General features: G+C 35.4%; 15 protein-coding genes and 2 long non-coding RNA genes across 28 annotated transcripts; 10 read left to right on the forward strand and 7 right to left on the reverse strand.

The window, feature by feature from the left end:
- Nucleotides 1–25,153: 25,153 nt before the first annotated feature.
- LOC111505855 (3-hydroxyisobutyrate dehydrogenase, mitochondrial) lies at nt 25,154–31,882 on the forward strand. The gene is made up of 5 exons (XM_023160742.2): nt 25,154–25,315; nt 29,644–29,895; nt 30,008–30,292; nt 30,985–31,150; nt 31,385–31,882. The coding sequence occupies exons 1-5, from the start codon at nt 25,270–25,272 to the stop codon at nt 31,572–31,574; spliced, it is 939 nt and encodes a 312-aa protein (XP_023016510.1). The 5' UTR covers nt 25,154–25,269; the 3' UTR covers nt 31,575–31,882.
- A 1,737-nt stretch (nt 31,883–33,619) lies between these two features.
- On the forward strand, nt 33,620–45,123 carry LOC111505856 (LIM and SH3 domain protein F42H10.3). Its single transcript, XM_023160743.2, has 5 exons — nt 33,620–33,846; nt 34,112–34,206; nt 35,106–35,365; nt 36,461–36,712; nt 38,811–45,123. The coding sequence occupies exons 1-5, from the start codon at nt 33,778–33,780 to the stop codon at nt 39,038–39,040; spliced, it is 906 nt and encodes a 301-aa protein (XP_023016511.1). The 5' UTR covers nt 33,620–33,777; the 3' UTR covers nt 39,041–45,123.
- A 2,022-nt stretch (nt 45,124–47,145) lies between these two features.
- Nucleotides 47,146–65,993, forward strand: LOC111505858 (proton-coupled zinc antiporter SLC30A2). 3 transcript variants are annotated; one of them, XM_023160746.2, is made up of 6 exons: nt 47,146–47,626; nt 50,689–50,814; nt 50,878–51,062; nt 51,377–51,508; nt 63,609–64,006; nt 65,742–65,992. In XM_023160746.2, the coding sequence occupies exons 1-6, from the start codon at nt 47,390–47,392 to the stop codon at nt 65,891–65,893; spliced, it is 1,230 nt and encodes a 409-aa protein (XP_023016514.2). In that variant the 5' UTR covers nt 47,146–47,389; the 3' UTR covers nt 65,894–65,992. The 3 variants fall into 3 exon arrangements, with proteins under 3 accessions (XP_023016514.2, XP_023016515.2, XP_074032518.1); XM_023160747.2 differs by lacking the exon at nt 47,146–47,626 and adding an exon at nt 48,649–48,779 and having other exon boundaries at nt 65,742–65,993; XM_074176417.1 differs by lacking the exon at nt 47,146–47,626 and adding an exon at nt 49,855–49,999 and having other exon boundaries at nt 65,742–65,993.
- LOC141482720 (uncharacterized) lies at nt 51,515–56,077 on the forward strand. Its single transcript, XR_012465681.1, has 2 exons — nt 51,515–55,574; nt 55,616–56,077. It is a non-coding gene; the product is annotated as an uncharacterized lncRNA (long non-coding RNA).
- On the reverse strand, nt 53,789–63,361 carry LOC111505857 (NF-kappa-B-repressing factor). Its single transcript, XM_023160745.2, has 5 exons — nt 62,705–63,361; nt 61,875–62,052; nt 60,643–61,125; nt 59,868–60,124; nt 53,789–56,232 (listed from the first exon to the last, which is right to left on the reverse strand). Exons 1-5 carry the CDS (start codon nt 63,056–63,058, stop codon nt 56,104–56,106), a joined length of 1,401 nt encoding a protein of 466 aa, XP_023016513.2. The 5' UTR covers nt 63,059–63,361; the 3' UTR covers nt 53,789–56,103.
- A 7,435-nt stretch (nt 65,994–73,428) lies between the features above and the next one.
- exu (maternal protein exuperantia) lies at nt 73,429–83,586 on the reverse strand. Of its 2 annotated transcripts, none has more exons than XM_023160750.2 (5): nt 83,433–83,586; nt 79,214–79,710; nt 77,637–77,952; nt 75,032–75,220; nt 73,429–74,759 (listed from the first exon to the last, which is right to left on the reverse strand). In XM_023160750.2, the coding sequence occupies exons 2-5, from the start codon at nt 79,696–79,698 to the stop codon at nt 74,436–74,438; spliced, it is 1,314 nt and encodes a 437-aa protein (XP_023016518.1). In that variant the 5' UTR covers nt 79,699–79,710; nt 83,433–83,586; the 3' UTR covers nt 73,429–74,435. The 2 variants fall into 2 exon arrangements, with proteins under 2 accessions (XP_023016518.1, XP_023016516.1); XM_023160748.2 differs by lacking the exon at nt 83,433–83,586 and adding an exon at nt 83,177–83,338.
- A 1,202-nt stretch (nt 83,587–84,788) lies between these two features.
- Nucleotides 84,789–104,134, forward strand: LOC111505860 (peroxisomal multifunctional enzyme type 2). Of its 2 annotated transcripts, XM_074176425.1 has the most exons (12): nt 84,789–85,225; nt 86,833–86,985; nt 88,420–88,539; nt 88,601–88,797; nt 90,951–91,281; nt 91,463–91,750; nt 92,709–92,903; nt 94,554–94,708; nt 94,820–94,937; nt 101,863–102,057; nt 102,143–102,410; nt 103,927–104,134. In XM_074176425.1, exons 1-11 carry the CDS (start codon nt 85,033–85,035, stop codon nt 102,352–102,354), a joined length of 2,157 nt encoding a protein of 718 aa, XP_074032526.1. In that variant the 5' UTR covers nt 84,789–85,032; the 3' UTR covers nt 102,355–102,410; nt 103,927–104,134. The 2 variants fall into 2 exon arrangements, with proteins under 2 accessions (XP_074032526.1, XP_074032527.1); XM_074176426.1 differs by lacking the exons at nt 84,789–85,225; nt 86,833–86,985; nt 88,420–88,539; ... (4 more) ...; nt 94,554–94,708; nt 94,820–94,937 and adding an exon at nt 99,761–99,903.
- A 380-nt stretch (nt 104,135–104,514) lies between these two features.
- Nucleotides 104,515–108,327, reverse strand: LOC111513961 (RAD51 recombinase homolog spn-A). The gene is made up of 5 exons (XM_023170185.2): nt 108,122–108,327; nt 107,496–107,843; nt 107,116–107,324; nt 106,924–107,053; nt 104,515–105,650 (listed from the first exon to the last, which is right to left on the reverse strand). Exons 1-5 carry the CDS (start codon nt 108,209–108,211, stop codon nt 105,405–105,407), a joined length of 1,023 nt encoding a protein of 340 aa, XP_023025953.1. The 5' UTR covers nt 108,212–108,327; the 3' UTR covers nt 104,515–105,404.
- On the forward strand, nt 107,981–108,195 carry LOC141482722 (uncharacterized). Its single transcript, XR_012465684.1, has 2 exons — nt 107,981–108,048; nt 108,099–108,195. It is a non-coding gene; the product is annotated as an uncharacterized lncRNA (long non-coding RNA).
- Nucleotides 108,328–108,817: 490 nt separating the features above from the next.
- sel (canopy family protein seele) lies at nt 108,818–111,168 on the reverse strand. 2 transcript variants are annotated; one of them, XM_023170167.2, is made up of 3 exons: nt 111,046–111,168; nt 110,325–110,647; nt 108,818–109,042 (listed from the first exon to the last, which is right to left on the reverse strand). In XM_023170167.2, exons 1-3 carry the CDS (start codon nt 111,050–111,052, stop codon nt 108,905–108,907), a joined length of 468 nt encoding a protein of 155 aa, XP_023025935.1. In that variant the 5' UTR covers nt 111,053–111,168; the 3' UTR covers nt 108,818–108,904. The 2 variants fall into 2 exon arrangements, with proteins under 2 accessions (XP_023025935.1, XP_023025934.1); XM_023170166.2 differs by lacking the exon at nt 111,046–111,168 and adding an exon at nt 110,705–110,991.
- Nucleotides 111,169–111,288: 120 nt separating this feature from the next.
- Nucleotides 111,289–140,915, forward strand: Sin3A (SIN3 transcription regulator family member A). 6 transcript variants are annotated; one of them, XM_074176419.1, is made up of 12 exons: nt 111,314–111,619; nt 119,337–120,313; nt 124,382–124,776; nt 126,091–126,280; nt 126,758–127,161; nt 127,338–127,818; nt 128,478–128,715; nt 131,009–131,199; nt 131,305–131,766; nt 131,923–132,174; nt 132,528–132,815; nt 134,421–140,915. In XM_074176419.1, the coding sequence occupies exons 2-12, from the start codon at nt 119,357–119,359 to the stop codon at nt 134,673–134,675; spliced, it is 4,113 nt and encodes a 1,370-aa protein (XP_074032520.1). In that variant the 5' UTR covers nt 111,314–111,619; nt 119,337–119,356; the 3' UTR covers nt 134,676–140,915. The 6 variants fall into 6 exon arrangements, with proteins under 6 accessions (XP_074032524.1, XP_074032520.1, XP_023025930.1 ...); XM_023170162.2 differs by having other exon boundaries at nt 111,412–111,619; nt 124,463–124,776; XM_074176421.1 differs by lacking the exon at nt 111,314–111,619 and adding an exon at nt 112,389–112,594.
- A 543-nt stretch (nt 140,916–141,458) lies between these two features.
- On the reverse strand, nt 141,459–145,127 carry LOC111513947 (methionine aminopeptidase 1D, mitochondrial). Its single transcript, XM_023170170.2, has 5 exons — nt 144,701–145,127; nt 144,235–144,454; nt 143,594–143,785; nt 143,270–143,531; nt 141,459–141,738 (listed from the first exon to the last, which is right to left on the reverse strand). The coding sequence occupies exons 1-5, from the start codon at nt 144,757–144,759 to the stop codon at nt 141,542–141,544; spliced, it is 930 nt and encodes a 309-aa protein (XP_023025938.1). The 5' UTR covers nt 144,760–145,127; the 3' UTR covers nt 141,459–141,541.
- Nucleotides 145,128–145,410: 283 nt separating this feature from the next.
- On the forward strand, nt 145,411–163,848 carry wit (kinase protein wishful thinking). Its single transcript, XM_074176424.1, is given in 11 exon segments — nt 145,411–146,086; nt 154,149–154,526; nt 156,364–156,593; nt 156,751–156,979; nt 158,856–159,034; nt 159,094–159,234; nt 159,291–159,543; nt 160,124–160,308; nt 160,311–160,628; nt 161,216–161,387; nt 161,390–163,848. Coding segments are annotated over 11 exon segments (2,409 nt in total). The 5' UTR covers nt 145,411–145,848; the 3' UTR covers nt 161,476–163,848.
- Nucleotides 163,849–164,122: 274 nt separating this feature from the next.
- Nucleotides 164,123–168,174, reverse strand: LOC111513958 (uncharacterized). The gene is given in 8 exon segments (XM_023170182.2): nt 164,123–164,269; nt 164,601–164,880; nt 164,949–164,995; nt 164,997–165,069; nt 167,207–167,369; nt 167,372–167,636; nt 167,691–167,820; nt 167,873–168,174. Coding segments are annotated over 8 exon segments (1,035 nt in total). The 5' UTR covers nt 167,929–168,174; the 3' UTR covers nt 164,123–164,248.
- An 853-nt stretch (nt 168,175–169,027) lies between these two features.
- On the forward strand, nt 169,028–228,109 carry vlc (disks large-associated protein 2). 2 transcript variants are annotated; one of them, XM_074176428.1, is made up of 8 exons: nt 169,028–169,209; nt 178,878–178,952; nt 187,502–187,721; nt 197,115–197,349; nt 207,799–208,239; nt 212,909–213,394; nt 220,505–220,713; nt 225,986–228,109. In XM_074176428.1, the coding sequence occupies exons 2-8, from the start codon at nt 178,903–178,905 to the stop codon at nt 226,343–226,345; spliced, it is 2,001 nt and encodes a 666-aa protein (XP_074032529.1). In that variant the 5' UTR covers nt 169,028–169,209; nt 178,878–178,902; the 3' UTR covers nt 226,346–228,109. The 2 variants fall into 2 exon arrangements, with proteins under 2 accessions (XP_074032529.1, XP_074032528.1); XM_074176427.1 differs by having other exon boundaries at nt 169,029–169,209; nt 207,799–208,242.
- Nucleotides 228,110–228,212: 103 nt separating this feature from the next.
- Nucleotides 228,213–233,485, reverse strand: LOC111513952 (Replication protein A2). Its single transcript, XM_023170176.2, has 6 exons — nt 233,226–233,485; nt 233,098–233,171; nt 232,942–233,040; nt 231,741–232,049; nt 231,302–231,507; nt 228,213–228,415 (listed from the first exon to the last, which is right to left on the reverse strand). The coding sequence occupies exons 1-6, from the start codon at nt 233,242–233,244 to the stop codon at nt 228,334–228,336; spliced, it is 789 nt and encodes a 262-aa protein (XP_023025944.1). The 5' UTR covers nt 233,245–233,485; the 3' UTR covers nt 228,213–228,333.
- A 735-nt stretch (nt 233,486–234,220) lies between these two features.
- Stlk (Ste20-like kinase) lies at nt 234,221–236,638 on the forward strand. The gene is made up of 6 exons (XM_023170168.2): nt 234,221–234,627; nt 234,694–234,841; nt 235,050–235,134; nt 235,229–235,410; nt 235,492–235,671; nt 236,125–236,638. The coding sequence occupies exons 1-6, from the start codon at nt 234,442–234,444 to the stop codon at nt 236,412–236,414; spliced, it is 1,071 nt and encodes a 356-aa protein (XP_023025936.1). The 5' UTR covers nt 234,221–234,441; the 3' UTR covers nt 236,415–236,638.
- The last annotated feature ends 2,695 nt before the right edge of the window (nt 236,639–239,333 follow it).

A 239,333-nucleotide genomic window follows, 5' to 3' on the forward strand; every position in this document is an offset into this window, starting at 1 on the left:
AAAGAAGTTGCAACCAACACTGCTAAAATCTGGCTACCTGTCCTTAGTTGTACGCCATTGTAGGTCATTTAATCCAATCTAAAGAAACGAAGCCACTGCCCGCCAATACCTACCGCAGTAGTAGACAATACACGCCAGGCCTAAAAACCTGCAGACCACGGCTGAAAAACCCGGAAAATAGCTCCCACACCGGGAAGTGAACACTCTTTGATTAAAATCAAAGTATAGTCGAAGTAACCTGTATTGTGAATATAAAGCTATCGACATCTTTAAGGCCAAAAAACCAATACAGAGAAATAATGCCACTGCCAACTAGTCCACTGAAGAATTGGCGATTCGTATTGGATAATTTTTACTAACCGAGTTTTATGATTGGCTGAAGAGTCATAAAATTAAATTTGAAGTCATGTTACGGTGACGAATAGAATGTGGGGATGAGTATCGCCGTTGTGCCGTTGAAATTCGATATTGGTGCAGTTATATTTACTTAAAATTTTGTTATCAGTTCAAAATGTGGCGTCTTTGGACAAGTACTAAGAACGAGTGTGATAACAACGCAGACTTTTTCCTGTGTAGTGATTCCAATAGCGATGGTGAACAATGCGAAAAAGAGATACCAGAGAATAAGATTCGGATCCATTTGAATATTGAAGCACAGTGAGTATGTTTCAATGTATATAAGAATCTACATCTCAAGTTTCGAGGGAAACAAACTATTACAAGCAACATCAGATTTGACCGAAATTCCTTTCTCAACTGTATGTAAAATAGTCAAAAACAAACCTTATGAACGCAAGACGCGATGTGATACGGGATTACCAAAATCTTTAGATGTTCATCTAATAAAATTATTGAAAAAACAATATTCGACTGTTACAAAAGCAATGAGATTCCTACAACTGAAATCATAAGAAAGAAATTGAATACTTCCGGCCATAACGTGAGCTGCTTGGATAAAGAAACTAAGTAGGATTTAGATTTAAATAAACGTCAAGCACTTACGGAAAGCAGAAGAATAGTGGAAACGCGTAACAAATGCTCAGAACAAATAACTAAAAATAGACAAGAACAACGGCAAATTTTCTAGTTGGACGAAACTTGGTATGACACTCACGACACAGTTACGAAAGGGTGGACTGATGGTTCAAGAATGTGTACGCCTAACATGCCTGCAAACAAAGGATCGTGACTAATCATTGTGCATTGCGGAGGAAGTGAAGGATGGGTTCCGAATTCTTTGAAATTATGTGGAAAAAACTTAAGGACTCCAATGTTGACCATCATAAGAACATGGAAGCTAATATTTTTGAGGATTGGTTTGAAAACACATTGATCCAAAATTTGGATGCGAATAGTGTAATAGTTCTTGACAACGCTTCCTATCATTCGCGACAGCTCATCAAAGTATCGAATAAAAATTCGAGAAAAGATGAAATACAAAGTTTTTAATGAATAACAATTTGTATTTTGAAGATAACTATACCAAAAACCAACTACTTGAGGTTTTACAGACACAAACATTGGAAAAAGTGTATGCCCTTGAGAATACTGAGACTACCCCCATATTTTTGTGTTTTCAATCCCATCAAGTTGATTTGGGAAAATTTTTTTTTCCAAAATTTGATAAGGATAAGAAGGTAAGACTGGCAGAAAAGGATTAAAAATGTAATTTTAGTTGAAAAAAACTATACGGATATTGGACACTTCCATATCCATAAATCCATTATTGATTTAAATGACGACAGTGATAGTGAAACGGAGAATATGAAAGAGGAATTATCAGAAGCTTTCGAAAAAAGTTAGTGAAGTGTTTTTGAAGCGATCGATTATATATATATATATATATATATATATATATATATATATATATATATATATATATACAGGGTCCTGCAATAGTGGCGCGGTGTTCCATATCTCTATATAGGAAGCAGATAGGAATCTAATTTTCTATAATATTACCTTATTGCTCGAGCTCGACAAAATAAAAATATTGGCGGTCACACAGGGTGTTCGATTTTTTCTCTGCGGATCCCAACTGTGTCTTTTTAAATGGCAACCTATATTTTTTATCGCTTTTTCGGTTTCTTCATAGAAAATAAAATAAACTTTATGTATATCTGCACTTCGAAAATATTGACGGTTTTCGAGATATCTAGCATGACAGGTTTTTTTTTCCAATATTCGTCACTCAGAATATTTGAAATTATAAAGTGGTGCCAAGTCCAGTTGAAATTTTTTTTTTGATCGAATATTCTACATTGGTAACTCTCTCAAACGATATATCTGAAATCGATCTGTGATATACAGGGTATGAAAAACCGCTTGCCAAATATTGTAAATGAAAATTTGCAAAATCTTCCTTAGATTAAATAGAACACCCTGTATATTATTGATCCATAAGAAGCGCCAACGAAACCTCTACAAATTTCATTAAGTATTCCCTATGGCTAAGTTCAATAGTTTTTCTTAAATGAGCATTTCTTTCGAAAAATGGTCATTTTTTCAAAGCGAAATCCATTTGACGACTGATAAAAATATATATCAATTTTGTACATTAGAAGGTGTCCAAACAAATATTTTTTAACGAAATAAATGTATGTACCTATCACTTTTTGCTAAATGGAAAATTATTTTTTCATTGGATGCAGAATTTCACTCATAAATCGTGCAATATCAAACCAAACAAGTTAAAAGAAAGAAACATTATGAATAACTATTTTTTTCATGTTATTATATTCATTCAGAGCTTGAGTTCTAGATATTCAAATTTGTCAACTGGCAAATTACAAAACTACAAAAGGGAGAGTTTAATTAAGGTTGATAATGAAACTTTTATAAAATATGTTCAACATGTCTTCCATTTTCTTGAATGCAGAGCTGAAGTCTATGTTTGAAAGACTGTTCTACCCTGCGCAAGACAGCTGGTGTAATGCTGCGAAAAGCATTCGTTATTCTAAGTCGCATATTTTCGGGAGAAGTTGGTGGCTCAACGTAAACCATATTTTTTATGTATCCCCATAAGAAAAAATCTAGTTTCGTCAAATCTGGTGATCTAGCGGGCCACCGTACAGGCCCATTCCGTCCTATCCATTTATTGGGAAATACTTCATTTAGATGATCTCTCACTTCTGCCGAATAGTGAGCAGGTGCACCATCATGTTGTAACCACATTCTATTGCGGAGGTCAAGAGGAATATCATCTAACAAACCTGGTAAATCATTTCGTAAGAAATTGAGATACATTGCACCATTCATATGTCCCTCAAAAAAGTATGGACCAATTACATATTCTCCAATGATGCCTCCCCAGACATTTATCGACCACCTATGTTGATAATCCACCTGTCTCAATAAGTGAGGATTTTCTGTCGCATAATAATGGTAATTATGTCGATTTACAAATCCATTTTTATGGAATGTCGATTCATCCGACCATAAAATATTATTGAAAAAATATTCGTTTCGACGAATTTTGTTCATGGCCCAATTGCAAAATCTCACTCTTTTCTCGAAATCAGCATACAGTAGTTCTTGATGTAACTGAACGTGGTATGGATGCAAGCGATGTTTCTTCAATACTCGTTGCACTGATCTCTCACTTATATCCACTATTTCCCCAATTTGTCGTTGACTCCTACTAGGATCTTCTTCAACAGCAAGAAGAACTTGCAATTCATTATCTTCATTAGTAGCTGGCTTGATGCGCTCATGTTTGGAATAATTAATAGATCCAGTTTCAACGAATCGTCCCAAGACCTTTCGGAAATATCTTTCATCTGGATGCCTTCTATCTGGATACCGTTGAGAATAAATTCTACTTGCCAATAAACAATTCCTGTCTGATTCACCTAATATGAAAATCATATCAATCAAATCACTTTTTGATAACAACATTCTGATGAAATTATACCGACAGTTCAACTTCACGATTGACTAAAAATTTCAATATTCATTTGCAGCCAAATATTTTGTTCTGTCATTTGCCAGACTACTTGATTTCCAATAAATATTTCATTCGCTGAAAGGTTGTTTTAGACCGAAAGAATATGGCACAAATTCCGAGATTTTTGAAATTATTGTAACTATTCAAGAACGTCCATTTTGTGGTGTAATTCGCAACTTGTTTATCTAGCAACAGGTAATTTTAGGAATGGGCGATATTTTAAGGAAAGGGTATTTTTTGTATATTCTTATCAGTCGTCAAATGGATTTCGCTTTGAAAAAATGACCATTTTTCGAAAGAAATGCTCATTTAAGAAAAACTATTGAACTTAGCCATAGGGAATACTTAATGAAATTTGTAGAGGTTTCGTTGGCGCTTCTTATGGATCAATAATATACAGGGTGTTCCATTTAATATAAGGAAGATTTTGCAAATTTTCATTTACAATATTTGGCAAGCGGTTTTTCATACCCTGTATATCACAGGTCGATTTCAGATATATCGTTTGAGAGAGTTACCAATGTAGAATATTCGACCAAAAAAAAATTTCAACTGGACTTGGCACCACTTTATAATTTCAAATATTCTGAGTGACGAATATTGGAAAAAAAAACCTGTCATGCTAGATATCTCGAAAACCATCAATATTTTCGAAGTGCAGATATACATAGAGTTTATTTTATTTTCTATGAAGAAACCGAAAAAGCGATAAAAAATATAGGTTGCCTTTTAAAAAGACACAGTTGGGATCCGCCCAGAAAAAATCGAACACCCTGTGTGACCGCCAATATTTTTATTTTGTCGAGCTCGAGCAATAAGGTAATATTATAGAAAATTAGATTCCTATCTGCTTCCTATATAGAGATATGGAACACCGCGCCACTGTTGCAGGACCCTGTATATATATATATATATATATATATATATATATATATATATATATATATATATATATATATATATATATATATATATATATATATATATATATATATATATATATATATATATATATATATATATATATATATGAGTAAGTAGTATTCAGAAGTATTTTCAATCATTACTCTGTTATTCGAGTCCCTACTTTCCTCCTAATATTATGTAATATTAATATACGTTAATATTAATTGGTAAGCTCCCTAACTAACTGTTGGAAGGTAGGTTGCACTATATCGTTCACTTGAACTATAATTGGATGCATTGTTCTTTCATGTATTTCTTCAAAAGTCGAAACAAAAGTGTTACAAATGCCTTCTTCGTTAACTTTTCTGTATCAAGCAATGTAGACTTGTGTTAGTGTTCACATATTTTCTGTTGTCATTACCTTAAGTAAATAAATTCGTTGCTCTCGCTCTTTGAACTCTCTAACCAATTTTCTCTTACCGATTGTCACTGTCGCTAATATCAAATTGAATTTTAACTATGCCACAATCAATTGTCACCGTTGAATCTTCCGCAATACACTGAAGTGAAGAACAATCGTCTTAGTTGGGTTACCCAGTTCGTAATATGCTAATCGTGAGTCTACCAGCATAATTACCACTTATTTTCACCTGCATCTAGTTTTTTGTGTGCTCTCCAAATTATCGTCAATAGGATAAATAACCCAAAGACACAGTTGTAGTTTTGTAGCAGTGGTAGCGTTATTCTGATCTTTGTCGATAAGGCTTCTGATTAGACCTCCCACAAGAATTGTTTAACTGATACTATAATTGAACTGCTTCAGTAAACATTTCTTCAGTAGGCAGACATTCCATAACTGTTTGAATGATAATTCAGTGCTCAACAAAAATGTTGATTACCGTGTAAACATTTCTGAACAAAAAATTTCAGAAGCAATTGCTAGTATAAACATACTGTCCTGGTCCAGACGACATAACAGGTCTATTTGTAAGGAAATGTGAAGATAACTAGGCTGAAGCCGACAACAAACAACAGGTTTGTCATTGCCCCGTCTGCCTGTGAACGAGGTAACTAACTACATATCCGAAATTTGGCCAATTCCTCGTACAAGTAAAGAAAACAGGCAGGTGTGGCGATGACAAACCTGTTGTTGAGGGTTTTTGCACGTCAGCTACCCCTGACGATGCCTTAGATTCAACCGTGCAGGGCTTTTTTGCCTCTGGTTTTGTTAACCTGCTCATGGGGGGTTTGTTCCTCCACTTGAGACAGATTCTGCGTACGCCGCTCAAGAATTTGGCACAAGGCCGTTTCATAAGGTACCCCGCTCTTGAGGAGACGAGTCAGTCGTTTGCTGGCTGCATCACCAAACCTTTTTTAAAGGTTCAGTTATTGGATAAGGAGTTAGAGAGTTGAGAAGCTCTCGCTCCTGATCCAAATTTACAAAGAGGTCAGTTGGAGTCGTGATCTCGACATCCATCTCCTCTGTAGACTCAGCGTCAGAAAAAATTTTTAAGTTTACCATTAGGGGGTAGTACAAGTTCATACCATCACAAAACATATTCTTCGAAAGATACTTGTTGCGGAGTTTTCACTGTTTCTCTGGGTTTTTAACCTTGCACATTCTAAAAAATGAAAAGGTTGAATAAACAGAGAATTTAATCATTGATTATTGGTATTAATTGGACTCTTCAATGGTGTATATAACGTAGTAACTTTTCGGCGTTAACTTTTCAGTTTCTTCATTTCACTCACTTATATATTTTCTCATAGGTACATTATTTTATTACATTATTTATATGGGCTGTTATTATAGATCATAAATGTTCACTTTTATGCTTCGTGTAACTAAATGATTGGAAAACCCATGAGCAACCTTAGCACAATAGAAAGCTTATAAAGACCAATCGTTTGGTTATGAAAAAGTTCAACACACATACGCAGACCCAGGTAACTTTTTTTTGTTCATTACTTTTTGTTCGTTTAATTAAAACAATGAATAATTATTTTTAATATATTATTAATGAGTGGTGACATGTGACGATTAGGGAAGATGTGACGATTTGAGGTAAATATTCAATAACCATTCCATAAGTATTTATTAGTCGGTAAAATATAATGTTCCCTAACTTTTTCAATATTGGTTGTAGACTAATCTAGGATCTAGTAAAACTAATAAATGGCTTTAGCCTCCTTTAACCTTCTAGGAACTTACAATATTAACAACAACATTTTTTTTCAGTCCGCAAAAATTCAGAAAAATGACTGAACCTAATTTTTTCTATCCAGCACGCCACTGATTCATTTCAGAGCATGCACCAGAACCTTATAATTGGTCGTCATAACAAATTATCGATGTTTGTATTGTTGAGCTTTCCGTACCTATGCTCTCTATCGATCTTAAATAGTGACTTCGATTTTTACTCAAGGTTTTTTTATAGAAACGAATGAAGCTCCTCATATTCCCTACCCTTGAGTGCAAACGTGTTCAGATTGACTCATTTTCAAGTTATTTTATTCATAACGGGTAGATAAGCCTTCGAAGTTATCGCGAAGTTATCGTACACACATAGAATTAGCATATACACTGCTGAATTTGCTGAAAATTCGCTAAAAGTGGGTTATATTTGTTGTACGTTCGAGAAAAAAAACCACGGCTAAATAAAAAACAATAAAAATATTCGAAACAGGTCCATTTTTTATTTTAAGTCACTCAATCAATCGAATACAGAGTGTTAATTAAGTATGTACCATAAATTTAACAGACGATTCTTTAGGTAATTTTAAGACGAAATGTTCATATAAACATGGGTCTGCAAATCCTTCGTTCTCAAGACACAGGGTGTTAAAATAAAAAAAAATGTTCGTTGTAATTTGACAATGGTATTTATAACATTAAGGAGCTAATTTAGCCCGAACGTGATTCAATTTATTGAGTCCAGTGGCGTCTTGAGCGGGATTTGAACGAATATTTTTGACTTAAAAATGTACGCCACTGACTTTTGTGCAATTTTTATTATTTCTTCGGATCAAGCAATTAGAAATACAACTTTTTTGTCTCTGTTTTTTTTTTCATATCTTGCTTAGTTTTTAAGAAAAAAAAGTCAACCTAATTGTATATCCCTGGACTCAATAAATTGAATCACGTTCGGGCTAAATTAGCTCCTTAATTTTATAAATACCGTTGCCAAATTACAACAAAATTAGGTAAAGGATATTCAAGATATTTACGAATCACTTTTTTTTATTTCAACACCCTGTATCTTGAGAACGAAGGATTTACGGACCCATGTTTATATGAACATTTCGTCTTAAAATTACCTAAAGAATCGTCTGTTGAATTTATGGTACATACTTAATTAACACCCTGTATACTGTATCGTCTGAACGTATCTTATAGACCAATTTTAATAATCCTCATTAATGGTAATGAGTCTACGAAAATCTTCAAAAAGCAGGCAAATAAACTCAACAACTATAGTAAAAATAAAAATTGAGAGAAATGAAGAAAAATACTGAAGAAATAACAAAATGGTTGACGATTGATGAAGGCCATCTTGTTGAAGCCACATCTGTCAAATTAGTTGTCTGTTTTTCCAAATCACCATGACCTAATATAGCATTTTCATCGAAAAATCATCTTTAGCGCTGAGGCCCATCACAAAGCACGTATATATTCTCTGAGGCCCATTTCTGGATGAATGGGTACGTGAACAAACAAAATTGTCGAATTTGGGAAGACACCAATCCCTATGAGATCCAAGAGTGTCCAAAGCATCCCGAAAAAGTCACTGTTTGGTGTGGATTTGGGGCTGGTGGCGTCATATCGGTCTATATTTCTTTGAGAACGACGTTGGCCAGTTTGTACTTAAAATAACGTTCTTTGTGATGAGTTTTTATTGATTTATCAATCAGTTATCTTCATTCCTTCGGAGGTTTTCTACTCAAACGAATCTTTCCTAAAAAATATTAAATTTTCAATCATTTTTGATCATTTTGATATGTAGGTACTACTGGAATCTTTGGCAAAGAATTAATCAAAATGAAACGCTTTCTCCACACCAAAATTAAAACAGTGTCCTCCGACACAATCTTTGAATTCTCCGGGTCAATCAGTGTTCATCAATCTCCTGATGATGCAAACTTGCATAATTGTGATAAGGAAAAGGTGTTTTCTTTGGATTTAGTTATTCAATTGAAGCCCTATTTATATTCAAAGAACTCAAACTTCTATCAACTCGTTAGCACTGTTGAAAAAGCCGATATCACATGATAATTACGCAGGCTTTTCATTAGGTGTTATCAGTCTCCCCGACACATAAAAATTCCTAGGACGATGAGCATGGGGTAATAAATTCAAATGTTTGCTCGCGATAGTCATATTTGTCAGATAAGGCCCCTAATTTATTTAATAATGAAACAATGGCACAATAAACTAATTAGATAACGCTATAAACTGCCAACGCAACCAGTCTATTTCGAGATACTCAAATACGTTTTTTTAACATCTCTAGGATTTGGAATGAGTTGGTTGTGTGTTTATCGTTGTGTCACTCTTTATTTGATTATATAATCCAATCTAACTGTTACAACACACTGTATACTCGCATAACCCAGAATCATAGAAACAACTTCAAAGAAAGGAAGGGGGAATTTACATAAAAAAGTGTGGCTACCAGCACTTAACTGAGATTATTCGATGAGGAGTTTGGTTTTATATTTCATTGTTGACAAGCATGCTTCCCGTCATAACTGTCAATGTCATTAGTCACACTGACCTAGATATTTGATCAATTTAATTTATTAGATCTCCTCAGCAAAAGTTGAAATCCGGTCGTGACTTCAGCCAAGTCGAAAAAAGTCAAGTTTCAACTGGACCGCAAAAATTTTGAGAAACATAATGTATTAAAAAAAATGACACTAATTCAGTGGTGCCAACAATGTGTGAAAATGTATTAACCGTATTGTACCTGACGATGTTTGACAATGTATGTTTATCAACGACACAACAAAAATGATATCCAGTTAGTTAATACAGACATGATGACGTCAGAATCGATGATTGATATTTCACAAAAATATGTAACTTAATGAGCATCTTATAATTTGCAACATCCAGTCTTCTGTGTAAACAAAATTCTTAAGCACACATTTAAGTTTGAGACTGATTTGGAATGCGCAATTTGAGACCATGTTAAATCCCAACATATAAAATCAACTCTGGATTCAGAAGGTTTTTTGGACAATCTAGACATTTATTTTTTGTTTTTTTATATATGCCAAGTATAGTATATTCATTGATCTATTATATTTGACCGAGTGTATGTAAAAAAAAGGTTTGCCACTGTATAAATGAATAGATATTTTGAATGAAATGAATAAAAACCTTTTGTCTAATTACCACTACCTAGTTAATTTTATTTATTCGACCGGTTTTGGTCGAGAAACTGTCGATTCTTGATTGAAAGCAGCAAGTACCCTTTTATGTTATTTTCGACTAAAAAACTTCAAGACATTAGCTAGGGTAACAATCATCCTTGAGTTTCTAAATGGGGGTCAAAAAAATGTATCAATTTATTGAAACGACAATATCTGGGCTAAGAAACAACTACAAGTTATGATCGATCGAAATTGAGTCAATTCTGTAACACATGACGATGGAAGCAGCAAATACGCCAGGTAAAGTATTTCTCGATAAACATTATCAATGTTTGTTCGAGTGATTAGAAATTTTATTCGCTTAACCTCATTTCAGCCAGTGGTGTAGGTGCCATCATTCGAGTGAGGCATCAATAATAAAATAAATGGAAATTGAATACAGTTATCTCCAAAAGTTGATAGTTGGGAAGTATCCCTCGAGAATGCATGAATATATCACTGAAATAGTGTTCAGAATAGGTAATAATTCAAACGTCTTTCATGTATATTTGACCATTTAATTATTCAAACAAGAGTCTTGGAAGAGAAAACATTCTAACAGCCAATGATCTATTACGAATTTTTGTTTGTTGTCAATATCTACAATGAATATTCAAGTAAGAGTTTCTCTTATGTTCGAAAGGTTTATGAAGGAATTGCAATCTCAATATTAACAAACATGAATAATAAGAAATTCATGTGGCTGAGAAAAATCTAAATCTATTGTCGGTTCCAAAGAATTATTTGGCCACCAGTGGTTGCCCCCGGCTTCGCAAGCATAGAATTTGATTTGTCACTGCTATCGCGGACTTTTATTTAGAACTATTCAAGATAAACAATCTTACGGTACATTATCTGCATGTAACTCCAACGGTGTAGGCAACGTACGCCAAGACAGCTCTCAGAGAGCAAGAATTTTTTTGACTTACTTAATACTTATCGTTATGATATAACCGAAATCACACGAAACCTTTGTAAATTGTAGCCTATATGTTATTCTGATGTATAAACTGTATTTATGTGAAGTTTCATTTAATTCCGTTCAGTAGTTCAGGCGTGAAAAAGCCACAAAAAACACGTTCATCCATCCTCACAAAGTTTTACATTTATAATATCAGTAAAGATATAGATTTCCATCTATATTTTATACCTTCTTTCGATGGTTTACACACTTTATCCAATTTTTTATATAATAGGTTGTGGAAAATTAAAAATCTAAAAAAGGTTTTCCTACATATCTCATGATTCTTTTTCAATCAAAATTGTTGTTCGTATTAGATAACGATTCCACTAACAATTCTCCATACCTTTGGTTCTGGTGTACTTCAAAATTTCTTATCAAAACGATTTTTGGTGTTAGAGATTGTGTGATACTAGATAAAATTTCCCGTTCGATGTAAACAATCGCTACTCTGATAAATTTGAGACAATCATTTGAATTTTTCAAGTGTTATTGTCGAATTGTAGGACAGGAAAAATCATGTAAGAGTATTGAAAACTTACAAACACACTGTATATTGACAAAGAAACATGTGAAAACTGTGGCATTCATTTTGGCAAATATAATCTACACGAATATCAAAAACTATACAAAAAAATACAAGAAAACTAGTTAATTAATAGTAGTATGGAAAAATCGAAAACCATGAGTTTCGGAGATACTCTAAAAGTACCGAAATTCCTCAATTTTCCTTTATTTTTTCTGATGTAATTTGAGAAAAAAAATTATCTAATTAATTAGTGGTAAATAATAATAAAACAAATTATCAAACAACAACAAAAATTAATTAGCGCTCCGGGGCGACTTCATTGATTCCAGTGGCGCATTTGCTTTTTCAACTGCAAAAAAAACCCGGAAAAACCTGCATCACCACATCATCTGAAGATCTTGATCTAACAATGTCCTCTCTCTTATAAAACAAAATGTAGGGTGTCTCCAGAGGCTCCAATAAATTCAAGATATCGTCAGAAAATTTAGTGAACATTTGAGAAAATATTGAAAAACAAAAATACTTTTTCATTGCCACTTTCCAAGTTGTGAAAGATGGCACGTACATATTTTCGATCATACGTTTCGTCTCCGAGAATCCATCCCCAATTTCACTTTTGTATATGGACAAGAAAATGAATCACCCGGTCATAAGTTGGCATTTTTGGCGAAAATTAGACACATAATCGGTATTTTCTTCCTCAAAGAAGCTTTAAATTAGGCAACTTTTCCTAATTTATTCCATTTTTTTAATCTCTTACAGATTCGGATTTTTCATCATCAATTTTCTTTTTTTCATTCTCACGATGAAGAGTTTTTTTTTGCATACATGGATGTTTGAAAGAACGAGGCAATCTGAAATAATTACTTTCACGAACGGAAGTGGAAGTGTTCAATGTACTCTTCAAATTCATGAAAAAAAATCACTTGCTGTGCATGCTGAACTATGCCGATCTCCGCAAGTCTTTCAATGATCAAGTTATGGGAATCATACGATGAAAATTACGAAAAAACAACAATTATTGAAAAATCCTACTCTTCTGTTGTGGATATTGTCATATACTACAGGAAAGCATCAATTTGTGGATGTTAACGGTTACCAGTCAGAACCATTTGTGGTGTACCACAGGGAAGTCACTTGGGACCATTATTCTTTATAATGCATATAAACAATATCGTTGAAGGATTTGAACATTATAAAAAAAGAAATGAAAATTTCTATAAAAGTGGTAAAAAACATATAAATTTTCATTTCTTTTTTCATTATGATCTCCTACCACGAAGTAACGGCTACATCCATCAATTTATTGATTTGAACATTCAAAATTTTCACTGTATGCGGACGACCTCAAGATTTATCGAACCATAAAAGAAATCCAGGACTGTGAGAGATTGCAAGAGATCTTGATGCATTTGTAGGAATCTGTGGCAATAGTAGCCGTTACCTAAATCGCGATAAATGCCACAAGATGAGTTTTACCAGAAATAGATATCCCATTGATTTTCAATACTAAATAGGAAATCATACAATTAAAATAATGCGAATGAAGTATGCGATTTAGGAGTAATAATGGATTCCAAAGTGACTTTTGAATCTCGTATTAAGAAAATCGTTAATATGTGTAATTGATGATTGGGATTTATTAGTATTAGAAATACAAAACGTTTCAGAAAAGCAAAAATCTGCTAAATTTATATTACTCTTGAGTATATAGTCATTTGAACTTTGCATTTGTCGTTTGGAGTCTGCAATATACGATTTACCAGAGAAGTGGAAATTAATGTATCAAACAATTAGCCCGTAAAACAGAGATTTCTATAATCAAAGAAAATCCCGTCCAGTTTCAAAAAATTGTCCCTGTTATCTCTCACAGTGAGATATGATATGTCAGATATGATAATGTACAAAATATTCAATAATCGTGTCGATTGTCCAAAGTTGATAACAAAAATGTCATTGAATAAACCTTGCAGAGTCTTGCGAAACCATGTTCTCTTTGCAACCCCATTTAGAAAAACCAATTCAGGTAAAAACTCTCCTTTATGCAGATCCTTTTTTGTCAGATCCTGATATCGAAAATGTAAGGTTAGCTTTCCTAAGATTTAAAAACTATGTGAAATATATTTTCATTTATAATTAGTTAACGGTTCTTCGTATACCGTTTACTTGATTTTTCTCATATTCGTTACTAGTGTAATATACTTAACGTTTATATGTTGTTCACTCACTATCTTTCATATGTAAAATGAGGATATTTTTTGAAATTATTCTGTTTGTATCCCTAATCGTGCAATAAATAAACTAGATAAAAATCCCCAAACTCTTGAATCAAACGTATTTTTCGAATTGATCATCCTTTGATTTTATTTCCGAATTTACAACTTTTAATCAACGATAGCACTGGAGTAGGGTATCTCGATATTCAGGAGGAAAAATCATTTCTTGACATTTAAAAAAAGCGATACAGTAAGTTAGAGTTAAGAAAATTCCCAACGATGTAGCTTACAATTGCGAACCAATGCGCATACGAAAGAAGAATACTAGATTTGCCACTGAACCGGCATCTACGCAATAAAATCTAAAGCCGGCTGACACCTACCCTGCCCACCCTTTTCCTAACACCCACATCTTCCGCATGGAAAACCGAACAACGAAATGTACCTCCCCTACCTCTCCATATAACCCAAATACCAGACAAAAAAGGCACTCACCTCCACGACGCCATCTCCATGGGCACTAGGTCTCGCCACCTCCTGGTGAACACTGTGGACGAGACTTTTTCACCTGTCGCCCGGGGCGTAGTACCTGACACGTCGTCCTGCCAGCATAAGTACTATGTCGTGACGTCACCCTCTGTTATCATCGCACCTGTATAGTGGGGCAGATACTAATGTTACACTTTTAAGTTGTGAGCACACCAAATTGTTTATTTCCATTGAAAACGGTAATCGCTTAATCTTCTGGAGGCATTGTTGGAAATCTCCATAATAGGTATTTTTATTTTGGTAGGAATTAATGGTCTGAGGAGGATGAAGTTGGCTTAAAGAAAATTGGTTGGACCAAAATTCACCAAGCGTTCTTAAACTCTTGCTTAAAGTTGATATTGTTTGTTATACAGAGTGGTCCATTTGAAATTGAAGCACCCTCATAGCACATACAGTGTGGACTTGAATAGTGCATCCCCTCTCGACTTTTGAAAGGGGCCAGATAAAAAAGTCGGACAATATGAGTATGAAAATTTCAGTACTTCAGTAACACCCTAAATCGGTACGACCAAGCAGCCTTACATCTTTACTATTGAAAGAACTTGAAAGGATACTGGGCAAAAAATTGAACTTTAGAAGTCATATTTATTTGTAGTCTAAAATATCAAAATGAAAGAAACAGAATAAAATCATAACAAAATAAATTAAAATAAATTCTTGTTCACACTCATTTTAAAGCATTTACTTTACTAATAGGGTACAGACACGTTGTTTATAAATACTAAAAAATAACTGAGGATACACTACAAAACACACTTTTGTCTATTTTCCACTATATTTCTTTATTGTTGACCGGTTTCGGCTATTATACCATTTTCAAAACCGAAACCGGTCAACAATAAAGAAATATAGTGGAAAATAGACAAAAGTGTGTTTTGTAGTGTATCCTCAGTGAACATGAATTTCCACAAAATAAACAAGTCGTCAATCGAAGAACTAAAAAATAACCCGAAATTAAAAATCACATCTTTTTTACGAACAAATAACAGAAATATTGCCTAATGTCTACATAATGTCTAGATATTTTAAAAAATATGCAATATGCAGATACTTCTGATAAAAAATACCTAGGTAACTTCGTTATAAAATCAAAAATGATAGCTAGGTACGATAGAAAAATACAAAATAGCTATTATAGCAGCGATATTTTCCGCTAATATCGCTAGCCCAGAAAATCTTTCTTGAAGCATTGTCGATCTTAAATAATTTTCAATGATTTTTAACTTTGAAAAAGATCGCTCGCCAGACGCTACAGATACAGACAATGTCAGAAGAATTCTTAGTGAAATGCTTACGTTTGGAAAGGTGGAGATTGAATTGTTTCCAAATATATATTGTAAAATACTTAAGAGGTCAGAATCATCAGGTAATGAAAACAAATTTAACGTACTCAAGTAAAAAGCAATTTGTTCGAGCCCATTCACTTAAACCCTTTCAAAAATAAAGGCAGAAAAAGTATTAAATTAATTTGATCTTATAGCCCTTGAAAAAAACCTACAAAATGGTTTTTTGAAAAGATCGATAGCATAAAAACTAAGCGAGTCATTAATAAAAAACTCGTACAGGGTCTTTGACTTTTTGACTATATTTATGTGCTTCCTAGAGCCTTTATTATGTCAGATAGAAAAAAAATGTTTTATGCTTATATTTGTTTGCTATTTGGACTATTGAAAATAAATTATATTTCTTCTAATTGTTTCCATGGCTTTCTCTGCAATTTATTTAAGCTAATATAACTTGAAAAATTAAAAACAGCTCACCCAAATGCCCAAATGATATCAACATATATATTTTTCAAATCAGAGAAAAAAGGGCTTTTATTTTAGCGCATAATATACAGGGTGTTTCATTAATGTGGATGCTGCCTATATTTTTTCATTTTCGATGCGATTTTGTTTTTATCTTATAACTCCAAAAGATAATATAGGAAAAAAACCTACAACTTCTGCTCAAAACATTTTTTTCTATTTGACATAATGAAGGCTCTAGGAAGCACGTAAATGTAGTCAAAGACCCTGTACATGACATTTCAATTAATAAAAAGATTTAGGTAAACAAAAAATAATTATAACCAGTATCCTATAAAGGGTTAATGTTGATAGTATGAATTAAAGTAGGGACCATTTACCAATTTATAAAAAATCAAACCGTTGAAATTGGAGTCAGCAGGTATTCAGCATTTGATTTTTTAGATAAAAAGTAGTAAACAAAATATTATACAACACAACACTTGACAAAATAAAAATAACTTTTATTTCTGACCGGGATATTATAAGCTTATATCGTCATAGTTACGCTATCAATAAAGAGGGTCATAACTCCCTTGGGACAATATAGATTTTATAATTCCCTCTACCTTTCACAAGTAAAAATAAATAGAAATGAAAACTGAACCATATTTTATTTATTCACGTCATTACAAATAATAAATGTACAATTTTGAAATGTTCCCTGAAAATTACTTCCGCCACTGGAAACAATTTCTTCTTTTGTATGGCTGGAGCTTCTGTTCACTACAGTCGAGGTACCTGCCTCTTCTGATGACAAAGTAGACAACATACCTTACCAGTTCTTGAAAATATGCCAGAAATACAGTTTCAGTGACATCTTTTGGCATAACATTTTTCCGTGTCAGCCAGTCCAGATATATCTTGTATTCTTTTTGGTATACGGCTTCACTTTTCGATGGAATTAATGATTCTCTTGCTTGTTCAGCTTTTTTCAAAATATCCTCCATTATATTTGGGGTAGAAAACACGTTTTCACCGCAAACACAGCTCGATAACAAAGTTCTGTTTATGAACAAGTAACATAGCAACAACCTAGCAACAAGAAAACTCTACTATAATCAACGGTACCTGATTCAAATATACCGGGAAGGTAATGAATTGGTACATTTTTCCGTTTCAAAAATGAACAAAATCTTATTGAAATCGGTCAGAAATAAAATTATCTATGTACCACGGGAATTAACGAGCCTTAATAACCTCAGGCAATTGCTGTCCCTCGGGCCAGAGGCCCTCGGGACGCAAACTTTGCCATCGGTAATTAAGGCCTTCCTAATTCCCTTGATACATAAATAACTATAAATGTAATAATTAATAGAATTTCTTATTTTTATGCACTTGTTGCACGGTCCAGTAAACTAACCGGTTTAAAAACGCCTCTGGCGATGCATCATCTCTTTTATAGCACTCCGGGCATTGTTCATGTCTAAACAGGAAAAATCACCGCCTGACATGTTCTCGCAACATAGGAATCGGCAGTAACTGGATGATATACTAATAAAATTTCGTGTGTATTTATACCTAATCCTATTTAATTTCTCAACTTTGATTTTAAAATTAATTTTTGTTTTTTTTGACACTTTGCACATATGGTAGCGGGGGCCCTGAGGAAAAGTATAGAATCGACCATAACAGGATGAATCTATGCTATGCTGGTGAACAGAACTGCAACTACGACTCTTCAAGGCGAGGCAATTAGGTTCACGGTAACCAGAGGCTGCCCTCAAGGTGGGGTACTATCTCCCATTCTGTGGTCGCTCCTGATGGATAATCTGATTGATGCCCTCAACAGAAGAAAAGTAGATCTGCAAGCTTATGCAACTTGTAATATCCTCCAAAGCACGATGGACGTTGTTCACAGTTGGGGCCTGAAGGAGCAGATATCTGTCAACACCAGCAACACTGTGATAATCCCCTTCATCAGGAGGAGAAAATTGGATGATCTAACGCCACTTTCCCTCAATGGTGAGGTCATTCCATTTGGAACGGAGGTGAAATATCTTGGCATTGTCCTTGATAAAAAACTCACCTGGAACGCCCACTTGGAAAAAGTTTTACACAAAGCCAGACTGTCCCTATGGACATGTCAAAGGATTTGTGGTAAAACTTAGGGTTTAGGTGCCAAACAAATCCATTGGATTTATGTGATGATTGTCAGACCAATGATCACTTATGGTGCAATTGCTTGGTGGCCGAAGACTTTACAGAGCGAAGCCCTCTGACTTACAGAGACAGGCTTATCTGGCCATCAGTAGTGTGATCAGCACCACACCGTCAGCGGCCATGGAGATCCTTTTAGACATACCTCCTCTCCACATTTTTCTGGAGAGAGAACCTAGATGGACTGCATATAGACTTGTGCACATTGCCAATTGCACAAATCAATTTAATGCAGAGTGCAACAGACTGTTGGTTGACATTGGAAGTCACAGCATTCTGGAAATGACCTCTGACAGACCGGGACAGAGATACCAACCTGCCTAGGAACCTATGGAACTATATTTCAAGCAGAAATTTATGCTATTGATAAATTGGTAGCAAATTGTTAAAAACGGCTCTCCTCGATAGGAAGACTTAACAGATTGTCTCTGGTCGGGATTCCTAGCCATACTGGCCTGGAAGGCAATGAGTCTGCTGACTCCCTTGCAAAGGAGGGTGCTGAAAGCAGCTTCATCGGTCCAGAACCTGTCATTGGCATCGCTTTAGGCTTTGCCAAACAAAGATTGAATACCTGGATGGCAAGAAGATTTATGGACTTCTGGCAAAATCTTCCAGGACTGGCTCACTCCAAGGCGTTTATTCACCCTTCGAAGCTTGATACCAAACAGTTGTTGGACTACAGTAGGGATAAACTACGATGTCTAACATGTGTAACAGGCCTTCTTACAGGTCACTGTCATTTGAATCATATATGCAGAGACCTAACCTAACCTAACTTTTTGATAAATGAGCCAATGAAGTGGCATCGCTCGCTGAAGAGATTTCACTTTCATTTTTTTTTAAATACAAAGGGGTTCTTGTGACCCTTTTCTCGAAAGGTATTACAATTCTCTATACAATGACCTTTGCTGTCTTGAATTTGAACGGTTGCGGAGTTGTTGGTATACGAATTAGACCTCTTTGATTGACGACTTGTTTATTTTGTGGAAATTCATTTTCACTGAGGATACACTATAAAAACACACTTTCGTCTATTTTCCACGATAGTTTTTATATTTGTTGACTAGTTTTGGTCATTACACCACCACTAGACTAGATTACATTTAAATCTGAGTAATTTATACCTACATTGCCTACCTATCATAATTTGATACCTACATTGTCTATACCTGGGAAAACTTCAATCAATAGCAGTATATCGATGAACATAACAAAAAAGTTTGATAAAATGTAGGTTTTGGCAACTGGGTTATATAGTACAGTCATTTAAGGTTTTATTTGCGGAAAAATTCCTACTGAACTGATTTTTGGTATACACCTTCATTATAGCGTTTTAATGAAGATGTGAAAAATTGACATTGATATCGTGCCGGCTAAAAAAGTTATAAAGGTCAAAAGGTCACGGAAATCAGTTTTTCAGCAATATCTCGCGATCTATGGATCGAAGGTCAATAGAGGTCATTAGAAAAATTATTTCTTATACGATTATCTACAAAAATTGTTCACTGCATTTTTCTGTAAAGTCAACCGTTTTCAGACTAGAGCGCTGAGAAAGCGACTAAATTATGATAATGCACTCGTTTCCGCACCACCTTTGAGGTAGAATGCAAGGCGCGTTTTTTTTACATGGTTTCCCCCGTAGGCATAATCCATGAACTGTAATGAAAGTTTTTTTTTATTTGATGCTCAATAATTTTTTTATTTGTACATTGAAAAATAGGGGAAAAATTTGTATATAATTTTCTTTTAAATTCATTCGTCGTCGATATCCTCAATTTCAACTTCATCAAAAGTTGCTGACAAAACATCGAGTGGACTGCAGCTGTATTGCTGTATTTAAATCAACATCTTCATCATTTTCTTCACTAGTGGACTCTGCGTTTAAGCATGACTGACCACGACAATATCCACAAGCTTTAGAACATCTCAATCCAATTTTTCTACATCCATATTTGCCGCCACAACCATTTGTACAATTACAGACGATTGTGTTTAATAGATCATCGGGTGCTGGTGGCAATAAAGTTGTTATTGGTTGTAATATATTATTTTTCAACTCCCAACCCCACTGTTCTGGATCAATTTCTTTTCCTAGCCAGGTTTGTATTCGATGATAATTGATAATAATTGAAATTTCACAGCTGTGCTTTGTCTTGTTAGTTTAGCAAAGCTGCAGTATCTGTAATTGTCAATTGTCATCTCGAACGCAATTTTCTTGTTGGAATATTTCTGCAGAATTGTGTTAATCGGGTCTTTTTTCAGACATCTTCATGAATTTAATTTTTCCTTTCCCAAAAAGTGTTGAAGTTGTGTCACATCCGGTCATAGCATGTAGAAACATAATATTTTTCTTGCAGTGTGAATACTTGTTCAGGCTCTCAGTCGAGTATATTTTTGTTTCAACATTGTTTTTCCCTGGTTTCTTGAAAAAAAAATGGATGTAGGTTGATCAAGTATTTGTGTGCATGCTATGAGAAGTACCAATAGATCTATGTCTTCGCCAACGATAATTGTAGTATTATTTATTGATTTTTCAATTGCTGTTTCAACTATTAAGACGTCAGCATCATCACGTGATTGTCTTGTAGAAATACCAACTTTTTCGAAATTCTCAATGTGCATTTCAATTAATTTTCTTTTGTTAAATCGACTAGATGAAAATTTTTCTTGACTGATAGGAACTTCCATCAATTCATTGAAGTGAACTTCACAAGATGTAGAAACGGCTGCGGTTCGTCTCAGTTGTTCCATCGCTTTGATATTTTTACTGGTATCGGAGTAACCATCAAAAATGACAACAGTATTTTGACCAAAATTAGTTTTAAGAAAACTTAAATACAGTGATAAAAAGCAATACAGTTGACGTCTTACATGTACACGGTATACAATACCCTGTGTGAGTGCATTCTACTCGCATTCTCAGCGCTCTTGTCCGAAAACGGCTGACTTTAGAGAAAAATGCAAGTGACATTTTTGTAGATAATCGTATGAGGAATGATTTTTATAGGGACCTTTATTGACCTCCGAGCCATAGATCGCGAAATATTCGCGAAAAACAGATTTTCGTGATCTTTTGACCCTTATAACTTTTTTAGCCGGCACGATATCAATGTCGATTTTTCACATCTTCATTAAAACGCAGATTGTGGTTTAAAAAACCTGAAATGACTGGATTAATAGGTTCAGAAGAGGACTATTGTTTAGATCAAGTTGTTCGTTGAGGATTATAGAATTGGGATTTTTTTGACTTGTTTATTTTCAGAGATTCCAACAAATTTATCATTTTCCCTTTTTGGCATGTGTGGAAGAGTTTTAAACTATCTTTATCTATTTTATGTTTCCAATTTCGAAGATGTTATACATTAATGATTTTTTTATCCTAAATGACATGTTCATGGTACCTTATAGCAAAATTTCTACCAGTTTGGCCTGTATATATGGCGGGGCATTTACCGCCTCCTTGTCGATATATACCAGATATCTTCCCTTTGTCTAATTTAAGTTTGGCATTGAATAATCTGTTTCTTAAATTTCCGTTGGATGTATAGGATGTTTGTAGATTGAATTTTGAAAGATGATTTTTAATATTCTCGGAGATTCTACCTGCATAATTGATACTGACATATACAGTGCATTTTTTAATGTTCCCTCCCTTTTATTTTTTGACCGGATCAACTAAAAAAATTGAAAAATGGGATAATGAAATTAATGCATGAAAACTTTATTTTGAAGTGAAATTGGCAGATGAAACTTTCAAGATGTCGACTGGGCGTCACTTTTCAAAACCATATCATTGAACTGAAACCACGGGCTCAATTACTCATTTTAATTGATTTTGAATGAGAGGCAATGAAAAAACTGAAAAGTCATCCGCAATTTTCTACCCATTGACTTTTGATCATCATTTTTCCACACCAAATAATTCTCAAAAGCAAGCATCGTTCGTGTATTTAACTCTTTACAGAATAAACCAGTTTAGTGATTTATTGTATTTATTTTGCGCGATAACAATGTGATGTTGAAATTAATATTAATATTTACATTCAGCCATAGAGATAAGACCCCATCTTGTCTCGATGATGATGTTACCGAACTGTGTGAAGTTTTCCAGGATGATACACGTAAATTGAAACGTTGAAGGTTATTTCAAAATCGGTTTGGCGTCAACAAAATTCACAGTCGCTATTTTCGGATTGGATTTATAGGTTGAATTATTAGTATGATTCTATCAAATTGTATGACAAGGAGATGAAACCTACAACAAAATTGTTTGACTTTTCTCCATTTTCATCTCTGGATGTTTTTCTTAACTCTTATCCTCCTGTATCTAGGAGAAAATTGATTATGTTTAGTCTACCATGAAAGACAAATCCTTTTAATTTTTATACCAGAAAAGTTGTTTCAGCTGGACATTGAAACCGACATCAATACACTTTGTTTTTCTTATTTTTTTTCTTTGCAGCATATTTTGTGAACGAATCATCACCTCGGCTTCTCAAATGAACCAAACTCGGTAAGATTTTGATCCAATAACTTGAACATAGTTCGATGTGGTTGTCGTTTTTCGGGATACAAGTTCAAATACATTTCCGATGTCCTAACACTGTTTCTATCGTGATTGTAATAAATTTGTATCATATCTCTTTTTTTTCATTCGTGAAAGCCATTTTTCGCCAAAAATTCAATGACTTGTACAATAACAAAATGTCATTGAGTGTAACAAATTGAAAGTCAAATTTAGAAACATCAAAGTCAAAGCCTATTATGATAAGATGTTTTTTAATATCTCCAATTTTTGGAAAAAGAATGATAACTTATGATACATCATTGAAAAGGTAAAATCTGGTTATATTCAAAACAGAAAGAATACAATGTAGCGTCCATAAGGAAAAATAAAGTTGATTATGGTGGCCGGAAGACAAAACGTTGGATAGCAAATCTAAAAACACCAATATGTAGCAAGTCAAGCCCACAGTTGATCAAAAATGCTTGTTACTGCTCGAAAACCATGCATCGCATATATCGATACCTACAAGGTCTAGATTTTTGTAAAGGAAATGGAATAGTACTGCTATAGTTCCCACCCCATTGCACACACAAACTTCAGCCTTTTCATAGGGGAACCTAAGCGGGAATTTCGAGATTTACTAAAGCGCGGCAGATTAATATACAGGGAGACACCTTGTACCCGGTTAAGTATCCATATATAAGGCCTCCCGTGAAGGATAAAGGATCAGATTAGTAAAAAAAATTTGATCATCAAATTCTCGGGCGCGTCAGATTAAGGCTAAAAACTGTATATTCCAGTAATCTGACAATTTTAGAGTGACGTAAAGAAAGGGGAGGGCAGCAAATTTGTAAAAAAATAACGTCAATTCGACATTCTCGAGCGTAGCTAATTTTTTTTTATTTTGAAGAAAATAATTCAAGGATAACGAAAATTATATAATCTGACGATTTCCGTAAGCCGAAATAACAAAAATTCGTCGATAAAATTTAATGCGTGCAGCTGTGTAATGCCTATATTTCACTCTCCGAGTTTCTATTCCTCTTTAACTTTTTCTCTATCTATAACTCTCTCACTCCGTCCCCACTCTGAATTCTGTTGCCATGACGCCATCACAGCTGATCACAGAGACTCGTTCATGATGAAGATGATGATGATTAATCAATCAATTGATTATGAAAAATTGAATTTTAAAAGTAAGTTTTTTCGAGCATTTTTTAAAAATTATTTTCTTATAAATACAAGCATTCTACTTAAAAAATATACACTTATTTATTTGCATGCTATTTCTTGAGATTTTCAATTAATTAAGTCCAATGATTTAAAAAAAAAGTTTTAAAAATATTTTTTTTGTCGGATTAGGCGAATCCCTCTAGATAATCGTCAGATTATGAAACAGCACGTCTAGAACATAAAGATTAACGATATATATCTTAATCTGATGCGCTTGAGTATTTCAAAATGGCAAATTTTTTTTGCACATTATAATAATGGCCGCGAGTTTGCGTCAGATCGAAATCGTTAGATTATTGAATGAGAGCTTTTTTTTGTTGCACTCAACACTCGTCACCTCACTTGGTCGACCACTGCGATACTCGTCTTGACAGCTCGTACGGCCTCGTTTAAAATCTGCTACCCAATATTTTACTGTTGTAAACGAAGGAGCAGACTCACCCAGAGTAGAATCCAGTTCAGCTTATATATTTGTTGGGCTGGGGCCTTTCAAATGAACGATGAGTAATTTATTTCCATTTTCACAAATTCGCCGAAAATGTTCGCTATTGATGGCTGCCAAACAAATTCTAAACATCGCAGCGTCTCCAAACTTGAAACATATGCTTTTTAGTTGGGGAACATTCTAATACAGTGATATTTTTCAAACAACTACCGCTATCTCTAGCTCAGGCCGGGTACTTGTGGGATCACCCTCGTATATGAATCGCTCTGTTGAAATTAGCAGGATTTTTCACGAGAAAATTGCTACCCGAATTCATTGATGTGTGTCTGAAAGTGAAAGTGATATATTGAAGCCTCCAAAAAAACACCCGTCTGAAAAAATCGATCTACTCAACAACGCGTAGAAAAAATACCGTGTTCTTCACCTACATCATAGGCAACCACCATTTCAGCTATTATTGCCTGGAAGGTCAACGGCAAATTATACTAAAAAAGATTAGCTTTGGGGGAAGCGGTAACATTACACACCAAATCATCATTTTATCGTCGCCTACTCAGTATTGCGCGTGTGTTGTGTAAATATCTTGCCAATCCGATATCTAATATTTGATTAATAATGTCCTTCGCTGCTCCTGTCAGGCTATTCGTAAGGAATGTGCAAAGTAAGTATGAACATTAATATCAACACCGAGAATAATTTTACGTTTTGGATTATTTTCTAAAAATATATGTCGTGAAAATTTAGCGATCCACTAGAAAAATCAATCACTCTCACTTGAACCATTTATTTTTTCTAATAATAGCTCTTTAGTAGAATGTCTTTGCAAAGAAAAGTTTTAGCCACAATCATTATTATGCATTCCATACGGACTTAATTATGCAGAAATTACCCATTCAACCTCTCTAAATATGCCGTCCAGTTTTGAACGGCTCGTTTTCTAGATCAGGTATCAAGAAACACGGGACACTTTAGTAGATAGATGTTAAACATGTGGTAGAAGTAAATATAAATTTAAAATTCAGGATCGGCTCCAGCTGTTGAGTACTTTCAAATCACGAGTTATTTTTAAACTTTACTTTTATTGAATTCAAATAGATATGACTGTCACTGATTTGAAGTGTAATGAAAATGTTTTGATTCAATTAAAAAAATTAACGCAAAATAAACCATTGAAATCACCCCTTTCGTCGTCACAGAAATAATTCATCCAGCGATGGTCATATTTTGGACAGTTCATTATTCAAAACTTTTAAATACTGGCACTTTCAAAGTACAGGGTGGGCCATCCAAAACGTGCCGCAAGGCATAGAAATTCCAGAAAAAACTTTTCGCACAAATCCGAACTTGTCAAGTTTGTAAAGCAAACAAGTTCTGTCCCATTTTTTTCAAATAGGTGTGGTGAACGAGTAACATGTCATTTTGAAGGGATTTCGATCCCTATACATTGCTGATTCGCTTCTGAAAATTGATCCACGCGTCTAGGAGATATGGACTTTCTGTATGTTGAAAATACGTTTGCCAAAGAAAAGCAAAAGTTGAATCAATTCTTAAGTAAAACCTCTTATCAATGAAGTAAATGCTGTAAAAGTTTTCGGCAACCTCCATACAATAAAACAGGTTATTTTCAAACCGTTATCAGACATTCGTGTGTGCAGGTTTTCTAATGAATCAGGTTGAGGGATTAACTATCCGTTTTTCATGAGACTCAAGTCGGGTAACCGAGGAGGCCACTCGATTGCACCTATTCGTTCTAGGTAGCGCGCTTGAAACCTGCCTTTCGAATAATCACGCACATTTTGTAAATGATGTAATTAAGCACCATCTTGTTGAAACATCATTTTCTTTTCAATGTATGCAGGATAATACTCTGAAATTTTAGTACAGGCTAGAGTTAGAAATTTTAGCGGAGGCTAGAGTAAATCAAGTACATATCTTGAATTATCAGGAAGATACTTTCCATAAATACTAGCACACAAGTTCAACTTTTGAGGTACTGTGAGAATAGCATTGAGAATTTAAATATACATTATGAATTTAAATATACGTTGAATAGAAAAATACCATTTTTCATCGCTTGTTAACTCTTAATTTCGCATGTGTCATTAAAAGTCGTCTCCAAATTCTTCATTTTCAAATTGAAGTTGGATTGTTTCCACCCTCTTTGGAATTAAATATTCCATTAGTGATGAAATCAAAAGATTGCAAAATAATTTTCAATTAACAATTTTCAACAATTCACAAGACAGACTAGTTATCTGAACCTGGCAAACTAAAAATCCTATGCTGGACGATATGACTTGACCTCCATCCCCATTTAATATAACTTGGGGTGGTAACACCCTCGCTTGGTTTTTACAGTGGTTTTTACATAAAAAATTGCCACTTTACAAACTTGACGTGTTTTTTATGTCAGCGAAAAGTTTTCTTCCTCTGGTAGTTCTATTTTTTTATATGTAAGACTCTGTTGACTCTTTAATGTATAATCAAAAGAATTTATTGCTACTACACTATTACTACAGTTTTTGATAGTTCACTAACTGTCTGACTGTACTAATTTGTACAGGGTCCGAAGGACTTTTTAGACGCCAGAATCGTTTTTATTTACTCACTTACTTACTTACTAAGAGCAGATGCCCCATAAATAACTTTCGACCATTAGTCAGAAGAATTTTTCTCTGGGATTACAGAAACACTTGTCCAATTAAAATCCCCGAAAACTGTTGGATAAGCAACATCAGTTTACTCGAAATACAAAAAAAAAATCAATAAAAACTAATTTCCTTTGTGTATTTATTGCTTCTTACAGAGTCACCTCAGATTATCGTTCCTAGAAGTTCGATAAAAATATTTTTGTCGTTTGAGAATTCAAAATACGGTGTAGGTACCTTATCATTTCTTCATCAATGTTTTTGATACATTATTATTAATATATGCTCAAATCGAACATTTCAATAAAGTTCCAAGTAAATTTAGTTAAATTTGTCCCAAGGTATGTATACGAATCCAACAGAATTTCTTTTTGGGGGATACAGTTATTTTTAAGAACTCCCAAACATCAGGTGATTCAATTACATAACGCTTGGTTTCGTTGAATATAAATAATTTTTGATAAAAGAAGATCAAAACAAAATTGTACATCTACATTATCTCAACTTTTGAAGTGCATCACTATATAAAAATATTGATAAGTTTTGCGGAATAATATAAATAGATAACGTCATGAAGCTACCATAACGATTTGATAATAATGATTTATTAATCTTTCAAGTTTCGAAGATACATTGCATGGGAAGGGAAGTATTAATACAGCCCGTGCAATCTAATACTTCAGATGAGGGGTTTGAAGCTAAAGTATACTGATAAAACAAACGTTTGTTTCATGTCATTTTGTGTTGATGTTGTGTCGGAAATTTGGTTGTTGCAAAGTTTGAATTTTTTTTTTAAATGTGCATCTAATATGTCTGATAGTTTTTTGAATAGTAATATTATCAACACGAAGAAACTACTTACAATTGTTTTTTTAGGAAAAAAAGAATACAAATCCCATCGAAGCTCAGAAGTTGCATTTTGTGAAACCTAAATTTTTTAGTAGTTAGGTTAGGTTAGGTCCAAAGTGAGTGTGTCTATTCGACCCTCCACCGCAACTCGCAAGGGTTTATTGTGGCTCACACCTATTCACACTCGGACAAATAAACCCAGCTTCTTATCGAAACCGATTAGTTTGTATGGCGAGTGGTCTTTCAGGTCAGATGGTAAGAGTACGGCTCTGCCGAACTCTAAAGACCTGAATTGGTCCTCAGCGGGGCAGGCACAAAGTATATGCTCTGTTAATGAGGTAGTCGAAAAGTCAAGCTGCAAGATTTCACCCTGATACCCACGACAACCTTCCCATATGAGGGTTTTTTGTACGTCAGCTACACTTGACGATGTCTTAGATTTAGCCGTGCAGGCCTTTTTCGCCTCTGGTTTTGGTGAATCATCACTTGAGTGCAAATGTTTGCTGACCTGCTCATGGGGAGTTTGTTCCCCACCTGAGACAGATTCTGCGTACGCCGATCAAGAATTTGGTGCAAGGCGGTTTTATAAGGTACCCCGCTCTTGAGGAGACGACTCAGTCGTTTCCTCAGTCGTTTCCACCAAACCTTTTTTTCTAAGGTTCAGTTGTTAGATCAGGAGTTGGGGAGTTGAGAACCTCCTGAACTAACTTTACAAGGAGGTCAGTTGGAGTCGTGAACTCGACATCCATCTCCTCTGTAGTACTTACCATAACCGCCAGAGGGCGATGGCAGTACGATGTCAGTAATGGACCTATTCTTTTGTCCATGATGTCAATATTTAGTGTTAGGAATCACACGTTAAAAGATAAGACCTCGTTAGTCCTTAGCTCGCATAAGTTTCTCAACTTCTGAGAGTTGTCCTTCGTATGGGGGCGACAGCTGATCAACGGAAAAATAGATTTTAAAAAGAGAATGTGAGTATCAACAGAATTGTGTAGCTAGCAGTCGCTGACAACCAGTCATATCGAAGTCGGGATGTACGCCAAAATTAAATTAAAAAGCCGACTGGTTTGTCAGTGACTGCTACCCAGTTCTGTTGGTAATCACATTAAATACTACACTAAGGGCGTCGCCCTTTGGTGGTCAGAGTAAGTACTAAAAATTGTACGGTACATGAATAAGACAAGTTCTGAGCATCTATGGGCTTTGTATTCTTTGGTAGCAACCAACCTTTCAGGTTGGTTTATTCACTAACATACTTATTGTATTTATTGGGTTGTCAGAGAAATAATTATTGGCTCTCTGATATTCAGTATGTTCATAATTGATTTGAGAACAATTTTGAAGGAACTGGGCAAGAAATAACTGAGAATTATACAACTAACTTACTTAGTTCTGTATGATTAGATATTCCAACATATAAAACAACTTTTTCATGCAAATTTGTATTACCATCGTTATTTTGTTATTTTCGAAAATGTCTTCTTTTCAGCGAGGAACTCCAGCAATGTAGCCTTCATCGGTCTGGGACAGATGGGTAAGAGGATGGCAGCAAACTTGATCAGCAAAGGGCAAAGTTTGAAAGTTTACGACACAGTTCCTGCCGCAGCCGCTAGCGTAAAGGGAGCTCAGCAATGCGGCAGTGCTGAGGAAGCAGCAAAAGACGCAAACATCGTTATAACTATGCTTCCCAACGGAGACATCGTCAAGGAGACGCTGTTGGGAGAAAAAGGAATTCTGAAAGGTATTTCTAATGTTTCCAGGGTTTTTTAATACGGTTTGGTAGTTGAAAAAATCAATGAATATTTTCATCAGATCAGACTGAGATGTTTGACAGAACGACTTCTTTTCCGCAGGAATCCCAAAGAAATCCATCCTGGTGGACTGTTCAACAATTGAACCTCAGATGGCCAAGGAGCTATCTACAATATCTCAAAAAAACAGCATTAGATTCATAGACGCTCCAGTATCAGGTGGGGTAACTGGAGCTCAGGCTGGAACTCTGACTTTTATGACGGGCGGACAAGAAACTGACGTTAAAGAAGTTGAACCGTTCCTGTTGAAGATGGGCGCCAAAATCTTCCATTGTGGAAATATCGGAGCCGGACAAACAGCGAAACTGTGCAACAATTTGATTTTAGGTAACATTTTTAAGTAACATTCCTCAAATCTGTGGAAAATGGCGAAATATACTAGCTACTTTCCTAAAAATACAGAATGCTCATTCAGTGTTCAAACATTCATGTATTTCACTTTCTTACTCGCCCTGTAAAAGTTCAATACTTTTTATAACCGTTTTCTGGATATTGATTACAGAAGGTTATGTGATGAGTTTGAACTTAATAGCTTCATAAATATATGATGCATACAAAATTTAAGAAAATATTCAAATTTTAACACCATCTTACATCATGATAAAAATCATGAAATTTAGGGACACTCTGTATATTTCACCATTTTCTATAGATTTGAAGAAAAGTGCTTAATAAATATGTTTAATAAACAACTTCCTTAACTGAAATGTTGAATATTCCTGCTGAAACCAAACTTATACCTACTTCATTATGTATTTTGTAATTTTCCATAGTTTTGCCGAATATCAAATTATTAATCCATTTTTAGTGGCTTATTTCAGAATCATCATAACAACTCTCTTCAATATTTATATGACATTTAGGTTTATTCTGTATGAAGGGTTTGGCAAATGGAACTAAGCAACAATTTGATGTTAGTTAAAGAAATTGTTTTTAAAAATATATTGATGATGCGCCGGTCGACAAATTTATAACGACGAGGCATATAAAAAAGTAATATAGTCATATCATCTTTCCAGCCATTACAATGATTGGTACCTGCGAAGCCATGAATCTAGGAGTCAATTCAGGTCTGGACCCCAAGTTACTGACGGCGATAGTGAATGTTTCGACCGGTAGATCCTGGTCTTCAGATACCTACAACCCTGTGCCCGGAGTCATGCCAAATGTGCCATCTTCTAACAAGTAAGCTTTTTTCCCCAAAAAATTCGATGTGTTTTTGGATTTTTGCGAAAAGTTCTAACAGTTGAGCCTGCAGAAAGTTTCCAACGATAATAATAATAAGTCTATTGCCATTATTGTTTTGAAGCAGAATTTTGTAATGAGACACCACAAGAACTGTTCTTCCACTGGACTACTTTGTGTACCAACAAATGAGCTTGAGATAATTGTTTTCCACTAATCTTTGTTTTCTTTTAGTTACGAAGGTGGATTCAGTGTTCCGTTGATAGCGAAAGATTTGGGACTTGCCGAACGTGCAGCGCTGAATTCTGGATCTCCACTTCCTTTGGGCGCCTTGGCCCACCAACTCTACAGAGCGTTGTTATTGAATGGCTACGAAGAAAAAGACTTTTCGGTGGTTTACAAATTTCTGAAAGGAAAAAAATAAATCATTTATCAAATAATCGGCAGCGTCTACCACAAAAAAGCGAAAACCAGTTTGCGAAATGATTGAAAACGTTTTTTGGATCGACTGAATGGTAATATGGTGATAAATGAGGTGCTAAACAGAGGTTATCAGAGGTCTTCTTTTTGTATTGTAAAATGCATCTTTTTTGTATCTGTTAAATGTATTATATGTTTGATATTTTTAGATATTCGTCGAATGATTGACACAAGTATTTTTTCACATAAAATAAAACTGTTAGATGAAATACACATATATCATGTGCTACCTAGGTAGTAATCTGTCGAATATGCATTGTGTATATTATTTCACCCACTCTCACATACACACACACAGGTATTCATCCGTTTGTGAGTTGCCCTTTGATTCAACTGAAATTAAAAATGTTGTAGTAACTTGTTTCTGTGAGAAATACATATTATTTTTTCACTTCACCGAAGGCAAGCTGGTTGGGGCCTGTCCTCGAAGCTCCGACACATTCGGGAAGGTGCTCCAGCATTATTAACCAATGAAAGTCCTCACACCGTAAGGTAAGTGATCATTAGGTTCGAGACGCATGTGCTCTAAGCAAGCGCCGTGAACCAAGAATGACAGCCTTTTGCATTTGTCCGGCCTAGATTTATGCCTTCGTGCAGCAACCCGAGATGATCTTGAGATAGTTGAGTATAAAAAACAGCATTCCATTAAGGACTCCAATAATCAGAACAACCCTCTTGACGGAGTGATCGGGATAGAGTCTGCGGAGTTCGAAGAGAAAAATCCTTATTTTTCACCAGTATTTCTTCCTCTCTTCCTGGTAAGACTTCTATTTTTTACAACGGATTTAATGTCGCCCAGAGCGTAGGGTAACACCGGGTCTCGTCAATACCGTAGATGGTGATAAAGCATTTTTAGATCTGAGTTATATCGATAGATAAAGGCTGAGACTACGTATGCTGGACATGCTATAGCAAGTGCATTAGGCTCATCCCGGGCGCCTCGCGGCAGGCCCTGCATCTTATGTCGGAAACCTCTATACCCATCACGCTATTGCGATAGAGTAGAGTGTTATTGATACCATACTGACAGGCCATGAGTAACCCCTAAAAAAAGCGAAAGTTAGGTTCTTTAATAAACCAGTGTTGTTGAAGAGGATCCCAAGCACACGTTAAAAGGTGAGACCTCGTTAGTCCTTAGCTAAAACAAGTTCCGACTTCTGAGGGTTGTCGTTCATAGGGGTTCGATAGCTGGTTAACGGAAAAACATATTTCAAACAACAAATTCGAGTACATGGTGGAACTACAACAGTGGACCGGACGATTTGGGATGCAAACTCCAATGTAAATGCATAATTTTTCGAGTCTTTACGTCGAGTTGATATTACAACTCCTCCCGAGTCCATTTCACTACTCCAAAGGAGTTAAATCGGAACGTCAAGCATATTTGTAGCAGCAACTCTGTTCTTCCCCGACAGTTCCGATGATCAGATCTGTAGGAGGATACTATATCAATGAACCGGTTCTCCTTACAACCAGTGACTCCTCTCTTTTACCCTTTCTGCTCATATATCCGTTCGAATAGTCGGTCAACTGCGGAGAGTTTTTGTGTGTATAAGATGCTCATCAATAGGTACCTTCATAATGTATAGTGTTTTAGATTGATAGGAAGATGAACGGGACACCAAACGGTTCTGGGTTCTATATTCAATGGATCTCAGGTTCTTCAGAACCACGGGGTATTATAATTGTGTTCAATTCTTTCAAGATGTATTTTGTCTTCATGTTGTATTATATTACAGTAAAAGTTGTGGAACCATTATATCTTATTATTTGTATATAGCATCAGATGATTAGGTTAGATCTATTATATTTAATTTAATTTTTTTCCTTTGACATAAACTCTGTTCAGTTTTCTCTGTTAAGGAGACTCGATTATCAGTTCTCATTGAGAATGAGTTTTAAAGCTGCAAACTGCTTGGGTGTTTCACACAACTTTGGTAAACGCATTCCTACCACTATGATGACAGCTGTCAGCTTTCCTCAATTAATTCCTGCGATTCCATGACTTTTGTGGTGGTCAATCCGTCTAGTGGGTTGGGTTGATGAATTTTACCAATTAGTGAGGAACAGGTGAACGGTTTTATGGAAAAGAAAATATTTACAATAGATACAGTAATTAATGCAAATTGATATCCTAACCAAATAAGATGAGCAAACAGTGTGCAAGGTGCGAAAAAACAGTGTATCCCACCGAAGAGCTGAAGTGCCTGGACAAGGTAAGATTTGTTTATCATGAAATTGCAGGTCTGTTAATTCTCCGTCAAAGATTGCCTAGATTTACAAATTAATTGTCCGTTCTCATATAACTACCGGATTACTATAAAATCAATTCCAGAAAAATTGTGTTCAATCAAGGTTGTTTCAGGAGAAACATCTGAATTGAATGAGTCATGAAAATTAAAACCACTTACCACTTCCTTGACGGTTTCTTAGCAATTGAATTCATCAAGGAATTTTCTGATGAATAGTTCTGTTTTTTAGGTTTGGCACAAACTATGCTTCAAATGCAAGGACTGCGGAATGGCACTGAATATGCGATCTTACAAAGGGTTCAACAAGGAGCCCTATTGCGAAGCGTAAGTATCAAAGTTACTCTTGTTCCGGTTCATATTCAAGAAACTAGTAATTTGATCAGAACTCTGTTAATGTCGAACATATGGCCCAATAAGTTGACGACCCAGGAATATTGAGAATTAAGGATTTCTGTACACCCTGTGCAGAATCTTGTGCCCAAGATATGAACCTTCAAAAGTTGAAAATATCTTCTATTCATATCAATTTATTATTTCAAGAAAAATGGGAACACATGTCATTTCATATTTATTTATTTTTGTTTGCTGATCATGAATCAGAAGTCAAAGCATTGCCCTCTGGTCTACTTCTGGAAATACGGCCATCCAAAAGATGAAAAGTTGTTCATTTCAGAAACTCACTTCTCATGATAAAAACTCTTTGAACAGCACCTTCTCTTCACTGTAGCATACTATGAACCTTTCTATGTAATCTATGTTGATTTCTCAAAGGCTTTTGATAGGGTAGATCATGGAATTTTGTTGGAAAAGCTGAGCTGTTTTGGTTCATCCAGAGATATCCAGTTCTGCAAATCGTATGTTCGATTTTTATAATGGCCATCATTCCAATCAATCCATATGTTCCAACTTCTGGAGTCCTTCAAGGCTCCAATCTAGGGCTTTTACTTTTTTCATTGTTTCTGAATGATTAAGTCGACGATTTAGATTGTAGTACTTTGCTATACGCATATGATTCAAAACTTCATCTACCAGTATTGGAAAGAGAACTCAAAAGTGAAATTTATCTGTAGTTATCTTTCTTAGTTCTTTCCCCCTTTAAAAAAAAAAATAACCGAAGGCTTTTGAAATTCATTAGGAAAGTATCCTCACACAAGAGACCGGTTCATTAAATATCAATATGACGTCGATGATTTTTTGTTAATACATTTTCTTGCAACCTTCAGACACATTCCGAAAGCGAAAGCTACCACTATGGCAGAGACTCCTGAATTGAAACGCATTGCCGAAAACACCAAATTGCAGTCTAATGTTAAATACCACGCTGATTTCGAGAAGAGCAAAGGCAAATTTACGCAAGTAGCGGATGATCCGGAGACTCTTAGAATCAAACAGAACACTAAAATCATCAGCAACGTGGCATACCATGGAGATCTATTGAGGAAAGCGGAGATGGAACAGAGGAGGCACAACGAAAATTCCAATGGTGAGTACATATTTTTTTTTCAATGAAGTGATAGAGCAGTGTACACATGGCAAGTCAAACAAACAATATAAGCTACTTATGTTAGGTTATTAGTGACACTAATACACTGACTTTTCGCTGGTACGAGTGGCTAGCTTCCTTAGAGGTTTATAAATTCTGGATCACTACAATAAACAAACATACATACATACAGGTGAAGCTCATAAAAGCGTGTTAAAAAACAGTGGCTTACAAGGATTATTCCGCTTTGCTCCACAGAGATACTGTACCGCACGTTATTGTAATATGAAAACAGATTGAAACAGCTGTTTACTGCATACACCCCAAAATTCTATGCCATACCTTAGGTGAGTGTGAGGGCATAATAAACATATTTTTCTGTGTGAAATCCTAATTTTTTTGATACTATTCTGAGTGCAAAACGCCTGGAGGAAAGTTTCTTATTTATAATGTTTGTATGCTCCTCAAATTTCAGACACTCATCGATATTATATCCCAAGAATTTTGTAGATATCTTATTTTCCACTAGTGTACTTTCCATATGATTTCTGGTAGATTGTACTTAAAGGTGATTATACTAGTTTTTTAGTGTTGAATGACAGCAGATTTGCATCGCACCATTGTTCAATTTTGTTGAGGTCATTACAGATGCTTTCATATAAATTCTATTGACTTATATTATGTCACAAAAGTGTGGTATCATCTGCAAAAATGGTTAAACTACCAGAAATACGTACAGTAGCCAGGTCATTTACAAAGAGTAACAAAAGTAGTGTCACTCTTAGCAAAATAACTCAAAAACTATCATGTAATTTCAACAACTTCCTTTTGAGTGTTAGTACGTACTGAAAAAGTTGTGAATGCAACAAGAGTAGCGCCCTCTATATGTTAGGTCCAAGATTTTTCAGCCCATGTAGTAAACTGGAAAAAAAAACCTTCTTCAATTATTAACTCCCTTCATTGTACCGAAACTCATTTCTGAATTAGTGGCTCTCACAAATTGTCCACTTTCTCTTGAAATATTTATTGTTTACATATCTCATTTACAATTGTTCCAATCTTCATCTAGACATTTTAATCTGCTGACTTTTTCAGGCCTAAAAGACCCCGATGTAAAGAATGCGAATCCTCCACCACAAAGCTCATACCAGCCCCCAGTTTCTCAGGCTCAATCTTTGCCAGCTCACTCTGCTCCCGCAGCGAATCCAACTATCGGTAAGATCGGCGACTATGACCCGCAAGCGACTGGCGGTCAGTTCCAAAGTCCCTACTCTTCCAGGAATTCTCAGACTTTGATATATTCTTCAGACGTGGGATCTGTGAACAGCCAGCCACAACGTCATATTGGTGAGTGTTTGAAAATTACAGTTAAATAAGGTATTTTAATATTTGTTGGCAAACACAAATTCAATTCAGCATGTAGTCTCACAAGGATCAGTTTGTGGGCCGGTGTTAATTAGGTTAATCGTAATATTTTATTCATCATCTAAGAAATCCCAACAGATGTAAGGTAATTGCGTTTTGCCTTTATAAAAAGTAAACACTTTTTTCCAGTGCATTTAACATGAATGTAAATATGAATTCCTGTAACATTATTTCATTCTGTATATAAAGTTTGACTCAATAATGTTACACAAATGAAAGACTTGGATTCCATTTCACCAGGTATTGGATATTTATTTATTTATATACACCGCCCAATCCAGATATAAGTAGTACAATGCTATGTAGTACTTGATGTAATACAGTGGATTAAAAATAAATTATAAGACTAATACAATTTCAAAGTAAGATAAGAAGTAGGTTATGTAAGGAAAATTAAAATGTATAACAATATGAACTAATATAATTCTTACAGGCGAGTAACACTAGACACAATACAATACAAGTATTAGATGGCTAGGTAAAGAATATGGTTTTTAAAGCAGGAAACTGATATATTGAGAGATTTGAAGGTTATTTAAAGAGTTAGCCAATCGAAGAGTTCTGGGAATGAAGCTGTTATATGAATAATTGAATCTGTGAAAAGAAAATTGAAACGTTTACACATGGCTAGTTGAACACTCAGTCCGTTGATAATTTTGAATAGAAGTATTAAATCTCTATGTTTTCTATGAGTCTCAAGAGAATGTATGTTCAAAATGCATTCCAATGCTAAATAGTCATAGTATACACGCATCTTGAAGGCAATATATCACAGGAAATTGTGCTGTACGGTCTCGAGTTTCCCTTTTTTGTGTAACGTAATGAGGGAACCAAACTGTGGAACAATACTCGAGATGAGATCTAACCAGGGAAAAATAAAGAGATTTAATAGCAGTGATGTTGGTGAAATCACAAGTAGTTCTCTTTATAAAGCCAAGCATCTTCATAAATTTTTTAATGTGTGATTTATAGCTAAGTGTGGAGTCTAGGATCACACCTACATCTTTGGTTTCAATAACAGAATGTAAGGTCCGATTATTTATACTATATTCGAAAGTGATTGGGTGATGTGTTCGATGAAAGCGAAGAATTTGGCATTTGGATGCTTTCAAACACATATCATTTTGCGAGCACCAGTTAGATAGGTAATCTATATCGTTTCATAGACACAATGTTTCATCTTCACTTTTGATTATTTTAAACATTTTAAATCGTCAGCAAATAGCAAAGCTTCGCTTTCATGGAAAAAGCTGATTAGATCGTTGATAAAAAGGTTGAACAACAGTGGTTCCAAATGTGAACCTTGTGGAACACCCGATGTAATCGCGATTGTATGAGAATACAATCCATATAAACTGAGTTTATGGATCAATAGCTTATGATCAACTTTGTCAAACCCTTTGGAGAAAACAGTGTACATAGAGTAAACTTGCAAACCCCTAGGCAGAGCATCAGACAAAAAATCGATGTAGGTAATCAGACCCAGTTCAGCTGACTTTTTGGATGTAAATCCGAATTATTGGGTCCCTATAATTGGGGAACGGTCATAAATAAGTAAGGTAATAAAAAAAGATGTTCTAAAAAACTTCAGGGATTGCACTAAGAATAGAGATGGGGCGATAATTACTCACGTCAGCCTGATTTATACATTGGGGAGACATATGAGGTTTTCCAATAGTCCGGGAATTTTCCAGATGATGGGGAATTATAAAATATATGGAAAAGTGGTCTAGCTAAAATGAAGACGAATGATTTAAGAAAACTTGGAGGAATTCCATCAGGATTTAAATGTGATAATTGGACACATTAACCATGGATGTAATATTGGTATCATGAGGATGATTGAAATTTTTTTTCTCTTTGAAAAATTTGAACACTCCCAATAACAAGGTTTTCCAATACTAAATAACTTTTTGAGCCACACCTTTTGATGTAATTTATGTACTTATTTATAAATGAACTGGCCCAGATTGAGATCCTTGTGGCACTATCACGGTATCACCACCAATGACTTATACAGGTTCAGTTCACGACATGGACCCCGTAAACCACAACTACGGCTCCCTAGGGCGCGTCTACATGGCCATGTACGACTACGGCGCCCAAGACGAGGACGAGGTCAGTTTCAAGGAGGGCGACTTGATCATCAACGTGCAGAGCATCGACGGAGGTTGGATGACGGGTGAGGTTCAACGTACCGGACAGGTGGGCATGTTGCCCGCCAACTACGTACAGTTGGCCAACATTTAAGGCCGGGTTTGGACGGAGGCACGAGCTGGTTCGTAGCGCAGTGAAAGTATAGTGATCTAAAAGGTAAAGAAGTGGAAAAAGGTCGGAAGAAAGCGGCATCTACTGTATGATTATTGTATCGAAAAACAACTGTGGTGACTGCTAATGTGCTAAGGAACAGTGAAAAATTTCGATATTTCATTTTAATATTTTCCAGAACCCTGATAGAATTGAAATTTCGAGAATGCATCCAACTATTATGTAAGCAAACTTTTCTCACTCCCCTCGTATAATTTGAATCATTTTCGTAAAATTTTGAATCATTTTCATAGTCTTACATTGTTTTTAGAAGCGTGTTTTTTACATTGAAATGATTTTCATCAATAACAATGGCAATATTCTTTATTTTACAAGAACTTGGTGAAACTATGCCCATACAAAATTTGAAAAAATACAATTTTCGGGGCTATTCAAATCTCTGCATAGTAGTCATCAAGAGATGAACACAAAACAAGCATTTTTTTTTCCGTCACCAGAAATGCAACACTCTTTTCGACGCGTGTCTTACCAACTAGGAGATGAAGCCGTTGTTTTCATCTCCTGAAGACGGCAACTAGCGTTGAAACGAGCGTTGGAAAGACTGTTGTATTTCTGGTGATTGGAAAAAGTGCTTCTTTTGGGTTTATTCTATGCCAGATAATTACAGTTTTACCTTTTATTGAGAGACAAACAGTTAGTTGAATAGGGAAATCAATCATCTACGATGTCTATCAGAAATATTAAAACTAAGTAGAATTTTGACACACAAACGAAGTCTTTTGCGACAAAAGTGTTTTGGCTTTCCACTTCTTCATATTTATACTCCAGAAAAAAAAAAAAGAAAAACAAAACGGTTTCGTCCCAAACAACTAATCTATTGTGAAAAATATTCCCCCGCTCAATTCGAAAACAAAGTCCTCTCAGCTGTAAGTTTATTCAAATGGCAAGCCAAATATACGATATGATATAACGTAGAAACTGATAACCTAATAGTTTTAAAGTTTTCACATTTCAATGAAAAGTGTCAACTGAAAGGGAAAACAAACAGCAAAAAAAGTTCAGCTCTAGTTATTGTGACAAAGTTTGAATAGATATTTAATATACCTGCAAATAAAGTGGATTCAGCCAAAAATAGAATTCCGAAATCAGAACCAAAAGGCCCAGAGTCGAATTTTTTTTATCATTCAGTAGAACTTGAAAACGGTCAGCTTTACCACAATTCAGTCGTCTCACTATCTCTTACCAAATAAATTAAAATAGTTGAAAAATAGTAACTACAAGTAAGAGATGAAAAATATTTCTACCACTTGTGACATTTAGTTTTTTTGAATATACACCAGATATATGAGAGAGGGATATTTGACTACATATAAAAATTCAGATAGAAAATTTTGCAAATAATTTTGTAACAACAGTAAAAGAACTGTGTCAAACCTATTTTCCAAATCTTATAGCCGTGGTCTGCAGGTTTTTATATCTGACGTTTCTTCTACTACTGCGGTAGATATTATCAAAGGCAATGAGGATAGAGTTGTTCTCTGCAGTGATAATGTCTACCACAGTATCACGTTCTTTAAACAGCAAAATAACTTTGAAATCTAATGGAGAAATAGCATTGAACCCTAGACATAGATTGAAAATAACAAAGGTGTCATAATTGAGCCGGGGGGCTTACCACTCCAATTTTGTTGTGAGTGTTGCTAAACAGTATCATCGAAAGTTTGCGATAGATCGAGTTATTTTTATTCGAAATTAGGAATTCTCAGAAGAAGCAAGTAATATATGACATTTTTGTGTTATATTTCCGTATGAACAGAAGGATTCAAGGCAATAAAATTATAAAGAAGCTTTGTATTTCACAGAAGTTTGTTGAATAGGAATTTAAGACATTTTCAAACCTTTCAAAATTGTTGAATTCATATTGTTTTAAGCCAGCTATTAAGCCTAGAAACGGGGAATATTTTTCAAGTGCATCTGCCGTTGATTGAAAATAAAAGTTTGCATCAATATTTCTTGAATTTTGAGGAGAAAATTGATCACTTGAAGACACTGAACTCGTTTTACCCTGTTGAATCGTGATTATGATCGATTTATGTCCGATTCCCATTAGCAGTCCGCGAAATTTCGCTCAAAATGTCAACGTGTCTTCACTGAAAATTTTCAAATACAAGCCAATAAAACGATCATACATGCAGAAGAAACAATCATGTAATGCTGCTTTCTTTTGACGTTTTTTATTGAAAAAACTCCACTACAAGCACAATAAAACACAAGTTGATATAAGGAAAATAGGAAAATCGAACAACATGAAATGTATAATCCAATAGTTCTTGATTTATTGAACAAAAGTCTTTTTTTTTTGAGTTCTCAAGGTTTTTTATCCAACTTTTTTTTGGGGTTTTCATCTTCCACAATGTATGTTAACGTTTCAAATGCAGATTTTACCATTTTAGCCTGCAACACGTTAAGATAAATGATGGAAAATGAGAAAAAACACAAAAAACGTTGATTTTTTGACACTTCTTTTATAATGTATCAAAAAATTCTCCTTCGAACCAGCCTGTCTCTCTTCGAATAGGACTCTTCTAGGAAAACTATACATACGCATGTCCATTTTGTATAAAAGTACTGTCTTAATTCTAGGAGGTTAGTCTTATTTTTGAACAGCAATGGAACTTTTTCAGAGCGATCTGCAACAATCATCTCTTGTTCTGTTGCGTTAAACTTGCTTGCTTCAATTTTCATCAAACCATCTAACAGGAACAAAAAAAATATGTGAATATATTTCCTTATATAAATTAATACTGAATGAGTTCCATTTTCTGCTATAGGTGCTAGCGTTCTACAGGATGTTTTTAGGATTTTCAGAATATTCTATGATTCTGTGCCAATATTCGTCGATATACAGGGTGTATACTAATTCAAAAGAAGATAATGTTCGTTTTTTGAAGCAAGGGAACATGAAATTACAAACATTTTCCTAGAATTCAAAAAGTTTTATTTTAGAAACCTCAATATTTTTGGATTCCAATCAAACCACGATTTGTAAACATCCTATTCATTACCTGCATTTTTTATAACCTCATTTGAATTTTCCATTTTTGATACAACAACTTGTGGGACGAATATTCGCACAGAACTGAAATTTTGTTCTTTCCTGTGAACAAAAAAATACTCTTTCATTAGACTATATTTCATTTGTTAGAAAAACCATTCGTTATACAGGGTTCTTGGAAACGAGTGAATCAAACAACTTGCCAGGGGAAAATTTCTACTTTCTCTTGTTTGTTGAACCCCGTGTAAAGTGAGTTTCATTTCTACTAACCACTTGTCTATAAAATATGAATAAATATGCTTTTTGAAATCGTAAACTTAGGACCAATGAAACATTTAGATCTCTTCCAAAGTATTCCGTAGTAGCCATTTTACTTGCCATCTTAGATTTTTCTATGTATTTTAGTGTGGCAAACGAATAACGTGAATTTAAAATGTAGTGGTACAGGGCGAGAGCAGTTTTGATGTTACCTAGAGTGACTTATTTCTTGAAATTTTAAATAACCAAAAATTTCGTGGATTATCGACAAAAACGATTCTAAAAATTATCTCAGTGAATTACAGAATTATACTAGCGGTAGTTTTATTTCGGTAAATTCAGAGGACTTTCAATTAAATGGCTTTTTGATACTAAGATCAAACTGAAATTTTTGTAATTCGATGAAAAACATACCTATTTCATCAAGAAAAATCTGAGGAATATTTGCCACCATGTTCAAGCTCAGGAACCTCAGGAATTCTTTTTGATTTTATCAAAACAGACTTCATCAAGATCCTCTAAATTCTTATTTTATGGAATATTTGAAGAAGTCAACATTAATTTCTTCGTATAATCAATTATGTTTTATTTTACTTTATATGTATTTGTGGGCTTTTCAATTTAAATACACTGATTAGTATTTGAGAAATTTTGAATTTATTATATCAATTCTGTTCAATTTTCCATAATTTTTATTTCAGAAATTCTTGCGACATGAGAATTTCAATGAGAAATTTTATACAATTGCAGAAAAATCTCGGATTGTCCTCTAAATGTTACAAAACTTTTTCTATGGACTTGATATGGGTTTTTACGAAATTTCTGAATACCTTGAATTATATAAAAAAAATTCAAAGTATTCAAAAATACAGTAGTAGTGGAATTCAAATTCATGTCACGAAAAAGAAAATTATAAAATATATTTAATTCAACCACATTCCACATATTTCACGTGGCTGAAACTTCTCACAGAAATTCTGTGAAGAACTGAATTTTACCAAAATTACTACAAATCATTCTAATTGGTTATATAGTCGAGACATTTCCTAAGTGATCTTTAAAAATATTCAGAGGTTATAAAATATGTAGGTTCTTCATGAAACACGTCTCAGTATTTGTGAATTATCATGAAAAATTCACCAAAAATTAATTAGTTCATTACAGTAAAATGTCTCGAATATTTTTTTTTTCCGGATTTTTTGTTGAAAGCAAAATGCCCAACGTTCGTTTCAATACATCTTTACACTAACATTGAGATAACTGAATTGGTGAAAACTACATACATGATGAATAGTACCTCGTTTTAATTTTTTTGTTATTTTCGTTTGATATGAATTTGGCAACACCGTAAAGTTTATCCATATTGCATAATTTAATTTTCTTCTTTTTCTTCTTCTTCTTCTTCTTCTTCTTCTTCCTCCTCCTCCTCCTGTGGTTTGTTGTCCTGACTGAGTGTGCAACTTTGCCAAATAGTTTTTGAAGTCGATTTGATGATTAATACCATAATTAAGAAGCATTTCATATTATGAAATTAAAACATTTCAAATTTTGTTGAAGAGATATTCAATTCGAGAAAGGGGGCAAGTTCAACGGTAGTAACGTCACATTTATTATTGAACCTTCGATTTTTCTTCAAAATGGTAATTTTTAGGTATCACTTCCTGGTAAATTACCCATTTTTTTTATAGAACTAACAAATAATGTCGACTTTTTTTTTGGGAAAATGTAAAGGTCTGTTGTTACAGATTTAATGTAATAATAATAATGAATATGCGGAGTTCTCCGATATGATTTCGCCCTCTATCCCTTACGTAAATACTTTGAGAGATTTTGTAGAAATCCTGTTTTTGAAACACAAATTGAATAGGTTTTCACAATTAATTATTCTCGCCCTGTACAAATGCCGAATTCATTCCGACTTGCATTTATTGAAATTATCATTCCCAAGGATTCAAAATGGCGGAATAATCCAGAACAACTGTTTGTGCCTTGAAGCGATGCAACAATATTTACAATGTTGACTTTTGATATCTATTTACAATATTTGTATTTATCGTAGTATAAATGTCGTCAGCGGGCGATTTATGTTCAGCTCGTGATTTCTTTATATCACTATCATTATTTAAAAGACATATTGAATTTTAAAGAAATGATTGATAAGCCTTGAAAGTTTTTTTTTTTTTTTGAAGTGGTGTTTTGGAAAATATTTCATCTGGTTTGTAAAGTTTTATTTCCAAAAAATTACTCTCAAAACATAAGTAGTTTTCTATTTTTATAGTGAACTTAGGTATATTCCAACGTTAACCAGATTTGAAACTTTAAAAATCTCACGGTACCAAAATTGTTTCTTTTTGTTCATTTACGAATACAGGGTTAATCGAAAAAAATATTATAGAGGAAGACGTGAATTATTTCCACCGAAATGTTGGGAGCATTGTAATAATCTCACTTTTGAATAGAATGCGTTTTTCGAGTTACCTTGTATACCTGGCCGGTCCGTCAAATAACTGATTAACTTGGTGCTTTTTTTAACTCGTAAATCAGGACGTTAATATTTTTTTTTAAGTATCATGTGCTTTGAGTAAATCATTTTTATGTAATCGGTAATTACATCACTTGTATTGCTCTTTTGTAGAATATCCTTTGATTTCAACTTGTATTATTATCTAAAGTTATAGGAAATACCCTTTTATGCTTTAATTTTGTGAATTATAGTTACTATAAAGTGTTAAATAAAAGTAATACAGAAAAACTCGGTGTACTTTTTTTATTGCTTGAATATTTATTCTTTGCAATAGTAAATATTTATATTTAGCTTATGCAATATGGCAGGCTGTGTATTTTGAACTCGTGGTTTGAAATTTGCAAGGTCATAGGTTATCCGCGAGGAATAAAGTCCAGATTTCACATCACTCGTGAAAATCAGTGCAAACAAGGTTATGAAAGCCTATTTTCTATCATACCATAAACAATGGTCCGTCATTTTTGTTATTTTATCATTGAAAATACTCTGAGACGTTTCATGTTTGTAGTTGTACGAGGTCTGTTGTTCCACAAAGTTGACAAATTCCATATTTTTGATTTCTCTTCTAGATAGGCTAAGAAGACGGTTTTGCTGAAATTTCCTTCGACGTTTTTAAGGTTGAAAATTCACCTTATTTTTTTAACACGCCTCATGCATTAACATATTCTCTCACAGAAATCAAAACAGTGTGATGACTATTCATAATGAAAAATACACTAGGAAAATGAATATTGCGAATAAAATTCAAAAATCCGTCTCTATATTTTTCTACAAGATGAGAAAGCGAAACAAATGTCCTGGCTAATACTCTGACAGTTAATGGGTTACCTCCAGCAGATATTTGTGCAAGATTCGTCTAGGAGAAAATCTTTGAAGATGTTCATCATAATCCAATATTCGCCGGGATATTATCCAGGATAATAGTAGTTTCCCACCATGGAAAATATTTCAATGTTTTTTTAGTGAAGATACAGTTTTGTGTTTATTTCCAAGTAAAAAATGGGATGTATCTTGAACAAGTTATTAACTTGTGATTACAAACTTGATTTCACAATCCCATTATAAATTAGAATTTTTATCTAGCAACTCTACTACTTACACATTTCTGAATGTACAAAAATTTGCTAGAGTAAGTGGTTTGTGATGGTATCATCAGCTAACATAAACAGTTATCACTTATTAAAATTTGGACTATTCTGATAGGAAGTAAAAATTAGTTCCCTGGTAAAATTCTACTGGAACGAAGGCCAATATAGAATGTTAGCACCATCTGTTGCCTCAATTTGAAGGCTTCGCGACAAAGATTTGAACAGGGAAAAAAAACTCGTAAAATGGTTAAGTCCATTCCGTGTGAAGAAGTCTTTCTTAACGTGAAAATAGTACAAGCGTACTGATGTAAAGGGTGAATAATAGGTATCCATATTCGATCACTATCATATGCTGAGAAAAATACATTAACCTTCGGGAGGACGAAGGAGTGGGCGACATCTACATTTTATAATTTGAACATCGAATTCAGGGAGAAAAATGTGTCCATAAGAAACTAGTCTAGAATATCAATCGTTAAATTTATGGCGATGTAAATTTTCATAGAAGTGGCAAAGAAATTGAAGATTAAACTCAAGAAATTATTGGCAAATGCATGTGTTTTGTAGTTGCCGTTTCAAATAAGATTGTTTTACCCGTATATACACAAATAATTTTCATTTGTGTGTAAGTGAATAACCTATTTCTTAGTTTTCTCTTAGTTTCATGTTAACGTAAGCGCTACCTTGCTGATTCCAATTAACTGAGTACCTGAGTAAGAAAAGGAGCTATGCCAAACAAGTTGTTTATTTTTTGTTTTAATGGATCTGGATCGTGCTGATATCTGTGGACCATGATACGAACTGCTTGGAAGTGTCATGTTCCCAATTACATTTTCATATGAACGATAATTTATTCCAGTGTATGTTTGACTTGTTTAAATGAAACCTTCATTTCCTAAAAATTTGATTTTGTTGCATGGCCCTTTCTTCAACTGAGGCACTCAACTTTTATATAGAAATTTTATTTTCTGATATTTTGTTCCTGAAAAGTCAACAAATGTTTTAGCAGATATTCATTCCAAAACTGGAAGTATCACTCAGTGAATATATACTCTGACTTATTTTGTGAATGACGGTAAAAATGGTTCAGCGCTTTTATAACTTATATCTGTTAGCCGCGTCCAGTGTTCCATGCTCTCCTTATATCTTCTCACAAGCTATTTCTTTGGTTCCATGTCAGGTGAACGACTCGTCAAAAATGTCACTAAAACGAAAACATTGAAAACCAAAACAGTGTTTTCAGAGCAATCAAATAATTATCGGATATGAGCTGGTTACTATCGTTAGATGCGGAAATGGTAACGCGGTGTGTCAAAAGATAAAGTTTAATGCCACTTAGGAGGTTATAGTTTAGGAAAACACTAGCAAAATAAATTATTTGTTCAAGAACAATCCCGTTAGATACTATGACTGCATGCGAGCATTTAGAAGACGATGAAAATTTCCTCTTGGATGACGATAATACTGCACAGAGAAATTGCATCAAGTGTCTTATTGTTTCTCCGGATACTCCTAAAGAAAATTCCTACAGGGGTGAAGCACTAAACGGGTTGATGTTTCATAATGGAAATAGGGGATCGATGTCGTCTACTATAGTTGATGACCACAGCGACAATTTGGAAGACTCTCCCCTGTTGATAAATGTAAGTGATCCTTTTTTCAAAACATGTTTTCACACCTTGATATGTAGCTCAAAACTATATTGGAAAACACTATTTTAGAAAAAAAATAAGGGTTTCTTGTTAGTTGTGACTGATCCATATGTTTTTTATATATTTTTGTTCAATTCCAACTGCAGGACAATTGATGTTCCCTGCGTACCATCTGACTTGTGTAATTATATAAAACACTAGTCCTTTCACAATTTTCTTCCTGTACTCCTGTTTGAGTAAGTATCGAAATTGAAAAGGCAATATTTTTGGAGAGATTAGTTTGTGGCAAAACTCCGATATGACGAAAGTTTTTTTTTTCAATCCACTTCTGATAATACACATGTTTTTATATTCTTTAAGCTAAAACATCAACAACAATCAGTGAAGATAAGGAAGTGTTTGTATTTATTGTAACCGTCATAAATATATTTACTCCGCAAAAATATAATAAGCCGCCTAATTAGCATCAATAAAAACTTCCGCTCTGATAGCATATACACTTGGTAAACTATATTATTTGTACTTTGAATGTGTAAATGAATACTTGAATTTTTTTCAATAACGTTTTATCTTTGTCAATTTTATAGGTCAAACTCGAAACAGCTTTTTTTTAAGTGTTTCTCACATAATAATCTACTGTCTCTGAATGCCTCTGAATAAATAATTGATCTGTTTTTCAAAGAACGAGTGGTCCAAGCATCGTCTCTTGTGGTACACCGGTTTTTTTTTTTTTAAGTAAGCTTCCAACTTGAGTACCATTTTTTGTAAAATCACTGACACACCATTCGTTTCTACCTCTGATATTATGCTGAGAACTAATTGCTTGGAACACAATCCAAAATAATTTGTAAAATATTCGTCTGGTATCATTCTTTGAGAACCCACACATCATCCACAAGTTTACATTCATCCAAGGAAATGAATCACATAAAGATTCCAAATTTCATAATAAAGATATAACAATGATACCTAATCATTAATAGATAATATCGGCGCTGATGAGTTACAAAAAACAACTTGATTAAATCTGGAGATGTTTTCAATTCTTTGATTTAGATAATATTTTTTTATTGCTCGAGAAGTTTAACCTGAATTCCACTTATTGTTTAACGTTGTTTCTGTCACCATGTCGTCCAGAAATATGGTATGTTAAAATTTTCTTGCATACAACCGGCATAATTGAACCAAAATGATCCGCTTCATTATGATATTTTTCTTCAGGCGTCACTTGTTCGGGAGATGAACATTTTCAAAATAATACATAATGGACACATTATAATTGTGAACAATTACAAGAAAATCATTTTGAACATATAAAATATACTCTAGTAAAGACGGATGAAAAAAAACACTGGTCATAGAAAAAATATTTAAAAATCCACAAACACTCAAATATGTTTGCAAATCTGCCAAATTGAGATTTGAATCTAATGTAGTACCAAACGTTTCTTCTGCTACTGCGGCAGACATCATCAATGGTATGTGCGGTGACTGGAGGGCGAAGGTCTAAGCAAGTCTCAGTTTTTTTTTAAGAAATTCACTTCAAGAAATACTTTTTTCAAATAATGAAGTTATCGGTCAATACATTTAAAAAAGTGTCACTGATCACTGTGTGTACATAGAAATATTTAAGAAAAATGATTCTTGGGGGTCTTTTTTAACGTCTTATCACACATTAAAATGATTTTTGAAATTTTTTTCTGTGAGTTGGTGCATATTAATCTCGAAAACAGCTCAACTGATTTGAGTGCGGTTTTGACTAATGTATTGTGGCGAGCTTAACTCAACATTTAGTGTTTGTTTTATTTCAATTTATTCATAATTAAAAAAGTTATCTCAATTTAAATAATCACGTTAAATATTTTTTGGAAAAAATACTATGATTTGGACAAAACTTTGTTTGTATTTGGAAAATGGTTTTCCTGTAAATGAGGGCATTTTGCTGTTAGAAAATCCGGAGGAATCAAAACTGAACTTCATGCAAACAAGTGAACATTGGGTAATTTGATTTGGTACTACTTTTTTGTTATCTACCAATGTAAAATAAACAAATACTTGCTTCATAACAGGATTAGAACCTGCTTCATTTTTCATTTCTTTTTATTCAAATCATGTAAAAAATTTCGAAACATTAACAACAAACTTGTAACTGCACTGCTTTGGAGTGTGTTTGCTTTACCAATTATTATTATTTTGAAGTATTTCTCGGATTCTGGGCTGTGTTTAATATATTTAGTGAGTACACAAAAATTACGTGTTCTAATAGTGGATAAGAATCCATAATATCCTCTTCATGAGTTTCTATCAGTTAGTTGTGATTTTTTTTAACGAAAAATAATTCTGTGTGTGTATTCAGTAATGCAGGTAAATATAACTTTGAAAGGAATATCAGCCAATTTTTTTTGTGGTTATGTCAATTTTCAAGTGCAAAGTTTGTAATAATCTTACATCAGAAAATGGTTCATGGCATTTTTTTCATTTTTCGTCAACAACGTCTATCAAACAGTAAGAAAATCTCTTACTGTCTATCAGTCATAGTGTCATAGATAATGTTTAAAAGTGCCAAAATGTTAAATATTATCAAGAGTGACTAAACACAATACATTTACAAATAACACAAACAACCGCATATGCTTTTGATGGATTGTGGGGCCCAAGACTTGAATTGACTCTTGCTCTATAGATTTACTATTGATCTTTAGTCAATTGATTAGAGTCACACTGTTTTTCAACTTCCTCAATATCATTGATGGTGTCATCAGCAAATAGGGTAAATCGACAGGAATATAGGTCCAGAGATTGGACCCTGAGGCTCGCCACAATCATTTGAATCTTTACTTGAGATAGTCGAAGTTTCAACAATTTGACTGTGTATTGAGAAGTACAAATGGTGCAATTTTGGAATCATCTCTCTCAACTCGTAATTCTGGAATTTATGCAAAAGAATTTTATGATCGAACACTTCAGAGATGTCACAAAGCATTTGTTCGCTATTCATTACGGAGTATACCTCTCAATATAATTGGAATAATTGATTGTGGAAATATTTTCAGGATATTTATAGAGAATCGGTAGTCGAGACGACGGAATTCCATTGCCACGATTCTTTGTCCGCTACTGAAGATACAAGCGCGTGGAAGAAACTTTGCATGGCTGCTGCGTTTTGTTTTTTGTTTATGGTGAGGAGTTTATTCCAGATCGAATGATGAAAGGACACTCGATTTTCGTGTTTTTTTTTGCAGGTAGCAGAAGTGGTTGGAGGCTACCTGGCTGGAAGTCTGGCCATAATGACAGACGCTGCGCATTTGTTTTCGGATTTTATAGGGTTTTTGATTTCTTTACTAGCGATTTGGGTGGCGAGGAAACCACCGTCGAGAAATATGACGTTCGGCTATTATAGGGCCGAAGTTGTAGGTGCTCTTCTAAGGTAAGTTGAAAAGATATAATTTATTATAATGATATTTTATTCATTCAAAGTGAGTGTGAATAATATTTACGTCATACTACATGACAATTGTTATTTACAAGCCTCACCTGACAAATTTAATCTGGGGCATTATTTTGAGTACGATATTTTCATATATGAAATAATTTTAATATAAGAATTGTTAGAAGCTATGTAGTTTGATTTCAAATTAAATAGTTAGTATTAATCTCAATATTGACTTTGTTGGAAATAAATATGGTTTGAAACCTCTTTTAGAGAGTTGGACTACCAAAGATGAAACTTTTTACTTTCAGTGTCTTATCAATCTGGTTGTTAGCTGCTATATTCTCTACGCTAGCCATCAATAGGATCTACTATCAAGATTATGAAATAGATGCCAATACAATGATCATCATTGCCTCACTTGGATTAACAGTTAATATCATGTGAGTACTAATGTTTCAGATATTATGTGCATGGTGATTAGAATAACTTATGAGGAGTGACTGAAACTGACACTCTCATCAAAAATATGAACCTGTAGAGAATCTGGTTATATTTGTCATAGTTTAGATTCACAGCTTTCGTAAACTCAACTTTTAAAAAACCGAGTCTGAAAACTCGGGTGGATAATATCTTGCTTTTCATGGAGGATCTACAACGAAAAAACAAATTTAATGAACTTCCCTCACAGCATTTCAACAAATTCTCTGAAATAACTTCTATTTCACGTTTTATTATGACTTAAAAATCCAGACCTTCCTCGTATACATATCCATTGAGTTCCTGGGATACCTTCAAAGAAGAATCTTCATAGAAAATTCGATGTTTGAGTCAAAGGTATTTTCTTTTGTAACGTATAATGTGAATACACTAATTTAGGCTCCAGAAAAAATGATGTCAGTCTGAAAATATATTGAAACCAGCTGCATCCAATTTTTGAAGGTCACCAACAGTTTTATTGTTTTTCAATATATTTGCCATTCAGATCGGTACTTTTTTTACATGCATTCATGGATTCTGAAAGGATACATCAAGAGGATCGCTTTATACGCAATCCCCTTGAACAACAATTAGTATATGAAGAAAGGTGATGACATCACTTTTTACCAAGACGCCATCTATAGGATTGACAGAGAACTCAATTCTCGAATATCAAAGATAAACGAGGCTCACCAAGGTGGTCAGTTGTAAAATCCAGCTTCGATGAGATTCGTCCCCTGGCTTTTACTGCAAATAGTTGCCTCACAGTGAAAGCTGCAATATACCATGGTCATAAATAGAACAGCAACTTATTCTTTTCAAGACTGTGGTCACTCCTGATGCATGGAACGGACTTGGTTGAAAAAGACCATAACTGGCTGAATATATACTGTGCTTGTGAAACAAAACAGCAACTTTGATTCTGTAAAATAAAGCCATTAGGTTCAAGGTCACCTAAGGCTGTCTCAGAATGAGGTACTATCTCCTCTTTTGTGGTCACTCCTGATGGACACTCCGCTTGATGTCCTTGACAAAAGATAAGATGCAAGCTTATGGCAAAGACCCTTCAGCAAGGGTAGCTTGTAATATCCTGCAAAGGATGCTGGAGGATGTATGTAGTTGGTACGATAGGTAGCAGATATCTGTGAACCCCAGCAAAACTGTGAGACTTCCCTTCACCAGGAAGAGGAATCTGGATGGTTTAACTTCCTTTTCCTTCAATGGTTGGGTTATTTCATTTGCAGCACACATGTCTAGGTATTATTCTTGATAACAAACTCACCTAGAATGCTCACTTGGAAAATAGTTTACACAAAGACAGACTTTCCTGATGAACACGTTGAAGGACTTATGGAAAATCTTGAAGCTCAGGAACAAATCCATCGGATATATGTGATGTTTGTCACAATTGCCTGGCGTCCAAAAGATGTACAGCAAACTGCTCAGGTGAAGCCTCTGGTATACAGAAACTAGACTTGTGTATAGCTATTTCGGGTGCCATCAGCACCATATCATCAGCAGCCACAGAATTCCTTCTAGACAAGTCTCCCCTCCATATATTATTGGAACGATAGGCTACATGGACAGAATACGGAATGGGGAATGTTCCTCAATTTGGGTTATTACAGCAAATGCAAGTTTGAACAAAATAAAGTTGAGTTTAATTCATGAGTTTTTCAAATTCACTTCGAAAAGTATTCAAATTGATGTTTCAAATGTTGGGTTTTAATTTTTAAAGGGATTTGTTTCTAATTCACATATTGGCAACAGCGCCTATATCAAGTTGAAATAGTTTATACGTACCTAGATATTCTACTTTAAAAAACGAAAATTATCTTTATTAATCAACAATGAAGGCAAAATATAAATTATAGTTCAATACCACCTCCACAAGCCACATAAACAACAGTTGTTTTGTTATTTATTTATATAGAGGAAGATATGTTAGGTGCTCAAAATGTCATATGTCACAGAATGTCTCGGAACTCGGAACATAAGTAAACAGAACAGCATGCCTCTGAAATATGTCATTTTTGTTAGTCTCATACAGGTAACAGATTCATTGTCTTTTATTAGCTATAACCGATGTTGCCAAATGATGAAATAGAAATAAATCCCTTTAAATGTTGAATGCATTATCATCATTGTATTTTTTTTTGGTTTACAGACTTTGTAAATAAAATAATTTTCTCATGATATAGCATATTCTACTTGTGAGATATGCAGATATTAAAACAAATTCAAATGATTTTCTAATTTATTGATGATTTTCTATCATGTTACACACAGTTACCAAGCATACAACATACAAACTAGTTCAAACCTATCGACAATAAAATGATACAAAAAAACTCTCAATGATATCAATACGCACGAGCTTCTCCTAAAACTAGCCTGGCAGCAAGTAGGTAAGTATTTACAATTCGGCAAAGATCAACTTTGGATAAGGATGTCAACTCATTAGATGAGGAGAGAAAGTCGGGAAACACATGAAACAAATCGATGTGGGAAAAAAAAAAAGGTTTTTCACTGTGTTGACGAAGGTTTTTTTCCTTATCTCCGTGTTGCATTGCATTTGTCCGTTTGATAATTCAAACATGTATAAGCAGTTGAGATAATCGTACAATACTCTAAACACATGAAAGTGTATTTATGTAAGAATTACAAAAATTCCCATACGAAATTTAATTCACTGATCATCAGCAACAACAGAAATCATCTGGATTTTGCAAGAACAACATGTTTCTCGTCCACAGGGCATCTTGAAGAAAGTCGGCATAAACAAGTTTAATCATTTGTATACATGTGTACAATATAGTACTACTATTAAAGTTCAAAATGATAATTATTATTCCCAAGAGAGTGCCAATAAATTTACGAATTCCCCAAAGCTCAATCCTTGGGACAGTTCTCTTTATCTGCTACATAATCAAATTTAATGAGGCCCTTATAACTTTAATGTCGGTGATATAGTATCTGAAAAAAATAAATGCTCACCTGGTAAGTTCAAGTAATCCAACTGTTGAATAATTTGAATAGCTGGTTCTCAAATAGCCTTACCTATCTATATCCAAAGAAAGCAAAGTTTAAACATTTTCATAATAATCAAATTAAATTTAAAAGAGTTAGAGCATTCATGATCTGAAAAAGCAATTTCTGATATTGAATTATTAAATTACAGCTTTTGGGGTCTAGTTCTTCATATCATCTTGAAAGTGGTAATTGTTGAATGTAGAAATAACATCAATATATTATCGACAGTATCTCCCATAAACAGATTTAAAAATAAAGTAAGCAATTTAATGATTTTCAACATTCTGTTGAGAAAACAGAAAAATTTCACTAACTGCTGCTTTTTCCGACTTCATTGTTAACTTTTTTCTCTACAGGACAACATTGAGAAATTATTTGTGCAACGTTTAGTTTTGGAGAAACCATCCACTGTATTTTTTTCAATGGTCCTTATGAAAGTACACTTGATAAATTCTAAATTTGTACAGGTAAAATTCGCCTAAATATCGGACAATTCCAGATTTTGTTTTTCCAGTTTCATGATCAATTCCCTCAACAGATATTTCCGAATATTGCAATTGGAAGAGAAAGTTTCAAAACTCAACCTTTTGTAGATGTAAAAATTCGGGATAATTGATCAAAGGTCAAATAGATTTGAAATGTTCCCCTTTATTGGATTTAGTTTTCAATGAGGAAATTGGTAATTAGGACAGGTATTAAAAGTAAGTAAAATTATCAAAATTGAATTCATAGACACATAACGTTGCACCGAAAACCTCTGAACACTGTTTTGTGGAGAAGATGAATTCATTTCGTCATATTTTTTCAAATATAGTTGGAAAGGAATACAAATAACATTTTCGATATATCAGAATTTTTCGGTTTTCCTCAAAGGTGTGTTAATAATCAAAAAATACCGCGATCTTTTCTAACTCAACCATCTTCAAATATTTTATGGTTTCTTGGATCTTCATTACGTACAGTGTGAAATTACTTTTTATTCTTTCTTTGATAAATGTTCAATCACAAGCTCTTCAAGTTTTTTGGGAAATGAGAAGGTTTTCACATATATGAGAATATGCTGGATTGTTTTTCAGAGTATTTATCCAATCAGCTCATGTTACAGCTCCTGCTTCGAAAGGGCTAACTAGTTACCTCTAGTAATATATACACATGTATAATGAACAAAACTGATTTGATGTGCGACTTCCGCCCTAAAATAGTATCAACTCGTGCCTTCTACCGGTCCACTGTGATTTTCAATAATAAATATATACAAAATGATCGTAAAACTAATATTTACTCGCAGGAACTTACAGAAAAGTTTTTTTCCATCCTGAACGTTCACTTTTACAATGATTATGAGGATAGAACCATTGTTAAACTGAAATTCTGTCTATGATTCAACAAAGTTCATTTGCATAGACACACATTCCACACTTTTTTCCAAATCCCTTTGGGTGGGGGGGAATGGGTGCTACCGCAAAACTGAAACACTGAATCAATTGTTCCGGATCAATCCGATCCTATTAAAATACTCTTATATCTACGTCTCGACGCCGTCAGCTTTGCATAACTCCTTCCACATGTCTTGGTATTCTTCAGGGATCGTCAGGGAGTATGACTCGTTTTCCCCTCCAACCATCAGCAGGTCCTTTACCAGCATCCACTTGTTCTGGAATAGATTTTTCGTTTATTAAAAATGACAGTATTTCCCGGATTTCAGAGAACATTCATTTGAAAGAATGCAGTGTGACAATAAGCAAAGACAAAAAAAAATAAGGCAGAGTGAGGTACCGCAAGGGTCTCAATTGGGACCACTATTCTGGTTTGCACCATCATCGGTGACCCATCATAAAATATTTGATAAAATCGGCTGATACTTGATGAAAATCCATATCGTATTTAAAAAACACTTTATTGTGAGATTTTCTCTGGACAGTTTTACAAAAACGCAATGCCACACAATGGCTTCTTCAGGCGTGCCTCTAAAGACACACCTGTGTCTATAAGCATTTGAAGTACAATAATAAATTCCCCCACTGGTATAACGCTGAACTTAGGCAGACAATAAAGGAAAAGGAAAAATACTTTAAAAAATCCATACGTGCAACTCCAAAACATGATGAATACAGAAATAAATTTTGTGAACTTGGAGTAAAATTGAAAAAATTAATGGAACAATGTAAGCTCTCTCACATACAAACTATTGAAAACAAAATCAGTAAAAAACAAAACAAAGAATTTTGGAATTACATAAACAATAAAAAAATGATTACAAAATATCTAATAATTTCAGATATAAAGATGAAGTAATTTCTGATGACCAAGACATTACTAATACTTTTGCTGAATATTTTCAATCAGTTTATAGTAATGATTCTCCAGGTGGTACCAATCTCTCTCTAGAGAACAACAACCTGCGAGAATTATGTATATCATCAATTTCCAAACAAGATATCTGTAAAGCAGTTAGATCCCTGAAACCCAAAACATCAACTGGAGTTGACGGTATTCCATCTTACTTTTACAAAGGTTATATGGAAAACCTAATGAGACCTCTGAATATAATCTCCAATAGCGTTGTTGAAAGTAGTGTGTTTCAAAAACAACTCAAAATGGGACGTATAATTCCTATCCATAAATCTCATAACAAACTATAGGCCCTTAACAATACTCCCTTCATTATCAAAAATCTTAGAGGGAGTCTTATATAACAGACTATATGCCCATGTTGAAGACACTATCTGCAGAGAACAGCACGGTTTTGTAAATAAAAAATCAACTAACAAATCTCATGTGTTCAACAGTAACTTAGCACTCTCGATAAATACTGGAATACAAGTTGATGTAATCTACAAAGACCTAACAAAACCATTCGACAAAATGAACCATGGTGTTCTCATCACCAAATTAAGGAAATTCTCAATGAATCAATCAATGATAACATTAGTGAATATCTATCAGATTGAGATAAATTTGTTGCTTTCAATAGAAAAAGGTCGACACTATTCAGACCAGCCTCTGGCGTTCCTCAGGGATCAATTCTAGGTCCACTTTTATTTATAATGTTCATTAACAATATAGGTGATTATATAAGACATCCCAAATTCCTGCTCTATGCAGATGATCTCAAACTATACCAAACCATCAACAATGAAAGAGACAGTGAAAACCTTCAGAAAGACTTAGATTCTATCACTATCTTTTGTGAGACGAACAACTTGATGCTGAATGAGGGTAAATGCAAAGTTATGTCTTTTTCACGAAAAAATGTTATTACTCCAACGGAATACTCAATAAATGGCACCAAACTGAAAAAACTTGCTCAAATCAAAGATCTAGGAGTCATATTTAATAGTAACTTCAACTTCAGAAATCACATAGAATATATTGTACGCGATGCAAACAGAAAGCTTGGTTGTGTGTTGAGAAACACCAGGGATTTCAAATGGGAACTAGGAATTGTTCTATTCAATGCCTTTGTCAGATCAAAGCTCGAATATGCTTCAACAATTTGGAATCCGCAAACAGGATTTCATTCAGAGATGATAAAAAAAAATACAAAAGAAATTTCTTAGGTACACCTACTTCAAAAAAAAAGAGTCTCCCTCTATGATCTCCTATAGGACTCAACTAGAACATTTTGACATGCCAACCCTGTCGGATTGTCAAAGCTTGAATGATGTACTATTTATTTTCAACATATTTAATCAGATAATAAATGTACCGAAACTCCTCAGTGTGATCAATCTTCATATTCCTAGTGCTAGTCTAAGAAATTGCAATAGGGTTTTCTATGTAGACACCCGATCAGAGTCTCCACTCAATCGCTGCCTCACGCAAGTGAATGATCTAGTCGTAAGTTATCAAAGTCTTGATTTTTTTGCTGTGATGAATTAGAAATAAGACAGTAGTTTTTAAAAAAATGTGCCATATATATACCTGTTTTTATTAATGTTTCTCTTGTACGTAATTTTAGGTCTTTATTTACTCTGTGTATTTTAAAATCATATATTGGTCACAGAAACTGATGTCAATAGTACATTGGCAAAATATGACTCAAGTGGGCGCAGTCTTTTAACACAGAACGATTTTACGTTTCTGCACTGACTCACCTTAGTTGGCCCGTATGTATTATAACAGTTGGTATTGAACATATCTGAAAAAGTGTTTTTGTTACAAATTGTAACTATAGAACATTTGTTTTGCATCTATAATGGGGTTGGTAACCTGAAGTTGTGAGAATATGACTTAAATTCATGTTGGGAATTTTGATTCAAGTACTTGCCAAGTTGGATGTTGAAATCTCTTATTTTATAACCATAAAACCACATATTTTACCCAATTGTGGTAATTTGTTGAATGGAGAATTCCAACCTGTTAGATTATGGAGCCGTATACAGTATAATTTTAATTTGACACTAAAATCATCACAAAGAAACATCATAGTTGTCACAACTATTAGACTGACCTTCTTTCTAAATGTGAGGTAGATAAAGAAAAAGACTGTGAGAGATTCAATAATTTAAGTCACAATTTTATCTCATCTTTCCTAATATCTTTTTCTTTCTCAAATATAGTCTGCACGGAATCGGGTAGTAAAGTACTGAGACGTCCAGTCCAATAGTTATAATGTCTATGAGACACATACTAATTTAATTTGTAGAACCTGAATTTCAATTCTGATCATTATGACACACTACTGAGGAAGCTTCACCACTACAGATTCAGGTAGGTATAACAGAGGTGAAAAAAAGCATTTATCTACGATTGTGATACGCGAGTAACATTCAAATTATATTGCTGAAATTTTTCTGTGATAAAACAATCACTGAAGTTGCCAGGCCTAGGTATTGCCATTTAAAAGTGAATATCTCTGTGATTCAGCTAGCGGGGTCGTAAATTTTGGGTGTACCACAAGGTGAATATCTTAGCCTTTTGTTGTTTTTTGAAACATGTATATAATTCCCAAGAATTTTCGGATTACTTTCAGTGCTACCAGTAGCAAAATCATTTTGATCTATAATTTGATTGTTGTTCATTTTATAAAAACAAATCTATGCTTTATTACTTTAACAATAATTTACCAAGTGTCAGATTGGAACACAGTTTTGATCAACATATATCATCAAAATCCTTGGTGTAGACAATCATTATTCAACAAGAAGTTACATTTTGTTGGTGCATCATTTATCAAAATAATAAAAGCCACCGACATATCTGCAAAATTCCATTTTTGAGATGGGGCATTGTGATTCGTTGCAAAACTCTAATCAGCTCTACTTGCTAATGGATAAACAAAAATACCTTCTTTTTGCTGACTGTTATCCGCCTCGTGTTGAACCCGCCTTCGCTTTTCGACCTGAGGTGGTACTTGGCTGCTATTGCATGGATTTGAGCTCGCTCTTCTTTAGTAAATCCGGAGTCAAAGCCTAGAGTAGTTGTTTTATTAGATCGAGCATAGTCGTAGAGGATCTTTTGCACTTCCTGCATGACATTCTGCGAACCGAGACCCTCTCTGGTGATGTTCTCGACTATTTTGTCTGCCACGGTCTTCTGCTCACCTAGAAAACGTCAGCGGGATTCAATTATACAGTGTGATCTACTCGTAGAAGTTTCTGAAATGGGAATTTATTAGGCAAACACAAATAAAGTAACTCATTCATTCACTTTGATTTCTTTGAATATGGTTACACCAACTCAACTATGGGGGAGATCCATTTGCTGAATTATGTGATCTTATCAAGGCCTTTGATTAAGTGAATCATGAAATACTTTTGCAAAAACTTGATCGCTATGGCTTTAGAAGTCTGTGTCTTAACTGGTTCGAATCCTATATTAGTGGTAAAAAACGGTTTGTTGAAACATATGAAAAACTATCACAGAATGGGGATATGGTGTCCCTCAGAGTTCAGTTTGGCACCAGAATGGTTTTTTTATTGTTTCAACCAAGGTGGGTCGAGAATTTTTTACAGAGACATTCGATAAGTGAATGCTTCTGAAGTGAGTCATCTAATTACTTGAGCCTTGATTGTTAAGCCGCTATCAGGTGATATAGTTAAGAAAGAGTACATCTACCTACCTTGTTCCTGCGTACCCAATCCCTTTCCTCCCCACCCCATCTTCAGCATCATTTGATGGGCCTTACTGCCTTCCAGACCCATAGCAGGTGCCAGTTCCTCTTCTTTCTGCTTCGCCAAAGCCTCCATGGACACTTCCTCGAAATGGCACTTGGACGTGATGAAGAAGCACTTGTCTTTCAGAACCTCTAGCCCCATTTCGTACAGGGCTTCTTTTGCGTCTTTCTTCGACGAGTACATCCCCTCCACTACGGAGAACCCGTTCAGGAGCAGTTTGGAATAACCCGTACTCTCGTCCCTGTCTATCGCAAGGACACAGTTCTTTACCTGATGCGCGGCGTTGTGGAGGAGGACGGGCGGTATCTCATTGTTGTTCTGCAGCAGCACGAGTTCTCCGATTCCGTGTGGTTGGGACTTCACGGCGTCCATCAATTTTTCCACTCTCACCTCCAGAGGTGATAGCAACTCCTGTTCTAGATCAGGTTCTGCGTGAATCAGAATGAAAAATGCTTTATTGTCAATAAAATCCATTATTATTATTATGTAGAATAATTTTTAATGACAAAACAAACTCAAACATCAATGAACATGCGAAGGAATTCAGAGCTGGATACATTATCAATTGGTATATTTTGTAAATGCACATCTGGGATTTGGCATCGATAAGACACAACTTTGTTTTGTGTGAAATATCATCCCATCCTGAAGAGTTTTTATTTTTTCATTTTCAAAATTATTCCATTTATTTCATTTTCGGAGGTGGGTTAGTAATTGAGAGAATTTGTAATGGCTGTATGCTTTAAATAATGGATTGAGTTTACTTCAGAGATTTTCTTTCTGCTAATTTTTTGGCTACAGAACATTGAAAATAGTCCAGTCCACCATCGATGTGAAAAGAATTGCTTTTTTTCTCTCAACTCATTAAAATTTTTCCACGACAAAAATCCGTTTTTTTTCATCTTTTGATGATCCGTTGTCATAATAACTATTCTTAACATTCTTAATACCAATCTCAAGGAAGCAAAGCAAGATTTGAGTAACATTTCATGATATAATTTAGGTACTTTTGAGCCTTTCGTCAGTTTTTTTCATCTTTAATGTTCAGTAACGAAAAAGCTTCATCAAAAACAGTAAGTAGATGTTTAAGAAAACCACTTGATGTATCATCAACTGACATGACATGTCTCCAATTCATCTTCACAGGTAATTTTGAAAATTCAACTACACAACCTACCTCGTTTTTTACGTGTATGTTCCTCGGGATGTTCCCATCTGCTAGGGCGCTGCTGTCTCTCTCTTGTAGATCTGTCATAGGGAGTGCTTCGGTCCAACTGTCTTCTAAAGTTACCCCGGTGGTTGTCTTCAAAGTCATACTTTTGATGAAAAGGTTCGTTATCACTTTGGCTGCTGTGCTGTAATAATAATGATAATAATATTAATTTCTTTTGTTGAAAGTATACAATTACTGGATCAATAGGATTGTCATGCTTCATATAATAATTGCCTTTAGTGCAAATAACAAATTGGTTTATATTCTCAAGCATAGTAAATTAGCTACCATCAACCTTGTCATGCTTCAAATATTTTATGCTGGATTCAAGCACCATTCTTCAAGTTGTATGTCGTACAAAGTCTAATTCACATAGATATTATAGGTTTACATGAGATGACACATACGCTCATGCAAAAAAATTTCCACTGAAAACTTTTGATCGAATTTCTCACGATTTGTTAAGCTTGATTTATAGATTGAGCAACATGAATACAATCCGTTCTATAAAAAGTGTAAGATCAACATGCTTTTATTTATAAATGCCACTCCATCTCCTGCGGTATTTTCCTTATGAACAACCAATCAGAGCTTGGAATTCCATTTTTCAAAAACTGACAGTTACTAATTCCAATTTTATCACTGCTTTTTAATCTCACACCTACTATATTTTAACAATCTATTTATTATTATCAACACAAGTTGAAAGTTTTCTTGTTTTGGATAACCTTTTGCTTCGCATTGATGTAGGTCTAACATTACGTTAATCTATAACTCCAGCTTTAGAGAATTACCTGCCAGTAGTAGCCTTCGTCGTCGTTCCTTTCTGGAGGGATGAAGTTCAAACGGGGGCGATTCTGGTTCGAGAAACTTTCATCGATATTATTTGCGTGTCGGTTGCCCCCAAATTCATCTCGGTTCAACATATTCTGATCGATGAACACCGACATCAGGGAGGGAATGTTGGAACTGGTCTGAGCGTTGTTGGAATTGAACGTATCGGAAATCCAGGGGCTTACGTTAGATCGTCCGCGGCCGTTCGCTAGACCATCGTTAAAGTTTGATTTCCACGGATTCCTGCTGTCCTTATTGTTCATTCCTCGATTCGAATTGTTGCCTCGGAAGCTCCGATTCCGGTTCCGTTGCATTTTTTCGCACACCGATCGCCAGAGATTCAATAATATTGAAGAAAATATACAGAGTTGAGAAAAGGAAGTTATCCTGCTACCTTGACGTTTTTGTTTTGACTTTTGACTTTGACATATCTGTCGGGTATCGGTATTGTAGACATTTTTCGTTCATGTTGGATCGACTAACAATGTTGCCAATGTAAGTACCGTGGATGAGCCCCGTTTGATGTCAGATATCAGCAGCTTTATGTTCGAAATTTCTTTCGTAGTTTTAGTACGACGTAACTGTTAAACGTTTGAATAAACTTGTTACAATTAGATATTCATTTGAAAGTTCGCAATAAATCTGACAGCGAGTGTAATCTACATTATTTTATAAATAATTCCTCATCTAGTTACTAGGGCCTAGGAATTTTTTTTCTTCGTGGCCTAGGCACAGCATAGGTAACAATTTTTACGTATGCTGTAGCCTAGGGCTCCGAAATGAGTAAAAGAAGAAGTTAACGGCCTTTCTTCTTGAAGAAACCAGCCAACTTCAAGTCGCTAACTAATTTTACCCTTTTTTCAGAATGGGAGGAATCCTGCACGGCGTCTGCCACGCCCACGGCCACGCCCCACACGCCCACGTTGCTTCCAATAATATAAACGTCCGCGCGGCCGCCATCCACGTACTTGGCGACTTGCTGCAGAGTGTCGGTGTTCTCGCCGCCGCACTTATCGTCAAGTTTTGCCCGGATGCGCAGATAGCCGATCCAATATGCACGCTCATCTTTTCCGCGCTCGTTGTCTGCACGACAATCAGAGTCGCCAAGGACTCTCTGTGGTTCCTTATAGAGGGCAGTCCGATCAACACGTGGAAGTTAAGGGCGGAGTTACTGAAGATCGCGGCCGTGAAGCATATCCACAGCCTGCATATTTGGTCGTTATCGCCAGGAAAGAACGTTGCGGCCGTGCATTTGGCTGTAGGTAAGTAGAAAACGTGTGTTGAGTGCAGCAGAAGTCGACGGTTTTGAGCTGACAATTAGCGAAAAATTGAAATTAAAAAAAATTAACAGCATCAATGTATAGAGTACAAACTTCTCTATCGATCAGTACATACCAAGACAAATTAGAATTAATATTTATCGAGATGTGGAGCTACAAAAACACATGACAATAAAACGTACAAAACTTTTGAAGGTAGTATAAAATTTCACTTAAACTATCATCCTCAATGGCGAACTTCGAAGTTTCGGAATAAGACATTTGTCTTATAGGAATTTTGTTTAATTTTAGAATAATTTCTCATTTTGATTATAGTAAAAATGTGTTTTTACATATCTGAAAAATATAAACACGTCACTCTTAGGCTATGGGCAAGAAAATAGCGACGGCCGAGACATGGCGAGGCGACGGCGGACATGCATACAGCGGCGTTCCCACGAGGCGTTAATCACGACAGTGAACCACGCTTTCGTGAAATACACTTCTGTGTGAACGCATAGTCGTTAAGCTTGCTTTCGTGAGGAACGGCGCACGACTCAAGCGTGGATAGATCAAACCTGTTTGATTTTCAGTCGTGATATACCGTTCGTGAAGCCAAGATGTCGTCACAGCAACGTGGCATTATTAAGTTTAACGACAGTGAAACTACGCGTTTTTTGGAGTTATATTCGATGGAAAAGGTGTTATATGATCCAAGTTTGGAGGAATACCGTGATAGAGATTTACGAGCTGCCGCAGTTAAGAGAATAAGTCATGAATTAAATATTCCTGGATTTGGACCAAAAGAAGTTGTAGCAAAATTCAAAAATTTAAGAAGCTCTTTCTGTCAGGAGTTAAAAAAAATATCAGACAGTGCAAGGTCTGGAAAAGGTACAGATGACATATACAAGCCAAAAGTATTTTGGTTTGATCTGATGAACAGTTTCATTCGTCCGTTTGTTCAACAGCGACCCACACAATCGAATCTGGTAATTACCTTTTTTTTATAAAAATATATATCGTTTATTTATGAAAAATAATTTTAAATAGTTTAAAAACGACATACGAGTATTAATTTAAATTTAAATTAGTACGAATAATGCGTTGTTTTTACTAACTGTTCTTCTGAAAAATTGCTTTTTAGTTCCATACTAACCAAGTTTGACGCTCCTAACATATTTCTTCGCTGTATCCATTCTCTAACCCAAAAACGTCTTTTTTTTCGTTTTCTTATAATTGTGTCCTGTAAGCACTCCATCTTTTTTGCTAAGATAGTAGCAAAAAACGAACTTAGAACAGCACAACTTTCAACAACTAGATCATTCATGATCGATGTTTCGATGGTGACTAGTCGAAACGCGAGGCGTGAACGGCACGAACCCCCCAACCGTGTGAACGTTTTATAAATTCACACTTTCGTGAGTGTCACGAACGAAAGTTGACTAGCGTGGTTAACTGTCGTGATTAACGCCTCGTGGGAACGCCGCTTACAACATCGACACAAAACGAGCAGTGGCGTTTCGTGCGAGATACTTCTCCTCATCGCCCCGCACTTCCCATCGCTCGGCCGTCACTATTTTCGTGCCCGCAGCCCCACTCTTGAGTAAACAGTACCGCGTGCAATCTATGAATTTTGTTGGCAACTAGTTTATACACTCAACAGGGTTTTTTTTTCATATTCAATAGTTTTTCCTTAGAAGTTCAATAAATTATGATTTATTTATCTCTTGTTTTTCAGATGAATACTGTGATAGAGACCTTCTATTAGAAAAGGCCACTTCGGCCGTCCAAAGGCAAATCAACGTGATGAGCTGTACCATACAAATAGAAGCGTACAATCAGGCGCTGATCAGCTCCTGTCGACAGTGTCAAAGCGTACAGATTCGATGATCCATTCCTGCATCTCATTAGATATTAAATGCACAGTGATGTTCCTTGGGTGGCGTCACTGCCCGGTCGTTTTGTTTTTTTTTGTTTTTTGTTGAAATATATTTTTCTAGAAAAAAATTTGTTTCATTTATATATTCAAAATTAATCGAAATTGAAAAATAAAGTACCAGTATAGTCGAAGTAACCGATATAGTAATCTTAAAGGTCTCGGCGAAGTCAAAGGCCGAAAAAACCAATACAAAGGAATTATGCCGCAACGAATTAGTCCACGTGGACTGAAGAATTGGCGGTTCGTATTGGATAATTTTTACTAATCGAATTTTATGATTGGCTGAAGAGTCATAAAATTAAATTTGAAGTCATGTTACGGTGACCAACAGAATGTAGCGATGAGTACCGCCGTTGTGTCGTCCATGTTCAGTTCAGGAACTGATCGCGATTTGAGTGTTGAAATTCTATATTGGTGAAGTTATAATTACTTAAAATTTTTGTTATTTGTTTAAAATGTGGCGTCCTTGGACAAGTACTAATAGTAATAACGAGTGTGATAACAACGCAGACTTTTTCCTGTGTAGTGATTCCAATAGCACTGGTGAACAATGCGAAAAAGAGATACTAGTGAGTAAGATTCGGATGCATTTGAATATTGAAACACAAAGAGTATGTTTCAATGTATATAAGAATCTACATATCAAGTTTGGTTACGAGGGAAAAAAACTATTACAAGCAACATCAGATTTGACCGAAATTCCTTTCTCAACTGTACGTAAAATAGTCAAAAACAAACCTTATGAACGCAAGACGCGATTTGATGTGGGATTACCAAAACCTTTAGATGTTCATCTAATAAAATCATTAAAAAAACAATATACGACTGTTACAAAAGTAATGAGATTCCTACAATTGAAATCATAAGGAAGAAATTGAATACTTCCGGCCATAACGTGAGCTGCTGTGACAAAACTCTTCAGAATTGGATAAAGAAACTAGGATTCAGATTTAAAATAATAAACAAACGTCAAGCAGTTATGGAAAGCAGGAGAATAGTGGAATTGCGTAACAAATACTTAGAACAAATAATATAGACAATAACAACGGCAAATTTTCTATTTGGACGAAACTTGGTATGACACTCACGACACAGTTACGAAAGGGTGGACTGATGGTTCGAGAATGTGTACGCCTAACATGCCTGCAAACAAAGGATCGCGACTAATCATTGTGCATTGCGGAGGAAGTAAACGATGGGTTCCGAATTCTTTGAAATTTTGTGAAAAAAAACTTGAGGACTGCAATGTTGACTATTATAAGAACATTGAAACTAATATTTTTGAGGACTGGTTTGAAAACACATTGATCCCAAATTTGGATGCGAATAGTGTAATAGTTTTTGACAACGCTTCCTATCATTTGCGACAGCTCATCAAAGTACCGAATAAAAATTCGAGGAAAGATGAAATACAAAGTTTTTTAATGGATAACAATTTGTATTTTGAAGATAACTATACCAAAAAGCAACTATTTGAAGTTTTACAGACAAAAACATTTGAAAAAGTGTATGCCCTTGAGAGTATTGCTGAAAAGTATGAACACACCATATTGAGACTTCCCCCCCTGGCAAAAAAGGATTAAAAAAGTAATTTTAGTTGAAAAAGACTATATGGAGATTGGACACTTCTATATCAATGGTGGAAATAAATTTATTATTGATTTAAATGACGACAGTGATAGTGAAACGGAGAATATAATATGGAAGAGGAATTATCAGAAGCTTTCGAAGAAAGTTAATGAAGTGTTTTTGAAGCGATCGATTGTATCTGCCTCCGTGATGATTTTAATAGTTTTCTTGTAAACACAAGATCTAATAACTGAAACCACAAATGTGCGGCTGGCTCCTGCTGGTGGCTCCGTGCATTTGTATTTCTTTCTTTTGGGAAAAAAGTGTTGTCCATCCTTACACTTGGCTGCACCATACTGATGATGGGCCAATAACCCGAAACACGTGTCTATGTTTTGCCACTTTCTTGAGTGCTATGTCCGATTAAAAACTCTATATATATATATATATATATATATAGTTATTGTGATTCTTATATAGTCAGGGATGATTATTGAATAACAAAGTTAGTTAGCTCCCTAACTATTTTATTAAAGGGGAAGTGCTAGAAGGTAGAGGGCACTATATCTTTTACTTGGACTATACCTTCGGTTAAAACAATCGTTTTGCCAGAAAAACAAAATATTAGGTTGCTAAATAGAAGACTAATGTACCGGGTCTAATAATTTTCTTGTTAATACCATATAAAACCTCCCACATTCGTTCGGTACCTATAAAAACAATTGACCATCCATGACTGCTACTTGTAGCAGTCTCGGAATTGAAATGAGCTTCAAATAACTCACTCTAGCCTTTGGTGAAACTATGAAGAAGTAGAAAACCAAAACTCTTTTTTTCCAAAAATTGAACTCTTAAAAATATACGCCTTTCAATTTCAAGAAACTCTTGTTTTGCCAGCGATGGATCTCCTGGAACTCTTGAAATATTCAGACTTGCTATTTTTCACCGTATTTTCATTTCTGATCCGCTTACAGGACCATATTATTGATTTTTTCAACATAATTTTCAAAAAAAACTACCAGATACTTCTTTAATGACGTCTCTATTTCAACTTCTGACAGTCAACAACTATTACTTTTTTTACCAGGCTAGACTGATATAACATTTAAATGATAACAAAATATACAGTGTGATATAAATAAACCAAGCAAACATATAAATGTATGATATAAATTAACCAAACAAAAATTAAATTTTATTCTCTAAAATATTTTTTTCTGAGTCTTTACTGTTTTCTCATTTTTAGGTTTCACATCCAAGACTTTAATATTTATATATTTCAATCCAACAGATAATAGAGTCGATTTTCATGAATATTCAGGTTCAAAGTCAACAGACATTGTGTAAGTCAGACCCAGAAAACATATATATGTTTATCGACATTTATAAGTAAATACATTATAAACACTTGAAAAATAACAAGACGCAACATTAGAGGATCGAAAAATTGTAAATAGCAAAAGAGTTATATAAAGTTGAAGAAATTGTAGTATCCTTGGAATAAATCAAAATAAAATATTCTTGAATACTCTTCGTGAGTAAAACAATAGCAAAATCCATACTCCCGACAGCTCCGGACTGAATGATTCCGTACAGCCCATCTCGTCTTGTGTTTGTAAATCTTTTGCTGGAAAAATCCTCACTTGTTTAACTTTGTGGTAAATGTTCAAGAAGTACCGAAAACTCATGTGAATTTATGGAACTTCATCTAGCTTTTCCTAATATGACTAATAACCAGTCCGTGCAAAGCTTATTGTTAAATCATCTGAAAATGGAATTTTTAACAGGTGATGATCGACTGTATTGTCAAACATGCGCCAGACTAACTGACTGTTATAAGGAAACAAGTATAGCTGAGGCACCAGTCAATCTAATAATAACACTGATGATTTTCAAACAAGACTCAACCTCTAACAGAAGCAAGAAACTCTTTGGAAGGTTCGAAATAGATGAATATTTCAACCTAGCATACCACTATTATAATATTCATGCAGTCATTGTTCACTATGGTTCTGGCGTTGATTTTGGTCATTATTACGCCTTGGTCAAAGACGAAACGGACTGGTTTAAGTTTGACGATAGTCGTGTCACGTAGTGTTCTGGTGATGCATTGAATTTATTGGAGCCTCTGGAGACACCCTACATTTTGTTTTATATGAGAGAGGACATTGTTAGATCAAGATCTTCAGATGATGTGGTGCTGCAGGTTTTTCCGGGTTTTCCTGCAGCTGAAAAAGCAAATGCGCCACTGGAATCAATGAAGTCGTCCCGGAGCGCCAATTAATTTTTATTGTTGTTTTTATTTTATTTTTATCGTTGTTTTAAAAAAGTCAAACTTTTATTCTTGATTCTCCAAATAAAATTTAATAGCAGCAATTTCCACATGATTGAATTCTATTGCCAGAGGTTGAACCCCTGAATTCAAAACTGTGTTATTCAACTTATAATCGAACACTACTGCCTTTAGTTTCCTTCCAGCAAAAGTATCTTTCTCTCCGCATAATTTGAATTCCATACACCACAAAGAATATTCTGGAGAATATTCTGGAGAATGCTCTAGAAAATGTTTTTTTATTTCAGGCAATGTTCCTTTCATTGTGCAAGATTCCAAAGGGCATAGCCTAGGTGGCTGTTTTTCGCAGGCAAACTCGTGCTTATCAATTTCATCAATAGGAACGGATTGGTTGCAATTCCAAAGACAAAACAAACGAATCAATACAAATGTATCACATTTAATAAATTTGATGAGTTTGGTTAGGTTCTTGCAACAAACATTGCACTTGAGGTATAATTTCCCATTTATTTCGAATATATTGATATACAAAATATATTCCTCATTAAAAGACTTTGATAAGTAGAATGTTCTTGATTCCCCGCATTCAAAACACCGAAGGAACAATTTCTTGTTGGTACCAACATATGTAAAATGATCAGATGTTGAACCAACTGTTAAAATATTCATGCTACGCAAGGAACTATTCAAATAAATTTTCCTTTGCTTCATCAAATTAAATTCTGAAAATTTCAATTGAATCAAAGAAGCATTTCCCCTTCCTCTTTTTGAAGCACTGACTGAACTTGATGTCTGTTGTGCAATCATTGAAACTTCAGAAGCTTGTGTAATAGGAATCTCGGAAAGTAAGATTACATTTATCTTGATACGTACATGTACCGTGAGAATATTATTTTTGTCGGACTCCGGTATATCTATTTTCAGGCAGTTACTTTCTGCCTCATTATAAGGAAAACATCGTTTTGTTTCAGTAACTATCCTACCTCTTCCGTTGTGGAGAATGAACTGTTGAGTAATTTTTTCTGATTTGTTGCGCACTCCCAAATATTTTACATCTAAAGTTAATGTAGTTCCAATTCCGTTCAAAGAGCAGTTGATAAAGAACTGTTTGCGTTTAAATTCAAACAAGAACCAATTTCCAGTTGTAAGCAATTCTTTGGGAACAAGGCTGAAATCCGGCGTTTCAAGTAAAGCTTCGCTGTGGTTTTCTCGGAAATGCTTGATCATGAGGAAGGTAGGGACTTCTTCACCCTGACAGATCGGGCAAATGTAGTACTTACTCTGACAAGTTTTTTCGTGATTCACCACTTGAAATGGGGTGAGACGTTCATCACATCCATCATAGCGATTTATACAAGGAAACTGAAACTGATCAGCAATTAACTCATAAAGGGAAACCACGCCTTCATCTTGACCATCCTTTGCACACCTTCCACATTTAATTTTGTTTCCTGTAAATATTTTCACGGGTTTCACCGATAAAAACTTGTAACAACCGTCGCAAGAGAGATTTTTCAAAATGTCATCTGGAATTTTAAGAACCATTGTGGTTTGCAAGAGTATGTACGACGAAACATTTAAATGTTTTGATCACAAATATTGAAATCTAATCTATAAGATTTATTTACTATTCTCCACAGATAAACAAATTTGAAATTGCAAAACAAATAACTTATGATGCCACGAAATGTAACGTGTGCATAAAGAATTTTGGGAATCCCAAGAGGTTACTGTAACGTGTAGGGGGAGTGGAACAGATTCATACAAGGATCACCGTCATACACTAAATACGGTTATAATCGTTCATAGGTTGCTTTTTATTTTATATACACACATCGGAAAAGTCTAGGGATATTTTTAAAAATGGCAATAATTTTTTTTTTAGATCGCTTTAGGGAAAAAAAAGTTGACGGGTGATTATTAAACGAATGTAACTTACAACAAAATTTATTAAATGGTCAAAAATACTGAGTGCGCATATAAGCAAAACTAAAAAAAAATATGGCTCTTCTTTGGCACCCCGAAAAAAAATCATAATACAAAAAAAATTGTAATCAGTACAAAGTATGGCCTCCACGCTGGTTTATTACGGCCCTACATCTATCGTGCATCGACAAAATGAGATTGTCAATGTCTTGTTGAGGTACATTTGCCCATTCAGCGATTAAAAGCTCTCTCAATTGAAACGTTGTGTGAATGTTCCCCATATGCGGAGTGATTCTTCGTTGAAGCATGTCTCACACATGCTCGATGGGATTCAGGTCCGGTGATTGTGCTGGCCATGGCAATACATCAACCCCTTCGTTGGTGAGCCAGTCAGTCACTAGACGCGCGACATGTGGACGAGCATTATCGTGCATTAGGTGGAAGTTTTCACCAACAGCACCAGCAAACGAACGGACGATAGGTAGAAGAATGGTGTCGAGGTACTGTCGAGCTGTGAGGGAGCGATTTGGAAAAACGAGATCGGTTCTGCCGCCGATCATGATTCCGCCCCAGAGCATTACTGTACCACCTCTGTATGTGTGGATTTCCTGGACGTGTCTCAAACGTTCATTATTTCCAGGTCGTCTCCACAGTCTTACTCGACGAGAATCTGGATGAAATCAAAATCTGGATTCGTCTGTAAACAAAACTGTGGCCCAATCATTTGCATCCCAGTTTTGATGTTCTTGACACCACTCTAATCTTCTACCGCGATTGCCTCTCGACAAAGGTGGACATCTAAGTGACCTTCTGTTGTGGAGATCTGCTTCATGCAGTCGATTTCTGATAGTATCATGACCAATGGTTACCTGGTGCGTCTGCTGCAACCCGTTTTCCAACTCAGGTGTAGCTCATCCTCGCCCTGGATGTTGTTCGGCTAGACTGCCAGTTTCACGGCAACGCCGCCACAATCGACTGATAACACTTTGGAAGACCCCCAAACGAAGAGCTACATCATTTTGTCGCATGCCACCTTGAAGAAGCCCCACAGCTCTATTCATCTCAGCCAATGGTAAGTGATGGCGTTCCATATTAAAGCACAATATTTCCAGTTTAATTGCTGAGCAAGAACTGCATAGAATGTACAAACTCGACACTTTCAGATTATTCATTTTAGCCGAAAACCTACAGTTTGTAAAAAACTTGATAAAAGATTAGTTATCGTTTTTGCAGGCTTTGTTCAACCCATAGAAATCTACAGAGTGGTCGAGTGTACCAATTTAATCGAAATTAAACGACCTCATGCATTTATTTTTATGATATTTAGTATGTTATAAAAATATCCCTAGACTTTTCCGATGTGTGTATTTCAATATTTGTACGAATTTAGTAACTGTGTTTCAATTGAAGTATAATTTTGTACAAGTTTATTCTACAACGTCCCGTTTATACCGAATAAATAAATAAACAGTCCCCTTGAATAAAAATTTATGTTTACTTACATTAGATCCATGTAAATTTTTCCCAGAGAGTCAACGTTAGAACCTCGGTTGTTATAACACTGGATATTGAATATTCATGTTACGTAGTACATTTTTCAATAGAATAGATTGCACAGCCAATTTATCTTAGGACAGTCTGAAGAGCAACTGAATTTTTATATCACTCGAAAGTAGTCAAAAAAATTATTACCAAGAGTAATATATTAAACTTTATTAAACTCAATTATTAATAACAGGTGTGTAACAAACAATCCAAACCGAATGTTACAAAATACATAAACCTATAATCATCACAAAATTAAACATCATATTATGTAACATAAGAAAAATAAACCTATCACGATTCAACATAACCGATATATATATATATATATATCTATATATCATTATAAATATATAAAAAAAAAGAAATCCGAAATGGCACGTACGTCAACAAATAATAAACCATGTCAAAACCGTCGACAGTACGTGATAAAAATATTAGAAGAAAAACAGAAAGCTAACTATTAATGATAAGTATCCCGCGATCGACAGAGGGCGCTGCAAACGAAGTGAGCCGCGGCAAAAGACATCAGCGGAGGCCATTCCATATCAAATCAACGTACCTATTAAACTTCAACATCTCAAATTCTCTCAAAGTTGAATTTTCAAAAGCTTCTTCAAATAATTGTTAATTCATTTTGATACAATTTCATTACTCTTTTTCTGTACTGACGTGTAAATTTGTTGAACTCTTTCCATACCGATTAGAGGTTAAAGAATGTTGTTAGCAACAAAACAACTTCATTTCTAAAATAGATTAGAAGACAAACTAAAACTGAAGAATATCTATACAAATTAAAGAATTCATACTACCGGTAATGCTATGTCATGCTCTAGACAATTCTATTTCAAAAAGTTATTTTTTATCGTAATTTAATCTTCATTATTTATTTTATACCATTTCACTCAATGACTGGTAAGTATTTTCAATCGAATCAGTAAACAAAAAGACCAATTTAAATGTTTACAAATGATTTTTAAATTAAAAATCAAATATAATTATCATTGATTAAAAAAAAGAGTCTTTAAACCCCGACTAATTGTACCAAAGTGACCAATAAATATAATTTGGCATGGAATGACGCCTCAGCCCGCAACCTACCCGTTTTGCTGCCTCCCTCCCTCTTCGTCCTCTCTTTCTCGCTGTCCACCTCAAGGCACTTACTCAACAGCGACGGGGGCAACTACCGCCGGTTGTTGGTCTTGTTCGCTTCTCGGGGTCGTCGCGTCGCTGCTCGCCGTCGGGGCGTCCGTCGTCGGATTGTCCGTCGAAGCGTTTGGACTCTGGCTGTCCGAAGCGTTCGGGCTCTGGCTGTCCGAAGCGGAGCTCTTGCTGCGGTTGAACTTGCCGGCGCTTCTTCGGCGGTACTGGTAGTTCCTCTGTTGCTGCTGCTGCTTCGGCTGGATCGCCTTCTTTTCGGGGTCAAAGAAGCAGTCGAGGATCTCGAGGAGCTCTTCAAGATCCTTCTCCTTGGCGTTAGCGACCTAAACAAGAGAAAGTATCCATGAGGATGAAATGGTTTTCGCATTATTGATTTTACTGAAGATCCGTTTTGCTACATTATAGTTACCTCAGTTGAATTGGTTCATTAAATCATTTTACAATCAATCAATCATACAGTATAATATAATGAAGTGTTATATGAAATCCAAATATTTCACTTCAGAAAATATTTAAAAATTACTTTTCATGATTTAAAAAAAACTCGTAGCAACCAATCTGAAATATTTCACTTCGAGAGAAAACAAGGCGTTACCTCGGTTTTGATGACTTGTTCGAGCCCCTCCTTGGCACCAGAATCATATGCCAGTTTCAGCTTGTCATAGTTGATGTTGTTCTCTGCCAGTAGCCTTCTCAGGTGACTGGCGTGCTGCCTCTCTGACCGGCTGGCTCTCAATAAGGCACCGAATACTGGCCGGAATGTATTTTGTCTCGCTAACAATACCTGTACGGTACAAAAATATGCAATTAAGTAGTCTATACATTTCAAAAAATTAATTGTTTTTCCAAAATACCGGACTTTTTCAATTAATCAATACTTAACCGGGTAAATGATTGGACATCTTGCAGTATGAGAAGGATCTCAAACTATAGTCCGTTGTTAACATTCAAATCTCTGAATGATATTTGGAGTTTATTATTAGTAAATTATATTGTTATTTCAAATCTGATCTTTTCAACAATCCTATCTAAAATCGTAAACCTCCTAAGAGTCCTTATAGAGTAAACAGAGGCATTGCAGCATATTTACCTAACTTATTACAAACACTTTTCAGACATTACGCAATTTTTCATATATCAACTTACGGTGAGTTTGGAAAATCTCAAGTCCCACACTATATAAAGTAAGAATACTATTAGATCTAACAGTGTTACATAAACACATCTCATGAAGAGTTCTTATAAACAGGATGTAAATGTTTCAATTTTTAAATTGTGCTTTATGATTGAATTATTACATCCTTCAAGTTGTTTTTGGTTTTGATTCCTTTACATTTATCATATCATTTCTCAATGATTTAAAAGGGTACAATGTATCTCAAAGAAATTAGAAAACATTGCAGATAAAGCAGAATAAAAATTAAAATATTGTTTACCTCGGATAATGGAAAATTTTCAAAATAAACACCATAATTAATAGAAAGTGCACTCGATAAGATTGCCAACTTTTAATTTTAGTCGTTTCTAAACAGTTTAATTGTGACATTTGAATCACACTATTTATAAATCTGGTATATACAATACTACCATTATTTTTCTCAATTTGGAATCAACCACTCCTAAACATATTGCAACTCTCACAATAGCTCATCCACCTTATCTCCAATAAAAATTTCTGTACTTGATAAGGATATCAGTTTCCCATCAATAATTCAACAAGCTGATATCTGGATAACATGTTAAATAAAAACCAAATGAGGGCAAAATATTAAAATATGGGAGGTACAGCTGGGAGAATTCCAACAAAATGATCAATAATTCGTTTATACTCTCAGATTCGAAAAAGGTGAATGATTTAGCGAGTTTCAGTCTCTATATATAAAATTAATCAGATCTTAGGAAGAATTAAACAATAATAATGGAGCAATAATGAAGTGCATAAGTTACAGTAACTGCTTGCATTTCAAAATACTATTTTGAAATTAATTGTTTTCTTCCTTTCTCGAGGGTTTGTATGTTGTACTTCTCAAGTAGCACTACTTTGGAAATATCAAGGTCATAGTTACCCGTTTCTTTGAAGTGAAGATATCACAGGAATTTGTTTTGAACTCTTTCAATGTTATACTTGTGACAGTTATATTGAGGATACCAGATGATGAAAGCAATTCCAGAATGCTTCTAATTGAAGTGATATACAAATGTTTGATGCAGGTAATATTGTTGAATTGCCTAGAGTTGCGAACTACAAACCCATACATCTGTGAGGCCTTATTTGTTACATTCAGTACATGAGATCTAAATGATAACTCATAATCAAAAGTAACATCAAGGTCTGTTATTTCTCAAGTTCTGTTGAGTTTTATAGTGTTTATCTCGTAGCTGTATGTTATACCGACTTTTTTTCGGGAGAAGGTCATAGTATTACACTTTTGAATGTTGAATAACAATTTGTTCTTTTTTGACCATACAACAATGTTATTCATATCATTTTTTAGATGTACACAATCTTCAACTGTTGATATTCTTTGAGAAATTTTCAAGTCATCTGCAACCAACATGTAGCAAGATGATGTGATATCTTTTACAAGACTGTTGATAAATAAAATAAATAACAAAGGACCCAAGTTGGAACCCTGGGGAACGATGCAATAAATGGACTGGACTTATGCCCTTTCACTATCACACTTTGTTTTCGATTAGATATGAACTGAAAAATTTTATCAGGCTGGGATGAAAACCAAAATCATATTCTAGGGTTCTTAGAAGAATTGGATGTGAGACTTTATCAAAAGCTTTAGCAAAGCTTGAGCACGACTATCCAAGTTTTCAGCTATAAATTGGGTAACATTTCTAAGATTACTAACAGTTTTAAAAAAAGTCTGTTCTTCCGTTAACCAGCTGTCGCACCCCTACGAACGACAACCCTCAGAAGTCGAAACTTGTGCGAGCTAAGGATTAACGAGGTCTTACCTTTTAACGTGTGATTCCTAACACGGGTTGGACGATAGCAAGTGAAAATCTATCGTTCAGACTATGGTTTGAACCACCGACCAACACGGCAGTCAATTCGAGTGAGTGAACAAAGCACTCACGTCGAACCGCCTGGCTACCGACGAATAATAAAATCGAATTTCGTCAAAAAAAGTTTTTTCAGTGTTAGCCTACGAACTTCTGATATCCCCATCTATCAAAAGACTCACCTTAAATACTGCAATTTCATCTTCTTCGGCAGAGATCGGGTTAGTGTATGGGCAGACAAAGTCGATGACGTGCTCCTCCTTGCCGGTGCACGTTACACTCGGCTTTCCCTCCAGCTCCTCCCTCTCGCTCTGGGCGAGGTGGGTGGTTATGTCGAAGGAAGCCTTCGCCCTGTCGACAGCGCTGTTGAAGTGCTCGTCTTCGCGGTTCAGTAACACTTTCGACATGACGCGCAGGTAAAAGGATTTGGTGGTGTTTGCGCACTTGGCCTGAGCAATGTTGAATCCGTTGGCGAACCCTTTCACTACTTTCGAAAACCTGTTGGAAGGAGGTTCATTCGTTTATGATGGGAGAATAGCGAACAAGAAGTATTTATGAGAGGCCCCACAACTACATTACTTTCAATTCGATTAAAAATATACTTTATTGTCTGAAGATGAAAAAATATTTATTGACAAAGCATTTACATACGATAATTTACATGATATTGGGTGAAAAGCATATATAGATAGCAATAAAAATCAATATAATTAATCTAGATTCATATTCATTTATTAATGGCTTTTTTTATATAATTGTGAAGTATAAGCACAGTAGATTAATACAATCGGCAGGCTCTCTTACCAGGTGATCCGCCCGAGTTGCCGGGGACCTTCAACCGCTCTTATGATGAGATTCTCATCCAACGCGTTCAGTGCTGTAGTATCGAAGGATTCGACGTTACCACGGATTAGTTACAATAAACGGTCGGATATTGATATTGTGTTTATTTGCTGTTGTTATTATTGGTTTTAGTTTTTGTAGTTGGTTATAAGTAATTTACCACAAAATTTACTACAGGATGTTGTCTATTTATTGTTTTAGCAATTTTTTTTCGTGTGTCCTTAAAAAAAAAACTTCAATTAGATGAACAACTTTTTTAAATAACATTTCACGAGATTTTCAAAATAAGAGTACTATACTCTTGCCTCAAATATTTGAAGACTTCTCGTATATTACGTGTGTGTATTTTGTTGGGGCATGTTTAGTTTTAGGGGATGCACAAACTTTTATCAGGAATAACATTTTCTCGAAAAACCCTTAATAAAGAAGTTTCCCATATGGTGCATACTTTGAGGATCACACTGTAATGTATTTTTTCTTTTATTTCACGTTTTTATATTGAATTAAAGTTTAATTTTTTTTCTTTTTGGGCTCTGTCCCTCTGTTAGTTAAGTGGAATAGAGCTAGACTTCGCCAACAGTCTATGAATGAACCATTCATGTAATGTCTAGAATAACAATAAAAGGAGTTTATTATTATTATTATTTATACCCAAGAGACTACAACGGTCTATAAAGGGAATTATTTATACAAGAAATATTCATATTTAAAGGGAGCTATTTTAGATTTGGTCTAGTTAATAACAAAAAAATTATTTTAATTTATATTAATAAAACAAACAGTTCTTTAATGTCATTTAAAAATTTTCTGTGTTGAACAATTGTTCTAAGTCATTTGGTAATTCATTATATGCGATTGATTATTCCTTTGTAAAAATAGATTTCCTGGAAAAATAATTACAAACTACTCTACTCACCTGTCAACAAGCTGATACCTCCTGAGAGACTCCAGGAGCATACCGGGCGACGCTTTTCTCAGCTCATAGTAGATGAGGATAACCCCATCGACGTCATCTCCCTTGACCGTCTCCAGCCACTGCAAGAAGTCATTCAACGCCGAGATTTCGCTCTTAGTCTTGACAAACTGCTGGGTGTTCAGATCCCGCAGGCGCCTGTAGCGGATAGTATTAACGACCCGGATACCGTGCCTGCGGCTATAGATGGGATTGAGATCCGCGAAGGGCATGATGTACTGCGAAAAGGTGGAGTCTGGAGTGTAGGCTGCGATTTGAACGATCTCGTCTATGAGTCGGCGACCTGTGGTGTCGATGCCCCATCCCACCAAGCGGTATCTGCCGGTGGGGATGCCTTTCGCTGGGTTTTCCGGGGGTATGAAGATCTCGGTCCCTTCGACTAGCGCAGGGTTCTCGTCACCGGAATTTAAATTGTCGTTTTGTACCATTTTAGCCTATATCTATGAACGAAAACTTCAATTAGCAACCAGGCTGTCGAATGGATATCTTAGTCACAGAAGACTGGTCAGAATAAAAATCAATTTGATATAATGAAACACTATTATCTTTATGGAATAGTATTTTGAGGTATATGCACTATCTTATATGAATCAGCATGTCTTATACATAAGAACTAAGACACCTATACTACTTAGCCCCACGTACAAGACAGGCTTGTCAATTCAAGATAGATATTTGTGCTTCCAATCATAAAGATTTTGTACACGTCAAGAATATGGTTACATAATAAAATACATTTAAAATAAATCAAACAAGTCAAAAGTATAGAACTCTATAAACAAATTATGGTCAAATCATCAAAATAAAGATAGTCAAATTCTGTTCACTAACAACCCAGATCATCATTAAAATGTCATTGATGGGGTAATAACTTTCCTGTATGATTATATGTTTAATTTTGGTTTTGAAATTATTATAGGATAACCTCTTCAGACGTAAAGGGAGCTTATTACAAAACTTAGGTGCGTAATGAGTTACAGAATAATGGCTCTTTATTAAACATACAAATTCAGGAGCTGCATTTCTTGTGTTATAATGTTGATGTCACTATGCATTTCAAATATGTGTTGCCTAGCACGAATCCATATAGAGCATCGAAAAATATATAAAAAGGGTAGTGTCATAATTTTGTTTATTTTCAAAGAAGACCTCCACATCTGCTCAAAAAATTAGGCCATTTATTATTCTAATGGCCTTACTTTGAAGGCCAAATAGTTTGTATCAGTGTGATGAATGTCCCCAAACAAGGATTTCATATATTTAATGGGAGTGTAGAGGTTAAAATGGGCACTCCTACAGGTTTCATGATTTCTATCTCAACAACTGGTCAAATCAAGAAGTCGGCTCTAAGCATTTGTTACCTTTTTATTTTTTATTACTCGTTTTGAGAAACATATGGCATGTGTATGTTCTCACGTTTATATTTAAAGAATTACATTACACAATTTTTACTGTTTTTGGATTTATAACTTTTCACAATCCGAAAAATAAACAATGGGAAAGCAATAGATAACTTGCTAAAATGAAATAATAGTCCAGTCGAATTAGGATTTGACAAGGCAAACATTTTTACCGGAAACTTTTCTTGGAATTCTTTGGATGAGTTACTGACAGTCTAAATTCAAGTTGCCGGGATACCAGACTCGTTGTGTCATCAGTCATTTTTAATCTAAAGATTGACTTTTGTTTATTGAATATCTTATTTATTTTCTTAAATTTAAGATGGCAGATGACGCAATGGGTCTGGTATCCCTGTAACTTAAATTAAGACTGCCGGTGACCCCCCAAATTCCAAAAAAAATTGGCAGTAAAAATGATTGCATTGCTGTCCCCTTTTTCAAACTAATTTGACTGGGCTAAAGACAAACTGAAAAGTTTACCCTAAAAGTTACTGCTTAATATAAGTTACTGAAGAGAAGGTTCAAAATGTAAAAGGTTATAAACCCAAAAAACAACAATAAGAAACACTCTTCCACAAAATGTCTTTTAAAATATATTGATGGATGTAGCCGTTACTATGTGGTAGAACATCATGAAAAATGAGAAATGAAAATTTCTATGTTTTTTACCACTTTTATTTGTAACTAAAGTTACTGCAGTTTTGTCTTACAAGGACATTTTCAAACTTATACGTTATACTTTTGAAGTACCTATATCATTATGCACTAAACTTCAGCTCAAAAATATTTGTTGACAAGATGTACTCATAACAATAAACATATATATCCTTATCTTTCTAGAAAGGTTCAAACTTCATTATTTTCACTATCAGGGCTCTGAAAGAATGTTTTCTTGTTAACATTAACCACAAAACTATTACAACTACTTTTTGCACTCACCTGGTAGACCTTTTTATTTCTTCTTTGCATTCATTAAAAAAGACTGAGAAGATTGTAATTGATTGGCTTATTTCTGCCGGTCTTTTTACATTTCTACCTTACATCTAGCTGATAGTTATATATTATTGTTACAGTACATATGTGCGAATTCATTACTAATTTTGTAAAAAAAATAGGCAATGCCATAAATAAATAAATAAAATCTTTCTTGATTTATTTATTACTGAATGAACAATTCTTATGGAAGGCCCCAAAGCACTTCCCTGAGACACTCCAAAACCAATCTCGGGATTGATGTTTATATAAATCAACTTTTCAGGCAAAAAAACTAATAACTCATTCAACTGGTGCTCTGTCAGTTATTTCAGAAAGTATATAAACGTTACTATATCAGTTTTTTTCATAAAAAACAAATAGAATTAAAACTCAACATATATATGATGACAATGAACCAGAATATACTATACTTGTCTAGAAAATTTTGGCTATGATATTTCATCTCCCAAAATATATATATATATATATATATATATATATATATATATATATATATATATATATATATATATATATATATATATAATGCAAGTTGCAAATATTCAAAGATTTTTGTTTTTAGATTTGTTCTAAATTCTTTAGATTTCTAATTATCTATTATAAAATGAAATTTGAATCTTGACTTCACATTTTCTCAATATTTAACCAATGTAATATTATAATGTGTGAAATTGTGATAAAATGTCTTATATTTTGGCTTGAATTTTATTGTTTCATAATTTCTTTAAAAAACCTTGGTCAAAATGGATATTTTTTTTGCAAGTGAATGAAGATGCAGTTTTATCATCTAAAGTTTATACAAATCTTCCATTTGTAATTAAATTTATAAACACATTTAATTAATATTGTGATATTGCAAAAGACTTCATTGAGGCTTATGTTGCACCCCCCCCCCTCCACCCCTGAATATTTAAATTAAATATTAAAGTCGAAAATATACCAAATGAAAATATAATCTAAAAGATAAGGATTTTTTTCTGAAAATGAGCTAATCTGGTTGAAGGACACAAGTAAACCCCAGTTTTCAAGTAATAAGCTGGAGGCATCTAGTTTTTAGCTAAATTGAAGACATCTGTCAAGAAATTAACGTGATATCTGAAAATGGTGTGATGTCAAAAAAAATCTTATTTGTAATATCAGTATACTCAATCTATTTTAATAATTCATAGGTATATCATGAACTTTTTCATTGTAACCGAATGTTTCCGAATCTTTCCTGAGTCAATTATTGAAAAAAATTATATTTTTCAAATTTCTTGATGATGAAATTTCGATGTGTTCAGGATTGGCAAAACATTGGTTTCTCTTAGATTACATTGAAATATTACCGAAAAAGATATGTGTGAATAAAATTGTCAGATCACTGAATAACTTAGCAATTGAGGATCGCAATGTCAAAATGTCCAAACATCAAACACGTGGCGAAGATTTTTCTATTTTCAATTCTCATCAAGCCCCACCCTATACGCGAAATCAAACATCATAAAGTGAAAAATTCTGAGGTTCTTACCACAATGTTGAAACTCTTTCAGCTACAAGTAAAAAAATGACTAGAAAATTGCAACTAAATCGACGTCCACTATGGCTCGTTTCTATACCAAATCAAAGTCAATAAATTGGCTATTCTTTCTTATGGTAGTGGAAAAAAAATCATTTCGCACGTGTGGATATCGTAGGTAGGGGACCAGCGCGAGCATACGGAACAACGTCATTAATATTCGCGGTAATTTCGAAATGTTTTCACGAAATTAATGTAAAAAACTTACCATTCTTTTGTACCCATGAAGTGAGAACTTTTTTGAATGTTTGAAATATTTCGGATGACAGCAGCTGTAACAAAAAACGAAACTGTCGCATTCAGACTTCTAGATGTACTGATGATAACATACGAGGCGGCTCCGAAAGTTGTCTTTCACGATTGTTGATAAAAATTTTCTTTTTTTGAGTCAAGTTACTTTGTGCTGATGAAAATGAAATCTTGAGAGAGAATTTTATTAATTTTGAGCAGTGAGAATCGTTAAAGCACCTAGATGTTTGAGTAAATGAAATCAAAGAAGCAATTTTCCATATGAAACGCCTTTTAGGAAATAAATGGGTATTTGTGCAATGAAATTTCAATAAAAATCATCAACATTTTTTTCTATAAATTTATATTGATTCAAAAAACTGATTATCCATACTTGACGACTGAAACGACAGCTGACAGCTTTATGACACATGACAACTGAATATTATCTGGTTTTACGTTTTACTTATCTAGTGATGATGCCAATTGGGTTAGTGCAACGCACATCGAGATATGGTATTTTTGTTCTCTCAAGTATTTTCCAGTTTCCAGAGGAGAGGTTTTCAGTAAATAATTTTTTAGGCAAAGACAAACACTGTAGCTTTGGCCAAATCTTATACCTCTCACAAATATCATATGATTGACCCTTAACACTGCTCGCCTTCGAATCGATTTAGTATATATTATACTACAGTTGATTCAAAAAGTGCTTTTACGCTGCATTCAGTGCAACACTATTCGCTTTATTGGTCTGACGCAGCCATTTCCGAGGACTGATCATGACATTGAGGGCAACCACTTAGTAAAAAAATTGGATATCGAAAAAATGTTCAAATGATAATATATTATAAAGAAAAAAAATTAGGATGAAATTATGAAGATGAACGATGGAAAAAGATGCAAAAAAATTAAGATAAAATATTTCAAATCAAACTAGTTTGGACGTTCCGATTGTTAATATCCACAATCTTTTTCAGTTTGTAAGTGTCTTTTTTTTAATTTTTACATATTATTGAACTAAACTTATGATTTAATTCATTTAATTATTTTCTAATGCTCCAGCGCCCTCTGACGGCGTCGCCGATAGTGGCCCTCAATGACAGAGCATCGGTACAATGTCGGTAGGTATCAAAGTAGTTCAACAATAGGTGGCAGCATTAACGGGACTCAAGCACAGAAAATTCTGTGCCTCAAGTAAGAAAAATTGTATGTGGATAAATCAACGCCATTAACTCATTAGTGACTAGATCACTGTCGTGGCAAAAATGAGAGAAAACTTGGCAACATTGGATGAATTTGCCTTCTACAATGAACCCAAAATACAAAATGAAAAGAAAAATTAATAAAAATAAAAAGGTCGGCTATTTGATCGAAAGGTCAAGTGTTGATTACCTATTGCTATCTTTTTTCCGGCCTTTATTTTGATCGTTTTGAAACTCCAATGACAAGTAGCACGAGCTCAAAGTTCAACGATCAACCTCACAACCTAATGATATTCCAGAATAAACTGTGATAAACCAGTTTCTCGATCGTTGCAAGACTCGCAAGTTCGAGTTCGTTTTTCATTTATCGACAATAAAATGGCAGATCTAAGATTCGACGGAAGAGTTGCTGTGGTAACTGGCGCTGGGGCAGGTCTTGGTAGGGCCTATGCCCTACTTTTTGCTTCTAGAGGAGCCAAGGTGGTAGTCAACGACCTTGGAGGCGGGCGCCATGGGGACGGGAGCTCATCCAAGGCCGCCGATGCAGTTGTCGAGGAGATCAAGAGAAATGGTATGAGAAGGAATAATAACTATTCTCAATTTTGATATCGAAACTATGTGTACTCACCTATAAAAAGTTCCAAAAATTTGGTAGCTCTCTCTAATGAAAGACATCCAGCGTTACTATAGTTATGTTATCTGCAAATACTACTAAAATCTTTATTTTGTTGCATTAACATAAAAGTGAACAGAATCAGGCTCAATACAGAGCCTTGTGGCATACCAATCTTTATGGTTATCGAATTAGATGACGGAGCAAATTATTTCATTTTCTGGATACTCAACACTCTTACAGTATCGGCAATAGAAGAATATAGCAGATTTTTTATGTCTAGTATGCTATGCAAAAAATTAAGAGAGAGAAATATGTTTATTGTCTTAAGAAAGAGTTCTTGTTGACAAACGAGTATGAACTATGTCAAAGTAGTATAAAAGTAATTCCTAAAAGCCCATTTATATAAAACAGGGTGTCAAACACATTTTTACGAAACAAAATAAATGCTATACAATTTAAAATTCGAAAAATTTCCTTAAAAAAAATATGCTATATCATAGTGACATACAGTAGTAAACTATAATTCATGAAAAGCGTTGTCATTGTAAAATTCATCTAAACTATAATAGGCTTCATCAATCAGAATGTCGCTTAATTTTTTCCTGAAAATATTCAAAGAATAACTCTTCAGGTATATGGGAATTTTGTTGTACATCTTTATTCCATTGTATATCAAAGAGTCCTTCACCCCTGCCCCTGTTGTGGGCAGGGGAAGTCTGATCAAGTTAGCTATCCTCAAGTTGTTATGCGATAAGGACTATCTCTAACTCTTCGGAATATCACTCTGCTAGAAAAACATACTTTGCACTTTTCGAATCCCACTTGCGGTACGGAGTTTGTTTCTGGGGGAGCAGCTGTCAAAACTCAATGAGTCAAGTTTTCACAATTCAGAAAAGAGCAGTAGATTCATTACCAGAGCTAGAGTACAAGATTCCTGTAAGCTCTTTTTCTAACTCATCACATGTTAACAGTCTATTGCCTCTTTATTTTAGAAACAATCTGCCTAATGCGCAATAATCACAAAGATAACATTTCGAACTCAACTCAAAGTTATGCCAAAGTTATGAAGTGTAAAAACTTCTGCTAGATAAAGCTTATTATAGTATTGAGAAATTTCTTTCGGATGATTTCGCAACTTATAATTGCAACTTATAACATTTTTTATCACAGACTTTTACCATAGACTTTTTAAAGTGCGCTTGAGCCATATTAATATCTTGTTTTAATTCTTCACCCTTATTTTAATGTTTCAGATTGTTTTAGTTCTTAAGCCTGCTTTGTCAACAAAACCTAAACTTTTATGACAATAAAGCATTTCTGACTCTGTCTTTGAAAGATAGAAAATGAAAATGCTTCAACGATATATCATCATATATTTCCTGTCTGGTGTAGACATTATATAGTTTGTGAATGACATATTTACGTACTAAACCGTCATTGAACAGATTCAAGCGATTGAGTGTGTGTAGTATATATAGGTGACCAGATGAGACAGACATATTACAGACGGGGTCTAACAAATGAGTTGAAGAGAGTAATAAAACATTTTTTCTCTTTTGCAGGAGGTATTGCTGTCGCTGATTACAATTCTGTCGTGGAAGGAGACAAACTAATAAAGACCGCTTTAGACAATTTTGGTCGAATTGACATACTTGTCAACAATGCTGGAATTCTGAGAGATCGAAGCCTTGCTAAAATATCAGATCAAGATTGGGGTGAGAGAACAAAAGTCAAGTTATTTTTTAGATAAGAGTAGCGAACAAACAAGTACGAGACGGTCCAAATTACTGATAAATAAGTAATGCTTCAATTTTAAAGTGCTCATTTTTATTTCCATGAGATAATTGTGGCTATTTTTGCGTTTCACTGATTAACCTGTCAATATCCAAATTTTGATAGCAATGATTGATTATTATTTATTCATGTTCTTTGGACAATAAAGTATGATCCATCTCAGGAGGTTCTTTCTTCGGGGCTTCATGGAAACATTTCTTTTTTTAAATAGCATTTTCCAAACTAGTTATCATCACTTTCAGACCAACTTTCTGTGAACAATTTATGAAAAAATTCAAAAATAGGAGTAGTTTCAATATCATATTGTGAATAAGAGAAAGTGATTGAATAACAGATGAAATTGTTAATGCTAAAATTAAGGATGAAATTTAAAAACTTCTGAAAAACAATATCCATAGTTTCTTTTGAGATAATGTTTTCATATGTGCTGAGAATTGCATATTTTGGCATGGCTCATTGCCACATAAACTATGGAATACTGATATGGGGTGCTTCCTCACATGCAAGTGAAGTCTTCATTATCCAAAAAAAGAGATTCAGAAAATCTTGATTCCAGAACCCATGCTAAACCAATATTTATAAAATGGGTCATACTTACAATATCTTCCATTTATATTCCAGAAGCAATATTGTTTATATATAAAAATAAAAATAATAGTGGCTCTAGGATTCACAATCATAATACAAAACACAAAAACATCATCGGGCTACCGAAGATGCATTATCAAAGCACAGCCAAACAAACGGAGTTTGTTCCCATAAAAATATATAACACTTTGCCTAGTGACTGGAAAGACCTTCATATAAAATAATTAAAGTTCAAAGTAAACAATTTACTTGTCACCCTAACTTTCTATAAGATTGATGAGGTATTCAATTGTCAGTGGTCCTAATATATGTGGGTATGTGTGTATATATGTGGGTATGTGTGTATATATGTGGGTATGTGTGTATATATGTGGGTATGTGTATATATGTGGGTATGTGTGTATATATGTGGGTATGTGTGTATATATGTGGGTATGTGTGTATATATGTGGGTATGTGTGTATATATGTGGGTATGTGTGTATATATGTGGGTATGTGTGTGTATATATGTGGGTATGTGTGTATATATATGTGTGTATGCGTGTATATATATATGTGTGTATGCGTGTATATATGTGTATTTATATTGTTAATATCCATATGTGAGTCATAACTATTGTATTGTGAGATTTTTCCTTATGCACTGTATGTATATGTTTTTATATTTTCAGTATGATGTACCTAAGCAAATTTTAATATCACAGATATTTTTGAATGTAAAAGAAATTGTAATTTGAGGTCAATAAAATTTCTTTCTTTCTTGAAGATCTGGTGCATAATGTTCATCTGAAAGGTAGCTTCAAAACCACACAGGCTGCTTTCCCCATTTTCAAAAAGCAAGGCTACGGAAGAATCATCATGACAGCCTCGAACTCTGGTCTCTATGGTGAGAATTATCAAATATAAGCTAGAAGAATTTTCTGAACAACTTCAATTGAAACTTGTAGGAAACTTTGGTCAGGCGAATTATTCTGCGGCCAAAATGGGTTTGGTTGGTCTGGCAAATACGGTTTCCATCGAAGGAGCCAAAAGCAACATTTTCTGCAATGTTATCGTACCGACTGCAGCTAGCAGGTTGACGGAAGATATCCTGCCTCCGGAGCTCTTTGAACAGCTGAAACCTGAGTTGATTGCGCCAGTCGTGGTGAGTGTCCTAACTTTAGTATATTAATAATAATGGAGCAGGATCGAACCTATTCTGCTGGCCATGTCTGCTGATGCGGACTCAATTTTTGGTACATTTCCTCGATTTTCTCATAATAGAACTCTGCTGTGATAGTTTGGCCTGGTTTCTAGGACGATTCTAGATTGCACTTTGAATTTTTTCGCGGTGCCACTCTACAAAATGAAGTGGCACTGCGATATATAGCCCAATCCCAAGTTTCCAGTATTTTTCAATTTATTGAACATTTCAGTTTCCTGAGGAAACTCATAATGGACAATGTTAATATACATGCTAGTTTATTAAAGTTTGCTATTAGTTTTATCATTACTATTTCTCATTTCTTGTATTGCAATGATTCATGTTTGTGTAAGTGCAAAGGTTTTCTTAACATTTTTAAAATGTTCTCATACAATAGTCATAACTTTCAGACCTTCGAATACGAGGATAGTTTTTTCTAATTTCTTTTAGTATTTATAGATATTTTTTCAATATATAAAAACAAATTATGTTATACTGCTTTTTTAATATTTCAAACTTTTCTGGTATTATTTCTTTCATGTGTAATATATCTCTTCAGTATGTATTGTGTGTTTAGATAAAAAATGTCTATATTTCTGCAGATAAATCTTCTACTCTGTATTTTAACTATTTTAATGTGATTTGTACTTAATATGTATAATATATGTGTGTATATGAGTATATATAGTTGTATGATTACTGAAGAAAATTTATAGCTTTGTCAATAAAACCTGTGGTTCTTTGGGCATACTAGTATTATTATCGGTGGAACAACAGATTGTTGAATATTAAATACTTTGTCAAAATGGTTTTTTTATTATTTTGATTGTATACTTTGCCATACGATCTATCTTGAATTTGAATAAGTACAAAAAACACAAGACCCTCATGACTTCATACAGACTTGATTTCCAGCATTGAAGATTTTGTTTTTTGTTCATTTAATATCAATTTACTTAGTATACATCAAGACCTTGCTTTTTTTAACATTACATTTAAGCTCTGCCAAGGGTATTCCATATACATTATAGTTTTGTTGAATGATACTCTAGTATAATAATAATAATAATATTTATTGATTTCTTTAGGACATCCTAATATACATACATTATTTTAAAAATATATAAATAAATGACATAAATAACAAAAATGATGATATGATAGAAGAAAAAATAAATAAAAACCATTTTTCAATGATTCCATAATGTTTTCAACATGAGGATATACATAATAAATATATTACCAAACAGAAAAAAGAAAATCAAGTATGATATTTTATATAGTTCATGAGTTTTTTTTTTTGAATTGGAAAACATTTATTGAATCTTTCAACGAAAGTGGGAGTTTGTTATACTCATTAAAACCTTTATGAAATAAAGACTTCATCGTACTAGTCAAATTAGTTCGAGGAAAGTGGAATTTTTGGGAGCTATTAGCTCTTGTTAAGTGGTTATGGATTTGAGATTTATACACAGAATTCTTCAAAATAAATTGGAAGCAAGTTATGTGTTAGTTTGAAAATGAATATCATTGCTAACTCGTACAGTCTCTGGGAAACAGACAGCCACTGCAATGTACTTAACATGTTTGATATACTAGAATACTTATTCACTTGTAAAATAATCCTCATTCCACGATTCTGTAACTTTTGTGAAGCCGATACCTTATTTTGGTCAAATGAGTATAACAGACTAGCACAATAATCAAAATGGGGTTGGATTATACAGTTATATAATGTAATTTTTGAGTACATCGAAAGCTGAGATGAAATTATTGAAAAAAAATTTTTAGTAATTTTTCTATATATATAATCAAAATGAGCATGAACAGATATGTGGTAAATCATTAGTATACATGAAAAACAGTAGGGGGTTCAAGATGGAACCTTGTGGCACTCCTCTGATTAACTTGATACCGATTGAAAGATAAAAGTCTTACTATTTTTTTACTGAAAAATTATAGAATATACGGCGACAGAAAGATGAAAAATCCACACCCTCTGGATGTTTCAGCTAGAAAGTTATCAATTTCGCTGTTATCTTCACCACACAGACAAGCCCTAAATAATGAACACTGCTTTAACATCCCTCCAACTACTATAACTCAATTTTTAGGCGTACCTCTGCCATGAGAGCTGTCAAGAAAACGGTTCCATCATCGAATCGGCAGCCGGCTGGGCGGGCAAGTGCTCCATCTTCAGGGCGAACGGTAGCCTGCTGAGGAACGCCATTGAAGAAGGCGTTACCGTGGAAGCCGTCCGCGACAGGTGGCAGAAAGTCACCAACGTCGCAGATTCCACGAGGCTGGACTCCATCCAGGACGCGACGGGCGCCCTGATGGCATCCTTGGAAGGACTGAACGGCGGTAACAGAGAAAACGAAGGAGACGAGCAGCCAGACGTGTACGAATTCACCAGCAAGGACATTATTCTGTATGCTCTTGGAGGTGAGATTGTAGTTTAGTACCTTGGGAGAACGTGGGGATTTACCTGAAAAAGATTGAAAGAACATACTACATAACTCTCGTTGTTTCTTTCAGTGGGTTGTAGTTCATACGTTGGGAGAACGTGGATGTTTAGGTGAACAAGATTCAGAGAACATATTACCTAACTCGTTCTTTCTTTCAGTGGGGACTTCTCTGGGCAACGAAAACGAACTGAAATTCCTCTACGAGAACCACGAAACTTTCGAGTCTTTGCCAACTTTCTACATCATGCCGGCGATGCAGGCGCTTTTTTCTTCTACTGCCATCTCGAAATCGGTTCCGGGCAAGGAAATCGGCCTGGAAAGCATCCTTCACGGAGAGCATTTCATCGAGATACTCGAAGATTTGCCGCAAGAGGGAAAACTGGTGTCGAAGACCAAAGTCACCGAGGTTTTGGACAAGGGATCGGGAGCTGCTATTGTTTGTGACGGTAAGTCATCTGTTTGGCGATCTTTACATTTTTAATTTCTAAATTCAGTGTTATGACGGCGAAATGGGGCCAACAAACATTCAAACTAAAAAGGGGTCGACATATTGAAAAAGTGAGAAGTGTAAAAGTTGTTTGACAAAAAGGACGGTTTTAAAATTTGTCAATTGATTCTTTGACAAATATTCTATTTTTGTCTAATTCTTCAACTAAATTTATTTAGATTTACATATTTGTTCCTGCCTGTAGTGAATGTTTTCTTTTGTTTTTTATTATATTTTCAATTTATTTTTTGTCTATTCCACGGTGCTAAAACGGAATCTCCGTCTATTCTTCATACCAAATTTTGAGGCAACCATTTTGTTTCTCCAATATATAGTATGAAAATCAATTATTATTATTGTTATTGTTAAATGTGTCATTTGACATAATTTAAAAGTGTAACCTGACAAGTTTCAGAACTATCAATTTATGAATTTAGAAGTGTCATTTCACAAACTACACTTAAACGATTTGATCTCCACTAACTTTATTGAAAATAATCATAACATGTTTCGCTAAAACATTAGCTTTTTCAAATGATTAATCATTAATCATTTGAAAAAGCTAATGTTTTAGCGAAACATGTTATGATTATTTTCAATAAAGTTAGTGGAGATCAAATCGTTTAAGTGTAGTTTGTGAAATTACTATGGATCTTCATCAAGTAACGGCCGAATCAATCAGAAAATTAGAAGTGTCAATTGAAAAATTTCAAAACTCTGCATTTGGTAAAATTGGTTTTGAAACTGTCAACTAACAACTGTTAATTGATCGTTATTGTCGAGTGACAAATTTCAAGTGTCGGTGATTTTTAAAAGTGCATTAACAAATTTATAGTGCCAATTGAAAAATGTGTGACAATGTTTCCATTGGCATTAATATATAAAAACTCACCATAGTTTTTTATTTTCTTTTGAAGTTGAGACATTCAACGAGAACGGCCAGCTGTTGTTCCGCAACCAGTGTGTTACATTCGCTGTCGGTGCTGGCAACTTTGGTGGCCCCAGGACAGGCATCAAAGCCGTCTCATGTCAGCCGAAACCCAAAAGGAAACCAGACCTTTCCCTCTCTCACAAGACTAATATTGATCAGGCTGCTTTGTACAGGCTATCAGGTGAGCATTTTTACTATGTTGCTGGTTGTTTTGTTAAGTATAAGTCAAACTCGACAGATTAGGCTCATTGCTGCTGTTTTGAGTCTGATGAGAAATTGTACCTACTAAACTTGATGACAATGTTTCTTTTCGATTGTTTTTAGAATATTGACAGTTATGTTTATGAATACTTTGTTATTACTACTACTATTGTTATTACTATGTATTAGTATTAAACTGAAATTATATATTTTCTTGATATTATATGGATGTAGTTAGGCTAATCAGCTTGTTTGGATGAATAAAAAAATAAATAAAACGTGATGGAATTGGCGAAGAATTAGGAGTTGAGAAAAAAGGAAATGAAAACAGTTGAGTGGTGGAATATTTAGAGCGGAAATGATATAGTCGGGAGTATGATTGTTAAAAAATGGTAGACAAAGACAGATCATAAAATGGGAGAGAGTGATGTTGAGAGAGAGAAGGGTGGAAGAAGAAGAGGAATAAAAGGGGAAAAGGGAACCAGTGAGATCAAGAGTGGTGAGATTGTGAACAAAGAAATATTGTTGAAGAGGACTTGATGGAAATGATAAAAAAGGGAACAGAAAAACGATTAAAATTTGAGAATTCAGGTTAAGGAGCGAGATTTTGGGAATAATAGTAATTAAAAGGCAGTTGACAGATTTAAAAAAATTATCTAAGTAAAAAAGTTGTGTGAGAAAAAAAAAGGAAATAATGAGATAAAATAGTGAAATGTGTTGAAAGGGTGTAAGAAAACATGAGAAAATGGAAGAAAATTGGTTGGTTTACTAATAAGTGAAGAATGTAAAAATAATTTGAAAACAAGAAACACAAGACAAATTTGAAAGAAAAGAACAAAATAATTCTAGAGATAAACGAATAAATAGGTAGAAAGTTCAAAAATACAAAGAACAAGAGATGATTCGAAAGTTTTAAATGACATACTGAAAATTTGCAAGTTTTCTATCTCTCTAATAATTTAGGAGAGTAAGGATAAAAAAGAGGTCAATTGTTGAATAATTGAATTTGGGGGAATATTACCTGAAAAAAAATTAGGGAAAGTGTTTGAAAGACAAAAAAATTTTTAGGACCTAGTTGAAAATAGAATATAGTTAAGAGGGTAAATGCTTCAGTTATTCAAGATATGATTTATTTATCTACGGGTAACCTCAATTTGTATTCACGAATTCAATACATTTTAGGAAGTAAACACTAATACTAATCTAACTTTAATTATACTAATAACCTAAAAATAGAAATATTTGAATATTTGAGCACTTATTCCTGTGATTTACAGTTGAATATTTTTCAATCTATTTCTAAGAAAACATTCAGGAATATAAAATAAGTCAAGATCAACCTTATTGCCATTAGAAACTATTCTAGAAAGTGGAGAATTTTTACGATAAAATGAAAGAAATATCAGAGAAGATGTAGAACGAACAAGTTGACAGATATTGACTGTTTGACATTCGACAAATCAGTGACATTGATGAAAGAGAGGAAAATGGATGGATGCTGAGAGAAATGAAATGAATATGAGTTTAAAGCAGAAACAAATCAATTGGTTAACAATACACAGATGAAGAAAGGGTTACAATGTATTAGAAATAGTAATAAAACTGTTTCATTTCTTTTTTTGATGACCAGGAGACAACAATCCATTGCACATCGACCCTAACATGGCACGTTTAGGCGGATTCGAAACACCAATCCTGCACGGGTTATGCACCCTGGGAATTTCAGTGAGGCTTGTGCTTTCGGCTTTCGCTTCCCACGACACCAAACTCTTCAGATCCGTCAAGGTAAATATTTGAAAATAGGAAAGGTTTTCATTTTCACATTCTATACTATCTCACCCTGAGAATGAATGAACAATTCGCCGAAACAAGGATAGATTTGAATGTTTTTCACAGGCTAGGTTTGTTAAACCCGTCATTCCAGGTCAGACTTTGAGAGTGGATATGTGGAGAGAGGGCAACAGGATTCTCTTTGAAACTTCCGTGGCTGAAACCAACACAGTAGTTATTGGAGGTAAGTGGTTTCATTATTGTATAGGTCAGCTCGTTTAGTATCCCCAGTCTGAATTTCTGCAGGGTAATTTTAGGGATTCCATTAAGAACACTCGATCTTTGTTTCATTCGCAACTCCATTTTCATAAAGTTTCTAATAAATCTATTTAGGATTTGCTCTATGTCCAACTAGGTTATGTCTTGGAGAATTACACAGATCTCTTGAAATATGCAATAGATTTATTCAAAATAACCCAAACATATTTAATAAACAATGTAATTTTGGAGAAATTATCACATGAATATGTCATAGTTGGTGTGCCACATGGTTCAGTTATTTAAACACTGTTGTTTTTTCTGTACATCATCGACCCTTCACAGCATTTGGCAGATGTATATACACACATCGGAAAAGTCTAGGGATATTTTTATAACATACTAAATATCATAAAAATAAATGCATGAGGTCGTTTAATTTCGATTAAATTGGTACACTCGACCACCCTGTAGATTTCTATGGGTTGAACAAAGCCTGCAAAAACTGTAACTAATCTTTTATCAAGTTTTTTACAAACTGTAGGTTTTTGGCTAAAATGAATAATCTGAAAGTGTCGAGTTTGTACATTCTATGCAGTTCTTGGTCAGCAATTAAACTGTTAATATTGTGCTTTAACATGGAACGCCATCACTTACCATTGGCTGAGATGAATAGAGCTGTAGGGCTTCTTCAAGGTGGCATGCGACAAAATGATGTAGCTCTTCGTTTGGGGGTCTCCCAAAGTGTTATCAGGTCGATTGTGGCGGCGTTTCCGTGAAACTGGCAGTCCAGCCGAACAACATCCAGGGCGAGGACACGCTACAACTGCAGTTCAAGACCGATTTTTGGTCTTAACCGCAAGAAGACAACCGACAATCACAGCACCTGAGTTGGTTAACGTATTGCAGCAGACGCACCAGGTAACCATTGGTCGTGATACTGTCAGAAATCGAATGCATGAAGCAAATCTCCACAACAGAAGGCCACTTAGATGTCCACCTTTGTCGAGAGGCAATCGCGGTAAAAGATTAGAGTGGTGTCAAGAACATCAAAACTGGGATGCAAATGATTGGGCCACAGTTTTGTTTACAGACGAATCCAGATTTGGATTTCATTCAGATTCTCGTCGAGTAAGACTGTGGAGACGACCTGGAAATAATGAACGTTTGAGACACGTCCAGGAAGTCCACACATACAGAGATGGTACAGTAATGCTATGGGGCGGAATCATGATCGGCGGCAGAACCGATCTCGTTTTTCCAAATCGCTCCCTCACAGCTCGACAGTACCTCGACACCATTCTTCTACCTATCGTCCGTTCGTTTGCTGGTGCTGTTGGTGAAAACTTCCACCTAATGCACGATAATGCTCGTCCACATGTCGCGCGTCTAGTGACTGACTGGCTTACCAACGAAGGAGTTGATGTATTGCCATGGCCAGCACAATCACCGGACCTGAATCCCATCGAGCATGTGTGGGACATGCTTCAACGAAGAATTACTCCGCATATGGGGAACATTCACACAATGTTTCAATTGAGAGAGCTTTTAATCGCTGAATGGGCAAATGTACCTCAACAAGACATTGACAATCTCATTTTGTCGATGCACGATAGATGTTGGGCCGTAATAAACCAGCGTGGAGGCCATACTTTGTACTGATTCCAATTTTTTTTGTATTATGATTTTTTTTCGGGGTGCCAAAGAAGAGCCATATTTTTTTTAGTTTTGCTTATATGCGCACTCAGTATTTTTGACCATTTAATAAATTTTGTTGTAAGTTACATTCGTTTAATAATCACTCGTCAACTTTTTTTTCCCTAAAGCGATCTAAAAAAAAATTATTGCCATTTTTAAAAATATCCCCAGACTTTTCCATATATATATATATATATATATATATATATATATATATATATATATATATATATATATATATATATATATATATATATATATATATATATATATATATATATGTATAAAATACAGAACAAGGATCAAGCCACCCCAACAGACAAAACAACACAACGATGGACAGCATTTACGTACGTAGGACACCAAACCAAAAAACTAACAAACATCTTCAAACCACTGAACATCAACATCACATACAAGCCGAACACGAAGATAACACAAAAAATAAACAACTATGAAAAAGAAGAAGACAAAGACCAAAACGGGATATACAGTATACAATGCTCGGACTGCAACAAATTCTATATCGGCCAAACCAAGAAAAAACTGATCCAAAGGTACAATGAGCACAAAAAGGCATACATAAATCCAACAGTATATAAATCAAACCTTGCAACACACGCCATACAAAGCAAACATAATTTCCCCCCACCAGAGAACATAAAACTCATAAAACAAGTCAACAAGGGAAACCCCATGGACATTTGGGAAAACTTGAACATCCATAAATCACTCATCGAGGAACAAGTACAAATCAAAACACAACAAGACCTCACATTCAATATATTAAACAAAACCATACACATTCCTAGAGAAGATCTAACACAAAGGAGAGTACCTGATGCAGAACAAATACAGGCAAATTTACCTAAAGTACCTGAAATACCTGAGTTAAGACGCTCTGACCGTATAAAGAGGCAGACAACAGGATGACCAGTTTAGTTTGAAGGGTGCCTAGAAGATGGCAGTACTACCAACTGTCGAAAGCGCTCGCAGATAATTAATAGAGGATATAAAGCTTCAAATCCTTTTTGTAGAAAACTTGACATGGAGGTTTTGGGTACTAATCTTGAAAATCCGAAGAAACGCTCACTTCAACTCCGGAGCAGAGGGATGATCAACCCTTGGAATTTTAATAGAGAATAGGGGGCGAGTCACACATTGTTAAGATCTTGGATTTCTCTAAACAATGGTGTACATATTTTTTTTAGTTTGCACGTATTCAAAAGAGTTCTTTCTGATGATTAACTTTTTCAATATCGTTATTAGCAACAAATTGTTGTACGCCACTGCTCAGTTGGAATTTATTTGGAACTATTTCGTTTGTTTCTTACGCTACGTTTTTGTTAATTTTTTAGTTCTCTGACAATTGAGAAATGGTTAAAAATGCTATTTCTATTTCTCATTTTTATGTTAAAAGTGATATATTATTACCGTAAAGTGTTGCTAAAGAAACAATGGTTTACACAACTGCAGAGAGGGTTGAGTTGATTTAACTGTACTATGGAAATAGACATTGTGCTGCGAGAGCCGCTGAACTGTTCAATCAACAACATGGGAAGAATGTGTCGCGACAGTATGTTTTCGATTTAATTGCAAAATTTCTCGCAACTGGATCTGTAGCAAATAAAAAACGGCAAATCGAACCACCCGTAACAAATGAGGCGACACAAGTGGCAATTCTGGGCCATGTTGAGCTTGACCACATACTTTGAGCACAAGAAAGTTAGCATTTGTTTTCGGGGTGTCACGAACTAGCATTTGGCGTATTTTAAAAACCCACAAAATGCATCCTTGCAAGATTAAATTAACGCAAGAACTGAATGAAGATGATTTTGATCGACGTTTGCAATTTTCCGAGTTGGTTAGTGAACAAGCGGTGGAAAATCCACATTTTGTTTTCAACATTTGCTTCAGTGATGAATGTTCTTTTTTTCTAAATGGCACAGTTAATTGCCATAATTGTCGCTATTGGGCTGATTCAAATCCTTACATTATTCATGAATTGCTTACTCGACGTCCACAAAAATTAAATGTACCTATGGGCTGGAATTTTTGGTGACCATATTGTTGGCCCATTGTTTTTAGAAGGCAATTTAACCAGACGAATGTATCTGGAGCTTCTGAAAGATACTATTAATCCCCTTCTGATATTATTGAAAATGACCACAATTATCGGGAGGATCTGTTTATATTTCAACAAGATGGGGCTCCTCCGCACTATGCTCTGCCTGTTCAGAAGTATTTAGATCAGACTTTTCCGAATCAATGAATTGGGAGGCGGGGCACTATCGAATGGCCACCACGATCACCAGACTTTTCGCCGTTAGATTTCTTTCTGTGGGGTCATTTGGAAAGCAGAATTTACTGTACTCCTCCTGCATCACTCAAAGATTTACGGCAACGAATCACAAATGAATGTCGCCAAATCACTACAGAAATGCTCCACAATGTTTGAAAACGTTTCCAATAGAATCTCTATTATTGCGTGGAAGCTCTGATGGAGGTGCCCATTTTGAGCACATGCTAACATGAGAATAAAGAAATTAACTTCAACTCTAAATTTATTATGGTTCGTCCAAATTTAAAAAAATGTATATCGTTGTTTAGAGAATTCCAAGATATTTCAAACGATGTGCGACTTGCCCCCAGTTCCCTATTAAAATTCCAAGGGTTGTACACCCCTCTGCTCCGATGTTGAAGTGACGACGCTGTAAATGGGGTAAAAAACTGTCCCCCTCCCAATAAAAATCGACCTGTCTGAGCGTTCTTTAGAATTTGCAAGATTAGTACCCAAAACCTCCATGTCAAGTTTTCGATGGTCCACCCTGTATGTACATAAATAACTTTAGTTATGATTCATTTTTTCCTTTCTGAAGACGAAGACAGATTTTGTCCTCCGAAACGTCTGTTCTTACCTTTTTTTTTGAAAAATAAAATCACAAAATTCGACAAGTGTATGGTGACTAGCGCATTTTTGTTTGTGAGATGTTGTTTCTAGACAAGGTCTAATAAATATCAAATCCAATGCTTTTTAGTACACCTGGCAACGCCGATGAAGTGAGAGGGTTAGAAAAGTCAAGGCCTCGTTCGATTTCGTCGGTTTTCTTCGTCACCGTTGGCATTGTCGGGTCATTTAAAATTGATTAGATAAATATTTATTACATACTTACTTTTAATGTAGGATCATTTGGAGTTTTCGCTATCCAGTTGTGCATACACGTCCGATATTCGTGGCTTAAAAATTTAAAAAGGTAGAGTTTTTTACTCATTTTGTTTATTGTGTCACGTTTTCATTGAATTTCTTTATGTCAAATTCATAAGTTAATGTTTAAATATAAAAAGGAAAGTGACTTTTACACAAGTGATACGTTTCCTACAGTGAAAGTATGTATTTGATTGTCAAAATTTCTGTTGTCTAACCTATAACTTATACATTTTGATTATGGCTGAGCCGCAGCTGACGTGAAATTAAATTTTTTTTGTTGGACTTTGGAAACCTTATGGTTTTATTCACGTTTTCATCATGAGTGTGGATTTTATAAAGGTCAATTTCGAAATAATTGCGTAGTTATCTGAAAAGTACTTGAACATTGTTGGTACTTTATTTAATCTTTGTTGATCATATTTTATAGAATCCAGCATTTTGAAATGCCAGATAGTTTTGATTTTTTTCTCTGTGGGTTCTTGAGGATATGATAAGATTATTCCAACAGCGAATGAACTTTAACTTCAGCTTCAACACTAGATAGTTTTGATTTTTTTTCTCTGTGGGTTCTTGAGAATATGATAAGATTAATCCAACAGCAAATGAACTTTAACTTCAGCTTCAACACCATTTTTTCAAATATATTCTGGAAGATAGTTGTGTTCTTGATACTATGAAAACCTTATTGTTCATCTCAGTTTATGTTTATTCAAAAAAGGTACTGATCATGTTTTCACCAGCTTCTCTATGATTTTGGGGTACCTAAATTTTTAAGGTTATTTCATTTTGTGAGGAAGACTATTACAAAAATTATTTTATTGATTTCTACCAAGTTTTCGTCAGGTTTTATCATTTCAGAATGACCTTGTAGACAATACATATGATAAAGAAATTGAACTTTATCTAGGAGCACTTATAGATAAGGATGTTACTTTGCTGAAAAATACTACTTGATTTCACTTTCGTTTCATTTGTAGTTTCGTTGTTGTTATGCACAGGTATGCAAAATTTGATTGTTTGAAGTTTTATAGTTTTGTTGCAGAATACATTAGAGAATTCAGTAGCGAATTTCTTGCTTAGGTTTTATTTTTTACCAATTTTTGATATTGGTGGCATGATGTCCAGTAAATTGAAAACAGATTAGTTGATTAATATCTGTTAACAGCACCGAAAATATGCAAACAAATAAGTATAGTTAAAATTTATGCCCTAAAACTATTTAGGCAATCATAGGCAGCTAGGACCAATAGAATTCCTAGAAGTAATAAGTGGATTATTGCTGCTTCTACTTTTCTTTCTTTCAAATATGCATGTTGAGTGAAACATTTACTTGATTCTGCTGTGTAGGTAGTTGGGAGAAATGAATATTTTGAAATTTCATTTTTTTTATTTCAGGTTTTTGTAAAACGACCTTTGGTTTTGGAAATATCGAATTTATTCCATACTTTGCGGACACATTGTATAATCAAAAAAATCTGTGAGATAGTGTATCAGCAGACATCCAAAAACTATTATATTTTGGGATGGTTCAATCTACTCTGCAATATGACGTGATCTTTTGGGGATCATCTTGTCACTTTAAAAGGGCATTTGCATCAAAAAAGGATGCTCATCCAACAACAACATGTAAACCTTTATTCAAGAATCTTCAAATACTAATCCTTCCATATTCTAATGAAGAATGAGGACACCCATATGTATAATAGGAGGAATAAAGAAAGACTTTGACAACCCTAGGCAAGGTTATCAGTCTGTATAAATTCACCAAAGCATATTCGTATCGAATGTTACAATAAAATAAGATATATAATAGACGTGAATCTGAATGACATTCTATTCAAAAATAAATTGAGAAGCTTCCTTCTTGAAAAGTATTTTATAATGTTGAAAAATTTTATATTTCCTAATAACTTACTATTGTGGAACTGACTATTGTATGTATAATTTTCTTTAGTTTGTTTTGCGAATTCTATTATTATTACTAACTCATGACTTCCTATTTCAGGTGCCTACGTCGACTTGAAATCTGTTAAATTAACAAAGCCTATCAAAATGCCTGCCGCTTCCGAAAACCTCACCAGCGATGCTGTCTTTGAATTCATCATCGACCAAGTCAAAGCCGACCCCAAAAGAGCAAAATCCATTGGCGGAGTGTTCCTGTACAACATCACCAAAAATGGCAAACAGGCCAAACAGTGGAGTAAGTCTTTTTTTCAAAAAAAGTATTCCAAAATACTTCTGGTTTTATTTTTCGGAAGATTTGTACTAACCAATTTTTTTTGTAGCAATGGATTTGAAAAACGCCAAAGTTTATGAGGGAAAGCCTGAGGGAAAACCCAACACCACGTTGACCATCTCTGATGAAGACTTCATGCTAATGTCGGAAGGCAAACTCAATCCGCAGACCGCCTTCATGAAGGGAAAACTCAAAATAACTGGAAACATCATGATGGCTCAAAAACTGGCGCCTTTACTTAAAGCCAACGCCAAACTATAAGGATATTCGACTATAGTCGATTTTATTTTTTCAACCAGAAGTGATAGCATTTAAAGGTAATCTTTTGAGTTTCTACTAACCAATTAAATCAACCTGTGATAAAAGTCCATTATATCTCGAAGTGGAGTCCACTAGATTTGTGAAGCATAAAAACTGAAGGTCGTCTGCACAATTTATAATCACCCTCGGATGTTAGAACGGTAAAACCATCAATCAGTACATGTTTCGAACCTATATAGGTTCATCATCAGCTACATATTCAAAATTTAACAATAAAAGAAGAACAACATAACAATAGTTAATACAATGAAGTATAAACTATTAACTATTGTTATGTTGTTCTTTTATTGTAGAATTTTAAATAATAAGCTGATGATGAACCCATATAGGTTCGAAACATGTACCTATTGATGGTTTTACCATTCTAACATTTGAGGGTGATAATAAATTATGGAGACGACTTTGAGTTTTTATGCTTCGCAAAACCAATATAATCATCTGGCTTCCTAAAATAGGTAAAGAAGTTACTGGGTTTAAGAAAATTTTCAAGTTTGTCTTAGATTTGTCAAATCAAGTTCAACAAGTAAGTGGTTTAAAAGGTTGGGTGTGCCTTTTTCTTCTACTAAATAAATGGTCTGCGAAATGACTACAGGCAGATTTGCAAAAAAAAACAAACACTTTTATTGTCAAACAGGCACTAGACCCAATTACATGACAGGGATGAAAGTGTTGAATATAGAAAATATATACATATCATAATAGTAATAATATATTCATGGAATAGAAGAGAAAGAACTGAAATTATAACTTTTTGTTTCCATTAGTCAATAAAATACGAAAATTCAAAAATATTCAAAAATAATTTATTTATAATAATTATAGACTGTTCAACATCTGCTTGGAAACAAATGATCTTTTCATTTACATAAGACTTACAATTTTTATTGGTTCACCTGTTTTTGTAAGAATCTAGTTACCATAAAAAGTATCGATAATAAAATAAAGGATTGAACATCTTACAACAGAATAAAATAAAATCAACAGTTTTTGTTAACAATTTCAATAGTTTGATCTTTGAGTTCAGAGTACATTTCTAAAAAAAAGGCAGCTAATAGAAATAGTTTTGGTAATGCAATAAATAAATGGTTGTTTTGGTTTTCATCTAAATTTGAATCAGTATTGTAAAATAACCACGTGAAATTGATTATAAAATAAATGAATCAACATTTCTTAATATTTAGCACAGAAAAAACTGGTCCCCAACGTTGTCTTATGATAAAAGTTGAATTTGGTTATACGTTTTAGCTGCTCTAGTAAATTTAACTGGCAAAAAAGTGTTCGTAGCATTGAAGTAATGGTTTTATTTGCTTTATGGCTTTGGATTTTCGAATTATTTTGTTTTGCTTTTGTATAAGAGGAATATAATTTAAATTATGCTGCTGGTTTTGAAAATAAGTCAACCTCGCCTTCACATGAACCAGTCATTGTTATAATTTTTGGAGTAATCAACCTTGTTAAACAACATTATTTCTTCCGTAAAAATTAAAATATATGATAAATTTACTGTTACAGGTTCGAAGTGATGATACCAAGCAGTTTGATCCAACGTTTTTTTTTATATATATTTAATAATACAGTTTCAAGTTTGTTACTATCTACGTTAATTGTACATTTTCATCACTTGGGTGTTTTGAATCGCAAGGTTTTTTTTTAATTTAAGGTTGTTGTTATAAATATTGCTGTTTTTATAAGATTTCAATAAAATTTATATATTGAACAATGTTTTTTTTTATTTAAGTTATGTTGTTAGCTTGCATGCTACATGACGATGGTTTCAACACAGATTTTGCTCTACAAAACACTAGGCATTAACTGCCATTCCGGCTGACTTCTCTGGAATTCAAATACTCTTCAATTCAATTTACTCCACTTGTTTGTATATAGGGCGAGAAAAAAAGTCATTTGAATATTTCGGGTCATTGCAAATTTTGAGGTCGCAATAATAATTTATAAAAGCGACACATAAATATATTTCAAGTCAAAAAATGTATTGAATTAGAAATTCAATATCTAGAGGTATTCAGACAGCAAGAAAATCTAGCTTAGTGAAAGGCTGTCAGTAGGTGATTAGAAGTAATCTCATTTACAGAAATCAAAAACTCTTTGGACACATTATTTTTATTCAGATTTTATAACAAAAAATAATTTATCATAAAACTTCACTGTTATAATAACATTTGATCCTATTTTCACAATTTCTTTTCTAAGGCACTCTTGAAAATCAAATTATCCCAATTCGACTTTCAAAATTTACAAATATCAACACAAGGGTTTGTCAAAACTATACATTTCTTTTGAAGAAAGCAACTTCAGGAATAGAGAACATCACCGAAAGTTGTTTTCAAAATCACTTAAAATTTAATTTTCAAATAAATTTACACCATATTCTTAGAACCTGACAACAAAAAAGTCATTTCTAGATGACTACTGATTTTGAATTGGATTCAAAGTTAACGTGATGCTTCGATAAGAGGGTATTTCCAAAACATTCTTGGGACCAATCTCTGGTTTCCCTTGTAGGGTAAAATTCCTTTTCAACTATATAGAAAACATGTTTTTCAGCCGTTACTATTCACCTAAAGAAGCTTTGCCTAGAACTATTTGCAAAGCATTTTATATATACAAAAAGTTCTTTGATATTTCTCTTCACTGAAAACTAATATTTGTGTATTAAACAAACATAATTGATTATTAATGTCATGACTCTAAATTCAAATCTTCAATATACCATAAAACCTATTTTTTAAAATCAATCATAAAACATAGTGTTAGTATTTAAAGTTCTCTGCCATAAAACACTATAATTCTGACAAGTTCTCTTGTCACATGTCAGAACACTTACCTAACCCAAAAAACTGTCAACACAAAACCCATATATAACCTCAAAAATATGGAAGAAAATGGAAAATACCTCAAAACTGCAGCAGCACATCCTTCACTTATTTCTACAACAAAAATAATACAAACAGAGTTTGTGTTCCTTGCGGAACTTATTCCTTGGCATCTCCTATGCCATCTGGATTGATGGCGAACATCGCTTCGGATTCTGGCAAGCAAGGCGAGTCGTAAATTTTGCACATTCGAGTTTCCCCTCTGCCTTTCCTGAGGTATAATCTGGTTGTGGAAGCATGCGCCATGATGTTTCCGCCGATAGGTTTCTTGGGGTCAGCGTTGAACATGGCGGCTCCGTCGACTTGGGCTACAACTTGATTTGTGATCACGACAGCTACTCCAAACTGGATGACAGAAAAATTTATGAATAATGAAATAACCTGAAGAGCAGACAGAAATTCTCTGAAGTTCATAAAAATACTAGGTGTTCTTCGTAATAATAAACAGCTTTATTTGGAGTAGATTACAAACTTTTATTGCAAAAGGTCGGTAACATAAAATGAAATGGCGTCAAACAAGGAGTTTTTTTAAATGAATGTTCCAGTGAAATGTGCGTTCAAATCGTAGGGCTTCAAATCTATGAGTTTTTTTAGTTATCTTTTGAAAACTCCAATTTTTTAGTCTGTTTTATTCTGTTAGGAAGATGATTAAAAAGCTTGATCGACATATAGTGGGCGCTTTTTTAAGTTGCTGTTAGTCTATGAAGGGGAATCATATATTCATTTGTTCTTATGTACTTATGTAAAGCGAAATGGCAGGATTCATGTAAACCCCTTTTTCGAGAATATAGAATCCTCACTGTTATTTCAATATTTATATTGGAAACTGTCGTCAATTATACATAAAAATAGGGAGAACTATGAATCTACAGCTACAGCCACAGACCACACAAGTCTGTAAAATAAACTGAGTCTACCAATTCCAAAAACATGTTTGGTTCAAAACTCGTGGATATAATGGAATCAGGATATACAATAAACTTCCCAATGGAATCGAAGAGATTCCTTTCATCATATTCAGAAAGAAATGTACAAAACTATTAAGTGATAAAGCCTATTATGACCTACAAGAATATTTTGACGATGCCCTGTTATTTAGAATGTGTGGAAATTGCGACTGTGCTGTGTGTGAAAAAAATATTTTTATTCGTTGTCCTAGTTCTTGTCATGTAACCTTTGGATATTTATGTATATACAGTTTATATTTTATTTTAATCATTTATATTTTATACACCTATACTTCATGTTTGATGTTTGGTGTGATGATTTTATTAGTTTGAAAATTTCAAGATCATCTACGAACATTGCAGAGTTTGAATTTGAAAACATTCTGTAATGTCATTAACAAAGATGTTGAACAGAAGAGGTGCAGTACAGTACAAAGTTTATAATATCTTGCATTATGGACCATATTCCTTCAGCACTTTGGCAGTAAATATTTATATGTTCACTTAGTTTTCTCATCTTTTGTTAATTTTGTTTTTGACAATACGGAGCGGGGGTTCCAAACTGATAATATCCTGCTCACCATTCTTTTTTCATAGTTCGAGTTCTTGATATAGGTAACACACATACACAGTATTTCAATAGAAATACATATATAATTATATAATCTTACCTCATCTGCTAATCGCAGCAACATCCTTAAAAATCGGGCCAAATGCATTTGTCTTGCTGATAATTCCCCTCTACCAGAATAGTCTGTTCTATAAAGTGCCATGGCACTGTCTACTATCAATAAAGCATACCTAAAACAATAACATTTCAAGTTAAGCGTCTCTGATACTGAAATTTCTGGGATAGTTCTCACCTAGATTCAGCCATCATGGCAGAAGCTTGAATAAGTAAAGTAGTCTGGTGGTCTGTGTTGTAAGCTCTGGCATAGGCCACGTTATCAAGAACATCCTGTCCGTTCATTTGGTAACGTTCCGCTACAGCTAACAGCCTTTCGGGTCGAAATGTTCCCTCTGTATCTACGTATAAACATTTGCCCTCGCCTCCACCACTTTCAATGGGCAGCTGCAAAAGGGTAAGTCGTCCTTAACAATTTCATGCTCTGTACACAAAATGTGTCTCTGAGTTAACTAGATTTCAAGCTGTGTTTCAAGGTGAGTACTTTTATTGTAGAACAATTCTTTAAACTGAGAATAATTTCTCGTTTACTAATTAAAAATATCTGAAATTGTGTACCTGACAAGTAACAGCTAGTGTATGGCACAACTGAGTTTTTCCAGTTCGAAATTCTCCGAATATTTCAGTAATAGATCCGGTTTCTATCCCGCCTCCCAGCAGTTTATCTAACTCTTTTGACCCAGTGGTCAGCTGAATGATTTCCGACCTCTTTTGGTGAAATTCAGTGGCAGTAGTGAAACCCATAGGAACCAACTTGGCAGCTTCCGCTAAAACTTTATCAGCTTTCGCCTCTGATATGCCTTTTATGGACATCAGGTACTTTTTGGGGGCGAATGCCACAGACTCTACAGTGTGATAACCTGCTTCCTCCAACTTTTTTATGTCTCCTGAAGTGATTCCATTGCCCTACAAAAATGTTTTTGCTTAAACTATTAGTTATTACTGAATTTGAGAGGATTTTTCGACCGAATCATACTGGATTTTTTTTTAATTCACATGAACTAAGATTTAGCAAAATTTAATAATAGTTTGTGACTATATATTCATTACTTGAATATTACTGCGAGGCGAGGCAGTTTCGTAAATTTTCAAGAGGAAAACTAACATTAAAGTGAGTTTTTTTGAATACGTTATAAAAGATTTTCATTATCATATTTTTAGACTAAAAGTAAAAGAGAACTTACCTCCAATTTTGCTAAAGGCTGTGGTCCACATTCTTCTACCTCCTCGTCTTGAGTGTTTGTTGAAGCGACTGAGGCAGCGCTAACACTCATGATGGACGTGAGAAATTAGTATATATTTACACAAAAATGAAATAAAACGTTTATAATATACAAAAAATCATCAATTAACCGCTAACATGTAATTCAAAACAAGCAAAATAAAAAACAAATGTTTTCCTCTTCTTCTTCTTCTTTTCCTGGCATTATTTTATTGGCTAGAATTTTCAAGGCTAACTAACCCAATGTTTCAATTATTGAAATGTACAACTACAACGACGAAAGAATGCTTATACGTCATTCATTTGTGCTTTCGATATAAGCCCACAAACTGACATGACATTCTTAATTTGAGATAAAATCAACCCATCGTGAAATATGAAGATCATATAGTTAATAAGTACTATTTGTGCAGTATGAAAAAATTGAAACTTTAGACAATTTTCAATATGCAAATGATATAAACCGTCTGAAAACGAAAAAAATTATCAACGTATCAAATTTGTCCAGCCATATCTCTTCGACTGAGAGCTCTCCCCGATTAAACTCGAACGTTGACTACTAATATATTTAAATAAACATGAAAAAATTCCTATTCTCAAAAATAGTTAAGCAAACAAGCAGGCCCTCAGATTCTGGCAAAAATATAAAAAATAAATGTAACGATAGAAAAAATATTTTTTATTCTTAACAAATAACTTTTTTATAAAAATGCCTACAGTGGAAAAAATATCAAACTCAACAAAATCATAGTTCCTGTTTAACTTTCTTTTTGGAAGGACACAATTTGGTTTGCAGCACACAAAATTCTTTTTGGACATCTTCATGTTCTTCTTGATACAGTTTTATCAGATCCTCTTCATACTCTCCCATAAATTCTTCACACTACAAACAATAGAAAAAATATAAACTATTATTTCTAGGTAAAAAATATATTGCCATATTTGAAAACTGTATTTGATTGATTATAAATAATTCATCATCTGCCCAGTTGAAACAAAAATTATATTGAAGTCAAATTTTTTTATATGTACTAACTAAAAATTACAATTCCAATGACCTTTTATAATTGTATTTTTGCTGTGAATTAGTCTTGTAAATGAATATTCATTACTACACCTAAGGTTCCAAACAGTGCATTATAAGTAGTCTTGTGCCAAATAAACGATTATCATTATTATGATTATGAATAATGTTAAAATTCAATTATTATATAGATATGCATATTTTGAACAACTCTGAATAATGGAATATACAAAAAACTTATTTGAAAATGAATCTCATATCTGAAGTTTATTTATATAAATCATAAACATTGATTTTATTCTTTTGGAATGATTTAAATTCTCTAGCTTTTTCAGGGGATTGCTCAAAGTAAATAATTTAACTGAAATTGAGCCAATCAAAAGATTGACACAAAAATTTGTTTAAAATTGGAGTCAATTTATATTGTTTTCACATCAAAATGAATTTTGTTGAAATTATTATCCACATTTGGTGGTGAGTTATTTATTGTATGTTAAAAAAAGGTTTTTGCTGAAAATGAAATCTTGTTTGAAATTTATTCATCATCTCCAAGTCATTTTCTATGTAAATATAAGGTTTTCTCATCACACACCTAATTTTTGACCTAATTGAGATTACTCAAAATATTTAATTTTGATTAGAATTGACAGTTTAAAATATTTTGAAATGTCATCAATTTTTGCTGCCTCTAAATCTATACTTTTCAGGTAATCAATTATCTGCACCAGTCGATAAAAAATGTTTCAGAAACTGGTAGTGAAGGGATCAGTTTGGAAAAATCTGGCATTTTCAAAAATCTGTTTAAAAATCTGTGTTTCCGTTAATCAGCTGTAATAACAACTTCAAAGTATTTCGAAAAAACGAAGAATAAGGGAAATTTCAGTATCAACAGTTTTGTAACATGTGATTGTGATATCTCACTGTTACTTGAAAATATCAACAGTTTTGAATGTCTTCATACTGATATTATGAAAGCCAAACGTTCATAACATCAAAATGATCTATTATTTCTTCAAATCGCATAAAACTCAACGCTAACTGTAGTATTTAAAACTACTCGTTTCAAGCATACGGAAGCATTTTTTGCTAGATTTTTTGTGAGTGGTAAAGCCTATAAATTTCTGAGATAATGTCAACGTACATAATACTTGAGACTCTTATTCAAATCATCGTCCTGTAGGATATCAACATCTCCAAAGTTGGGGCTCATAGTACCCTCGTCAGAGATCATTTTCAAGAGCGTAAGTGTGCCATTTGACTTCCAAGTGGCTCGAACATAGTTATCCATCTTTTCGCAAACATTTTCGATTATCTCAGAGAGAGCCAGCTCAGACTTTGCCTCAGAAATAGCTTTGTGATTGTAATTTCCGTCAATGTCCAATCTGTAGCCCCCTACATCCACTTTTTTGTTAGGATCCAACTTATTGATTGCCTTGGCTACTTCTTGCACGCTCGTTTCGCACACTGAAATGATAAAAATTCGAAAATAAGAGGTCTTACAATATTCGAAAATTTCCTAACCTAAACATCTTAGTTCTTTAGCATCAATTTTTACATCAGTCTTTATCGACTGACTCTTAGCACTATTGTATAGACACAGGAACACTATCAAAAAATGATTATACTCTAATTCCATTTTAAAATTCTATAAAATTCCTCGAAATTTTCAAACTGACGTATTCTTAAATTCTCATAATTTCTGTTGACACGTATACGAATGCTGATTGGGTATCTACCAACGGGTTTATCAGTTATGAATAGCCAATAAAAATAAAAACTGGTAAAATACTACATTGCTATAAAGTATTTGAGATATAGAGATAAGAACGAAACTAAAAAATTAATGTGTAACAATCTCTAACCGATCATCACATGGTCAAACGCAGCACTTTATAGGTTTTTAAACGACAATTCAATTATCGGCGGGATTTTTCATATTTAGTACATCGCCTCACTAGCGCACCCATCAAGGCACTTGGACACACTTTGAACTATTCACGATTCTAAATCTCGAATAGTCCACTATGAATAAGGGGAGTAAGGATCAAGTGTCAAAGTTACAATTTGAATTTTTGCAAAAATCCAACAATTTTATAAAACAATTTGATTATTTCCTAGAGAAAAATGATTTCCTTTTTGAGGTTATATCAACTCCAGCATTTTTCTGACCGTTCAGGTAATAATACTTTCTACCTGCCGGGTCAGGCCATTCTGGTGGACTCGTCCAAACAAGCTTTGAAGATTGTAAAGCAGCCAGTCGCCAATCGGTCATCGTACTAGGAGGTTGAACAGAATGTGTTATAATTTTCTTTTCATGAATTCAAGTGTAGAGTTATATTTTTCCTGTGAAAAGTCTGTATCGTCGTTGAAACGTAAAACTGTGCAATCGGAAAAGTTGAGAGCAGAAAATTTCCAGGACAAGGGGGCTTTTTCGAGGTGAGTGACATATTTTTCCAATCCTTTATTTCCGAGTTTTCTACAATGCATTTCAACATATGTGCGATCTAAATGAGTAGGTTTTTCTCCGAGAAAATGTAACTTTTCCGTCCCATCTGCAATGATTCCCGATTCTCAAGCATATTCTAAATTTAGTCCAAATATTTTTCAAAGTGGGAGGTGAGGTGTCCGAAATACTCTTTTGTCAAAATTTCGATTTATAACGTTCCTAATAAGATTGTTAATACCAAATTTAGGTGTTTGTTGTCGGCGATGTTGAGAACACTTGACCTGGCAACGGCGGAAAGCGTGTTATAAAAGATTAGTAAGCAACATGATTTTTTTCTGTGCCAAATGGGTGTTCAACGTAAACAATCTCGTGATAGTTATGTTTCGTTTTCGGATTATTACCGGTTCATTAATTGATCTTTTGTAACGCTCGGCGAGCAGTCGAGTTTTGGAATTAATTATGAAATATTTCTGTAACATTTTGTATTTGTTTACTGACAAAGTTTTCAAGCGATTTTCACCTCTAAGAGCCGTCTGTTTAGGAGCAAGCGCTGGCAATACCGCTTTGTATGCGTCCGGTTCCCTGCCCTTCCACTCTCTTATCGATTCTCTCCGCGCCCAATCGGGAGCTCTCTCCTTGCTCGCGGGAGCGGACTCATCGCGCGACGTTGCCATTTCGTTGTGAACGTTCTGGCAAGGTGTCACATTATAAAGGCTAATTCCTGTATCGGTTTATCGGCAACGACGCGGCTAAATTAGAGGGCACGCGGCGTTGCCAGGCCGCGAGTACACATTCTCGAGGCATATCGTAAATAATTTTAATGCTGTAGATTCACGATTACGTTGTGCGACGTACTCAAAGACGATCATGTATTTGTGGTGCATTTTAAATCGTTTTATGTGTTCGAGCAGATGTCTCAGGAAAAAACGACATAGATTTCACTTGACTGGCACTTAGGCGAAAATGTAAGTCTTCCCCGGACAACTCACGCCCTTGGCTAGTGACACCTCATTACTGGTGAAACCTGGTATGGCGTGAATCGGAGCCGAAAATAACTGGAAAGGAGAATCAACGAAAAAATGTACCGAGCATTTCATAATATTTCGATCAAGGATTACTACGTGCTTTTTGATTCTCCTAGTCAAGGTCAGTCGTGAAAGTTGCTGTTGCTAATCGGGTACATAGAATAGAGTCGACTTTCTTCGCCTTTTCTCCGCTGTTGGCCTTTTTTCAGGTGCATCGTCCCACGACGTTTCGATGCTGCCGAAACTGCAGATTGCAGCTACGTGGATTGCGCAACCGGGTTGATATTAGGGTTTACCGCCAATGGAATTCGGGGCTTGGGTTGCGCGCGCTCCTATTTCGTCTTTTGTTATTTTCATTACGTAATAAATGGCAGGTACACCTATCTAGGAGATAATTGAAACAACGCGGTTGCAGCCTTTTCTCCGTGTTTATATAATTACGTCCTTCTTCGCGGATGGCTCGTCTGTCTTTGTTTAAAAATATAATGAGCCCATTTCAAGGTTTGCCTCACGAGCTTCGGTGTTGCGTTCTTGTTTGTGGACGAAATTCGTGAGATAAGTGAGCAGTGTTGCCAGATGAAAGTTTCTGAATTCTCTAGACAGTTTTATCAAAACTCTTAAATTCATTTGAATTCAAAAATGTTCAACTACACTTACTTTTTAGAAGTAGGTCAGATGGCACTAATGCGATTGCGTTATGAAATGATATTCAAGTCTGTTAATATCACTTGGAGAATGTAGGTGCACTTTCAAATCCGGCGTTTTTGGTCAATTTTTCATGACATAATTCTGTAAAAACCAGCTTATATTTTCAAAAAAATTGAATGCTTTTTAAAAGGTGAGGTGCGAAAGTCAAAGGGATTACAAAAAATACAGAAATAATTTGATATATTCCGGTAAATAGTCAAAAAAAAATAGATAACTTTAGCAGATACTTTCAGCCAACCAGGCAGGCAGAATGGGAAAAGTCTGAATAATTCTTCAGGAAATGAAACAAATCAAGAAACGTAGACAATTATGTTTGTATTCCATTACGTTAAAAATTATTTCAATCATTCTTTCGTTGTGAAGTAATCAAACATCAAGTAGCGAAAATATTTGCTTTCAGAAGAGTGTCATAATTCTCAACAAATGACTACACAACCTTTATTATGATATATATTAAAAGAAAAAGATATTTTGACTTTCCAGTTCTCCATCTTTATACAAAAAAAAATATGTGTCTGAAAGTTAAAGTTACATTTTTGTAAAACGTTTATTTTGTGATTAATTGCTTAAGATGGAGTAGTAGAAAGCCAAAACCAAAAGAGTTTACTATTTTTATATCATTTTCTTTACGAACTCTTCCGAATGTATTACATAATTTTTTTTTGTTTCAACGAATTCACAAATACGTTAACATATTTTGAGACATTGTTAACCACGTTCAAATAAATGTCACTTTGATCAATGAATACATAATAATGAACAGTGCGAAGGAGAGTTTGCAGATTTTCCCGTTTGTACGAAAAGGTGGACCGGCCAGAAAAATCTAAGTGTCACCGCTGATTGTAACGTATGCTGATGTTACCCACATTTCTTTTTTCAAATATTTTAAGTATCTCTTTCCAAAGAATTCTTAATGTAAACAAGTTTTATATTCTGCTACTCTGCTTCTTTTATAATCATACTTTAATTTTTTTGGGCAAGACAACTAATATAGATTCAATCTAGAACAAAAAAATCTATCACCACTCAGTTGGTCTTTTTTTTTTTTGTTAAACTTTTTGCGAATTTCATGTTGGAGTCTGGTTTTTGTTAATTTTCTTTCTTTCTTTTTTTGATTACTTTTTTATACCTTCAAGAGAATGCCGTGATTTCTAAGGTGCATTGAATGTCTTCATATCAAAAGATTTTTTTTGCACCTGGCAACACCGGAAGAAGAGAATAGAGTGATCGTATGTTGCTGGAAAACGCTACCGGTTTTGTTTATGCCAGAAATAAATAAGTGGGCGTGTCTTCACCAATCAGCTGAACTCCACCAGTTCAACATGGCAGTTGTCGCGTAATTTAAACGTTTTGTGTCAAGTCGAACTCTTTAGTTACAATTCCTAGTGTTTTGTTCACTTTATGTTCTTGTGAGATGTTTATATCGAGGATGTGGATTATTTGCGGCATTCCCGAAATAATGGTAACGTATTCTTTGTTGTATTTCGCTCAGTTTTGATTTTATCATCGGGAATTGTCAAAAGTTTTATGTCACTGTCTATTTTGACGTCTAAATACACCTATTATTTGATATATTGAGTGACTGAAATAGATTATTTATCGGTGTTCATTGCATAACGTTAGCTGAAAGTAACTGACATGTTTATATTCTAAGTTCAAAGCCGGTTACCTCGTTTGGAATGCAGATTCCTTTGTAGAACCTTTTGTAGTGCTGTACCAAAAGCTGGAGGCGTTTCATCTGCAGTAACGTAGAATTCGAGAAAATGTCGAGAGTAATATCACTTTTCCGTTACGGTTTCCGTTTTTCACATCATTCTTCGACACCTGTCAGTCAGACAAACAAAAACAATTTCCTATAATGCACGTCTGGAGCTTGGCCAATCAAAAAGGGAAATAACACAAGAATCTGTTTTTTAAAAAGTGTTATCTCTCTTGTTTATCCTATTTTATCGTTATTTACATTTGCCGGCTTTTTTTTTTTGATTACGCCGTACAAATGTAGGTATCGACTGATGTAAGCAACATACTCGTAAATACATTGCAGAGGATGGATGCTGGGTTCGCGATTGGTCGAGCACGAAATTATAATAGTAGGGCAAGTTTTACCAGGGGGAAACAAAAAATCGTTCTCTATATTGTCGTAATGAGTAGTATGTGAAGTGAATATCGTCCCGTAACAATAAATTCAAGTAACTCTTGTTGAGCTAGCAGAACTACTTTGGTTCACTTTTTAACATTCATTTTAGATCTTACTTTTAGGCTAATTTTGTACTCTATTTCAACATTTTTTGCACTTCATTCGGCATGTTACGAGGGTAGTACAAGAATTACCCGGCCCAACGAATAAAACACAAAAATTTTGGAAAAAATTCATTTTTCAACATAATCTTGCAGCTTTATTATACTCTTCCCAGCGACATTCAATAAGTTCGATACTGTCTGGCTCCTCAAAATAGCCATAAACTGCCGACATCACTTCTTTCACCGTTGGAAAATCTTTGAACATGCACGTGGGTTTGAGGACAAATAGAAGATCAACATGATTTCCATAAACACATTCTTTTTGGAGACGAATCCACGTTCACAACAAATGGCGTTGTCTCTTCCCAAAACTGTAGGTGGTTGTCGGACGAAAATCCAAATTTTGTCAGTGACAATAAAAACCAATATTATTAAAAAACAAATGTATGGTGCGATATTGTTAACAAAAAATTAATAGGGCCGTTTTTTTTTTCACTACAACCTGTGGTACATATTTACAGTTCTTGGAAAACGAACTAACGGATTTTTTGGACAATATGAGCTTTCAAGCACGACATGAATTATGGTTTGTACATGATGGATGTCCTGTTCATTTTACTACAATTGTTTCAGAACGGTTGAATGGAAAGTTTGGTGGTGAATGGTTGGGACGAAATACTGGCCCACGGTGGCCTCCTCGTTTACCAGATCTCACTACATTAGACTTTTTTTTATGGGGATATTTAAAGCAAAAGTTTAACAAGGATCGACCATTTATTAATGCTCAGGAGCTTAAAAATGCGATACGATTTCATTGCAGAAATATTCCCCAACAAGTGTGTTGCGATCTACTGTTTGTGAATTTTATGATCGGGCAATTAGATGCATTGAACGTGTAGGTGGACACACACAGATGCGTCGATAATTTTTTCTTCGCACATTTGATAATGGTTAAGTTATAATAAAAATAAGCCGATAAAAAGTGTCAGAGTCATCGGCACTGCTTTCAAATACAATTAAAGACATTGTAGTTCATTACCAAGCGTTGATTTTTTATATTGGGAACAAAAAATTATCCGAGGGGGCTGAATCTGGCAAATAGGTGCATGAGGTAGCATTTCAAACTTTAATTCGTTATTTTGCTACCCAATAAATATTGCAACTCTGCTACCCAATATTTTACTGTTGTTGATAAAGGAACATATTTACTTGACATTTCATTTCACAAAAGATTATTTTGAGAGTAGTGGCTGGTGGTCCAGCCACTCTTGTGGAGTTTGGTCCATGAAATATCATTTGACACTATCTTCTGTGAAATGATAACCTTTACAATGTAAATACTCGACAAAGATTTCTATATCCAGCCTAAATGCTTCCTGTCATAACGTCGCATGAGCTTGTAACTAATAGTAATGACCTTTGATAAAATTCACTCATAAGTATGCTGATAACTATCGATTTCAATTTTGAAATAGGTAACCATCTATCCACCTGAAAACTACACGAAACATTGATGCTTACTTAACCTCAGAAATAATTCACTACATAAAACCAACGCAATCGCAACCTTTCCTCATCACGTATGCCGAAAAAGGGGTGTGTATTAGGTCGCTTGAATTTATTTTGTCGCGCGATAATTTTAATTGAAATTGTCTAGTGAGAAGGGCAGTTATGATGTGCATGAAATTCTCAAGGAACTAAATGCTTGCTAATTGTGGTCCCTACGGGATATTCATCGTCATTTCTTTAATAAGATGTGAAATCGAAGAGTGGGGGTTACAAGAAAACGTTAGACTAACAAGTCTTTACCCAATAGGGATGAGTTGAAAAACCTGTTTGTTCAAACAATTTTGTCCCTTGCTTGACTTTGATATTTCAGACCATTTGATATATTTGAGGTATAGTCTGTACGAAGTCAATATGAACAGCTAAATAAAAGACTAATGTCATTACTCTTTACTACTAAAAAAGAAATCTGTGTAGGTTTATGAAAAATAAAACCGCACTATTTTATTATATTATACCACGCCGCTCATGCCATACAAAGAAACTGCCGACGTTCTGTAACTAGTATTCATTGGTTTGAAAATGATAAGATGTTTTTTTTCAAAATAATATGGAAATGGAACGACTCGTAGATACTGTTACAACTGTCCAAAATGAGGAAGCAGGTTTAAATAAAAATAGAGAAGCATCCAAACACTTGTACAAGAAAGATTGCTCGAAATATAAACGTTAGTAACTAGGTTGCTTATAGTTGTTGTAACGCGCCTTAAGGTGTTGTGAAAAATATCAGTATCTTTGAAACCATAAAATGGAGCACCCGTATAAAATGTGGGATGCCGTCAATTTTGTGCATTCGCTTGTGTATATCCGTAACCCGCCTACTGCGTACTACGAATTCAGTTAGCAGCTAGCCGCGTTTGGAGCAAAATGGACTGTCCCCCGTTCTGAAAGTTCTGTAAGCGACGGAAGAGGAGGAACGCCTAGATGCTGACCTTCGACACTGCAAACTTCGCAGCAGAATCGCTTTATGTGCCTCCGCCGCCGATTGATGTGATCGGATTTGTTTGGTCCGTAGAAGAAAAGGCGCCAAAATATAACGAGAGATGAAAAAATTATGGGTACATCAATTCAATAGATACATTAGTGAATGTGTAACTTTGTCTGTCATTTGTTGTAAAAAATACTATACGGTCATTTGATTTGACTGACACTTTGCAAAGACATGCAAATACCATGCGTCATTAATAAAATACGTGACAAAACACATGGGAAGAATGAAAAGGGAAGAGAAAACAATTGAAATTTGCATTTAATAATAGACAGCTCTAGGTGATTGTTATACTTTGTAAATCGAAGAGAGATAGCTTTTACATTCTCAATGATTCAAGTACTAAATAGCTGCTCCTTGCACATTATTATGTTTAAAAAATACTCATATTTATATCTCATTGGTGACACAGTAAAGGTTATTCTTTGGTTTACACAGTTTTTACGATCAATCATATTTATATTTATACAGTTTATATGTGTGGTGCCATTGCACTGTGACATAGAACACCAATAAAATTTGTGTTCCGTGACCGTGAGCCATAAATCTGTTCGATTCTTTTTTTTTGACAAGTAGTAATAGATTACAGGTTTTTTCGATTGTATTATTTATTACTTGATCGAAATTAATTGACTTCATTACAAAAGTGTTAACAGAATGTAACACTGATGGTATAGTTCAAGTAAAAGATATAGCGCCCCCTACCTTCCAGCAGTTCCCCTTTGATAACACACACAACGGCGGTACTCATAGCTACATTCTTTTGGTCACCGTAACATGACTTCAAATTTAATTTTATGACTCTTCAGCCAACCATAAAACTCTGTTAGTAAAAATTATCCAATACGAACCGTCAATTCTTCAGTCCATGTGGACTAATTTGTTGCGGCATACTTCCTTTGTATTGGTTTTTTTGGCCTTTGACTTCGCCGACACCTTTAATATTACTATATCGGTTACTTCGACTATATACAGTACAATCTTACATAAGATTGCCTTGGAATTAGAAATATATTCGCTATGGATATTTGGCGTGTAGTTGTCGATGAGTTGTTATGATTCTGGAATGATTATTATTTGAAAAACCGATTTCTTTTTTTTTTTCTACCGATATCCTATCGATGTCTGAATTGTTTACCGAACCCATTAAAAAAATAACGTTTTTCTTTTTTGTTACAGCCGCTTCGATGTGATTTGAAATGAAACGTCTGCGAGTGGATGAGACCGGTAAAGAATCGAGCATCAACGAACCGTCAGTCCTGTCCGGCGTTTCCACCCTCTACCGGCAGCAGCAACAGTCCCTGCCCAACGTGGCTCCGGCGTTGTCCTACTCGACCGCCCCGCCCGGCACCGTAAAAGTCGTCAGCGAAGGCATGCAGTCGGGCCTGTATGCCCCGCCGCCGCCCGTCAGCTACGCGGCCATTGCGACGACCGCCCCCTCCCCGCAAGCGCTCAAGCCCCAGGCGATGCCTCCCCCTGGTGGCGGCGCTACCGTCCTTCAAGGCGGAGGCACAGCCGCCCTTCAAGAATCTCCGCCAGGTAGCCAGCGTCTGAAAGTCGAGGACGCGCTATCCTATCTCGACCTCGTCAAGTACAAGTTCGGCTCGAAGCCGCAGGTCTACAACGACTTCCTGGACATCATGAAAGAGTTCAAGAGCCAGAGCATCGACACGCCGGGCGTTATCCAACGCGTCTCGAACCTTTTCAAGGGCTTCCCCGAGCTCATCGTCGGCTTTAACACGTTTCTGCCGCCCGGCTACAAGATCGAGGTGCAGCGCAACGATCAGGGCTATGCCTTCCAAGTGTCGGTTAGCATGCCGAGTCCGACGACGGGGGCGATGCCGCAGGAGCACCGTTCCGCGATGATTCTCAAGGGCTCGGGCACGATCAGCGTGTCGGCGCCCTCGCCTGCGGCTCCTCCAGCCGCGCCGCCGCCGCCCGTCGCGCCGCAAGTGCCGCCTCCGCAACCGCCGCCCCCGCCGCCCGTAGTTCACCACTCGCCTTCGACGTACGGAGGCAACGCGCCATCGTACGCCGCGCTCTCGCTGAGCGCGGCACAGGCAGCGGTTACGCACGCGCTTGGCGGGCACACCGAGACGCCGCAGAACCAGCCCGTCGAATTCAATCACGCCATCAACTACGTCAACAAGATTAAGGTGAGTACGCAGGGAAACGACGTGCCGCTTCCAACACTTGCTTAAAATCTATTATTTTTGTATGTTTCAAAATGTTCGATGAGTTTGAGACCACATTTTGAAGTAGACATTTTTCGCGGTTTAGGTGCTTAGCTTGCTATCTAAATACTACTTGAATTATTTCACAATTTCAAACTTCTTATCGTCGATCCTAACATAAATCTCATTAGCATATTTGTCTTAGTTTCGGAAATGTTTAGTTTCAGTTTGTTCATAACTAAATACTGAGATATTTTAACAGCCAAGAAATTCGTCTTTCAATAGCTATTTATAGATTTTTATCACATGTCTGCACAAATATTAAGAGCAGATAGTTGTTGGTTCACAGATGGATCAAAAACACCTTCCGGTTCTGGTGCAGGTGTTTTCAGTCACATCCTGGACAGAGATATCGACCTGCCTAGGAACCTATGCGACTGTATTTTAAGCGGAAATTTACGCTATTGTAGATTGTATAAATCCAACCTCACTCACAAGTCAATAAAAATATTCTCGGACAGTCAAGCGGCGTTGGAAGCTCTTGGCTCCTACCGAGCAACGTCTAAATTGGTAGCAAATTGCCAAAACGACTCTCCTCGATAGGAAGGCTTAACAGATTGTCTCTGGTCTGGATTCCTGGCCATATTGGCCTGGAAGGCAATTAGGACGTTGACTCCTTTGCAAAAGATGATGTTTCAAATGTTGGGTTTTAATTTTTAAAGAGATTTGTTTCTAATTCACATATTGGCAACACATATTAAGTTGAAATAACTTATACGTACCTAGATATTCTACTTTAAAAAAGGAAAATTATTTTATAAATCAACAATTGAGGCAAAATATAAATTATAGTTCAATACCACCTCCACAAGCCACATAAACAACAGTTGTTTTGTTATTTATTTATATAGAGGAAGATAGGTTAGGTGCACAAAATGTCATATGTCACAGAATGTCTCGGAACTCGGAACATAAGTAAACAGAACAGCACGCCTCTGAAATATGTCATCTTTGTTTGTCTCACACCTGTAACAGTTTCATTGTCCTTTATTAGCTATAACCGATGTTGCCAAATGGTGAAATAGAAACGAATGCCTTTAAATGTTGAATGCATTATTTCATTCCTCTTTTTCAAGTATTAAAATAATTTTTAAAGAAAAAGGTTGAAATGATAGGTTTAAAATGCGTTGTTTTAGAGCTCTTTTATGAAAACTACTTGATTTTCGTCAGGAGGAACATTCCCCATTGTATACTTTTCTCCACAAATGTTGATTTTCCATTCAGTTTCATGTGCAGGAGTTTTTGGGTCTGAATAAACGAAAAATATATTAGTTCTAGTAAAGTGTTCTAATAGTTGTTGGTATACTATCATCTTAGCACTAGACAAATTGTTTATCAGTCTAAATTCAGACCATTCAAGTGTATTTACGACTTTTTCTATTGGTGTCATTGTGATTGTTTTCAAAGATTTTTTAAATATCCCAGTTTCTAGTGACGTATTTATGAGATAGCACAAGTTCAATTACTGTATAGCTTCAGGTTCCATTCGACTACGCCATACCAGCTCAAATTTAGTTCTCTTTAATCATGACTCTAGCTGGAAAAGTCTACGTTTTTTAAAAATATGTTGTATGCAGTTTCAATTTAAGAACTCTTTCACGATATGTTTCTAAGGTATCAAGGTTTATCGACTACGAACTACTGAAAATGTTACAGGGAGAATCTATATTAATAGTCAATTCTGAGTTAGGAATACTATCCATTATTTATGAAAACTATGTAGAAAATATTATTTCCTTATCATCTTTTACGAAAACAGCACATCCATGATCTTTAAAGTCCTCTAGAAAAGCCATTGTTGAATGTTGTGAGACATTTTTCAAAGTTTTTCACATCAATTTACAAATCTATTTATGTATGCAAGTATAAAAACCAGTTCCAAGGAATACTGCTCGCATATCTTTCTAGAAATTGAACAAGCATCTCCGAACATCAGTTTCAAATCATCGGAGACATGGAAGAGAGAAAAATGAGTAATTGACAATTAGTGACTCAATTCTCGAAACAAATGGAACAAACAAAACATGAAAAATATGATGAAACTTTCTCGAAAGAATGAAAGATTTTCTATATTTACATAAAATTTATCCTAGATTTTGAAACTTGCCGTACCTATGTAGTAAACTTTTGGCGTCAACAATTTCAATATTTTTGGAACACTTGATTTGTTATGCCCATGGCAAAGCTGACACGGCGAATGAACGAGCCGCTACTGAGCGTGGCGATCCGACAACGTATTGTTACGTCACGTCGGCACGTGTTTGATTATCGAACAGTTTCAGATAGTACACAAAAATAATAGAATGCAAATAAAGGTTCATAGAATGCATCAGAATAATCTGAGATTAGTTTAGAACGCGGAGTAGTTCGAAGTTAGGAAAAGCGGTAAATAACGCCAACTGTATCTACTTTTTTCTGTCCTAAATATAATTCAAGACATGAAACACTGCATGAGTAAAATCAGATAACGAGAAACAAACAACGTCCCGCGAAGAAAACTGGCAACAAGATGTTGTTATTCGCCGTTGGACAGTTTTATTTTCAAACTCTTTGAACCTTGCACATTTGTATGTCAAAATCTATTTAAATTCAAGAAGTACAGCGCTGTGGAAAATCCGATTTCTAAGTAATATGACAACATGCGCGTCGTTTTGACTCATTTAAATGCAGGACACATTTATAGGAATCTATGTTTTGCGGCAACACGTTCTTCATTGGGTTTATTAATTTCGTCATTGAGTCATATTGAAGGTTTATCTGAATGCGGGGATCTGTAAACATAGTAGAGATTATCCTAGTTGTGTCTTGTTAGTAATGTTTATGTTCTGGCGAAAGTTACAAGATGTGTATTTTGTTGATGTGGTTTATGGTGATTTGAAGATTCTGGATTTTCCAGATTTCTTAGTCACCAACAAAAGAAGCATTCAAATGTAGGTTTTGTTGGATTATGGGTGACTGGTATTTTTTTTAATATGAACTGGTGTAGTGTTTAATGAAGTATTTGTCAATTTATTAGCACTTTTCACTCTTGTCAAACAGAGCCGGCTTTGGTAGAAAGTACAGTATACTTTTCAATCTAATTTTATATTTTGATGATACCTGCTTTATATAAAAAACAGCCAAACATCTGGGTGTATAAAAAACAATCATTTATTGAATATTCAATGCAACTTTGTATTTATTTCACAGTCGGTTGTAACCTAGCCATCTATCTGTTTAAAATCTGTTTTTCCGTTAATCAGCTGTCGCCCCCATACGAACGACAACTCTCAGAAGTTGAGAAACTTGTGCGAGCTATCTATATATGCATTTATTAAACTGAAATTTGGAAAACAGTCCTTGGAAATTCATTAAGAACTCAACATAGATGTGGGGCAAAATTGAAAAAAAAACAACATCAAAATAACATCATTTAATTTACTAGGAATATCATGCTCTACTATAAATTGGTGTTAAATGCAAGTCCTAGTCAACAAATCATGTGGATGTTGTCATAGACGCTTTTTATGTTACGCTTTTTATGTTCCATTTGAAATTCAAAAGTTGGTCAAATTTTCTGCGAAACTGGAAATGCTACAAAAATATTTGTTATTCAATCAATCCAAGTTGTGATGCCATTTGAACTACCAAAATTTCACATTAGAACCAGTAGATATAAAAAAATTATAGGGGCTAGTCAGAATCGGTTCACATCCAGTATATTCATAATTTTTATTAATCCAGTTATTGTTTGATTCATCCTTTGATGTCAATCTCCAGTTTGGAAGTTTTTGAACAGTCCTTGTGTAATTCATTTTTGCTGAAGCTGATTGATGAAATTTATTTTATATACTTTGATATGTCTTAAATTGACTATATTTTAATTTACAATGTTTTGAACTTCTTAGGAGTAACTCCTTACAGTTTACAGTAACCAAAGTTGCATTATATTGGTTTTTGTATTAGTGACTTTATTCGAAATTTGAGTTTAATGTCAATTTTTGCTTCTAGATGAACGGAACCGGTCCTAATAGCTGTAGTCTTGAAAAAAGATCTTTTTTATTGACACACGCTCTCTTTGGTTCTTTACAGAACCGTTTCCAAGGCCAACCGGAGAAGTACAAAAAGTTCCTCGAGATTTTGCACACCTACCAGAAAGAGCAGCGTACCCTTAAGGAAAATTCTTCAATCGGCTCGAGCGGCATGAAGCACCTCACCGAACAAGAGGTGTACAGTCAGGTAGCAAAGCTCTTCGAAAACCAGAGCGACCTGCTCGCAGAATTCGGGCAGTTTTTGCCCGACGCCACGAGTCACATCAATCAAGCGCCGATTTCGGAGCACGTCAACTCGGTGAAGAAGACGCCCGTCAAGCCTTATCATCGCGGAGACCCTATAGAAAGGCATAGGTAAGTTTTCATTCAAATTTTTTCTTTCCTTTTCTTCAATTATTTTCTCTATGTACAATGAATAAAACTTTATTGGATTGACTTGTGTGTGTGTGTGTGTCTGTTGGATTAACTTATGTGTGAGTCTGTTGTATTGACTTATGTGTGTGTGTGTTGTATCGACTTGTGTGTATACTGGATTGACTTGTGTGTGTGCTGGATCAATTTGTGTGTGTATGCCGGATCAATTCGTGTGTATGCTGGATTAACTTGTGTATGTGTTGGAGTAACTTTTGTATGTGTTGGAGTAACTTTTGTATGTGCCTACCTGGAATGACTTGTGTTTGTGTGTGTTCGCTGGATTGGCTTGGTATGTGCGTATTCGCTGGATTGGCTTGTGTGTGTGTGTATTCGCTGGACTGGCTTGTGTATGTGTGTGTTCGCTGGACTGGCTTGTGTATATGTGTGTGTTCGCTGAATTGACTTGTGTGTGTCTGTTGGATTGACTTGTGTGTGTCTGTTGGATTGACTTGTGTGTGTCTGTTGGATTGACTTGTGTGTCTGTGTCTGTTGGATTGACTTGTGTGTATGTCAGTTGGATTGACTTGTGTGTGTGTCAGTTGGATTGACTTGTGTGTCAGTTGGATTGGCTTGTGTGTCAGTTGGATTGACTTGTGTGTCACTGGGATTGACTTGTGTGACAGTTGGATTGACTTGTGTGTCTGTTGGATTAACTTATGTCTGTCTGTTGGATTGACGTGTGTGTGTGTTATATTAACTTGTGTGCGCGCACGCCGTATTAACTTGTGTGTGTTTTTGTAATAACTTATATGTGTGTTGTATTAACTTGTGTGTGTTGCATTAACTTGTGGGTGTACGTGTAATATTAACCTTTGTGTTGCATTAACTTGTGTGTGTGCTGGATTAACTTGTGTGTCTGCTGGATTAACATGTGTGTGATGTTTTAACTTGTTTGTGTGTGTTGTATCAACTTGTATGTGTGTGTTGTATCAACTTGTATGTGTGTGTTGTATTAACTTGTATGTGTGTGTTGTATTAACTTGTGTGTGTGTTGTAATAACTTGTGTATGTGTGTTGTATTAACTTGTGTATATTTGTGTGTTGTATTAACTTGTGTGTCTGCTGGATTAACTTGTGAATGTGTGTGTGTCTGTTGCATTATATTACAGTATACTTATGTAGTATACCAGGAGTATTCCAGTTGTTTTGCAATCTATATTTTTTCTAAAGTAGGAATAACAAAATGGTTGAATATTACATTGAGAGTTCGTTTTTGTTTTTTTTATATTTACTATTGGTGAATTTCCTTCGCAGCGTTTCTTCTCACAAGCCCAGCCATGTTACCAGCGGTGGTGTCAAAAGATCGCCGACTTACTCCAACTACCAGCATAGCAAGGACGCCCCGCCCCCCAAGAAGCACAAAATGTCCTCGACTTGTCGAGACGTTACCCTTAGTGAAGCTGGCAAATATGGAACACTTAATGATTATGCATTCTTTGATAAGGTAAGCAGATCGGAGGTGCTGTTTTTAGATATTTTAACAAAAGTATAGTTATGAAAGTTTGAATTGTAAATCACTAAAAAATTGCTTGGTCTATTTAGAAAGTTAATGCTTGAGAAAATTTGGAATTAAATTTATGGATGTAGCCGTTACTAAGTAGTAAGAGGTCATCATGAAAAATGAAACTTTCTATGTTTTTTCACCACTTGTATATGTAACGTTATTTACATATAACGTTCAATTTCTCATTTTTTATGATGAAAAACTTTAATCATTTGTTGAAAATGAGGAGTTAGGTTAAGTACCACTTCTCGTTGTGAAAGCAAATATTAAATGGCCATTGAATGAAGAAGTTTTTAATTAATCTCTCCGAGATTCTGATTAGGAATAGGAGGGGTAAATCTACAATTTTGAATGTTAATTTGTTATATTCTCTTTCAACATCAACTGAATAACTGGAATTTTCGTGTTTGTGTGCAGGTCCGCAAAGCCCTCCGGAGCCAGGACGCCTACAACAACTTCTTGCGCTGCCTGACGCTTTTCAACCAGGAGATCGTCTCGAAATCAGAGCTGATCCAGATTAGTACTCCATTCATCGGCAAGTTTCCTGAGCTACTGCGCTGGTTCCGCGAGTTCCTCGGTCAGAACAACGAGACGACGACAGAGGCGGTGCCGTTTAACGTAGCACGCAATGAGCGCCCTCAGGGCGACCACGCTCTAGAGATCGACCTCGCGACCGCCAAACGGCTCGGAGCTAGCTACTGCATCATCCCGAAAGCTCAGGAAGGGATGAAGTGCTCGGGCAGGACGCAGCTCTGCAAGGAGGTGCTCAACGACCAGTGGGTGTCATTCCCGACGTGGTCAGAGGATAGCACATTCGTTAGGTGAGTATTTTTCCGCTCTACTCGTACTACAGATGATGTGGTGTTGCTAAATCATTCACTATTATATAGATGAAATGTTTGTGTTGATAAATAGTAGTGGATGTAGGACATATCCCCATGGACCGTTTCAAAAGTGTATTTCTATTAGTTCACTCATTACCATCTCTATTCCGCAGTTCACGCAAGACCCAGTACGAGGAGTACATGTATCGGTGCGAGGACGAACGCTTCGAACTGGACGTCGTGATCGAAGTGAACGCGTCGACGATCCGCGTGCTCGAAGGCGTCAACAAGAAGCTGAGTCGCATGAGCCAAGACGACGCTTCGAAGTACAAGCTCGACGACTGCCTCGGCGGCTCATCGCCGACGCTGCACCAGCGCGCCATCCGCAGGATATACGGCGACAAGGCGCAGGACATCATCGACGGCCTCAAGAGGAATCCGGCCGTCGCGGTGCCGGTCGTTCTGCGACGCCTCAAGACCAAAGAGGAAGAGTGGCGCGAGGCGCAGAAGGGTTTCAACAAGATCTGGAGGGAGCAGAACGAGAAGTACTACCTGAAGAGCTTGGATCACCAGGGTATCAACTTCAAGCAGACCGACGTGAAGGCGTTGCGGTCAAAGAGTCTGTTCAATGAGATTGAGACCATTTTCGATGAGGTGAGTGAGATTGTGAGTTGCTAGAAGTTGATTCTTTTCTAAAGTAACAGGTTTGTTGCCATCATTCTTTTGTGTGAAGGAGACTACTAAATCCTTGGTTGATATCGTTTTATTGTTGAATTTTTAAAGTTCAAGGTCGCTAACATACATTTGAAACAGTAAGGGGCCAAAGACCGATCCTTGAGGCATTTGGGTTAAACAGCCAGATTGTTTTTCAGTAGTAAGCATACTAATTGACACTGAAAGTTTTCATGTCAGTAATTATAGAAATAATATATGTTTATTTTAAATACATAATTTAAATCAACACTAGATATTTTCCATATCTTAATCATTCATTAATTTAATTAATATTTCAATTCAGTAAATTTATTTTCTCACTGTTATTCTTTATTAATAAATTAGGTTTGCTTTAAGCAAGTAAGTTAGATGTAATTATTTGTTGTATTCATATAATTTATTGTGAAATCCCTTAAACTTGATTGGGTGTTACCCGTTAATGAATAAATAAATAAATAATCATAGATAGAAAATCATAAGAGGCACAGTTAGCAATCTTTGATAATCCTGAGTATTACTAAGAAAATAGCTCTAGATTAGGCACTCGATTCATTTCAGACGATATTTTCCTGAGGTGTAATTTCATGGTTTTTTTTTAGAGGCACGAACAGAACGATGAGGGAACGGAACCCGTCATCGGACCGCACTTGGTGCTGTTCTATAGGGACCGGACAATCCTCGACGACGCAGCTAACCTCCTCATCCACCACGTTAAGCGTCAAACGGGCATACAGAAGGGTGAGAAGAGACGCATCAAGAATTTGCTGAGGCAGTTCCTACCGGATCTATTCTTCCATCCGAGGCAGCAGCTGAGTGATGATGAACGAGAGGAAGATGGTGAGCAACTTATTTTTAGTCTTATTTCACTGTTTTTAATGTAGACGGGGTGGTGTGTGAGTTGCAGGTAGTTTAAGAGTTTCTTCTGTAGAAATATAGTTAATGAAGTAGTGCCTTCAAGTAGTTTGTTGATTTTTAGTATAGAAATGAGGTTTTTGGAGTTCCCAAACAGATTTTAGTGTGAAGAATTTTTTAGTGTAAGAAAGTAGTTGTAATTTTTCAGTCTAGTCTGCAGAAAGGTAGTTTGAAAAATGAAATGAAATGCTTTATTTAAATAGGATACATCCTAATATATACAACAATGATAGTAACATTGATATACATTTAAATACAATAATACAAAAAAAGATCTACTTATATTTGTTAATAAGTAGTCTTACCTACGATAATTGAAAATACAAAAAAAAATAAAAGATAAAAATATCACATAATACCTTAATGGACTCTTAAGTTGTGTAATAAATTTCTTTTGAACAGAATAATACTGTTAGAAGACTTTACATTTTCAGGTAGACTGTTATACTTAATGAATCCTTTGAACATTAATGTTTTAGTGTTGAATGTTTTTGTTTGATTATTTACATACAAATTATTTTTTATTCTAGTATTATACTGGTGGATTTGATTATTAAAAATTACAAATTTGTCAAAATATGAGGGTAGAAGGTTATGTAACATTTTGTAAATATAAATCATCGTTAAATATGTAAGCCTACTTTCTATAGATAACCATTATAGAGTATTTAACATGAAAGATGTCGGGATACTCCGGTCACATATAAAAATAATCCTCATTGCGCGATTCTGTAGTTTTTGTAGTGTTCTCATTTTATTCAAATCACTTGTGTATAGAAGAGTGGGACAATATTTAAAATGTGGTTGTATACATCTAGGTGTACCCCAAGGATCCATTCTGGGACCGCTATTTTTCATTAATTTTATAAATGACATTAAAGATACCTGCACTACGTCAAATCAGATGATTGTCTATGCAGACGACACAAATATACTTATGTCAAATAAAAATACTGAGTAACTAGTAAAAAAGAGTAATGTGGCCTCTAAGGAAATAAGTAACTACTGCTTAAATAACGGTCTCACGATGAATGTCGCCAAAACTTACCACATGCGTTTTCTGCCAAAAAATGTTGCACCCAATTCTGAGCTATACCTGGTAGTCTCTGCCAGTTCCATTCAGAGTAAAAAAACTATAAAATTTCTGAGTCTCACTTTGGATCAGAAACTAACATGGGAAGCACACATACAAACATTGTGTTCAAAAATGAGTACTTCCTGTTATATAATAAGAAACTTAAGAGAAACTGTTTCACATGACGTTTTAAGAACACTTTATTTTGGGTTAGTTCAGTCAGCCCTACAGTATGGACTGATCTTCTGGGGTTCTTCCTGTCATTTTAAGGAGGCATTCCGTGCACAAAAGAAGGTATTGAGGACTATATTTAAAGCCCATTCAAGTTCAACGTAGTCTACGTAGGTCTGTCTCTCTTGAATGAATTATTTATTGGTAGGAAGATCCTAATACACAAACATAATATACATAATATTTCATGTTATATAGACACACATAGTAAGGATATAATACATATATATATATATATATATATATATATATATATATATATATATATATAGGTACACATAAATACATAATATATACCGAATCACTTACTATCTATTCTATTGTGACCTTTTATATAATCAGTCAAATCTTTTTTGAATTGAAACAGGTTTTTATTATTCTTCACATTTTGGGAAAGTTTGTTATATTCAGTGAGGCCTTTATATAATAAAATTTTCATGGAGTTTGATAAACTACATCGTGGCAGGTGAAAGTTGTCTTTAGATTTATACAATTATGTCTCTCATTATGTGAACATATATTGCGTATATTTTTTTTCTCTAAATAGTCCGGCTCTAAAACCAGTTTGGCATAATAAAAGCCATTGATTCACAAACTCTTAGCTTTTTACTTCAGTTAATGCTTTTATTCTCAAAGTGAATTGATTGTTTGCAGGTTTTTATTGTAAACAGTTCGGGGCTTTTAGTTAGCTAATGAATATAGTTTCAGAAGCAGTGTTTAAAGGTAGTTTTATAATTTTTTAAGGTTGTGCAACTATTTTGACTATTTTCATCATTGATAGATAGCTTGTGAGATCTTTAGAGTGCAAGTTTTTTAGAAGGGAATATTTTTTTTTGAGTCATGTAGAACATTAAACGCGACGAAAATTCCAAGTAAAAGTTTCATCAAATGAAATGTATCTGATCTTTTCAGACGAGAAGGACGAGAGCGAAGAGAGTCCCAACAGTTCGCCAAAATCCGATAAGGACAACAAAGGGAAAGACAGTTCAAATCATGGAAAGTCACCAGGTAGATGTGAAGTAAGCCTGGACGAAATAAAACAAGAAATCGAAATCAAGGACGAGGAACACAAGGTGCCGCTACATGCACAAACATCAGATCCAGTGAGTCGCTGATCTTGAACTTTACCGATGATCCTCTTTCATTCTCGTTCTTAGTAACAGTATTGTTTGTCATACGTAAGATTTTCTAACTTTCTCGTATTCCAGGAGGAGGTGTACACGCTGTTCATGGCCAACAACAACTGGTACATATTCCTGAGGCTGCACGCCATCCTTTGCGATCGTCTCGCAAAGATCTACGAGCGGGCTGTCGGGATGGCTGCCGAAGAGGCGAAGTTTCGGTCGTGCCGCAAAGAGAGCACCGCCGTCGCGCTCAGACTGAAGCCGAAGCCGCAGATCGAGATCGAAGACTACTACCCCGCCTTCCTCGACATGGTCAAGAACCTCCTGGACGGCAACATGGAGGGGAACACGTACGAGGACACGCTGCGAGAGATGTTTGGGATACATGCGTACGTAGCTTTCACGCTGGACAAGGTGGTATCTTACGCGGTGCGCCAACTTCAGCACTGCGTCACTGAGAGGACGGCCATAGCTTGTTCGGAGCTGTTTGCTAAGGAGCAGAAGCGAGGAGCTGCCGGGGGGCCTTGCATCACTGCTCAGAAGAGGGTGAGTAGTATTGTTTTTTTGGAATTTTCGTAACCGTTGTCCAGTATTAGAGAAAATAGTAATGAAATTTCATTGCTGTGTTCTTTTGTCGGTCGGTATTGAAACGTTTATGTTCTCAACCAAATGAATCATTTCTGACATGAATTATTCTTTCAGGCCCACATGGAGATGGCGTACCAGCGAGCCGGCGAAAAGGCGGTCCAGGAGGAGAACTGCTTTAAGATCTACATCTACAAGCGCGATTGCCGAATGACGATCGAGCTGCTGGACACTGAGCCTGAGGACGGCAAGAAGGTAGACGATGCTAAGAAGTGGAGTGTGTACAAGGAGTGCTATACGGACATTACGAGTTCGGATCGTAAGCCGAGATCCCCTGTTTATCTCAACAGGAATTTGAGATTGTATAAGGTAGGTGAGTCCGGGTGGCAGATGAAAGTTGCGACAAGGAATGTTTTCAATGATTGGGAATTTTGTTTGGGCAGATCGACTAGGAATAAAGTCATTTAACTTCAGTGAGTACGTTACGGTGCATTTCGAAAGATGGCAGACGTTCTTGGGAAGGGCTGAAAACAACGTTTTTTACTTTTTGTTTCTTAAATAAATCCGTCTTTGAAATTCGAAATTCCGAACTCCAAATTTCGTTTTTGTAACTTTAAATTTCAACTCGCAAATAAGTGCACCTTCCGTGATTCTGTAGACATTTTTAGTGCTTGAAAGAACTTTTGGATGGCTGTTCATCAATTTGAATTTTCATTTTTCAGAGGCGCGCAGAAAACAACTACAACAGAAACAAAAGGGTGGTAAGGAACCACCAACTAGGAAACATGGACGACGGGGGAGGAAACGAAAACTTCCAGACTCTACAGGACGCGATCGAGCGTAAACTGAACGAAAGGGGGCCCCCCGAGAGGAATGTGACGGATCACCCGGGTTACGAGGTGAATGACGAGACGCAGTGCAAATTTAACATGCAGGACTCGAAAATAATGTTCGCAGTGACGAAAGACAGTTATCTATACAATATCAGTGCCTTCCACAGAGCTAGAAAGGTGAGTTGGGGTTATTTTTGATGTTTCAGGGGGGAGAAAGAGGGAAAATACTTTGTCTTATAGCAGAGGTTCTCAAACTAACACCCTCCACTTCTCCAACACCCAGTCAAGTATTTCCGTTGTTGAAGGATACTGCTCACAAATTAGGGAAATTGCGAAACTCACGTTTATCGATATTATTCTTGCATAAGAGCAACTTGGCTACCAAACCAGCAATGACATTTTTTGTTTTAATCAAATTCAAGTCGTCACCTTGAAGTGGGAGATTGACATTATTAAATGATTTATACAGGTCTGTCAAGTACGCTATATCATTCTTTGAAGTGATGAGGTTGTCGTGCAATTCTTTGTCTTTGTTTTCCAAGAACTCTATTACAGAGTTAAATAGATTGTAAAATCGAGTCAGACAGTTACCTCTTGATAACCAACGCACTTTTGTGTGAAATAGCAATCGGTTGAAATCTTCATCATCAGCAACACAAAGCTGATTGAATAATCTGTCATTTGAAGAGCTGTTTCGGATTTTATTGACTGCTTTGATGATATGTTGCAGTGATTGAGAGAGGCACTCACTCAAATTTTTCGCAACCAAATGTTGCCTATGAATGACGCAATGTATAGCGAGCACATCTGTAGCAGCTGATATAATTTTCTTCAGTGGATTGTCATCACAAAATTTTTCCAGTGTATCATATATGGTTTCCCTTTTGTATCCATCTCTAAATTTCTGGCAAAGCTTCATTGGTTGGTAAAGTGGACCCATCTAACTGTATTGAGAATTTAGAAGTCTTCAGATGATTGCACAATGACTCTTCAATGTTTTCAGCCATCTCATCAATTCATCTTTTCACGGAACTATTGCTCAAAGGAATTTTTCGGATAATATCTGCCGCTGGTTTATGGAGCACAGTAGTTATTACTTCTTTCATTGCCAGTAAAATTAAATCCTCTCCAATAGTGTGAGGTTTACCTGTTTGAGCAATTGGCAAGAAGGTATTGTAGGAAGCTCGGAGTCCGTCGTCGTCTTGCTTAGAATCCACCGAAAAAAGTTTTGACACAGTTGGCTGAGCTGAGTGTTTATTTTTCAGTTCCAGTTCTTCCAGACAAAATTTTGTCTTTTTTATCTGAATGCATTTTATTCAAATAATCTTGTAGCCTTGAGGGTTTCATCGCTTGACAAAGACAGCACTCACAGTATTCACCACCGCACGTGCAGCACTTAACCTAGCTAGTTGCTAACTAAATTCACTCGTTTTGGTGATATAGTCGAATGACATTACTGGCTGGATGGCGTTCGCGCTTTTATATGAGGCAGCAGGCGGGCCTAGTACTTTCGAGAATGGAGACTAGAAACTTCTCGCTACGCATTGAAGTTTACCGTCATCTATTGTACAGTTTGACAACTATCTTCTCTGTGCCCTTTACTGCCCCCCTAAAGGCCTCCATCCAGGGCCCACAAGGGAGCGTTATCGCCCATTTTGAGAAAGACTATCCTATAGTCAAAGCATTTATAATGGTTGATTCAAATCATTCATTAATAGTTATTTTAGTTGAGAACGAAATGAAAGTTGACACATCGTTAATAATCTGTTTTTTTTTTTTCAGTCCCATCCGCAAGTGACGAAACAGAAAGCCACTCGGTTCCGGCAGTGGCTGAAACGTTGGGCGTGCGATCACGTTAGTGACACTCAATCGAAACAGTGCACGGACTGGTTGATGGGTAGGTGCGACGGCGTCGTGCCGAACAGGACGCGCGTCCTGACGGACAATGACCTCTCGAGGACTCCGTACGTTCCGTACAACAGGTATCGCGTCGAAAGGCTGCTGGACGACAGCGCTGACGAAGATTCGCCCTCGTGAAAGGAACGACGCCGTGAGTGCGGATCGGTGGTGGTAGCAGCCTTGAGAAGGCGTCGTCGGAGGAAAGCTTCGCCAAAACGACGCGGATGTCTCCGTCTTGAAATCATCGCGGGTCGACGCGAAGCGCGTCGGGAGGAGTTATCGACAGACAGGGGCGGTCCGGATGTGGGTGCGGTGTGGCGCAGTAGGTAGGATCGAAATAGCTGGGGAAACCAAATTAGGTTTGAGGTTGGGCGGAGTAGTAGGCATAAGAGGCATATATTTTGATGAAGTCGCTACTTTCACTAATCCTGATACACCACAATTTCACAACTTTTTCATGTTTTATCACAGTATTGATGATTTTTTTTTCGTTTCCAACTGGCATCCGTAGAATAGCCACAATTTCTTCTCATGGAAAAAAGGCCATAAAGAGCATTGATAATTATTAAAATTCTGATGAATTTTGACAAAAATCGTTGATTTTGAAATTTTTTGAGTTCCCACTTATGCTATCGCAAAATATTCCATCTGTAGAGATGAAACGAAAAGTACCAACTGGTGGAGGAATCAAAGTAAGTGGAACGACCAACGAGAATTATCATTTTGGTATCGTATTTATAACAAAAAACGGCTAAAATTATATAGGAAATTTCTTCAGGGCCTTCGATTTATTGAGACATGGACTTTTTCTTTGAATAAAATTACAATATACTGAGGATACACTATAAAAACACACTTCTGTCTATTTTCCATGATAGTTCTATATTTGTTGACTAGTTTTGGTCATTACCCCATTTCAAAACTGGTTTTGAAAATGGTGTTATGACCGAAACTGGTCAACAAATATAGAACTATCGTGGAAAATAGACAAAAGTGTGTTTTTCTAGTGTATCCTCAGTAAACATTAATTTCCACAAAATGAACAAGTCATCAAAGAAGTACAATATTATAGTTACAGTAAAAATTAGTACAAAAAGGATAAATTTAACATAAATTGGTAGAAGAGAAGTAAAACGTGTATAAAATTTTTTGTTTCAATTTTGTCCGAGAGACTTTTTAAAAGCATGTCACTACCTGAGAAGTAGGCCACACCTCAGTGTGGCTTACTTTCCGTTCTTGAAAATGGCTTCAAATTCAAAACTGAAACGTCAAAATACTAAAATGTTGAAGTGTTATCCCGGGTGTACATCCATTCCTTTTTGTCAATATCACTACGTTTCCGCAAGATCGCACTTGCCATATTCATGTGATCTACTCGTTAGTTGAACGTGAAACTGTTTAACAAAATAAAGAGATTGCATTTTTTTGTCTTCGACTGCAATACCTGCTTCAACTGACCGAGGTTTTCAGTGTCACTATTTTTTGGGTTTGAAGGCTGAGTAATCTCGAACGAGTCATCGGAGATAACTTAGGATGTATAAACCTCTGAAGAAGCTAGCCACGCGCCAGAGTAACGTCACAGCCTTCAAACCTAAAAAATAGTGAAATCGTTTCTCAACTCAGCCAGTCCAGCTAATCTTTCCCTTCTTTATTCACTTGAAGACAAGAATTATGAAGAAGCCATAATTTTTTTATGTGATCCTGAATTGTGACTCAATTAATTTCAGAATTGAAATGAGGCAATGCCACTGAGAATTAAATGTGAATTCAGTTCACAAAAATTAGTTATAAATCAACCTTATCAAATACGTATTTCATTCTTTTTTTTGAGTTAGCTACAGTCTGTATTTGTTATCAGTTTCTTATGTTAGTTGTTCATAACATTGAAATCACCAAATGAGAAGTTATACAATAGAAACTAATTTCTTAATAGCAAATAAAACTCGCAAATGGATAATATGACGACAGACACTAATAACATATTCACAAGCCAACTCAAAAAAAATGTGCTCCAAACAAATTTATATCTGATACGGTTGATTTGTCAAAAAAAAATCAACTATGCTCAATCAAAATACAATTTTCGAAAATTAACAATTGAAATATTGAAAAGATAAACAACAAAAGTAATAACAGAAAGAGTATATTTAATTGTACTTGATCATTTCCCAAAATTATATTCAACTTCTATAATCAAATTTATAGTATTACTTCTGTGGCCTCTCACTCTTTTCTAACATTCTCTTTCGACTTGCCTATATAAAGTATTCAATATAAATGTTTTTTAATAAAATATTTTTCTTTTCACCAAAATACCATTTCAAAATCAGTTGGTACAAATGAACTACTGGGTTTGTGTGAAGCTTCAAGTAATTTCAAAATTGATTATGTAACACAATCAACGGGTTGAATGTTGGATTATTGGAAATTATCCATAAATTCAAAGTCGGGTGAGCTTAGTTGATCATTATTGAAAATTTCAGATAACTGGTTGATTATCCAGTTACATTTTAGGTTTACTGCTCAGGAGGTTTCTCTAGAAAATGGCTGTGATAACACTGAATTTCATTTGAAGATTATATGAATGTTACGTAGGTCGAATGGGGGAAATTATTTCGAATTGGAAAATAGATCATAAAAGGTTTCTCGTGAATCGACTGATTCACAATTTTCGACACAAGATAGTGAAATAAATGGCCTAGTAGAATCTAAAAGTTCCTCTTGGATGGTTATATTCAACAGATATTGAACAGAAGAAACATTGATTTGTTGATTCAATAATTCATTAGGATTTGAATCTGAAATTGTATTTCCATTCCCTTAGTTGTCGAGAAAGAATGTATAGTTTCTGAAATAAATTTATTATTCTCTACATTATATTTTCAACGTACTGGCATATACAGGTATGTCTGAACTTATGAAAATGCGAACATTGGAAATGTGGTAATTTTGTCAATTTTATTTGAATATGATATACCACTCATTTCAAAATTATAAGAATCATTTACGTGGAATTCACAATTGCTAACAATGATTTAAAAGTATCCGTAAAACCAAAAAATTCATAGAAAGTGCATATTTGGATATTCGAAAATACCATTTAATTTTCAATTTGCATCAATCTAAATAAGGATCTGAAAAATTGAAAAACGTTATATTTATCCTTTATCTTTAATTTGGTCAGAATAGATATTGACATCTTTTTTAGAAAATGCAATTTCTGAAACTGTTCACTGTTTCTCAGCGTATTTATATGGAATTTCAATTTGAAAGCAAAATTATCATGAATCACAAAAAAAATTATCATTTTTCAAAAGGTTGAAACGTTTCCTTTGAGGATTTTGAAAGATAGACATTTTAAAAGTGCTGACGGCTGAAATCCCGTAGTTTAATGTTTGTACACTGGGAAAACATGTCTCAATGCAAAGCTTATATTTTTAATCTTTATCGATAACCTTGTATAATGCCTTATGCCTACTATTCTTTTCCCACAAAGAATATGGGTTGAGAAGTTACAGATAGAATTAACAAAAACATTTTTTTGTTTTGTTTGAGTACTTAATTACTTTATTTCTTATTAGACAGAATAGTGTAGAAGCTGAAAGTTGATAAACTTACCTAATGCTCCACTCCTTGGTTGAGCTGCCCCTCGTCGTTGTCGAGCTCCCGCCGTCTTTACGTTTGATCTAAGGTTGTCCTGCGCATATTTTTTCGGTTGTTTTTGTTATGTCATTTTATATGAGTTGTTGATGCACGAATGACTTTACGCAGTTCCTTGTGAAGTGAATTCGGGGGTTAGACTTTACTTTTCGTGTTGTGTGAATTTATTTTGGATGTTCCTCTTGGATCTCTCTTGGCGTTTTGTTTTTCGTTATTATTTATTAAAAGTTTCAAGAGGTATGGATTTAAGAGCGACGCGGAGCAGGTGGACGAATGCGATTATTTTGTTAACCGGTTAAATATTTGAAACGGTCGATTGCAAAAAGAAAAAATGTTTGAGACCTCTCATTATTTGGTTTCTGGAGAACTAAAACCAATCTCAAAAACGAACCATATCACTTTTATGAACAAAATATCGTTAACCAGTTAGTTTCATGTTCCAGTAATTTCCTCCATTTGTCAATTAACATGAATATTTCGATTGTTTATTTGGTTGTGATTTACATTTATACTTCAAATTTCTAGATTATCTACATCACCTCCATATTTTTCAAGCATCAAGCAATTGAATAAGCATTTGAATTAACCAGTTAATTGTAAGTTACATTGAAACTATTACAAATAAAAAATTATTTTGGTCAGTTTTTTTTCTTGCTCCATTTTGTAAAGTTCAAATAAACTTTGACATTTCCCCGATATTAATATTTTTAAGCACTAGACAGACAAAATATTTCCAGATGTTAAAATCTTGCATCAAAAAATATTTCATTTCGGTTCATTGTTGTTTATCTTCAACTGGTTAATCATATCAATTATAGATACATTGTTATGATGGTCGGTTCAAATGAACTACTATAAAGTATTTAAAAAAATGTATTTATGATTAAATCATAACCAATTGAATGTGTGAATTACATTAAACCTCTTAAAATGGAACAATTTCAACTGGTTATTTTAGTTAGTTTATAAAATCTAAATTTTTAAGATGACCGGTTAAATATTATCAGACATATTTATTTAGCTAATTATATAGCCGGTTAATGGTCGAGTGAATTTCAAAGTTGACCGGTTAATTATTTAATATCTGAGTAATTATAACATAAAATTATATGATTAAAAATGAATCTTGGATTGGTTTTCTTTTGATTTAGGGATGGGCCATATAATTTTTTTCATTTGGTTGGTATTGATGTCTGAGTGAAGCACTTGTTTTATTGAATTCACGTACGAATAAATTGTAAAATTGTTCTACGATTCGTTACCTCTTGAAACTTTTATGTAAGAGAAATTCTATGTTGTTGATTCAATATTGTTTTTATGCTTTAAAGAATTAATTTATTAACCCAATTTGTAAAAAAAGCCCTCGAAGTGATACTTTTTTATATCTATTGATAGTTTAAGAACCAAACTTGTACTTGTTTTGTACAGATATTTTAATTGTTAGAATAAGTTTCTCCCCGTAGTGGAAAAATGAATGCCCTATTTATATTTTTTGAGCGTGTTGCACTCTGAAAATGAGAAGCAAAAGTTTTATCTCTAAGAAAAAATCCGACTAAGCTATATTTATTTTATTTTGTCTCCAACTTCTCATTTTTGGATCATCGCGTTTTTATATTGGATCGACCAGGATTGTTTATATAAAACTGTTGACTGTTTATATTTAGTCTCTCGACATTATTCACGTTTTTTTTATTATATTTTATAGTACAAAAGACTTCATTAAAATTTTCTTGTGAGACACACAAAAAACGAGCACTATTTTCGATCAGGCTATCCTTTTTCTTTTCACCATCAGCTTTATATATTATATGTTATTTTTTTATTTTCTGTTATTTAAACGTGTTGACATAATCTTTGAAGCAAATTATTTATTCGAATTGAATAAGGCTGAGAGCCGTAGTGACAATTTTCGAACAACGAAGTATTTTCTTTGGAAGCTTGTATATTCGTACGTATATACATATTTAGTTTGGAGGTGCACAAAATTCGGAAATGATGAGACAGCTGTCGCATAATGCATTTGAACTGATTCATTGTTGAACTTCTATGAGAAATCCTGTTGAACGTTACTATTTGATGTCAAATTATAGGGATGTGTTTGACTGGGGAGTGGGGGATGTCAATTGGACTCGTGAATTTTCTTTGTTCGGTAGGAATACAAATTTCTTTTTCTAGTAGTTTAAATGTACCCATTTTCTATACGTTTTAAAGCCTTTTTTAAAAGCTCTTTTTAGATTGAAGTGAATGCGTCTTTTAATTTCATTTCATGGGTGAAAAAACTTATCATTTTTTTTTTATTTGACTTGCTTTCGTTGAACGAATCTTGGAAAATGTTATATGAATATATATACTAAGTACAAACTCTATTTTTATATGATAGAAAGTTGAAAATGCTTTGTAAAGATATGTCAGCATTTTAAGCCATCCATGTAAATATTAGATTGTAGAAAATGGGAAAATAACCAATGAGAAATTAGTTTTCTACGTAGTATAAAACATTCCATTTTATACGAAAAGTTGTCCTCGAAGCGAACGTATCGCGACATTGTAAAAAGTATGTAAAATATAGAAGATTTGGTTATTTTCGCATGGATTACTCGCTTTGGATTGTTGTAAAATTAGTTTTAAGGAGTCCAAAGGGAGAGCAATATGTACACAGTAAAATTTTAAAAAATGTACACTGTACATAAAGTTTATATATAAAAAAATCTCAATGAAGGTGTGTTTTTATTTCAACCCCTCATTTACCGAAACTTTTTTTATTTAACACGCTTTTATTAGCTTCACATGTATAGTATGTTTGTATTTGACAGAATTATTGATAGTATTGCTTGATCTATTCGCGGGCAGATGGCGCTATACATAACCTCCTTGATATAGCAACATTATTGCTTGATCTATCCGTGGGTAGATGGGGCTGTACGTAACCTCCTTGATATAATTCGAACTCACTTTATATGTATTTATTCATTTGAAAAAAGTATTTTTTTTTATTAACACGTGCGCCTGCTGCCTTATAGGACAGTGCGCTAAAATTGATAAATAGTAATGAAAAAAATGGTTGTATTCGTTTGAAATTGTATTTAGTAACTGGGACCCATTAAATTAATCGTGTTTAAAATTTGAATTATTGTAAAGGTACTAAAATCGATAATTGCACTGAATAATTGTTTTTTTTACTAACCTAGGTGTAATACTAGAAGTTGGGATGATTTTGTAAATATCTTCCAATGACTTTGAAAATCTAATAAAACTAGCTACTTTTCCTATAATTTCTTATTAAAATAAGTTAAATTTTGAGAAAATAACACACGTACGCTTCATACAAAAACACATCTACATAATCAAGTGGTCGTTGTCAAAATTTCAGCACCCAACTCCGTAATCAGGACGGTGTGTTCAAATTGAGCCGTTCGAGAATCGTCTACCGTCACGGCTGTCCAGTCATCAGGCAGAATCTCTATCATCTCACTGCCTTGCGTCAAGATCGGCTCTATAGTGAAGGTCATTCCAGGCGCCATTATGCCGGGGTAGTTGTTTCCTGTGGAAAAGAATGTTCGAAGGAATCTTGTTTTAAATTATTTCTTTGGATGAATTTTAAAGACAACCTGAAGGGTGCTCTGTTTCAAGCTATCAATCTTCACTTCTTGATCTCAAGGAACATTGTTAAGACGGGCTGCAGTGCACCGAATCAGAAAACTAAAAGGGATGCAGAAGAGCGCCCAAAAAAAAGTTCATAAGTATCAAGAATAAACACGTTATCAGCTAAAGACGATTGTGTATACTAACAAAACATCGAGAAGAAGCTTGGTTTGAAAGTTATTCTTTTATATGTCTGCATACTTTAAACCTAATCTTTCATATTTTGATTGCGTAGTTTGATACTTTGGAGAAATTTAAATAGATTTTTGTCATCTGCAATAGCTCAATTTCATAACTTAAACTCAATTCTGAAATTGAATGTTTACATAAAAATAAATGGTCCTAGAATTGAACCATGTGGAACACTACATGTTATATTTCTTGGTGAGCCTCTTTTATCTTCTGTGAAACATTCTAGAACTATTCAGGCTTTGTATGGCAATTGTGATAGTTATCATGACCACATGCCAGCATAATTTCCGTCTGGATGTTTTGTATAAAATAAATAACACCTATTTATTGCTTTTAGAAGACGAAACAACATGTAAGTTGTATACTTATTTTGAATTGTCATTTCTTCCTCAATGAGGATAGTTTCTAACAAAATATTCCTATGAAAAAAACCTTCACACGGCGCAGTCAGTAGGATTCGTGTTTTTTTGTTTGACATTATATAATAAACATATGTGTAAAATATTTTCCAATTTCAGTAATAAAGGTAATAGTTTTGTACACCTAAGTTATTGAACACTTGTATTGTAAAACTGCAGTATTAGAAATCAAATTCCCTCTGGAAATGTAGGTCCAAATAATACTGACTGGGCCTCGGCAAGGATGTTCTGATGGGTGGGAGAAGTTTTCCATACTCTAAACTAACTTTGAAAGAAGTGTAATTCTATTACGAATTTTCATCAAGCTTTGGCCAAACCCTTCAGAAAAAATAGAAGGGATTTAAAAAAGATTGTAGAAATAGACCTTAGAGTTATTAAAAAATGGTGTATTATTTTATTTATGGAAAATTTCGAAAAAACAATACATATTCCTTCTGTTCATTATAAAAATTCATGACCAAATTAGGACCTACCACAATGCTTTTCAAATCTATGAAAGTATTAAATACTTAGAAGTACAGATTAGGTTATTTTAATTGGAAAAACTCACTGACCATATAAAAAAAAAGATGTTTTTTATTCAAAAATGTTTTTGTTGGATCTCAAAATGTTATATTTTTCCTCATCTCAATCATAATTCTGTTAACAACTTTCATTTTAAACATGAAACACTATTATTATTGTCAAATTAGAAAATGAATCGAATTTGCACTACAACGAACACTTAATCAAAAACCACAGTGCTCTCATCAGCACGTGGAAGATAGAACTGTCAAATACTTCGTACACAAACTGAAATTAAAAAAAGATGCAACTTACTTGTGTGGTATATATCAGGCGGTCCATGAAAATAATGCCCAATTCCATGACCTATGAAAGCAGGCACAACCTGATACCCCAAACTATAAGCCCTCTCTTCAATAAGAGCCCCGATATCCCTGAAAAACTTCCCTGGCTTGCACATCTGAATCGCTTCATTCAAACATGTCTCTGTTGCCTTCACGAGGTCTCTGCCATCATTATCAACTTGACCCACGAGAAACGTTTTGGAGCAGTCGCCATGGAACCCATTGTAATATACCTAAGAGTCAATGAGAATAATTTTCATCTATTCAACTGGAGGGTTATTTTTGTTGTACCTACTGTAACGTCCACGTTGATAATATCTCCATCTTGCAGAGGCCTATCGTCGGGTATGCCATGACACGCCACATTGTTGACGGACGTGCAAACGGACTTTGGGAAGTGCTTGTAGTTTAGAGGAGATGGATATGCGTTGTTCTCTATGCAGGTTTTGAACACTAGTACGTCAATGTCATCTGTGGTTTTTCCCACCTGGAACAAATACAGATGTGAGACAAAACTGATTCTTCATTTTTGCATTTTTAAAAATGAAAATATTCCCAGAGTTTATTCTGTGGGTTCTACTGATTAGGTGTGAATTTCTGAAAACTGGAAGAAAGCTTATTTTGTTACTGTAGTTTTATCCTCTTACTTTTAATTACAATTCAATATTGTGTTTGTAGGAGTAAAAAGTAAATAAAAGTTGGGTTATGGCTGAAAGGTCTGTTAATGTCTAGAAAGATACCCAAGGTTTTATTACTTGAGTCTAAGCTATCATACATAATAAAAAAATCAGCAATTGCACTTTTACCTTTTCCAAAGTTATATGTTTGTATAACCTTCGTTTATGTATATTTATTTCTGTTGGAGGATGAAGTTTCATCAATATTATCATCATTATAAAACCTTATGAATTTACTATGCACTTACTTTCACTTTACCTCAATAAATTTCTCCACTTTGTCTAAAACATAGGCGGCTAGTCTACAAGAATCTCGCATCCTAGAAATCTGTTCGTGGTTCTTGATTTCCGGATGCTCAGGCACAGTTTCTGAAGGAATACCCGTTTCATGATAACTAGGCTTTTTAATATACTCCGGAACTGATACCATGGGAGATATATTACCAATATCGACGATTTTGTACTTTCCAAAGTTCATTCTGGAACAGAAATAATTTGATTGTAGTGTTTTCAGAGATATACTGACTCAACAAGGAATTAAATTATTCTTAGACCATTACAAAAAATTATAGGTATCTATTGTTGGAATTTGGATATATATTTATGTGATTTGAATGATGTTTACAAGTGATAATATTACATACTGAAAACTCCATGAAAATCTCTAGCCAAAATATTATCTGGATGTATGAAAAGAGCTGAGAAATAAATGAGAAAGTACTTACTTTTTCTTCCAGAACAAGTTTCTGTGTGGCAACTTAGAACACATTCTAGAAACGTTCATTTTTAAATACTTTGATTACTTTGAATTAAACTGGCTCAAAATAAACATTTCACAAGTAATAATCAAATTTATACGTTTGCTGCAATTTTTAATATACAGAGTGACGTCATATTGTCATTTACAGTTGTCAAAAAATATAAACAATTAACCTCACAAAATTTAAAATTTGACGTTTGTGTACGAATAAATATCATTTAAGGCATAAAAGATAAGTTATAATATTTCCCACGGCTTTTTTTCTTATTTTATTTTTGTTCACTTCATGAAGTTAATAATCTATCTTCTTCAGGTTTAATTGGATTTGAGTTAGAGTGTGCATTAAATGTTTTTTGCATTTCTGTAAAAAAATAAATAGATGCAACAACGAATAATTGAATATTTGTAACTACGGTTGACAGAACGGTTCCTTGTCAATACCATTGTTCAATACCAATATCGTCATTTTCCTTATGGCTGATGTTCGATTTATAATACCTAGACGTCGCCCACTCCGTGAATCACCGAATAGAACTCTGTATCCTCTGTGTACACTGTGCAGCCATCTAAATTTGAATAGAAAAAGCAAACAGTCAGCACTACAGGTGTCTTTACTTATTACCCAGAATTACATCGCAAGATGTCAGCATATGGCACTGTCACTAGTGTCAGTTTTTTTCATAGTCACGTGACGCCAGTGAGGAGGGTCTGTCGAGACAGATTTGCGATAAAAATACTTTAATTACAAAATAACGTTATATATATGAGTCTCTAGAGTCGTCTCATCTTTGTTCGGCGATTTATATCGAACATGGTCCAAATATCATCCGATTCAGATAAGAGTAACACCATTGCGTACTTTTTCTCGACAGGATGATTATTTTTCTGTGGAGTCCTATATTGTGATTTGAATTCATAATTATTAGTGAGCAAATATTAATTGAGATTCGATATTTCAATTCTAGTGTGTGACCGCTGGAATGGGCCTTGCTGACAGTCAATTTGATGTCACCCAGGTGTGATGTTTAATCAATACAAACAAATAACCTCCTAGTTTATAACCTAAGCAACTATTATGAAAATGGAACTTCTCTGATAAACAAAGCTGCAAAGATGTTGTCACCTTGGAGCATTCTAGTTTTTCCCATTCTTTGTGCTGGAGTGTTCTCAGAGGATTCTGAAGAACCTGTATTTTGTGTGCATTCAGTGGGATCCTCTGCACACATTATTATAACTGACGATGTGGATTCTGATGCTGGGCCTTATCAGATATGTAAGGATAGGAACAAGTACTGTTATACTGTGTGGCTCGAGGACCCCAATAATGGAACAACTGAAATTATGGGACAAGGTAAGCTTTTGCTTCAGATTCAAAGAAAAAAAGACAATACATTTTATTAATTGTTCTATGCATTACCGGTATGTAACAACAGTCAGTCAAGCGATTGTAGTATTTTACTTTCAAGCCATAGTAAACGCTAAGTTTTACGTTCCAAGTATAACCCCTTTGCTGCTTCAGATATTTGTTGGAAAACATAGTTTTCTAAGTGCTTTTGATCTATCATAAATTTAATTTTTGGAAACATAAAAAGAACCAGGAGAAAGGCTTTCAACAACTAAAACTACTAATAAATTTTACAAAACTGCACTAGGTAATATCAAAAATAGAAAGATATGAGAAAGGTAAATGAAAAACTCAATATATAATAATGATGACTCTCAGTAATTGAGAACATCAGAATCAGATTGAAAAGAAATTTCTAGTATTTAGATACATTTATATATTATGAACATAAAAACTAGAAATATTTTAAAAATGCTAAATAACCAGTTTATGTCATCAAGCTTAAAGAAAAACACAGGAACACATTTAAAATGTCTTATTTTAAAATCTTAAACATGTTCCTTAACATTAATCAACAGTACATAAATATATAATATCTGAATCAATTCTGTGACAGATGTTTGAAGTACAAACTGAAAATGAAAAAGTGTTTTTTGTATAATTCAATGTTCATATAAAAGTAGATGTTTCGAAAGTGGAAAGTATTTTTTCTATCATGTGATTCGCTATTTATATGAAAGTAGCTATTTTGAGAGAGTTTTTCTTCCAGTTTGTGTCTGAAAGTTACTTCTTTACATAATCTACACATCTTTATTAAAGACTTTAAGCTTGAAATCAAATGCTTTCATTCTTTTTTTTTTGGAAGATTATCACGTTTTATATATGTTCACTATAAATGAATAAAATTAAGACATAAAGTCTCATTATCATTTTTAAACATTCGTGGTAGAAATGAATCAACTATTTCTTCACATTTCTCTTTCATTCAACCAAGTGGCCTTTCAAATTAATTCAAATTGTTATTTTTTCTCTTATGCAGAATTTTTGTCCTTTTATTTTATTAGTTTTGGTAAGCTGTCATAATGATTTTTTAATTTCTAATTTAATTATTACATAACATTACAAGTAGAGTAGAGTAGATTTCTTTATTTGTCCATTTTACATACTATAGTATATTTTTGGCAAATCATGAACAAAGAAATCCTTTTTTCAATTTAATCCTCCTAAAAAAATATAGAAGTAAAGAGTGTAGGTCAATTAAAAGTATAATCATAAAATCAATACACTAAGGTTTTAATGATATTTTGTAAGGTATTTTTCGTATTTGTTTGCTGTGCCCCATATGATTTATTTATGATTCTATTGCCCGTCACGAAAAAAATAATTGGGTCGAAGAAGTTATCTCAACTTGGAGCGAAATTCATCAATATTAATCCCGAATTAATAAAAAATTGCAAGTCATTAATACCTATTCATAAATAGGTTTTTCAATTAAAACAAAAGAGATTTTATATTGTGTTTTCGTAAGATCCATTCTTGTATATTGTTGAGTTATATAGGACCCATACTATAATGTGAATATCGATTTGATTGAGAATGTTAAAAAATAAATCTTAAAGAATTGTGATTTTCACTTTGGTATTCAGCGAAATGAATATGAGCACAGTCAACTCTTAACCAAGATAAATATAAAATTGGAAGATAGGAGAATTTCTATGAAGTTGAGTTTCCTCTTCAAATTAATGAATAGTGAGATAAACTGCCCAGAACTCCAGAACTACTTCAATTAATAACTTTTCATATTAAACAAAAAGATACGAGAAATCCTCAAATTTTTCATATACATTTTTTCCATACCAATTATGCTTTGAACAGTCCGATGCCTCATATTCTGAAGCTGGGAAATCAATATCATAATAACTAAGATCTGTTTAATGTCTCACTTCAGGTCTTTAAAAACCAATTGAAAAGGCTATAGCGATTTCGAAGCTTTTCTTTACCTTACCATTTTCTTTGTAAGTACCAGAATTGTTTTATCTTTTAGTAATATAGTCACTAGACATACGGATTTATTAATATTTTGTATTTCACACGCTAAATGTTTTGTAAAATTGTAAATTGTAATGTAGACATTAGCATTCGAAAATACTTTGTAGTTTCTCACACTTTGTTAAATATGTTTTTGTAAATTGGCTTTGCCGTTGAATAAATTAAAAAAGTAAAAAGAAATGAAAAACCGGAAAATACACAATTGATTCCTAAAAATGAAAAACCATTCAAATTGGAGAGATAATATTTTAGGAGAGATTTGTTTTTTGTTGAAAAAAGCTTATTGGGTTTCCATTTCTCTGTCACTAAACATAAAATGTGGAAAACCTTCATTTAAAGTTTCTCACAATTTTTGTTTTATTATGGAGAAGTAGAAAGCCGAATAGGTTTCCAAAAAACTACTGTACTGAAAAAATTTATTAATTTTACCAAGCGCTTTGTTCCCTCCATCAAAACGACCTTGTATTTTCCCATGAATAAATGTATTATTATAATAAAAGTACAAACTAATCAGTTTGTGACTATGAATATTATCAGGGTCTCCTTTTTTGAAAATAGGTGTAATTATAGAAAATCCTACCCAAAAACAAATCTGTCTTCAAATACCTTTGCCTTCGAATACCATTTTCTATATTTATTATTCCAAAAGGAAGAAACAACTAATTGGTTGAATTATACATTCATACTTTGGTAGTGTCTCCAGTTGTTTTGCAGTCTGTCTCAAACTTGTCTAGTTACTTTTTGTCGCATGATTTAAAATGTCTTTGCCAAGAAAATACCTGTTCAGATATAGGTACTTTAATATTCATGACTTTCGCACTCTTCAAATGCATGGATTTTCTGAGAACTTGACAATTATTGAAAAATATGTTGAATATGGATGCAAAGTAGTTTATGATGCGGACACAATTCTCAGTAGGAGTTATGAAATCATGACTTGGTTTTTTCATCGCTAACAAGTAGTTTCATTCCAGATGGCCCCACAAAAAACTCTATTCAATATCTCAAGGAGCACTCACTCATAAATATAGCACTTTGCATGAGATGAAAAACCGAATTATTTCACTTGACTCTTGAGTAGTCTTGACTGATTAATAGTGGAATAGAATGGTTTAATCTCAAGAGCTTCTAAGTGAGTTACAGTTGAGAATTCACCAAGTTTTTACAGCCTTCTCTAGAGACGAATTATTGTTTTTTGACTGTCAATTATGATGTTTTTGTAGAGGCACCAAAATTTTGTTATTGATGGAAAATGACCCCATATAAATAGTACATCAAAAATCTGTTGAGTTGTAACTAATTTTTTCATGAAATGCACCTTATTCTCACTTTTCTTATGTTATATAAGATTGCTGTATCGAACAGGGTGGTTAAGCATAAATGAAACATATAACATGAGTCAACCTTTTTAAGAGAAAGAAAACTTTCAAACAGATGAACATCAGAAAGTTCTCATACATTCTGAATATTTTCAATGGCACTCATCAACAATTCTTTGAACCAAATTTTCTAAAGATGCTGGTTGTGTTCTATAGATTCGATTTATAGAAGAAAAAAATCAAGTGGTGACAAATCTGGTGATTGTAGAGGCCGTACTATAATTTTACTTTTCCCAATCGAGTGCTATATACCTTATAACTCTGACTTACAAATAATAATAATATGGTTTATTGCCCAAAGAACATCAGATCTTATTGTCAAAGCTGCAAATTTTCTTCAGTCACCATACAACTATATATACATATACAGGGTGTCCCTGGACTTCCTCTTTTCCTCTCGGGAATGTATAGATGGGGTCAAAATATCACCAGTACTTCATATAACTTTTTTTCCTAAAATCCTTCGTTACCAAGTAACGGGCCCTCGAAGTTACAAAATGAAAAATGTTTTTCTTTGATAACTTTTCAAGTGAATATTCAAAATCATCCAAATTTTGGTAATTGACTAAACAAATGAATTCCTTCGATGAGCTTTCATGCAGGAGTCAGTTGTTTTGCTACAAAGTCAGGAACGGACTACCCCCGATGGTCCACACCCCAAAACTTTGAAATGACAGATATTTTTCAATATTTTTCAACAAATTAAGGTTACTTGGACAATTTTATGAATAAAAGTACTCGTGTGGAAAGTCGATCGGAGCAACGAGTCTTGATAAAAATTTAGTTTCACTCGACGACATCAAACCCGCTCGTCCACCATTATTTGAAATGAATAATTATCAAAGCAGAAATAATAATGATAACGTTAATTCAACAACATTTATCCTGAGATGTCTACCATTATTCGAAAATATTAGTTTTTAAGGAAAATAGAAATGATAGGTAAAATGTTCATAACGAATTTTCATAATGCAAACACGTTTAACTAACGAAACTCAAGAGCCTCAAGAGCAAACAGAAATGAAAAATCCGCTACAGAAACTGCTCGATATGACCACCTTCTCTCTCTATACATTTTCTTAGTCTGCGAAGACACCCTCTCTGTACTTGAAATAGCATTCCAGGGTCGTTTCGTATGGCTTCACAATGTAATGTTATTCTATTCAACAATGCATCTCTTGTGTGAATAGGTGTAGCGTAAACAAGGCTTTTTAGATGCCCCCACAGAAAGAAATCCAATGGATTTAAATCCGGAGACCGCGATGGCCATGAATATGGCCCACCTCTACCAATCCATCTATTGTGGAAAATATGGTTCAGATGGTCACGCACAATCAAACTAAAATGAGGAGGAGTGCCATCATGCATAAACCACATATCTCTTCGGGTTTGCAATGGAACATGTTCCAAAAGTCTATTCAAATCGTTCTGAATGAACTCCAAATAACGTTCTCCATTCAATCGGTCCTGTAGAACGAATGGTCCTATAAGATGGTTTCCTATGATACCAGCCCAAACATTCACGTTGAATTTCCGTTGGTGTTTGGTTTGCAATATCCCATGGGGATTTTCTTCGGCCCATATATGGAGATTATGAGAGTTGATAACTCCATCTCTACTGAAACCTGCTTCATCGGTGAATAAAACTCGATTAATAAAAGTCATATCCTCTCTTTGCCTATACATGAACCAATTGGCATATTCCAGTCGTGCTGGAAAATCTTGAGGTGTCATGGCATGTACCTTCTGGATGTGAAATGGGTGGAGCAGTTGTTCCCTAATTATTCTATGAATAGTGGATTTGGATGTATGGAACTGTTCTGATAGATTTCTGATGCTCATTGAAGGATCATCAGCGACGGCTTCCAAAATATTTTCCTCCAATACAACGGTACGTACAGTCCTAGGAGCGCCCTCACCACCTCGTTTTGGCAAAACTGTACCTACAATAATATCGAAATAAAAGAACGTGCTCAAATTAATTATCAATTATTACATACCTGTCTCCCTCAAGCTGCGATCGACACGCTCGAATGTTTCTCTTGACGGTACCGTTCGATTGGGAAAATGCTCGGAATACAGACGACGAGCTTCTGCAGCATTACAAAATGCTCGTCCATAAAATACATGCATATCTGCATATTCATTGAATGTAAACTGTTCGGCCATATCAAAAAAATTCAAAATATCCTATAGAATATTGACAATACAATGATAGTCATATGAGAACGCACCACTCAACAAAACAAAATCGCATTCCAGTTTCTCATTTTTTATCAAAACTTTCTAAAAGGTTTTTTTGTCAACATCTGTGAAAGAAATATTATTCCCTGGATATTTTTCGCCTGATCATGTGCAGCCGTTTTTGTAGTTCATTCGTTTGCTTTTTATTAGTATAGTAAATATTTTTTCCGATGTGCGTTTTTTCAGCTAAATTTAGATTCGTGTTAAAGAATTTCTCCCATAAAATTATAATTATCAGTGAAACTCCTCAACAGTTTAGCTGTGAAGAAGAATTTGAAACATTCGAATGTTGAGTTTCATGAGATTCAGATAACTGATCAACACGAAACGTGATTATTCCACACGTATTATGTACATACAAAATATGGAATGAATTCGATATTTCATAGTAGAGTAGCTTGTTAGTTTAAAAACACCACGAATCTACAGAACTTGATATTTCTTTTGAAAAAATATCTGCTATCACAATTGTGACTTAAACTTCCATATAGGTACTGTACTTTTTGTTTACGACTTCATTTTAGCATACTTTGTATTATTCCTGTTATAAATGTTGTTGAATTAACGTTATCATTATTATTTCTGCTTTGATAATTATTCATTTCAAATAATGGTGGACGAGCGGGTTTGATGTCATCGAGTAGAACTACATTTTTATCAAGACTCGTTGCTCCCATCGACTTTCCACACGAGTACTTTTATTCATAAAATTGTCCAAGTAACCTTATTTTGTTGAAAAATATTGAAAAATATCTGTCATTTCAAAGTTTTGGGGTGTGGACCATTGGGGTAGTCCGTTCCTGACTTTGTAGCAAAACAACTGACTCCTTCATGAAAGCTCATCGACGGAATTCATTTGTTTAGTCAATTACCAAAATTTGGATGATTTTGAATATTCACTTGAAAAGTTATCAAAGAAAAACATTTTTCATTTTGTAACTTCGAGGGCCCGTAACTTGGTTACGAAGACTTTTAGGAAAAAAAGTCATATGAAGTACTGGTGATATTTTGACCCCATCTATACATTCCCGAGAGGAAAAGAGGAAGTCCAGGGACACCCTGTATACACACATATACATACATATAAAGTATAAGTAAAGATATATCTGTACAAATATAGACATACATTAAACAAATTTTCTCCAAACACAAATAATACATACGGATACTGAAGAGAGATATTAGACATTAAAGAAACAATACCAGAAATTTTAAAATATCAAAATGCAGTATACCATACTTTGTCAGTATAATAAAAATACAGATGATAAAAAAAATTAGTGAAAACTGTCCTCATAGAACTCTCCTAAAATGTAATAGGGTCTACCACATAATAAATCTTTTACTGATTTCCATAACTTACAGATATCCTCTAAAATTTTTATGTGGCCAGGTAATTGATTGAACATTTCAAGATCATTATAATATACGAAGTCTTTGACTAGAGTAAATGCTGGTATGGGTACTATTAAATAATTAGAAACGAAGGGCCCAATTATTGGAGTAGCCGCTAAATATCAGTTTATGTTTGTTAATCAAACAGACTGTATATAAAATAGAAATTCCAAAGATTATAAAAATTTTATGTAGTTCAAACAAGGGTTTACAGGAGTCTCGATTTTTGGCATTGCACATGAATCTTATAGCTTTTTTCTGTACAATAAAAATAGTCTGCAATCGAGTTTTGCATCATACTTCCTAGAAGGGAATGCCATACGTTAAATGAGAATCAATGAGTGGGAAATAAGTTGATTTAGCGACAGACAAAGTTTCTCATAACTTATTTTCACTGCAAAACACCCTGAGCTTTTTATTGAGGGTTACAATGTGATAGCGAATTTAAGTTTGTTGTCACAAATTTAGAACTAGGTGCGTTTTCAATTATCTTGTCTGCGTCCTTTGCATAAAGCAGCATAATTGTGTTAAGTTTGTTTTGTAAACATTAAATGACAGAAGATTGGAGTCGCACTAGTTTTTTATATCTCAGCTTATAATCTCATGGAAATTATGTCAAGTGTCATCACACTATAATATTGTGGTATCATCAGCGAATAGAGTAAATTTTCTTTCTATATCGATAGATGTATAACAAGAAAAGTATCGGTCCCAGTATTGAGCCTTGCGGTACTCCATTTTTTATTTCGCCTTCTGATGAGGATGATTTTCCTATCAGTCGTTTTCTTACACCTTTCTATATGATAAATCACTTACATTTTGCACCATAACAAGTTTCATACAGGGTGTGCCTGAACTGCTCTAAAAATGTAACACTTTTTTCAAATATACACCCTGAATAGAGTAAAAAAGTGTCTCCTAAGTAGTTATTGAAATCAGTTCAGTTTACTCATGTGAAAAATTAGGGTCGCAAACTTCTAATGGGTTATTTTTGTTCACAGGATGTTGGGAAATATCCAGCCAACCGAACGACTGCGACAGAGCGGCCTGCATAGCAGACAAGAAGCCCCCAAAGGCGATGAACAGCACCAAGTTCTGCTGCTGCAACCAGAGCAAGTGCAACGCCAACTTTACGGACGCGTATGTACCAGTGGATGACCCGCCCCCGTCCGATGAGCCTCCCCCCATCACGCCGCTCAACCCCATCGTTTACATGGTGACCGTGGTGGTCTTTCTCATCTTTGTGGCCGTCATGGCGATGGTCTCTTACTACTTCTGGAGGCTGAGGCCAAGGAAAAGCGACGTCGAGTGTTGTCAACAGCCTCTGCCGCCTCCAGCCGATTACAGTTTGGAGAAGCTGAAGATGCTGAATATCATAGGTAAGATTCCTTTGAACCGGGACAGAGATATAAATCAGTCATTCAATTATTTTCGTTATTGTCATTGTATCACCCACGGCGATACCTTGTACATTAGAAGATTTATGTAGGTGAATAGTAAGTGAATAATAAAAATACAATGCGAATTCAGGAACATAAACACAAAAATAACTAAAAAGAAAATATATTTGCTCAGAATGTAACATAAACGCGAAAAGTTTGTATCTTATAACAGCTATGATTCTTTTTATTACAATCCTTTATGTGGAGTACCTCAGGGGTCGAATCTCGGACCACTTCTGTTCTTATTATTTATTAATGACCTCAGTAGTTATGTCGATTGTAATAAGTAATTTTTTGCAGATGATTTGAAAAGAAATTTACCTTTCGAAGCTATTGAAGACTGTAATACATTGCAACGACAGTTAGAAAATATACAGACTTGGTGTAAAGCTAACAAACTATATCTCAATGCATCCAAATGTAAAGTAGTGTCTTATAGTAGGAAAATGTCAGTCATCGAGTACAATTATCGAGTAGATACCATTTCACTGTCACGAAATAACTCAATCAAAGATCTTGGTGTATATTTTGATCAAAATTTTTCTTTTTTCAACCACATTAGATCGAAAGTAAGTGAAGCATTGAGAGTTTATGGCTTCATAGTTCGCAATTGTAGATCTTTTTCAAACATATCTGCTCTATTTACTCTTTATGTAGCCTATGTAAGGTCAAAATTAGAATATGGCTCTGTTCTATGGTCTCCATTCTACAGTTGCTATAATACATTAATTGAAAACGTTCAACGTCGTTTCCTAAAGTTTATTTACTTCAAATCTTATGGTATTTATCCTGATAGAGGTATTCCATATGAATCTCTTACCATAACTTTCAATATTGAAAGTCTTGAAATACAAAGAAAACTTGCTGAAATAATTTTTCTGTATAAATTACTGCTCAACAATGTGGATGCTATGGAGGTGTTATCTTTTATAAACTTCTGTGTGCCTCATTTCAGAACTAGAAGTACAGTAACTTTTTACAGCTGACTGGCCAGAACCAATTTGTATCTCAAGTCACCTATCTTCAGCATTTGCAATAATTTCAAATTTGTGTGATATCAATTTTGATTCCCTAGAATATACTGTTGACACTGCATCTCAGTATTTCATGGAGTTCTGGTATAGTTTTTTTATTTTATTATATTATAATTTTGTTATTAATTTTCTCAAATTGTAATTTTATAATTATAAGGATCTGAATTACTTTTTTTAACTTACTTAGTTAACCTGTAAATTATTTTTAACTGTTGGGTAATAAAGGCCTGTATCATTATACACATTTCAAAAATACTATTCAAAATTATCGAGTTCAGAGACATTCTGTGACATATGACATTTTGTGCACCTAATCTATCTTCCTCTATATAAATAAATAACAAAACAACTGTTGTTGTTTATGTGGCTTGTGGAGGTGGTATTGAACTATAATTTATATTTTGCCTTCATTGTTGATTAATAAAGATAATTTTCCTTTTTCAAAGTAGAATATCTAGGTACGTATAAATTATTTCAACTTGATATAGGCGCTATTGCCAATATGTGAATTAGAAACAAATCCCCTTAAAAATTAAAACCCAACATTTGAAACATCAATTTGAATACTTTTCGAAGTGAATTTGAAAAACTCATGAATTAAACTCAACTTTATTTTGTTCAAACTTGCATTTGCTGTAATAACCCAAATTGAGGAACATTCCCCATTATCAGAATTCAATAAATATGTCTAAAAACAACATTTGCGTTCTCTCTCCATATTCCTCGGTTTCATTTTTCAGGTCACGGAAGGTACGGTAGTGTGTGGCACGGACTGATCGAAGATCAAGACATCGCCGTGAAAGTGTTCCCGGCCCATCATAGGAACAACTTCCTCAACGAACACGAAATGTACAAAATGGCTGGAGAAAATGCCGGCCTATTGAAGTTCCATGGAGGAGGGGAGTACTCCATAATGCCCGGATCCGTTGATTACGTCTTGTTACTGGCCCTCGAACAAGAAAGTCTTCAGGTTGTATTTTCGTTAGATTCATTTTCAAGTTTTCTGAAATAGTGGCATCGCAACTTGTTTGAGATAAACTTTACTAAAGTCTTAGAAATAACTTCTTTCATATTTCATAGTATTTATATAAATATTGTGTTTTTATGACAGTTGATATTGTTATTAGGAGTATCTTAAAATGCACACTGTTGACCTGGCGTCACTGAGCAAAATGAGCCTAGGCATTGCCAGAGGCTTGGCCCATTTGCACTCGGACATAGGAAAACCTTCCATTGTGCACAGGGACATCAATACCAGAAACATTTTGGTTAGGGCCGATCTCTCGTGTTGCATCTGCGATCTAGGTTTGGCAGTGGCACCAAGAATTTCCGAGAACAAAGCCATCAGCGAAGCTGGTAAGTAAATCAAATACAACATTTAAAATCCTTTGCCAATGAACTTTGTCATCTGCAAAATGCTCAAGCATTTCGCGGCAAACAACCTTTACACAATTAACCTGATCCAGGTACAGGTATCATCACACCAGAATATCTGAGCCAATTAAAAAGAGCTTTAAACAATTTATCTGATCCAGGTATGGGTATTAGTACATCGAATTAACTAAGACAACATAAACATCCTTTACGCAATTTACCTGATCCAGGTACAGGTATCATCACACCAGAATATCTGAGCCAATTAAAAAGAGCTTTAAACAATTTATCTGATCCAGGTATGGGTATTAGTACATCGAATTAACTAAGACAACATAAACATCCTTTACGCAATTTACCTGATCCAGGTATAGGTATTATCACACTTGACTATATGAGTCAATATAAACACATCAAATCACCTGAGACACTATAACCATCCTTTGGGCAATTTACCTGATCCAGGTACAGTTATCATCACACCAGAGGATCTGAGCAAATATAAACGCGTTTTATGCAATTCACCTGATCCAGGTTCGGGTCTTAGTACATCAAATTATCTGAGACAACATAAACACCAGTTGCGCAATTTACCTGATTCAGGTACAGGTAGCATCACACCAGACTATCTGAGTCAATATAAACGCGATTTACGCAATTTACCCGATCCAGGTATTAGCACATCAAATTACCTGAGACAACATAAATCCCCTTTACGAAATTTACCTGATCCATCAGATACAGGCATCAGCACACTAGACAATCTGACCAAATATAATCGCGCTTCAAGCAATTTACCTGATCTAGGTATGGGTATTAGCACATCAAATTATCTGAGACAACATAAATCCCCTTTACGAAATTTACCTGATCCAGGTATAGGTATTATCACACCAGAATATATGAGTCAATATAAACGCGCTTTACGCAATTTACCTAATCCAGGTACAGGTATCATCACACCAGAATATCTGAGCCAATAAAAACGAGCTTTGAACAATTTATCTGATCCAGGTATGGGTATTAGCACATTGAATTACCTGAGACAACATAAACACCCTTTACACAATTTACCTGATCCATCAGGTACACGTATCATCACACCAAACTATCTGAGCAAATATAAACGCAATTTACCTAATACGGGTATTAGCACATCAAATTATCTGAGACAACATAGACACCCTTCACGCAATTTACCTGATACAGGTATTATCACTCCAGACTATATGAGTCAATATAAACGTGTTTTACGCAATTTACATGATCCATCAGATACAAGTATCATCACACCAGATTATCCGAGCAAATATAAACGCGCTTCACGCAATTTACCTGATCCAGGTACGGGTATTACCACATTAAGTTACTTGAGACAAGATATAAACCCTTTACACAATTTACCTGATCTAAGGATATTTATTATCACACCAGACTATCTGGGTCAAACGCGCTTTACGTAATTTACCTGATCCGGGTAAAGGTCTTAGCACACCAAATTACCTGAGACAACATAAATATGCTTTACGCAGCTGTAATATCCAGTCATCGGAGATAAACTTGGGATTTATAAACTCTGGAGAAGCTAGCCACTCGTGCAAGCGAATTTGGCTGCCTTCAAAACCGAAAAATAGTGACGCTTATTCATTTGTTATGTCATATGATTAGTTGGTGTTAACCTAAAATTCTTACTGTTTGGAACTCTCTGACCTAACTTGTATTCTCCATTACGTTCATTATAATTGAGTTAAAACATCTTTGTGAAAAAAAAAATTTTAATTAATTGATGGATGTAGCCGTTAATGCGTTTCTATGTTACTTTTCATCATGAGGTTTCTTACTTCACGTTTTTCTTCAGGTACCCTACGATATATGGCACCCGAAGTCCTAGAAGGTGCAGTGAATCTTCGTGATTGTGAAAGCGCTCTCAAGCAGATAGATGTCTATGCTCTGGGTCTTGTCTTATGGGAACTCGGTAGCAGATGTTCCGACATGCAAAATGCCGAACCAAGCCAGTATGCTCCACCGTTTTCCAAGGTAATCATACGAAGAGTTTGTAACGTTCAATTTCAGTCATTTCTATCTTTATCATTCAGGAGGCCGGTGAAAATCCATCCCTAGAGCAAATGCAATCCCTCGTGAGCAGAAAGAAAGTGAGACCTCTGTGGCCTGTGTCCTGGAAAGACACTACGGCCGCTAGGATGCTGTGCGAAACCGCTGAAGACTGTTGGGATCAGGTATATCTCTAACCAAAAGAAAATACCTTCAATGCCTTAAAATTCTTCATTTTTAGGATGCTGAAGCTCGTCTGACTGCCCTCTGTGTCGCGGAACGCCTGACAGAACTCCCTACACTAAAAGGGCGTGTCTTGCACCCTCACCACCCGCCTGCAAGTCCCACCCCTCTGATCAACAACAACCATCTGCACGATCACCAATTCGACGCCTCCGTCAACACCATAGAGACGCTTCTATCCCCGTCAGAGGAGAACTGCAAAAACTCGAATCAGCTGGCGGTGTGCGTTACCCCGTTACAGCCTTACCAAGGTGAGTTTCAATTTCTACATAGGTTTTGTTTGAAATTCACAAAAAAAACGGGAGGGAAAGTAGAAACTAGTCCTGAGTCTGGGTTTCATGTTTCTTCAACAAGCCCATTCTACTTCTCAGTTTTTTCGTGGACTTGAAGTGTTAGGTATTGCTGCAGCACCGACATGAAGATTAAGTGTACTTAGATGGAATTTCGCAATGGTTTTTGTATATTAGTGCAAATGAAATATTCTGTTATTCATCCCAAGAAATACCTTTATTACAAAAATATATAAAAATAATTGTTGACAAGGAATGTTCATTTCCTCAATTTTTTTTTCGAAATTCCTGAGCAAATTTAGTAATTCACCTTCTATATTTGATTCAATTAAAAGGAGTGAGAACCCTTAAATCCATCATTAACTTGATCTGAGGCTGGACTATAGTTTCAACTAAACGGCCCGTTTTCTTCTTCTCTTTTTCATTTGGGCTCAAAATCCAGTTCTCAGCCCAGCCTCGACAATTGTTGCATGATTTCGTCAATGATTTGCCGTCTTTTGCAACTGACGAACCCATCACTGACTTTCTATTTCCCCCGAAGGTAGAAATCCTTGCCTAGAACGCAACCTCATGTCCGGCTCTAGCGACAGCCTTCTCATCGACAAATCCTCGAAGCACTGCAGCGGCTTGGAATCTCAGAACTTCATTCCGAACGAGTTCCTCAACTTCCAGATCAACCACCGAGCTGCGCCGATCCCGTACGTCCAGAACGCTGTGCACGGGGGCACCCGAAGCAGCAAAACACCTGCTACAGAACGGTGAACAAAACGAAATTCAAGTGGAACGGACTTAAAAACTTCCTAAGCGGCAAGAGGCACTCGAGCTCAACGGGCGGTTGCAAAGACACGCAGGTCAAGTTGAATACGAAGGTGCAGAACGGCGTTACGACTTCGTTGTTGCGCGAACACCAGGGGGAAACGACGCGGCCTTCTTCGCTGCCTCTAAAGGCAGCCGAGGCGCAGGTGCAGAACAATTGCGGTGTTTCGCAAATTGCAAGGCGTGATAACAGTTTGTCGCGGCAGAGGTCACTGGAGCAGTTTAACGAGGTAAGAAGTTTATTTGAATGCGTTTTGGCATTGGTGGAGCTGGTTATAGGACCAATCAATAGACCCAATTCTTCTTATTTTTCTTCTACTTGGGCTTAGCAACTGATAGTTCATCCAGAATCAAAGAAATTGATTTTCAAAACACAGGTGGAATAGGAAACATGCATGTACTTTTTCATTCTTTCAAATAATAGCGCCACTCCTGGTTATCTTGTGAACATTCAGAAAAACTCGACCAAAATTATTAATTGATTATCAATAATGATACAATCAACTCTAGTAATGATGAATTATTAGTAATAACAGTAAATTACTTCAAATTGCTACCTCTTGATTAACAGTAATAATTCAAACAATTCTTAGAAACCATTGGTTACTTTAATTTTGCCAAATGAAGCTTTTTCTCTGTGAAAAATTGTTCAGCAATGTATTGAAAATCAAAATTTTCCCCATTACAAACAAATAACTCTTGTTTTTTTTTATTTTTGGCTTGTCTTGCAGTGTATTTTCGATGGTTCTGTCAAAGAAAGAAAAATGGAATTGTAATTGTTAGAAAATCTGTTGACTTAACAAATTTCTCTCAACAGGTGTTCTCATCGACTAGCGACCTATCGAGACTGAAGGACCCCTCTCAGAGGGTAAAAACGCCTGGCGACGTACCGCCCTCTGTGAGGCGGACAAGAGGCAAGGCAGCGGCCGATTCGGCCACGAGATTCTCACTTTACGATGACAGGATGATGTGCCGTGGTCAGTGGGGCAGTGCCCCGATCTGGAACCTTCTACGGCGCCCCTTCAGCCATTGCGACTCAACGAATCGCAGGACAGGGAGAGCGTGAGTAGTTTTTAGGCGTTAGTTAGTAAGGAATGGCGATGATGTAAATGGCAGGAAGGAAATCGACGAGTAGGGATAGAATTTTCAATTTTATTTAAATTTTTATATTTTGTTTTATGATAACACCACACAAACTGCATTTTCTTAGGCATAAATTGTGAAGCTGGGGTTTTACTCAATGGAAAAACCCATTCTTCTTCTACATTTTTAGCTTTGGGACTCGATATGAGTCATGAGCCCAGATTCAACACAGTTCTTGTATTGGGGAGGATCTCCAGAAATCTCAAAGTGCCAAGACTGGCCCTAGAGCTTTTGGCGCCATTCGAGAATTTTCTGAATGTTTCATGTTTTTATAACAGAAATCCAAGAAAATTACATAAACGTAATGAAGTACCCCGTGACCAGCACTGTATAATAATGTATCAGAAAATGTGTCCACATAATTATACACATAATTATACACTAATTATCCACTTTAAAAGAGATGATTTTACTCTGACTTTATAATAATATAATCTATGTATCGCAAATTATCTAAGGCTGAGAAATGAAGTTATTTTATTTTTCAAAATTCATTATAATGTTGGTACCCTCTAGATTGTGGAAACTGAACCATGTTCTATCAACTATGTATTGGACTATTCTTCATAAGGAAATTTTAGGCTGTGGTCAAATATGGACCTGTTGATGATGCATCCATAGCAGTGCTGGAGAGAGCACGGAGTTCAAACCATAGTTTGATTTTGTGCAGGTTCTGTTCTGCCCTAAATCATGGGTATCTTCTTAGCAAACAGCTACTCAATCGGGACACTCTAAGGAATCAAATAGAACTGACAAAACTGAAGCGAGGGGGTGGGAGGAACCACACCACACAGGAGTAAACAACCGCCACGTATCCACAAATTCCAGCAAGTCTAAGGCTGGGAAATCATCTGGTTCACAGGAGACGAAGACTAGTAATTTTTCGTTAAGAAACCTGAGTAGGAAGTGCACTTTGCAAGGATCCAAGAAACAAGCTGGAAAGTGTTTTCGCGTTGCCATCTGAACCAAATCATCTTTTAACGTTGGTGATGGCAGATGAAGGTGTCAAATAACCCTTCATCTCTCTCCTAAGGTCGTAGAGAAATACATTTGGCTGTGACAATTTGTTCAAATAACATCCTTGAAGTATGAGCGATAAAAAATATTTCTTTGGTTTCCTTGAATTTCGCAGCGCCGTCTTGCGGCAATGATCTCGATTAAATCTGCTCTCTTATTTTCTTTGTTTTGGGTTCAGGTGACAGGTAGTTCACCCAGTTCCATAAAGCGAATTTTAAGGGAAAAAGAAAACTAATTTTTTCTTTTGAATCTTGGGTCATTCTTAAACGAACATAAATTGTTTTTATAGAATACAAGTAGAACGTCAGCTTCCTTTTGTTGTGTGTTCAATCTCTAAGTGACCTCATAAAAAAAAATCCTTCTTGTCTGTTGAGATTTCCATTGTGAGACAAATATTTATGAATAGATTTAGTAGATAGTGAATGTACAGTTATTTACAATGTTTTTCAATTGTATTGGCAAGTGCAATTTATTCCACGAGTAACTTAACTTGTTACAAGGTACTAATTCTAGTACAAATCTGGACAGTTTTTCATTTTCTTTGTTTTTTTTTAACAAAATGAAGTTTGTGCTCCACTCTTAGGTTAGTTCAAAAAAACTTGTTTTGAATTCACCTAGAAAATAAATTTTTGAAATGAAAACCAGTTTATTATAACATGAACTCATTTTTGTTTAATTTTTTGTTTCTTAGGCGTTTTACATTTTGTAATATTTTTTGGCACCCAGTGACATGCGCCTTAAACGAATGTAACCTCATTTAGCTAAAAATAAAAGTATTTATTATTGAATAGACTTTAACAGCATGCTCAAAGAAGCATGAATAAAATCTAACTAACCAAAGAATATCTCCAAAATCATTAGTGTATGATGATTTTTGGAGTTCAGTGTCTATTTTTGACTTTCGAAATGTTTTTCTACATCTACAAACGTTTTTTTAATGAAGAACTAATTTTTAACCAAGTTTTTTTCAAGATTTTAAATCGACAAGTTGAAAAAATGTCATATTTATTTTAATAAGTTTAGCGTAGCACCAAGAAATACTCTTTGAAAGGTTTTATTTGATTTTTCTTTCAAAAAACAAAACAAAATCATATATCATTTTTGGAAAAAGTACTTTTAAGTTTTGGCTGTGTCAATTTTGAAATCTTTCATTCCCAGAAATTGTGTTCCAATTAGGTGTCTTTTTTGTACATATATGCAAAGAAATATCTTGCAATTGAATATTTAATATTAAATACACTTACTATGTAATTCAAAAAAGTTAGTGTTGATAATAAAAATTAAAAGCACCTGTTTTGATTCATTTCATTTTTTCTAAAAATCAAAATTTTAGTGAGTATGCCCAAGGATCCGTCCTTGGCCTCTTTTAGTTCAGCATGTACACAAATAACCTTCTTTCAAACAAAATCAACCAGAAAACGAAATAACAAACTATGACTCCTCGAGAAAAATTACTGTTTGCTGTTGAATGCCTCATATTTTCTTATGTCATCCATGCTGACGGTCAGCTTGATATTTTGTAAAGAATTCAAAATGTCCGACGGTTGTACAGTCCTCACTCTAACCGAACCCGGAGGTAAGTCACCCAGTTCGCGACACACAATGTTTTCCAAGTTGAAATTGTCCGTGTCTGTGACTGGTTCGTAAGAATTGTCTGCATACATCTTCCAGATTATCGAGTCTTGGAGTTCTAGGATGGGATATTCAAGGCCTGTGAACAGAGTAATAATAATGAATTCTTTTTCACAAGAAATATACAACACTATAAAATAACTAAGATGAATCAGAGCTGAAACAAAAAAAGCATCAATTATTTATCAACATTGTATACATAACCACTTTACTAAAAATTTGATGCAAAATCTTTGATCTAACATGAAAAAATAAAATCGCCAATCAACTTTACGTAGCCTGCTAAATTTTAACATTAACCTTTTTTTTAACCGACCTCGTATATAGAACTATCGAAGAGCATAAAATGAAACGCTATATTGCTCTATGAAAATTGAAAATTTCTATCAAAATTCAGAAGAAATATCTACCTGCTGTACCAAGTCAGAAATGTCGGAACCTGAAAACCCCTCAGTCTTTTCCACGATGTGCTCCCATTGGACTGAACTCATCTCGAGGGCAATGTCCTTCGTGAACAACTTGAAGAGATCGTATCTTTCGGATTTATCTGGAAGCGGAATGTAAATCCGTTTCTGAAAACGTCTCAAAAAAGCCGTATCCAAGTCCCAGGGACAGTTCGTCGCGCAGATGAGGAACATGTTGGAGTTTTCTTCGATCCTGCTCATTTGGCACATCAGCTCCGTTTTGATCCTGAAGGGAAGGCAAAATGTTGGTTATTTTGAATCGATTTGAGGAGTCTTTTGAAAGGTTTTTATTACCTTCTAGAATGCTCTTGCTCAGAATCAATTCTTTTTCTGCAAAAACCCGTCTACCTCATCGATGAACAATATCGAAAAGGCGTTGTTGTTTCTGATGTATTCGAATAGGAACTGTAGATTTCTGAAAATTTCATTTATTTCCTACGTTATTCAAAATAATATAATAATTTATTGACACACAAGTTCACACGAGTTGTAAAAAAATGGTCCAAGTAATGTGTTGCAAATGCATTAGACAAACCTTGAGTGTGAACAGATTAACTACAGCTAGACATTAAAACAATAATAGACATACCAGTATACACAAATATATAAGTACATCCATAAGCAACACAATCACAAAAGGAATAATACTTTTTTGAATCAGATTCAAATCGATGTATCAGAGTAAAACGTCTTGAAAAAATAAATAATTTTCAGAAGTAATAAATATTTTTTACATCAACATATCGATGGATCACCATTATATCTTTATTACTAAACAGACATATTTTGGGTCACAGATATTTATCCAATTTGAATCATCTCATATACTCATATAATCTTGTTTCTTCTTCAGTTACCATGAGAGTTCAGTAAGTTTCCTTGTAGATGTATCTTCCTTCCAGTAATTGTTGAAAATATTTTGTTCATTTCTCCAACCATTTCTTTAATATCATTTCCTTCCTCGACTTTAAGTTACTTCTTGAAGGGGTTTCCAATGTACTCCTTGCTTACTGGTCAAAAATGTTTTACTTCTTTTATTGGTTATTTCAAAAGTTTTGTACATTTTTGTAGCTCCATATCTCAATAAATATTTATTCTACTATGTCGTGGTTTATACTGATTTATATAGAATTTTGTTTTGAACAGAATAGTTACCGAACGTCGGCCGTTTCTTTGTATGGAATGGGCGGCGTGGTATAAATTACGAGATGTAACCATTATTTTTTTGTGGGAGGTTTATATGGTATTAACTAGTAAATTTATCAGACCCGGTACATTAGTCTTTTATTTACAGCTAGTCAAATCGTGGATGAGACTTGAAAATTCTCTCTCTCTCTCTCTTTGTCGCACTCACCCTCTTTTAACGAACACACGTCTACTGAGCGAGACCACAAAATAATTTAGAAAGCTCTTCCTACATTTGACAAGCTGTAGCAGTTCAGATTGACTTCGTATATCAGTTTATTCATTATTCATTTAAGTTCATTGTATTAGTTCTTGTAGGACCAAACTGCAGAAACGATAGTTACCAATATAAAAAGGTATAAAATCAAGAACTTTTAATTCTCATTTTTCATATAATGATGAGGTGAATAAAGGAACAAATTGACAATTTATAAAGTTGATCCAAATTCGATAATTTCTTTAGTTCATATACATTTTTTAGTTGGTCCTAAGTGTGGACATTCATAATTGAAGATTCATGATTGAAGAATCACGGTATTTGCAGATCCATATATGGAAATTAAATGTGGATTATTTGTATTGAAAACAATTTACACAACGATAAAAATAAAAACAACAATAAAAATTGATTGGCGCTCCAGGGCGACTTAATTGATTCCAGTGGCGCATTTGCTTTTTCAGCTGCAGGAAAAACCTGCAGCACCACATCATCTGAAGATCTTGATCTGCCAATGTCCTCTCTCTCATAAAACAAAACCTAGGGTGTCTCCAGAGGCTTCAATAGATTCATTACATCGCCAGAACACTTCGTGACATAACTATCGTCAAACTTAAACCATTCCGTTTCATCTTTGACCAAGGCGTAATAATGACCAAATTCAACGCCAGAACCACAGTGAACAATGACTGCATGAAGATTAAAATAGTAGTCTGCTAGATTGAAATGTTCATCTATTTTGAACCTTCGAAAGAGTTTCTTGCTTCCGTCAGAGGTTGAGTCTTGTTTGAAGATCATCAGTGTTATTATTAGATTACTTGCTATATCAGCTATACTTGTTTCCTTATAACAGTCAATTAGTTTGGCAATACAGTCGATCATCATCTGTTAAATATTTCAATCGAGAATATATGAAACTAAAATATATTTCCAATCGATACCGATAATTGGTTAAAATTTTCCTCATACTTCTTCAACATGTATGTTCTAAGTCTTAACTCGTTGGAACCATGCTTCTAACACAAACCCTATTGAGAAAACGAGAGGAAGAAAACTTTGCAACAAACGAGTTAACAGTGTGGAAGAGATTGGAGAATATGAATAGTAATAATAAATAAAATAAAAAGTATAAGAATGAGTTCAATCGTACTTCTCTGACTGTCCAACAAAATGTGAAAGAATGTTAGAGACGCTAACAGAGTGCAGCAAGGCTCCAGCTTCGTGTGCTAGAGCATGAACCAGGCGAGTTTTTCCGGTGCCAGGCGGTCCGAATAAAAGAACGCTATTAGAGGCCTTACGGTTGAGGAACAACTGGGTTGAGTTCTGGGCAACACTACGAGAGACTTCAGAGTCTTCTTTATCTCCCACAAACCTGCGATTTCGGCCAAGCCGTTTATTCTAGGAGTTTCGATGGTTCCCTTGACGAAACTCAGCATATTGTCGCTGTCGGGTTTCTTTTTTCCACCAGCCACAACAAGGTCGTAAGGTTTTCTTGCGTTCAAAGGCTTCATGTTCTGACTTCTCCTTTCTACATATTTCGAAAGTTCCAAAATTTGATTCCTTAGCTGGTATAAGTCGACCTGTAAAAAAGATTAACTGCGACACTGTAGTTAGTCAAGATTATCGAATCTCACGAAAAATGTACAGTTAGCATCTTCGCCCAGGATAATATTTTCGATTTTATCGGAACAGTTCTTGAGTTCTTGCTTTATTCGCGTAAAATCTAAGCATTTTTGGTGGAAAAGGGATTCCAAGTGTTCATAACTAAAAAAGGAAATTGAGAATGAGCATGTTGGATCTGAAGAAATTTATATACCTCTCTACAGCAGAGTTGTAGGATGCTAATTGTTTATCGGATTCATCGTCCGACATTTTTTCATATGTATATTTGTGCTGGAATTAAAATCGCAGAATAAAATTCAAATTAAACATCGACGATCACCACAAGAGTGACGAATACTAAAAAAATAAAATTTTGGCGAAACCAATTCCTTACGAATTTTCTAGTTTCAAATTTCAACCTATGAGAGCGGACCTAGTCGTTGCCAGATTTTCATTTCGGTAATTTTGAATCATAGGAAGTGCAGAGAAACGACACTTAATGCGGATTTTTTTATCTCAAATTCAATGACCCTAAACATTTTTGGGAACATATTAGTACGGTATTTTTCATCACTGTTAATGTTTTCTACGTGTGGTATGACGTAAAATTAGTAATGATGAATATAGGAAGACAAATTTGCTTTTCGAGTGGAATATTGCCGCAGAGACGCTGCAAAACTCAAGGAAAACAAAAAATTCGAATTGTCAGTTTTTACTGAAATTCCTATGAAATATGAAGATTTGAACAAAATTTTTCTCAAAATAACATTTGGAAGATGATACTAGATCTTATGTCGAAAATGAGCAGTTTTCACGGTACTTCATGCGTACATTTCAAAACTTTATTGTGTATCAGTCACTGAAAATGTGTTCGGTCGACAATTATGGAATTTGTAAATATGAAAGGACAATAACTTATTTCAATATAACTTTCCAGACAATACTTCACTCACAACTTGAAGAAGGTAAATGTTGAATGCCCCAAAATGTATATCAACTCCAACTGATGTGAAATAAACTCTGAAATAAGAAAGGAGTGTAGCCAGAGATTGTTAACGTTCAAATTTGTTTCTTCTGTTCATTAAAATTGAATAAACGGAAGAAAAAAACTGTCGCATAGTTTTTCAATAGTAGAAAATAAATTAAAGTCATCAGTGTCAGTGATAAAAAAATCAAAAAGTGAAAAATGTGGTTTTCAACACTACACAAAAACACTGAATTTAAATGGTAAAATTAAGGATTAGCGAGTTTTAAGTGTCGCTTCAATAATGTAATACCATTTACGCTATTGAATTACATATATTGCCTCAAATTACGAGTATCCGGCAACGCCGAAAATATAGCGCGAACTCTACGTTACCGACTCACGATTTGTTTTTCTGTCAACTTTCATAAAAATTTAATATGTCTACGTTCGTGGCTCAGTTGTGTAGGCAGTGCGTGTGAAATTTCTCCTTAAAACAATTTCGACAGCAACTATCATCTCGGACGTATTATGTTTCAAAGAAATTAGTGGACAAATTCCCGTAGCATTTGAATCATCAAGAATCGGTAAGTGGACAGTTTCTAATCACCTGCACAGATCTACTTGTCATGACACCCTTTTATGTTTTTGAATTTTGCTTTTATGTGCTTTGAAAAGAGAACGAGTATTTTTGTTACGATCTTGCTAAGTGTCGTGGTTTTTTAGTTGAACCACCGTTCTAGGTTCGTGGTTAATTTGCATGCCAAATCTATTATCTAGGACGGGAAATGAGTGAGCCAAATGCAAGGTGTTTTGATGAATATCGTTCCAGTTAAGGCCCTGATGATTGATAATTGCACTGGCGGTATCAGTGCAGAAATTATTCTTTTCCGTTTTGAGTTGTCGGCTTCCAAGCAACTTGACTCACTGTTCAAACTGTTTCTTGACTGGAATAATTAGCGAAATTGCCAACTAGAATGAACCTTATTGTCTCTTTATAGTCTTCACAAAAAGTTTTACTAATATGCTGTATAGGTTGATTCTGAAAACTTGACTCTCAACTGATACTAGTTCAGATTTCAAGTACATGACTGAAATATCCATCTTTAAAATTAATTTTTTGAGACAACGTGAGTCTTCAGATGGATACATTCATTGAGATAATTATATATGTTTTCAATTTGAAAGGGGGATATTTTTAGGAGATTAATTCTTAAAAAAAAGAGTTTTGAGTTTTCTATCTATATTAGTCTGGTTGATAGAGAGTAATAAACTGCTCTGAAGTGAGCATTACATTGGCGTACCTAACTGTTTATATTAGGGTCCCTGGAAAAACATTGAAAACTAATAGAAAAAAAAATTGACGAAAATTTGAAATACCCACTAATGATATCATGATTGAAACACAGTTTTATGTCACTTCAAGTGTGAATTGATTTGTTTACTTGGTTATGTGATACTTTTGCCATATTCCTGAATTGAAAAGAGAATATCTTTGGCAGATTTGAAGGGAGTAATAATTAAACTTTAGAGAAAAAAAACAAAGAGTTAAAAGATCCAATTAATAGAAAAAGATAAATGTCTGTGTTGGAGATGAGACTGTTTACAAAAAATGATTCAATCAAAATCAATCCAAAAGGTACTTTATTGTCGAAGATGAAATCTTATTGACAAAGTGTTACAATTCTTATAGTCGTCTAAAGAATAATAGGCTTTTGAAATCAGAAGCTTTTTTACAGACTTTCTAAATTTTATGCCTTTGATCTCAATTGGCAAGTGGTTAAAAACTTTTTTTTTTTCATTATACATGAAAGACCTCTACCTCTACCTAGTGTGGAGCACTTGAGGGTGATGATGCTAGTTTTTGAGATATTAAATGACAGGAGATTAGCATCACACCAGTCTTTTATTTTCATAATATCCATGCTGATGAAATCATGCAGTTCCCTTTCATTCTTGCCATGCCGAAATAATGTAGTGTCATCTGCGAATTGGGTTATCTCTGCAGCTATATTAATGCGAGCTAGGTCGTTAATATTTTACAAGAAGAGAATTGGGCCTAGCACCGATCTTTGTGGAACACCACAAGTAACTCTCTGGGGAGTTCGATGTTGGTTTGCGAAATTTTGTGTCGGACATTTTAGTTCGGGTTATATCAAAAATTGTCATTATAAACTTGCTAATTCTATCATCCAGCAAAGCCCAATAGTCCTAGACCTCGTCCTAGACTATTTGCAGTTCAACAATGGTACTTCTCATGAATGATCATTGTGAAAGGTTTACTGCAAACCGTGCAGCATTCCTGTTAAACCTACCACGCAAAAAAAATCCTCCATTAATACTCGGAGGTATTTATTTGAATCGTACTATCGACGTTATCGCTTCGGTTTATCAAATAGGTCGCACGATTATATTTCGAATAGCGAACGAAGACATTCCAGTCCTTTTACTTCTGGTATGGTAAAGGCGTGATGGAAGTCAGCTGAAAAGTCCTCCTCTCTCTGCTAAAGCCGTACCGTTCGCGAAACCGTATGTACCGGAGCAAGTACCGCGACAGGTACTACGTGACGGCCCGTCCGCGTGCTACAAAAAAACAAGTGCAGGAGGTCCTTTTAAGGCGAGTATGGTGTCGGAATGGTGCGACATGTCACGGTACGATTTTTTTTTCTCGTCCAGGTGGAGGCGGAAAGCTGATAATGCACGTCCTGGAATGATCATATTGACTCTATTTCTATAAATTTATGCAAGCATTGTTTCGTTATTTGGAATATCAAAAATTCTGTCCCCATTAATATTTTATTAAGCTACTACTATGCCTATGTCCACTCAAGACTAAATTATTGCTAGTTTGCTGAATGATCTATTGATTGCTCAAAAAAAGATACTAAGAACTATGTGTTTTGAAAATATGTTGATTCTTGTAAGCAGTTATTCACTGAATTACAAATTTTAACTGTGATATCCATGTATATTTTAAATTGTGTCGCTTATATTAAGAATCATTGCCATGAGTTTGAGCAATGGGATAATATCCGCATGGCTGGTGGTTATACTCTTAGGCAAAATTATAATCTGATAGTTCCTGTACCTGATAACACCTGTATCAAACGGACCCCATATTATGTCTATAAAAATATTTATTCAACTTTTAACATTCATTAAGAAAATTTCAAATCCCATGAATTTCAAAAATAGCGTTAAACGTATTTTGAATATTTTCAAACTGATCTGGCTACTTGACATCAGTATGGTTTGCTTGTTTACAATGTTTACTATTCTACTGTTTTTACCATGTTTTTTAAATTGTTTTATATAATTATCTCCTACATCTATATATACAGAGCGGTCCATATGTATGGAATAAGTTCATTTTTAGCGTTATTATGTACTATGTGAAAAAAACTGAAACAGGTCGATTTTTATTCTTAAATTGACAATTTACAGTATGAAAATATTATCCGCCTCCAGCACCCCTTCTGAATTATAAGCACCCCCTCGAACATTTCAAATAGCAAAGGGGTCGTGTGGCACCTTGTTTTAGTCCTCTGTTGAGCAATATAAAGTTTTTTAAGTTTGGTGCAATCATAACTGAGAAAATTAATTTTTACAATTAAATTAAATGTTCAAAATGACCACCATTATTCAGTTCTTGACAATAACCTGATCTATTAAACAGATCATCCCTGTAACACGCTCCTTACTAACCTTGAATCCTGGAAAAAACCTTTGAAGATACTAAAATATTAGACAAAAAGCCAAATAAATAATTGATTTGAATCTAGTAGGCTGCTGTCATTTAGGTATTTAAAGTTACTAAAAGACGTCAATATAATATTTGTGGGCGTATTAAATTTAATTATGGCTCATTTGTCCGAGACTCAAAGAATAGACATTTTAATTATGATTGGTTGTGGTAATAAAACAAGAACTCAAAAGGAGGTTTGTGAAATTTTTAATAATAAATACCCTGGTCAACACGTGTCGCAGTCTACAGTTAGCAAAATTGAAAAAAAGTTTTGTGAAACTGGACATGTAAAAAATATTGGAAAACCAGGTAGAAATGTTCAATTTACTGTTGAAAAAAAGTTAGATGTACTTCTAGAGACTGAGGAAAATCCGCATAAGACAACTCGAGAACTTGCCGCCGACAATGATGTAAGTAAATCATCTATTTTGGGAGTTTTGCATAAAGAAAAATACCACCCTTACAAAGTTCAGTTGGTTCAGGAGTTGAATGAAGATGATCCTGAAAGAAGGCAAGAATTCTGTGAATTGATGATGGACAGAATGAACGCAGATTTGCAGTTCATAAACAAAATAGTGTTTTCTGATGAAGCGACGTTTCATTTAAACGGAACAGTTAACAGACAGAACTGTAGATATTGGAGCAGAGAAAATCCTCACTGGATGTGTGCGACTCACACTCAATATTCTAAAAAAGTTAACGTTTGGGCTGGTATCATTAACAATAAAATTATTGGCCTTTATTTTTTGAGGGCACTGTTAATGGTGAGGTTTATCTAGATTTTTTGATTAACTTTCTAGTGCCTACATTACAAATACATTTTCCTGATGTTAATCATCCAAATGAAATGGATCGAACTATTTACTACCAACAAGACGGAGCTCCACCGCATTTTGCACGTACAGTTAGAAATTATTTAAATGAGGTTTTTTCCCAATAGGTGGATTGGAAGATGTGGAACGATCGAATGGCCGGTTAGATCCCCCGATTTGACTCCTCTCGATTACTTCTTATGGGGTTATTTAAAATCTAAAGTATATTTTAATAGACCAAACAATATTGCTGATTTAAAAGTTAGGATAACGGAAGAAATTAACAAAATAACACCAGAGGTCATACAAAATGTTGTACGAGAATTCCGAAATCGCCTCGGTTATTGTCAAGAAGTTAATGGTGGTCATTTTGAACATTTAATTTAATTGTAAAGTACATTGAAAAATACATTCTAAATATTATGTGGCATTATTATCTTCATTTTACGTAAAGTTTTGTGATACCTAGGGACATTATCAAAATTTTACATCCTAAAAATCAATTTTCTCAGTTATGATTGTACCAAACTACAGCAATAACTGATTTTCTCTTACAATAAATACACACATCGGAAAAGTCTAGGGATATTTTTAAAAATGGCAATAATTATTTTTTAGATCGCTTTAGGGTGACGGGTGATTATTAAACGAATGTAACTTACAACATAATTTATTAAATGGTCAAAAATACTGAGTGCGCATATAAGCAAAACTAAAAAAAAAATATGGCTCTTCTTTGGCACCCCAAAAAAAATCATAATACAAAAAAAATTGGAATCAGTACAAAGTATGGCCTCCACGCTGGTTTATTACGGCCCTACATCTATCGTGCATCGACAAAATGAGATTGTCAATGTCTTGTTGAGGTACATTTGCCCATTCAGCGATTGAAAGCTCTCTCAATTGAAACATTGTGTGAATGTTCCCCATATGCGGAGTAATTCTTCGTTGAAGCATGTCCCACACATGCTCGATGGGATTCAGGTCCGGTGATTGTGCTGGCCATGGCAATACATCAACTCCTTCGTTGGTGAGCCAGTCAGTCACTAGACGCGCGACATGTGGACGAGCATTATCGTGCATTAGGTGGAAGTTTTCACCAACAGCACCAGCAAACGGACGGACGATAGGTAGAAGAATGGTGTCGAGGTACTGTCGAGCTGTGAGGGAGCGATTTGGAAAAACGAGATCGGTTCTGCCGCCGATCATGATTCCGCCCGATAGCATTACTGTACCACCTCTGTATGTGTGGACTTCCTGGACGTGTCTCAAACGTTCATTATTTCCAGGTCGTCTCCACAGTCTTACTCGACGAGAATCTGGATGAAATCCAAATCTGGATTCGTCTGTGAACAAAACTGTGGCCCAATCATTTGCATCCCAGTTTTGATATTCTTGACACCACTCTAATCTTCTACCGCGATTGCCTCTCGACAAAGGTGGACATCTAAGTGGCCTTCTGTTGTGGAGATCTGCTTCATGCAGTCGATTTCTGACAGTATCACCACCAATGGTTACCTGGTGCGTCTGCTGCAACACGTTAACCAACTCAGGTGCTGTGATTGTCGGTTGTCTTCTTGCGGTTAAGACCAAAAATCGGTCTTGAACTGCAGTTGTAGCGCGTCCTCGCCCTGGATGTTGTTCGGCTGGACTGCCAGTTTCACGGAAACGCCGCCACAATCGACTGATAACACTTTGGGAGACCCCAAACGAAGAACTACATCATTTTGTCGCATGCCACCTTGAAGAAGCCCTACAGCTCTATTCATCTCAGCCAATGGTAAGTGATGGCGTTCCATGTTAAAGCAAATATTTCCAGTTTAATTGCTGAGCAAGAACTGCATAGAATGTACAAACTCGACATTTTCAGATTATTCATTTTAGCCGAAAACCTACAGTTTGTAAAAAACTTGATAAAAGATTAGTTACCGTTTTTGCAGGCTTTGTTCAACCCATAGAAATCTACAGGGTGGTCGAGTGTACCAATTTAATCGAAATTAAACGACCTCATGCATTTATTTTTATGATATTTAGTATGTTATAAAAATATCCCTAGACTTTTCCGATGTGTGTAGATGGATGTAGCCGTCACTGCGTGGTAGGAAATCATAATGAAGAAAAGAGAAATGAAAATTTTCTATGTTTTTACCACTTTTATTTTTCCTATAAGGACATTTTCAAACTTACATATTAATGCATAAGTTTGAAAATGTCCTTATAGGACATAACTTTGAAATGTCCTTATAGGACGAAACTGCAGTAACGTTAGTTAAAATGAAAGTGGTGAAAAAAGTTTTCAACTCTCTTCTCTTCATGATTTTTTCTTACTTTTCCTTCATACTTCGCGGCCCCCTGGACACATTCCGCGACCCCCCGGGTTCGCGACCCGCTGTTTGAGAACCCCCGATCTGCACGATCGGTTTCATTGAGTAATTTTTAACGAGGAGCTACTGCGCTCGGTTGTTTCGGGAAATCAACTTGAATAAACAGCTAGGATAAATAAGTATCGACGTTTCCGTAGAAATTAAAAACTCGATTGCATCTCAGATTGATGCCAGAGGTACGTTGAACTTGATGCAAACATAACGCGATTCGCCGCGCTGCTGTTTGGCTATCGGATAGGTCAGGGTTATTAACGAAGCCGGGATCGATGAAACGGAGAGAGCATCGAAAAACCACAACGAAGTGCGAAATTATTCCGTGTATTTTATGTAAAAACACTTCGGAATTGAGAAAATAAATACCAACAAATTCCACTGCATTAGCCAGCGGCGTAACCGGCGTGGGGTAGGGGAACAGCTGCCCTCCACCCTGGAAGCAAAATTATAATAAATGGTTATTACATTTTGTTGCTGGAATTCATTACAATTCTTGAAACAACTGTTTTAATAGTCGAAAAAATTGTTAAACTATTGGAAAATTATGGCAATTCTTACGTAATTACATAGGTAATTACGTAAAAATTGTTATAGTAGGTGGCGCTACCTGGTTTCGATGGTTAAAACTGATTACATTTTCTCATTATGCCTAATACATCACTTCAAAAAAAAACAGAAAAATTTACATAATAATTATTATGTTCTTTTTATATAGAAAGAGAACTACAAAGCAAAGAAATAATTATCTATGTTATGCTTATGAAGTTTCAGAATCCACAGACTCGTCCGAAGAGAAATCCCCAATCACACTTAAATCTACCATCCCGTCCAATCTCCACATTTTCTCTTCTTCCTTGATCACATGGGCTACAGCATTAGCCCAATCTTCTTTTCGTATCCGTTCCATTGCGAGTTCTAATAAACGTTGGACATCAGAAATTTTATGTCACGTGTTCACGAGCTACGTAACCCTCAATTTGAGCCCAGATTAATTCTATCGGGTTTAACTCGCAATGGTAAGGTGGAAGTCTCAAAATGGTGCTGCCTGCAGCACGAGCTATTGTATCCACCACATGCTGGAGATATCTGTCACGATGCTGTTTAATGACACTCATAAGCTCGGCCTTAACCATGTCCTCGGAAAATGGAATTCCTTTTTGTCCTAATCAACTCTGCATGTATGCTTTTCTGGTGATCATAGTTGGCAGCTGTTTTACTAATCGGCTGGGATAAGAAGCGTTATCCATTACTATTACCGAATTTGGCTCGACTCGTGAAAGAAGGGATTCAAACCATCCTGCAAAGCGTTGGGCGTCCATGTCTTCGTGATAATCCCCGTTTTTTTAAATTAAAAAATGTGTGCACTATCGACTAAAAAGCCACTCTCGCTACCTTTATGGGCGGCAATTAGTCGTTGCCCTTTATCCGTTGGTCCCCGTAACTCTGTTGATAAACCGTCCACAAAAGCTTGACGATAACTAGTTACGGTAGTATCTTGCCATGCAGATCTGAGATACTGTGTGACCAGCTTTCACCCACGTTTCGTCCAGATAATAAATCTTTTTGTGAGCAGAACGCATTTCTCTAATAGAGCGAAGATATCTCCGTCGCCATGAGACTATATCTTCTCTTTCTATTAAGGCAGATTTACGGGATCGTTTGGCATATATAAATTTTAAATCTTCTTTTATTATTTTCCTTAACTTCTCTTTGCTCATTTTTGGAATGAGATCATTATCCATTACCTTTGTCCTAATGGATTCGAGGGTTGGCGGTTTATTCTCAAAAAAAAAAAAGAATGAATGGTATAGCGTACAAAATTTTTCTGGTACTCATCCACTTCAATTTTTTTTCTACCACGACAATGTACTTTTGGAGCTTGCACAATCCCAGTCACCTTTTTTTCACGTACAATGCGTTCAATTGTTGACACGGATATTCCCGTTTAAAATGACCACTGGGCTACAGCTTCCACTGTACGGAGTGTATTTTTTAAATTTCCGTACGCTCTACAGACAATCTGTTTTTCTTCTAACGACATAAACTTCCGATTTATTTGTACATTACTTGGACCTGCTGCGGCATCCATCTTAATACTATAAAAATAATAAAATTCAATCATATTATTCAGCTATTTGTCAGTTGTTTACTTACCTCAAAAACTATTTTAAAGTTGATGTATTTTGAAAAACACTTTATTGTGAGATTTTCACTAGAATAGATTAACAAATCCATAACACGTGTTTCGCTGCAAAGTAGCTTTTTTATGCATGTTCACTAACAAACTGAATTCTACATACATTGTGATTTATATATACTTTTTGAAATATTACTATCTACCTAGAAACTAATGATATTCTAGGAACTAATTAATGACAGTTATACCTAAGTTTATCGAACATTTATACCTGAGTTTAATGACTAGGTCAACTAATTATCTCACAATAAAGGGTGAATGTAATGAAAATCTATGATAATGTATTTTGAAAAACAAGTATGAGCCAACTCTATCTTATATTTTAAAGTTAATAAATATAACAGTCTATTCAATAAATATAATAAAATATATTTAATAAATACAAAACAAAGTTACCTTCACAAGAAACAGAACACACTACGCCTATGCAGATAAGGACGCTTGATAATGAAGAAACCGAATGACTAGTTATGGCAATTTAAGGACGCAAATATAATAGACCTGCGAAGTGGTGATCAGTTTACCGATGTTTCAAAGTATGTAACGAACTGGTTCACCTATTCGCTCGTACATCCTATCGATATGCAGAAGCTATCTTGTTACGGGGGCAAATTTTATGGAATCATATTACTTTTCAATTATTTACAATGGCGATGCATAGACAATAAAAATGACTCCGGTAAGAATTTAGTTTTAACATTTAACATTGTTGTCGTTAGCTCTCAGTTCAATTTGTATATGAGTTACCTTCAATTGAAAATTGTTATACTATAGTAGATAAATATAGGAAGCGCTTAACAGAAGACCCTATACAAATACAGGGTAGCTCGTTCCAATTGGAAGGCGCTGTATAACTGCTCGTTATTGTCAAAAGTATTCTTCGCTATTTATTTTTCAGCGTCGGGACTTTTTCTTCGGCGTTCAAGATGGCCCCTCTCGCTCGCCACGCTCTTGGAATAGTTGGGGTAGCTAAAAATAGATCCCGTAGGGAATTCCGATCGGTCGTCTAGAGATGCTCTAAATAAGATTTTCGGTACTGCGTTTGCAGTGCATCCGTGGATATCGTTTATAAACGTGTGCATCGAATCTCTTGTATTATCGTGTCCTATTTTTTTCGTTCTAGAAAAATTACCGAAGAAGGCCGTGTCATGGGGAAGAAACGTCGCTTGAATCGGTTCATATCCAAGTGGCTGAAGAGGTTTGGATTTTGTTTTTGGCCGAGATTTCGTCGACTAATACAGCATGGTTTTATTTTTCTGTGTTTGTGTGGCTTTTTTAAATAATTGATTGTGATCAGCCGTTTGAATTTGTCGCTATTTTTTAACAGTAATGCTTTTTTTATTGTATCCAAAGTGCTGCGGGTTCAATCGATTGAAATGTGTGAGAATCCAATGATTCTGAAAATTTTGCGTGACTTACGGTGCCCCATCTTATACTCGGGTCATTTGCCTAGCAATATTTCGAAAATCATAGATTTTGATCGATTGAATTTGGGGTACTAGGGATGTATTTTCGTACACTTTTCTAAGAGGAAAAGATAATCTAACTTGGAATTCAAATTTTAGGCTCTATGAAATATTTTCAAATAATGAATTTACGGAAATTATAATTTATCAGAAATAATTGTGTTGGCAGCGCTTGTCTTGAAAATGTGATGAAAATGATCATCAGAATTTTAAACGGTTTCCATTTCGTCCGCTAGATTCATCTAAGAGGTTACGCTGACTCATTACCTTAGTCAAGTTTTATTTTTTGATTTCGGCAGTTGTCCCACAACTATTTTTGTACACGGTGACGAATAAATAAGTGGTTTTTAATTTTGATAACAATCGTAACTTGAATTTAAAATGGAAACAAATGGATAACAATGATAAACGTGGCTCCCCAAGGCGGTCGGTTATTTGCCAAGCCAAGCTTCCAAAACTGATCGCCGACGAAATTCGTTTTCCGTCTTCCACTACAGCTTTCACTGCAAGACAAACTAGTTGTTGACTAGAGTCGAACAACAGTGATGAAATTATCCGACTTGTGTTACGTTGGTAAATGTGCAGTGATTCAAAATATTTCAAATTAATTGAATAAGTATTCAATGATATACAGGGTGTTTCAAATTCGATCCTCACCATTGGGATCTCGGAAACAATGAGAGATACGAAGATGGTTAAGTTGGGGCAAAGTTGCACATTTACCTGACTAACAATATGCCGTTGAGAAAGTTCGGAAATTCCGAGTATATCCGGAGATATCCGGAAAAACAGAAATTTCGGAAAATGGTTATTATTTTTTTCTGGCTTTATTTTTGGAGGATTCGAAAATAAATTGCACTTCCACATTGGTACTTTTTCCCTGCTACATAATGGTTTTTTCAGATATGCTATCCGACGTTTCGTCGCCGGCCACCATCATCAACTTTATTTTTTCTTATGGGCGCTACATTGGATTCTTTCTGTTTTGAATATAACCAGATTTTACCTTTTCAATGATGTATCATAAGTTATTATTCTTTTTCGAAAAATTGGAGGTATTGAAAAAAATTAATTCTTGATGTTCCAAATTTGACTTTTAATTTGTTACACCCAAAAAATTAATTCTTATCATAATAGGCTTTGAATTTGATGTTTCTTAATTTGACTTTCAATTTGTTACACTTAGTGACATTTTGTTATTGTACAAGTCATTGCATTTTTGATGAAAAATGGCTTTCGCGAATGACGAAACAAGAGATATGATACTGTTCGGTCTCAAAATCTTGCTATCGAAATTATTATGTTTTTAAAGGGAATCTTAATTTTTTAGTATTTAGCCCAGAGTTGCCAGCTCTAAAATTTGTGCAACAAAACAGATTATTTTATGGCATTATTTTTATTTTATGTATTGTTAACTAATCTTGTTTAAGTTATTCAATTTTTCATTATTCCTAATCGGGGTTTTCCAGTTAGTTATCTAATGTACGGGTCTTTTTTAATCCACTTACTCCAAATTCAATATTCTCGAATATCTTTATTTCCATGTAAATATTGTAAATTACAAATAGCTACCTTTAAATTCCTTAATTGTTTCTTGTATCCCTTATCTTGAGAATTGCCCGCTATTATAACCTTTCCTACCTACAAAACCTACGCCTATCCCTACAACGACGAATCTAACCCCTTCTCTAACTACCGATGTGAAACATTGCCATTTTGTAAAAGCATTCATTACGTTTCAAACCTTGTAAGAGTACAGTTAGAATTAAATCTTGTCTTGTCTACAGTACATCTAGCTAGTTATTTCATAAGACTTAAGTCTGGAGACCTTGCTAGCCACATCACCGGCCCATTATTTCCTATCCATTCATCACCAAACATTTTAGTCAGGTAATTAGATAATCGTCTGGTAGTTTGCGGTGGAGCACCATCATGTTGAAACCAGATGTTGTTATAGTTAGCCAAAGGTAGATTATCTAAATAGACCTAACACTTTCTATCGTATTTGTAATAAATCTGTATCATATCTCTATTTTCTTCATTCGTTGAAGCTATTTTTCGCCAAAAATTCAATGACTTGTACAATAACAAAATGTCATTGAGTGTAACAAATTGAAAGTCATATTTAGAAACATCAAAGGCAAAGCCTATTATGATAAGAATTATTTTTTTCAATATCTTGAATTTTTTGTAAAAATAATGATAACTTATCATTGAAAAGGTAAAATCTGGTTCTATTCAAAACAGGAAGAATCCAATGTAGCGCCTTTGAATGATGGTGGTCATGATGATGGTGACCGGAAAACGAAACGTCGAATATCAAATCTGAAAACACCATTATGTAGCAGGGAAAAAGTGCCATTGTGGAAGTGCAATTTATTTTCGAATCCTCCAAAAATAAAGCCTGAAAAAAATAACCATTTTCCGAAATTTCTGTTTTTCCGGATATCTCCGGATATACTTGGAATTTCAGAACTCTCTCAACGGCATATTGTTAGTCAGGTAAATGCGCAACTTTGTTCCAATTTAACCATCTTCGTGTCTCTCATAGTTTCCGAGATCCCAATGGTGAGGATCGAATTTGAAACACCCTGTATTACAGTGTGACGTGAACTCATCAAAACGGACAAAACTTTTGAGACCACTTGATATTATCATGGATAGTGTCATTAATTTTCATCATATAACGAGCCAATGTATTCATATTTTGGATTTTGAATTACGTACCTATGTAGGTAAAAATATTACAAACATAAAATGTCATAATGATAATAGTTTTTTAACAAACACAAGGAATAGAGATGATGATTTCCTTAGAATTTCATGTGATATATTTTGAAATAAGTACTACCCTATGCAGGGTGTTTCTAAAATTCACGACTGCAATCGATTCGTCATTGACATGTTCAAAAATATCCGGAGTATTCCTTATGTCATTGCAATTGTCAATTATTCTTTTCCACAACTCATTCACATCTAGTAAAGGAGTTTTATAAACAAAAGCCATCAGAAAACTTGAGCATTCATATCAGGACTGCGAGCTGGCCAATTTTGAGGTCCTGCACGTCCAATACAGGTGGTGGCGAGGTGTTGACGTGCAAGAATACTAAAATGAGCTGGGGCCCCGTCGTGCATAAACCACATGTTGCCTCTTACAAATACCGGCACTTCTTCTAACAAAATGGGTAAATGATCTCGCAAAAAGTTCGTGTAGGATTCACCTGTTAATCTTGCTGGTAGAAAGTTCATAGTATAGCATTTCGTGAAAAATTTACATCGTCCGTAAATATTTGGTGAGAAATTATTATTGTGTGCCATCGTATGAATCAACCACCTGTAAAATATAAATTTTGGGTGAAAGTCCCGAGGCAGTGGAGCTTGGACCCACTGTATGTGATATGGGTATAGAAAGTTTCTTTTTAGAACTGTCCATACGATTTTTGGGTTGATTTCTAGCTGCAGTGCAATCTTTTTGGTACTATTTGAAGGATCTTGTTCTATCGCATTAAGTATAGCTTCTTCCAACTCGGGCATTGTTACAGCTTCTGGTCTTCCACCACCTGCATTTTTATTGAAACTACCAGTGGACTAAGTAACCAGTACAATAATGAATTTCAGTCGCGCCCTGTATAAATGTACTTGCCTTTGATACTCTTACCGAAATGTCAATTCGGTATATCTCTCTGAAAATACTAAAGGTTCGTTCCAACCAGCGGCAGAAACAGTTTCTGACAGTCAGGATTCTGCGCAGTAATGTGATTATGGTCCAACGTGAGTTTCCAACAATTAGTAAACTATCAGTTTTCTGTTCCATCCAAAATTCAAACCTGTTCGAAATCTATCATAATGGTTTGAGGATTATCTTCTAACCATCAATCTGACGCATGCGTATTCCGTATTACTGTTTTTGTTTTATGATCATGCAACTTGCAAACAACATAACCTGCAAAAATTGTTGGAAAATGAATTATATATTTGCTGGCGCAGAAAAAATTAGGAAGTCTTTAAGTGAATCTGAAATATGAATATCTTCAATTACACAATTTAATTATTGCGGTGACCTTCCAGTTCCATGTTGATAAGTAAATAGAATAGATAAATTGATGGATGTAGCTGTTACTACGTGGTAGGAAATCATGATGAAAAGAGAAATGAAAATTTCTATGTTTTTTTACCACTTTTTTTGTAACTAACGTTACTGCAGTTTCGTTCTATATGGACATTCTCAAACTTATACAATAAACTCCATTGTATAAGTTTGAGAATGTCCATGTAGGAAGAAACTACAGTAACGTTAGTTACAAATAAAAGTGGTAAAAAACATAGAAAATTTCATTTCTCTTTCCGAATAGAATAGAGATATAAAATACTGCAACCTTCTTTTACTCTCCAGAAATACACTTGATTAGATTTATTTTTAAAGGTAGTGTTGAAATTTCATGCCACACTTCAGTTGAACTATCAGCTGTTCTAATGAGAAATTTAAAATTAATCAGAAACCAATATTCAACAGACATGCGCGTTGACAATGATTTACAAACTGTTGGAAATCTGTTGGTGACTCAAGGTTGGAACGAACCTGATGTGTAACTTAAAACCCTGATTGTTATTACAACTGATGGTACATGGTCGTGTAAACGTAGTCAGTGCAAATAAAAATGGAATGACTCAATCCAGCCTCCGAGCCAGAACACGTGAAAAATTTTCAATTGAAATTCCTTTCAAGAGCCAATTTCCCAATTGAAGCACACACACATATGGCGAACCAATAAAACCGACAAATTAGATAATTTCCTTCAATTTACTAACTTGACGAAAGACGCGAGTTAATCTCTTTGAAAAACAATCTTCTCAAATTCCATTCGACCGCACGAGACCTTATTTCCTTCGTTTACGATTCGTTTATTGTTTACAGCTCTGCGTCAACGAATCCCTGCGTCAAAGAATCCCCCTCCGTTTACATTATTTCACGTACGATGAAATCGAAACCATGCATGACCATGTCTCGAATAGTAATGACAAAATAATGAATAAGTACGACCCTTGAAAGAGATACGTATCGTCGAAGAGGATCTGTTTATAAAAAAAAAGCTATTTTTGTTAGTTTGAAAAAGGGAATTTACTTGACCTCCCCTGTAAGTCACAAACGACCGTGTAATCAAAAATTTCAAAAAAAACGTCAACTTTTATTTCTAGCGGGGCTAATTCTGAGGGCTAATTCTGATATGAAAATCGTATCCGAAACTTCACCCCCCTGCGATTAGCAATTACCCCCTCCTATTTTTTTCAATGGCACGAGGGGTCGAGTGATACATCACTTGAAAGGTATTTTGTCCCACTATTGCCTCTGTATTTTTTTTCGAAATTTGTTCATTCGTTATTGACAAATTAAATGTTAAACGTTTAATTGTCATAAGATTGAGCTTGTGGACAAAGTTTCACTTAATCTATAATGCAATTATATGTAAAAACAAAAGTGCATTTATTTTCACTCATACATAAAATCAGTTTGTATATATATATATATATATATATATATATATATATATATATATATATATATATATATATATATATATATATATATATATTTGTTTGTGCTTTAAATTTAACTTGAAATGATGCGGCCAACTGCGACCCACTGACGCTCAGTGTTTGTCAAATTCAACTTTTTTTTTTTGAAAAAAATTGAAAAAGTGCATTTCTAGATCGAATTTAACAAAAAGTTACTTGAAAAAGTTGTGTCTACGGCAATTTTATAGCCATAGGATAAAGTTAACGTTTTGCTTATTTTTGAAAGATATCCCTTTATTTTAAAAAACAAGTTCGGTTGTCATCAATTCATATATACATAACAAACTCATCATGGAGTTCAACTTTTCTGATAAATTTTTTACTTAAACGGACATTTTTAGAGGTAAATTGAAAATGTGCTATAAAAATTTTAACATGACTGGTGCAAAGTTTCAATCACTTGGCTATATATGAAGAATGGTTCAAGAAAATGATTACCAAGAATGCCGGACCAGACATTCAATTTTTGTGGAGTTTGTGAATGTGTTTCCATCACCAAATGAAGATTCACATCGCTTTAGCAACGGCAATTATGTCTATTCACTTCAACATTCCGTCTGTAAAACATGTATTGTATGATAGGTTTGGGTTATTGGTCAATTTCTCGCTGAACACCTCACAAAACTGAAGTCGACGATCAGGATCATCTTGGTTTAATTCCTGAACTAGCCTTAATCTGGAAGGATGGAATTTGTAGGCTTTCAAAATCTGAAAAACACTAGTAGCTGAAAAACCAGACGCTCTAGCTACTTGTCTGATAGATTGTCAATTATTCATTTGTACATGTCCTAAAACTGCAACTTCAACTCCGTCATTTCCGACAGGACGGAATCTGAAGTTCGGAACTTATCCATTACCTGTGTAACGTATTGATGGCTCACGTTGTGGTCTGGATGATTTGTATTATACATTCTTGCAGCAGCTTTAGCACATTCATTATTTCGATAATAGGTTGCAATAATTTCTATTCTTTCTTCAGTAGAATAAACCATGTTGGAACACAGTGAACAAGGATGACTGAATAATAATTCGTGAAGAAGTGACAGTGGCAACTTTTTGTACTATCGATTTGCCATAATCAACTATGCTAATTCGACTGTCGATTATAGATAATGTTCAGTTTGAATAATTGACTATAGCGGAATAATTAACAGTTTAAACTGTGTACTATTTTTTAATCGACAGCTACAACAGTTTGTAATAATCAATAGCTGAGCGATATAGTATTCTTTTTTAAATCAGCCATAATCAATTCTGTTTATTTCACAGTTCAAACTGTTGATTATTTCGACATTATCGACAGTTGAAGTGATATGGTATTTTTTTTATAATCGACAATTGATTTGCCTTAATCAGTTGATTATTCAAAGTTTGAACGACTGATTATTCATTCAAAATCATATAGATATAGATATACAGTTTTTAATAATCGATAGTTTGAAGTGTAATTTGCCATAATCGGTTGATAGTTTAATCTAGAGTTCAAACTGTGGATTATCTATAATCGCCGGTTCAAACTGTCTATAATTTGTAAACGAAAGTTCAAATTGTTGACAGATTCAACTGTCGACTATAGATAATCTGTACTTCAAACAATCACCATAATTGATTATCTATAGTCGACAGTTAAAATTGATGATTACGACTAATAGACAGTATCTTTCTTAAAATTGATTCAACAGATTTTTTTCAATATACAGCAAAATTGTCGATTAGCCGAATAAAGATGATCACAGTTCAAACTGTAGACTCACCATAATCGACAATCTAAACCGTAGATTATTATTTATAAATGATAGTTGAAACCGAATATTATTCGTTTTCCACAGTTTAAATTGTTTTTTGTTCGACTGTTATCCACAGTTTAAACTGTAGGTTGATTATAGATAAGTACAGTTCAAACTATAGACTCACCATAATCGACAATCTAAACCGTAGATTATATTTATAAATAATGGTCGAAACCAACGATTTATTTCTCTAACGATCGACTGTTTGTTTTATTTTTCAATAATTTACAGCTCAAAGTAACGATTAGTCGATTTCAGATACAAATTTCAACTGTATAGTATCTAGAATTATCGATTATTCGTATTCCATAGTTTGAATTATGTTTTGTTCAACTGTAATCCACAGTTTAAACTGACACTCTTAAAATAGACAGTTCTACAGATGTTTTTTTAATATACAGCTAAAAGGGTCTTAGACCTATTATAGATAATAACAGTTCAAACTATAGACTCACCATAGTCGACACTCTAAACCGTAGATTATTATCTATAAATGATAGTTGAAACCGACAACTTATTATTCTAATGATCGACTGTTCAATTTATCTCTCAATAATTTACAGCTCAAAGTAACGATTAGTCGATTATATATACAAATTTAAACTGTGTAGTGTCTAGAATTATCGATTATTCGTTTTTCACAGTTTAAATTGTTTTTTGTTCAACTGTTATCCACAATTCAAACTGCCGATCATGAAGAAACTTTCCGTGGCGTTTCAGTGCCGTCTTAAACGTGGAAGTTGACTCCGCTCTGCTATTTCCGATTAGTTTGATTGCTAGATTGATCTCCACCGCACGCCCTGTTCTAACCTATATGTCGCACGAAAAACTTTGTGTTTTGTGTGTTGCACGTAACCATGTGTTTCGAAAAAATAAACTTATTCTTCTTCTTATCTTCTCCTTCTTGCCGGACGCAGCGATTTGCCGGAAGAGCGATCCACGGTGCTCCTGCTCGGCGTCACCCGCATACCGACGACGCCGGCGGCGGCGCGACGCCCCTGCTTGCTACCTACGGTGCCCGCCGTAGTCGGGGGACGACTGCACCGCCGCAACTCGTCCGGCGCCGGCAGCAGGAAGGGCGGGCTCGTCCGCAGGAATTCTTCGAGGAAGACGGCCGACTGCCGACATCTCCAACAGGTATTTACACGAATGGGGGAGCGTTGACGATTTTTGTAAGGGGTGGCAAAAATTTTGCTAGTTCGGACTCCCACTGTCTAGTATAATGATATAATATGATTTGAAATCTCTGAAAGAACAAATGAAATTGAAAATTGAAATGAATAGCTAAGAATAAAAATTATATCAAGCAATAAACCGTGAAAAAATTTGAAATTGAACAATTAAAAATGAAATGGAAATTAAAAAGATTTCAAACCAACTACTTCACGACGTTTCGATTGTTAATATCCACAATGGTCTTCAGGTGATGACTGGACTATTCCCCCGAGAGATGATTATTTATAGGTCATTCTAACGCTTTCACAGTAATATAGCTATAGGAGTTCTTAGCCATTCCTTATGAAAAAACACGTGCAAATTTATGTAGGTCCATTCTGGACCTTTTTGGGCTTCCGATCGGTACCTTGTGGAACACCCAACTCGAGGTAGCTGTGACGTAGTCGTCCTGTACTGGTATAGCAAATAATGTGGAACAATAACAAATTGAGAAATAAACAATATTCTAATTAGAACACCTAATACGTGCCAGGACAGCTCTTTTCGATGTATGCCGATCTTATGTTATTAAAACATTATGTAACATTGAGATAGGGAAGGATTACGACGAGGATCATGTAATTGAAACAAGGTAGATCAATTTGAGTTATTCTGAATAGAGGAAGTTTTTCTACGAAGTCGTTTCATTCCGTTCCTTATAAATGAACCTGAAGTGAGTTTATTACATGGCGATCATGCCAGGATGATTCCAGGATTACCACGTATGTTATTAACGGGTAGATACTGAGAAATAGAGACGAGTTGCATTTGACATCTTCCAACATGGGATCCACAGAGAGTAAAGAAGAAGTAATCATAAGCCAAGCCGGGAACAGTGGTGGAGTTTCAGCTAGCAATGGGTTCTCCGTTTCCGAAGTACTAGGCATAGTAGCTTTCGCCTGTTTCATTTTGGCACTCGGCGCATTTCTAATAAAGAGGTGCCAGAAATCATTAGAAAAGAAGATAAGAAGAGAGATAACGAGGAGTCAGGAGTTGGTATAGGCGTAAGGAGTGAGAAGAAAACGAATTTCATGGGTGGTTCACGCATTCCAAAGTGAAAACCAACAACAAGTAGAGTGGAAATTGGATGACACATGGAAAGACATTTTAAGGTCGTATTTATTTAGTATAAGTTTGTGTATCAATATATCGATTTATTTTCGTCTTTAGCGTAGCAAATGAGCATCATAGACTTATTTAGATACTCGTTTGAAGAACTCAAAGTTTTTAATAGGAATTTAAATAAAGATAGCAAAGAGAGGCGAGTCGATCTAAAAGCTATAAATCGCAAGTTTGAAGAATTAAATAGGATTGAATCAGAGTTAAATGAAGTGAAAAATAAATTCAATGCGGGCCCTAAAGATGCAGATATAATTCAAAAAGTTAAGTTATATGTTGAATCTTCAAACAAATTATTAGTCGATATTCGAAATACCTTAGAGACTAGATTAGCTAATATTACAGAAATTACTAGAAGTTTTACAATAATGGGTGAAAAATTTGATCTCAGAATAGCGTCAAGCTTATTGCCTATAACCGACAATTCGGAGGAATCTGTAAAACAGTTAATAGATGCCATTGAATTATACGATAGTCTTTTAGACGATAATGGAAAAATAACACTAACAAACTATGTCCTTAAAACTAGATTGTCACAAAGTGCAAAGATGAGATTAGAGTCGTCATATCCGTCTAATACTGATTTAATTAAAGACATCAAAACACACTTGTTGACAAAGCATTCTGCCGCAAGTTTATCAGTTGAATTACATAACGCAAAACAAAAACATAAATCAGTGAATGAATTTGGTAAATCAATCGAGGAATTACTGGTCGATTTGACAATAGCGCAAGCCGATGGAAATGTCGAGGCAATGAAAATTCTTAAAGTTGCGAACGAAAAACTGGCAATTCATGCTTTCGCGAACGGACTGCGAAGTCACGATCTGGGAACTGTCATAAAAGCTAGGAACTATAGCGCTTTGAAAGATGCTATAACGGGAGCTGTAGATGAGGAATGTACGGGAGGTGCAACCTCTTCTTCGCAGGTGTTTCACATGCGAGGGAACTCAAAACTTAATAATTTCAACCGTACGAGTCGAGGATTTCAGCAGAATTATAGGGGAAGACCAAATTTCAGTACCGGACAATTCAATAACTCACAATCGAATAAGATCAGAGGAAGTAGTTTGCATAGTAAAAATAATTTTAGGGGTCGAAACCAGGGACATTTTCGCGGAAATTTTAGAGGGCGTTGGAATAATCACAACAACCAAACTTTCAGTCCATCTCGAAGAGGGTTTTTTATGGAAAACGCTCAGGATGCTAAATTAAACAACCCTTCCCCGCAAGCTAATCAGTTTTTTCGGTCGAGTCAGTGAGAATGTAGGTGATTATAAGGTTTTAAGTATGAATGGTCTTAATTATGTATGTATGAAAAACGGAAAAAGTGAGTTGAAATTTTTATTGGATACGGGTGCTTCGGTAAGCGTAATTTTTACATCATGTATAAATAAAAATCAGTTTGTCGATACGACAAATAGAATCAAAATAAACGGCATAGCGGGTTTTGTCTTCACGCAAGGCTCGGCTAATATTACATTAGAACTATCTGACGTTAAGATAGGTCACGAATTTCATGTGGTGAATGACTTTGGTAGTGATATGAATGGTGTTATTGGGTCAGATTTCTTTGTCAAGCACTCTGCAATATTAAACTACGAATTATGCACATTCTCTATATATATAAACAATCGGAAACTGTCGATTCCACTGCAATCCAAGTATGAAAATTATATAACGATTCCACCAAGGTGCGAAATTATTAAATATTTGCAAGTACATAACTCAGATGATTGTATTATCATACCAGAAGAAATTTCAGAAGGTGTTTATACTGCGGGAATTATCGCAAAGCCTCACAACCACATTATACCTGTTAAAATTCTGAATATTACGGATAAAGAGGTACACTTGAAAAATTTTAGGCCCAAAACTGAAAATATTTCAGAATTTGATGTTCATACTTTTGGAAACACACACTTTTCAGTTGAGCGTATAGATAAGTTACTCAACTCCATAAATACCAAAGGTCTTAATAAGCAGGAAAAAATAGCTATTGATAAAATCTGTGCAAAATATGCGGACGTATTTCGCTTTGAAAATGACCCACTGACGGTGACAAATGTCTGTAAACAGACCATACATTTAAAAAAGGATGCCATTCCGGTATACGTAAAACCATACCGGTTACCGCATTCGCAGAAAGCGGAAATAAATAAACAAATTGACAACATGCTGTCAGAAGGAATTATAGAGGAAACAAGGTCCGAATGGTCGGCACCATTGTTAATAGTACCGAAAAAAGAGGATAGTAAGGGTAATAAACAATGGAGGATAGTTATCGATTACCGTCTGTTGAATAAACGCATTGAGGATGACAAATTTCCATTACCTTGCATAGATGAAATTTTAGACTCACTCTCCGGAGCGATGTACTTCTCACATCTTGACTTATCTCAGGGCTATTATCAGGTTGAATTGGATGCAACATCTAGAGCTTACACAAGTTTCACAACCGATAAAGGTCAGTATCAAATGACGAGATTACCGATGGGGTTGAAACTGAGTCCAAGTGCTTTCTCTCGAGCGATGACCATAGCAATGTCAGGGTTAAATTATGAGAGATGTTTCATTTATTTGGACGATTTGATAGTTTTCGGGAATAATTTGGAAGTTCATAATCGGAATTTGGTAAAAACTTTGCAGCGATTGAGACAGGTCAATTTAAAACTAAATCCTTACAAATGCGAATTCTTGAAAAAACAGATATTGTATCTGGGTCACGTGATTTCATCTGAAGGAATATCTCCAGATTTTGAAAAAATACGTGTTATACAGCAATTTCCGGTTCCAAAAGACTCGAATGAAACTAAACGGTTTGTAGCATTTGCGAACTATTATAGGAAGTTCATTCAGAATTTCGCGGATATCGCAGCACCGCTTAACAGATTGTCAAAAAAGGGTGTAGTATTCGCTTGGAGCGAAGAATGTCAAAAAGCATTCGAAACGCTAAAGCAGGCGCTGGTACAACCACCAATTCTCGCATATCCTGATTTTTCGGAATCAAACGTTTTTAAATTACGTACCGATGCCTCAAATTTGGCTATCGGAGCAGTTCTGTCAAATTCAGATGATAAGCCGGTGGCGTTCGCCAGCAGATCGCTGAATAAAGCTGAAGTCAACTATTGTGTGATAGAGAAAGAATTACTTGCTATTTGTTGGAGTGTGAAAAAATTTCGTCCTTATCTTTACGGGAAAAAGTTCATTATCCTTACAGACCATAAACCATTATTATATCTTTTCGGTATGACGAATCCTTCAAGTAGACTAACGAAATTTAGGTTAACACTAGAAGAATATGATTTTACAATAAGTTATGTTAAAGGAAAAGATAATGTAACGGCTGATGCATTAAGTCGTATAAAAATTGACTCCGACGAACTGAAAGAAATGTCAGTTAATTCCTGTCAAGTCATGAATGTCGTGACAAGGGCACAAACGAAGAAATTGGGCAACAATTCACGGGAAAAGTCCAATATCTCTTTCGATAACAGGCCTGATCATCCTGGTGTCGTAGAATTATTGAAACCACCTAAAGAATTTGTTCAGTTGTATCCTTTGTCGAAAGTTGAGTTTCAAAGAAAAAAACGTTCTGAGTGTAAAATAAAAGGGAATATATTATATGATGAAAAGGCAAATACTATTTATATGAATCAGGATGAATCTCGATCAGCGACTGCATTCGGTGCATCGTTGAGAGACCTGAAGGAAATTTGCCAAGAATATGGAATTTCAGAATTAGTTATAGTAAAAGAAGATAGATGCGCATCGTTATTAAAAAACATTTTGGAAATTCCCAATGAAATTCGAAAGGCAGGTATAAAAATAAATATAATAAAAGCTCAGCAACACATAACTAGGAAGGAAACCCAGCAATTAATTTTGAACGATTACCACATGTTACCAACGGGAGGGCATGCTGGAATTAATCGCATGTATAACAATATTAGAAAACTTTACTTTTGGTCTGGTCTCCGAAAGGATATCGAAAATTTTGTAAAACGTTGTGATGACTGTCAGAGATATAAGTACTCAAGACCGCATCGGCAACCAATGAAAATAACCACAACGGCTACCTCAGCGTTTCAGAAAGTTTTTCTTGACTTGGTGGGCCCTTTAGACCAAGACAGGGAAAATAACCGATACATTTTGACGTTGCAATGTGAGTTAACAAAATTCGTAGAAGGGTATCCATTAGAAAATAAAGAGGCAGTAACAGTCGCGAAATCATTCGTAGAAAATTTTATTTTACGATTTGGTATTCCAGAACAAGTTGTGACAGACAGAGGCACTGAATTTCTAGCGTCGACCTTCAAAGAGTCGTGCAAACTGCTAAAAATCGAACAGCTGAATTCAACGGCGTATCATCACGAAACCATTGGAGCATTGGAAAACACACATAAAAATCTAGGTGATTATTTACGCATACATGCATCAGAGCATCCAGACACCTGGAGCTCATGGATACCATATTGGTGTTTTGCATATAATAATACAGTGCATACGGAAACTCGGTATAGTCCATACGAATTGGTTTTCGGCAAAATGAGTCGAGTACCATCGAGCATTGCTACACAAGTCGACCCTGTATATAATTTCGATGATTACCCAATTCAGTTAAAATTTAGATTGCAAACAGCTTGGAATGACGCGAGAAATAATTTAATGGTATCAAAATCGTTACGAAAACAAAAACTAGATATTAAAATTAATCCTGTTAATGTTAGGATAGGTGATAAGATATTAGTAAGGAACACATCTTCAAATAAGTATGATCCTATCTTCAAAGGTCCTTATATTATAGTAGAAGATAAAGATCCAAATGTTGTAGTTAGAATAGATAATAAGCTGGTAGAAATACACAAAAATAGGACAAAATTGTTTATTGAATGAAAAAAAAAAAAATATTGTTTAAAATTTTTTTTTTTCGTCATCGGGGGGAGATGTACTGGTATAGCAAATAATGTGGAACAATAACAAATTGAGAAATAAACAATATTCTAATTAGAACACCTAATACGTGCCAGGACAGCTCTTTTCGATGTATGCCGATCTTATGTTATTAAAACATTATGTAACATTGAGATAGGGAAGGATTACGACGAGGATCATGTAATTGAAACAAGGTAGATCAATTTGAGTTATTCTGAATAGAGGAAGTTTTTCTACGAAGTCGTTTCATTCCGTTCCTTATAAATGAACCTGAAGTGAGTTTATTACAGTCCCCACTCCTCCACTATTCGTCATTACCCAGTCTACCAATCAGAAGCTACCTCGAGTTAAGTGTTCCACAAGGATCAAAAAGGTCCAGAATGGACATACGCAAATTTGCACGTGGTTTTCCATAAGGAATGGCTTAGAACTCCTAGAGCTATATTACTTTTCACCTATCCCCTTTTCCCTCTATCCACTTCACCGGGTTAGTTGGAGTTGACCGTTTTCCGCTTGATTGAAGATTTTTATATGCTGCGTATTTCTACGCTAGCTTGGCTGAATGCGTCGTTGGACAACATGTATGCCGCGTCTTTGAACTTCCTCTTAAACCGGTATTCCGCCCTGTGGATTATCTCACTTGGGACCACTTGATGTTATGTTTATGAGTCCAAACATAATCTGCTCTTCCCGATTGGCATGTTTCTCCTCGCTGTGTTTCCAGCGCTCACAGGGTATCTGGTGAATGCAATTCTTGAAATCGCAGTCCGCGTTTGGTGGCCTGGTATTCGTGAGGCTGCTACGGATGGTGTTTCCGGATTTGAAGAAAGTTCTGATGTATTTGGACCAAAGTCTTTCTATTATTTTCAACAATCCTCTGACGTGGGGAAGGGCAAGCACTAGTTGTGGCGACTTCTATTCCTTGTGAGGCTCTTGCTGTCTTCTTGACAAACACTGTTCCACCACCATTCCATTGACAATATTTTTTGATGATGCCTAGTTCCTGCTCGATACCTTCTTTCGTATTACAGAGCTCGAAAGCACAATCAAGCACTAGAGGCTTGATGATTCCTTTTTTGGTATATTGATGGTGGTTGGATTCGTGATTCAGATACTGTCCCCTTTGATATACAGATGTTTCCCACTTAGTGTTGGTCCTCTTCATCAACATGTCTAAGAATGGCAATTCGTTGTGGATTCTCTTCTCCATTGTGAAGGTGATGAAGGGTTTCACGCTGTTGATGTGCTTCAGAAAGTGTATATCTGTATCTGTAGAGTAGGGAGGGTGAGTGTAGACTCAGAGCACTTAGGCCACATGTAACCCATTGTACATCCTCCCGAGAAGTTGTCCTTCTAGGTCATCGTCCATCCTGTCCTTTCCAGGAAGGTGGACAGATCTCTGGAAGACATCTCCTTCATATTGGCAGGTGTAGGCCAAGACTCGCCGAACACACACTCTCTTTGGTAATCTTGAGGTGTCTCACGGTGGCCTCTGCGAAGGTTTTGCAAGGTGCAGTGACATTATTGTCGTTGCGCGGCTTCTTCAACCTTCTTGGGGTTTCCTCCGTGGAGGTGCATAAGTGAGAGAGCTTCCCCGCAGGTGCAGCCGGTTCCTTGTCTTTATTCAAGGCGGAGCTCTTGGCGCTCGCCGCAGGAAGTGCCTTTGCTGTTGGAGGTGGAGTGGGGGAGGAGGAGGGTGCACTTACAGTTGCTGCCACTTCTGCCTTTTTCGCTCTCTTTCTCCTTTTGGCCTCGGCGCCGCAAATGCGCTTACGCCTTGGCCTTTGTATTACATCACGAGGTGATCTGCTATGTCCAGCTTTATTCCAAGCATTAGATTGGGGTGGACATTTCTATTCATCCCCAGTCACCGCCTTAGATTGAGCCACGCATTATCAGAGGTAGGCTGATTACAATGAGGTTTAGCCCAGTTCGTCAAGGGGATTGTTCGTGACCGCATATCACCTTGCGGCCATTCAGCTGTCGGCACGATTCCTTACACCTTAGCTTGGGTAGGCTGGTCCACGATGGATTTTTTTGCAAAGGCTTTTGGGAAGTTTTAGTTACCCTCACCCTACTTATTTCTGCCACTGACCAGGAGTCCGGCGACCCCGTCCGTAAGGCCACATGGCTTCCCGGACAGGGCCTCCAGTCCCCTGGCCATTCCCCTATCCGCCATCTGAGGACGCGCCTGATAGTTAACACAACCTACTTGCAGAACGGGTCTAGTTCTGCATTCCAATGGTTTCATACTATGAAGGTGTCATCAACGGGCTTCTTGTGGACTTCTTCAATGGCCAGAGTTTCAAACCACATATATTTTGGCTATAACTGGTGAAAGTGGCGATGCCATTGGAAGTTCCTCATCTTGCGAAAAGAATTCGTCCTTCTGTTGGACTAGCAGTTCCGTACACAGCATCCTAGTAAGTCTATGGTTACTTCTACTTCAACCACTTTCAAACAAACGGTGACAAAAATATTTTTTAAATATAATATGTGATCAATTGGTTTGTTAATTTTTTTCGTTGGATTGGTAATTTGAGAGAGAACGAAGCCTTGCGTAAAACAGATCTCGGATGCTTCAAAAGTTCGGGATTTTATGGGATAAAAGTGGTATCAGTCATGTGGAAATGGTCCTTGGCGGTAGCCCTGGTCCTTCTCAAAGAGAGAGACTTCGTTGGGTTCGTTCTTCGCTTTGATATTGTCAAGAAAATGTAAGAAAACGTTTATCAAGCCAAGCCTTGACTTCAACAGTTTCTTTTTCGCCAAAAAGCAATGCTTCATTAACACTCTGAATTCTTTTTTATCCATTTGATTCAAACTAACAAAAGTTGCTTCACTCAAAATGTTCTATCCCACAAACTAATAGTTCGACAGCTGTGAAATGTGTACACGTATATTTTGAAGGTTAGGGATAACAAAATCATAGGGATTCAATACTAGTAGCGCCATCTGTCTGTTAGCCTACAAACTTTTCAGTCCATCCAGTATATCTAGTGAACAATCCAAAATTCCTAAATCGATGTTATTTATCATTGATTATCAGTGATAGTGATTTTAGGGTATTTACCAATATTGGAAAACATACTGCTTTTTGTTTTCCAGATACGTCTCTAAAAAACATCAGTTTGGAAAACCCTATATGTTAGTGTTTAGGATATTTCTGTAAACCTCCACGTAAACCCTCGAAAATCGTCAACAACGTGCGACCCTCCATTCGAATCTCTGAAGTTTCGAAACTTCTGAAACGTATATCTAAAGGTACAACCCGCGGACGACGCCAGCACCCCCGAAACTCCCACTCCGACGCCGTCACCATCTAGCGGAAGATGTACTGAACGTTCGTCGCCGACGATCCTGGCAGCGACGCCACCCGTTAAATGCGTCGCCATCGTTAGCGACGTCTGGAAGCCGCTTGTAGCCGACGCCATGGAGCGTTCCGTCGACTCGATCGGTACGTGCTCGCTGGACGTCGACGCTTCGGCTGATCTATCAGGTTAGAAGGGTTACATTGGTGTTTTTTTTTTGGTTCGAGTGTTTTTTTTTTGTTTGGTTTATGCTTCGATTTTTATTTTGCTCCTTTTGCATGATGATTTTTCCAGTTAGTTATTAATGTTACTGTGTAAATGGTAAATTTGGCGCAGTGCGTTAGATTACCAAATTATGCTTCTTGATGGAGCGTTGCTAGTTTCATATTTGGGTGTTTTTATACGTAATTAGATTCACGAATTGTTTCAAATTTCAAATAACTGATAGAAGTGTTTATAAGATTGAAGAGATACTCCTACTTATAAAAGGAAAAAAGATTATTGTTGCCATGGATTTATCATGCTGTCATTTATAATGCATGAGGTACTATTTAAAGTCGATAAGTATGTGGAAATGAATAACTTGCAATAACAATACAAAATACAAATCCATAAACAGATATGTCGATGAGCCCTAAACGTGTATAGATACATTCAACTCCACTTCCGAATCCAATCATCATCTTAGCTTTTCCTTGAACATTCATTGAATCTCCTGAGTTTGTTTACAGAATAGGCATTCTTAAAAATGTCCTGAAACTATTTTTCCTAGTGTGTTGTTAGTCAGAAATGGAACCTAAAACTTGAAAACACTTCTCACACACCAGTGGCAAAAGTATTTTCAATTGATTGCTTCCTAATAGACGGAAAATTTGGCGCAGTGCGTTAGATTACCAAATTCTGTTTCTTGGCAGAGCGTTGAAAAAACTTCTCACGCACCAGTGGCAAAAGCGTTTTTAATAGATTCCTCTTTGTTCTCACTATTCAGTTCCATTGTTCAAAATATTTCTGTTGAAATCGTTTGCATTTCGCTAAAGGTGATTGTACTAATGGAATCACGCAAGATATGGGAAGCGCTTCCACTAAGTGTGCCATTCAAACTGACGCCTCCGTCAATTACACGAGTTGATAGTACTTGCATTGTGTTACCAGATTTTTCACTGTTACGTTATTCAACGAGCAATTAATTTGGCTTTGAGAGTTTTATTTAATTGACCATGAAAATTTCGAGCACAGTGCGACTGTATAAAACCTTTCATGGTTAAAATATTGTGATTACCAAGGTACTTGTCAGATTTTTGTTACATTTTCAAAGATTCATTGTATCACACGTTAAAAGGTAAGACCTCGTTAGTCCTCAGCTCGCACAAGTTTCTCAACTTCTGTGAGTTGTCGTTCGTATGGGGGCTAGAGCTGATTACCGGAAAAACAGATTTTAAACAAATGAACAACATGAAACCGAGTTCGTATATGAGAGTGTTATATGCCAGGTCAATCATTGGAGCTTGATTATCAATAAAAAATACTGATTAAAATCATCCCTTTTGATAAAGGAACATTAAATAAATAAAATATACCAATATTTTAATGCGGAAAGACCTGCAGGTATTGGGTCGGCCTCCACATCATCCAGACTCGAATAATATTTAGTTGGATTGGGTTTGAAAGAACGAATGTGAAATTTCAAGTACAACCAGGTCAGTAATATTGTGATGACTTTTTTGAATGAATCTTCAGCCGATAAATAGTAATTTCGATCTGAGCGAGCGAAACGATTTGCTGAAGAAGATATTTCAACAACCAACAATAGTTATAGTGGAAAAGTTTATTTCGCTTGGACGGAGGGTGATAAAACTTACCTAGAGAAGAGCAATTAATCAGGAATAGAGAATCGAATGGAGGTAGTGGAATTCAAACCATAATGTATTGAAATAAATTACCATCAATACCAGTTATTTCAAAATGAAATGGAAACAAGAATGATTGACCTGTAGACACCGTTTTGTTGAAAAATGATGTGAATATCGAGTATCGAATATCGAGAAATTAAGAGATAGTTCCTCCAATAATGCCAAACTGATTTGTGATTCTGGAGATTCACATTCTTTAAAGTTACCAGATATGGTTAAGTTCGATTAAGTAAGTTTCTCAAAATATTTGATATTGATGCCAGCGTAGTATATTTGATGGTCAAGGATATTTTCACGATAGATGTTAATCAAGATATTTAAAATGCCCGTCAAAGAAGCACCTAAGATTGCAGTTCTTCTAAATTCTTGGAAACTTATGTTATGATAACTAAGATTTGTGTTCTTGATGTTGTTTGACTTCAAATTGACTTAACGACAATTGAGATGGATGTTTCTCAAATAATGACAGCATATTTAGTAAATTGAAAATCCTAGACATGCCTGAGATTGAAGGTTATTAGCAGTTATCTCTGATCTTAGTGCTCTGATATAACGGGTGATTTTTGAAGAGGTATAGGATTTGATTTTCAAAACAACACAAAAAATTTGAAAAAAATGATGAAACCTTTATTGGAATTGATAGAACGATCAATATAATTTAATGTTTGAAGATGATTTCATGCAAATGTTGTCCGCGGCTTCGCTTTAGATGGCCCATGCGCAAGGTCCAATCTTGGCACACTCTCTCTAATATATAGACCGGTATTTCACGTATAAATGCTTCAATATTACCTTCCAGAGCGTCAGTCGTTGCTGGTTTATCCCTGTAGACATGAGCCTTAACATGATCCCACAAGAAATAATCCAAAGGCGTTAAATCACACGATCTAGACGGCCAATGGACGGGCCCCAAACGTGAGATAAATTGTTCACCGGAGGCGGCTCTTAATTGGGACATTGTTTCGCGTGCCGTGTGGCACCGTCTTGTTGAAACCACATGTCAGGCATGTCCTATTCTTCCATTTTGGACAACAAAAAGTATTGAATCATTACACGTCATTCACAGTAACGTTTCAGCCATTGTCGTCTTTGAAGAAGTACGGCCCGACGATGCCACCGACCCATAATCCACACCAAACAGTGACTTTTTCGGGATGCTTCGGTAGCTCTTTCAATGCTTGTGGCTGGTCTTCACTCCAGATGCGGCAATTTCGCTTGTTAACGTATCCATTCAGCCAGAAATGGGCCGTCGTCGCTGAACACAATTTTTCGTTAAAAATGTGGATCTTCCTCCAACTTTGCCAGCGCCCATTCACCAAATGTTAGACGTTGTGGGAGGTCGTGTGGTTTCAGTTCTTGCACCAGCTGTATCTTATAGAGTTTTACACCCAAATCCTTTCGCAAAATTTTCCACGTAGGGGAGGTCCAATTGCTGCGAACGGCGGCGAATCGACATTTCACGGTCATCACGAACACTGGCGGATACAGCCGCAATAGTTTACTTCGGTCATCACTCTACGTATGCGTGTTGGTGGTTTAATATCCAATAATGTAAACTGGGTTCGAAATTTAGTCACAAGCTTTCGAATAGCTCCCTCAGTAGGCCGACGAAACTGCCCATAAATTGGAAGAAGTGCACGATGCACTTTCTTCACCGAGAATGAATTTTGATAATAAAATTCAATTATTTGCAAGCGTTGTTCATTCGTAAAATTCATGGTTAAATTATAGACCAAACTGACACTGACATAAGACACGATTCAAGCGGGATCTGTTAAAAACAGTGTTGCCAACAAGATACCAGCACTCATTACTATCCAGCATATCCTCATGCAGCACACGATCAAAGGCCTCAGAAATATCAAGCGCAACAGCTCTTGACTCTCCATGTTTCTCGAATGCGTTATTCCAAATATGGGTGACATACGGTAAAAGGCCGCCTGTTGATCTTTGTTTCCAAAAGTAATTGATCGCTCAAGATGTTAAAGCCGTCCAGATATTTGAGGATATGGTGGCTTACGACTTCCTCGATGATTTTCGATATCAAGGATAGTAAAGCGACTGGTCTACAGTCATTTGGAATATTTTTCTTGCCCTTTTTGGGCTACGGAAAAAATGGCATCATTATCAGTTTTCTAAAGTATTCTCAAGTTTCTTCCCACATACAAGTTTATTTTCTTTTTGAACTTCTCAGTTGGAATATCTGGCAGCATCTAAAAACGGATTTGGACACCGTAATTAAATTTTATTGAAGCAATTGTAGAAAAAGTGAATAATGAAGTTGCTTGAATCAACGTAAATATTAACCTAATTTTGGAGGTCGTTGAAAATACAACTTTTTCAACTCACTATAATTCCGTCTCAATACATTTGACCTCTCCTGAAGAAACCAGCGCGCTTCTATTGTTTTCTGTGTAGAACAGAACTATCCCATGCTCAATTCCTATAATTGGTTTCACGCCCCATGACTTTCTTCGAGTCCAAACCGTGAAATATTTCCTTGGCTTCGATTAGATAAAAAAGCGTCCGTTTCGCTACGTGCCCGAAGTGTTTTTTTTGCTGTTGTCGATATACCCGTGAATTGATTGCGAGGAAACATCTAATTTAGCTGTCTGGGCGTTTATCTCGTTTGATTTATGTCGATTTGCGAATCGCGCCGACTGATGCGAAATTTTGATACATTGTAGTATCTGGAAAATAGCGCATAGTCTCTCAAAAACAGGCTAGAAAATTGTATTTTCCTCAGAAAGTCTGGATGGACAGATGAGTAATACGAATCACGTATTTTCTTGTCATTTCTTCAATGAAAATTCGAAAGCTCTTAATGCCTCAACTCTTCAATCCCTCAGCAAAAACAACTACCTTCAGCCTTCAGCACGAGCTATTGTATCCACCACATGCTGGCGTTATCTGTCACGATGCTGTTTAATGACACTCATAAGCTCGGCCTTAACCATGTCCTCGGAAAATGGAATTCCTTTTTGTCCTAACCAACTCTGCATGTCTGCTTTTCTGGTGGTCATAGTTGGCAGCTGTTCTACTAATCGACTGTGATAAGAAGCGTTATCCATTACTATTACCGAATTTGGCTCGACTCGTGAAAGAAGGGATTCAAACCATCTTTCAAAGCGTTGGGCGTCCATGTCTTTGTGATAATCCCCCGTTTTTTTAACAAAAAAATTAGTGCACTATTGTCTAAAAAGCCACTCTCGCTACCTATATGGGCGATAATTAGTCGTTGCCCTTTACCCGTTGGTCCGCGTAACCCTGTTGATAAACCGTCCACAAATGCCTGACGATAACTAATTACAGTAGTATCTTGCCATATCTTAGAAACTGTGTGACCAGCATTCACCCACGTTTCGTCCAGATAATAAATCTTTTTGTGAGCAGAACGCATTTCTCTAATAGAGCGAAGATATCTCCGTCGCCATGAGACTATATCTTCTCTTTCTATTAAGACAAATTTACGGGATCCTTTGGCATATATAAATTTTAAATCTTCTTTTATTATTTTCCTTAACTTCTCTTTGCTCATTTTTGGAATGAGATCATTATCCATTACCTTTGTCCTAATGGATTCGAGGGTTGGAACTTTATTCTAAAAAAAGAAAGAATGAATGGTATAGCGTACAAAATTTTTCTGGCACTCGTCCAATTCAATTTTTTTTCTACCTCGACATTGTACTTTTGGAGCTTGCACAATCCCAGTCACATTTTTTTCACGTACAATGCGTTCAATTGTCGACACGGATATTCCCGTTAAAAATGCACACTGGGCTACAGCTTCCAATGTACGAAGTGAATTTTTTAAATTTTCGTACACTCTACAGACAATCTGTTTTTCTTCTAACGACATAAACTTCCGCTTTCTTTGTACATTACTTGGACCTGCTACGGCATCCGTCTTAATACTATAAAAATAATAAATTCAATCATATTATTCAGCTATTTGTCAGTTTTTTACTTACCTCAAAAACCATTTTAAATTTGATGTATTTTGAAAAACACTATATTGTGAGATTTTCACTAGAACAGATTAAAAAATCCGCAACACGTGTTTCGCTGCACAGTAGATTTTTCAAGCGTGTTCACTAACAAACTGAATTCTACATACATTGTGATTTATACATACTTTTTGAAATATTACTTTTTACCTAGAAACTAATAATATTCTAGGAACTAATCAATGACAGTTATACCTGAGTTTAACGAACATTTATACCTGAGTTTAATGACTAGGTCAACTAATTATCTTACAATAAAGTGTGTGATGAAAATCTGTGGTATTTTAAATTATATTTTAAAGTTAATAAATATAACAGTCTATTTAATAAATATAATAAAATATATTTAATAAATACAAAACAAAGTCACCTTCACAAGAAACAGAACACACTACGCCTATGCAGATAAGGACGCTTGATAATGAAGAAACCGAATGACTATTTATGACATTTTAAGGACGCAAATATAATAGACCTGCGAAGTGTTGATCAGGTTACCGATGTTTCAAAGTATTTAACGAACTGGTTCACCTATTCGCTCGTACACCCTACCGATATGCAGAAGCTATCTTGTTGCGGGGGGCAAATTTTATGGAATCATCTTACTTTTCAATTATTTACAATGGCGATGCATAGACAATAAAAATGACTCCGGTAAGAATTTAGTTCTACCATTTAACATTGTTGCTTGGTTTTTGCCAATAAGTCGTTGATATACAATAAAAAAGATATGGAGACGGTATGGATCCCTGAGGAACACCAACGTTGATGGTAAAAGTATTCGGGAGATGGCCGTCGTCTGCAGGTTTTATGGGGACGTGTTTGCTGGCAATACTTTGCAGGTTTTTATGTCTGACGTTTCACCTAGTAATGCGGTAGTCATCAAAAGCGATAAGGACCGGACGAAGTGCTGCGAAATATGGATACCAGTGAATAAGATTCGGATGCATTTGAATATTGAAACACAGAGATTGTGTGTTTCAATGTATATAAGAATCTACATCTCCAGTTTGGTTTCAAGGGAAACAAACTATTACAAGCAACATTAGATTTGACCGAAATTCCTTTCTCAACTGTACGTAAAATAGTTAAAAACAAACCTTGCGAACGCAAGACGCGATGTGGTTCGGAATTACCAAAACATTTAGATGTTCATCTAACACAATCATTGAAAAAAACAATATAGGACTGTTACAAAAGCAATGAGATTCCTACAACTGAAATCATAAGGAAGAAATTGAATATTTTCGGCCATAACGTGAGCTGCTGTGACAAATCTATTCAGAATTGGACAAGGAAACTAGGAATTAGATTCAAAATAATAAACAAACGTCAACCAGTTATGGAAAGCAGAAGAATTGTAGAATTGCGTAATAAATACTTAAAACAAATAACTAAATATAGACAACAACAACAACGGCACATTTTCTATTTGGACGAAACTTGCTATGACACTCACGACACAGTTACGAAAGGGTGGACTGATGGTTCGATAAAAGGTACGCCTAACATGCCTGCAAACAAAGGATCGCGACTAATCATTGTGAATTGCACATTGCAAATAAAGGATGGGTTCCGAATTCTTTGAAATTATGTGCCCTTGAGAGTATTGCTGAAAAGTATGGACACACCATACTGAGACTTCGCCCCTATTTCTGTGTTTTCAATCCCATCGAGTTGATTTGGGGTAATCATCAGGCGTAAAAATAATTTTCCAAAATTTTATAAGAAGGTAGTGAAAGAAGAAGTATCTAATATTACCGAAGAAGGCTAGCAAAAAATTATTAAAAAAGTCATTTTAGTTGAAAAAGATGGAGATTGGACACTTCCACAAGCGAAATATTTATTATATATATATATATATATATATATATATATATATATATATATATATATATATATATATATATATATATATATATTATATATGGTCTCGAAAACACTGGATATCTCTGTGGACCTTCAACCGGTGATATTTTTGAATTTTCGTCGTTTTATTTAACAGAGTAAATATTTTCCCAACCTGTATAATTCATTATTACATTTTCTCATAGAGTTTTAATTAATTATTTCTTCCGTTTTTTTAAAGTGTCTTATGAATATTTTTCAAATCCCAGATTGTATTTGGTTTCTCTCTGTTAAATATATAAAAATTCGAATTTTTGAACCGATAAATCTGTCTGGCACAGGCTTATCTTCGACATTTGTTGAGATAATATAGTTGTATTGGGCGATAGGAAAAACCATTAAAATTGATTAGGTACGCACATCACCATCATTTAATTCCGATATCTTAAAAATTGTTGTTTGACATTTCAATTTCTTCTGGCAAATTAATTTTTCCACCGAATTAGATAACGAAGAGAGAGTTTCGATAGAAATGGTAATGTTATCAATTAAAATTCTTGATTGGATATCACCTTTGATTACGTCGACGTTACATGGCGATACATTCTCCTTTGTCGTCTTGCTGACGTCAGCGATATTCATACATTTCCGATAATTGGAAAAACATCATTGAGATGCTGCCGGTGAAGTCTTTCGAATCGATTTCCGTCGCTCCCAAACAGCTTAGTTAGATTTATCGTATGATTATTTATTTACTTTGTAAATGTCATTTTGTTCTATGCTGCGAAGAATCGATATTTACCGTGCACATACCGATAGGTCGCTAATTTCATGCATGGGCGTATCGAGATGAGATTTCTAGAGGTTCTAATGAATGGATAAATGTGAATTAGGTATATTCCAAGCTATTTTTCGTTACTACCTTTCGGAAAACAGTGGCATACAGTAAGTAAAATGGTAGCTGTAATTTTACTAAAGAACGGTTTGACACTTTGAATCACGAGTTAAGTCAAGAATAAACTTGAATACAGTTGAGTCTTCAGAAGTATTCACATGCCTACCATTTAAATACACATTTAAATGCACAATAGAACACATGCATCCTTTCTTTTGGAAAACAATGAAATATAATAGCAAAATTGCAGCACTAGTATTACTGGAGATCATAACAAAGCGTTTGACACTTTAAGTCACGATTCAAGTCAAGAATAACCTTGAATACAGTTGAGTCTTCGGAGGAATACACATGCCTATCATTTAAATACACAATAAAACACGTGCATCCTTCCTTTTGGAAAACAATGAAATTTAGTAGCAAAATTGCAGCACTAGTATTACTGGAGATCATAACAAAGCGTTTGACACTTTGAGTCACGATTCAAATCAAGAATAACCTTGAATACAGTTCGGTCTTCTAAGAATACACATGTGCTATCATTTAAATTCACAATAAAACAAATATATCCGCCCTTTTGGAAAACAATGAAATATGTAGTAAAATTGCAACACTAGTATTACTAGAGATCATAAGAAAGCATTTGACACTTTGAGTCACGATTCAAGTCAAGAATAATCTTGAATACAGTTGGGTCTTCGTAGAATACACATGTGCTATCATTTAAATTCATAATAAAACACGTATATCCGCCCTTTTGGAAAACAATGAAATTTAGTAGCAAAATTGCAGCACTAGTATTACTGGAGATCATAACAAAGCGTTTGACACTTTGAGTCACGATTCAAGTCAAGAATAACCTTGAATACAGTTGGGTCTTCGTAAGAATACACATGTGCTATCATTTTAATTCACAATAAAACACATATATCCGCCCTTTTGGAAAACAATGAAATATGTAGTGAAATTGCAACACTAGTATTACTAGAGATCATAAGAAAGCATTTGACACTTTGAGTCACGATTCAAGTCAAGAATAATCTTGAATACAGTTGGGTCTTCGTAGAATACACATGTGCTATCATTTAAATTCATAATAAAACACGTATATCCGCCCTTTTGGAAAACAATGAAATTTAGTAGCAAAATTGCAGAACTAGTATTACTGGAGATCATAACAAAGCGTTTGGCACTTTGAGTCACGATTCAAGTCAAGAATAACCGTGAATACAGTTGGGTCTTCTAAGAATACACATGTGATATCATTTAAATTCATAATAAAACAAATATATCCGCCCTTATGGAAAACAATGAAATATGTAGTAAAATTGCAACACTAGTATTACTAGAGATCATAAGAAAGCGTTTGACACTTTGAGTCACGATTTAAGTCAAGAATATCCTTGAATACAGTTGGGTCTTCGTAAGAATACACATGTGCTATCATTTAAATTCACAATAAAACACGTATATCCGTCCTTTTGGAAAACAATGAAATATAGTAGTAAAATTGCAACACTAATATTACTAGAGATCATAACAAAGCGTTTGACACTTTGAGTCACGATTTAAGTCAAGAATATCCTTGAATACAGTTGGGTATTCGCAAGAATACACATGTGCTATCATTTAAATTCACAATAAAACACGTATATCCGTCCTTTTGGAAAACAATGAAATATAGTAGTAAAATTGCAACACTAATATTACTAGAGATCATAACAAAGCGTTTGACACTTTGAGTCACGATTTAAGTCAAGAATATCCTTGAATACAGTTGGGTCTTCGTAAGAATACACATGTGCTATCAGACATATTCGACTTTTAATAATAAATTACGGGAAAACTACGGTACTTGGAGATCTGAAACAAAGTGCATTGTTTTTCAATTTGAAATTTCTATCAAGTGAACTATAAACCGAAAATCATGAAACAAGCCCATTAGTGACAATAAATATTCACGCTTTTTCTTTCCAGATTGGTCTGACATATCTTCGTCAGGAACCCTGCGGAGCGCCAGCATTGTGACTCCGTCTTCCCCCGAGCCCCGCCTACCGTCCTACCTGAGTTTGGCGTGCTCCATAAGCGGCTATTCTACCACGACGCACTACGATCCCGTCCGATTCGCGGCGAAATCGCGCGATGCTTCTCCGCACCGGCTCGACACAGCCGATTTGACAACGAGCAGACCGAGCATCAGCGCCATCTACTCCGTGCAAAACAACCTCCTGTCGCCGCCGAACCTGGTGCCGCTGCCTATTCAAAGCGAGGAGCCGGCCATGGAGGCGCAGCAACGGCTGCACGGCGAGTTCTACTCCTCGATGAAGACGTCCACGTATTTGAGCAAGGAGACGTTCACTTCGGGGCTGTTCTCCAGGGATGCCACCGACAACGGGTGTATGGTGGCGCAGACCAACAGTGGTATTATTTTTTCTCGTTTTTTATTTACACGCTTTATATAAGCTTCACCCGTATGTATGTATGTTTATTTGTTTATAACTCTCAAGCTCGGGATCTGAATTTGACAGAATTATCGGCATTATTGCTTGATCTTTTCGCGGGCAGATGGCGCTCTACGTAACTCCTTGATATATAGACATTTTTGCTTGATTTGTTCGCGGGCAGATGGCGCTGTACGTAAACTTCTTAATATAATTCGAACTCACTTTATATGTATTTCTTCATTTGAAACAATAATTTTTCTTATTTCTAACCTTCCTTTGCGCGCCTGCTGCCTTGGGCTTGGTAGCTGATTTTCCCTCTCCGGAATCGGAAAATATCAATGGTCATTTTTATTAACAATATACAGTTGATTGATGCCAAAGTATAGATAAAACAGATATAGTTTAAAAAGACTAAAAGCACACGCTTTTATAGCATACGTAACTAAAAAAATGAAAAATAAATATAGTTTAAAAAGCTAACAAACACGCTTTTGAAGAACTTCGAACTAAAAAGTTGAAAATATGGGTTTTTTAACACATTTACTGCGAATGACGCCAATGGGGAATGTTCCTCAATTTGGGTTATTGCAGCAAATGCAAGTTTGAACAAAATAAAGTTGGGTTTAATTCATGAGTTTTTCAAATTCACTTCGAAAAGTATTCAAATTGATGTTTCAAATGTTGGGTTTTAATTTTTAAAGGAATTTGTTTCTAATTCACATATTGGCAACAGCGCCTATATCAAGTTGAAATAATTTATACCTACCTAAAGTCTATCCAAATCCAAGATAGAGTAAAACAAAACAAAACCGAAGCGTGATGTTCACGTGATCGCCCAGTGTCAGATGGAAAGGGCAGCGTTCATTGGTGAATTCGCTTTCTTGGTACGAGTTCGGTACCAGCACAGGGTTGTAATCAGTCGTTTGCGTGTTTGTGTGGCGTGCGTTATAGTATATTGTTTAAAATTGTTTTCCAAGATGTACAGTACAGACATACACTGCTGATGACACTGTGAGCTATCCTCTGAGTCAAGCCAGGAAACGATCCAAAAAAAGACATTTGAGTGTTGAGATGAAAGAAGTGATTTTAAATGTGTTCAAAAAAGAGATGGAAGAAATTGAGACATTGACTGTCGGCGAAGTCGTATCGAAAGTTTCCGATAAAATTGGAGTGTGTTGCGCTTCGATTTACAATTTTTTACGGGAATATAAACAAAACCATACATTTTCCAAACCGAATACAAATCAGAATCGTCAAACCATTATAAAATCAATAGATGATGCTGATAAACATGCAATCAGGAGGAAAGTGCATGAGTACTTTTTCAGAAATGAAATACCCACGATAGACAAAGTACTCACAGAAATAAATGAAGATGTTTTATTGCCAAGTTTTAAGCGGTCAACATTCCATAAAGTATTGAAACATTTGAACTTTGTATGGAAAAAACGAGGGCGCAATAGTTTATTATTGGATAGAGAGGAAATTGTGTTATGGAGGAGAGAGTATTTGACCAAAATTAAATATTATAGGGAACAACAGAGAACAATTTATTATATGGATGAAACCTGGGTTAATGCTGGTCGTACTACCCCTAAAGTATGGGTCGATGAAACTGTGGCCTCATCTAGGAGGGCCTTTCTTGAATGACTATCCACCGGACTATATTAGGACCTGCCTCAATCTCAATATATAAAAAGTTACCCTCGTATTTGTTTTATTTACTTACATACCTCTTCATAATATCAGGTAAAGGAAAACGGCTTATTATTTGTCACATCGGCAATGAGAATGGGTTTGTTGCTGAAGGGCTGTGGTGTTTCGAGTCGAAGAAAACTGGAGATTATCACGAAGAAATGAACGGTGAATCTTTTGAACAGTGGTTTTCCAAAGTTCTACCCCATCTGGAGGATAATGTTGTGCTTGTAATGGACAATGCACCTTATCATTCGCAACGGTTAGAGAAAATTCCGACAACGTCTTCAAAGAAGGTTGAAATCCAAAATTGGCTGCGATCAAAGAATATTAGCTTTGAATACTCAATGCTAAGAGTGCAGCTACTAAAAATTGTCAAGGAGCGGAAGCTTGAATATCAAAAATATATAGTCGATGAGATGGCAGCAGGCCAAAACAAAATTGTCCTTCGCCTGCCTCCATACCACTGCGAGCTCAATCCCATCGAGTTAATATGGGCGGATGTGAAGAATTTTCTAGCCCAGCATAACACCACGTTCAAATTTGCAGATCTCACAGTACTTTTTGATGAGGCTTTGAAAAGAGTCACAGTGGAGAAATGGGAGAAGTGTGTTCGGCATGTGATATCGGAAGTCGAGACAAAGATGGGGAAGCTTGATAACATAATAGAGGCACAAATCGAGCCACTGATAATTCAGATTGGTGAGGATGACACTACTGATGAAGAAACAAATTCATTCAGTTGAATAATTTTGATCAATATTCCTTTTGATTTTACATAAAAAAGTTATCAAAGTTATCAATAAAGAAATAATTACGTCTCTTTGCATATAATGCTTGAGTGCGCTGTGAAAAATCCAATGAAAATCTTTTTATATTACACATATTATCTGCAGTTTCCTCGTTAAACTGCAAAACTTGTGCATTTCACTCGTTATTATAAAAAAGTTTTCCTGAGTATGATATAGCATTTGCGATCAACAAGATGTTGGTTCTGAATACGACCCTGGCCAATTCTTGGGATTTTGAATATCACGTGCGTAGGGCATGTCAATGTTTACATCCACTCTATCTTGGATTTGAATTTGCTTTAGATATTCTACTTTAAAAATGGAAAAGTATCTTTATAAATCAACAATTAAGGCAAAATATAAATTATAGTTCAATACCACCTCCACAAGCCACATAAACAACAGTTGTTTTGTTATTTATTTATATAGAGGAAGATAGGTTAGGTGCACAAGATGTCATATGTCATAGAATGTCTCGGAACATAAGTAAACAGAACAGCACGCCTCTGAAATATGTCATCTTTGTTTGTCTCACACCTGTAGCAGATTCATTGTCCTTTATTAGCTATAACCGATGTTGCCAAATGGTGAAATAGAAACGAATCCCTTTAAATGTTGAATGCATTATTTCATTTCTCTTTTTTAAGTAGTTAAATAATTTTTTTAAAAGAAAGATTGAAATGATAAGTTTAAAATGCGTTGTTTTAGAGATTTTATGAAAACTACTTGATTTTCGTCAGGAGGAACATCTTTGTTTGTCTCACACCTGTAGCAGATTCATTGTCCATTATTAGCTATAACCGATGTTGCCAAATGGTGAAATAGAAACGAATCCCTTTAAATGTTGAATGCATTATTTCTTTCCTCTTTTTTAAGTAGTTAAATAATTTTTTTAAAAGAAAGATTGAAATGATAAGTTTAAAATGCGTTGTTTTAGAGCTTTTATGAAAACTACTTGATTTTCGTCAGGAGGAACATTCCCCATTGGCGGCATCTGATCATTCTACTTTGTTCGAGTGACGCCTTATTGCGTGCATGTCTTTCAATAAATGGGTTAGTATTCAGTTCGCACGAAACAGAGGTGGTTGTATTTCAGTCCGCACATTTAAATTGTATTGTTCAAGAAGATTTCAGGGTTGTTCGTAATTTCGAGGATTTTAAAACTTTCTATGGCTTATTTAAATATGAGTGAAGTAGACAATAATCTGGCAGGTCCTTCAGGTGTTAAAAGACGTAAAGTGGCAATAAGAGATCCAAACAAACTAACAGTTGATGGAATGTTACAGTTAGTGGACTGTTCAGATGACGAAGATGAAACTTTTGCGCTAAGTTCTGATGATGACCTTGAGTCAGAAAGTGAAGGAGAAAGTTATGGTTATTTATTACGACACAGTTGGCTGAGCTGACTGTTTCTTTTCCATTTCTTGAAAATAAGTCACACTTTTGTCTTTTTTATCTGAATGCATTGTATTCAAATGATATTGTAGCCTTGAGGGTTTCATGGATTCATTCGAAAATATTTTTTGTCTTCAAAAATGCCGAAGTGAAGAATCGAGTATTAAAAACTTGCTAATGACACCACTCACAGTATTCACCACCGCACCCGCACATACATCAGCGGCACAGGCAGTGGGCGAGCCTAGTACTTTCGAGAATAGAGACTAGAAACTTCTCGCTTCGCATTGAAGCTTACCGCCATCTATTGTACAGTTTGACAACTATCGGACAGGAAATACTTACTGTCTAGTTTCCTAGATGGCGTTATACGAGGAAACGCGTGTTAAGCGTAAAGGCGCGGTAAAGTTTGTGTTGAAAGCAAAAAAACATTTTTAAATTAGTCATCGGCCCCCCTAAACCGATTCAACGCCCCCCAATCTTCTCTGTGCCCTTTACTGCCTTCAGCGTCTTTGAGAAAGACTAAGTTAAACGAATATAAAACTGCCAGTTATTCAGGATCGGCAAATACGATTAAATAGAAATTTGGTAGCGCTTTCTTGGCGACAAGTGAAGCAATCCTAATGGCTTTTCCATAAAAACTACTAAAAATTATACCTTTTTACGTAAATTTTGACCGACCTTGACTTTTTCAATGAATCCCAAACAATTTCCATTGTTCCTAATGAAAATTCCAACATAAATTCTAACAATTGTTCCCAGTGAAGCGAGTAAGCTACGAGAGCAAGAGCGTGACTGCGATAAACGGGCAGACCAAGTGCTTGTCCGAGACCAGCGGGGGACAAGAGTTCCGCAACGGCCAGGAGACAAAGTCGTTCATCCAGCAGCGCGTCGAGCGCCTCTATGGTCCCGGGGCGCTCGCCCAGGGCTTCTTCAAGCCGCAGAAGAAGCGAGTCAGCGACTGCGATGAAAAGCCCCCCTCTCCGGTGGTCAAGTTCGACGTTTCGGAACCGGCGATGCGGCAGAGCACGAGTAGTCCGACGCTGCCCGTTCTGAGGCATCTCCGGCCCGAGTTTAGGGCGCAGCTGCCGTTTATGAGTCCAAAGAGGGGGCCCCTAGAGGGGGCGATGCAGAAGAGCGTTACGGTGCCGACGCTGCTGAAGAAGGAGGCGAACGGGGAGGAGGAATGCGCCGGAAGGAAGGAGGAGACTAACGGACACGTAGGGGAGGGGGTCCAAGGAGAAGCAGGTGAGTGGTTATTTTAATATTTCTGTATTATATTGGACGGAGGTAAACTGGGCGCAAGTTCTTTGAGGAGTTTTGCGAAACGAGTGAACTGGGTTCGAATATTTATCACTCCAATTACATAAACAGTATCGGGGCTTTTTATAAACCATATAAGCCTAACAATACTAAGTGAAACATAATGTGAAAGTTCCTTATTCTAGTTCTCATATACTGTCTAATGTGCGAGTACATTGTATGACGCCAATCTAACATCTTATTGTTGGTTCGTTAGGACTGACGATATTGCCGTTAAACCATCCAAATCAGCTTAGTTCTGGTTAACGCTTTTCACAGTGTTGCGACAGCCTACCATTCATCTTCCCCGGTCATTCCTCACCACATTCTCCGCCTATTCATCCACACACCGTTTATTTCCATTCCTCCCTCTGAGTATCTCCCCTTTTTTTCTTTTCATACGTTCTTTCCATTCACGCCACCCAATATTGCCCCCATCCACACACAAGTTCATTACATGTTCGGCGGTTTTCGGTTCTTCCCAACCGCAGGGACACTGCAACTCCGATCCTAGATTAAACCTAGCAAGGTATCCCGAAAAGTTGCTGTGTACCGTGAGCAGCTGAACTGCCTTCCTTGTCAGGTCCAGTGATTCATACCCGGCCCAGTCGTACACGTCTCCCATTTTCTCTGCCATTCTTGTCTGACGCTCTTCTTGTCCCTTTAACGCTCCCCATCTTGCTATAATTTCTCTGTGTTACCCATATTATTACTTATTCGTTCAGACTTTGGTGCATTCACTGTGTGCCTTCCTGTTGCCTTCGTTGGTCCTCATGAGGCTTCTCATCTAGACAACTCGAGTACGTGCCCCTCTTTCATACCTTTCCTCAATCAACCGTTGGGTTCTCGACAAACTGTTGTTTTCCGTTCGTTCCACTTTCAATCGTTCCACAGCCATGGCAGCTTCGCTGATAACTTTCACACTCAAATTTTCGCTCCACATTCCGTTCACCTATCTTGAGGCCAGAAGGGAGGACCTCATTTCACCAAAACAACCCTTCCAACCGAGCGGTCTGGACAGGGTCTGCGAAATTGTAGGAGAAAATCTAGATAGTTCATCCGTGTTTCCTTTTCTTTTCTCGTTTCACCCGGAGTAGTCTTGTTTTGATGGTCATGCCTAAGAATATCAGGCGTTGCGTGACAGGCTCTGCACCTGGTGCGCCATATTATTAATTTCTCAGTTTCCGACTTGAGTCCACTCGACCTAAGGAAAGAACAGGTCGGGAGCCTCGGTAAGTCGAGGTTTTCACCCGAGAACACCTACCTGGTAGGTATTCTCGGGTTTTCACAGAAATGAAGTGATCTCTACGGCTCTGGTGTGGACGTTTTGCCGAACTCGATGACAGAGTTGTGATCACCTCATTCAGAGTCGAAATCCAAGCAAAGTTCTTTAATGGCTGCCTTGGAAAGAAATACCCCAATTCTTTTTCTCTCACGTTTATGGACTATGCGTGTGTATGAGTGCCCATGTACAATTTTTAACACAACAAGCATGTTGTGGGCCTGCATTTCTTTGGATTTAACAAATCTTCGTTTATGGAGATGATAACGGTCTGCCTTTAGACAAACCTATCCGGAGCCTATTGCTTTTGTTCCAGTCCAATGGTTGTTCGGCCTTTCTGGGGCAGGAGTAACAAAGGTTTTTCGTACGCCATCCGGGGTTATCGGGTTGCCCAGGCTGCTGAAGCTCTACAGATTTCTTCCGAAGTGTGCAGTGGCCGTGAAGGCAGTATTCTGTCTTGCCAATTTGGAAAGCGATAGGACGGCGGTATTAATTTGCCAGGCGTTGATTGAAGTCGGCTTTGATATGAGCTTTTTGCTAAGCTTGGAAACAGAGTTGTAATCACCTCATTCAGTGTCGAAAACCAAGCTGAATTCATCGGCCTCTAACTTGAGAAGAATACTTCAATTTCTGCTCTTATGGTCCTGGACCAAGCCGCGACAACGTGTGGAAGAGCTGCAACTTTTACCACTTCTTCAGTATGCTGGGGAGGAACTATACAGTCTTTTGGGCGGAGATATTTCAGGTACCAAGTAATGGATCTACAAAGTGGTAGCCAAAATAGAACATATTTCAATACAGACGTTGACCATTCTTTAAAGCTGTCTGGCCTAATACAACTCGTAGTATACTTTAAAAATGGATATATAATGTGTTTCAGACTCCGTTGTCGTATGATCACTGTGACTCAAATGGAGGTTTGTTATTTTTTATTGTTGCAAAAATGATGACCACCCTAAGACAATGTGCCTCGATAAATCCACTTTTCACCGTGAAAAAATCTTAGGATCGTTTTCAGAGAGAGTAGCGAGATAATTCGAAGAAAAATGCGCCAAAATAAATAAATGTTCATGAAAACAATTTGACAGCCGTGTTATGAAATGATGATTTTCCCTCTGCTTACAACACTTAATTATTTTTGTAAGATTGACACGTTTTTGAGCCTGAAAAACTGTTTTAATTATTTGAAGTGCCTTTTTCTGTAAAATTTCCGTTTTTATTTTAATTTGTGAAGCAGCAAGTGATAATTGTTCTCGACTAAATTATGCAGGCAAATGTGGACAGATCATACTACATCAAGTCGAAAGGATATGCAACTCGTTCAACAAAAATGTCAACATTTATCGCGCCGTCTAGTCTGAAGCCGGTCCTGCTCAGATCCAAAAGCGGTAGTTCAAAAGTGTCCAGTCGCAAATACGAATCGCAGTCCTGTATCTCCCAAGGCCGTAGTGTAATTCGCTTATCACAAGAAACAATTGATAGGTTTTTGTTCTTGAAATATGGCGACAGATTTTCGAAGATCTGTTGGTGTTTCAGTGGACGGAGAATTCGGAGGGGAAGTTGAATGTATAAAAATATGGGTAAACAGTTCATTTTTTTTAAATTACGTTTTCCTGTGAGGATATTTCCTATAGTTTTTGTCTTCTATTTAGACTATAAAGAGGTCAAGTGCAATCACCGGGAAAGTTGGCATTCGAGAATGAATGAACTGCGACATTGAAATTATTAACTAGGTTATTTCACTCGATGGCGGCTCAGCATGTGATTTTGTTTGCATTGTTTTTTTCTTGTACAGGAAGGTTGAGAAATCTCGAGTGTGAAAGGAATTCGGCCCACGCTGTTCCAACCGCTACCTACAGTTGGTCTAAAAAACTTTTTATCATTCCCACTAGACTGATTCTGTTGATTGTCTAGTTATGCGAAGAGTACCTAGTTTGTTTACCAATTTCGATTCAATCAACCATTGAAATGTTATCTTTCGTTGTCAAAAATGAAAATACAGACCAATTTCTTGGTCAAACTTCATTATTTTTGAAGATTGAAATGTATAAAACCTGAAAAATAGTTTTGAAACCACTCATTCCATTACCAGAGCAACAAATTCACTAGTATTATTTGGGGGTAAGTGGAAAAATAACATTTTAAAAACATCTCTAACTGGTAAATTCAATTTTTTATCAGCGTCTCAATTTTTTCAACTGACTTGTAATCGTAATTTATCCTTAATTGAATTTGAAACAGTCGCAATTGAAAAAATAATGTTACTATGACTAAAAGCATACAAGACAGTTTATTGGTTAATAAGTCACTATTCTCATAACTCATACTTTTTGTTTGATCCCTTTGGAGCTGTCTGACTTGTCCATTTAATCCAAGTTTCAAAAAAACACTGCAGCCTCTTGGGCTTATTGCGTTTGTTCTCCCATCTTCTCATAACACCCAATCCGTCAGTCTCGTTCCCTGTACTAGTTTGCACAGGTTCCGTGTTGGATGTACGTCATATTCTTCTGGACGTAATTTTGTACGTGCATATATTGCCTGCCTCCTGTGATTCAGTGCCTCACATTCGCATAAGATGTGTTCCTATCCCTTTGTTGCATCTGCAGCTGAGGTCTCCGTTGTACAGCCCCATTAAATTCAGGTGTCCTCTAAGCGAACAATGACCGGTTAGTAACCCTGTAATTATTCTGAGCCGATTCCTACTATATTGAAGTAGTTTTTCGGTTCTTTTCTCGGACGGTTCCCTAATGAAGGTTCTACTGTGTTTGTTGCCAGGTCCAGTACTCTGTGTCCTAATCTGGTTTCGTACCAATGATTTTGGTACCCCCAGAGCTGGTTCAGCACCGATATATGAAGGTGATAATCCGTGTCTAGAGCATTCATCAGCTTTATCATTACCTGTGATTCCTAAATGCACTGGCACCCAGTACAAAGTTTTTTTGAAGATGGTTGACAATGTTTCGTGGTGTATTTCATCAGTTCGGACTTCCATTGTCTAATAAAATATAAATGGATTTGATAACCCTGAAAAAAATCAAAAAGATACACCGAAAATAACAATTTTATTAAACAAAAAAAACTGAAATTACAAAGAAATAACATACAACAACATCAAACGAATAAAAATTAAAATATTAATAAAAGCTGAAAAAAATTGAAAAAATTAAAAATATTACTAACAAAAAATGAAAAAATTGAAAGATTTCAAACCAAGTTATGTCACAACGTTTCGATTGTTAGTATCCACAATCGTCTTCGGGTGATAACTGGACTTATACCTCCGAGATCTGACTATTTATAGGTCATTCCAGTGCTTTCACCTATCCCCTCTTCTCTTCTCGTTTTTCGCTTGATTAGAGGTGTCCATATGTTACGTATCTCTACGCTAGCTTGACTATATGCGTTGTTGGACTGGACAACATATACGCGGCTTCTTTGAATTTTCTCCTAAACCAGTGTTCCTCTTTGTGGATGAATTCAGCTTGAGCCCACTTGATGTGTTGATGAGTCCAAACATGCTCTGCTATTCCGGGTTTGCTGGTTTCTCCTCGCTGTGTATGTTTCTTGTGCTCAGCAATGCAAACTTTCAATGGCCTCTTAGTTTCACCGATGTATGATTCTCCGCACTCGCAGGGTATATGGTAAATGCAATTCTTTGAATCGCAGTTTGCGTTTGGTGGCCTGGTTTTCGTGAGGCTGCTACGGATAGTGTACCCAGATCTGAAGCAGGTCCTGATGTTATACTTGGACCCAATCCGTCTTATCCTTTCCGATAATCCTCTGATGTAGGGAAGTACAAGTACTGGTTGTGGCGGCTTCACCTCCTTGTGGAGCTCTTGCTGTCTTCTAGCTAAAGCCTGTTCTACCATCACTCTGGTGTAACCATTCCGTTGAAGGTCATTTTTGATGATGCCTAGTTCCTTTTCGAGGCCTTCCTTTGTATTACAGAGCCCAAAAATATGGTCCAGTAGAGTCTTGATGATTCCTCTCTTAGTCAATTGATGGTTGGATTTCTGGTTCAGATACTGCCCTGTGTGAGTGGGTTTTCAGGGTTATCAAATCAATTTATATTATATTAGACAATGGAAGCTCGAACTGATGAAATACCCAGTACAAAGTTAATTAGTTCCTGTTTGCAAGTTCATTCAGTTCTTCATGGCATTCCCAGACTAGTTTTGATGTCACCTCTTGCTGTCTGTTAAAATATTGATCCTCTCATTTCTTTAAGGTCTCAATTTAATAAGCCTTGCACACTTGCACTTCCACCTAAAAGATGGATGTGTATAGTCCTAGCGGATAACTGTAGTTTAAATTTCTATTCGCTCGGTATATTCCAGCTCCAGTTCCATGTTTGGTCTTCGATCCATCTGTATACCAGGTGTTTTTTCCAAACATGTTTTCCACTCTTCACGGATTATGATTTTGGCCGTGAAGTTTGTGTTAAAGGTGTACTTCGGTGTCATGTGGTCCGTGCACATATTCAATATGTGCTCCTCCACATGTTCCAAAATTTCTGTTCGGTCCGATCTTTTGTAGTTCGGTGAGTTTTCCAGTCTGAATTGGCCTACCCTAGCCTCCCCCATTATCACAAAGTGTAAAGGAGGTAGATTCAGGAGTGTCTCCAATGCAGGGGTAGTTCTCATTGCTCCCGTCATTATCAAACATGCAAGTCTTTGTACCTTGCTTAGTTTGTTGATAGCGGTTGGCTGCTTCATCTTTGGCCACCAGACAAGTTATCATGGGTTTAACCACCATCATGTATAGCCAATATATAATTCATACTTTAGATACAGGCTGTTTTTTTGGCTGATCCTACTAATTGCTATCTCAGAAACGGGAAGACCTACAAGGTTGGTTAAATGGTACACAAGTTTTCTAAATTAGGAAATCAGAATTATAATTTTTCAGATCAGGAATATCAGGGGTTGTTTTTGAGATATTCGTTAAAAACTAGAATTGTATAATCTCATTTTTTTGTATCTCATACAAAAAATGAACAAAAAGCACAAGAACTTTCAAAATTGTTTCATATTTGTTATAATCTGATATAAAACGATTTCTAATGCGACGTTTCGTTCACAATATATTTCATCATCAACCTTTTTTTTTAATACGGACCCGCATTGTTATACATAGCTGAAGTTGGTATTTCAGTGAACGTTAAGTCTTTTCTCAGTCAGCGAGGAGAATATAGAGCAGGTTTAGTTCTCGGCGGAAACCCCTGAATAAGAAATAAGTCTCGGCCGAAATCCCAAAACAGAATGAATGCCTCGGCTAAGAAATGTGTTCGAAGTAACTCTTGAAAAATGATCACTGACAAATGGTCGGGGTCATAAATATAGTCTGAAAGGATCAACCACTTGGGCCCGATTCCATAAAAGTGTCAACAATGAGTACCTACTCAAAACATCCCAAGTGGTGCCTGTCCCTAAATTCATCTGTTCTTTGGCAATAAACGAGGGAAGAGAGCATTTCAATGATATGCGATAAGAAAATACGAAAATGATAAGTAAAAATCAAAATAAAAGAATTAACATAAAAACCCAAGTAGATGGATATTTTGGACGACTTCTCGATAACGCAGTTATGAAAATTTAAGTTTCTAACAAAAATTTATAATACAAAATAAAAATCAATAAAGAAATAAAATGTTTGTAAAGTAAATATTCCTGTAGGAAAAACCCTACACAACCTTATCGGTAGATAGTTGTAGAAACTTTTTTATTTAGTAATGAATAATTTCAAGGAATATACTTTGTTTTTTGATTCGCCAGAAAGAAACGGACACTACTTCCTTAAAATTCTCGACACGCAGACCAAGAGGCTTCTGGAGTTGGCGTCTAGAGTAGACAGCTACATTTCCACCCCCAACCTGTCCGAGGAAGTGATAGGAAAACTGAGATCGGCGGCCGGAAAAGCTAGACTTTTAGTTTCACAAAAGATGCAGCAATTCAGGGGGTTATGTACCAATAACATAAACAGGGTAAGTAAATATTCAGTTTACCGTTTTCAACTGCATTAACACGTTGACTGCCATGTAGCTCGTTTGCCACGAATATATTTGCTGTGGAGACCGGCTGATACAAATGTTTATTAAGAATATACGAAGCTCAGCACTGTGGACCAGTATGATGTATTGTCCACCGAAATATTCATCAAATATCTGCCCATGAGAAAAATATTTTCGATTGAAATTGGTATATTTGTTTCATTGATCTGGGAATGTATTATACCAAAATTGACAATGTTGTCAAGTAAAAGAAACGTTAATTCAGGTGTCCCCAAGGTAGTGTTTTGGGACCTCTCTTATTCACTTTATAATGAGTGTTTTTTTTTTTGCTGGTATCTTTTTAGCAACACTGTTCTTGACAGATCACGCGTGAATCGTGTCTTGTGTCATTGTCAAACTTGTTCAGTTTGGTATATAATTTAACCATGAATCGACTTACGAATGAACAACGCTTGCAAATTATTGAATTTTATTATGCTCGGCACTTCTTCCAATTTATGGGCAGTTTCGTCGGCCTACTGAGGGAGCTATTCGAAAGCTTGTGACTAAATTTCGAACCCAGTTGACATTATTGGACATTAAACCACCAACACACATACGTAGAGTAAGGACCGAAGTAAAATACTGCGGCTGTATCCGCCAGTGTTCGTGATGACCGTGAAATGTCGATTCGCCGCCGTTCGCAGTAATTGGGCCTCTGTTACTCCACTAAGTGAAAGTATTTGGGCGTAAAACCTTACAAGATACAGCTTGTGCAAGAATAAAAGCCACACGACCTCCCACAACGTCTAACATTTGGTGAATTGGCGCTGCAAAGTTGTAGGAAAATCCACATTTTTATCGAAAAATTGTGTTCAGCGTCGAGACGACTTTTTGTTGCCCAAAATGGAAGAATTAAACACGCCTGACGTGTGGTTTCAACAAGACGGTGCCACATGCCAAACGGCACGCGAAACAGTGGCCCATTTAAGAGCCGCCTTCGGTGAACAGTTTATCTCACGTTTGGGGCCGTCAATTGGCCGCCTAAATCGTGTGATTTAACGCCTTTGGATTATTTCTTGTGGGGTCATGTTGAGGCTCATGTCTACAGGAATAAACCAAAAACGACTGACGCTCTAGAAGCCAATATTGAAGCATTCATACTTGTTGTTTTGTAAATCAAATCCTATACCTCTTAAAAATTCACCCGTTATTTGAGAGACACTATATTCAAACTGTGATTTCCTGTATCTCTTCGCCGATGATATGGTATCAACTGCATGCAAAGCTGTTGAAAGAAATTGCATGTTTGTTAAATATTTATCACTTTGTTAAAGCTGTTTTCTGGATATTTTGGCCATCGTCTGTAAGTTTTTATTGCTAATGTTTCGTCAGGCATTTGTCTCCGGTTTTATATCATCGTTGGTGGGCGTGGCGTCGTTTCTCCCAATTGGAATTAATGACCTTGTTTCTGTACAATTGAGGACAGTTAGCCAGATTTCAGTAATGTTCATTGCCTCTTTCTTTCTACTGAAAGTATCCTTGTGTTTCTGGATTTCTATTGCCTCTCTATATATTCTTGGATAGTAATTTTGAGTTTTATCAAGTGTTTGTGTATCTACGAATGGGATAATGAGATACCTTCTTTGGGAGCATGCTCGGCAACAGCTGATATGTTGGTTTGTTCGAGGAGACAATTTCTCTTGTGTTCAGAGAGACGGGAACCTACACTCCTTTTGTGGTTCCAATGTAAACTAATCCGCAGCTACTGGTATACCCAGGGTGTTGCTAAAGGTTCTCTGAGGTCCTTAGCCTTAGACCTCAAACTTTGCCTGATAGTTTTTGTTGGCCTAAATATTGGTTACACGTTGTGTTTTTCTAAGATTTACCAATTCGGTCTGTAACATTTTTAACATAGACAAGGAAAGCTTTTCCGTTGACTAGCCATACGACTTTGTCCTTACCTCTCCTGGGTCCTATGGCCCATACCGTTTGAAGGCATTTTTTAGGTGACTGGGTTCCTCAGGAAGACTTTCAGGTTCAAAGAAGCGTCAGTCCATCTCAACCAATTGATCTGATAGACCAATAAAAGTTTGAAATTCATCGTTATCAACAAAAAAGTTTCCTTTCCTAGATCTACTACAACACTAATTATGTAACTTGTACATTCATATCCACAACGGGAATATTCCTCCTGACGAAAATCAAGTAGTTTTCATAAAAGAGCTCTAAAACAACGCTATAACATCGCTATAGCTATAACATCAGTTATAGCTAATAAAGGACCTGCTGTATGAGACAAACAAAGATGACATATTTCAGAGGCGTGCTGTTTTGTTTACTTGTGTTCCGAGTTCGAGACATTCTGTGACATGTGACATGTTGTGCACCTAACCTATCTTCCTATATATAAATAAATAACAAAACAACTGTTGTTTATGTGGCTTGTGAAGGTGATATGTAACTATAATTTATATTTTGCCTTAATTGTTGATTTATAAAGATAATTTTCCTTTTGTAAAGTACGTATAAATTATTTCAACTTGAAATAGGCGCTGTTGCCAATATGTGAATTAGAAACAAATCCCTTTAAAAATTAAAACCCAACATTTGAAATATCAATTTGAATACTTTTCGAAGTGAATTTGAAAAACTCATGAAATAAACTCAACTTTATTTTGTTCAAACTTGCATTTGCTGTAATAACCCAAATTGAGGAACATTCCCCATTCTTAAAACGCCTTGAATAATTTGTTGTCCTTTTGTTTTTTAACGGTAACAGTAAGAAGGAATGATGCACAGTATATGTGCCATGTGGCCTGAAGGCTGCAAAACCAATAACATTCCATGCGGCAGGGATCTGTATCTGTAGAGTAGGGAGGGTGAGTGTAGGCCCGCAGCGCCACATGTGACCCATTGTACATCCTTCCAAGGAGTTGTCCTCCTAGATTATCGTCCAGCCTGTCCTTTCCAGGAAGGTGGACAGGTCACTAGGGGACATCTCCTTAATATCGGCAGGTGTAGACCAAGACTCGCCGAACACACACACATAATCTTTCTGAATCAAAATACATAGTTTTTTGCTTGAAGTTATTTCATCTAATATATAAAAATGGATGTTTGTTGGTTGTTTGGTAAGTGATAAACTTCTACTTCGCTCAACCGATCGTGATGAAACTTGACATGTATAAGTAATTTTTCATAGAGGAGGTTTTTAGGCTATCAATTTTTCTGTAACTCGCCACTAGATGGCGCTATAGAACAATTTTTTTAAAGCACTGTTCTATAACGCTGCGCACGCCTAAGTTCGTTGATTCTGATTCTGTCAAAACATTGGAACGGCAGCGATACAGCAACATAGTACTAGTATTTCATAAAAGTAATGTTTACAATGCGGCAAGGATATTGTAAACATTATTTTTATGAAATATAAAATAACTTCAAGCAAAAAATTGTATATTTTAATTCAGAAAGATTATATAAGGCTGTTTTTTGGAAAAAAAGTCGCGGCCCTAGTGACCAAAAAATTTACAACACTTTGTGGCAATTAACGTGTTAAGAAATGTATTCATTATAATAACCATCATTGGATTGAGTTATTATTTTAGAATGAGGCCAATTAGGAACGAATTGATGGATTTTAAATTTCTGTTTATGAAGTTACTTTATTTATTGTAAAAATGTAATGGTTTTGTGCTATATCATTATCATATTTCAACATTGGTGTTAATTGGAATTTAATAATAGCCTTTGACATATGATACTAGTTATAATTCAATTTGTTGACAACAACTCTTGCATAATATTCGTATTAATGAAACTACACTTTCAATGAATGAGTCTTTGAAAGAAACAAGTCTCCATTGCTTTTCGTGTCCTCTTAGTTTTCAAAGAAAGGGGATAGGTTTCATATTCAAATGGAAACAAATATTTGCACTGGTTCCAAAATGATATCCAAATTGAAATATATTGAACTTTAATTTGACAATCATGAGTGTGTCATTTTATCTCGTAATGGTCTATGTTGAAGTACGTTTACTCCAAAATTATTGACACATCTTTCTCAAAGATGAACGTAAATGATGAAAATTCTGTATTTTCGATGTCTTGATCAACTAAAGCTTTTAATGCTGTCACCTCACAAACCACAAGAGGAGACTAAATCATCTGTCGGTAACAAATAAGACAGATGGGTATCCGCGGCTAAGCTAAACAGTGGAGACGGGAGTGGGTTAAACAACTTAGCAACTTTCAAATAGATCTTAATGGGCGCCAGGTAAATTTAATCCTCCAGATACCCTAAGTAACTCACAATATCAATAACTTACCAATTAATATTGGAAATAAAAGATAAAGATCCCCAATATGATTTATTCAGTAATCCTAACTTACATGGATTAACCAACAACGCTTCTAAGACAACAATGCGATATTCCCCAACGTGGGGATCATACATATATTCTTGTACATTTCAGGTATAGTTTTCTATGGAACGGAAGATTCCCATTACTATGATGTTAAATGAATAAAATCAACTTGTAACTGAATTACATTGTTAATATCCTTTGAATAAAGATCTTAAAAGGTAAGGTAGTGTTTTGAAAGGTCACATAGGAGCAGTTTTGATCTAGTGCTAAATTGAAACGTAACAATGCATCATGAAAGTAACCAATTGAAAGTAGATGGCTGGCAATTTTATTTACATAGTTTATACTGACATCATATTAATGTTAGACGATGGAGACTGCTAGAGTGCTTAATCAAAGTGCGGTGTGAAATGAGAAATTTCAGAACTTGTCACATTCGTCTCTTTCATTGGGATGTAACTCTTCTTGTATATCATTGAATTATCAGATCAGTTTGAATGTATCTAGTCTGTGACTAATTCTGAGTCTGAATGAAAATATCAACTTCTTTGCAAACTCTTGTAATTTAACGAATCAAGTCAGTTCATTTTTACTTCATTAATTCTGTTATGGAAATACAAATTTGACTGATATGTGAATTCCGATTGAATTTATCGGATAATCGAATTCAGATGAAATCTGCATACTGATTCTTACCGTAAATCAATCTTCCATCCGGCTCGAAGGACCAATATTTAATATGAATGTACTGCAATGAATCATAATATGTACATTATGAAGAGACAAATGCTGATATTTTTACATTTTCCCGAGGTCCCACGTATACGTTTGTTTTTAGCAACATAATTCAACCATGAATATTAATGGGTTCTTAAAAAAACTTCATTAACATTTTTCAGAGTGTCGGAGAGTCGTTTCCCACAACCAACGAGGACTTGCAAGGCTTCTGGGACATGGTTATGCTACAGGTCGACCAAGTGGACGCCATATTCCAGGAGATTGAAGACCTCAAAGCGAATGGCTGGCGAGAGCCGGTGGCTGCCTCCCCTCCAGTCAAAACCGCCAACGGGACCGCTTCGAAACCGAGGAAAGTGGTCGCTCGTCCCTCCAACAAGCCCAGTTCAGCGGCCAGCGAAGAGGCTCGCAAACAGAGGGAAGCCCAAAGAAGGAAAATGATCGAAGACAGGCGCAAGGCAATGAAAATAGCCCAACAGAACGAACCCCGTATTGAAATTTACGTGCCCGACGCTACCAGCTGAGACCCGCAGGGCGACTAGGTAGTTTTTTTTTTGGAATTGATTCGATCTTCGAAGGTTAGACGACGAAATTCACAGCGCCACGGTTTTTTTATATACTTTTTCTTGTTTTTTATACTCTCACATTTACACTTTATATCTGTAAATCTTTTGCCTAATCCCTAATGAATGAAAGGTTATACTATTTGTAATAAAACAGTTTTACTAATCAATTAATTGTCTTTCCTAGAACATCGTTTTATACAAGTAAAATGTAAGGGGCCCCGGATCGGGTTCTTGCGGTACGCCCGGTCGGGGTGAAGTTTGTTGTACAAAGACTGAGTAATGAAACAAAACCGACGACGTTTATTACCAGTAACCAAAAAAAAAAAAGATGGAGTAATATGACATACTAAAAAAATATATACATTCCCAGTGCTTTGATAACAGCTGGTATGTTCTTTTGTACGAACAGTTTTTTATGGATTTGCTTCCTAGTTTGTTGTAAGGCTGGCGGAATTTTCAAAACGTACTGCTCGACTGGAGTTCTTCGACTGGATCTCTACTGAGAAATTGACAGGGTATATGTTGAAGTTGTAACTATATTTGCCATTAATTTGGGTGGTTCGGAGTATACATTAAATATTATTGATCAAAGGTGACGTTAATTTTGATAATTCAGAAATTTTAATTTTTTAAGAAATTGCAGTTTTTGGAAAAATGAAAAATACATTTTTCCAAAATAATTGCCATCTGCAGAAAAAATATATTGAACTATTTTAAACAATTATTGTAATTAAAACACCTTCAAGGTGTGTGAAGGTGAGATCTATTTTAAAGCCGCTTCGTTTTTACAGTAATCTCAAAATTTCAAGGCTGATTTTTCTGCCTAATAGTTGAAGTGGCTGTTCAGGTGCTTACTTGCTACTCGCTTAATTTTGTTCAAAGTGAAGCCCAAACGATGCTTGAAAATAATCTTCTGAAGGCTATCGCTGTGCTCTCTAGATTTCACTTTTTAGGTAAAGGACGGTAAATCTGGTGACAGGCATTTGGTGCTACCCCTTCACTCAGTCAAAATGCCTTGGAAACTGTTGGTCTGAATCAATAATATCATAAAGGTCATTTGATGAGTCAACAATCTATGATCCTCAGTATTCAGATCATTTTCAACCCACAGCACTGGGTTGGGAGGTGGGAAAGCACCAAATGGCTTCCATACCCACCAGATTTGTTGCTCCTTGTTATTTGAAAATTATTGATAGATGGGGGTCTGTCGAAACTGTTTTACTTATTTTCAGAGGTGACTATTATCTGTATGGTGCTCGGTTTAATAATATATGTGATAACAAGTTTTTATTGGTTACTGTCGAATTACGAAGGTCGAGTGTGTGGTTTTGTCGGACACCAGCGCATGTTGTATATTATTAAACGGAGATTTATAATAGTCTATGATTGGGTTCATTATGCATATGTTGTATTTTATAAGGCTAGTTGTTTAAGCGAGAGTCGAGAACGTTCTAAAAGTTCTTTCGATCAAGCATTTTTTAAGAGTGATTGTTTGTCAGCATCAAATTTGAAGGCTCCTTGGCAGATTTTTATTTTTTAAAATCCACTGAAACTTTGAGAACGTTTTCTGTCGGACATATTGAAATAAACGAATGACAAAGATATATTATGGATATTTATTTATTGCTCCTTCTTATTTGGGGGGTCGGAGCCTTAAATTTTTTTACTCTTATTTATTTTATTATATTCATTAACTTCAATAAATAAATTATTTACACTGGATTTTATTCGTGCTTCCTTATCGCTTTCTATTTCCTAGTTCTTCCGCAGTTTACTTTGTTTCAACAACCAAGATATTTGATAAAGCAGAACAAATTGCAAAACATTGAAAAAATAACTTTATTGGAAAAAAAACGGAAATATACAAAGTTTTCAAAATAAATTTCGAGATGAAGTGTTAGCCTAGGTCTAGAAACTATACATAACTGGAATGAAAGTACTGAAAATTATATGTCGGTAACTTTGAAATGGTCGTTATCAATCGTAGAATACGCATGGCCTTCGTTGTTGAGAAATTCCAAAGCTTCACTGAAACAGAAAAAATATTTTTCAAATATTCCGTTTTTTTTTTGTGGGTACCTTGGGAGCTGTCTGAATATTCCGCCCTACTTTGCAAAGTTCGAGGTAAGTAAGCCCTTATTTATAAAAGTTTCACTCTTTTGTAGGATCCAACCTTCATCAAATAACTGACCCCTGGAATTTCTAAAATACCCTAAATTTGTGAAAATATGGACCTGTGAGAATCAATTGATGAAAAATCAAGTGTCACTATTTTCCGGGCTTGAAGGCCATAGATTCTTGGGAATTCTTCCTGATGTTTCACTGGCGCGATTGGCTACCTTCCTTAGAGGTTTATACAGCTCGATTTAATATTTCCAATGAAAATTCAACCAACTTGATAAAGGTAGGAAACGTAAAGGACACTTGCTGGAGAGCCATTGACTTTTCTACGCCGCTGTCTAGGCTCCAACATATTACCAGCTTTCTTAAAATTGAAACAGTCTTTCAAATCTAACCTCAAGAACAAAATGACTTCCGGTTTTGATTCCATACCATCTTTCATAGTGAAAGACTGTAGCTCAGTCTTAGCTTCTCCTCTCTGTTACTTCTTTAACTTATCGTTAAATACAGCAACGTTTCCTGATGTTTGGAAACTTGCCAAAATTTAACCAATTTTAAAGAACAGGAATATTTCAAACATATCAAACTATAGAGCAATTTCAATTATCTCAAACTTTGCGAAGGCGTTTGAAATTATCTTGTATAACCACATTCACTTGTCAACACACAACCAAATAAGTGAATTTCAACATGGTTTCATGAACCACCGCAGCACTGAATCAAATCTAGCATTGTTTTCCCACTACATGTGCTCAACTTTGAATAATCAAGGACAGGTGGACGTGATATACACATATTTCTCAAAGGCCTTTGACAAAATTGATCATAGCATCTTACATTCGAAACTGGACCTTATTGGCCTTAGTAATAGCTACTAGGCTGTTTTGAATCGTACCTTTTCAACCGTAACCAAATAGTTTATTACAATGGATACAAATCAAACACAATAATTGCTAAGTCTGGCGTACCCCAAGGATCGAATTTGGGACCGCTGTTGTTTTTGATATTTATCAATGATTTAAGCACACAAATAAATTCTATGAAACTTTTTTTTGCTGATGATCTACAAATACTGAATTCTATCCAAAATGTGAATGATTGCATAACATTTCAGGAAGATATAAATTATGTGCAGGCTTGGTGTGAAATTAATAACCTACATCTGAATATAGGGAAATGTAAAGTCATGTCATATACTAAAAAACATAAGACATTTTGAACATCCATACAATATTCAAGGTAGTTTGCTAACCCGTTGTGTGGAGACTAAGGATTTTGGTGTATTTTTTGACTCTAAAATGGCATTTGCCAATCACATAAACAAAAAAGTTTCCGAAGCCAATAAAATGTTAGGATTTATCACATGAAATTGTCAAAACTTCAAAAACATAAACAACTTGAAGATATTATATTTCTCATGTGTCAGATCCAAGCTTGAATACTGCTCAATTATTTGGAGCCTCTACTATTTCTGTCATGGGTGAGTACTCAATTGAAAAAAGTTTAAAGAAAATTTTTGAAATTCTTGTACTTCAAAAACACTGGAATTTATCCAGCTAGGGGTTCTGACCACTATATTCTTCTCAATCACTTTCAATTAATTTCTTTAGAAAAAAGGAAGATGTGCTCATTAACCTTTTTGAATAAACTACTGCACAGCCAAGTAGACTGCCATTTGCTCCTGTCAGAACTGAACTTTAGGGTGCCAAGAGCTCAGTCACAGCTGAATCTCACATTTTACTGCTCTGCAGCACGAACAAACATAATATCGCATTCTCCAATTAAATATATGTGTGAAAACTACAACTCAATATGCAGCTTTTGCGATATTAATACTTGCTAGGCGAATCATATAAAAAAAGTTGCAATGGAAATCTTGAAGTGATATCAAAACTGTTTTTCCTTTTTTTGTGTTTTGAGAGAGTCAGTTATTATAACCACTCTTACCAAGTAGCGCAATGAGTAGTTATACTAACAGTTTTTTTCTTTTGTTTTAGTTTTCTTTCTTTCGTTTTCTATCCGAAATTATATATCATTGTTATGTTATATTCATATAGCATGTCAAGAATGAACGTGAGTTGTTAATTTATTTTATCTATTATCAGTACTGATGTATTTTATTATGTCCTGTAATTGGGTGTTACCTGTTGGGCAATAAATGATATTATTATTATCATCAGCTCAGGCAGATCGGATCTATTCGAGAAGTGAAAGAGCCTTTCTACAAGAACGGATCTACCATTCACGGGGAAATCTAGTGGAGACGGACAAAGCCTTGCTGAAACTACATTTGGGGCTTGGCAACCAAATGAAACCTGAAGACTGGAACAAACTATCGTACTCAAAAGCGGAAAATGAATGAGACAGCGTAAGCACAAACCACAGCAAAGCGTCAGGAAGAAATTCCAAAAATACACGCCTTCAAATCCGGAAAATAGTTACTGAAAACCTCTGCCGCTAAAGCCTTAACCATTTTGTCAATGAAAAATTAGTCGGAATTGATGATAATTCTCTCAAAATCTCAATTAATCAATCTAACAGCAAATGCTTTTAATGATCCATCCAATTTTTGTTCGATTTCACTTCTACCCCATACTTTGAAGTTATTAAAAAAAGGTTACTTGATACAACTGGCTCACCACAAGGATCAATTCTAGGACCAATCTTGTTTCTGTGTTGATATAAATGAAATGAGCACTATCAACATAGAAATAAATTCACATTGATGGTCTGCAGACCACCATAAACAAACCCGGAAAATACCTTTGACACATTTTAAATTAATTTACTTACTTGACTTGCCGATGTTGGTTTGCAGGGAAATTGCTCAGCAAAGTATCCCTATCCATGCCTTTTGGTGTGGTGTTTGTCTGGAGGATTTTGAATACCTTTTGCTGCATAGGTGTGAGGCCGCTTATTCCACTGTCTATCGGATCATTCATGAAGCTCATGGAGTTTGCGAGGGCCGCTCCTGGGTTGTTGGCTTGGATTTGTAAGTGCTGGAAAATGAAAATTTATTTTGATTTCTTTCTACCAAAACCTTTTCCAAAAATTGATTTATCCCATCGAGATTTTTCATTTCTCAAAAAAATAAACGTATATCTATCAACCACTTATGGATAAAGTACACCCTAGATGTGGCAAGTCATAAAATATGCTAAAATAGAATAGATAAATTACATCCATAAGTGCTCAAATGAAAATTAATTTCTGGATAAGAGATTACACTCACAGTGTTCTTAGTCATAGCTTCAGCAGCCAGCCTGGCATGAATAACTTGCAACAAGTGATTGGTAACGACATTTGAGTCTTGGACAAGGAACATCCGTAGAACCATTATGATTTTTCCTTCGTCTTGGTTGCGCAGAGAACCGAAAACCTGGACGTAGCTACCTTCTTTAACGGTGGGTAGGTTGGGAGCACTGTCACCATCGTTTTCTAACCACCATATTGCTTTAATTTCTCCTGTGTGGTCTTCGATGGTGTAAGTAGCTTTGGTAGACTGGATCTCAAAATTTCGCAGGATACCAACAAGGTTCAGCTGAAATATATTATGAGTACATTTTGATAATATTAACAGAAGTGCAAGTGGGTCAAGAGGTTTTTTATTGAAAAAAATTGAACTGAACGGAAACAAAAACTGACAAGAAATTCATTTAAAATGAGTATTTCCAATAGCATATCATTGTTGTAAAACTAAAGCAAAGCCATTTTTTTTCAGTTGCACAAAACGCTCAAGTATATTTCACAAAGCATGTGTGATACTTTGCAAAAAATGCATATTTCGGCGTATGCTGACACCTGAAGGTGCTATTGTATAGCAAAACACATTTGAAGTGTGTTTTTTGAATACTAAGATTTTCGTTGAGATTTCTGCATGTTAACGTTTAAGGCACCACAAACAATTTAAATCTCATTGAAGTAATTGTTAATATTCACCTTTTTGATATTCTGTGTGTCAGAGCACTGGATAACAAAAAACAATCTCAATAATGAATATTTCACTAATTATAGAGTAATTACGATTTTCACTATACACAGTCACATTTATGGGAAAGTTCTTATTTTGGCAAAGAAGTTAAATCACCAAATTGACGAAATTTAATAATAATAATAATATTTTATTCACCATTCACGATACATACTGTATATATGGTAAGTCAATCAATAATCACAAGGTATAAATTTAAAAATGCTAAGCTATGTATAGAGAATTTATCTGTAAAACCTCATTTTGAAATGTTTACCATTTATATCAGTGTATAGATCGCCCAATGATGACAAATATGTTCATCAAATGCCCAATGTCTCATATACTATCAAAATAATACAATATCTAAACTATGTATAACAAATAATATCATAGGGGAAGGAAAACAAATAATATCATAGGGGAAGGAAAACAAATTTGATAAATTCTTGCAAATACTTACAATTTGTGTTGGCATGCCAAAGAGCTTGAATTCCTCTTCTTGGTTGTCTTTGAGTTGTCGCACCACTACTGGTACAACACTCTGCAGTCTTCGAACTCCCTAAAGAAAATATTATTTGAATACTTCCGACACTGAACGATAAGCCCTGAGACTTACCCCCTTCTTTGCTGGAGTATCCCCTTGGCCTGCAGATGTGCTGTTTAGAAAACCGCCACCTGCAGATTCATTTCCTAGGAAAAACAACGGTTTAAAGAGACTGTAGATACAAGTGAGAGTTTACTTACCAAAGTCACTTCCCCACATGTTTTCAACTTATTTCAAAAATGAGTTAAATTAGTGAAATAGTGAATATATTTTGATAATCGCAATTACTAACAGAACCTCAAAATCCAAATTTTGTTATGGCGGGAACTTCTTATTTATACCACAGAACAAAGAATAACCTTTCAGAAAAGACGGCATTTTATGACTATCATTTTGTGATGTGTTGTGTTTATTATAATTTTTTAACGGTAAATTTAAATTAAATTCGTGCGATGACATTTCTCCTCCTGTTTAAAGTAATGTACATATTGAAATTGAAATCTTTCAAAACTGATCTATGTGATCTATGACACATAGATATTGACAGGATACGTATCTTAGAACGCACCCAATTAAACGAAGAACAACAATGATCAATGAGGCTAATTTCTAGGACATGTATATAGTACCGAGAAATATATCTACTATGAAAATAATAATTCACTTCATGAGATATATTTATTTATTTATTTATCGTTCAAGTACACTACAGAATTATTATAAAATCCCAAATGGTACGTCAAGAAAGTTTCAATTGTTGAAACAACAAAAAATTGAAAAATAGAAAGGAGATTTCTGCTTTTTCTGTCTCCCATTCTCATCTTAACTTTTTTGAGCTTTTGTTCGTGTTCTGTGCACCATTTCCCAACACAACAACCCATCTTTTGGCACAAAATGAGAGATATAATAGACCGTATTAGTGAGTTCAAAAAGTGATAAAGAACTACGCACACGAAAACTCCAGACAATTTAATTACAGACAACAAGTGATATTACATACAGGGTAATGTATTGCTTCGAGCAAGTCAGACTGTACCTCTCGACGAAGATTCTAACATGTTGTGTAATAGGGGACGCACTGATCAAATGCCCCTGATTAAGAACGCAACCAAAGAGTACACCAACTACCGTGTACTCATTGGAAGCAACGAACATAACAAGAAAAAAAAGAAGAAGGTTAATCACAAACCACTTACCTAAGTGGTTGTGATTGTGAGGTTAATTTCTTTTCATGATAAGTCATAACATAACCACTAATAATCTCAAATGAAATAAAAATAAGAAACTTGATAATTATTACTATGTATTAGTATAGTAGTGTTGGAGAGAAAAGAAACCCAAGTTCGACAAATGTTTCTCTCGTATTTCATCTAAGATGTTATAATTTCCAAAATAAGAAACATCTCTTCAGGCAAAATGGCTAGCTATGATGGAAGATCCTGTGATGAAAAATTGTCCAATTATCAAACAGTATCCATCTTAGGACACTGTTTTGATTCTAAAGCTATGGTATATTTGGCCAAACACATTCCTTCTGGCTCTATGGTAGCAATTAAAAAATTCGACATGGATAAAATCAAGAAAGGAATAGATTTAGTGGAGGTGATATCTTCATTTTGTGAATTTTTCTACAATTGAAATTTTAGTCTACGTATATTTGGTTTACAGAGTGAAATAATACTCACGAGGCAGCTGTGCCACCCGCATATCATAAACTATTTTGCAGCTTTTGTCGCGGGACAAGAAGTTTGTGTAGCCACTCCATTGATGGGATACGGATCTTGCAGAGATTTACTTGTCAGGCATTTTAATGAAGGTTTTGTACAATTTCTATCAGCTTATATGAAGCATGTTTTCATCAATGATAAATCATTGTTCAGTAATCTCCAAGAAACATAATTGTTCATAACAGGGTACTTTTTTAAATGTATAAAACCTATTAGCAACAAACAATGAGTTATCACTGAATAATAAAATATAACAACCTCATTTGAATCAGATGTTTCTAAAATCTTGAACATTAGGTTTACCGGAACCTGCTATCATCACTATAATCAGGGACGTATTAGACGCTTTAGTGTATATTCATGATAAGGGATACATTCATAGGTGAGTTGAAAGAATTCTTTATGTCATAGAAATAACCTTGATATAGCAATATATTTAATTTGTTCTCTATTATCTGTTGCTGAATTTATTTCAGGGCAATCCGAGCTAGTCACATTCTTGTCTCTGCTGATGGATATGCATGTTTAGCTGGTATGCGTTATGCTTGTCCTATAGTCGCCAATGGAAAATGGCAAAGAAGTATACATTCCTTTCCAGCAACCACTGAAAAAAATCTTAATTGGCTCAGTCCCGAACTGTTAGAACAAAATCTACAAGGTAGGAATGAATTCAAATAGACTTTAACTACAAAAACTGTTTTTTTAAAGAGTTCTTTTTAGACCGAGTGTATTTTTTCAGGTTATAACGAAAAGTCTGATATATACAGTATTGGAATTGTTTTATGTGAACTAGCCAATGGCACAGAACCATTTTCGGGAATGTCAAAAACTTTGATGCTGACAGAGAAAGTGCGTGGTTGGAAACCTCAGCTGCTAGATAGAACTACTGTTTCTAAGGAGGAAAATTTGGATTCTGGAGGTAAACCACAATACTTTTGTTTTCTACAGCTTTGATCCACTTGAAAACAAGATTGAAAGTAGTTCTGTTTTTCCTTCAAAGTTATAAGTAAACAGTGAATGATGACAGAAGTAGTTTCGATCACTATGCTCTTCCAAAGAGGTTGAAATATTTGAATTTTATTGTAAATCAGATACATGTGATATATGTCACCTTTCATTTACGTTGGCTTTCGATAATTTTTTTCAATTTTTTCAAATATATGTCTCTGGAATTTTCGTTAAATTAAAAAAAAATCATAGAATATAGAAAGATCACCATAACCTCATCAGGCAGATGAGGATATATAATCCTAACAAATATATTCTTCTATTTGATTACAATCAAAATTAATTGTTTCCAAAAGATTTGACTGTTCTCTATTCCATTGTAAGAGAACATCGCTGATTTGAAGCTTGACTTTTTTTGTTGAAGGTGATTGTGAAATGAGCACCAACGTCCTGAACAGAAGATTCAGCGATGACTTACATGAACTCACCGGACAATGTCTCAACAGAGACATGTACGATCGACCTTCTGCTAGTCAGCTGTTAGCCCATCCCATATTTAAAACAATCAAAAAATCGCTTCCCCTGCCGGAGTTGTTGAAACCTGCGTTACCCTTGAACGATAGGGTAGGTTATGATACTGAGGAGATGAAGAATTTCGATATGATAAATCAGATGACCGAGCTGGACTTGAATTCCTGCGAATGGGATTTTTGAAATCCAGTCCGAAGGACCATTTTCATTCTTGTAATATTTAGTACAAATCGTCAATATCAGGAGCTAGTTTTAAGTAGCTAGCAAGATTTAGTAACTCTATATGTCAGAGTATTTTACATAGTAGTGTTAGTCAATCATTTGTGTCCATACTCAAAAGCTGATCTTTTTGACTGTTTTTCTAAGGTATTTGAATCTGAAAGTATAATATATGTGAATTTATGCTGCTTCTTTTTATTAGTATTATACCATCTACTGCTAAAATAAACATTTTTCAATTTTGCTGCAAAAAAAATTAATGTGAATGTAAGCACACTCGATTAGCAAGTAACAAGTCAGAATTATCAATTAGCAAGGAACGAGTAGCAAAAACGATGGCATTCATGCATACCCAATTGAAGTCATCATAAAGTACTATCCAAGTGCTTTGGACGTTAAGATTCTTTAGGAAAGTATGTGTATATTGTATTCTTTTCTAATCACCACTTGAAAATCAAAATTAAGTATGACTCAGAAATCACACATGATCAACGTCTTGAAATTATTAGGTTAGGTATCACTTATTTCTTCTGTTTGATGTAAAATGAGATAATTAGCGATCATTTACGTTATAAATGCGAACTAGCGAGAGATGTAGGAAACAAACTTTTGTATATGATCTACGTATCGTCATGAGGAGTTTTTATTGTTATGTATATCTTCCCTTGAAATAATTCCACAATATTTGTTCGAAGATAGAGGAGCATACATCCAGAAAGGTCTTTTTTCCCGAAGAAACTAATCTCTTCTGAAAATATGCCTATTTCAATATGAAAGAAATTCCAAATAAAATATTTCCTGCCAATGAATTGGTGAGTTTTGCACTAGTCTCACAGCTTACTTACTGCTGTGCTAGTCTCCTTTCAATAATCAGCTGCCCCAACACGCCTATTTATTTTTATTTTATCGAAGTTTTGTGGTGACATCTTACGGTTAGAAGATGAAACTGATGGAAATGACAGCGCATCATAAGTGATGGAAATGTCATTGTCTATATAGACAAAGGAAATGTATTGATTGATTTTTTCACATAATACTACTTGATAACTTTGGACTCTCAATAAAAGATGGCAGCATATGAAATTTGAAGTATACTTTTGAAGTTCAAGTTATAATGTGCAACAGACTATCTGGAAAATAATGTTTGGCGTTTTTAGAAACAATCGTTGTTTACGCACTGCTGTGTATTTTCATTTATTTGACAATAAAACACGAATTCTTAAGGACATACTTTTATTCCAAAATCTTGACTTCCATAAGCCAGTTCACAAAACATCTCGGCCATGGAACACACACTCTCCAAAACTTAAGGTAGGTTCACAACACACACACAACGCAGAATGTCATCGTGATTTCGTTCAGGTTTGGAGACCAGCTTCCCTACCCTTTTGGCTGATTGTTGGTCTTGAGAGGGACCAATGGGTTCATGACTGAATAGATGACGGCATGAAGTCCTTAGACATCAGTGCCGCCCTTCACGGGATACCCCTACCTGGCTGGGGTGGGATGGATGAAAAAGTTATTCATCCGTTAACGGGGGACATGAGGGCCTCATTCGACAGAGTGTCGGGGCCTTCTATATCGGGAGGGGTCGTCTACAGCATAATCTGTGGCTTCCCTAACTAACGAACACACACAACCAAAATTTTCAGCACTAATATGTACAACACAAAAGTTATCGTCATTTGAAAGTTTGTGCTGACACCTATTAGCTAAGGAATAAAGTTTTATAAAATGACTAGAGCATAACTTTGGGCATTGAATAATAGATGTCAGGCTATACATAGTTGTAAAAAAAAAACTTCAAAAATTTTCACTTTTGAAGAAAGAATTATTAACTACACATTTAGAATTACAGTGCATTGCAAATCTCAGAATGGGGATCGTCAACGTAAACTCTGAAAATCCAATATTGAATTACGAAGCAAAAATGCTGGTTTTGTAAAGGTATGTTAGCGACATTTAAGAATGAGAACATACCCTCCAGATAAGTTAAGTAAGTAAGTATAACTCGAACAGTTCGAAGAAAGACCACTAAGAAAATCTTGAAAACCAATTAAACAGTAGTCCCAACAGCCAACAAAACGAATAATGCCCGCTATTTGTGTAACCTGTCGCGCAAAACAAACAAGAAATAAAAAGTGTCTAAGAACTCCGAACAAATCAACGTTCCCGTAAACTTAATGCACCGGAAAACTGATGGGAAAACTTTCAAAAAGTCGTTGAAAAAACTTCCAACTGATGTAGCGGAAAGAAGGAATGAGTAATGCGGATGCCTTGCCTGTTGAAATTGGATGGCCGCATTTTGCGTAAGGGATGCTACCAGGCCTTAAAAAGTAGAGGTGAATTTCGAAATTTCAAATGAACAAAAAGTAATTTAATAAAATTGATATGACTCCAAAAAAGAACTGAATTCAAAAAAATACTTGATGAAAATACGTATCAAAACTTGCCTATAACATTTTCATTTTAAATTTTCACAAAACTGCGAAGCTATACCATAGCTTCCTTAAGCAGAATTTCATTAACTATATTTAGATTGACACAATCTACGAGTATATTCTAAAAACATTAGTCCGATCAGTTACATAATTCCAATCCTAGTCCTACCCTTGCTATGAATATCTCATGTCCTATGTCCCTATCATGTTTCTTTTATGTCCCTGTCATCTCCCTGTCCTGTATTTGTCATATATATCTCATGTCAGTCATGTCCCTGTTATGGCTCTATCATTTCCCTGTTATGTCGTATCCCCGCCATGCACCCCTCATGTTCCTATCATGTCCCCATCATGCCACTGCCATGTCCCTATCTTTTCATGTCCTGTCATGTCATGTCCTCATCATGTCCCTATCATGCCATGCCCTGTCAAGGTCTTTCAT

The sequence above is a fragment of the Leptinotarsa decemlineata genome, unplaced genomic scaffold, assembly GCF_025532065.1.
Source record: "Leptinotarsa decemlineata unplaced genomic scaffold, Ldec_3_MD MMD2_tig00001719_RagTag_RagTag, whole genome shotgun sequence".
NCBI lineage: Eukaryota > Metazoa > Arthropoda > Insecta > Coleoptera > Chrysomelidae > Leptinotarsa > Leptinotarsa decemlineata.

What these genes read in the sequence shown, in the direction of transcription:
- LOC111505855 (XM_023160742.2), top strand. Translation starts at nt 25,270, where the DNA reads ATGTCCTTCGCTGCTCCTGTCAGGCTATTCGTAAGGAATGTGCAAA. An exon ending in ATTCGTAAGGAATGTGCAAA is followed by an intron (nt 25,316 to 29,643) that starts GTAAGTATGAAC and finishes TCTTCTTTTCAG; the next exon opens with CGAGGAACTCCAGCAATGTA. An exon ending in AGAAAAAGGAATTCTGAAAG is followed by an intron (nt 29,896 to 30,007) that starts GTATTTCTAATG and finishes TCTTTTCCGCAG; the next exon opens with GAATCCCAAAGAAATCCATC.
- LOC111505856 (XM_023160743.2), top strand. Translation starts at nt 33,778, where the DNA reads ATGAGCAAACAGTGTGCAAGGTGCGAAAAAACAGTGTATCCCACCGAA. An exon ending in AGCTGAAGTGCCTGGACAAG is followed by an intron (nt 33,847 to 34,111) that starts GTAAGATTTGTT and finishes TCTGTTTTTTAG; the next exon opens with GTTTGGCACAAACTATGCTT. An exon ending in CCAGCCACAACGTCATATTG is followed by an intron (nt 36,713 to 38,810) that starts GTGAGTGTTTGA and finishes TGACTTATACAG; the next exon opens with GTTCAGTTCACGACATGGAC.
- LOC111505858 (XM_023160746.2), top strand. Translation starts at nt 47,390, where the DNA reads ATGACTGCATGCGAGCATTTAGAAGACGATGAAAATTTCCTCTTGGAT. An exon ending in ACTCTCCCCTGTTGATAAAT is followed by an intron (nt 47,627 to 50,688) that starts GTAAGTGATCCT and finishes AAATATTTTCAG; the next exon opens with GATATTTATAGAGAATCGGT. An exon ending in GTTGTAGGTGCTCTTCTAAG is followed by an intron (nt 51,063 to 51,376) that starts GTAAGTTGAAAA and finishes TTTTACTTTCAG; the next exon opens with TGTCTTATCAATCTGGTTGT.
- LOC111505857 (XM_023160745.2), bottom strand. Translation starts at nt 63,058, where the DNA reads ATGCAACGGAACCGGAATCGGAGCTTCCGAGGCAACAATTCGAATCGA. An exon ending in ACGAAGGCTACTACTGGCAG is followed by an intron (nt 62,053 to 62,704) that starts GTAATTCTCTAA and finishes TTATTATTACAG; the next exon opens with CACAGCAGCCAAAGTGATAA. An exon ending in ATTGGGTACGCAGGAACAAG is followed by an intron (nt 60,125 to 60,642) that starts GTAGGTAGATGT and finishes GACGTTTTCTAG; the next exon opens with GTGAGCAGAAGACCGTGGCA.
- exu (XM_023160750.2), bottom strand. Translation starts at nt 79,698, where the DNA reads ATGGTACAAAACGACAATTTAAATTCCGGTGACGAGAACCCTGCGCTA. An exon ending in AGGTATCAGCTTGTTGACAG is followed by an intron (nt 77,953 to 79,213) that starts GTGAGTAGAGTA and finishes TCCTTCCAACAG; the next exon opens with GTTTTCGAAAGTAGTGAAAG. An exon ending in ATGAAATTGCAGTATTTAAG is followed by an intron (nt 75,221 to 77,636) that starts GTGAGTCTTTTG and finishes TGTACCGTACAG; the next exon opens with GTATTGTTAGCGAGACAAAA.
- LOC111505860 (XM_074176425.1), top strand. Translation starts at nt 85,033, where the DNA reads ATGGCAGATCTAAGATTCGACGGAAGAGTTGCTGTGGTAACTGGCGCT. An exon ending in AATATCAGATCAAGATTGGG is followed by an intron (nt 86,986 to 88,419) that starts GTGAGAGAACAA and finishes TCTTTCTTGAAG; the next exon opens with ATCTGGTGCATAATGTTCAT. An exon ending in TATTCTGTATGCTCTTGGAG is followed by an intron (nt 91,282 to 91,462) that starts GTGAGATTGTAG and finishes TCTTTCTTTCAG; the next exon opens with TGGGGACTTCTCTGGGCAAC.
- LOC111513961 (XM_023170185.2), bottom strand. Translation starts at nt 108,211, where the DNA reads ATGAGTGTTAGCGCTGCCTCAGTCGCTTCAACAAACACTCAAGACGAG. An exon ending in GCCATGATGGCTGAATCTAG is followed by an intron (nt 107,054 to 107,115) that starts GTGAGAACTATC and finishes TTATTGTTTTAG; the next exon opens with GTATGCTTTATTGATAGTAG. An exon ending in TGCTGCGATTAGCAGATGAG is followed by an intron (nt 105,651 to 106,923) that starts GTAAGATTATAT and finishes TCTGTCATCCAG; the next exon opens with TTTGGAGTAGCTGTCGTGAT.
- sel (XM_023170166.2), bottom strand. Translation starts at nt 110,819, where the DNA reads ATGGAATTAGAGTATAATCATTTTTTGATAGTGTTCCTGTGTCTATAC. An exon ending in TAAAGAACTAAGATGTTTAG is followed by an intron (nt 110,648 to 110,704) that starts GTTAGGAAATTT and finishes TTATCATTTCAG; the next exon opens with TGTGCGAAACGAGCGTGCAA. An exon ending in ATAAGAGTCTCAAGTATTAT is followed by an intron (nt 109,043 to 110,324) that starts GTACGTTGACAT and finishes TATTGTTTGTAG; the next exon opens with TGTGAAGAATTTATGGGAGA.
- Sin3A (XM_074176419.1), top strand. Translation starts at nt 119,357, where the DNA reads ATGAAACGTCTGCGAGTGGATGAGACCGGTAAAGAATCGAGCATCAAC. An exon ending in ACTACGTCAACAAGATTAAG is followed by an intron (nt 120,314 to 124,381) that starts GTGAGTACGCAG and finishes TTTTGCTTCTAG; the next exon opens with ATGAACGGAACCGGTCCTAA. An exon ending in GACCCTATAGAAAGGCATAG is followed by an intron (nt 124,777 to 126,090) that starts GTAAGTTTTCAT and finishes TTTCCTTCGCAG; the next exon opens with CGTTTCTTCTCACAAGCCCA.
- LOC111513947 (XM_023170170.2), bottom strand. Translation starts at nt 144,759, where the DNA reads ATGAACGTTTCTAGAATGTGTTCTAAGTTGCCACACAGAAACTTGTTC. An exon ending in AACTTGTTCTGGAAGAAAAA is followed by an intron (nt 144,455 to 144,700) that starts GTAAGTACTTTC and finishes TTTCTGTTCCAG; the next exon opens with AATGAACTTTGGAAAGTACA. An exon ending in GCCTGATATATACCACACAA is followed by an intron (nt 141,739 to 143,269) that starts GTAAGTTGCATC and finishes TCTTTTCCACAG; the next exon opens with GAAACAACTACCCCGGCATA.
- vlc (XM_074176427.1), top strand. Translation starts at nt 178,903, where the DNA reads ATGGGGAAGAAACGTCGCTTGAATCGGTTCATATCCAAGTGGCTGAAG. An exon ending in ATATCCAAGTGGCTGAAGAG is followed by an intron (nt 178,953 to 187,501) that starts GTTTGGATTTTG and finishes TGCCGGACGCAG; the next exon opens with CGATTTGCCGGAAGAGCGAT. An exon ending in CGCTTCGGCTGATCTATCAG is followed by an intron (nt 197,350 to 207,798) that starts GTTAGAAGGGTT and finishes TTTTCTTTCCAG; the next exon opens with ATTGGTCTGACATATCTTCG.
- LOC111513952 (XM_023170176.2), bottom strand. An exon ending in ATACTCCAGCAAAGAAGGGG is followed by an intron (nt 233,041 to 233,097) that starts GTAAGTCTCAGG and finishes TATTTTCTTTAG; the next exon opens with GGAGTTCGAAGACTGCAGAG. An exon ending in AACCAACATCGGCAAGTCAA is followed by an intron (nt 228,416 to 231,301) that starts GTAAGTAAATTA and finishes TTTCTGTTTCAG; the next exon opens with TGAAGCTTTGGAATTTCTCA.
- Stlk (XM_023170168.2), top strand. Translation starts at nt 234,442, where the DNA reads ATGGCTAGCTATGATGGAAGATCCTGTGATGAAAAATTGTCCAATTAT. An exon ending in AAGGAATAGATTTAGTGGAG is followed by an intron (nt 234,628 to 234,693) that starts GTGATATCTTCA and finishes TTTGGTTTACAG; the next exon opens with AGTGAAATAATACTCACGAG. An exon ending in GGAAAATTTGGATTCTGGAG is followed by an intron (nt 235,672 to 236,124) that starts GTAAACCACAAT and finishes TTTTTGTTGAAG; the next exon opens with GTGATTGTGAAATGAGCACC.